The following is a 280,988-nucleotide window of genomic DNA, read 5'->3' as shown; positions in this document are numbered from 1 at the left end:
CGAGAGATGGGGGGCTAGGGTTCTGGGGTGGCTGAGGGGGCTAAGGGGGGAAGGAAAAAGGCCGGAATTGGGGCTGGGAGACGAGGGGAGGAAGCTGGGAGAAGGCGGTCTGGGAAGCGGGTGGACTTGGGATGGAGGCCCAGAGAAGGGGTCCGGGGAGAGAAGGGGACGGGGTTCTTAGGGAGGGGAAGGGGAGGCGGTCCTGGGGAGGAGGTTGGGGCGAGCCGGGGGAGGGGGGCGGGGAGGAGTGGTCCGGAAGAAGGGCTGGGCTAGAGAGGGAGAGGGCCTGAGGTGGTGAGGCCCAGACGGAAGAAGGGCTGAGAAGGGAGGGGGTTTGAGCCTGGATCCCCGCCCCCTCCCCTTCAGCACTGCCGCGCCTCCTGACCGACCGTGAGCCCGGATTTTGTTATAGGATATGTACACAGAGAGGAAACAGAAACAATACATTGTTAATTCAAAAGCAAGGTTGTTGCACGATATAGATACTTTATCCGTTTTTGGAAAATGAGGAATAATAAGCCAATCGTCTTCGGTGTTTGTGTACTTGCGTCAATGCAAAACAAAAGGTCTGGGAGAATGCACTCTTGTCTCGGTTACCTCTGCAGTCTGAGCTCTGGAGAGCCAAGACTTCTCGCTTTTCATTCTCAATACATTGGCAATTAGAACAACAAACAATTCGCAAAAGCAAACAGCATAAGGAAATGTGGCTGGGACCTGGAATCCAAACCATCTGCCCCTGTCTCTGGCACTTGATCACCTACACCTTAAACCACAGCCACAGGCCCTACCCCGTGTGCAACAGTCTGGAGTGGTTTGCCTCATTTAATCCCACCCCTGAGGCGGATGTGATTTTTCCAATTCGCTGATGAGAAACGGAGACTCTGAGAGGTTAAGTAACTTGCCCAAGGCCACACAGCAAGACCTGACAGGAAAGCCAACCTACTGCAGCCTAACGAATAAGGTTAGGGGTTGCCACAGAGCACAGTGCCTGGCACACAGTAGGCGCTCTATAAATACTGGCTGGTTTGTTGAATGGCAGAATGAGTGGCTCTTATAGGCTGGTGGGTAGAGACTCCCTAAGAATGGGGGGGGGGGAGTCTCTTTTTTAATGATCTGACAAGAGACAACATAAGATGAAAAGCTTCAGCCTTGAGTGCTCCAGGAAGACAGAGGAGGAAATAGTAAAGACCACAAAGGGGGTAAAAACCAAGTCAACAAGTGCTCTGCTCTGGCAGGTCTGGTGTAGGGGAGTGACGCCCTCTGGGGACAGGAGGGCTGCTAAGTTCCTGGGACTTCAAAGGCAGCAGACGCTTCACTCCTGCAAAACCCAAGGATCGGGCTGCATCCAAATCGCTTGCCCTGTTCGAGAAACATTTTTCTTTCTGCGCTTTCCTGGGGTGACAACAGCAGCGACGCTGGGTACCACTTACTGAGCACCTTTTCTGGGCCAGCCAAGCCTGGCCAAATTTTCGCAGAACTAGGGCCCCAGAGAGACCAGAGGGAGGGAGGAAGGAGGGAGCAGAGCATGAGGAGGGCTGGATCAAGGCTCCTGGGGTCCCTTAGCCTCAAGAGACTGTCCACCGTGTAGAGGGGCACATTCAAGGAGACATTTCCATATCATTGAAGTTACTGTAAATAGCAAGTGTCCAGAGTGGGAATACTGAGAGGAAGGAAGGAGCAGACCAAGCAGAGAGTTGACAAGAACCAATGAGCAAACATTTATTTCACTTGCGTTATTATTATTATTATTTTTTTTTTTTACTTTCCAAATATTAGGTAACTTGCAACTCTGCAAATGGGTGGGGAAACCCCTTCAGACCTCCAAACTGAACAGAAGGGGAATTTCATCCATCCCTAGAGACCTAATCCAGATTTTATATCTACATAATTTTATTCTTCCCAAAATGTGATTGATGATTTTTGTTACATGGAAATGTAATATTTTTGTATAATTCTTATAAAGGTTTTCATCCATTGTTTTCTTTTTTATTATGTTAAAAGAATTTTTAAGTTTATTTTTAGTTTTTTTTACATGTTTATTTTTTTTTTTTAATGTTTACTTATTTTTGAGACCGAGAGAGACAGAGCATGAACGGGGGAGAATCAGAGAGAGAAGGAGACGCAGAATCCAAAGCAGGCTCTGAGCTGTCAGCACAGAGCCTGACACGGGGCTCGAACTCACCGACTGTGAGATCATGACCTGAGCCGAAGTTGGACGCTCAACCGACTGAGCCACCCAGGTGCCCCTAATGTTTATTTATTTTTGATAGAGACAGAGCGTGAGCAGGGGTGGGGTGGAGAGAGAGGAAGACACAGAATCCGAAGCAGGCTCCGGGCTCTGAGCTGTCAGCACAGAGCCTGACGTGCGGCTTAAACCCACAAACTGTGAGATCACAAGCCGGGTGGAAGTCAGAGGCTTAACCAACTGAGCCACCCAGGCGCCCCATTGGTTTATTTTGAGAGAGAGAGAGAGAGAGAGAGAGAGAGAGAGAGAATGTGGGGGAGGGGCAGAGAGAGAGAGGGGGACAGAGAATCCCAAGCAGGCTCCATGCTGTCAGCACAGAGCCCCATGTGGGGCTCGAATTCACAAACCATGGAACACAAACTGAGATCGTGACCTGAGCTGAAGTTGGACACAACCGACTGAGCCATTCAGGTGCCCCACATCCATGATTTTCTTTGTTGAGCCACAGTATGACTAGATACGGATCTCTTTCACATTGATTTCTTGTAGAATATACAAAACCCTGCCATGGTCACATTCTGTGTTTTGTTTTGTTTTGTTTTGATTTGTTTTTTTAACTCATCTAAAAAACTATCTCCTTTTATGTTCTGTTTCTTCTTTCTCTTCCCTGCGCTCTGGCTTCTTCTTCTCTAACACTCTGACATTCCCTCTATCACAGCCTCTATCTGGCTGGTGGTTGTCATTTCTATACATACCTCTGTCCCCTGTATACAAGACCAGGAGCTTAGCCAAACGGAGTCACTGAATTATTCAATATTTTTAAAAAATTAATTTAGGGGCGCCTGGGTAGCTCAGTCGGTTAAGCGTCCGACTTCGGCTCAGGTCACGATCTCGCGGTCCGTGAGTTCGAGCCCCGCGTCGGGCTCTGGGCTGATGGCTCAGAGCCTGGAGCCTGCTTCTGATTCTGTGTCTCCCTCTCTCTCTGCCCCTCCCCCATTCATGCTCTGTCTCTCTCAGTCTCAAAAATAAATAAACATTAAAAAAAAATTAAAAAAAAATTAATTTATTTAGGGGCGCCTGGGCGGCTCAGTTGGATAAGCATCTGACTTCGGCTCAGGTCATAATCTCGCGGTTTGTGGGTTCGAGCCTCGCGTCAGGCTCTGTGCTGACAGTTTAGAGCTTGGATCCTGCTTCCGATTCTGTGTATTCCTCTCTCTCTCTCTCTCTCTTTTTCTCCCTGCCTCTCTCTCTCAAAAATAAACATTAAAACAATTTTTTAAATTAATTAATTTATTTTTGAGAGAGAGAGAGAGCAAGCAAGGCGGGGCAGAGAGAGAGGGAGAGAATCCCAAGCAGGCTCTGCGCTGTTAGCGCAGAGCCCAACACGGGGCTCAAACCCACGAACCTCGAAATCATGACCTAAGACAAAACCAAGAGTCAGACGCTTAGCCATCTAAGCCACCAAGGTGCCCCAGCACCTGGCACACAATCTGTGGCATATAGTAGGTGTTTAATGAGAAGTTATTGAATGAAAGAAAAAATTTAAGGCAGAGAAAATTTGAGAATCTGACCTCTGCAGGTACCATATCCAGTCCTGGCCTCAAAGGGAAGCCAGAAGAGCTTCTGTGAATCACAGCCTCTTCAGCAGGCTTTGCGACTTAGGGTCTATTATTACCCCCATTTTACAGATTAGTAAAATGAGGCTCCAGGACATTCACTTACCGCTGCTTAGTTCCCAGATGCTTATCATATCACTGTGGTTAGGAGAGCTTTTCTGGTCACCCAGACTCCAGAGCCAGCCTTTAAAAGTGCTAGCCCAGGCACAGAGCCCAGGGGCAGGCCCAGAAGCCTCTCAAGTGGACCCTGTCTAGTTTCAAGGCAAGCCTCCCTCCAGCTCCTCTGAGACTGAGTGTTGTGAGCAACGTGGGCATGCATACTGACACTGACTCCACAATACACAGAAGCCCAGCCAGGTTCATCTCAGCTCACCTCCTCAGTGGGGCCTTTCCCAGATAAACCCAGAAGCAGGCACTGGGTCTGTGCCCCTTCCCTGGGCGGGCCCCCAGCATGGAGCCACGGTTAAGAGTCCAGAATTTGGAGTCAGACCAACCTGATGTGAATTTTGTCTCTCTCCTCATTTACTGTGTGTCTTTAGACAGGTGACTGCGACTCTCTGAGCTTCTGAAAATCGGGGAGGAGGACCGTTGTGAGAACTGAATGAGAATTCTGTGCACTGCCTGTCAGCACGAGCTGGCATCTGGCCGGCACTCAATGCATGTCTATAATCACAGTCGTTCCTTCCTGTTCTCAGACACATCAGAGCCCCTCTTGCAGTCACTCATGCTGCGTGACAAAACGGCCCCCAAATCCAGTGGCTTAAAAAGTTTGTTACGGCTCATCATTTGGTGGGCTTGGGAACAGTTTTCCTGTTCCACCTGGTGTTGATTGGGGTCAATCATGCTGTCACACTGCCTCCCCCTCCATGTGATGTCTCATCACCCTCCAGGAGTCTCCATGTGCTCTCTGTCCAGAAAAATGGTCTGGGCTTCTTAGAGCATGGCAGCTGGATTCCGAAGGAGTAAGAGGAAGCAGACAGGCGTCTGTCTTCAGGGTGTCGCTTCTGATGCATTGTTTTGTTCATCAGAGTGAGTCACAGGGCTCAGACTCCAGGGGAAGAAAAGATAACCCCCCTCTTGAAGGTGAGAGCTACATACGCGTGCAGGGAGGGAAAGGTTTGTTGGCGGATTACTCGTGGATGAACCTTCAGGTTCTCAGGACCTCTTGCTTTCCCCCGCCCTATGCCCTCCGCCCATTCTGTCCAATGAAGACGTTCGGTCTGACTGCAAAAACGACACAAAAACAAAAAACAAAAACACTTCATACTGAGATCAGTCATGGCCAAGCCAGTCAGAGTGCTGGGAAACTGGCGAGAAGAGAAAATACACACTCCCTATGCTCAAGAAACTCCCAAAACTCATGAAAAACAAAACAAAACTGCAATAATGAACACTGACATATGTGGCTCTCACCACCTGCCGGGCACCTGCCTGAGGTGGGTCCGAATCACCAGGGCCTGCTTCTGACCTGGTCTAGTGCTTCCTTGCGGCCCAGGACTGCAGGAGGACGCCGGGCGACCTGCCCACAGCTATCCGGCAATATACTCCAGGACCGGGAGGCCTGCAACTTGTGTAGCGAGCGACCATGCGTCCCAGGATTCCTGGAAGGGCCCTGCTTTCGTATTCACTGCACCTGTTCTCCAAAGGGCACTGTCTAATGAGAGAGCGAGCGAGTCCCTGTTTCAGTCATCTGAATGGGGGCAGAAAAAAGGGTAATAGTCCAGGGAGAAATGGACTGCAGCTGGGGAGACTGGGCAAGAACATTCCAGATGGATGGGGCCGGCTTGAACAAAGGCCTGGAGGTAGGAGTGTCTGGGCAGCGGGAGGGGCCCACGGGCTGGCTGGTAGCCATTGGAAAAGTGGCCCCATCCCAGGGAATGTGCATTCCAGTAAGGGTGGGAGCCTTGAGCTAAAAATAAGACACGCGGGTCTGAGCACACAGCGGGGGGCGGGGGGGCCCTGCCCCTGCACAGACCTAGGGGGGCTCACACCATGGCGCGGACAGCAGCTGAGTCTCAGCACCTGACGCACAGAGACTAAACGCAATCTCCTTGGAGAGGCTCAATGACAAGGACAGTCCAGGGCAGAGAGCCCTGACACCTGTTCACATCACACGGAATTCTTACAAATTTGCCCTCCTTTTCCCACTGGGGAGACAGGGAGGAAAAGAGCCAAGACTGGGAATAAAAGAAGATTGAGGGAAAGATTCAAAACTGAGCAACTTGAGCTGAGAAAAAGCAGCGACAAATTATTGAGGGGTGGGGTCTGAGAAGGCAAAGGAAGGAAAGGAAGAGTCAGCTCTTCCCGGGGGCTCCCAAATAAAGGACAGGGACGGCAGACACCGGCCAGACAGCCTACCTGCTCCCTTTCCGTACCCACGCCTCCTCCCCCGTGAGCCCCTTCACCGCCTTCCTCAACACGTTGCTCTCCGGAGGGTCATCGGCGGGGGAATTTAGTTATCAGGTCTTGTCCTCTGCAGCCACTGTCTCTCCGAAATGTAGGCACTAGAGAAAGAAGAGATCTCCAAATCTAACTTGATTTCAAGAGAGAAGACAGCCCACAGAATGGAAGGAAATGTTTGCAAGCCAAATATCTGGTAAGGGTCTGATCTCCAGTAAAAAGACACCTGCAACTCAAAGACAGAAAGACAAACAACCCAATATAGGAGTGGGTCACAGACTCGGACACACATGTCTCCAAAGACATACTGATGGCCCACTAGGATGTGAAAAGACGCCCAACATCATTAGATACCTGGAAAACGCAGGTCAATAGCATGGTGAGATGCAACCTCATAGCCACCAGGATGACTGTAATCTAAAAGATGGGTGATAACAAGCATTCACACGGATGGAGAGACATTGGAATACTCCTAGGCGCTGGTGGGGATGTAAAATGGTACAGCTGCTGTAGAAAACAGTCTGGTGGGTCCTCATGAAGCTAAACAGAATCATCCTGCAAGGGGCGCCTGGGTGGCTCAGTCGGTTAAGCGTTGGACCCCTGGTTTGGACTCAGGCCATGATCTCACCGTTTGGGAGTTCAAGCCCCACGCTGGGCTCCGCGTTGCTGGTGCGGAGCCTGCTTGGGATCCTCTCTCTCTGCCTCTCCCCTGCTCTCTCTCTCTCTCTCTCTCTCTCTCAAAATAAATAAATAAACTTAAAAAAAATTATCCTATGACCCAGAAATTCCCCTCCTAGGTATATCTGAAAGAATTAAAAAGAGATGTTCGAACAAAATGTACACAGGAAAGTCTACACCGGCACTATTCACAAGAGCCAAAAGGTAAAAATAACCCCACTGTCCGTCCACTGATGATGAGTGGCTAAACAAAATGCGGCAGATCCATCCTGAAACATTATTTAGCTGCTGAAAAGAACGAAGGACTCTGCACGCTACAACAGGAACGGATCTTGAAAACATTATGCTAAGAGAAAGAAGTCGGACACAGAAGCCGCGTAATTGTATGAACCACTTAACATGAAATCCCCAGAATGGGCAAATCCATAGAGACAAAAAAGCAGATTAGTGTTTGTGAGGGGAGGTGGGGGGGGAGGGGAGGGGGAGTGACTGCTTAACGGGTATGAGATTTCCTTCCGGGATGATGAAACAATCCTGGAACCAGACAGAGGTGAGGGGTGCAGAACACTGTGAAAGTACTAAGTGTTACTGCATTGCACACTTTAGAAGTAGTTAAAAAGGTAGATTTTATGTCGTGTGTCTTTTACCACAACAAAAGTAATCTGATTTGAAATGGCATTTTTGCAGGGATCTTGGTCAGTTACGTTACCTTCATTCGTTTACACGTGTATCATTTACATTTCCAAACTTCCAGGTGATATTTAAATTTTAAGGAAGATACGCAACTTTCTGTCTATTTCTAAAAGACTCACGCAGCTGAGTCCAAGGTGAGGTGAGGTATTTAAAGCCGGGGAGCGGGGCGGGGTGGGGGGGCTCTGTCCTGAATGGCATCTGAGGAGCCTTCTGGGTTAGCTTCTGGGCCGACAAGGCTGGCAGATTGCAGGGTGGTCCGGTGGATGGCAGGTCCTAGAATTGAGTAAGAACCCCTGGGAGGAAATTCACTGAGGGAAGGAGGAGCCCAGTTGAGGGGCAGAGAGAGGGAGACAGAGGATCCAAACCAGGCTCCAGGCTGTCGGTGCAGAGCCCAATGCGGGGCTTGAACCCACAAACTGTGAGATCGTGACCTGGGCAGAAGGCAGATGTTTAACTGACTGAGCCACCCAGGCGCCCCAGAAGCTTAGGATTTTTGAAGGGAGGTGGCTTTGGACTCCTTGGTGGCAGTTAGAGACTATGGAATGGACAGTTCACAGAAGCTATCGCATTGGCTTGATTTAAGGCTCAGATGACAGTATGCATGAAATGCTCTGAACAGTTTATAGCACGTCGTAAACAAAGTCAGTGCTTCTAAACCTTCTTGGTACTAGAATTCCTTTTCAATCTTAACACAACCCCGAAGAGATTTTGTTTATACGGGTTATAACCATCTCTATTTACCATATTAGAACTTAAAACTGAGAAAAATTCCAAATATTATTTCAATTAAAATTACAACAAGCCCATTACATATTAATATAAATACTATGGTTTTATGAAAATAATTCAATTTTCCAAAACACTTTTTTTTTTTTACCGAGGAAATTGGCATTAAAAAATTTTTTTTTTATAAATCTCTTTAATGTCTGACTTAACGGAAAACAGCTGGATTCTCATAGCTACTTCTGAAATCAATCTATTGTGATATGTTGTTCTGGTTGACGTATATAAGGAAAATGCAGCCTGACAGAAGCACCCCGTTGGAGAAGGGGGGGGCTGTTTCAAAAGACTTTGCCGATCACTGTGGGTATTATTCTCTAACAGTGCACCAAAACTCGTCAAGTTTTAGTTTCTTAGCGGCAATGTTGAAGCTGAAACCATAACGGTGAACTTTTCCTACTCTGTGATCTCGAGATCCATTGGTCTATCTTTCCCTTTCAATGGATCCTTTACTCATCTTGTAGTCTCGTGCATTGGTCATTTGGAAAATACTGATTCACGGATTCACACAGACCTGCCAGATGCCAACAAACTTAATTTGACAACACTTCCAAATCGCATTTGTTCAAAGCACCACCAAAATCTTAGAAACTAACCAGGTAACTGTCAAGCTCACAATGGCTGGTACGAGTTTTCCAAAATTCTAACTTTGGCCTGCAATTTCAAGTTGTGTCAGTGAAAACAAATCCTGGCAGTTGCTTTCCTTGAAAGGACAGGCCCCCTTTGTTCACTTTCAAAAACGAATCCGTCTAGTCTCGATCGCCATCGTTTGTCAGGTAAAAATGGTGGCCCGCTTCAGCTGACAACTCCGTCCTCTGAGTGCTGTTCTTGGAGACAAGCACTGTACCTTCTGGTACGTTGCAGAAAAGTGCCTTCTGGGTACTTCTCATCTTGTCAGACAAAGTACTGTAAAGGTATGTCCTCAAGGGTCGAAATTTAATAATAAAATGATTCTTACTGCTTCATCAAGGACACTCTCGAATAGAACTGGCTTTTATTTTTTTTCCTGCAAGAACGTGGTAATTGAAGAATGCAATGGTCACTAATACAGCTTGGAGGGACCGCCTCGATTCGCCCTAAGGGGCCAGCTGGTTTACCGACCTCTGTTGTTGTACCACCCGTGCAAAAACGTCCACACACAGTGAAAAAGGCAAATCATATCTCAGTATTATTATAAAAATAATGTTCACCCTTGCAGGTCCCTGAGAGCTCAGTGACCCCCAGGAGTCTGGAGACCACTTTGAATACTACCTGTTTTAGCTCGTTTCCTTCATGGTAATTTAAAAGCAGAACAGACAAACCCACCCAGAAGAAGCAGACTCACTTTGAATTATTTATGGAGCACGTGACTCATAGTAGGAGCTCAATAAACATTTTTAAATCTTTTTTTTTTTAAGTTTACTTGAGAGAGAGAGAGAGAGAGAGAGAGAGAACAAGCAGGGGAGGAGCAGAGAGAGAGGGAGACCAAGGACCCAAAGCAAGCAGAGAGCCCAATGCGGGGCTCGAACCCACAAACAGCAAGATCATGACCTTAGCTGATGTCAGATGCTTAACCCACTGAGCCACCCAGATGCCCCTCGAATCTTGAATACTGGCTTCCTCCTACCATGCCAAATGATGTGCTAAACATTTGACATACACTGTCTTATTGAATCTAACATCCCCATTCTACAGATGAGAAAAGCAAGACCCAGAGAAGATAAGAGCCCATGGCAGCTAGTGATGACCACATCCAGGAGTTAAACCCAGTTTTGCCAGACTTCAAAGCTAATCCTCTTAATAACTGTGCCATACTGATTCTGTTTGGCACCAAAACCTTTGGTCATAAGTTAGATCAAGGGGGAAAAGGAGGAAAATAATTAAAGGAAAGTTTAATATTGTAAATAAGTTTGAATAATTACCCTGCCTATATGAATCTATTGTTGACTTCCCAGAGCCAACAAAATGAATTCGCCTGGGCCGGAGGGTGAGTAGCTGTGTACAAGGCTGGTCTAAAGAAGGTGTATTTTTTTTATTTAAAAAAAATTTTTTTTGGAAGCGCCTGGGTGGCTCAGTCGGTTAAGCGTCCGACTTTGGCTCGGGTCATGATCTCGCAGCTCGTGGGTTCGAGCCCCGCGTCGGGCTCTGTGCTGACAGCTCAGAGCCTAGAGCCTGCTTCAGATTCTGTGTCTCCCCTCTCTCTGCCCCTCCCCTGCTCATGCTTGTCTCTCTCTGTCTCTCAATAATAAATAAACATTAAAAAAAATTAAAAACAATTTTTTAAGTGTATTTGTTATTGAGAGAGGGAGAGAGAGAGAAAATTCCAAGCAGGCTCTGCACTGTCAGCATGGAGCCTGATGCAGGGCTCGAACCCACAAAGCATGAGATCATGACCTGAGCCAAAACCAAGAGTCGGACGCTTAACCGACTGAGCCACACAGGTGTCCCAGGTGTATTTTTTTTTTTAATGTTTATTTATTTTGAGAAAGAGAGAGCACAAGCCAGGGAAGAGCAGAGAGAGAGAGAAAGAGAAGGGGACAGAGGATCCGAAGCAGGTTCTGCACAGAGAGCAGCGAGCCTGATGCAGGGCTTAAACTCAAGAACTGCAAGATCATGACCTAAGCCGAAGTCAGATGGTCAACCAGCTGAGCCACCCAGGCGCCCCTAAAGAACGTATATTAACAATGATGGGCTGTGATCACGGCGAGTCCCTTCTCACAAAGGCTGGGTGTACAGGTTTTCATAATCCCAGTGGAGTACCTGACACAAACAACAGCCGGGGGCAGGAGAGGGAGGAAGGACATGCCCGTGGGGCCCAGGTGTGCAAATTAAAATGCAACAAGAATAATGAGATGATTGGCTTCCCTGGGCTGTGTCCCCACAGGTCAGGTTATACACCTGCAGAAGTTCTGGCAGCATGGCGAGCGGTGGCTTTTCCCAGGTGCTTATCCCCTGTCCCGGCCCTGAGAGTCTGAGCTGGGAATTAACCAGTGAAGTACCAGTTGGAAGTCTTTCTTACCAGGTCTTCACGCCTTTGGCCGTATTCCTTGGCATTCTGGAATATCCTCTGGCCCCTCCTGACCTCTCCAGCCTTCTCTCTACCTCCTCACTTTCCAGAGTCATGGCTTTCTCTCCCCTCCAGACTTGGTACCTGTTCTCTCTGCCTGGAATAAACTCCCCCCTTGCCCACACAACCTCCTTCACCCGGGTGAATCCTCCTCAATCCTCAGGCCTCAGCTTGGACATCACTTCCTTTAAGAACCCTTCCCTGTGGGTGCCCACCTCCAAACTGCCAGAGGACCAGCCTTCTCACCTCCATCACTTGGCCAGCACTTGGGCCAGGGATGTGGTGACTTACAAGACATACAATGTTCATGAAGTTCACGGGCCAGTGTTTTACATCAATGACACTGTTTGCTTATCTTCCTTGCCCGTTAGACTGTAAGATCCGGTGGACTGGGATGGTGATTGAACGTTCAGAGCTATGCTTCTGAGTCTCATACGGTGCCCGGCACAGGGTAGGAGCTCAACAGATACTTGCTAAACCAATGAGTGAATGGATGAACAAAGGAATCCATCAGAAAAGGAGGGGAGGGGAGAAGTAGGTGAAATAACAAGTCAACGAAGTAGGAAACAACTTTTGTGCCCACCTCATCATTGGTGGCGAGAGATACTTACCACTCTCATCATTCCACAGGGATTGCCGGAGGAACTGGGCTCTGTGAATGTGAGGCACAGGGCAGGGGTGAGGGCACAGAAAAGATACAGAGCTCAGAGAGGGGCTTCCAGTCATGTTGAGCACACATTGAAAATGCCCTCACACGCGCCTGGGTGGCTCAGTCGGTTAAGCGTCCGACTTCAGCTCAGGTCACGATCTCGCAGTCCACGAGTTCGAGCCCCGCGTCGGGCTCTGGGCTGATGGCTCGGAGCCTGGAGCCTGCTTCCGATTCTGTGTCTCCCTCTCTCTCTGCCCCTCCCCCGTTCATGCTCTGTCTCTCTCTGTCTCAAAAATAAATAAAACGTTAAAAAAAAATAAAAACAAAAAACAAAAACAAAACCAAAATGCCCTCACAAAACAACACACCCTCAAAAAGTACGATTAATCTTGTGGCAACTGAACCAGAAGTGCTGAGGGAGAAAAAGAAAGTAAAATAATAACATTACAGGAATAATAGAAATGACCATGTATTCGGGTGACCTTTCACAGTGACAAACAACCCCAGCATCTCGGCGGGGCATCACAATAAAAGTCTATGTTTTGTTTTCCTCCCAAGTGTTTTCCTGGTTGAGCTGCTCTGTTCCAAGAGGTGTCGCAGGGATTCAGGAACCTGCCACTATCGCTCTCAGCTGTGCAGACACAGCGACGGAGAGGGAGGCAGGCCCGGGAGTGTGCACATCACGTCTGCCCACGTTCCACTGGCCAGAACTCAGTCTGGTGGCCCCACGTGACTGCACGGGAAGCTGGGAATTAGTCTAGTGGGTCCCCTGGAGGAGAAGGAAGCGGGAATTGCTGACCACAGAGCAGTCTCTGTTACGGGGCTTATTTACTGAATGAGCATCTGATAAATGTCAGACACCGGGCTGAAGAAGTCACACGCATGTTGTCATTTTATACTTGTGTCCGCTCTCATTGACAGAGGAGAAACTGAGGCTTAGAAAGCTTTCGTCAAGTTTCTGAGGTGAAAGGCTCATGCATGCAGAATCACTGTAGAATCTGATCTTTTCAACTCAAAGCCTGTAATTGAAAAGCAAGCACAGGGGCCCCTGGGGGGCTCAGTGGATTAAGCATCGGACTTCGGCTCAGGTCACGATCTCGTGGCTTGTGAGTCTGAGTCCAGCGTTGGGCTCTGAGCTGACAGCTCGGAGCCTGGAGCCTGTTTCGGATTCTGCGTCTCCCTCTCTCTCTCTCTCTCTGCCCTTCCTCTGCTTGCACTCTGTCTCTCTCTGTCTCTCAAAAATAAGTAGACACTAAAAAAAATTTTTTTTAAAGAAGAATAAGGACAGATGACACTAGTGAGCCCCTACCTGCGCTGAGACCCCACCCACCCACTCAACATCATTATCACTGATTAAGTGCTGTCTTTAGATTCGGCATTGTTCTAAGCACTTTCATATTAACTCATTCAATCCTCACAAGAACCCTGGGACGTACTGTTAATACTCTTATTTGACAGTTGAGGAAATTGCACAGAGAGGTTAAGTGACTTGGCTGAGATCACTCAACAAGTACGCAGCGGAGACAGGGCTCCAACCAGGTAGTCTGTCTCCAAAGCCTATTTACACATTTACCCCTTTCCTACCTCTTTACGGACAACAAAAGAAATTGTTCTAGAGCAGAGTCTCCGAAGTGACGCGCTAGTACCCTGGGGAGGATGCCAGCTGGTCCACTGGGGCGCGAGGGGAAAATAGGTTCCTTCTATTTATGCTTATCTTTATTCTTTAAAAAAAAGTCAGAGAGATAGACTTTACTCATACGTATGATACAGATTGACCCTGGTGCCTTCACTCAGCTGAGGACCAGTCTGCATAATACATATCAGTAAAATGTCATGCGCTGTGGGTTTTGTTTTGTTTTTTAGAATAAACATAAATAGAGGCGCCTGGGTGGCTCCGTCGGTTAAGCGTCAGACTGCAGCTCAGGTCATGATCTCACGGTTCGTGGGTTCAAGGCCCCTGTCGGGCTCTGTGCTGACAGCTGCAAGCCTGGAGGCCGCTTCGGATTCTGTGTCTCCCTCGCTCTCTGCCCCTCCCCTGCTGACGCTCTGTGCGTCTCTCTCCCAAAAATAAATAAACATTAAAAAAATTTTTTTAATAGAATAAACATAAATAGAAGGTGTCACGTGCAGTGCTTGGATAAGTGGATCAGCGCAGTAAGTTTGGTTTTAATTAAACTGGCTCTCACAGTATGGACAGGTGGTTTTAAAAGATTCCTACAAAGAAGGGTTGAGGCACAGACACCCACCTTCGATACCGCCGCCTCCGCCTTACTGCCCCAGGCTCCCTCACGCAGGCGCACCACCTCTCCTTCAGAGTGGAAGGCGGGGCCTTGTGGCCACACCCCTTCCCTTTTCCCCGCCTTCCTCGTTTCTCCTGGAGGCGTCATTGGCTGCTTCACCTTGCGATTCGGCGAGCCCCCGGGGTCGGTGAGACGCGATTGGACGGAGTTGCCGCCTCTTGCCCGGTGGCCAGCCTCGATTGGCCGAAGTGCTGCGGTGGGGGCAGGATTTGCCAAGTTACGTCTAGGAGGCTGCCACCCCAGGGGTCTGCGGGCGCCCGAGGGCGGCTCTCGCTTCCGGGTGCTGGTTGCTGGGCGGCGCGCGGCGATCCCCAGGCCCCAGGGGTCTGGGAGCAGGTCAGGTGGAGAGGCCTGAGGCATGAGGGGCTAAGAGGGCTAGCAGGAGAGGCGGGGTGTGGCCGCCGGCCCGCGAAGGACCGAGATGCCGGCTGGACCTCTGGTGGAGGACATGCGATGACGCCAGGTGGCGTGGTCGACACGGGACACCTAGCAAGGTCCCCGGGCTTGCCACCGGGCCTGGGAAGCCTAAGGGTTCGGAAGCCGGGATCGGAGGCTTCTCTGCTCCAGCAGATAGATGCACAGGACCCGTCAGGAGCAGTTGCAGGAAACTGAATCTGACCGAGCAGGTGGAGAGCTTCTGGAGCACACAGAGGTCCGGGAGCAAGGGAACTGGACGAAACACAGCAAAAAGCTGATTGCTGGCAGCGAGCCTCTCAGCGCTCAGACTCCTCTCAAGAGGCAAGTGGTTGGGGGGGGGGGGGGAGGATTGAAGACATTTGGCCAATGGGGAAAGATCCAGGAGAAACGTGACCAGCGGAAATCTGCGCACAGGTGCTTCTGTCAGAAGCTCCGTGGCCTGTGGGCGAATAAACCCTGCCCCGGACTTAACTGTGGTGGAGGAAGAAAGAACATCTGTGGGAATGAGCTTGTCTTGCATAGATCGTCCTGAAGTTATTGGAGAAGTTACACGAAAGACTCGCAAGAAATCCACCACTACAAAAAGCCAAAAAATGTTTTCCTGCATCAAGATTGTTATCTGTGAGATGCCCGAGGCCCAGGAGAGATCAGACTGACTTTCTGAGAGGAGGTTTTCCTGCCGGCCTACGGGAGGTGGGAGGTGCTTCGTCACTCAGGGGTCCTTGCTGCATGACAAAGACAGGTAGTGGCAAAAATGGCAACAGCAACAGCCAGATGATATACTAAGAAGTGAAGTCCCCCTGAGTCAGTCCCTTGCATGATCGAATCTCCAAGAGACCCCTGGAAACAGGGAGGCTTACGCGTATAAAGGGGTGCCACGTAAGGCGACCTGAACAGCATTCTTCCTTAGAGTCTGCTTGACGATATTCCCGAATCAGGTCATTAAGAGCATTCCAGATCACTTAAATTTTCTAGGGTGGTGAAAACACACAAGATTATTCTGCCAGCAGAGGATCACCCAAAAATGACCCGGAATTTTTACTTAGGTCAAGTTGCTAAATAAAAAGTTCATTGTGTTCCTCAGAACCAGCAGGGGGGAATCCACATTGAAATACTAATAATCATAATTAGTACTAACGACACAAATAGTTACTCCTCTCCATGTGCCCCCCGGGCGCTTTGCGAGTGCTTTGCATGCTTTAGTTTGTTAAGTCCTTACGACAATCCTATGAAGCAGATACTCTGGTCACTCCCACTTTAGAAAAGAGGAAACTGCCATTTGCGCAGCAGGTAAATGACATAGCAAGGGTTTGAACTTAGCAACCGGCCATGGAACCTCCACTTTCCACCATCAGGCTACTCCCCAAGATGGCACACAGGGCTATGCTCTGGCAAAGAACGATGGTCCCTTTATGCCCTGGCACGTTTTGTGTAATTTCAATAGGACAAGTGAAAATATCAGTATTTGCCTTCTCAAAATGGATCCAGTAAGAAGATTATTGACAGTAATGGATGAGAAAGATTATAAATGTAAGGGTTTTTAATCCCACGAACTCTGTCCCTCCTGACCGGTTAATTGGTGCTAAGTTACAACACGATTTGTGAATATGATCGTCTCTTTCAAAACGGTGTCTTAAGAAGAATACGAATTATTTGCCATAAGTTAGCTTTCCAGATCCCCAAAATGGGCCCTTTAAATCCCAAAGTTTTTTTGTGTTTCAAATGACAATCTTATTTGTTTCTTTATTCTTTTTTATGTTTATTTATTTTACAGACAGCATGCCAGTGAGAGAGGGGCAGAGAGAGAGGGAGACAGAGGATCCAAAGCAGGCTCTGCACTGAGAGCGCAGAGCCTGATGTGGGGCTCGAGCTCACAAACTGTGAGATCATGACTTGAGCCGAAGTCTGACACTTAACCGACTGACCCACCCAGGTACTCGAAATAGCAATCTTTTTTTTTTTTTTTAATTTTTTTTTAACGTTTATTTATTTCTCAGAGAGAAACAAAGCGTGAGTGGGGTCGGGGCAGAGAGAGAGGGAGACAAAGAATCTGAAGCAAGCACCAGGCTCCAGGCTGTCAGCACAGAGCCTGACGTGGGGCTCGAACTCATGACCTGAGCTGAAGTCGGACACTTAATCGACTGAGCCCCCCAGAGGCCCCATAGCAATCTTATTATTTTTTTTTTAAATCTTAAAAAAATGTTTTAATGTTTATTTATTTTTGAGAGAGAGAGAAAGAGAGAGAGAGAGAGAGACAGGGGACAAGTGGGGATGGGGCAGAGAGAGAGGGAGACACAGAATCCAAAGCAGGCTCCAGGCTACGAACTGTCAGCACAGAGCCCAACATTGGGCTTGAACTCACAAATGGTGAGATAGTGACCTGAGCCGAAGTCTGACGCTTAACCGACTGAGCCACCCAGGCGCCCCAAAAACATTTTATTTTTTAAGTAATCTCTACACCCAATATGGGGCTTGAACCCACAGCCCCGAGATCAAGAGTCACATGCTCTGCTGACTGAGCCAGTCAGGTGCTCCAAGAATATGGCTCGAAGGTCTGTATTGCTGGAAGACTGACCAATAGATAAGCAGTTTACATATGTACTTACCTACTAGTTGCTTGGCAAGTATTCTCATGATATAAGTTGGAGATTCCTTTTTCCAAAAGGCTAAATTACTCTAGCCTTTAGGGGTTGGCAAAACAAGGGCTAGAAAGTGAATATTTCAGACTCTGAGGGTCGTGTGGTCTCACTGCAGCTGCTTCCCTCTGCTATTACAGCGTGAAAACACTGCAGACGATTAATAACCAACAAACGAGTGTGGCCATGCTCCAAAAAAACCTTTATTTACAAAAATAGGCAGCGGACCAGATTTAGACCAGAGGCTGTGGTTTTCCCCCCTCCTGCTGTAGCATTTGATAATCTGAAATCTTCTGCAATCAGAAATAGGCAGGGGCGCTTGGGTGGCTCAGTTGGTTGGGCATCCGACTTCGGCTCGGGTCATGATCTCACAGTCCGTGGGTTTGAGCCCCGCGTCGGGCTCTGTGCTGACAGCTCGGAGCCTGGAGCCTGCTTCCCTCTCTCACCCCCACTTCTCTCAAAAATGAATAAACATTAAGTAATTTTTTTTTTTAAAGCAAGAGAAAGTGCCATTTGCATGTGGTATAACTGATGGGTGGCAAACCTCTACTGGCTACCCCTCTGTTAGTTTAGACACAAGTACCTCGTGGGTTGTGGTGCTATTATGCACAGTACTTTTTACAATTCAGTGTCCAGGGCTCAGTACTGGGGTAGCAGCCAGCCCCCGTGAAGGCCGTCAGCGATTCACTCTCCTGCTCTCCATTCCCTCGAGTGGTTAGTGCCCTTACGCCCTGCGTAGAACTGACCTATGCCGCCAGTGGGATATGACAGAAACGACAGACTGTGACTTCCAAGGTTCAATCATAAAGCATAAAATGTTACAGCTTCTGCCCTGCTCTCTCTTGGTGATGAGGACATCAAGGGAAGTGGGTCCTCCTAGGTCCAGTCAACCCATCGGGTGACAACGCAACTCCAGCCAACATCGTGACTGCAACCTCGTGACAGATCCTCAGCCCCATTTCTGTATTCCTGACCCATAGAAACCACGTGAAATCATAAAAGCTTGTTGTTTCAGGAAGCTAAGTGTTAGGATGGTTTTGTTACTCAGCAGTGGGAAGCTAATGCAGTTAGCATACAGACGCGCAACTGACTCGTGTATACTGACCTTATATTTTGTAACCCCACTAGACTCACAAGTTCTAGTAACTTCCTTGTAGATTCTTTGGGATTTTTCTTTCTTTCTTTCTTTCTTTCTTTCTTTCTTTCTTTTTCTTTTCCTTTTTTTTTAACGTTTGTTATTTTTGAGAGACAGAGCGTGAGCAGGGGAGGGGCGGAGAGAGAGGGAGACACAGAATCCCAAGCAGGCTCGAGGCTCTGAGCTGTCCGCACACAGCCCGACATGGGGTTCGAACCCACAAACTGTGAGATCATGAGCTGAGCCGAAGTCAGATGCTTAACTGACTGAGCCACCCAGGCGCCCCTGGGATTTTCTACATGGACAACCATGCAGTCTGCCAAAAGAGACAGTTTTATTTCTTGTTTTCTGATCTGCAGGACTTTTATTTGTTTACATTATTGCATTGGTAAGAGCAGACATCCTTGCCTTGTTGTTGTTGTTTTTAATGTTTATTTATTATTGAGAGCAAGAGACAGAGTGCAAACAGGGGAGGGGCAGAGAGAGGGAGACGGAATCTGAAGCAGGCTCCAGACTCTGAGCTGTCAGCACAGAGCCCAACGCAGGGCTTGAACCCCCTGAACCGTGAGACCATGACCTGAGCCAAAGCGGGATGCCTAACCGACTGAGCCACACAGGCGCCCCCATCTGGCAGTTTCTTAAGAAGTGAACCCTATACTAACGTAGGATCCAACTAGCCTGCTCCTAGATAAACTCAAGCATATGTCCACACAAAAACTCAGACACCAATGTTCATTGTAGCCGTAACAGACAGAATAATGGCTCCTGAAAAATCTCCCTGTCCTAATCTCCTGAACCTCCCACCGTTACCGTACACGACTCTGCAGACAATCTGATTAAGTTAAGGATCTTAAGATGGGGAGATCAGCCTGGGTCATCTGGGCGGGCTCATTGTAATCACCAGTTCTTAGAAGAGGGAGGCAGGGGGGTCAGAGGCAGAGAGGTGTGACGTCGGGAACACGGGCTGGAGGGATGCCCTTTGAAGACGGAAGAAGGGCCACGAGCCACGGAATTGGGGATAGACTCAACATTTCTGGGTCTCGGAAGAAGTAGACTGAATGAAAGAGGCCAGAGAGTACATGACACGTGAGCCAATTTATATAAAATTCTAGAAAATGCAAACGGATCTAGAGTGATGTATCAGTGGTTGCTTGGGGATGGGAGAGGGGGGACAGAGGGTGACAAAGGGGCCCAGGCAAACTTGTGGAGGCGGGGGAGATAGACCGATGTGATGGTTTCACACTGGGGCGCCTGGGTGGCTCAGTCGGTTAAGCGTCCGACTCTTGATTTCGGCTCAGGTCGTGATCTCACGGTTCACGGCATCGAGCCCCGTGCTGGGCTCTGAGCCAATAGCACTGCCCCTCCCCCATGCTCGCTCGCGCACGCTCTGTCTCAAAATAAATAAACTTAAAACAACAACAACAACACACATCACACTGTGCACTTGAAACTTGCAGTTTACTCTCCAACAATTTTACATCAATAAAGCAATAAAAGAACAATGAAGCCATCTAGGGAAAAGCAAACAGTGGCTGAGGGTGGTGATGATAAAAACTGAGCTACAGAGCCATTGGCCCTTTTCCCTGTCCCAGGGCTTGGATTAATCCAGAAGACTATTCGAGATGGGGGGTTTCCAGCCAGTCTATTTTTTATTTTTTATTGTCTTAAGATTTTATTTTTTTAACTTTTAAAATGTTTACTTTGAGGGGCGCCTGGGTGGCACAGTCGGTTAAGCGTCCGACTTCAGCCAGGTCACGATCTTGCGGTCCGTGAGTTCGAGCCCCGCGTCAGGCTCTGGGCTGATGGCTCGGAGCCTGGAGCCTGTTTCCGATTCTGTGTCTCCCTCTCTCTCTGCCCCTCCCCCGTTCATGCTCTGTCTCTCTCTGTCCCAAAAATAAATAAAAACGTTGAAAAAAAAATTTAAAAAAAAATGTTTACTTTGAGAGAGAGAAAGGGAGAGTAGGAGAGGGACAGAGAAATGGAGAGACTCTCAAGCAGGCTCCACACCGACAGTGGGAGGTGGGGCTCGATCTCAGGAACCACAACATCATGACCCGAGCTGAAATCGAGAGTTGGACGCTCAACCGACTGAGCCACCCAGGCGCCCCAAGATTTTATTTGTAAGTAATCTCTACACCCACGGTGGGGCTCGAACTCACGACCCCGAGATCAAGAGTCACATGCTCCACTGACTGAGCCTGCCGGGTGCCCCAAACAGTGTCTTTAAATGGACATAGAATTGGCCTTGAGATATATATTTACTAGGTTATATGATACTCAGCCATCCCAAGTTGGAAAACATGTAAAAATCAAACGTGTAGACAAACCTCCACAGTTTTTCCAAGAATGTTTAAAGCTGTATCATACTCAATATTTTCCTTCCCCCAAATTTCTTTAAACTTAATGTAAATGTTTTGAAGTCTTCCTTGGAGGTTTCTTTTTTTATTTTTTATTTAAAAAAATTTTTTTAAACGTTGATTTATTTTTGAGACAGAGAGAGACAGAGCATGAACGGGGGAGGGTCAGAGAGAGGGAGACACAGAATCTGAAACAGGCTCCAGGCTCCGAGCTGTCAGCACAGAGCCCGATGCGGGGCTCGAACTCACAGACTGTGAGATCATGACCTGAGCTCAAGTCGGCCGCTCAACCGACTGAGCCACCCAGGTGCCCCTTGGAGGTTTCTTCACGGCAAAAGCAGAAACTTAAGTACCGTTGGGAAACCTTTGTTCTTCCTGCTGTGATAAAACTGTCTGTGGTGAAAATTGTAACGAAAATAAAAAAACAACTTGGCAAAGAACCAAAATGTATTTCATCTATTTCCTTTTTTTTTTTAAGTTTATTTATTTATTTATTGAGAGAGAGAGAGAGAGACAGCACAAGCAGGGGAGGGGCAGAGAGAGAGGGAGAGGAGCCAGGATCCCAAGCAGGCTCTGCACTGACAGCAGTGAGCCCAATGCGGGGCTCGAACTCTTGAAACCAGGAGATCACGGCCTGAGCCAAAACCAAGAGTCTGATGCTTAACGACTGAGCCACCCAGGCGCCCCTATTCCTTCCTTTAAAAAACGTATTTCTTCACCAGCAAATATTATTGGAAGGCTGGGCAGAAAGGGCGGCTGAAGACACACCTACTGGGACATACTGTGCAGGCAGGTGGGTGTTACAGGTGTTTTCCCCATGTCTCTGCTTTAAGGCATTTGCCAGATTCCGCATCACTGATGAAAGACCAGAGCACTACTCCTTAATTTCTGTGAGTCTCAAAAGCAAAGATGATGTGGTCTGCGTGAAGTGACTCATTTAATAAAAACGGTGATTCATGGAAAAAATAAACCCGACTGTGTGAGAATAGTTATTGATGGGGCAGCTGCTTTGGACCGGGGCAAGCCGAGGATCCTGGGATGCCATTATTGAGATAACAACATAAAAATCACTCCATGTATCACTCCTGGGGAAGAAAGGAAGCCAGAAGTACATGGAGTACAGTTTGGGGTTTTTTTTTTAATTTTTAAAAAATAGTTCCTGGATTTTTAAGAATTAAAAAAAAATGTTTATTCATGTTTGAGAGACAGACACACACAGAGTGTGACCAGGGGAGGGGCAGAGAGAGAGAGAGGGAGACACAGAATCTGAAGCAGGCTCCAGGCTCCAAGGTGTTAGCACAGAGCCGGCCGCGGGGCTGGAACTCATGAACTGTGAGATCATGACCTGAGTGGAAGATGGACATTTAACCGACTGAGTCACCCAGGCGCCCCTATTTTATTTTTTAAAATAAACTCGAGGGGCACCTGGGTGGCTCAGTCGGTTGAGCGTCCGACTTCAGCTCAGGTCACAATCTCGCGGTCCGTGAGTTCGAGCCCCGTGTCAGGCTCTGGGCTGATGGCTCGGAGCCTGGAGCCTGCTTCGGATTCTGTGTCTCCCTCTCTCTCTGCCCCTCCCCCGTTCATGCTCTGTCTCTCTGTCTCAAAAATAAATAAATGTTAAAAAAAATAATAAAATAAACTCGAGCCCCAATGTGGGGCTCAAACTCACCACCCTGCGATCAACAGTTGCGCTCTCTACCAATGGAGCCAACCAAGTGTCCCCAAAGTATACTTTATATAATAGAATTTTCCGATTTTTTTTAAAGTGTATTTATTTATTTTGAGAGAGAGAGAGAGAGGCAGAGAAAAAGGGAGAATCTCAACCATGCTCCTGGCTGTCAGGGCCACGAAACCGTGAGATCATGACCTGAGCCGAAGTCAAGCGTAGGACACTTAACCGATTGAGCCACTCAGGTGCCCCCCAATGTTTTTTTTAAGTAGGCTCTATGCCCAATGTGGGGTCCAATGTGAAGCCCAGTGTGGAACTTGAACTCACAACCCCTGAGATCAAGACCTGAGCTGAGATCAAGAGTCAGATGCTTGGGGCGCCTGGGTGGCTCAGTCGGTTGAGCGTCCGACTTCAGCTCAGGTCACGATCTTGCAGTCCGTGAGTTCGAGCCCCGCATCGGGCTCTGTGCTGATGGCCCAGAGCCTGGAGCCTGCTTCCGATTCTGTGTCTCCCTCCCTCTCTGCCCCTCCCCCGTTCATGCTCTGTCTCTCTCTGTCTCAAAAATAAATAAATATTAAAAAAAAAAATTTAAAAAAAGAAAAAAAAAAAAAAAGAGTCAGATGCTTAACTGAGCCACCCAGGCGCCCCCCTCCCTTCCAACCTTTTCCCATAAGGTAAGGGAATGATCATAGAAATGTTGGCATCACAGAGCAGTTCACTGGTTACCCCAAGGCAAGGAATTCACATGGACTCTGTAACTTACACATGGGTTTCGCATATTTCTTTTACAAAAAGTCGCAGGCTCCCAACTTCCTGGCCTTTGCAGCCAAGACAAGTGGTTCTCAGCAGCGTGCTACCCAAGAGATCTGCCATAATAAACGTGGACACATGCTATCCGAAGTCAAGGCAGAGAATGGCACAAAGATTACTTTTTGACAAATGTTTGCTACAGAGAGGGCGTTTCGAAAAACGGAAGTTTGGCATGTTTCTAGTATTACGTGATTTGGTCACACATAAGAGCTCTTATATCTGCAAACTTGGGGATGGAGTTTTCTCATCTGTTCAAAAATCTTGCAAACAGGGGCGCCTGGCTGGCTCAGTGGGTAGAGCGTGCGACTCTTGATCCCAGCGTCGTGAGTTCGAGCCCCACATTAGGTGTGGGTGGAGTCTACTTGAAAAGAAAAAAAAAAAAATCAAAAGCAAACCGAAAATCTTCTAGACAAAGAATTTAAGTAGATTTTTGATGAACTTGTTGGATTTTTTTTTTCCTACTTGTTAAGAACATAAAAACGTGATCCCTTTATGGTTGTTCAGGGAAATTAGTTGACAATGTGGAAAAGGAAGCTTTCTTTAGCCAAAGTCAGATATTCAGGGGTACCTGGGTGGCCCAGTTGGTTGAGCAACTGACTCCTGTTTTTTTTTTTTAAGTTTATTTATTTTAATGTTTATTTTTGAGAGAGAGAGCGCGCGCGTGCACACACACACACACACACACACACAGAAGCAGGGGAGGGGCAGAGAGAGAGGGAGACACAGGATTCAAAGCAGGCTCCAGGCTCTGAGCTGTCAGCAGAGAGCCTGATGCAGGGCTTGAACTCATGAAGTGCGAGATCATGACCTGAGCTGAAGTCAGACGCTCAACCGACAGCCGCCCAGGCACCTGCTGCTGCTTTTTTTTTTTTTTTTAAAGTAATTTCTACGCCCAACACGGAGCTCCAACTCATGACCCCAAAAGCAAGTCACACACTCTACTGACAGCCAGCCAGCCACCCGTGCAGGCTGAAGACTAGATCTCAGTGAAATATTGGGTCCCACAGTTGCATACTCGTGATAAACTCTGGTTATTTTTACCGAACTTCTGATGGGACCATTTTGGGAAGTTGAGTGTAAGCACTTTGGGGGAACGTAGGGAAGGTGAGCTGTGGAAGGAGGGGGTGAGGTAAGAAAGTTGAGCCCTGACCAGCCCTGGTAGGAAGCTAATAGCTGGCGTTTGAAACTGACAAATCCAGAAGGACCTGGGCAAACGTGGATTTAGAAAAGGCCGAGGGGATTGTTCAGGGAAACAGCTGGAAGCCTGAGGGCTGTGTCTTGGTGGGGGGTGGGGGGATGGCCCAGACGAAGAATGCAGATACTTTCCAGGAGATGCAGCCCCCACCCCCGGGAATCTTCAGCAAATGGACATTCGTTTAAGGACACGGGGTCCTCAGCCTGTGGGAGGAGCTGGGGGTGCTAGGAGGCCGGGCAAAGACAGGCTGGGTCTGCTGGGAGCAAATATTTGTTCCAGTCTGGCAGCCATGGCAGGCAAGGGACCCCTCCCCCTGGGGGCTCCAAGCCTTGCTGCATCTGCAACTGTCAGGGCCCCCGGTTGCCCCGGGTGCAGACCCCTGGTCACCGCCGCTTCCTGAATGCCTGCCTCCTGGGTCTGGCCTTCTAGGTTCCATGTCTCATCCACAGATGAGGTCAGGGAGGTTGTGACTCGTCCAGGCTACAGGGAGCAGAACCCAGGACAGGACTGGACAGAGGTCATTGATGCCAAGGCAGGCTGAAGGGAATGGGTCTCCTTTCTCTTAGCCTGACCTCCTGTGCATAATAGGGACCGTGAACTTAAGTCCATCAGAAAGGGCACATTTTAGACTCCTGGGGGTTCAGAAGGAGTACAGCCCACACGACCGGCAATAACCACACTTCCCCACTAGAGGGCACTGTGGGACAGAAACCCAGTCCAGACCCGACCAACCAGCTGTCAGTAGCCACCCCGCACCCGATGTGGTGGTGACAGGTGAGAAGGAGCTGTCATTCCCGAGACGGGCCCTCTGTGACAACTACCTCCTGGGGTCCTCACTGCAGATCTAGGGCTAGGTGCTCTTAGGACCCCTGCTTTACGGATTAAGGAGCTAAGGCTCTGTTAAAGGGTTTGTTCCAGGTCCCCACGTGGTGAGTGGGAGAGCGGGAGTGTGAACTCACCTCTGACCCCAAGAGCCCCAACAATTGACCCCTGCCCTCTGTCCCCTGTCCCCATGCGTTTTGGCTCCATCTTTCCTTCTGGGTCCCTTCTAGATGGTTTCCTTAACCTCAGTGGGATTTTCTCAGGCATGCTCAGCGGGTGGGGAGGGGTCTCCTCCAGGAGAATCACTGCCAGGAGAGCAGGGGGGAGGGCAGGGGATCAGGAGGGCCTGGGGAAGAAGCTGGAGCTTTGGGACCAGCTGGGGACATGGGGAGGGAGATCCCAGGCCACAGGGCTCAGTCTTCCGGCTCTAGCCCCTGGCAGAGCCGGCCCCCTGGGAGCCCGCCAGGCTTATTAATATCCTGCTGAGTCAGGGGGCTCTTGAGTTTCAGCATCACAAGACTCAGGGGCTGAGCACGGCAGGAATATTCCTGACTCCCTGGTGCCCTATCGCTCCCACCTGCACCGCCCACCGCAGGCCAGACGCCCCACAGTTCTGAGTTGCCTTGTGGCCTGGTGGGGGGCAAATCACTTCACTTAACTGTGGAGACAAGACCCCCCCCCCTCCCTGGGGCTGAGGTCAGGCAGTGTTCCTAAACCACCTGGCACATGGCGGGGGCTACGAAGCAAGAGCTGTTCTTCCAGAAAATGCTTTCTTGGGGGCCTGCTGTGCGCCCAGCCCTGTCCTGGTCCCTGGGGGTCCTGTTGCCCACCGACTGCCACACGGGGCCACCAGCCGGCTGCCACAGCTGAGTGGGCTCAGCAGGGGACCACACAGAAGCTGGTCTTAACATGAACTCTCCCAGGCGTTTGGAACTGGGCCTCGGGCCCTCCGGTCCTATGGGGTGGGCACTGGCTGAAGGAAAGAACACCACACCAGGATTCGGGGAGGGGATAATGAAGGTCCGTGCGAGGGGGGCCATGACAGCAGAAGGGGCCAGACTGCAAAGGACGAAATGAGGCAGGTGCACCGAAAGACAAATGCCCCAGGGGACAGGCCTGTTAGGTTCAGGTTCTCAGCCCTCTGCACCCCTTCCCATCCCAGGCTCCAGGGGGCTGCCCTACACCCCCACGCAAAACCCGCATTGCCGCCTTAGACCCCCACACGGCCCCGCCGTGGCAGGCGGAGCTAAGATCGTCTTTGACCACCAGGCCGTCAGAATTCCTGAGTCACGGTTTAAAAACTTGTTTGCTGAGGATGGGCCAGACCCTGGAGCCCGAGATACACACGTCACCCCCTCAGATCCTCATGTTTGTTCTTCCACTTTATAGATGAAGACATTGAGGCCCACAAGGCAAGGTCACAGGCCACCAAGTGACAGAGCCAGGCCTTGAGCCCACGTCTGGCTGATTCCAGAGCCTTTCCTTTTTTTGAGAGCACGCGAGCATGCAAGCTGGGGAGAGGAGCAGAGAGAGAGAGAAAGAAAGAGAGGGAGAGAGAATCTCAAGCCGGCCTCACCCTCAGCATGGAGCCCAACGCGGGGCTTGACCCTGGGATCGTGACCTGAGCTGAAATCAAGAGTTGGACGCTTGACCCACTGAGCCACCTAGGCGCCCCCAGAGCCCTCACTCTTAACCTTGATTCTCAGCTGGTTCGTTCAGCCTGGCCTCTGTAACATTTGCTGAATAACTTAATGGATCATTAAGAAAATTTCATCACTAGCAAATTCTCCTTTTAATGGCGCCCTCCCCGCCAGAGTTGTGCTCCCCGCATGGGAATTCGGCAACATTGGCCCCTCCTCACTCCCTGCCTACGGCTCATGTCGTTGGGGCTGCGGTTCTGATGCCCTTTAGAGCCCTTATCTGTCAGCACCACACGTCCCCGAGCCCATGGCAAGCAGCTGCCCGCCCCAGCCCCTCACAAGCCCTGTTATCAGGGGACACATTCCAACCAGGCCTCTCCTCCCAGGAGGGGAAGATAAAGCCTGCCACTTTCCGGCCCTTCTTCAGAGTTTTGTCAAGTGGGGAGGGGGCACTCCTGGGGCAGGAAAGGGGGGTAGGGAAACAGGAAGATCCTGCATTTTGCTTGTTTCTTCAGCCAGCCTGGGAACACACCAGGGGCTGGGCTGGGGGGCCCAGAGGCCTAGAACATGATCCCGACCTCGGGGGGGGGGGTGGGGGGAGAGTGACCTCCCACCTCCTTTGGAAGCCCAGAGGCCCAAAGAGCCAGGATGTGGTTGGTGAAGAGGGCTGGGTTTCAGCCAGAGGCTGGAGGGCTCCTCTCGAAGCACCCACCTTTCTCAGCTGGCTGCCCACCTCACGAGGCTTCCACGTACCCCCCCCCCTTCAATTACTGATAATCAAAGTCTTACCTCTTAGGGCTGTGAGGCAAAAACATGGCGATGTGCGTAAAGGGCCCAGCATGGGGGCGCCCGGGTGGCTCAGGTGGTTAAACATCTGACTCTTTAAAAAAAAAAAAACATTTTTTATTAACATTTATTCATTTTTGAGAGACAGAACATAAGCGGGGGTGGGAGCAGAGAGAGAGGGAGACACAGGATCTGAAGCAGGCTCCAGGCTCCGAGCTGTCAGCACGGAGCCCGACGCGGGACTCGAACCCACAAACCGCGAGATCATGACCTGAGCCGAAGTCAGAGGCTCAACCGACTGAGCCACCCAGGCGCCCCTACATCTGCCTCTTGGTGTTGGCTTGGGTCGTGATCTCATGGTTCATGAGTTTGAGCCCCGCGTCAGCTCTGACAGGCGGCATGAAGCCTGGTTGGAATTCTCTCTCCCCCTCCCTCTGCCCCTACCCCACTCATTCTCTCTCTCCCCCCGCCTCAAAATAAATAACTTCAAAAGAAATTTTTTAAAAGATGAAAAAAAAGGGGGGGGGCCTAGCATGGAACCTGGCACCAGAAAGCCCTGTTGAAAAGCTCTCTGTGGGTCGCACACACACACACACACACACACACACACACGTTTATTCAGCTCTAGCCAAGTGGCCATCACACGCCGACCTGTCTATGTGGATAAGCTCATTCACCAGCCACCAGCACTCCAGGACTACGATACGATCGTTATACCCATGGTGCGGGCGAAGAAACCGAGGCTCAGACCCAGGAGTGGGCTTGCCCCGGGGTCACGCAGCTCTGAGCGGAACAACCACTTGGGTCCCAGTCGGTCTGACCTCAAGGCGTAGGCTCTTCATCACCACAGTCCCAGGCTTTCAGATGAATTCACTTATCACCCTGTCTACATAGAAGGCATCTCATGACCCTGGAGGTCCCCCATCCCCAACTGTGGCCGAGAAAATAGGCAGAAAAAAAGGTGGGCACTGTCCAAGTCCGTGGTGAAGGTCTGTGCTTAGATCGCAGGTGAGCCTGCCAGACCCGGCCGGGGCTCCCGTGACCGTGCACAGACCCTACGGAGCCCAGGCCCCGTCTGCAGCGCGTGGAGAAACCTGAAGAGGCGACCCGAAGGGGAGGCAGTTAAGCCTTCAGAGAAGCCAGGAGAACTCTAAAAGCAAAGCAGTCTGGCCATTCAGCGTGGGGGCACCCGGCACCCGTCGCCAGCCTTTGGGAGGATCGTGGCTCCGTCCCAAACAGTCAGAAGCCTGGGACGTGGTTGAGGATCGTGGGTTTTCAGCTGCACACCCGTGGGCTCAAATTCCAGGGCTCGAGGGGCCTTGGTGTTTCAACCAGAACCGCGGGAGCTCTGAGGGACACGCCTACCACATAAAACGGACCCCGGATGGAAAAGTCATAAAAGAAGAGTCCCCAAACAGAAGACAAATGAACAAATGTGAGCTGGGGCCTCGGGAGCTGAAGAGGGACGCGTGGACAGCCAGGTGCTGAGGCCAGGGTGGTAGCAGCTGGGGGGAGGCAGGGGGCAGTGTTAGGGCCAGAGAGCAGGAAACTCGTCCAGCTTAGCCAGTGCACAGAGGTGCCCGGAGGCCACGTTCCTATGGCGACAGTGCTGCGGGGATACCCCCACCAGCAACAGCGGCGCAGGACCTGGCTTCCGGCCCCAGTTCTGAGCCTGGAAGGGGGACATCCCAGCTTTAAAGCAGAAGCAGAGCGAACCCTCACTGAAAGAAAATGCCGTGGCCAAAGGAGGCCCCCAGGGGGGTGCTCACAGACCAAGATCAAGCCGTGAACTCGAAGACAGAGATTAATGACATAGTGAAGGCAAGTCAGCAGGAGCATGACCCCTCAAGGACTGCGGGTATGGGAATGGTCAGGTCCAGAACCAGAACGGCCAGAGTGTTCCCCACGTCCAGAGATCAAGGGCACAACGTGACAAAAAAAGAGCGATCGGGAAAGGACAGATTGAAAAGGCAAATGGGGGGGAGGGGGTGGGCACCTGGGTGGCTCAGTCGGTTGAGCGTCTGACTCTTGATTTCAGCTCAGGCCATCATCTCACGGTTTGTGAGATCGAGCCCCGCGTGGGGCTCTGCAGTGACAGTGTGGAGCCTGCTTGGGATTCTCTCTCCCTCTCTCTCTGTCCCTCCCCTGCTCAAGCTCTCAAAATAAATAAACATATATATAACCCTGATTAAAATGCATGTGTGTATGCAAACACACACACATACACACACACACGTCAAAAGCAGGGAGCCTGGCTGGCTCATTCAGTGGAATGTGCAACTCTTGATCTCAGGGTTGTGAGTTCAAGTCCCATGTTGGAGGCAGAAATTGCTTAAAAATAAAATCTTAAAATCAAACTCAACACCCAAAAAACAAATAACCCAGTGAAGAAATGGGCAAAAGACATGAACAGACACTTCTCCAAAGAAGACATCCAGATGGCCAACCGACACATGAAAAAATGCTCAGTATCACTCATCATCAGGGAAATACAAATCAAAACCACAAGGAGATCCCACCTCACCCCTGTCAGAATGGCTCACATGAACAACTCAGGCAACAACAGATGTTGGCGAGGATGCGGAGAAAGAGGCTCTCTTTTGCCCTGCTGGTGGGAATGCAAACTGGGGCAGCCACTCTGGAAAAGAGTATGGAGCGTCCTCAAAAAACTAAAAATAGAACTACCCTATGACCCAGCAATTGCACTACTAAGTATTTACCCAAGGGATACAGGTGTGCTGTTTTGAAGGGACACATGCACCCCCATGGTTATAGCGGCACTCTCGACAACAGCCCAAGTATGGAAAGAGCCAAGATGTCCATCGACGGGTGAATGAATAAAGAAGATGTGGTATGTGTATACAATGGAATATTACTCGGCAATCGAAAAGAATGAAATCTTGCCATTTGCAACTACGTGGATGGAACTGGAGGGTATTAGGCTAAGCGAAATTAGTCCGAGAAAGACAAATATCCTGTGACCTCACCCATATGAGGACTTTAAGAGACAAAACAGACAAACATAAGGGAAGGGAAGCAAAAATAATGTAAAAACAGGGAGCGGACAAAACAGAAGAGACTCTTAAATATGGAGAACAAACAGAGGGTTACCGGAGGGGTTGTGGGAGGGGGAGGGGCTAAATGGGGAAGGGGCATTAAGGAATCTCCGCCTGAAATCACTGTTGCACTATATGCTAACTAATATGGATGTAAATTTAAAAAATAAATTAAATTCAAAAAACAAATAAAATCTCGAAAAAAGCAAATGATACTCCTAGAAGTGAAAAATATCTTTCATGTTTTAATTAATTAATTTTATTTGAGAGAGAGAGAGAGAGGATCCCAAGCAGGCTCCTCGCTCAACACAGAGCCCAAGGCGGGGCTCTTTTAAAAACTCAATTCAAAAAGGGACAAGAAGGCGGGTTCAGTCGACGGAGCGTGCGACTCTTGATCTTGGGGTTGTGAGCTCAAACCCCACGTTGGGTGTAGAGATTACTGAAAAAATGGCGGCAGGAGGAGGGTGCCCCGGGTGGCTCAGTCGGATAAGCGTCCGACTCTTGGTTGCAGCGCGGGTCACGATTTTGCAGTCCGTGGGTTCGAGCCCCGCGCCGGGCTCTGCGCTGACAGTCGTGGCCTGCTTGGGATTCTCTGTCTCCTCCCCCTCCCCCCATCTCTCCAAAATAAATAAACATTAAAAAAAAAAAGAGAATAAGTGTAATATATCTGAAATATAAGAATTATGCAGCAAATGATACCATTTCACGGAAGGCAGGTAATAGAGGATGCATACTACAGATAAGGAAGCCTGATCGCGTAAAGATGTCAGGAAATGTAGGTCAGCCCCCTCGTGATTTCGGGACCCGTTCTTTGTGAGTCTAGCGAGTAAGGACAGGTGGCCAGCTCACAGGTTTGGGTAAGTGTCGGCAGTAGAATATTTGTTAGATTTTATCCGTGCAAGCAACTGGTACGCTTGTCTGGGATCACCTAGACTTGGAGACAGGGGCAGGGGGTCAACGTGGCTTCCCCCCGTTTCCCGGGGTTGGGGGTAGGGGACTGAGGAGTGGTCCAGTCTCCAGTGAGCCTGCTCACCCCACCCTGGTTACAGTGAACACCCTTCACCTTCATGACCGCCCCCCACCCCCCACCTCCCAACAGCCTCCTGTCCCCTCCAGTCCCTAATGGTTCCAAGTGACAGAAACCCAGCCCCACCCCACGGCAGAGACTTGATCTACTCACGCACCCGAGCCGTCCCAGGATTGAAACTCCGGCACAGCTAATTCTCCAAACAACCCCATTCCTCCCAAGTTAGAGGCGCCAAAACCGAGGCCCTGAGCAGTCGAGAGGCTTGCCCAAAGTTGCGCAGTTGCTGATGGGAAGATGGTGCTGCGGTCCAGTCCCGCGGACCCAGAGCCTGGTTTGGGTTCACGTGCAGGTGGAAACACCACTGGATTGACACGCAGTGGCTCTGGCAGCAGCATGACTTATGCAAACATAATAAACACAAACCAGTGTGTGTGTGTGTGGGGGGGGGGTGAGACGCCCCTGCTCCTTACCTGCAGCGGGATTGGTAGAAATAGGTACCCGGGCCTTCCTGAATCAGCCTGGGGGCAGAGGCCTGGGCCACCCCCCCACCCCACCCCAGCTGGACGCCATTGACTTCTCCAGCTGAGGGTCAAGGTTGCTGGTTCTCGGCTGTACCAGAATCACCTGGGGAGCCTGGAAACAATCACCCTGGGGAGACCACGCCCACACCTCTGCAGGTGGGCTCCTGGTTCCTTGAATAATTGAAAGCCATTCCCGTCATCCTAAGAGAGGCCACCTGCTTCTGGGGACCTTTTTACTTCTGTCCGGCAGCAAGATCTCGCTCTCAGCATGGCGGGCCGCTGACCTGGCCAGGTGAGGGGCTCTCAGCACACTTCAGGTTCCTGAACAAGGGAAGGACAGATGATAGGGACAGGCAACTCGCCAAGAACAAATCCAACAGTCAACAAGCTCGCCAGAAAACGTTCGGTCTCTGCAGGAATTTGCCAGGGCTGCCGTTGCAAAACCCCACGCCCTGGGTGTCCCAAACCGCAGAAATACTCACTGTTGACAGAAAAAGCAGTAAAGTACACAGAACACTTCTCGTTTGTTTTTAATGTTTTACTGATGGTTGAGAGCACAAGCTGGGGGGGGGGGTTGCTGAGAGAGAGGGACAGAGGACCCCCGAGTGGGCTCCGCACTGACAGCCCGGTGCGGGGCGCGAACCCACGAACCGTGAGATCATGACCTGAGCCCAAAGTTGGACGCTCAACCGACTGAGCCACCCAGGTGCCCTGAATGTTTCTTGTTTCTAACCTTGGAGGGAAGGCTGCTAATGTTCTCCCACTTATCAAGCCAAAGTAGTTCCCTTCCATTTCTGAACTGCTGAGAAGCTGTTACCAAGAATTTATGTCGAACTTTTACAAATGCTCCTTTGGCATCTGTTAAGATGATCCTGTATTTTGTTTTTTTCTCCTTTAATCAGTGAGTGTGTTCAATGACACCGATTGATTTTTCCTGATGGTGAACCGTCCCTTGCGAAATCTTGGGATATAGTTCATTTCATCACGTGCATGAAGCAGCTTTTTGTTTTTGCTTTAAAAATTTTTTTTAAGTTTATTTATTTTTGAGAGAGCGAAAGTCAGAGCATGAGCAGAGGAACGGAAGAAAGAGAGAGGGAGACATAGAATCGGAAGCAGGCTCTAGGCTCCCAGCTGTCAGCACAGAGCCCGACCCGGGGCTCAAACCCATGAGCTGTGAGATCGTGACCTGAGCCGAAGTCGGACGCTCAACTGACTGAACCACCCAGGCGCCCCTGCATTATGTATTTTCAGACAGTGTTGTATTCAGCTAACGCATTAGTTGTATTTGTTTGATGTCTTACCTTTACATTCATGAGTGAAACGTGTCTATAATTTTCCTTTCTTGTCCTGTTCTCGTCTGGCTTAGTTATCCGGGTTAGACTGGTCTAGAAGAGAGAGTCCCTCCTTATCGGTCCTCTGTGAATTTTGTATACTATTAGAAGGCTCTGCCCCTTGAAGTTCTGGTAGGGTCACCTGTCAGTCTTCTAGTCCTGGCGTTGTCTGTCATTGTTCCATTCCTTAACACAGTCCTTGAATAAAAGGATATTTAATTCTCTAATATTCTTTAGTGGTTATATTCAAGGGTCCTACTTCTCGGGCCCATTTTGGTATAATTCTCTTATCCTAGTAGACAACCTCTTTATTGATCCATTTGGAACACTCTCCAAGATCCTTTAAATTTTTTTTTTTTTTTAATTTTAGGGACAGACAGTGTGCGAGCAGGGAAGAGGGGCAGAAGGAAGGCGAGAGGGCATCTTAAGCATCTCCATGCTCAGTGTGGAGCCCAATGAGGGGCTTGATCCCATGACTCCGGGATCACCACCTGACCTGAAATCAAGTCAGATGCTCAACCGACTGAGCCACCCAGGCGCCCCCGCCCCCCGCCCCCCCAAACACCTTTTCAAGAACACACGCCCAGGCACACTCACTCCTGGCCGGAACAATTCCACTGGTAGGAATTTAACACAAGAAGCCCACTGTGCAAAGAGGCACGGACAAGGGTTGTAACCGTGTTACTTGTATTTACACGAAAACCGGGTCTCTGCCTCGGTGCCCGCTAGAAGGGGCACAGTGAAGAGGCAGGTAAAGCGTGGGCAGGCAGGTAGGGAAATTAGGACTCCTCGTCCCCTGCTGGCGGGAACGTAAAACGGTGCAATCGCTGTGGACACCAGTCGGCGGTCCCTCTAGGAGTCACACACGGGGTTGCCCCGTGCCCCAGCCGTTCTACTCCGAGGTGCGTGCCTAAAAGAACTAACAGCGGGCACCCAGCCAATGCGTGTGCCCAGTGTTCATGGCGGCACCGTTCGCAACAGCCAGAAAGTGCCAACAACCCAGATAGCCATCCAAGGACAGAGGGACCCAAAATGCGGATCATCCAGACAACGGGGTATTAATGACGACTCAGCCACAGAAAGGAATGGAGTCCTGACACCTGCTACAACACGGTTGTACTGTGAAGACGTGACAGTAAAGGAGCCGGACACAAAAAGTCACATATTGTAGGATTCCATCAGAAGAGGCAAATCCATAGAGACAGAAAGCAGACTGGTAGCTTCCAGGAGCTGGGGGCGGGGGGGGGGGGGCGGGGAAGGAGGACGGGGGCTCACGGAGTAGGAGGTATGGGTTTTGGATTTTTTAAAGCTTTATTTATCCTATAAGTAGGTTCATGCCCAGCGTGAAGCCCGATGTGGGGCTTAAACTCACGACCCTGAGATCAAGATCAGAGCTGAAGCCGCTTAACCTACGAGGCCACCTAGGTGCCCCTGGGTTTTATTTTGGAGTGACTAAAAGGTTTTGGAGGGGCGCCCGGGTGGCTGCGTCGGTTGAGCGTCCGACTTCGGCTCAGGTCATGATCTCGCGGTCCGTGAGTTCGAGCCCCGCGTCGGGCTCTGTGCTGATGGCTCGGAGCCTGGAACCTGCCTGGGATGCTGCGTCTCCCTCTCTCTCTGCCCCTCCCCCTGCTCGTGCTCTGTCTCTGTCTCCCCCCAAAATGAATAAACATTAAAAAAATAATAATAATAAGATAAAAGGTTTTGGAACCAGGTAGAGGTGGTGGTCGTACCACCTTGCAAATATACTAAATACCCCTGAAGTGTACGCTTTAAGTTAGAAACCAAACTCATATATGTGGCTCTTCTATAGAAGGAATCACCGCGATGCTGCTAGAAGTCAAGAGGTAGATGTTTAGTTATTGACGCAGGGAGATATTCGCACTATGTTAGGAAATGAAAAAAGCGGGTCACAAAACTATAGGGTACGGCCGCTTTTTTGCCAAAACACATCTATATTTTTATGAATGCATAAAAAAATGTCTCAGAGGAACAACCAAAAAATGTTTGCTCCCACATCCGCTGGCCCGGGGCTGCGGGGCTCGGGACTAGACTTCCTCTCTTCTAAAGGGGGGTGGGGGTGGGTGGCCACCCAGGTCACACGGGGAGGGGTAGGTCTGGGTCCTCCCCCGCCCCCCACGCCCCCCCCCCGGACTCCTCTCTCTGCACCAAAGGATCTGAAGGATCTGAGCCGAGGAATGAGGGATTCAGGACCCCCTTGTGCTGACTCTCTACCACCAGGGGATTGCAGCACCGGGTGGAGAAGAGGCCACGCTGGGCCTCAGGGGGCTCAGATTACATCTCTGACCCCAACTGGACCTCTCTCCTCGAGGCCAGGCTCAGGGTGGGGCTCTTCCCAGGGCCTGGCCTCTCCTGCCAGACTTCACAGCTGGGCTGTTGGCAACGACTGCTTTCTCGGGGTCCCGGCAAACCCCGAGGCTCCGGCTGGAAGTGCTCCCTTCCCACCAGCAGGCCTAGACCTGGGCCGGGCTATTGACCTCAGGGACGGGGGTCCCGGAGCTGCACCGTGGCCAGGGGAACAGCTGTGGGTTCGATTATGAGACGCAGGAAGGCCTTGGAAATTCCGGTGGGGAGACGAGATGGCATGTTCTAGGCTGGGCGTGGGGACCCTGCTGTCTTCGTGAGTAAAAGTGTGTGTGTGTGTGTGTGTGTGTGTGCGCACGTGCACAAACCTATACACGTTAGGGTTGCCAGAGAAAATATAGGACACCCCGGTGAATTTGAACTTTGAATAAATGAACAGTGTTTTAGTATTAAGTATGTCCCAAATATTGCACCTATATATGTTTTAAAATAAGGCATGTTGCTCTTTTTTTTTTAAAGTTTACTTATTTATTTTGAGACAGAGAGAGAGAGAGAGAGCACAAGCAGGGGAGGGCCAGAGAGAGAGAGAGGAAGAGAGAGGATCCCAGGCAGACTCCTCGCCGTCAGCGCAGAGCCCAACGCGAGGCTCGAACCCAAGAATTGCAAGAACACGATCTGAGCTGAAACCAAGAGTCAGACGCTTACGCTGACTGGGCCCCCCAGGCGCCCCCTGCAGCCTATATTTTCATTTGCTAAATCTGGCAAGCCTGATCCATAGAGATATGTGTGTGTGCGTGTGTGCCTCTGTGCAAGGGCACACACGCGTGTGTACAAACACAAGCAGGGCCACGTATGCAAATACGCCCATCAGAATGCAGGTGTAGAAGGGTCACAGTGTGTGAGCCTGTGTGGGCACCATTTCCTACGTAGGTGCAGGTTACAGAATAGTGAGGCCGGAAGCCAGCTGAGAGATCTCCTGCGTGTACTTTTACACGGGAGAAAGCCGAGGCCGGCCAGCCAGCCACGTGTGCGTGCGTGTGTGCGCACACGTGCCCGAGTGCACGAGCTCTGTGGGGCACGGGGAGGGCTCGCTGAGCTCTGACCTCATGCCAGGCATCGTGGTCCAGCATCACCCGGTCCCCCACAACAGCCCTCTTATTATGAGGCCCGTTTCACACACGGGGCCAAGTCAGGGGGGTGGCGCGCGGCCTGGGCACCAGCCCGCGCCTAGACACGTGTGCTCACACGTGGGTTACATAAACGCTCTAATGGCCAGATGTTCACTTTCTTCCTGGAGCCAGATGGCAGCTGATCCGGGAGTCCGTGCATTTTCCTAACTCCTGATGTCCCTCTGCTTGCCCCTTGCGGAGTTTTCCCCGAGCGGGGAAGGGCCCGGGGACACGGGGACGTCATGCCATACCACTTTCCTCAGCTTCCCCTGGGCAGGGGCTCGGGACACCGTGGTAGTGTCCACAGACGCGCCAGGACCTCCGGGGCGGCTCCCTGGACAGTGCTCTCCCCGAGCTGCCCAGAAGTATCTCGGCCCCTCCGGCGGGGTGGTGCAGGCCCGGTCACAGAGCAGGGCTCCACGCTCCAGACCCGCCCCAGCCTGGCGCGTGTCTCTGTCTCCCCCGAGGCTCGCTCTTCCTGTGCCGATAGGTGAGAGCCAGCCGACCTGATAAGCTCGCTGCATCAGTGTCCCAGCGCTGCCTTAGGTCGGGGGGCGGGGGGGCTGAAACAGTAGGAACTTACCCACTCACGGTTCTGGAGGTTGCAGGCCAAGATCAAAGCCCCCTCTCCTTGGTTGCTAGACCCCGTCTTCTTCCTGGGTCTTCGCATGGTTTTCCTTTGTTGTGTCTGTGTCCAAATTTCCTCTTCTTGGGCGGCACCTGCCTGCTGGATTGGGGCCCACCCTCATGACCTCTTTTTCACTCAACCACATCATTAAGGCCTCAGCTTCAAATGCAGTCACGTTCCGAGGTCCGGGGGTGGGGGTGGGTGTGGGTTAGGACTTCGGTGTCTTTTTTCCCGCGGCAGGGGACACAACTCAGCCCGTGATACCCACGCTGGCGTGTTTCCTGGAGAGGGCTCCTTCCACCCCAGCCCCACCGTGGCCAGAAAATAGTTGTTGGGGGGATCTTCAGAAACCCCAAGATCCTGCCCTTTATTTTGACAAATTACAACTCTAACGGAGGCCAATGTTCCAGGCCTGGTGGGGGGTGGGGGGGCGGCGCCTGGCCACCAGCGACTTTGGGAAAGGGCTCGGACAACATGGAGGGGAACTTAACAGTTCAGAGCGCTCAGGGCAGGAAGGGGTGAGTTCAGGCCCCCTGCGGCTCCGCCTGGAGGCAGGAGCCTGGGGACGAGGGGCAGGGGCAGCTGCACGGTGCCTTGGGCACCTGGTGTGGCCCTGGCAGCCTCACTGGGCCTCAGTATCCCCATTTGTGAAGGGGCTGCTGGGCTGCGTGATCCCAGAGACCTCAGATTTGATGGTTGGCATTGATTCTGGGACAGGGGCAGCGAGTTCAATGGACACAGCAGCGGGGGAGGGGGGGGGCCGGGGGCGGGCCCGAGTGAGGCACCGGGCCGGGGTCCCTATCGCTGCCATAACAGAGCACCTCGAGCTCAGCAGCTTAAAGTACCACCAGTTTATCTCTTACCGTCTGGAGGGTCAGAAGTCCACAGCCTCCTTGGGCTAAGCTCAAGGTGCGGCAGGTCTGGTTACTTCTGGGGGCTCCAGCGGAGCATTGGTTTCCTTGCCTTTCCCGGCTTCTAGAGCCCCTTCCCCTGGTTTCCAGGCCAGCAGGCTGAGCCCCCACGTTGCGCGCTCCGGCCTTCCTTCCGCCCCCTTCTACTTTTCAGGACTCATGTGATTGCACCGGGCCCACCTGCCAGGTTATGTCCCTAGTTAAGGTCAGCTGATTAGCAAACCTGATTCCGTCTGCTGCCCTAATTCCCAGGGCCATCTAATGTCGGATTCTGGGCACTGGGACGTGGATGTCCCCGGGGGGCCGTTATTCTGTCCACCAGAGCACGTTGCGTGCGTCATCAGTTCCTCCCCAGATCCTCGGGCAGTGGGGACTGTCATCGTCACTCTTGATTCATCTGCAGCTCTGCAATGCTGACGACCCCTCCGGAGAGCGGAAAAGCGGGGTCTCAGGCCAGGGCCGCCTGGCTCGGAGGCCCCCACCCTGTGCCGACTGACTAGGCTTTGTTCGCTCCTTCCCGCCCCCGGGAATGTCCCGTGAGGAGAAAATCACAGATGTGCCCGACGATGGCGCAAGTTTTCACGGGAACGTGGTTTACAGCCACGAAAAACCTCCAGGAGCCTAATCAAGCAATAGGTACTCAGAGAGGCCTGGCTAAGAAAACAGATGCGTGGCGGGGTGCCTGGGGGGCTCAGTCGGTTAAGCGTCCGACTTTGGCTCAGGTCATGGTCTCGCGGTCGGTGGGTTCGAGCCCCGCGTCGGGCTCTGTGCTGGCGGCTCGGAGCCTGGAGCCCGCTTCGGATTCTGTGTCCCCCTCTCTCTCTCTCCCTGCCCCTCCCCCGCTTGCGCTCTCCCTCCATGATAAATAAACATTAAAAAGAAAGAAAGAAAATGGATGCATGTTAACTATACTAGAATGAAAACGAAAAAAGTTAATAAAAAAAAGAGGAAGTGATGTGTGCAGCTGACGGCTCTGTGGGACACTGGGAGGGCATCCGGAGACGTGCCTGCCCCAGAGACGTGTCCGTGACATCCGATGAAATAAAAGAGCAGATTATGAAAAGAATATGTGCCATTCTGCTTGGTTTGAAGTGCGTGTGTGCGTGTGCGTGTGTGTGTGTGTGTGTGTGTGTGTGTGTGAGAATTCAGGTGGATGGCACAGGGCACGGTCTCGTTAAGGCTCATCTCAAGGCAACATGACGCCAAGATGAACTGAAAGGCTATTTTCTTCGTGCCTGTCTTTCCATTTCCCCCAGCGTGAACGTATATCCTTTTCATAGGAAAAGAAAACCATAAGGGTAACCTGAGTTTGAATATAACATGAGTGACCTTTCCCGCCTCCCGCTGGCTCGCGAGTCGGGCGAGTGTGGTGGGCACTCTGGACGCCCGGGCTTGAGCTATGGCCCGGGCTGGCACCTGTGCGTGTCTGTCACACGTCTCTGTGCCTGCGTGAGCGCACAGAAGCATCACCGGGACAGACGTGCCCTAAGGCCACCTCTTTCCATGGTGGGGGTTGCAGCATCTGGGAGCCCAAGAGCCTCATTGTAACCGTGATGAGACCAGTGCTCTGGCCTTCCCCGAGGGTCCACCCCCCCCCCCCAGGGCTTGTCCCCAAGCCGGCTCCCAGCGGCCTCTCTCACCTGTGAACTTGGACTTGGAGGTGCAGCCCCTCCCCGGGGCAGAGCGGGCACAGCCCCAGAGCCAGCAAGGTCTCTGAGCCCCAGCCACAGGCCCCGCCCGCCCCCTCCTAGGTGGCGGCCCCAGTCTTCACACCCAGCTCTGTCCGTCTGTCCCCCCGCCCTCGCCAACCCCATCCCCAAATCCTCAACAGACAGAACAGCTGTTTTGTCCCTTTTCTGGGGCTGGAGTGGGGTTCATCCCTCTCCCGGGATTTGAACCACGGTGACCAGGAGCACAGAATCCCTGAAGCTCTGCGGTTGCCATGGAGAAGGGGGCAGGTGATTGTACACCCGGCCCTGCCCTGTGCACCCCCACCCCGGGGTCCAGGCAAACCACGCAGAGGCCAGCCCGCACTGGTCCCACCATGACACGGGCACACGCCCACCTCCAGATTCCCCAGCTCCCGACCGACACCTGCCCAGCCAAGCCCCTAGCGTCCCGCCCCGCCCCCGAGGGCCCAGGGAGCACGCGTGTCCTCCCCAGGGGCACGGTGGCCCAGGCAGCTCATTCTTTCCTTCGCAGGCCTCAGCTGGGGGCAGCCTCAGCCCCATTTTATAGAGGGGAACACCGAGGCTCAGAGGGCTCAGTGATTCGTCAGGGCCAGAATTTGAAGCCAGATCTGTCCGACTCCCATGTGTGTGCTCTTTCCTCCACACCGGCCTGCCCAGGCCAACTCCAGCTTGGCCTCCACTCCCGCCTTGGCCCTCCAATCAAGTGACCTTTACCGAGGAAACCCAGGCGGGCGATACTCTGGCCTGCACCTTTGGGGCCGGGCCACCTTGAGGGCACCTGTCCTCAGGCCTCTGCCTCGCCTCTCGGAGGGCAAGCGTCTGACTCTTGATTTCGGCTCGGGTCATGATCTCACAGTCGCGGGATCAAGCCCCACGACGGGCTCTGCGCTGGGCGTGGCTGCCCCTCTCCCCACTCTCTCTGTCACGTGCGCTCTCGGTCTCTCCCTCGAAAAAAATTAAATAAAAAAGTGGCACACCTGAAGCTAATACAACTATTGTGCACCAACTAGATGTCAATAAATAATAAGACGAAAAGCCAACCCACCCGTTGCCGGCAACCTTGCCCCGACGCTGGGGGGCGCCCTGCCCTTCTGTTTTCCAGAGGGCTTCTCTGCTCTGAGGCCGCTCAGGCCTGGGCTCCAATCCTGGCTGTGCCACATCCTAGCTGAGTGACTCTGGGGAAACGACTTTCCTTCTCCGAGCCTCAGTCTTCTCGCCTGTAAAATAGGGCCAAGTCCCCTCCCCTCCCCTCCCCTCCTCTCCCAGAGTCAGTCGTGAATTGAATGTCAGCTCCACTGACAGGTGGTTCCGGAGAGGTTAGGAATGAAGGAGAGGCCTGAGATCTGAGGGGTAAAGAGGAAAATGTCGATTCTGCACAGCCTCTCGGAAAAATAGACGAGGTCAGCGTTACCCTGATGACCCAGGCGGACACAGACAGATCAAGGACGGCCCTCGTGGCTCTAGAGGCAAAAATCCTTAACAAGATCTTTATCCAGTCCAATCCAGCAACATTTAGAAAAGGGTACTGCGTCATGACCCCCGGGGTTTATCCCGGGCACGCAGGCTTGGTTCACCATTCAAACACCACTTCTTAAAATTCACCAGGAAAAAAAAAAAAAAGAAAGAGGGAGCAGGTATTGGCTTTGGTCACAGGAGTCCGGTCCCTATACCCATGCGACAACACACCCATACTTTCTGGTTGCATCGCTGGGGCTCTGGAAGCTGTCCCCTCGTCTCCCCTGCCCCCAGTCCCCGGCCCCCGGCTCTCTCCAGAAACAGTGGGGGGATGGCAGGTTCCTGAGGAATCACAGCCTCCTCCCAACCCCGCCCCCAGCTCTGCTCTCGTGGGCTCCCTCAGAGGAGTCCGTCCAGGATGCCAGGGTGACATCCTCGGGCACAGACCTTACGCCAGGCTCCCCCACGGAGGGCGCCCCAGGGTCACGCATGCCCTCACAGGGATCACTGTCATCCTCGTGTGACAGATCAGGACACGAGGGCTCCGAGAGGGGATGTCACCGCTGCCAGGAAGAGCTGGCACTGGCCTGAGCCTGGGTCTCTAGCACCCAGTGTAACTGACACCCCACAGCATGTGCCTTCCAGACAAGGCTTCCCAGGATGCCTTTCCTCTTAAGCATTTGTTAGGCGCTCGGGTGCCACCAGCTCCCCTTAAGCCTTAGGGGGGCCGCCGAGGGGCCTCCAGTCTCCAGCATCCCCTCTCATCCTAGACACTCCAGAGACCGCCACCCACCCCCTGCAGAGGCAGAGCCCTTGGGGACCTGTGTCCCTGCTGGGGACGTGGGCCCGTCCCCAGCCCAAAGCTGGAGCGGGATCCACCATGGACGGCAGGTTCCCAGGGTAGGGGCGAGGTGAAGAAGGAAGACAGCCTCACCCCATTCTGTTCCGCATCCCGTAAACTCGCCACCTGGGAGCGTCCGTGGAAAGGCGCAGAATGTATTGTAAAGGCTCCAGAAGCAGCCGATGTTCAACGTGGCAAGATGGGGGTTTAAATCGTGGTGGCCCGGCCGGTTGGGTGCCCCAGAGCCCCTCGAGGGAAAAGACAAGGTGCAGGTGTCCCACACCCCTAGCAGCAAAGGGAACACCGGAGGCTCAGGAGAGAAGCCCGGGGCCTTGGAGGGGTGGGTTGCGGAGGGAGGGCGGGTCCTGTCTGCTGGGGCAAGTCCCAGGCAGGGGTGGGGGGGGGAAGGGGCGGATGTGGGTTCCCTGCAGCAGGAGGGGAGGGTAGTCAGGCCTGAGGGCTAGGCCTGTGGAGTGCTCTGGGTCCGGAGACCCCCCCCCCCCTCCCACCGTTCACCACCGGCAGCTGGACCCCTCTGCAGACGGGAATGTTCTGCCCTGTCCCCATGGCCTGGCTGAGAGAGGAAGGCGGTTTCCTCCCCCAAAGGATCGTAGGTGTTACGGGTCGCATTGTGGGCCCCGAAAGATATGCTGAAGTCCTAACTCTCAGCGCCTGTGAATGTGACCTCATTCAGAAATCGAGTCTTTGCAGATGTGATTAAGATGTAAGTGAAAATGGGGGCGCCTGGGTGGCTCAGTCGGCTAAGTGTCCAACTCTGGATCTCAGCCCCGGGGCACGATCTCACAGTTTGTGAGTTCGAGCCCCCGCATCGTGACCTCAGGGAGAACGACCAACCAGCCCGGAAAAATCTAGGAGCCCCTTAACCTCTGACCACCTGACACCACGGCCCATCCGGGGCTGAAGACATCCCACCCTTTTGTGTCAACAGAGACCCTCCTGCCTGGAAACCTGCATCACACGAGGAGAGAGCACGCAGGAGAGGGGTCCGCTGCATATCGCCTTGTATTGTCACATGAAATGCACATCCATGATGGGTACTTGGAAACGACCTATCAGGTCACATGGAGTCCGGCCCCTGGGGGCCAAAGCGGCACCGAGGCCCGCGGCCGTGAGCTCTGCGCAGGCGCTGGGAGAGGCCCACGCGTGCCTCAGGCCCTCCGGCTCCCGGGCGGCCTCTCCCAAAACGCGCTTGAGGAAACGGCGGTTCTTTGGGGGTTAGTAGCTGTTCCTCGAGAAAAGGGGTCTGTGGTCAAATACGCTGAGGAAACACGGAGTTTGACAGGAAGCATTTGCACAGGACTTGTCAGAGCCTTTGTGGCGACAACGGCCCTCGTGAACGTCCGGCACGGGGGCACGGTGCGCGGCATTGCCGAAGTTTATTTGACCACAAAACCCTTTTCCTTCCCAAAGCGTCTTGCAGGCTGGCATCCGGCAGGGCGCCCTTGGGAAAGTGCTGCCCTGAGCTACCGATGACCGTTAATGGCAGTGGCACCTGTGCTGGGCGGTGGGGGGGGGGGGGGGGGCGCTCTGCCAGGCATCGCGCTGGGGGCACGGCGGGCACAGCCAAGCACTCGGCAGTCGTGACGGCGACCGAGGGACGGGACGAGACCCGGCCCCGCTCCCGCCACCTTTAGCTCTCGCCTGCCTTCTCCGTGGCGGAAGCAAAGCGTGGCCCAGAGAGGACGCGCGCGGTCCAGGCAAAGGGGCAGAGAGCACCCGCCCCTGCCGGCCGCACCGAGCCTCCGGGCCGCCCGGCCGCGGTCGCCAGCCTCCAACCGCAACGGGGGACGTGGGGCCGCCGGTCGGCCGCCGCGCCTGCCTCCTCTCTCGGCTCCCGGAGCCCCGAGCAGGCGGCTCACCAGGCGGAGATGAGCATCTGGCAGGTGTTGGAAGACATCCAGACCAGCTCCACCAGGCGGAACTGGAAGTAGCCGATGACGAAGCCCGAGATGACGTCCGTGATGTGGTGCCGTCCGATCATCACGCGCGACAGGCCCACGCAGAAGGCCCAGAGTACCAGCAGGACGCGCAGGGGCACGGCCAGCACCAGGTGGCTGAGGAAGAACTTGGACACCATGGCCGCGCGGCTGGCGTGCCCAGCGGGGAAGGCGTACACGTCCATGGTGAGGTAGTCCAGGAGGCTGGGGTTCGTCTCGAACGGGCCGCGACGCTTGATGAGTTTCTGCACGCCGGCCACCGTCATGATGTCCAGGAGCAGGGCTGTGGGCGAGAGGGAGAGGCCCCGAGGGACCGTCAGCGTCCCCTCACACCTCAGCACCCCCGCCCTGCCTTGCTTCCTTCGCTCCAGCCACGCCGACCCCCCCGGCGCGTTTCTACCCCAGGGCCTTTGCCTGTGCTGTACCTGAACGCCCTTTCCTGGGACGCCCACCCGGCCCGGGCCCTCCCTTTCCTCGGCAGACCGGCCTTCCCGACCGCCCGTTTACCGAAGCCCTGGCCCATCACACGCTTTCTCAGCATCCCGCTCGTCTCTCTTCCCTGACGCCACACGTGCTCCGCGAGGGCCCGGACCCAATTTGTTCATGGCGCTCGGTAAAGGTGCCAGCACGACAGAGTGGGTCATCGGGGGCAGCACGGGCCCCTGAGGAGGGCCTCGGTCCTGACCCACCAACCCCGGCTGGTGATTCTTCTGGAAGGACCTCACTGACGTCCCTGCGGTCCTGGGAACAGCACATGACTATATCCCTGGTTTTGAGAAGCGAAGGTGAAATTCGTGTCACCTAAGCATAGAGTTCAGTGGCATTCAACACACTCACAGGGTTGGGGCGCCTGGGGGGGCTCAGTCGGTTGGGCCACCGACTTCGGCTCCGGTCATGATCTCACGGCCCGTGAGTTCGAGCCCCGCGTCGGGCTCTGTGCTGACGGCTCGGAGCCTGCTTGGGATTCTCTCTCCTTGTCTCTCTCTGCCCCTTCCCCGCGCGTGACTTCTCTCTCTCTCTCTCAACATAAATACACTTAAAAAAAAAATACATTCACAGGACTGTACACCCACCAGTTCCCAGCTGCAAAACACGCTTCCCACCCCGGGTAAGTCCGGGACCCATGACACGACCTGTCCCTCTCCTGTTGCCCCCAGCCCTGGCCGCCACCGATCTGCTTTCTCTCTCTCTCTCTCACCGATCTGCCTCCTGTGGGCACTTCTCATGCAGGGAGTCAGACACGTGGCCTTTTGTGTGAGGCTGCTTTCACTCAGGATCGTGTGTTCAAGGTCCTTCCACGCAGCACGCACTGGTACCTTATTCCTAAAGCGGAATAACAGTCCGCTGCCGGGACCCCTCCCCCCCTGCCCCCCGCCGTTTCTGTATCTGTTCACCTGTCAGGGGACGTCTGGGTTCCTTGCACCTTCTGGCTACTGCGGGTGCTCGCGTCCAAGTATTTGCCGAGCGCCTGTTTCCGGTGTTTGTGAGGACAGAGGCCTATGGCGGAGTCGCACGATGCTACGGTCACTCTAGCTGGTAACTTCTGGAGGAACCATCACACTACTGGCCGCGGCAGCAGCCGAACCATATCGTCCCCCTTTTACGGAGGACAAGACCAAGCCTTAGAGGCCGGAGTATTTGTACCTGCGGCTCGTCCTTTCTGGAAGGTTCCGGCCTGTCCCTCCCCCGCCGACTTATTCTCCCTCGTCCTTCAGGATTTGCCCTTATTACTTCTCAGTCCCAGCCGGCCTGATCCTGGCGGCCAGCCGGCATCCAGCAGGTGCGTCGGTGAGAGTGTCTCCTTCTCTGGGGCTCCCCCCCAGGGTCGAAATTACCCGACGCCTGTTCCGAGACCTCCGCCACCCGCAGGGAAATCAGAGCTTCCCTGGCGCTTTGGGCGGTGGCCAGCCACAGCCTGGGTGTCGGGTGGGCTGCTGGGGTCTGGGGGGTTAATGTGGACCAGGATCGGGCCCTGAGAAGGAGCCAAACGTGACATTAGTCACTGGAAGGCATCGTCGTCTGTCCAACTGGTGACCAAGTTTCTCAGCCAAAAACCAAGGCTCATCACCTTGGCAGGCTGTTGCTGGTCTAAAAGCTGCCTTCCCAGACAAGCGTGAATCCTGGAGCAGGTGTGCACAGAGGAAGGCAGGAGGGAGGGGGCAGCGTTGGCATCCTCCGATTTGGTGGCTGAAGGCACGAAGGGCTTGTGCCCGAGTCTCCCCACACGCCGCCCCGGCCCCCGTCATGGCTGGTCAGGAACCACAGGCCAAGGACTGAGCTAGACCCACACCCTCCTCACTTTTTAGGAGCCAAGCATTTCTTCCCCGTCGAAAGCAAATACGAAGATTCAGTGTGTGGAACAGATAAGAGAGGCGGCCCTGTGGAGAAGCTGGCGGGGAGGGCTCCGTTTGGGGACCCTCCCCTGTCCCCCCCACAGAGGCCTCGGAGGCTACCTGTGTCCCCTGATATCAATATTTAGTTTTGAGAGCCAGCGAGCGGGGGAGGGGCAGAGACAGAGGGACATAGAGAATCCCAAGCAGGCTCCATGCTGTCAGCGCAGAGCCTGACGTGGGGCTTGAACCCCCGAACCATGAGATCGTGAGCTGAGCTAAAAGCAAGAGTCAGATGCTTAAGCGACTGAGCCACCCAGGCGCCCCTGCGTCTGGGCCATTGGGAATCCGCTGCTATTTCTGGCTGGTTCTGTCTCTTGAGGCCATAACGAGGTAGAGACTCTACCCCTTTGCCGCTGGCTGTCCGTCTGGCCCCGCCCATCCTATGCCTTGTTCATTCATTCACTGGACCTCCAGTTCCTGGGCACGGCTGGCTCTCGGGTAGGTCAGGCACGGGCCCGGCCCCGGGCTGGTGAGCCCGGCTGGCCGAGTGCCGTGGGGCCGAGGTAGCAGGTGGGCAGTAAGCACTGGTTATAGAGTTCCTCTCTGTAACGGGACAGTGGTCTCCCAGTCCCCACGCTGTGGCCGTTGGGTGTTGAGGCTTGGAGGAGGAAGAGGCGGGACGGCTCCCCAGCACAGCTGATGCCTTCCCTGGGCCTCCCCCCACCCACCCCCACCTCCTGCTGCCAGGACGGGGCTGCCCGCCCCTCCTCCAGCACCCCGGCCAGCCCTCCTTGTGACCATGATTCTGACACTATCAGCGCATAATCTAGGGCCCAGAAATAGAAGCAAATGGCACCATCACTCAGGGCTCCGTGAATTTCGATCGCACAGCACTGTCAACTTCCCTGACCTACATTCCTCCTGGCCTTGGAGACGAGGCAACGGGGGCCCACGGGGAAGGTCGGCCCGGCAGGATGCTCGGGGGAGAGGGGCAGGACGGCGGCAGAAGCCCGTCGCCCCTGGCGCGCCGTGCGAGCAGAGCGGGCCACCTGGCCTCCCCGGGCCTTCACCCGCTGCGGTCAACGAGGGCAGTGGCTGTGCACGCACCTGGGCTCCAGAATCAGAGGCCAGCTTCAAGGTCAGCTGCTTGCCGACCGCACGACCTTGGCACGTCCGCCTCTCCCAGCCTCCCTTCCCCTCATTGACAAAGTCCCGGAGGCCACTCAGAGCGCGGCTCGCAGGACGCGCTTCATAAACGGCGCCTGGGACACAGGGCTCGGCCTCCCTCACCGTCCCGGTTGTAGCCATTTCCACTCCCGGCCCCTCTCAGCAAGCTGGGCTCTGAGATGTCCGGGCCCCCAGACAGGAGGCACAGCCGTTCCCCAGGCCTTGCTGCCCCGGCAGCCTCCCCTCCTCAGAGCAGGATGAGAGACCTGTCTCAGCGTCCCCTGTCCTTCCCCATCTCAGAGACCCTGAGGGCCTGTGCTGCCTGCGGAACCAGGGGGGTCACAGGGTCGAGGCCAGGGGCCAGAGCTTTCGGAGAAAAGAGCTGCTATCATGGGAGATTTGGAATTGGCCGCTCCTGAGGCCTCCTGCCTGCCTGTGACTGGCCGCTTGTGTGTGTGTGTGTGTGTGTGTGTGTGTGTGTGTGTCTGCCCGGAGGCAGAGGAATGGCTGAGGTGACCTCTCCTGGCCCCCGTGGAGCTTCAGCTGCTTTCCAGCATGGGGGAATCAGGCTGGGCAGGAGGCGGGAAGGGGGAGGCTGTGGGCTCAGCAGAGACCCAAACCCGGCCTGACCAGGGTGGGGGTGGGGTGGGGGCTCCTTGTTGCCCGGCGAGGGGACGGGTCTGTGGGCCGTGACTCTCACTGGCTGGGGCAGGGAGGAGGCGCCCCAGCTCTTCCGGCCCCGGGGGCCGACCCTGCCTCTTAGCCCCCCGTTCCAACTCCTCCAGGAGCTGGGGGACCGGCCGGCAGGGCTGTGGGGCAGCACCAATCCGTCTAAACTTTCTGAAGGGCATTCGGCCTCAGACCTAGAAGCCTTTGCAACACGACTTCCTTGACTCAGCTCTTCCATTCGTAGAATATCTCCTTGGGAAATAATTAGGGATACGCACCGTGATTCACGGTCTTCCTAACACCGAGGACCGCACCAACGCGATGCCCTTGAGTCAGAGACGGATGGGATGTGTCGTGGCCAAGTCTAGACAATGGCGTGCTGGGGCCACCGCCAACGATGAGGCAGGTGTGTATTTATAGCCACCGAAGGAGCCCTGTGGGGTTTTTTAAGTGGAGAAGGACAAGTACCGAACAGGATTTGCAGTGTGATGCCGTTCTTATAAAATAAGATGTAAATGTGTCTATACGCAGAGACACAAAGTCCGGAAGCCTCCACCGACTGGTTAAGAGTGCTTCTCTCTAGGTAGGAAGACGAGGGTGATTTTTTTATTGTCTTTCTGTCATCCTGCATTTAATCGTTTTCTTCCCACGAACAGGCGTTATTGGGCACATTGTTCAACAGTTATTTTTACAAAAGGACAAGTGGTGCATGACTGCACTTTTAGGGGGCGCCCTAGAATAGACGAATTCACAGAGACGGAAAGTAAACAGCGGTTACCAAGGGTTGGGGGATGGATGAACCCTGGGGACGTTCTCAAGTGAAGGCAGGGAATGGGGAGTTCTTGTTTAAGTGGGGACAGAGCCCCAGTTTGGGAAAACGGAAAAGTTCTGGAGGTGGGTGGGGGTGATGGTTACCTACGATGCGAATGCATTTAATGCCGCTGCATTTTAGCGCTTAAAGAAGGTTCACGTGGTCAACTTCATGTGTGTTTCAGCACAGGCACGTGAAATCTCTTTACAAAACCAGTGCACGGTTCCAGCAGGATGTAGCTCTCAGGGAGGTGCACAGCGAGCAGAGGGGTGTCCTGAGGGTAGGTGGGAACCTTCTAGTCTTTTAGCACTGGGACCTCCACTCTGTCGGTGTGAGCAGTGTGTGTGTGTAGATGCATGTGCCCATGCCCGGCACCTCTCCCGACCTGGGCAGCCCCTGACTTCAGCCAGAGCCACGCCCCCAGCCCTGGGCACCCCGGCGGGGCAGGGGGTGGGGGGGGAAATGCGAGGGCCCTGGCCTGTCTCTATCTCCCCTGGCCTGAACGATCTGCTTTCTCATCTGAAGAATCCAGATACCAAGGCCAGCTCCGGCTCTCTCCGAAGACTGTTGGGGGACAAGGAAATTAAAACCACAGGCACAGGAGTCTGACAGCATCATCTATTCACTCAGCTGAGCACCAGGCAGTGTAGACATGAGCCTGCCCAATCACGCATGGCCACAAGGGCAGCTGTCAGGACGGTGCATGGTCAGGGGGCGGCTGAAGGCCCCCCCCTCCCCCCGGAGGGAACGATGTCTCACTGAGCCCCACGGAGACATGACAAGTGAAGCCAGGAAAAGGCGGGGGAATGTTCTCTCCCTACAGATCTGGCAGCCACCGGCTCCACAGGAGAGCTCCAGATGGGAAGGCCGGTCAGCCTAGGTAGCCATCAATTAGGGACAGGCAGGCAGGGAGGGGGGGGCGGTCGTCACCAAGGCGTCGCTAAGAGCGGACCCAGTGGGTGGTGAGGGAGAGATGACATCACAGATTATACAGAGGGTCTGCACAGGGGGGCCGGGTGGGTGTAGGGCTGCTGTAAGGCTGACGGGCCAGTTCCGATTTCTGAACCTTGAAGCTTGAGGTAAAGGGACGTGGGGCTGAGACCATGTTCCCAAAGGGCATGTTCATGGCCCGGCGGGTCCTGTGAGAAGGAGGCCTTGCTGGGAACAACACTGCAGGAGGTCATTTGAGAAACCTACGCTATGTTAGCATGTGCCCAGAGTTAGGCTGGCACACGCGTCCGGAGGCCCGTGACCCAAGCCGCAGGGGATGTTATTCCTCGGGAGGAGGGGGTTTAAGGGAAGCCCTCACTGTTTTGGTCATCTGTCCTCGTAATGTTCAAATTTCCCTTGCTAGAAGAGGATATGATGACAGAGTGCTCGGCGTCACTGATCATTAAGGAAAATGCAACTCAAAGCCACGAGATACCGCTTTGCACGCTCACTAGGATGCTCATTATCAAAACCCGGAAACCAGTGGGCGTTAGCAAGGACCCAGAGAGACGTGCGGGCAACAGTGCGGGTGTTCTTCGAAAAATTACCCCAGCGCGCCGAAAGCAGGGACTTGCACACCCGTGTTCACGGCGGCGCTGTTCGCGACAGCCGTCGGGCAGAAGCAAGCCAAGTGTCCACCGATGGGTGACGGATCAACAAAACGTGGCGTAGCTATACCGCGGAATATTACTTAGCCTTGAAAAGGAAGCGACTCCCGATGCCCGCTACAGCACAGAGGAACCTGGAGGCCATTACTCAAAGTGAAAAGGACGACGGTGTGTGACTCCACTTTTCTGAGGTCCCCAGAGAAGTCACGTTCATAGAGACGTAGGAAGGGGAGCGGTGGGTGCCAGGGGCTGGGCGAGGGGCTGGGGAGTCAACGTTTAATGGAGATGGGGGTTCTGTTTGGGAAGAGGAAAAGCTCCGGAGACGGACGGTGGTGATGGCTGCATGACATTGAGAATGTGTTCAATGGCCATGAACACTTAAAATGGCTAAAATTTTAATAGACAGGACAATCTCAATAGAGACACTTTTCTAGATCATGGCAACAAGACATGGGAGCCATGGTCCGCCAAGGACAGGCCCACGAAGAAACCGGGATGGGCTTGGTGAGCTGGGATTGGCCTAGGTCACCTGTCGCATGGCTCTCTGTGGGATCATCAAGCCTGACGCTGCAGGGGAGGGCCGAGGGAGGGGACTGAGTCATCTCACAGGTGTCTGGGGCCTGGGGGGGGGACCCAAGACTGCTTTTGATAATGGCAATGGGGCAAGGATACTGCTCTGCAGAGTTGCACAAGCGTTAACTGGCATTAGTATGAGCCAAGATTCTCATGTGTGCTTCTTCAGTGAGCCGTCCCAGCCACCCATTTGCCGGATGAGGAAAATGAGGCTCAGAGAGGCAAAGTCACGTGTCCGAGTTCCCACAGCGGGGCTAGGATTTGCACCCAGGTCCAGCCGACTCTGGAGTCCAAGGTTTTGCCAGCTGCTAAGACCCCTTTTGGCTTGTTCTCCAGGCTGGGCAGCATGGCCCTGGGGGGAGGGAACACGGAGGTGGGGGGGCAGTGCAGAGGACTTCCTCCTGGCCCAGCTGGGACCCCTCCCAGGGTGACCGGCTAGAACTCTCAGTTCCCAGGGCACCTGAGTTTTCCCTTCTGGGGCCACAGGGAGCCTAGGTCCCAACTACACAGGGGGACTCCACTCCCAGCCCAGAGACTGCCCCCCGGGAATTAGCTAGGTGCCCCAGTGCTCAGGGCAAGAGGGCAGGACTGGGATGTTCACCTGCAACCCACTGTGCCAAGTGCCTTATCAGCTTCCTCTAAGCCCTGGGGCCCCACGTACAGATCAGGAAACTGAGGTTCAGAGACGGGAACTGGCTTGAACAAGTTCACAGAGGGAAAGGGTCAGGGAAGGATTGGAAAAAGCCCAGTCTGACCTGGGAGCCTGTGCCCTAGGGTGGAAAGCTGCTCCCCGCTGTCCCCCCCAAGACTGAAGGACAGACCGAACTCTCCACTCTGCGCTGCTCTCCCCAGGTAGAGAATGGCAGACCCCCTGGCGGGCTGGGCCAGAGCTGTGGGATCTGAACCCACCTTGGCTACCTGCTTCCTGCCACGGAACTGAGGGGCTTGGTCTGCACCCCCACGGAGTGAGTGGAGCCCACAGACCACTCTGCCTGCTCTGAGCACCTGCTGTTGAGAGGCTGCTTTGGGCCAGGCCCCTATTTCTCTGTGCTCTTAGCGCCCAGATATACCAGCAAAGGTGCTGGCAGGTGGAAAACTTCCCCCCAGACCCTTCACCTCCTTGCTGTATTCATGCTTCTGGAACGATGGGGTGGTACCCGCAGCCTGCAGGCTGACGGCGAGAGGGGAGGCAAAGGGTTTGCCGTCTGGAGGACGTGGCTTTGCTCCCTGGGCCTGCCACTAACGCTTGTGTGGAGTGGGCATGTCCCTGGACCCCTCTGAACCTCGGTTAACTCATCTGTAAAGCGGGTATACGAATGCTTATTAAGTCGTTAAAAGTATTTTTAGATGATGAAATACAGGACATTCGTGGCATCGTATTCGGTACACAAAGAAGCTCAATGAATGACGTTTTTAAAAACTTAAGAACGACTGTCATTCTTATTCGAGAAGGGAGGCATCCCGAATCTGAAGCAGGTGCCTTTGGGCCCACAGCTGCTGGTTGCCGGAATGAGCCAGAAACCTCCTCTTAACAAGCTAGACGTGCTCCCCGCACCGTCTCTGACCAGCTGCATGACCGTGGGCAAGCCGCCGCCCTGTGCCTCAGTTTCCTCCTCTTTACAAGGGGAAGATGCTGCTTCTCCCTCCTGGGACTGTGAGAGGATTAGAAGCGCTGTGTTTCATGCAATGCTGGGCACACAGTTAACATTGAACACGTTACAAATACAGCTTTGTCACCTCCAACTCACCCAGGGAAGGGACCTGCGGACAGGGGCTAGGGCGCAGGGCTGAGAGGGAGGCTTCAGGGTCCCTTCTCACCCCTGTCCTCGGACACCAGACAACCTAACTCCCAACACAGCTTTCTGGAACGGCTGCTCTGTCTGGGGCTGTAAGAGCCCCAGGGAAACCTTGGATAATGAGCGCAGGGCTCTGCCCCGGGCAGCCCGTGGCAGGGCGCCTGGAAAGAGCACAAGCCTGGTGTCAGGCGGGCCCGGTGCAAATCTCTAGCTCCGAAGCCTTGGCCAGGTTGCTTTATTTATAGGAACCTCAGTTTCCTAATCTGTAAAGTGGGAGCGATAATAGCACCAGTCACGCGGGACTGTCTATTCGGGGGAAACAACGAGTAACGTAAACGATTTAATAAGAAGAACGGGAAAACGTGGCGGGGGGGGGGGGGGTTTGCAAGGAAGCCCCTGACCGTCTCCTCCTCCCCACGTTCCACCCACAGCGTGTCCAGCCCCAGACCCTCTGAGACCTAAGCAGCGAGACGCACATTGTCCTAACTTCATCTGGGATCACAGCTGTCGGTGGCCCAGCCTACTACCCCCCTTCTGGAGCTGGGTTCCCTCGGCAGGGTTTGCTTGGCCTGAGACCTCCGACCGCCTGTGCCCAAATTGGTGGCCGCGCTGAGAGGGCCGAGGGGACCAACGTGGGCCCGGCATGCAGGGTGGAAGCCGGGGTTCCCCTAGCACCTTGGGGATCTGCAGGTGTGCAGGATGGGGGTCGGTGTCACCTTGCGAGTGGAGGGGAGTGGGTCCCCCAGCACAGGACGGGGCCAAATGGAGAGATACCGGCAGCAGAGACGGAGGTAAAACAAACCAGCACCAGCTCACCTGGCCGGTTCCTCCAGTGACTCACCTAGGGAAGCAGCAGGTAAGGACTCTAGGCGGCCACAAGTGGGCAGGAGCCCCAGAATGGACCTCCGGCACCCCCAGGCCTGGGCAGCAGGCAGGGGCTCTGAACCAACTGGGGGGGGGGCGTGGGAGCAGCTCACAAGCCCTGTTTGCAAGCAGCCTAGGAACTCAAGGACCCCAACCCATGGGATGGGAGCTCCCCCTCTCTGGACACTTACCAGGATCCCAGCTCCAGGACCCCCACCAGATTCTTGACGGCCTCCCTCGAGGCCACATCCTCCAGCACCCCCTCCCTTCAAGCCGCCTCTGGGGCAGTGGGGGCACTTTGCCAAGAGCCGGGCCCTTCCTTGGAGGTTCCCTCAGGGCCTCCACCTTCTCAAGGCCCCCGCTCTGGAGGGGGGCCCCCGCCTGTGCATCCCCGGCTCTCTCTTTCCCAGGCTGGAGGTTTGCCTGTTTCTGGGGCACCCTTCCTGCCTAACCTCATTAGATGGTTCCAGGCGGCTTCTGAGGGCCCCACTCATGCTGGGCGGGGGGCGGGGTGGTGTGGGCTCCCTCCCGGGGGAACTGGCGGGGCGGGCGGCAGACGGCGGGCACACTCACCCAGGAGCAGGTTCATGAGCACCTCCTGGCCGGCCAGTGTGCTGCTCTTCACCAGGCAGAGGATGGTACCCCCGATCCAGGGGATGCCGTGGCCCGTGATGCCAATGAGCTTGACCATGGAGCGGGCGCTGGCCCAGGACGCGGCACGGCCGGCACACACCCCCAGCCGCTTGGACATGCAGATGTCAATGGCCAGCAGGGAGTTGAAGGCGATGCCCTTGAAGGAGGGGTTCAGCTGCATGCAGTCCTCCTCGGGCAGCTGCTGTGACTGGCGCCTCTCGCGGGCCCCATCGCCAGGGGACGGGGGCTGCGCCAAGGGGCCCGGGGCCTTCCTGCCCGAGCCGCGGGGCTCCGGGGTGCCCTTGGGGGGCTGGTTCAGGGACAGGAACTCGGCTCTGTTGAGGACGTTGTTGCGGTCCCGGGCCCGGGCGCGGCTCTGGGAGGCTGGCATGGTGACGCCTCGCGCCACGAGGGCCGGTGCCAGCCGGGCTGGGAGGCCTTCTCCCCGAAGACTGGAGCCACCCGGGGATCCCGCTACCACTCCCTGCCTCCCTGCCTTCTCCGCAGCAGCTGTTAAATATAGAGTGCAGGATTGCACATGGCTGTTTACCTCCAGCTGCCACCGGGCTCCACGGGGACGTCAGTGCCAGCTGCGCAGCCAATCGAGCCCACCGATGCGGGCCAGCGCCAATGGAGCCACCGGGGAGGCGGACGAGTCCACAGCTGCGGCCTCGCTGCCTCTGGGCCTGGGCTATTTAAATCTTCCAATGGCTCACTCCCCGGGACTGGAGGAGTCTGGGAAATGTAGTCCTCCCGCTGCCCTGGCCCAGAGGCCCCCAGACGCAGGCCCTGAACTAACCCCTGCTCTTACCAGGTTCCCTCGGAGCAGCGCGGACCCCTGCGAGCCAGGCTCACCCGCCCCATTGGCCTGGGCCCGGGGACCCTGTCCCGTGGACCGGACAGTGGGGCCACGCCAAAGGCCTCCCCGGGCACCAGACGGAGTGAAGGACGTCACTGACGGCATCATCTTGGGTCGGCTGGGGCCGGGCCCAGCCCCCCCCCCCCCCCAACCTTGACAGCATTTCATTAAGCTGGCAGGTTGGGGCTTTATTCCTATTTTTTGATCAGTCTTGAATTTGGCTTCGGTGCATGAGAGTCCAATCAAATGGCAATAATCTGTAAGATCTGATTTCCATTAGAGGGAGGGTTGGGTGATCGGTTGGTAATGGATCTGCCTCTTGGAGGCTGCCTCCACTGCTTAGAATTTTTTCGAAGGACAGGGGCACTCCGGCAGCTTCAGGCAGCCCACCAGTGGTTATCAAACGCCCGATGCGACCCGAGGGGCCTGGCACGCGCCACAAATGACAGGTCCGTCCTGTCCCCGGGAAGCTCAGTTCAGGGGGGGGGGGGTCAGACAAATGACATGGAAATGATTGCAGGTGCAGAGACGTGGGATAGGGTCACAGAACCACAGCCTCGGTTTGTCTTGAGAATCACGGTGGGAGGACAGGTTACCCCACATGAAGTCCCAGAGGCCTGTGTGGCCGGTGCATGACGCAGAAGGACAAGAGAGGCTGGGAGCCAAAGAGGGCAGACTGAGAGGGCCCAGCTGAGGACTTGGGGTTTGAGTCAGGCCTCTCTGTCCCCACCTGGGTGACTACAGGAACCCAAAGTCTCCACAGCCCTTTGAGGGCTGGCTGGGCCTGGGCTCAAGGGAAAGCCATTGATACAGGGTGACCAGAAGGCTCAGCAGTGAACGCCCTGGTCTCACAGCTCAGGGCCTGTCCATCCAGCTGGGATGGAGGCAGGAGGCTGTGACCTTCCCTTCCAATCATGGAGCCCACCCGTGACACCCCGCAGCCTCCAGGCACCAGGTTCAGAGCCTTCCAAGGTGGGGGAGGTGAGTGCTCTCTGGCCACAGGGCACCAGCCATGGTCTCCAGAGTCTGACAAATGGGGGATGACCTGGGATCCGGCACCAACTAAGCCGTGGGATCTTGAACAAGTCACGTGGCCCGTCTGGGCCTTGGTGTCTCCACCTGTAACATGGGAATATTAGCGTCTACCTCTCAAAGGCCATTGTGAGGTCAGTGAGATGATGTCTGTTAAACGCTGAGCAGGGTCCCTGCCCCAACAGTGAGCCCTCAACCCTATGGGTTAGGAATTGATCCTGTTTGGCAAAAAAGGCACAGTCTTGTCTCACTTCTGAGTGTCCCTTTCAGAAGGACCCACACCTACGCCATACCTGGTTGGTGCGAAGGCAGACTCCAGGAGCCCTCAGTCCGGGGTCCCTTGCAGACTCCCCGGCATCCTTCTTCCAGACCGTTCCATTCAGATCACGCAGCCACAGAAGACGATGTTCCAGACTGGGTGGCGTCCCAGCCTCTTGGGTGGAGCACTGATGACCCGGGCTGCCTCATCCTGGCTCCTGGACAGCTACACATGCAGATGTGCTCGGAATGCGTGGGTGGCGGGCAGTGTACTGAGCTGTGTGCTCTAGCTCCTTCGCGCCCCATAACCAGCCTTTCTGTGAAGATGTGATACCACCCCCATTTTACAGATGAGGAAGCTGAGGCTCAGAGGCATGAAGGCCTCCAGCCAAGAAACCCAAAAGGGTGGAGGTTCAACTCCCAAGCCAGCCCCTGGGGTGGAACAGGAGGGCGTCCAGACACGGATCCCTCAGACAGCAGGGACCTGGGCACACTCGCTCAGGCCTCCACCAGGGCACGCATCTCCCTCTCCCTGCGTGGGGCCCATGACCTGGGCTGGCCTCAGGAGGGGAAGAGGATCCTAGCCCAGACTGGGGCTATTAATACCCCAAGGTCTGTGTCAGCATCTCGGTCTGGTCAGAGCTGCCAGCAGGTTCCGAGGGCCACAGTGGGACCCATGCTGAAGAAGACCATGGAGTCCAGCTGAGCTCTGACCCAGGAGTGGTTAAGGGGAGGTCCTGGCGTGAGACAGCCCCAGGTTCAAACCCTGGCTTGGCCACCTCCAGCTTAGTGACCACGAGTAAGTCCTATGAGCCCTCCTGGCCTCTGTTCCCCATCCTGGGGGGGGTGCGGGGGGCTGATGGAAGGATGGTGTGAGGGGCTCACTGAGCCTGAGACCTGCTCCTTCCTCTCTCAGGTAGGGTGGCCCTGTTCGCTTTCTCAGACAGCTGAGAAGCAGGCTCCCCCCCTTTACGAGGCCCTACCATAGGCCACACAGTCCCGCTTCTCAAAAATTCTCAGAATTCAGCAGCGCCTGGGTGGCTCAGTTAAGCATCCAACTCTTGATTTGGGCTCAGATCATGGTCTCACGGTCACGGGATCGAGCCCCGGGTCAGGCTCTGCGCTGACAGCAAGGCACAGAGCCTGCTTGGGATTCTCTCTCTCCCTCTCTCTCTCTGCCCTTCCCCTGCACTCTCCCTCTCTCTCAAAATAAATAAATAAACATTAAAAAAAAAAAAAGAATTCTCAGAATGCATTCACTCATTGAATCGATGCTGTCACTGATCTTTTCCTGAAGTCTAATTAGAGAGGATACACACCCATGAAATAACTAGCCAGTTTATAAAACAGTATACTTTTACCGATACCCTTATTTTTTTCCTTACTGTCAAGGTTCTACATGCCTGTTCAAATAAATTCAATAAATACAGATGACGCAGGTGTAATCCCACTGCCTGGAGACCACCCCTTGTTAACACGAGGGCGGTCAGGTTATAAAGGGTCCCCTCTCCGGTTCCGGAAATAGTTTACAAAAGCAAGTATTACTTTAATAACCAGAAAGAATCTATATTAAACAGACTGTATCTATAGATATCATCTCTGCACAGAAATGCATTTAAAAATATGGTTGGATTACATGCCCTTTAAAAAAATAACCTACCCTTTCGGGGCGCCCGGGGGGCTCAGTCGGTTGAGCGTCCGACTTCGGCTTGGGTCGCGCGCGATCTCACGGGTCGTGAGTTCAGGCCCCGCATCGGGCTCTGTGTTGACAGCTCAGAGCCTGGAGCCTGCTTCCGGTTCTGTGTCTCCCTCTCTCTCTGCCCCTCCCCCACATGCGTTCTGTCCCTCTCTGCCTCTCAAAAATAAAGAAAACTAATAAAAAAAATAAAACCCTACCTTTTTCACTTAATAGAAACCTGACCATGTTTCCATGACGACCCACCATTTTTTTCAACGGTTCCTTGGCATTCGGCCATGTGGACGGGCCATACTTTATGGAAGCGACCCCTGATTATTGGACAGGTAGTTTGTCCCCTGTCTTATGACTCTCCAGAACTCTTCTGGCATGGCCATCCTTACACTACACCCCTGCACACCAGAGTAGAATATGAACACGTGGTTAAAGTGGTAAGTGCCAAGTGCATCCCCAGGGATCCGATGGGTCACCCTGAGCCACCCACTGCCGTACCCAGGCCCAGAAGAGCACGGATTATAGAGACGTCTAGCCAACAGGGCAAGTCTAACCACCCTGTCCCCACGTTAGAGATGAGGAAGAGCAGCCTGGGGTGGTGACATCACCTGTGAGGCCACACAGCTGGTCGAGGCCAGAGTTGGAACGGGGGCTGGCTGGTCCCTGCAACTCTGAGCCTGCAGGCTGTCTTTCTGGCCATATGCTTCACCGCTTCTCTATTTCCCGACGGCGTGGCCCTCACTCATTCACTCGTTCACTCCTGGAACACTGCTTGAGGCCCGCTACGCACCAGGCCTCGTGCAAGGACCCGAGGGAAGCGCGAAGGTGACTCTGGGGTGGCCCCATGCCCGCAGACTACCTGGCCTCCCCTGAGCCATTGCCCTCCCTGGCCCATGGTCCACACAGCCTTCCTGTCCCAGCCCTGTCAGCTGCTGAAGGAAGGGCCGGGTGGAGGGTGCTGCGACTTGCTAGGGTCCACAGCTCGTCAGGGGAAACCGGGATTCAGGCTTGGGTCTCAGCCTCAAGCCCTCGCCTCTAACCACCTGGATACACTGCCTCTCTCTCCTTTGAGAGCAGGAGAGGTTTTCTGGCAGCTTTGTGGGGCCTAGAGCAGTTTGCACATGGCAGACACGGGTTATTTGTTGTTTCTGAAGCTTTAAGATGGGTCTCCGCTACGATTTAGCACCCCTCTGCTATTCCTTACTACCACCAAGTGCATTTATCGTTAACTTGTACTTAACGGTTGCTCTTGCCTACTTGGAGCTAAGTGTGGGTCCCTTAACCCTCCGGCCAACCTCACAGTCAAGCTTTTAGTCTCCATCACACAAATGGGAACATCAAAGCTCAGAGGCGAAGGGATTCTTTGCCGGTCGTCCAGTGAGCCAGCGCGGTACCCCGGGACTCAAACATCACCCCAATACCCCTCCCCCTCCTCTGCTCTTTTCCTTTCCTCTCGGTCACTGTCCTTTCTAACGTGCCGTCACCCTTATTCTGTGCGTGTCTATGGCTAGTGTCCTCCTAACACAAGGTCTGCCCCGGCGAGGGAGGGGGGGCAGGGACAGCCGTCTGTTTGTTCACTGACGGGCCCAGGGGCACTGCCCGGCCTATAGAAGGCAGTCAATAAATATTCATCAAATGAACGACTATTTGGTTCTGGAACCCGGGCGCCAAGTCTCCTACAAACTCACTAACTCCTGCAAAGACGGATGGCCAAAGGAGGCCGGTTATTTGGGGTGATGACCCCAGAAGGGAGGGAGAAGGGGGTTGGGCGGGGTGGGGGAGAAGCTCTGCTCCCCGGAGGGCGGCGTCCTGGGGAGGGGCGCGCGCAGCTGGAGGGGAGAAGAGGGAGGGGCGGCGGCCGCGGCGGGGCCCCTGCGGGGAGGGGAGGGGAGCATTTTTCACCACCGCCCGCCCCCGGGCGCTCCCTCCCGGATTTCGATCGCAGTTCGCATTTCGAAGGCCGCTCCTGGGTTATTTCGGTCGGGAAACCTGATCCTTCGCGGGGTTTATTTTAGCACCTTGGAGAACTCCCAGTGCCGCACCGAGCGGGGCCGCACCCAGCCCGCTGACGCCGGCGACGCGGACTGTGGGGCGCGGGGCGCACGCACACGCACCTACAGATACACCCTCACACGAGGCACACGCACTGTCGTCCACGGTAAAGACGCACGGGCTCCTCTGCACCCACACCACTTACGCTCGTCGCAACACGACACACTTCACACGCACGGACACCCCCCCCCCCACACACACACACCCTCACACTCATGGGCACCTACAGTAACCCGGACACACACACTCCTAACGCATACCCCCCTCCCCCCGCGACCGTCACTCTACCCTCCCACACAGAGACGCACAAACCCACACTGCCACGCTCACCCGCACACGCACATGTACGCTCAATCACACCCTCTAACCTCCTCTACTGTGCTTACTGCGCGCCCCCTCGCACCCCCCGCCCTCCTGAGAGCGCTTCCTTCCCCCTCCTTTGCCCCGGCCCAACACTGGACACACACACAAATCAAAACAACTTACTCTATAGGTCCTGATTTATAGCAAGCAATACTTGTGACCGTTTCAAGTATGAATTTGTACTTCTCTATTATTCATGTTAACTCATACCTCCATTCATCATTCCTGGATTAACACTGACCTCTCTCGAGCCCATGGGACCTAAGTGGTGTGGGGACCACACCTGCTGGCTGTCCCGGCCCTGCCCATGCCCTCAGTGTCCTCTGAGCGTCCAGCCCAGGGCAGGTGTCCAGTCAACACCGGGGAAGGGAGGCACTTGCGGATGGTGGGAGGGCCAGCTGAGAAGCCCTAACCCCAACGCGCTCTGGAAGAAATGTGGTTCTGAACCTCTGGCCGGAAAGGCCCGCACCTCCCGACATGCAGCCACCCTAAGCAGTTGGTCTTACACACTGCCTCGCAGACCTCTCCCACGCCATGCCACCACCGCCTCTCCGGGGAGAGTGACCTAGGTTCCAAACCGGGGGCCCTCTCTGGATGACCTCACCGGGACTGTGTTCCATAGCGGAGGCCGTGGACCAGCCCGGTCTGAGATCCCATCTCTGCTCGCCTGGCCAGGCCTGCGCCCACTCCCGGCCCAGGTTGGGTACACAGTGAGGATGTCAGGTGGGCCCTCCAGTTGGATTCACCTCCTTGTCCCCCGGTGCCTCACCTCCAGCCATCTGCCTGGCCGTCCAGCCCTGCCCGCTGTCCTCCCAGGTGGACATTCCAAGCCTTACCACTGCCTTCCAGTCTGGTCCCAAACGGTTAAGGAGAGAACCCCGTTTCCCAGGGCAACAGAATTCCAGCATTAACATTTCCATCTGCAGAACAAGGGCTTTTCCTTCCTGAGAAATGCCTTTCTAGTCCCATGATGACCACACCCTTGGAGGCCGAGAGCTCTTGAAGGACTGGCTTTGGCCTTGAGATGCCTGTTGGCCAATGAGGGAGGAGGAGCCTTGAGAGGGTCTCCGATGGCCACGAAAGCGAGGCCCCTACCACTGCAGGGACACCAGCGACAGCACCTGCTACACTGAATCACCAGCCTCCGGGGTTTAGAGCCAGGCTGCTGCGTTCAGTCCACACCACCGTCTTCGCCAGGTCTCAGGGCCTCATCTGCGGGATGCCGTGGTGACACAGGCCAGCTGGTGGGGCAGTTGTGGGGAGCCACGTATGATGGTTTACGGTGATGGGTGATGCTCGGTGGGGAGAAACTGCATCCAGCTCTTTCTGCAAACCTCGGAGGACTCTCGGCTCGTTTGGGCTGCACGTTAAAGCCCAGCTGGGCAGGGGCATGTAGATTTGCTGCATGACTGGTTTTCCGTGGCCTCTCTGGGCCAACGTGCCCAGAACTGAGGGACCTTGTCCTCCCGCCGACCATGCCCCGAGTCCCCAAAGTGGCCACGTTGAAGAGTTCACCATCTCCCGGCCGAGATTGGGCCCTCCAGTCCCTCCTCCTCCCCCTTCAATGGTGACTTTAGCGAGGAGTCTAGGGAGACTGAGGTCTGGGGGAGGGGACGAGGCCGGCGGTGGAGGTGATGTGAGTGTGCCCGTGGCGTTGGGCGCGTTACACCCAGATGTCCCCTTCCTCTCTTCTGCAGACGCCAGCGCCTCACACACGTGTGGATGCATCCTGGGCCTTCCACGTGTGCTGAGGCGGCTGTGGGTCTGTGTCCAGCACCCACAAAGCTCCAGAAAATGCTGAGCGGGAGGAAGACTGAGTCGGGAGGCAGAAGGGCCAAAGGGGCCTGACAGCTGGGGCAGCAGCTAGGGAGCCTTGAAGTGTTCATCGGGAGCCGGGATGGGATGGGGACATGAGCCCAGCCCGTGAAGACCCCTCTGTCTGTTAGGGCTGGCCTCGGGGGGAGCACTCCTCAGCTCAGGGCCCGACAAACAGGCCTACGGACATTGCCTTAGCCCTCTTCCCACCAAAGGGGCCCTCACCTAACCCAGGACAAAGCACTGCATGGGGGAGGGGTGATGTGAAAGGGGAGGCATCTATGGGGCTGAGAGGTTAAGGGAGGAGGGGGCTTCTATTTTGCAAGAACCCTGACCCCATGGGCATCTGAGCACCTCTTCTGGTGGGATTCGCTAGAGACAGGGCTTTCTAGGGGTTGGTTCCCTTCCATTCAGAGGCACTGGCCCCAGCCAGCAAGGACAGCATCCCAGGAGGAGGAACTGATCTTGGACTTGGCCAGATCTGGCTGGGGATCCAGACTCTGAAAAGCTACTGTGCCCCGACCCCCGGGTCTCTGTCGGTACAGTCCACTTCCCGGGCTCGGTGTTCACTCAGGCAGCTTCCTATCCAGGGCTTTGGCTGCTTAGTGAGCAGGTTAACTGCTCTGGTCTCTGTCCTTTTCACGACAGATGAGGAAAATGTGCAGCTCAGCACGTGTTCATGGAGCACCCCTGTCCTGGTCACCAGGGTGGCATCTGGGACTTCAGAGAGCACCCTGGCCAGTGCAGTCTGCTCTGGTCTAGGCGCTGGGGGTGATGTCTGTAACGTCCCCCAATGCTAACATCTTACTTACATACAAACTGGATATCCTAATAATCATCTGCCGGCAAAGGGGGTGTTGAAGGCTGTAGTGAGCCCCAGGAGGGCAGAATGTTTGCGGGGGTGGGGGGTGTGCCCTGACTTTACAGCAGAGAGAGGGGCCACCATGGTTATGAGTCCAGGGAAGTCTTCTGCCTGGAAACGGACACTTGCACGGGGTCCTTAGGAGACCTCTGCTGTCTGGGGTTCTACTGTGTGGCAGAAAGCAGGTCACGAGGCCACCCCGCCTTGGTCTCAGTCAGCAGGACTAGAAATAAGGTACCTGTGGCCTGAGCTGGTGCTGGCATGAGACAGATCACTTGACCTGGCTGATCATCCCTCAAAGGAGAGACCTCAGAGCGGCCAGAACTCTCCCTCTCCAGCTCCTGCCCTCATTGGCACGCAAGATGGTCAGGCTTGAAGGGGTCAGGATGATCTGTCCCCCAGCCGGCTGTGGGTACCTTTGGAAGTCAGAGTCATGGGGGTGGGGCGGGGGCAGAGCATGGCTCTACTGTGGCTGCCAGGTTTTCTGATGTCACAAACCACCTGGCCTTTCCCTGGGGGGGGGGGGGGGGTAAACTGCAAGGTGGGGGTGGGGCGGTTGGCTTCAGGCAGCTTAGAGAGGTTCACAGTTATCCTACCGCCGCCCAGGGCCAAACCCTCCTTGAACCTCTGCACTCAGATATCTGGGGTCCCAGGATCGGCTGGGCCACCTACCAGGGCCCTAGGGCAAGTCTCTGGGGTCTCCCAGCTTTGCATTCCAGCTCTGTGAGGAATGCATAAGTGACCTCCTGATGAATGAAATGATGAAGCTTGTCCACCACTTACCACAGTTGGGGCTCAACAGGCCTGACCACCTGTCAGCGTGCCAAGAGGCTCAGTCCCAGGCACCCTTTCCCCAGACTTCTCTCCCCCACCCCAAGCTTCCCAGCCCTGGAGCCTCCCGGGACCCCTGTCCTGTTTCCACTCCGACACGGCCCCACCTTGGCCAGGAACACCAGGACGGTGCAACCCTTCTCCCCAGACAGGCTGCCCAGTTCAAAGGGCAGAGGAGCCCCCCCTGGACCAGAGACAGAACCCGAACTACACTACCCAGAATTCCCGGGGCTAGCCAAAAAGGAAATGTCGTTTATGCAAGGAGAGGCTCAGCTCCCCACAAGCTGCAGAGGGGGAGAGAGGGGGGAGACGGGGAGAGGATTAGCAGGGGGAGGGCGGGCTGTGTGCGGGGAGCGAGGGTGGAGAGCTGGGCGGGCGGCGAGGAGGAGGCGGCGCCCGCCCGCCGCCGCCGCCGCCGCCGCCTGCGGACCTGCATCCCCGCGGGGCCGGCGAGCGGGCGGCGGTCCCTGCGTGCGCTGCGCTCCGGCCGGCGGCTGCGGGCGGACGCGGGGCCAGGCCGGCGCAGGGGCTGAGTTTCTGCAAAGTTTGACCTGGTTGCCTTTCCGATGCTGCAGCAGAGCGAGGCAGCGCGGGGCGCGCCAGGCGGCTGCGGCGCGGCGGCGGGGCTGAGCGGCGACAGCACGCTCACAATGATCATAAAATAAAGCGGGCGCGCGGGGTGGGGGCGAGAGAGCCCCGAGCCTCAGCCCTCCGCCCCCGGCCACCCACTGGCAGCCCCGAGCTAGGAGGAGGTGGGGGCCGGGGGCGCCCACGGTCGCCCCAGACCCCAGTAGAGCCAAAGGACACTGCCCGGGGGAAGGGGGGGGGGACGCCCCGAGGACGTGCCCGCGGCGGGGTCAGGGGCGTCCGGAGGGCGGCGGCCGGGGCGCGCGGAGCGGCCCGAGGGGCAGGTGAGTCGGTGGCGCCGCCCGGGTGGGGGCGTGCGCGCCAAAGTTGCCCGGCGGCGGTGAGCGCGCCCGACGCGCGGGGACCCGGGGCCGCTTGGGGCTGGCGAGGTGGGGGACAGAGGCGCCCGACGCGGCGGGGCTGGGGCACTGCACCCTCCGGAGTCGGAGGATCCCGGCCCGGGAAGGGGCGCACGCCCGATCGCACCGGCCTGCGGGGTGGCACTGCGCCCCCAGGGGGCCGGAGGGACCCGGCGGGGAAGGGGCGCCGGCGGCGAGGCGGTAGGGGCAGTGCCAGGGCGGGCAAGTCCACGCGGCCCACTGCAGTGCCAGCCGGTCGCCCCCGCCCCCCGCCCCCCACGCCACTCCCAGGCCGGGAGGTGTCAGCGGAGATGTCACGGGCGGCGATTATTCGCTGGTGCGCGCGGTCGTGCAGCCGCCACTGACGGGGCGGGCGGAGGTGGGGGGGGGGGGGGTGGGCCGCCGCCTCCGGGGAGACCGCCCAGAGCTGCGCCGTCAGCTCTGCAGCCCGCGCACACGCGTCGCCGCCTCGCGCGTTCCCCGCAGCAAAGTTCGGCTCAACTTTGAGGCGGGCCTTGACGCCCTGTCCCTTCCACCCCCCCCGACCAGGTCCTCGGCGGTCGCGGCGAGCCGGGCGGCGGCCCCAGCGCAGCCCCGGAGCCCCGCACGGCGGCGGGCGGCGACAGCGACAGCGGCGGGGGGACGCGGGGCGCCCGCGTGGGGGCGTCGGCCCGCGCCCGCGAGTGGGCGCCGACGGGGACCCGCGCCGCGCCGCGCTCCTCGGGGACCCCGCGGGCGGCCGGTGCCCGGCGCTCGCCTCCTGGAAGCCGCGGGTCGGCGCTCGCCCCCGAGGGCGCCGGGGCCTCCGCGCTCGAACAGAAACTGCTCTTCCATTGATTGGGCCCCGTTGGGCGAGCGGCCGGTGCGTGTGCCCCGAGCGAGCGCGTGCGGAAGGCAGAGGGCAGGAAGTAGGACTTCTGCAGCGACGGTGGCGGCGCGGCGCAGGGGACGGAGCCTTCCTTATTTATGTGTCTGCCGGCGTTCGCCTTCGCCGCCCGAGGACTTCAGGGAGCGTCTCCGAGCTGCGTTCCCCGCGTGTGAGGCACCGAAGGGCTGGCTGTCTGAGCACCATGATTACCCATTAACCTCCAAACTTTCCTTTTTCTTAACCCAAAGAATATCGGTGATTTTTGTCCACTGCTAGCAGAAGAGGAGAGGACCCAGGGCTCTTGAAATGCAGCAAAATCCTTATTTCTAAGCAGGCCCGAGGTAGTGATATGCAGACCCCCTCTACTCAGTGAAGTTTTCTATCCTATGGATATCGGTCTTGAGATTTGAGATTGGAGAGCAGTCCTGTCTGCACTGGGTCCCGCAACCTCCATCCTTTCAATGCCCAGTTTTCTCTGGGACTGCTGGCCTTCCCTGGAGATCAGAGCGCTGCTTTGTGCCATGGGCTGTATTCAGAGCATCGGGGGCAAAGCCAGAGTCTTCCGGGAAGGCATCACCGTGATTGACGTGAAAGCCTCTATTGACCCCATCCCCACCAGCATCGATGAGTCCTCCAGCGTGGTGCTCCGCTACAGGACACCCCACTTCCGTGCCTCGGCCCAGGTGGTCATGCCACCCATCCCCAAGAAAGAGACCTGGGTCGTTGGCTGGATCCAGGCGTGCAGCCACATGGAGTTCTACAACCAGTACGGGGAACAGGGCATGTGAGTACTGCTCAGACACAAGCTGTCGGGGGTGGGGGGCTGCTCGGGGTGGGGAGCTTGGAGGCCTGGGGTGGGAGGGAAGCTTCGGGCAGCGGTGGAAGCCGTCCCTGTGTCCTCCTTGGCCAGGTGCTCTCCAGGGTTTGCCTGGTGATTCGGATTGGGGTCACGGCTCTGGGACCTCTCTTCCTGCTGTCACCGGCCCCTGGGGTTCCTGCGTCCTTCCCCGCGAGATGCTGAGAAAGCAGAGGCACATTCCACCAGGTGTCTCTTTTGGCAAAACAAGCGTGCTGTCCTGGGGCTGCTAGAGAGGCTGAGGCTTGGCACCCCCCCCCCTCGCTTGGGTGGGGGCTCAGGCCTCCCGGAGAGGTCCATGTGGCGGAAGTTAAGGAGAAGACAGTGGAGCCCTCCATAGTTACTTGCACAGGTGCTGGGCTCGAACTTGTCTCTGCAGTGTTTTCACATGCATATCAGGACGGGGAGGTGGTGGTGGTGGGGGAATGCTTTGCTGTTCCGGTGTTTTGCTTGAGAGGGTGGCTCGTTTTAGAAACCGAGCCTTCTCGGTTCAGGGTATAGCGTTTTTCTCTCCCCGAGGCAGAAGGCCGCTTGATGTAGACATCCTGTGTCAGTGTCCAGAAGGCTCCAGAGGGGCCCTCACAGCTGAGAGGAGCCCACTGGCCTCTTCCCTCCAGCCTGGGGTCCGGAACGTTCCCAGGACAATGCACGTCTGGGTGCAGGACACGGGGAGCTGGCACCTTCTTTCCTGGCATGCGCTGGGGTTCCTGGGGGCGGTCGTCCCAGTGTGGAAAGAGAAGAGGTGGACAGAAAGGAAAGCCTCTTGGCTTCCAGGGCCGCCTGAAGACAGGGAGGTGAAAATAGCTGTTTCCGAGCACGAGGTCGCTCTGAGAGAGCGAGGCGGGCCCCAGGGACAGCTTCCCAACCGTGCCCGGGACTGGCGGGGGATACTCTCCCACGGCCAGCCTCTCCAGGTGCGTGCTGCTTCTTCCCGGTTCTTCAAGGGAGGAGCGGAGCAGGGGAGCCCCCGGGACTTGGGCCTTTTCCCGGGTCTCAGAACATCCTGGGCCCCTCCGAAATTAGAGGGGGCGGGGAGGGGATGGAAGGTGGCAAGACGCTAAATCCCATTGCGTTTCCTTAATGACTCTGAAGTTGTAAGGCAAACAAGAGAAACGCGGTAAAGCGTAAAACGAGGGCGTAAACAGGATCACCCCACAGGGGCCCACGCGGGGCATGTCCCTCCATCAGCCTGATGTCTCTACCCAAGGCCCTTTCATTCTCCAAAGTGGCTTTTAACTCGGTGTGTGTGTGTGTGTGTGTGTGTGTGTGTGTGAGGGGGGGTGCTGACTTTCCATTGCAAGAAGGGAAACATGATTCTGAGTTATTCGGTGTGGACTAGATCCTAGGAAGCCTTCAGCCAGAAACCTTTTTTGGACCCTGCAAAGGATCCGGGACGAGTGACAAGACACAGGCGCAGAGGGTTTTCTGGGGGTTTGAGGCACAGGCTACGTTCTTCCCGAGAAGGGGTAGGGAAGGCAGAGGGTTTTGCTGACCATGGAAAGATTGGAAAGATCCGAGCGCCGGGAGGAAGTTGGGGGAGAACCAAAGGGGCTGAGTGCCGAGGCGGCGCGGCGGGCAGCGAGGAGGAACAGGCCCGGCCGGGGCCTCCAGTTCCCCATCTGCACACAGGGACTTAAAGCCTCCGCTCTGAGCTTTCAGGCACTGTTGCTGGAGGCAGGCCTGAGGCCGGAGACCCGAGATGACTTTCCCTTTCTGTGCCAGTCCTTGGTTCCTGGTTAGAGGAACCCAGTGCGCACCTAGACTGCAGTCAGGCAGACCTGGGCGGGCGTCCAGGCTCTGCCACTTTCCAGGGTGTGTGACCTCAGCCACTCTGACCCTCGGTTTCCCCGTCTGCAAGTAGGGCCAGTCATAGTCCTTGCCCTATAGCTTTTACTGCGAGAATTACGAGAGATGACGTTTGTCAAGCAGTCGGCACGGCCCCAAGCCCTCGGTGGTCTTTAGCGTGGTTATTATGTGAGCGTTCTTCTCTCCTGGGGGGGGGGGGGTGGGGGTGAGCCACGGTGTCCGTAAAAAGTTGAGAATCGTGGCCGAATCCGGGCAGATCAAACTTCTCCTGGGAGTGAAGTTTCTCCTGAGCCCAGGTCTCTCTCGTTCACAAAGCACCCACTTCCTGACTTTTAAAAATGTTAAAATAGCGCAAGTCACGAATGATTTGAGCTCTCCGAGGTTGAAGGCCGTTTTGTGTGCTTTCCATTTGCTTCCTTTTGTTTCCTCCTCTGCCCTGCCCTGCCCCCACCCTCCCCCCCCCCCGCCCCCTCTCGGGTCCCCCTGCACCCGCTCTTCCTGCCTCCGCACTCCCGGCTGGGGCAGGGGCAGGACCAGCTCCACAGAAGGGCAGAACCTGAGGCTCCCTGGACAGGGGCCGTGTGGAGCCATCCCCCCCGCCAGCCACCTCGTGTGCCGGGTGACAGCCGCCAGGGCGGATAAGGAGAGAACTGCCCGCAGGTGGCTCTGAGGGACCAGTGAGAGGACGGTGCTAGGTGACCACCGTGGGGCTGAGACGCTGAGTTGGAAACAGCTCCACTTACCACGGATTGGCCAAATCGTGCTAAAAAGTGGAATTAGCAGAGAGCATGGCTCCTGAGCTCTGTATTCGACCGGCAGCCTCTGCAAATGAGAAGGGCTTGTTTAGAGAAAGCCTGATGTCTGCTCCTTCTTGAGCATCGGAAACATTTAGGTGCCATCTTCCCAACCCCAAACTACGCTCTTTCCTGTTTTGTTTTGTTTTTTTTTTTTTTTATATTTAACGTTTATTCAATTTAAAAAAAAATTTTTTTTTAATGTTATTTTTGAGACAGAGAGAGACAGAGCATGAACGGGGGAGGGTCAGAGAGAGGGAGACACAGAATCTGAAACAGGCTCCGGGCTCTGAGCGGTCAGCACAGAGCCCGACGCGGGGCTCGAACTCACGGACCGCGAGATCGTGACCTGAGCTGAAGTCGGCCGCTTAACCGACTGAGCCACCCAGGCGCCCCACGTTTATTCAATTTAGAGAGAGAGAGAGACAAAGAGAGAGTCAGAGCATGATCAGGGGGAGGGGCAGAGAGAGAGGGAGACAGAGGATCCGAAATGGGCTCCAGGCTCCGAGCGGTCGGCACAGAGCCCGACGCGGGGCTCGAACTCACGATCGCGGGGCACGATCTCAATGCCAGGAGCACCCAGCGCCCCCGCTGTGATCTCCAGACCCTGCCCGATGTCTCCGGGAAGGGTGCAGAGTCACCCTCGAATGAGAACCGCCAGACTAGACCCAGACGATCGAGATCATTAGAATGAAACCCACGCCCGGGACCTCAGTGGCCAGGGGAGAGGGAAGCCAGGTGGCAAAGGTTAAGGTCAGGGCTCCCGTTCTCTACGAACGGGCTTGTATCCAAAATATTAATTCCAAATCCTTAACCGGAACCCGTAATACCCTTTGACGTTATCCCTGCTTAAAATTAATCCCTAATCCGGGAGAACTTTGCAGAATGACATCCCGGGCTGGAAATACATGCGGTGGAACTGTCACACAAGCCACCTCGGTGATTCCCCGACTCCTCCAGAGGAGAGCCATGGAGCGCCGAGTTTCTCCGTGCCAGCTTCACGGGATTCTATATGGTTTTCGGGCCAGCCCACATTGCTTTAAAAGCCACCTCCCCCCACCCCAAACTGTTGGAGACACCTGTCTTCACAACCCCATCCTCCGCAATTCCTCAGCCACCACCTGTCAGCCGGCACAGCCTTCTAAGTGACAAGTCACAGTTTCTAGCCCGTGCGGGAGACGCTTCATGTTGTCCCTCGTTTGCCCTTCTCTGAAGCTCTCAGGGCGGCCGGCCCACGGCCAAGGCCAAAGGGCAGACTTGGGGGTGAAGTGGGGGGAATAGCTCAAGAGACAGGGTCTCTCGGGGGGACAGTGCCACCTCCCCTCACCCTTGTCCCCCTGGTCCAGCCGGGTGCGGATCCTAGCTCCGCCCTCCCGCGGTGCTGTGACCTTGAGACCAGTCTCTTAGCCTCTCCGGGCCTCTCTGTTCCCATCTGTGAGATGGGGAGAATGGTCCCTTCCCTCCCTGGGTTGCTGTGAGGGGTTAAATGAGATAGTGCACGATAAGAGCTCAGCACAGTGCCCGGCACACACGATGCACTCGATCCACGACGGGTGTCGGTGTGATAGCTGCTCGTAGTTGATTATTAAATCTGGGATGCCTGGCGGAGTCAGCGGGAAGGCTGCTGTACGTAGAGCCGCTCTCTCTTCCGGGGTTGGGTGTCGCGGACCCGCCTACGGCGTGAGAGCCTTGAGCGAGGAGGCCTGCCAGGTCCTTCCAGCCAGCACACGGGGGGGACACCTGCTTCGGGACCACAAGGAGGCTGGTGGGAAGGGGCCAGGCGGGGGCGCAGGGACTGAGGCCACAGGCCGGTGGCAGGACGCCGGAGCTGGGTGATGAACAGAGCTGCCCGGGCTCCCCTCCCAGTGTCCCAAGGACGTCATGGGGCCCTCCTTTTATGACGAGGACACAGCCTGTGAGACCTGAGGCCACTTGCCCAAGGAGGCTTGCTCTGCTCCAGCGGTGACCACGTGGCCCCTTCCTGCAGCCGCGGGCCCACACAGAACAATCGAGGACGAAGCTTCCTCTCTGGGACCGGAAGGCTGCCTCCCCCCATCTGCTGGGCCCTGGCAGAGGCGAGGGTGGCGTGGGTGGGAGAGGGAAGTCCTTGTTTCCAGGCTTTGGGGCGGGAGGAAGTGAGGGGGACTGCCCAGCCCAAAGAGAGCTCCCCACGGACCGGCCCCAGCCAAGCGATGGCTCCAACCCTCACCTTCCGAAAACAAAAGCTGGCTGCGCCCAGAGACGTGCGAGGAGGCACCCGACAGCCGTGGCAATCAGGGAAATAACAAATTAAATCCTGAGAGCTTCTGTTCTTTGCCGATCGGCTCCGGGTAGAAACGCAGCCGATTCGGTGTTGGGGTTGGGGGGAAATGGACAGCCTCACGGGCTGTTTGAGGGGGTACATACAGTTCAGGCAGCGTCTAGAAGGTGGGTTTGGCTGGCTCTGTTACAATTTCAAACCTACATGCCCTTCAGTGCTGTTCTACCTGTAGAGTTTGTCTCACAGGGACTTTGAGCACCTGGCCCGGGGCCTGGCATAGGGTAGGCGTACAAAAAACATCTGAACAACAACAACAAATTGCCTAATGTGTGAATGGAAGACCCAGGCCAGAAGCATGTATATATGAGGAAGAAAACTCCAGCACTTGCAAAAAAAAAAAAATTTTTTTTAAGTATAAGGGGACGCCTGGGTGGCTCAGTCGGGTAAGCATCCGACTTTGGCTCAGGTCGTGATCTCACGGTTCGCGAGTTTGAGCCTCACGCTGGGCTCTGGGCTGACAGCGTGGAGTCTGCTTGGGATCCTCTGTCTCCCTCTCCCTGCCCCTCCCCTCCTTGTGCCCTCGCTCGCTCGCTCTCACTCTGCCTCTCCGAAATAAAACGTTTTTTTTAAAAGTTGTAAAGCATGTAGCGTAGGAACCCATTTTTGTTTAAAAGAAAACACTGTGAATGGGAACACGTACTGTGGGTCTATGCAGAGAAAGGTCTAGAAGGATGTTTACCAAAGCGTAATGTGGTGAGTAACCTCAGTGAGGTGGGGGTGGGCGTGGAAGACGTGGCTTTCCTTTCTCACTTCATATACTTCTCTATAGCGTTTTTTTTTTTTTAAAGAAAAACACAGCTTTTACAACTAAAAATTAAGATTAGGCGCCGTTGGTCCTTTCCAGGGGATATGGTGCTGGGGCCTGGATGAAGGGGGGGGGGGTGGGCTGCAAAAGGAGTGGGGCTTGGTTTTTGGGGGAGCCCTGGGAGCAGGCGGTGGGGGGACACCCCCAGACCCTCCCTCGGAGAGCAGGTGCCTAGTGGGAAGGGGCTGGCCTGGCAGGCGGCCACACGGGGCAGAAATCAGGAAACTGGGCTCCCGGTTGCAAACTTTTGCAGAATTTGAACGTTTTGCAAATTGTACAAGACCATGAGATCTGTAAAACTGGGGACCGGGTGAGATAAGCCCTAAGTGCCAGTGGGACCAGTGTGGCCAGAAAAGCCTCGGTCCAAGCAGCCCTCTTGCCCTCAAGCCTCAACTCCTTGTCTGTAAATGAGTTTCTCAGAGCATCTAACGGGCATCAGTTGTGGGATGTGAAATAATATTGAAGTGAACTCAGTTAAGCCTAAGTACAACTGTAATTTAATGTTTATTTTTGAGAGAGAGAGAGACAGTGCGAGCAGGGGAGGGGCAGAGAGAGAGGGAGACACGAATCGCAAGCAGGCTCCAGGCTCTGAGCCGTCAGCACAGAGCCCGATGTGGGGCTCGAACTCACAAACCATGAGATCGTGACCTGAGCTGAGGTCGGCGCTTAACCAACAGAGCCACCCAGGTGCCTTGATACAACTGTAATTTAAAGCAACGTATTTATTTGAATGTATATTTGGGGGAAAAATGTATCTAGGACACTCAACGTGTTATTTCCGTGTGTTTCTTAGGAAAAACTAAATGCAATTTTTTAAAAAAATGATTGATTTTAAGTCAATAATAGTACAGGAAGTATATAGAATGTAGATGGGACCAAAGTGAACAGAGATGGGAAGTTTGGAAACTCTGCTCTGAGACCCCTGTCTGGGGTCCAGTCTGGCTCTGGGGTCCAGAACTCAAAACGCGGTCAGAGCCCCGGGAGAGGCTGGGGAAACCCTGGAGGTGTGAGGGGCCATCTGTTTTGGGGGGAGAGCCCTCCAGGCTCTTCCCGGGCGGCTGGGAGAGGTGTGCTCCTGTCGTCCAAGGTCAATGAAAGGGCCAGCCTCACCTTCCCTCCGAGGCACCGCGCTGGGCATCCCTGATTTCCTTCACCCCCACCCAGAGGCTTTTGCCCCCGTGATGCTCCCCGGCCCCCAGGGGTGGCCCTCAGCATCACTTCTACCCGCCTCGGTCTCCAGGGAAGGCCTTTCTAACCCCTTCAGACCCACACCCTCGGCCAGCTGTGATGCTCGAGCTCGTGTGTGTATGTGTGTGTGTGTGTGAGTGTTGGGCGAGGCCTGTGTTGGAGGCCTGTGGGTAAGGGCCTCTGTGTGTGTGTGCACATGCGTGTGTGTGTGTGTGCATGGTTGAGTGAGGGTCTTTTGAAACCGCTGGCTAAGAGCTCCCTCAGGTTGCGGGTCCTGGCCTGGCGGCTTTGTGGTTGTGTGACCTTGAGATAGGCCTGTACCGTCTCCAAGCCTCTTGTATAAAACGTGCCCCTCTGATGTGTCCCCAGGGTGGTTGAGGAGAAGCACTGGGGGGACGTACGTACATAGGGTGCCTGACACGTCCTCTGTGCTTAGGGAACATGACCATTGTCACCGGCGTCGCTGCAAGGACAGCGGGTGCTAGGGACAGCTACTCCAGGTGAGACGATGCATGAACGGGGTGGCTTTGGACACTCTAAACTCCTTCAGGAGACCCCCTTTTGGGGCCCAGGCCCTGAAGGCGAGGCCGGGCAGGCCACCCACAGTCACCGATCCAGGCCACCAACACTTATTTGCCTACATCCTGGAGGCCTGGCCCCTGCCCTCTAGAGATCATCACCAAGCGTTCGCATGGTCATCGGATCACCCCTGTGCGTGCTCCAGGAAGCAGCAGGGCGAGGACTGAATTGCATCGGATATGGGGCCACCTGGGTTGGGTCAGCGTGGGCTTCTCTGGGGGGCTCCGGAGCTGAGCCATGAGGAGCAGTGACCCGCACAGGAGGAGGAGGGACACTGGTCCTGGCAGAAGGCCTCGAGACGGGGGGGACAGGAGGGGCACGGCCCATTAGAGTAACTGAGAGCGGCTGGTGGGTCTGGAGCCTGGGGAGGGTGTGCGTGCGTGTGTGTGCACGAGGGGTCCTGGGCTTCAGATGCGTTGGCTTTGAGGGACAGTGCAGACCGATGTGTTTTGACAAGATCACTCCCGCTTCTGGGAGAATATTGTAGGAGGCAGGAGTAGAAGCCGGGAGACCCGGGAGGAGGGAGGGGTCCTGGCCAGGGTGAAGGCAAAGGAGAAGGGGAGTGTGCAGAGGAGAGAGAGTCCAGGATGGTGCCAGGTGCCCGGAGGGTGCAGCGTCCTCCAGTGGCAGGTGCTCTGCAAACACCGACGGCAGGTGCTCTGCACACACTGACGGTGGGTGCTCTGCAAACACCGATGGCGGGCGCTCTGCACACAGACGGCAGGTGCTCTGCAAACACCGATGGCAGGTGCTCTGCACACACTGACGGCAGGTGCTCTGCACACACTGACGGCAGGTGCTCTGCAAACACCGATGGCGGGCGCTCTGCACACACAGATGGCAGGTGCTCTGCAAACACCGATGGCAGGTGCTCTGCACACACTGACGGTGGGTGCTCTGCAAACACCGATGGCGGGTGCTCTGCAAACACTTGGTGAGTGGATGGTGGATGGGGGTTGCCACAGGAACAGGGCATGTGAGGGAGAGTGAGGAGTCTGATTCCGACGTGTGTGTGCACAGTCCTGGGAGCCTTGCTCACACCTTTAAGTGGCCTCTGTGCACCACAGCCCGCCTGTGGGACCTCTGCCGTGCAACAAGGAAAAGGTTCGGTGTGTGCAGGGCTGGGGTCCCACCTCGCCCCCCTCTGCCATGGAGCAAAGAACCGAGGGTCTGCTTTGAAGCTCAAGGTCGTCCCAGAACAAACAGGGAATCTTGGAGGAGGCAGTGACTGCATGCAGTTCATTCCTTTCCAAGCATGTATAATCCCCAAACTGCGGAGGTCACAAAGGCTTCAGATCAGTCAGGGCTGGCACACCTCTAAATGCCCCCCAACATGGTTTCTGGAAGCTTCTACGTATTGCCGTTTATATGTTTATATCAATACATCTAATCATCACAAAAACCTTGCAAGGTGGGTAGGACTATCCTCAGTTAACTGATGAGAAAACGGAGGCTCAGAGACTTGTAACTTAATCAGAGCTAGTAGCTGGACTGAGGCTGGATCCGGGCTGGCGTGTGTCCCCCAGAAGTTGTTCCCTTAACTGCATTCACGCCCACCTCGTCGACTAGGCGGGGGCGGCGGGGGGTGGCTGGGGCCCTGGGGAACAGAGGCAGCCCATGCGGGCCTGTGATGATTGGAAGACAAAGGCCCCGGAACCTGATTCTGAGTAATATCCCACATGAGACACGACCGTCTGCTGGCTCATAAGGACCGTCACCCGCCTGTGACTGGGCCAAGGCTCGGGCATTTGGAGGCTGGGGAGGAAAGGAAACCTGAGGCTGGGGGAGAGGGGGGCCGCTCTGGTGCTGAGCCCCACTCCCTCAAAACAAGCCAGCTCTTAGGAAGTGAAAGACAGCCACTGAAGAGTAAAGTTCCTTTTGCAAGTTTACTTTCTGCCTTGAAAAAAAAGAAAACCTTTTGCAAGTGAGTACGGCCACCGTGAGAGCACAGAGTGGGTGCTTTCTAGGCGCCTGGACACAGGTGGGGCAAAGGCACAGGCTTCTAAGAAATCCAGGACGGGGACCCTAAACTCCTTTTCCGGCCCGTGATACCCACCTGCGAGGAGAGCCGGGTCAGCAGGCTCACGACCTGCTGTGTGGGTGGCCTGCCCGGCCTCGCCTGCCCGTGACTGCTGTGGCCTGTTGGCTTTCGGGGACCGGTGGGGACTTCAGAAATGGGAGGTCGTTTGAGCTGCTGCCCCAGTTCCCTGGGAGTTTGATGAGCTCAGAGCCCGGGGCAGGAGATGGCCTGGTAGGCAGGTGTTACCCTAATTTGTGACTTTTTCAATGAAATGAAAACAGAAATGAAGTAAACAGGAGAATTAGCAAAATCACATGCCTCTCCATCCCTCCCAGGGTGGCCCCAGGTTTGCTAATCGCTGACGTGAAGCGATGCATTTTGGTAGAGGGGTGCGTCTTTAAGTCCATCCACGTCGCTGTGCATCTGTTTCCGGAACGTTCCCATTTCCTCCCCCTGGAACTCTACACCCACGAAACATTGACTCTCCGCCCCCACTCCCCTGGTATCCACTGTTCTACTTTGTTTCTATGAATTTGATGACCCGAGGGAGATCTCCGATACGTGGAATCATACAGTATTTATCCTGTTGTGTCTGACTTATCTTACCCAGCATGATGTCTTCGAGGTTCACCCACGCTGTGGGATATTGCAAAGTTTCCTTCTTTTTCGAGGCTGAAGAATATTCCACTGTGTGGACAGACCCCATTTTGTTTACCCACGCTGCCGTTGATGGACACTGGGGTTTCTCCCACCTTTTGGCCGCTGCGAATCATGCGGCTGTGAACCAGAACGCGTCGCAGGGAGCAGCGTATTCTGGAGAGGACCGCGGGCTTCCTCGGTTGTGCCGAAGTCCGGGTGCAGCACGTCCTGACCTTTGGGATCACAGGGGCCCGGGTGGGAGTGGCCCTGGATGAAGTCTGGCCGCCTGGGTCCCAGGCCCCCACTGCTTGGGGAAGAAAAATCCAGCCCCTGGCTTCACTTTCTTTACCTGCCGGGCGCACGATGGACATGAGTGTTGATGAGTGTTGATGAGTGTTGATGCCCCAGACGCTGCCGTGCTCCCAGCCCCCCGGGAGCACGTGTCCCCAGAGTAACTTAGGACAGGTTGGTGTCCCCTTCCGCCTGAGAGCTACTGTCACAGTAACAGTTGCCACGACCGAGTTGAGATGGTGCAGGAGGACAGGATGTGGCTTTGATGGGGGCTGTGTCTGGGGGAGCCCAGACGTGACGGTGGCTGTCTGTGTGTCATTTGGTGCCGCCCTGGCCCCGCGAGGTAAGCCTCAGGGATGCAGCCTTGTGGGTGGCCGACTGAGTAAACTGGTCTTCCTGTCCTCAGGTCCAGCTGGGAGCTCCCGGACCTCCAGGAGGGCAAGATCGAGGCCATCAGTGACTCAGACGGGGTGAACTACCCCTGGTACGGCAACACCACGGAGACGTGCACCATCGTGGGCCCCACCAAGAGAGACTCCAAGTTCATCATCAGCATGAACGACAACTTCTACCCCAGCGTCACATGGGCCGTGCCCGTCAGTGAGAGCAACGTGGCCAAGCTGACCAACATCTACCGGGACCAGAGCTTCACCACGTGGCTGGTGGCCACCAACACCTCGACCAATGACATGATCATTTTGCAGACGCTGCACTGGCGTATGCAGCTCAGCATCGAGGTGAACCCCAACCGGCCCCTCGGCCAGCGCGCCAGGCTGCGGGAGCCCATCGCCCAGGACCAGCCCAAGATCCTGAGCAAGAACGAGCCGATACCGCCCAGCGCCCTGGTCAAGCCCAATGCCAACGATGCTCAGGTCCTCATGTGGCGGCCCAAGTACGGGCAGCCGCTCGTGGTGATCCCGCCCAAGCACCGGTAACGGCCAGGGCGCCCTGCTAGGCTGGACTCGAATTATAACGTTGCTCCTATCCACACCCGCACGGACTCTTCGGTCATTCAGCAAAATACAACCACTCTACCTTCTCGAGCGGGCGGATCCCACTGTGCAAAGGCCCCGGGATGGCCTCCCCCAGCCCTCTTGGCACCTGCTTCCTTTCGGGGAGGGGGAGGCCCGGCCGGGACACCTGACCCCACGTGCCCCTTCACCTTGGGTCTCCTCTTCCTGGCAGTTCACTCATTCACTTGCAAGCCTCCCCGAATCAACTGCTGTTTCAGTTTTTCTTCTTCTTCTTCTTCTTCTTCGTTTTTTTGTTTTTTGTTTTTGTTTTTTAAACACCTCTTTACGAGGTTCAGGGGCGGGAGGAGGCGGAGCTGGTCATGACCCTGACCGGCACGGCTGCTGATCTGTGAGTGGCGGCTCCCCCCACCCCCCCCCCCGTGGCAGCTCCCTCGTCCCCCCGTCACGCGGCCTTACGTAGACTCGCTTTGCCAAACTTCTTCTGCCTTAAGCTGAATTTAAAGGAAAAAGCCCCAAACCGACAAAGAAATAGGATCTCTTTTCTACCGGACTGTTCACCTTCTGCTAGAGGTGAGGGAGGGGGCAGGGCCAGGGCAGAGAGAGAGGGTGCCTGGCCCCTCCTTCCGGGTGGCTTGGGGGGGGGGGGGCAGGGGGACAGATTTAGACCTAAAACCAGCTGCTCATTCTTTCGTTTCAGCAGAAACGAAACCAGACAGACCACCTAAAGACCCCCCCCCCCCCCCTTCTCTCGGGCTCAGGTGGAAACCCCCGTGCCCCACCCCCCCACCCCATACCTGTGCAGAAGGGATCTGGGCTTCCTTCCTCTCTCTTCTTGGCAGCCTTAACTTGCCTGGGGTGGATCTGGGAGGAGAGAAGGAGGGTTGAGCCCAGGGGATTTTCGCCATCCCTGTCCTCAGCACCCAGCCACAGATGGGTCCGCCTTTCCCTTTTCCGTCCACACTGGCCCCAAACGCCTGGAGGGCCGGCCACCTTGAGCCAGATTTAGTTCCAAGGTAAGAAAGGCGGGTGACTTCCCTCCTGGCTCCTTCTCAGGGGATGCCCCTCCCGGGGGCTCTGGGGGAAGCTGCAAACAGGCTCTGGGCGCCAGTGTCAGAGGTTGGGGAGACGCTGTCCGGCAGGGGGCGGTGGGGGGGGGGTGGTCCTGGATCTGGGGAGGCCGGGAAGGCTGTCGGCAGACACCCCTCTGCTGGTGATTCTCAAGGAAGCAAAGCGGGGCCTCGGGCTGGCGGGGGTCACTTGGGGCCATGGTTGACAGGCATCGGGGCCACTCTGGAGGCTGGTCGGGACAGCGTGGCCAGTCTGGAGGGCCACCTTCCCTCGGGTCCAGGGCCCTCCAGAGCCCTAGGATGGTCCTGAGCGACGCTGAGCCTTCTGCCTTGAAGGCTGCTTGCGGGACCTACGAGGGACACCCCACGGAAGCCCCCCTTCCTCCAGCTTGCCAAACCCCACAGCCACTTCACCTGGCCCTGGGTTTCCAACTAGTAATAATACCCAAGCACAGAAAACCGACAGAAAAGAAAAAGCGTTCATTTCTGCAGCCGATGAGCCACTTGGACGAGCCCCAGTGACAGCGTGGGAGGATGTGGGTCACCTTGCTCTGCTCCTTTATCCACGTGGTAGTATACTTATTCAAGGGGTGCTTCACGTCCAAACTCTCTCTCCAGCCCCGCTCCCGACATCAGGCCCACAGCTGTCCCGGAACGACGGGACTGTGGTTGCCCGCGCGATGCCCGGGAACCCCTTTGTCAGGCCTAGGACCTTCCCCCTGTGCCCCTTGGTGTGTAGGTACCCCGTCGCCCAGGGAGGCCATAGCCTCGAGTGAGGGGGACGATGGGTCCCAGCTCTACCTCTGGGGAAGGGCCAGGCCGGGAGCGGGTGGGCGGGGGGCCAGGGTGACGGCATCCTGATGCCGTGGACAGGACCTGGCCTCCTAACGGAGCGGCCCTTCTCTGCACTCAGGTCTTTCTTGCACTAAAAAAGGAGGAAGGGCCCTGGGCGAGGGGGTCAGGAAGCTGGAGTTCTGGTTCTGGGCTGGGTCACCACGAAGGGGATCTTACTGTGCTAGGGGGTGGCCCTGAGCTGCTGGGGGCAGTGTCCCGCAAATACGCGCTCGCTGAGCGTGAGCGAGCCCTCCTGCCAGGAGCCGGCGCTGTGCCCACCAGAAGGGGGCACGCCTGCTGTGGCTGCCCGCCCCCCCACCCCCCCCGCATGCCTGGGCCCCAGCTCACCTTGCTCCCTGACTCACCCTGCCCCTCCTGTACCCCTTTCTCTCTGTCCCTCCCGGCCTTTCTGAACACGGGGCTGGAAAGACCCTGGAGAAACGGCAGGTCTGGCCAAGGACACCGGGCTTAGCTTGGGTCTGGTCCCTGGGCCTCCTCCTTGTCGGGAGCACAGACCCCGGGCTTCTCACCTGGGTCCCCAATCCCTCCGGTGTCCCCGTTTCCTGGCGTGGACACGCTCCTCCAGCAATAAGGACCATCCGTGGTCGTGGAGAGTACTGTGAAAACAAACCAATGCACTTACCAGGAGGCACAAGACTCTTGAAGAACCTGTAACATTAACCTTTTTGAAAAACAACGAATATTCACAAAGAGAAATAAAATGTAATTTTAAAGTAGGCCTGGCTAGGGTCTGGATGTTTCTAAAGTGCTGGTTCATTTTGGGGCCCATGGGCCTGTACTGTGGCCACGGGAGTGAGCGTATTTGGAGGCGGGTCACCTTATTGACGCGTCCTCCGCTGTCTGCAGCCCTGGGGCCTCAGGTCCCCGCCCAAAGTGCCCCTGGCTGTGCCCCGTGGTGAGGAGGGACCGCAGGCTTGAGGTGGAGGCAGGACCTGAGGGCGGCTTGGCTTTCTGGAAAACAGAAGAAACCCGCGTGACAAGGGGAGTTAGTGTTCAGATGGGGCCCTTACCCCCTGGACCTTGCAAACCTGTCTTCGCATGGAGAAGCAGGCATCAGGACAGTGTCAGTCTAGAACGTGGCCCTGTGCCCTGCCCCCAGCCGGCAGGTGACGGAAGGGGGTTGCGTGGGGCCCAAGCCTGCAGAGTAAAAACTTTCTTTTACTGAGAACTTTCTTATGAAAGGAGGAGAGGTGGGTGAGCCCAGAGGTCCTGGAGTGGGTGTGGGCTCTGAGGGCGGGCCATGGATTCCAGGCAATTTGCACGAGTTTGGGTCAGACACCAAGCCTCTCCGAGCCCCATTTACCTTGTATGGAAAGTGGCGATTCTTTGGGCAGCTGACGTGGTGAAAACACGGGTCCTACTCAGTCTCCCAGGTGTTAACTTACTGAACCCTCACAAAACCGGGTGCTATTGGGATCCCCATTTTACAGATGAGGAAACTGAGGGACAGAGGAGTCGACAAGCTGCCCAAGGCCACGCCTCCGGGAAGAGGCAGAGGTGGAGTTTGAACCCTGGCCCTGGAGCCCAAACCCTTACCGCTGCATGCATACGCTCAATCTTGGCTTGTTGCTGCGAAGCATACATTTGGTGCTCAATAAGTATCAATGACTGTTAAGAAAGCCCCGTGCCTTTGGCTCACTCCATCCTGGGCTTCCCCGGGCAGGAAATGCCTCTCCCCTCCCACAGGAAGGTTCTGTGCAGCCCTCAGTTCCCTGATGCCCACAGTGAGTCGGGCCCGGGGCTACCCGGTCAGCTGCAGACCACAGGCTCACCCCTCAGGGTTGGCGGCAGCCTTTCAGGACTGCCCCGGAGGGCAAGTCCCCCCCCCCCTCCCCCATTCGCATCGGGGACTCGGTTTCTTCTCTGGGTTTTCCACACGGCATCCACCCAACAGCATTCTGCATCCTGTCTCCTGGGTCTGAGACACCAAAGCAGGAAATTGCATAACAGGCCCCTCTGGCCGCCCTCCACCCAGATGGCTTATGGGTGGTTCAGTTCACTGCCGAGGTTTGGCTTTCGGTTGTGGAGTCGGCTCCTGAGCTCTGCCTCTGGGAGTGCCTGGTGTGTGTGTGTGTGTGTGTGTACATGTTCATGCGTGAACACAGCACAGGGGTGCAGGCCTAGCCAGCAGCGGGAGAAAGCCGAGCTAGATCACATCAGGATAAAGCCAGAGTTGCGCAGGTTTGAACCTTCAGGCCGGCACACAGCTGAGGGTGCTCTGAGGGCACCCCCACACTGGGGGTAGCCTTCGGGGGGCGGGGGGAGTGTGTCCGGAGGCTGGCCATGAGTATAGCAGATTCCAAGTGGCATTTAGTCACCCAGTGGAAGCCCTCCCGCCTCTCCGGCTGATAGCAGGTTAAATTTAGAAGTCCCAGACTGGGATGAGACCCAGACACCAGACTCGAGCCAGCTGTCGCAAGGTCCCCTCCAGGAGCGGGGCCTGGGCGAGCCGGCTGTCTGGGCTGGGCCGGGCCCACCTGCCCCGGGATGCCTGGGAGAAGCAGGCACACCAGGGCCCCAAGCGCAGCCTGCCTGTCACCTCTGGCCCCTTCTGGGGAGAGCCCAGGCTCTGGACTCTGGTTCACTGTCAGGGCTTCAGTCCATAGAGGAAACACCACCTGCTGTGGTCCAAGAGGAAGACAGCTTAATGGGAACTGCAAGGGCGAGGGCGGCCAGAGCCGTCAGGCCCCTGGACGTTTCCATCGGCTCACATGTGCCTTCTCACCTCTGGCTCGACTTGCCTCTCGGCCATCTTCTGTCCCGCCGGGCTGGCCCCACAGACATTGTTTCCCACCCGGCCGGGGCCCGGGGCCGGCCATCGCGTTAAGGCAAATACCGAAGCACCGTGCACACGCACTATCCAAAAGGGCCCGCGCAAGTCCTCCGCGTGCGGCTAAGTCCTGCAAAGACGCACATCCAGAGCGAGCGCTTCGGGGCTGGAGGGCCCTAGAGGTGCCTGTCACCGCTGAGCCCACGGAATACAGAAGGGAAACTTTGACAGAGGAGGAAACTGGCCCTCAGAAAGGGCTGCGGGACTTGCTGGAGGTCACTCAGCTGGGAAGCTGCAGAACGGGGCGGGTTTCAAACAGCCGTGTTTCGCCCTCGCTCTGTCTCTTCTCTCCCGGCCACAGCACTCCGTTTTTCTGCCAACCTCAGCGCCGGAGGCCCCCCGCGTGGTGCCGAACACCAGCCAGCAGCGGCCCCGCGGACACTGGAAGATGAAAATCATTAAGTGCAAAGAGAACACATCTGAGCGAATGAGCTCCGTCTCTGCGCTCGTGTCCGGGGAGGCTAACCCGCACGACCGACGTGGGGCCAGGCGGACTGGAAGGCAGAGACGGGATCCGTTCCTCCGCCGGCCCGAGCCCAGCTTAGGTCTGAGTGCCGCTGCCCCGCTTCATATTTTATGGTCCCTTTTTAATCAGACAGATGACGGGTGGCGGTATTTGCAGCGAGCGAGACGCAGTCAGAAGCCCCGCGCTATCCTTGGCTCTAACTGGCTGCCACTTGTCTCGCTAAGTGAGGTCGGCCGGTTGCCTGACCTCGCGTGCCTGGGTTTCCTGATCGGCCAGCCGGGACACGCACACCTACTCGCCCTCCCAGCGAAGCACAGCAGCTGTGCCCAGTGTTAACCCTGCACGCGGGGCCGCCTCTGACATCAGGGACCAGAGACTTCCTTTCTTCAACATGGCTAACGTCACCGGCAACATCCAACATCCCAACGTTACTGGGTTTATTCGGGATTCTCGGCATCCTCAACAAACACATACGGAGTGCCAGCCAGTCAGGCAAGTGGATTTCAGTGTTGTTTCCTCAGCTACATTGAGCTAGAGTTCACACACCACGTTGTTTGTTTGTTTGTTTGTTTTAATGTTTATTTAGTTTTGAGCGAGAGAGAGAGAGAGAGAGAGAGAGAGAGTGGGGGAGGGACAGAGACAGAGGGAGACACAGGATCAGAAGCAGGCTCCAGGTCCTGAGCCGTCAGCACAGAGCCTAACGCGGGGCTCGAACCCATGAACCACAAGATCGGTGACCTGAGCTGAAGCCGGACGCTCGACCGATGGAGCCCCCCAGGTGCCCCAAGACCGAGTTCACGTATCAAACAGCTCGCCCATTTAGAGTGTATAGTTCATTGGCGTTTATTCACAGAGTTGTGCAGCCAGGACCCCAACGTTGGAATGTTTTCATCCCCTCAAAAGGAAACCCCATCCCTGTTAGGTAGCACTGCCCCCACACCCCAGCCCGAAGCGCTCGCCGATCCCTGTCCTGTCCCCGTGGATGTCCCTACTCTGGCCATTCCGGCGTGAATGGAAATAGACCCCGCGGGCTCGCCCGTGCCTGGCTCCCTTCCCTCGGCACGTTTTCGGGGTCCCCGTGTTGCAGTGTGCATCGGCACCCCCTTTTTGCCAGATATGCTTGAGATCATCTCCTGCGTGTGAGGCCCTTTGCTAAGCGTTGGGGAAGCAGCAGCTTGGTGGCTGCTGTCCCAGGGAGACAGCTCGCTGTGCCGTTGCTGCAGGGGGCCCGACCTGCCGTGGAGGATGTGGGCTTCTCGGCCACATGAGAGAAGTGGGGAGGAAGGGCGTTGCAGCCACAGGAAGCAGAGCCACCAGGGAGGGGCCCATCGCTCTCTGCGGGCTCTTAGCGCCCCCGTGGGAGAGGGCGCCTACCGACACCCCTCCGCCCAGTTAACTGTGTGGTCGTGGCTCTTTAAAGGCACTGTCACTTGTGGACGAAGGAGAAGGTTCCGGAAAGGAGGGGAAGAGCCCACATCCCTGCAGGTCAGGAGGGAGTTCTCCGGGCTTCTGGGACCACGTGGCCTCTCACTTCTGATATACACCTGCCAAAAGGGAGGCGGGAGGGGACGCAGTGAGCTCACCTGGGTTTGCAGGCCCGCGCCGCCCCTCCCTGGCTGTGTGACCTTGAGCAGGTAACCTCTGCTGTCAGGTCTCGGCTTCCTCAGTGGGCACAAGAGGGGTTCCTCTCCTCACAGGACTGTGGTGGGCGTCCAAAGGTTAACGGACACGAAGGAAGAGGAACGATAGTATCAGGTACACATCAGGTGCTCAGGAAACTTGACCCACTGATACTGGTTGGCCCCTGGGCCTGTTTCCTCATCCGCAAGATGGAACTATAGTGCTTTCTTTGTAGGGAAGGACTCAGTGGGGTCAGCAAGCAAAGCCCTTAGCGCAGGGTCTCACATGTCAGTCAGGCGCCCCACGGGGGGGTAGTTGTCGTTGACCTTGCGACCAGATGTTAAAATGGTGTTCTTGTCTGCCCCCGTCTCAGCCCACGTAGAAGGTAGGGAACAACACAAGTGGAACGGCCCCACCCTCGGCCCCCCTCACAGGCCACCCACGCTGGACGTGCCCAGGGACCGAGGCGCACCGTGGCCCGCCTGGGTCCGCGCCCTGCGCAGGGGTGTGAGCGAAGCGCGGTGGACGGGGCAGGAGAAAGGAAGGCCGCCCTGCGGAGGGCTCTCCGTGCATCCTGTCTTCCTCGGGATGGCCGCTTCACTCCAGCCCCTCACCAAGATGGCTGTCTCTGCCAGCCCGTCTCTGCGTGGGCTTGGCCTCTGCCCGCTGGGTGCTTAAGGCTCAGTTAACGTTCACCACCAACGCTCCTATTGGAAACCATCCCCAAGAGCTTAGTTGCATGGTCCTGCACCATGCAACTCAAGGCTGGCTCCACCGCCTGCCATCTTGGTTTCACTGGTTTCTTCTGAGCGTCGTCAGTGCCCTTGGCCGAAAACGTAGATGGGCTATTATTTATTATTGTGATAACATACTCCTAAGATTTCCCATTGTAACCACTTTTGAGTGGACGGTTCTGTGCCATTACGTACACGTTGTCGTGTAAACATCACAACTGTCCGTCTCTGGAACTTTGTCACCTTGCACAGCGAAAACTCTCTACAACAGCTCCCCTCTCCCCAGCACCCCTGGCAAACAGCTCTCTACTTTCCGCCTCTGGATGGGACGTATCTAGGGACCTCCTATCAGTGGGATCGTAATTTGTCTTGTGACTTACTTCACTCAGCATCGTGTCCTCAAGGTTCATCCATAGTGTAGCGTGCATCAGAATTTCCTTCCTTTTTAAGGCTGGTCCTTACTTTCCAGGCTTTTCGGTCTGAGGCGTGGGTCTCGACTACCCAGAGGCATCCTGGGATTACAGCCTAGTCCCCGCTGCTCGAAGTGAGTCATCAATACACCAGTAAATTACAGAGCTGTACAAGGAAGTCCATGTGTGGTTCATTTTTGGAAGATTTCCCTCCCCATCGGTTAAAATAATAAAATTCCAAGTGCTTCAAGAGATAAATTTTTCTCATCTGGAAAATTCCCTTAGCTGGAAAGCGCTATTTTCCATGAAATGAGGTTATTTCTAGGCATGAATAAGGAGGTAAGAGTAGGAGGAAGCATTTTGGGACGTGCTGTGGCCAAGGTGGACTCCAGGGTGAGCTTTGAGAAGGTCCTTTACCGTATCCTCAGGAGCAGGTGTTTATAGGTATAAACTTGGGCTCCCCCAATCCTCTTAATCTGGGCACGGCTCATCCCAAGAGGTGGTGGGGACAGGAGGGGGAGCCCCAGAGGCTGCGGCCAGGGTGCCCCACTTGACCACCGGCCGGTGTCCTCATCACGAATTACTGGCAGAGGAGGCATCTGCCCTGACGTTCAGTGATCATGCGGTCTGCCTGCAGACCTGTCAGCGACGGAAAACGAGCTCTCTTTGGGACTTCTGGAACCTCTCTGATCCGTGAGGAATTCAGCACTGTGGGGCCTCAGAGAATAAGCCTTGCGGTTGGCAAGGCGTGAGCACCAGGCACCGGCCTTTCACTGCAGAGCCGTGGATTGGGTGGTTAATGTGGCACTTATCAGGATGTTGTTCCGTGGGAGGCAAAGGGACTTCCCTGCAAACGGCCGCTTCCTGTAAAGGTTGCTGAGGGGAGGCTGGCACGAGCTCTGCAGCTGTCCCCTTGACAGGCAGCACCACACCACAGTGATGTGCCACACGGATATGCTCTGTCCCCCTTTGACAGATGAGACTCCAACTACCTGCTCCCAACAGGAAGCTGATGATCTTATAGAAACCGTGGGTGTGAGAAACAGCGGTGGGGTTGGCCGTAACTGGTCGTGTGATGGCCACGAAACCCAGAAAGGTCTGAATCCTGCCCACGATCCGTCTTCCTCTCCTGGGAGGTCTGAGGGAGGCGGACGCCCTAGGAAGAAGCCCCACTTCCCTTTGGTTTTGAAATCCAGCCTGAGAATCTGGAAAGCTAGGTCCTGCAGAGCAGCTCTTCCTTCCCATGGCCAAGCCCCTGCTACGTGGCACATCATTCTGGCTGCTTGGAGGGCAGGTAGGAGGAACCAGACAGGGCTATCCGTTCTACCACTCGTATTCAGCCTTGGGCACAGAGCAACGAAGCAAGAAAAAAAAGCAAATGCATAAAGAGTGGCACCTGAGTGGCTTCGTTGGTTGAGCTTCCGACCCTTGATGTTGGCTCAGGTCTTGATCTCAGGGTCATGAGTCCAAGCCCTGCACTGGGCTCCATGCTGGGCACGGAACCTACTTAAAACAAGTGCCTTAAGGGGAGCCTGGGTGGCTCAGTCCGTTAAGTGTCTGACTGTTGATCTCAGCTCAGGTCATGATCTCACGGTTTGTGAGATCGACCCCTGTAGGGAGCTCTGCGTTGACAGTGCAGAGCCTGCTTGGGATTCTCTCTCTCTCTCCCTCTCTCTGCCCCTCCTCTGCTCACGCTCTCTCTCAAAAGAAATAAACGAACTAAAAAAAAAATGTTAAGGAAAAAAAATTTGCAGTGAAATGATAAATTATGTGTGCAGAAAATCCAAAACAACAACAACAACAACAACAACAACAACAACAACACACACACACACAGAATTAAGCAAATTTAGCATAGTAAGAGGGCATGTGGTCAACGAATATGAATGGGTTACATTTCTATCTACCACCTATTGTTCCGGTATCATTTGTTGAAGACGACTCTTTCCCCACTGACCTGCCTCTTCACCTTTGTCAAAAAATCAATCGTATTATGTGTGGATCTATCTCCGGACTTTCTATTCTGCATAACTGATCTCAACACAGAATCCGAAGCAGGCTCCAGGCTCTGAGCCGTCAGCACAGAGCCTGACGTGGGCTCAAACTCACGAACCACGAGATCATGATCGGAACCGAAGGTGGACGCTTAACCGACTGAGCCACCCAAGCGCCCCCAACAGTAGGTTCTTCCCTACTTCCCAGATGCTCCTTACCAGGCCAAAGAAGTTCCCTTTCACTTCTATTTTGCTGAGAGTTTGTCGGGAACAAACACTGCATTTTATTGAATGCTTTTTCCGTATCTATTGAGATGATCACATGTGTTTTCTTTTTTACTCTGTTAATGTGCTAAATTGTACTGAGTGATTTTCAAATGTTAAACCAACCTTGAGTTGCCAGAAAAGTCCCACTTGGTCATTATGCATTTCCTTTTTATACATTGTTGGATTGGATGGCTAACCTTCTGTTAAGAATTCTTAGTATCTTGATGAGTGATTTGTTTGTAGTTTTATTATATATCTTTGTTGCGTTTTGGTATCAGAGGAATGCTAATCTCATAAAATGAACTGGGAAGTATTCCCTTCTCTTTAATTTTCTGGAAGAGTTGTATTTAATTGATATTGCTTCTTCCTTAAATACTTGGCAGAACTCACTGGGGAAGCCATTTGGATCTGGAATTTATTTTATGGGAAAAATTTGATGATAAATTCAATTTTTTTATAGCTATTGGGCTATTTAAATTATCTATTTCTTCTTGAGTGAACTTCGATGATTGTGTTTTTCAAGAAATTTGTCTGCTTCATCTTAGGTGAACTTACTGGTATAAAGATATTCATAATATTCCTGATTATCCTTTTTAATATCTAAGAAGTTGTAGTGATGTTACCTTTCTCATTTCTGACACTGTATTTTTTTGTCTTTTTTCCCTCATCAGTCTGGCTAGAGATTTATCAATGTAATTGATTTTCTTAAAGAACTAGTTTCATGATTTTTCTTATTTTGTATCCTATTTTATTCATTTCAGCTCTGTTTATTATTTCCTTTCTTCTGCTTATCTTGGGTTTCATTTACTTTTCTTTATCTAGTTTCTCATGAGATAGCTTTCTTCTTTTTAAAATATAGGCATTTAGTGCTATGAAGTTCCCTCTAAGTACTGCCTTAGCACCACAAATTGTGATTGGTTTTGTTTTAATAAATATACTTAAGTTAAAATTATTTTCTAATTTATTTTAAAATTTCTTCTTTGAGTCACGAGTAACTTAGACATGTGTTATTTAGCTTCTAAATATTTGGGGATCTTCCAGATATCGTTCTCTTAATGTCTTCTAATTTAATTCCACTGAGGTCAGAGAATATATTTTATATGGCTTGATTCCTTTCAAATTTATTGAGACTTGTTTTATGATTCAGGATATGGTCTATCTTGGTATCTGTGTACACTTGAAAAGAAAATATATTCTACTGGGGTGCCTGGGCAGCTTAGTCAGTTAAGTGTCTGACTCTTGATCTCAACTCAGGCCTTGATCTCAGTCAGGGTCATGGGTTCAAGCCCCACCCAGGGTAGAGAAAGAAAGAAAGAAAGAAAGAAAGAAAGAAAGAAAGAAAGAAAGAAAGAAAGAAAGAAAGAAAGAAAGAAAGAAGGAAGGAAGGAAGGAAGGAAGGAAGGAAGGAAGGAAGGAAAGGAAAGGAAGGAAGGAAGGAAGAAAGGAAGGAAGGAAGGAAGAAGAAAGAGAAAGAAAAAGAAAGAAAGACAGGAAGGAAGAAAATATATTCTGATACTGGGTAGTGTTGTATAAATGTTGATTATGTTGAAGTTGGTTGGAAGTGTTGTTCATGTCTTCTATAGCCTTATTGATTTTCTGTTTACTTCTATCAGTTATTGACCAGGTTATTGAAACCTCTGACTGTAACTGTGGATTTATTGGTTTCTTCTTGCAGTTCTAATGGTTTCTCTTCCTGTACTTTAAATCTCTGTTGTTAGGTGCAGAAACATTCAGGATGCATGATAGATTATGAAACGACTGTGTATTCCCTGATAATATTCTTTGCTCTGAAATCTACTTTATTTGATATAGAGTCACTCCAGCTTTTCAGAAAAATTTATGTTGGCATGTTATCTTCTTCCATTCTTTTTAACCTACTTGTGTCTTATAGTTAAAGTTTCTTATAGACAGCATATAGTTGGGTCTTGTTTTTTAATCCAATTTGACAATCTTGGCATTTTGATTGAGAAATTAGACTATTTACGTTTGTTGTACTTACTGATATGGCCGGGTTTAAATCAACTGTCTGTTTATTTTCTATTTGTCTTATCTGTTCTTTGCTCCTCTTTTCCCCTTTTTCTGCCTTCTTCTGGATCAGGTTTTATGATTTCATTATATCCCCTTTGTTGGCTTATCAGCTGTACCTTTTTGTTGTACTATTGTGGTGGTTGGTTTGAGGTTCACCCACACACATTAACCTGTCATAGCCTGTCTTCAGTTGGTGTTCTACCATTTGGGGGTAGTAGATAAACCCTACAGCAGTATGCTTTCATTTCTTCTCTCCCTACCTTTTTGTTATTGTTATCAGACATTTTTCTCTACATATGTCATAAAGCCCATAATGCATGGTTTTTAATCTTTGCTTTAGTTATCTTCTAAAGAGACTTGAAAAATACCTTCCAAAATCTTTATACTTACTCATGCAGTTACCATTTCTGATGTCTTTCCTATTTCTTCTCCTAACTCTCCTCTCTCTTTCAGGGACTCTCATTTCACATATTATTGAGCTGCTTAAAGTTGTCCCACTTTTAGTGATGTTCTATTCCAACTTTTTCAGTCTTCTCTCTTTGTGCGGTTCATTTTGGGTCATTACTATCGCTCAATCTTCGATTTCATCAAAACTTTCCTCTGCAATGCCTAACAGCCTCTTAGTGCCATCCAGGACATTCTCATCTCAGACATTACAGTTTTCATCTCTAGTTTGATTTGGGTCTTTTCCATGCCACTATGTAACATGTTCAGTCTTTCCTCCAACCTCTTAGACGCACAGAATACAGTTTTAATAATGGCTTCAAAGTTCTCGATGACGGACTTTATCATCTGTGTCACTTCTGGATCAATTTCAGTTATTTGATTTTTCTCATTGTTGGCCATATTTCTCTTTCTGTGTACTCGGTACTTTTTTTAATGTTTATTTTTGAGAGAGAGAAAGAGAAACAGAGCATGAGTGGGGAAGGAGCAGAGAGAGAGAGAGAGAGAGAGAGAGAGAGAGAGACAGAATCCAAAGCAGGCTCCAGGCTCTGAGATATTGGCACAGACGCAGGGCTCGAACCCACAAACCGCGAGATCATGACCTGAGCGGAAGTTGGACGCTTAACCGACTGAGCCACCCAGGTACCTTGCATACTTGGTAACTTTTGATTGGATGCTGGAAACGGGGAAACTTACCTTGTTGGGTACTGGGTAGTTTTGTATTGTTGTGAGTTTCTTGAGTTTAGTTCTGGCATCTTAGTTGGAAATAGTCTGATTCACTTGGGTCTTGCTTCTAAGCTTTGTTACATGAGGTCAGAGTGGCCTTGTGTTTAGGACTAATATTTCCCTGCTACTGAGGCAAAACCCTTCTGAGTACTCTACCCAAAGCTGGGTGAGTTATGAGGATTTCCACTTTGGCTGGCAGGAGCCAGCACTATCTTCTGCCCTAAAGTTCTGAGGATTCTGCCGCTAGACCCTTCATGTTGCTTTCTCTCCATAGAATTCCCTCAAATGTGCACACCGATTGCTACTTAGCCAATACTTTAGAGTCCCTCTGCAGAGCCAGAGTCCTCTCTGTGGAGCCCTCTCCTCTCCTCTCTGATACCTTGTGAACTCACAGAGATCACTGGGTTCCACTCGGACTCTCCTCCCCTGTGCTGCTCTGGAAATGTCCTCGAGGCGGGCAACTGGGGCAACTGGAGGGCTTACCTCTTTATGTCTTGAATCTCAGGGGTTAGCATCCCTTGCTGTTTGACGTCAACCATCTGGAAAACCATTTGACCGAATTTTCCGTCGGATCAGAGTGAATCCAGTACCTACTCATTCATCTGGCTGGAAACGGAAAAGCTCATCTCAGCTTACTTGGGAATAAAACAATCTGTGGGCCAGTGCCCCCCATTTCCACATCTTCTAGAGGAAAAGAGCTCAGAAACAACCTAGAATTGGAGGAATCAACGGGTTTCTTAAAAAGGTATTACTGTAGCCATTTCATAAGAACCTCATGATTACTAGAGAGAAAAGCAATAATAATTCTACGGTTCGTTAATTCATCCACAGGCAGTGACCGAAAACCACGAGCAACTCAAGACAACGGCGGCACCTGCAGAAACAACGCGGTCCTCGCCCAAACCGCAGGATTTCTAGGCTCTCCGGCCAGGCACTCTTGCAGAAGCACACGTTGCCCAAAGTCACACAATGGCCACACGTCTCCACCGGGACTCAGAGTCCCCCACAGACTTTCTCCAAACTCCTAACTTGTGAGGAGCTACAATGGGTAGCCCTTTCTAACGCAGTAGGTCATTTTCCTTGCACGTGAAAGAAATCTAAGGAATTCTGTGTGGAAGAACAGACGTTCATTTTTAGGTCCACGGAGAATGCTGCCCAGAGGCTTGGGCACTGGGCCGATAAGAAGTGGCTCTGACACCAGGGGCTGAGGTGGAGACGGAGAATTCTGCTTTAAGGATGGGCAGTGGAGGTTCCATTGTCTTCTCTCGTCCTTTGCCCTGTCCTACTTCTCAAATCTTATGTTAGCACCGGGAAAAACAAAAGAAAACAAGACAGGGGTATTTGATGGTATTCATAAACCTACACGGGGTAATGGATCACCCTAACACAGGTCCCCAACGCCCTGTTTCCTGTTACTGGCAGGCAGCTAAGTCAAGTGTATTTACAATATTCTATTTGTTCTAGACAGAAGTTTAGCTGTAAGACAAAATGAACATCTTTGATTAAGAATCTAGTTGGAGGGGTACCTGGGTGGCTCAGTAGGTTAAGTGTCTGACTCTTGGCTTCGGCTTGGGTTATGATCCCAGGGTTCGAGCCCCAATCCCCTGCTTGGGATTCTCTCTCTGTCCCTCGCCGGCTCGCTCACTCCTTTCAAAATAAATAAACTTAAAAAAGACTTAAGAAAAAGAATCCGATTGGAAAGTAAATTGGCTTTTAGATTAGAATAGCTCTGCCTACTCAGACAAGTTGCGCTCATGCCCTGATCAACGTTGCCTGACCAACTGAGTTGAGACAAGCCCTTTTCTGCTCCAGACCATCCAATGTAATCCCTTCAGTACAAAATAATCTTTATAGGCAGGATAGGCCATTGGAAAGAAGAGAGAGTTGCAGAGAAACTCAAGGTGCCCTCTGATGTTCTATCTAAGAGGCAAGTGGATGGACACCATCATGAAAAATGCTCATCTCTACAATAAAAATCAGACTAGAAGCTTCCGGAGGGAGAGTGTTAATTTCTGTGTATTATTAGCAGGTTCCAATTTCAGGCCCAGTGCATTTTCAACACTCAACACGGATTGCTCACTTCAACACGGATTGCTGAGAAGTGAAATCTTGCCTTCATAGGTGCCATTCTGTTGGGGGAAATTATGCAGTGAGGGCATTATAATGGGACCCCCAAAGGCAAAGAGGTACAAATCTTGGTAAACAGGCAGAAGTGAGAGGAGGCGGGACCGGCCTGGTTTGCACCTTTGAGCTCTGGGCACCGTTTTCTAAGGCCAAGCAAAAGCTTCTAAAGGACCACGCGTTCGCGTTCCTGCCATTCGAGACTATAAGGACCCATGGGATAGCAGATCCCCATGATGTGACTTCCAATAACTGATTTTTAAAAATTTTTTAAGTTAATTCATGTTTGAGAGAGAGACAGAGAGAACACAAGCAGAGGAGGGGCAGACAGAGACACACACACACACACACACACACACACACACACACACACACACACAGAATCCGGAGCAGGCTGCTCTGAGCTGTCAGCACAGAGCCCAAACCCGACGTGGGGCTCAAACGGACGAGCCGGGAGCTCGTGACGTGAGCCCAAGTTGGCCGCTTAACCGCCTGAGCCACCCAGGCGCCCCTCCAACAGTTGATTTCTGTGGCCGAATAGGTGAAGGTAAAATGTGTACCACAACAAATTTGACTGTGGATCTTTTTCTTATCCGGTGAACGCTCACTGCACAAGCTGACCCATCAGGCGTATCTTTTTAACTTGTGAGACTCTGAGAAAGTTTCCACCTCTGGCCAGCCGTTGCATTTGCTAACAGAGCAAGTGACTCAGATCTTGCAGCAGACTCAATTTTTAGCTCTTTGGTTATAGCCGTATACTAATGAACACGAGAATCATTACGTGCAAAGACAAATGGGTCAGAAATGGGAACTTTGCATTCTGCTCATTCCAACAGATGATGACGAAAGTCCTACCGGCTTTCTATACAACGTCTCGTTTAATCCCCAACAAATCTAGAGGAATGTGTTATCATTCACCCTTTTGAGAGGTGACGGATCTAGGGCTCTAAGGGAGGTTAAGTGACTTGTCTGAGGTCACACAGGTAGGACGGGATCTTGGTGCAGACAATACCCACGATCTTAACCAAGAAACTCTACTTGCCAGGCTGAGTCACTTTCTTCCCCTCTTTGGGTCTCGACTCCCTTCTGCGTTCAAGTGGGGGAAGCAAACCGGATGATCTTCAGCCCTAAACTGCTAGGCTTCTTTGGTTCCCACCTGGGCCAGCTCTGCTGTGTGACAGGGCCACAGACAGGACCGCCTCCTCCCTTGAGCACCCATCTTTCAGCCAGCTAGCACACCCGGTGAGAAAAGGGCCCGGGTGAGAAGTGCGTGGCTGGGAACGGCCAGACCCAGCGTGCCACAGGAGAGAGCACGGCGGGCGTGCCGTGCGGATGGCGAACCGGCAGGGGAGCCACATGCGGGAAGTACGACACGTCAGTAAGTGCTTCTGGATGATGACCGCTGGTCCCCACCATCTGTGATGCTCACAACCACAGCGCGGCCTGAGCACCACTTGGCTTGTGTGTCTCAGACGTGGCGTTTGCTCCTGTTGCCGCGATGGCTCCGAATGAAAAAAGACAACCCTACGGAGGGGAGTCGGGCCAGGCCAGACGTCTGAAGCCCTCGCCAGGGGAAGCGGACCCGGGGCTCGATTCAGCTCCGGGGCAACTGCTGCTACGGGATAAAGAGAGGAGCTCGGCTCCCTTGGGCCCCGGGCGGGAGGGGTTCGGGCCACGCTGTCAAACCACCCGCATTACAGCATTTCCATTTCCCTACGCTGGGGCACGCGCTGTTCCCTAAAACCCAGAAAACGAAAGTGACTTAGAAGCAGACATCTCGAGATTTGAGAATTCTAAAGGCTTCTGAGAATGCTGGCTGGTGACAGTGGCGCTTGTACCCTCAGTTCCCACAGCTCCTCTGTCAGCTGCAGCCAGTGACTCCACGCCGGCCCTTCCTGTTCCCCCTGCACCCCCCTGGCCCGCCGGAGGGCTCTGGGGCGGTGAGATTGGCAAGGGGCGGGGCCAGAAACCTAGAGACTGGAAGATGGGGGTGGGGGGTGACCCTTCCCTGGGGCCGGCCCTGCACCCTCCTTCCTGGGCCAGGATGAGGCCCAAGGGGAGACGAGGCCAAGGCCAAGGGGTCTTTCGGCCCGAGGCCCTGCCCCTCCTCTGGGGAGCCTGGTCCGGAAGTGAGCGCTGCTGGTCAGCTCTGGGGGCGGAGTGTGCCCGGGGCAGGGGGCACCGGGGCTCCTCTGGGAGACGGCCAGGGGCTCTGCCAGGCACTGCCCTCCGCCCTGTGCACAACTGCCCTGTGAGGTAGGCGGTACCCGCCCCATTTCAGTTTGGGCCAGATGACGTGATCGTCTCCAGCTGACAGGTGTCAGAGAGCCTCACGGCCAGGCGTCCCCGTGTCCGGTCTGTGCTTGCTGTCACCAGAGTGCCACAGACAGCTGCTGTAGCGCGAAGCCAGTGCCTTCCTGGGGCCAGCGCAGTGGGGACAGGCGGGGGCTCTGGTCGGCCCGGGCAGAGAGCACTGGAGCCGGCCCCCGGGCCCCGCTCGAACACGGCCCTTGCTGTGTGGCCCTGGTGTGCGGGGCTCCTGACCTGCCCCCAAGCCTTGTCATCTCCTGCCGGGGTCTGGCTGTTGAGCACGTCCTAGCTTCCGCCTGGGAAGTTGCTCCGGGTGGCATTTATTCCACAGTTCCTGACTCATGCTGTCTTGGTGCGGTCGCGGGCGGACAGACAAGGCTGACATGGCCCCTGCCCTCTGGGAACTGACTTTTGGAGGTGGGGGCGGGGGGGGAAGACGAGACTAGACCAACGAATCAAGCGATCGATTACATGAATAATTGTAATTGCGACGCCTGCCTCAAACTAGTGCAGAGCGACAGGAGAGAACGAGAGGGGAGCTGTGGAGACCGAGCCGGGCAGGCACTGGGGGCAAGTGTGCTTGTTTAACCTGAGCCTGGCAGGCGAGTGGGAATGGCGTGAGGACACGCAGGGCTGCAGAAACTGAGTGGGGAAGCCCCAGAGTGGGGGGGGGGGGGGGGAGGACAACGGGCCATCAAGAAGGGAGAAAGCGCAGAGGGGCCTGGAGAATCAGGACAGAGAGGCGAGAAGAGGGGGCGGCCGAGGTAGGAGAGACCAGATGTGGGACCTGCAGGCTACGGTCAGGACTCCAGGTGGAAGGCCAAGCCGAGGGGTGAACGTGGACAGCGAACGCGGGGAGGTCAGGAAGCAGCACCTCCTTGGTGTCCCCCTGGCCCAAGCCCAGCCGGGCCTGCGAGGGGAGGGTGGGCAGGGGCAGTGCTGGGGAGGGGGCGTGGGGGGACACACCGCGATGGGGGAGAGCCCGGCTCGCTGCAACGTGCGGCAGCGGGCTCCTGCCTGCGCCCCCCCCGCGCTTCCCCGCACAGACCGCAGCCGGTGATCTTGGGCCGCAAACAATGTGGAGAATCTCCGGCCAGGGCTGTGGAATGGACAGGATTCTATTTATAAGCAGAGAGGGGCCGAACAACGGAGCAACTGCTGCCTCGGTGGGTCTGTGGCCTGACCTCCTGGGGGACTCTGGAAAGCCTCAAAGCCAGACCCCGGAAGAGACGGCACAGGAAGGAGGGGATTAGACGGCTCAAGGGCATGAAGCCAGCTGCTTCCTCCAGGGTCCGATCGCCTTCATCAGAGAGCGGCCGGTCAGCCCCCATCTGTGTGTGGTGTGCACCAACACGGGCTGAACAGATTGAGCCTCTGCCCCGCCTCCCTCCCCGGGGCCGTGGTTTAGACGGGACGATGACCACGTACAAGGCTGGAGCCAGCAGAGTGGGGGCACGTAAGCGCACGTTAGGGGGAACGTTTGCTGCGGTCCATGTCCACGGTCGGCCCACGTGCGTGGGGTAGACTGGACGGGTGCGTGGTAAGGGCCGCAGCAGTGTCCCCGGCACAAGCAGGCAGCTATTTCTTCTGAAATGAAGGACTCTATTGGGGAAGAAACATTGTGAGAGCCAATGGCGGGCCTAAGAGGGCAGGGGTGTGTGGTGCCGGGCAGGCCAGGTGGCTCTGCCCGGCTTCCTCCTGGCTCTGGTCACCACCGGACTTAAGACTCGGCAAACGGCTTGCTCTCCGGGCTTCAGGTCCTCATCTGGAAGACGTGGGTTATAGTCCCCAGCCTGCAGGTTAAACGTGAAAATGCCCGTGAAGTGCTCAGGCTAGACAGTGCCTGGCACCACTGTAAGCGTCCGGGGAATTATCACCGTTGTTCTAACTGAATACGAGAGAGGAATGTGTTAGAAACACCGCCCGCCAGGAAGTAATCTATGCTTCTGTTCGGTGACACCAGCCATGAGGCAGCTCCCAGCAGGAGTTCCAAGGAATCTGGCTCCAGCAGAAAGGTTCCCTGGTCACAAAGATTTCGGGAATGGCAGACCATGTCATCTTACTGATCCACAAAGCAAATTTGCATATGAAAGGCTCAAAAGAGCCCTTCGATCGGAAAATTTTGCTCTGTCTGGTCTTCTCCCCAAATTACTTGACCACAGAGCCCTTTTTAGTTCGGGCTGTAGGCGAACTTCCCAGAGGAGACTTATCCTTTTTCTAATTAAAAAACAATTTTTTTTTAACGCATATTTATTTTTGAGAGAAAGGGACAGAGTGCGAGCAAGGGAGGGGCAGAGACAGAGGGAGACACAGACTCCGAAGCGGGCTCCAGGCTCTGAGCTGTCAGCACAGAGCCCGACGCGGGGCTCGAACTCACAGACGGCGAGATCATGACCTGAGCCGAAGTCGGACGCTCAACCGACTGAGCCACCCAGGCGCCCCTCCTACAGGACACCTTCCAGACACAAAAGTTGGGGGCTAAAACAGTCCTGGTCTAACTGCCTGTTTCCACATGCGAGCGAGGGAAGAGCAGACAAACCAGGGAGAACGAGGATGGGAGGAGGGAGAGACGGATCCTGACAGCCCAGCCCAGGGGTTTTCCACTGGGCAGGCAACACGTAGAAAGAACAGAATGTGAGGTTGGGCAAGCGCTCAGGGGCGCCGGCCAGGTGTTCTGTGGGACAGTGAATGGAGCCCACGGGATGATGGGACTGGAGGGAAGGGAGAGACTGAGACCCAAGCTGGGGAGGGTGTGTGGAGGGAGGTGGGAGGAGCCATGCCAGGAGGCAGGGTGAGGTCAAGGAAGGCACTCCCCAGTCCCACGCATCACGGGGGACGGGGGGCTTCCCAGAGAAAAGTGTTCAGGAGCTGACGGCCCACTTGTGCTGCAGTATGTGTGTGTGTGAGCAGATGCCCCACGAGCAGCTGAAATTTGAACTCTGTGTCTCTCACTGACAATTTCAGAAAGATCCCTTACCTTGGATTAATGGCAAACCAAAAACCAAAAAACAACACAACAAAACATGTCGACGGGAGTGAGTTCTCTCTCAGATGATCTCCTGGAGGGGAAAATATTTCGAATTACCGCAGTTAAAAGGTTTCTCAAAATGTGGCCCACGGACCACCCGTGAAGCTTGTCAGGAACAGGTTCAAGGGCCCCAGTGAGCTCTCTGATCAGAATCCCAGAGTTGAGCTCTCCGTGTTGGAACTTTGTTAGTGGGGGACGATCCCTCATGCAGTGGAGTCCTATGTTTGACAAGGGGCTCGAAGACACCCCCCACTCTGAACTGGAAGAGGGTGACACAAGAATCCAGAACTCTCTACCCTGGTAGGGCAAGGCCCCGTGAGGGGAGAACCTGCTTGGTGCCAGGCAACCCTCACGACCCCCTAAAGGACCCCTTGCAAAACCTTCATTCCAATCTCCATCCACCTCTGGTGACAGAGCTCCTGAGACTTAGGATCAGGCCAACCTACAGAGTCGACACCCCCTCTGCAGTGCAAAGACCTGCCCGAGAAACTTCTCTGCAGGTTAGCAGCAACGGAGAGCAAAACTGAGGGTAAGCACCAGGAGGCTCACGCCGAAAGCACCGAGGGCACCGCTGCCTCAGGTACCAGAAGGCTTCACGGCCACATCAACACACGAGGGAATTTGCACGCACGCCCCCCCCCCCCCCTTTTCAGGTTCCTCTGTCCCTGAGAAACCCAATTTGTGGCCTCTGTCACCGCGTTGCCATCGGAAGCACCAACTGCGAATATATGGCACTGGTGTCTGGAAAAGCCAAGCAAAACACAACCTCGCTCGTTAAACCGTCTTCCCCTTTGCCTTCCTGCCTCTCCTGGGTCGCGCCGGCAGAAATACAAACGGATCCAGCGAGGTTGCCTGTCTACCCGCTGCAGCTGGCTGCGCGACAAGAGCGGGGGACCTCCTCCTGGGCCCAAGCAGCCCTTGTGGTCCCTTCCCCTCGTGGGGACCTGGTCCCCACACTCCTACTCCGGCTCCCTCTTCGGGAAAGGTTCACGCCCCTGGAAGCATGGGTTTCGGCAGATGCACGCGGTTTGTGCTGGGATGACCCCGACGAAGGAACGCAGAGGGGCCGGAGCACCGGCAGCGAGGGGCGGGGGCGTTATCGGGTCGGGCACAGCTGATATGGCCTTATGGAGAGATGTCACACGCCACCTCAATGGAGGATTAACGCAGAGAATTTGAGGTCAAGGGTTTAGGCCGAACCAGCTTCTATTTATAAAAAAGAGCAGAAACAAGAGGGGGGGCGGAAACAAGAGGGCAGGAGGCTGGCTCGGTGTGGATGCCAGTCAGCAGGACGACCCGGCGAGGCAGAAGTCAGCTCTCGTCACCTTGCCCCCTTTAAAGCGAGGCCCTCTGCTGTGAGCTTTTCCCAGGGAATTTGAGTTCCTGTCGTCTCCGGCTGGCCCCTGTGTGCAAATTAGGGAGAGCACAGGTGGGGGGATCAAGCCCCGGGGTCCGGCTGTGTGGAGGTCGTGGGGGCTGTCCCCTGCTCCACAGCTGAAGGGGCCTCACGGAAGAGCAGGGGGAGACCGGCTCTTCAGCTCCCCAAGGACCAAAAAGGGTACGTGTTAAACGACTCAAGTCCAAGCCCTTTGAGACAGACAGGTGCCCTGATTAATGGGAGGCCCAGACAGGCCCCTACTCTTTTCTCCCAGGCCTCGCAGGGAGCAAGGGAAAGTCACCGAGGGACACCGTGGATCCAGTTCCGGTCTGGGGTTCCTGAAACCTAACAGTGCTGCTGCATGATGGGACTCCTCTTCTGAGGAGCCTGTGCTCGTCGCCCTAGGGCCTCCAGGCCCAATTCCGGGCCTCCCGAGTCCCAGTCTGCAGGGCAGGGGCTCCAGAAGCCGTGCTTCACGCGGAACCCCCAGGCGAGCCCTGCAGAGCGGGACCAGCCGGGCCGGCCGTGGCGCGGGGCACTGCACCGACGCCCACCCGCCCGGCAAGCCAACAGAACCGGCAAGACCACGCTGGCTGTCACGTGACAGGTTAAATCACACGGAGACCTTTTATTAAAACATTTTAAAATAGAACTTTCCAAAACGTAAAACTCTAAACGACCCTTCCTGACCTTCGCCTGCCCTGAACCCGAGCCAACGCACGGTTGCATTCTGGCCTGAAAGAGGACAAATCCTCACGCCGTCTCCGGATGCGGGGCGGTCCTGGTTCGTCAGCAACTGCCTAGGACATCATGGGCCTGAGAAGTAAAACGTGCCCAGACCCGAAAGCGACAGCACCGCCCGCGCTCTGACAGGACCGGAGCCGGAGGCCCCGAACCATCGCGGCCAACTCTTGGTCGTGCCGCCAGGCAGCAGCGGTGTCTCTGCAAGCCCAGGCCTGCCCGACGGTTATCTGCGCTGCCGCTAACAGACGGCGGGCCGGGCGTGGTGCCCAACGTCACCGTCACCGGAGATAAAGGCTGTCTTCTCGATCAGTCCTCTGCAGAGCAGAAGAAATCGGCGGTGGCCACACAGCACCCAGGGCCAAATCGCGAAGCTGAGCGGACGGGGCCGATCCAGGGGCGGCAGGCCCGTCGTCAGCACCCGCCGGCCTAGCTTCCGCGCGCGCCTCACGGCGACCTGTACTTCCACCGAAGGTGCTACCGTCTCTTCCCAAACTCAGCGGATGCCTGCGTGAGCGAGTTTCTTTCCCTCCACCCAATCACAAAGCCGGGCCTGGAGGGTCCTGATACCCAACAGCAGCGAGAGCACGAGAAGGAGACACCGAGTCACGGCCTCAAAAAGGTGGCCGGCCGGCGCTCAACCTCTTCCCTACGCCAGGGCCCGGGCCCGAGGGGACCGGGGGCAGCTGGGGGAAGCTCCCGCCTGCCCTCTTCCTGCATCGACCTCCTGCGCTGGCAACTTCGGCCGCCATCCTCGAAGACACACACACACACTGCGGGCTGGCGGAAGGCCGCGAAGGTTTCTCAGAGCCACAGCAACGAGGACACCTCTCTCCAAGGCCGTGACCTGACAAAGCCCACATGTATTCCGCACGGAAACAGACCAAAGAGTTTAATAGAGGGGGGCCAGGAAGGGGGGCGCGACAACCAACACGAAATCGACAGCAAAACAGACAAGCGGTCAAGCGTCTCTGGAGTTTTGGTTTCTGCTGTTTCTGGGTGTGCTGCAGTGAGAATGTCCACGTTAAAGGACTGCTCCAGTGTTGCTCGGTGACGAGGAGCCCAGAACGCAGTTGGTCCCAGGAAGGAACACGGACACCCACTCAGCTTCTCCAGCCACCGAAGCCCTGGACAGACCTGCAAGGAAGCGCCGGGAGAGAGGCGTATCAGCTGCTGCTCTGAGAAGGGCTTCGGGGCTCATGCAACCGCCTGTGGTCAGAGGCAGGGCTCTGCACTTCTAGTGGCACCAATTCCACACAGAAGCACAGAGCGAGGATCAAAACATGAGGCCTGGTGATGGGCCTGGAGGCCCGCGGGCAGCACGAGGCTTCTGAGACGCTAACGGGGAACTGAGGAACAGCATCTCCCGGGTCCCGCCACCCGGGCCTTGCTCCTCGGAAGGCACACTCTGCTCTCTCTTACGCGCGGCCCTCGAGGAGGCCAGGCCCGGCACCTTCTGCCACCTTCCTACCGCGATTAGCAGGTCCACGAAACCCAAAACCTGCCGCTGAACCCCCATGCCTCCAGGACGGGCTTATACAACAGGAAAACAGGAAAAGCAGATAAACATGTACCAACAGAGCAAAGGAGTCCCATATTCTCACATACCACACGCTCCCCTCTCCCTATCTAACGGCTGGGAACGAGATGGATACTCACGAGTTAGACGATCCAAAGCTGAATCCTGAAAAAGATGGAAAAAGGGTGGAGCAAAGTGAGCACACACATACCTGAGAGGTGGAGGTGGGCTCCTCCCTCCCGCAGGGAGCCCCGCCGACCCCCACCTGCAGGCCACGACGACGAAGGTGAGGGGCGCTTCTGGGTTCTTCCCTCCCCCACGCCAAGAGTGGGCAGCGGGTCCCCGGCACGGCGCCTCCCGCTCGGCTGCCCTGGGGCCACACGGACCCCTTTCGTTAGGAAACTACGTTTTTCTTCTCCCATCACTTGCCGCTTCTCGGTGAGGCCAGAGCAGTGAAGACACTTAGGTCTAGGCCTGGCCCTGCGGCTCACTCTCTGGCCCTTTGGGTAAATAGGCCCCTTGGAGGTTTTGTCTTCGTTTATAAACGAGTGCCACTGCCTCTCCAAGGTGCGGGAGTGCAGGAGTGTGGCACGGGTAAAAGCATCACACACGTGGTCTGCTATCTGAAGAGGCAAGGGTTAACAAATCAGAGACGTTTCGCGAAGTCTCTACGCCTTATTTTTTGAGTTTGCCGGCTGGGATTTTTTAAACCAAGGTCTAGTAAGACGGTTATTATTTTGGGTTCTCAAATCTTGAGAGAAAATCAAGCCCGTCTTTTCTTTCTTTGGTAAGAAATGGCACAATGTTACAAATGTAATTATAGCCTCAAAAGACCATTTTGTCTTTGAAGTACTTTCGGCCCCGCAGAATACGAAACTGAACAGCCAGGTAAAAACCACTCGTGTTGTTAGGGGTGCGGGGCAGGGGGAGGGGCAGGGGGAGGCATTTCCTAAGGAAAGGGCAGGGAAACGGCGAGGGAACGACGTCTGGCCGCCTACCTCCTCCGCCTGATCCAAAGCTAGAGAATCCCCTGCTCTGGGTCCCAAATCCAGAAGTCTGTTGGGACAGCGATCCGAAAGTCGGAGCGTTTTGACTTGCCAGCGTGCCGAAAGACGTGGTGCTGCTGCTGCTCCCAAACCTGGGTTCCAGGGAGAGACCAGACTGTGGTTAGTGTGGCCACGCCGGCACCCGCCGCCCACAAGCCTCGGCCACCCCGGTAGGTCTCGGGCTGCACGGCACACACGAATCGAGGGGACGTGCTCGGTTTCAACCAGTGGCCTCTCGGAAAGAACAGGCCGGGGCCCAGGGCACATCTCCAGCTTCGGGAAGGAAGAGGCCAGGGGCACAATCCCAAGTGCAACCAGTCCAGTGTGTTAGCTTTTGTTCACCGTCTGGAAGTTGTGGGTCATCTGGAAATTAATCAGCACTACAGTTTTTGCTCTTCCATCCCTGGTAATTCTTGGGCTTCACCCCATCACTCAGACATTTCTCATTCATCGACAAGCCCCTTCACCCAGCTATTTGCCTTCAGCTCCTCTCTGGATCTTTCCATCGCGGACTTTCCACGATGAGGTGAGGGTCTCCTGTGAGCGGACCCTTGCAGGGGTCCTGCCTGTTCCTGCTCTATTCCTACCCCAGCTCCAGGCCTCCCACGAACAGTGGAAGCTCCTCAGATGCCTCGTCAGGGGCAGACCAGGGACCTGGGACATCTCATGCCAGAGCTGGTACTTGTCAGCCCTCTTTGACAAAATGGAATCAACCAACCAGTCAGGATTTATGTGGGTGAACCAACCCCACCCCCCGCCCCCTGCAAGACAGAATACGATACTTTTCTACTGGTAAAGAAAATAGCAGGTTTCAAATAAGTAAATAAAACCTCAAGATTCCCAGTCAACCCCAAACCCTGCAACTCCACAGCACCCCGTGCCAAGCGGTCACTGGAGACATCAGTGTCCATCGGAACCCGCCAAGAATACTGGTTTAAGTTGGTCCCAACGCTCCTTTAAAAGCTTTTCTTAACTTTAACTCTTGGGGTTTCCTGGGGGAAACTTAAAAGAACTTGTACTCTCGACGTGAAATTTAGGAGGCAATACATCAACTCGCTCATGTTCTTGAAAGTGGCCAGTGTTTCTGCACTAGGATCTTTCGTGGGCGGGGGGGGGGGGGTAGGGTATGAATAAGAACATACTTTGATTTACTTTCAAGATAAAGACGCTATCCCTTCACCAAGGTTCATCCCAAGTACCCTGACAATTCCCCCAAACAAAGCCCCCAAGCCCTCCCCAAGTCTACAGCCTTACGTATCCTGAGTTCCGCGGCCAGGGCCAGGTCTACCAGACGGTGATTTCAGATACTAACACGTCTCCTGAACGAGTCACTTCGTCGTCATCGCTACATACATTTATTGGGACTTTGTGGTGCAGTGAAAGCTATTTATTTTCTTCTTGGGGTTTTGGCGACCAGGTTGAATTTCTGGGGCCCTTCAAAGCAAATCCCTAACACGGCGTTTTCAAGGGAGGATGCGCACAAGGCGTAAGAGCAGCTTTGAAAGCCGAGCAGTCACCGAGACACTGCAATGTGCAGTCAGTGCGCCGTATGGAAGCTGGCCCACGGGACTGTGAACCGAGTACCCACTCTGCGGGTCTGGAGAGGAGCCAGGGACACAGGAGTGGTTTGCCTAAGGACAACGGGTAGACGACAACAATCCCAAGAGGAAAGAATGTGGCAGAAACTATTCATTTTGGATTCCCTGACAGAAGTCGCCACACAGGGGCAATCCTGGCTAGGACGTGGCCAGGACGGGACCGTTTTCCTTTCTTTAATCATCCTTCGGTCCCACCAGGAGAACAGGGGTCTGCCGACCAGCACTCCACGTTTCCAGGGAACGGCGACATAGCTCCCGTCCACCTGCGTACTGGACAGACTGGCCGGGAAGAAATGGGCCTCCCCAGAAAGGAACAGGAGCTCTGGTCTGACTCATTTGCCGATTTCGAGGGAGGGGGCTTCAGTTCTCAGTCAGGAGAACGGACTTTCCCCAACAGGAGTCCCGGGGCCCCAGTGCTTTCGGCGGTCCCGAGGTCCCTCCCCGGGGGGCTTACCCGAATCCTCCTGCGCTGGCGGCCGCAGTACCCTCTCCGAACACTTTGCCTCCCGTCGAGCCCAGAGGGCTTGTAAAGGCTGGGGCTGAACCGAATGCTGGCACCCCTCCAAACCCAGGGGATCCCCCAAAAGTAGGAGGGCTGCCAAACACTGGAGCAGCACCGAAGCCACCTGAGCAAAACAGAGGCAAACAAACAGAAACAGGGAAAAAGAAAGGAGACAGGAAGAGAAGACAATGAGCGGTGAGAAATCAAATCGAAGGAGGAAGGAAAAAGGGGGAAATGCGTTAGAAGTTCAAATACCAAAAACCGTAAGTGGGGACAACAGCCTTCCTAAATACCGAGCCACCCCCTCCATCGCTCGCAGAGGGGGCGGGTCGGCCAGGGGAGCTCCTGGAACTCTCAGAGCCCAGCAGACCTCGTGTTCGCCTGGGAGACCCTCGGCCCTTCCCACGGGCAAGCCGGACCCGTCAGCGCCAAGTCTCGTGGAGGCAGATCGTCACCAGGAACCAACCTGGCACGTTTCTGACCCCTTCCCAGCCTCACGGCGCTGTTCTGAGACTCCTCACTGAAGAGGCATTCTTGAAAACTCCAATCCCTGCCCGGCTGTCAAAGATGACAGATGCGATTACTGTCACGACACAGGCTAGGCTGCCAGCATCGTGAAAACCCATGTTATGAAGCCATAGGCTCAGTCTGCTCTCGGGAAGAATCTACAAACTGGGTTACAGGAGACATGGAGAGGCGCACGGCACTGGGGCTCGGCCAGGGGCTTTTTATTTATTTAAAGCCTTATGGCTCTCACGTCTCTCCCCACAGAAAAATTCCTTAAAAACCGCTTTCTCTCTGTAGTCGGGAGCTACCCCTCAATAAAAAAGCACACCGAACTTCCCCTGGGGAAGGGGGGGAGGGCCGCTGGATAAATGTGGTAAGACCATCGACCGGCCCCGAGAAGAGCCCCCAGGGCCTGGCTCCCCCTACCACTCACGTGGACACGGTCCCGGGGGCGGCACGCACGCAGGCCATCATCGCACAGAAATCGGGCTGCGAGGCGGCCTCCTCGGACCAGTGGGGACGCCCACCGGGTGGGAACACACCCTTCCCCTGAGGGGGTTCCCCAACCCCAAGATACCGCTTACCTCATGTTAGGCTATGAGCAGAGACCCCCAGGGAGTGTCTGTTGAACAGAATGGAATAAACTGGTACAAGCACTGTGTTCTAGCGAGGAGTCTCTTAAAACGAGCACTGGCCTAAGGAGCGACACGCTAAGGGGAAGGAGAACAGCGTCGGCGCAGGTAAAGGGGCCCCGGGGACACTGCCGGCACGCATTTTTGGGATGCGAGTCCTGCTGTCAGAGGGACGGCTCGGGCCTTCTTATACAAGCATAACCACACCACAAGCTTCTGCTACCTGAATCGGGAAAGATCAAATTCTGGGCAGGAAGAGCTATTAGCAGAAGTCTTTTGTTGTTTGTTATTTGGTGACGCAATCCTGCGTTTATTTACCATTGCCAGTGAGGATACTTTTTGGGTCAGGCTACCGTTTGGGTTAACATTCTAGATTTTAAAACCTCGAGTGAAATTCCAAGCCACGATAATGGAGACTGTTGGGTTACAAACACGAGAGACTGGAAAAAAAAAAAAAAGTGCTAAAAAACCCCTGCCGTTGAATTATTTAAGACCGATCACAGATCTCGTTACACTTTCTTCCTAGACACACGGGGCTGTATCTAGTGCCCTGTACGCAGTATTATTCAGACTTCTGGGTGGAAGGCGAGTGAAAAACGAGAAGTCACAATGATACAGAAAGTAAACCGGATGGGGGTTGGGGGGGAAGGAGGAGATTAAACACACACACCCACACACACCACATCCACCCCCCCCATCACATATACCACACACACACACACACACACACTCTGCCCTGAAACAACAAACCTGGGTCACAGTAAAGGAAACAAATTTGCTAATAATCAGTGATAATCAAATACCCGACTTACTGAGGGCCCTCCACGTGCCAGCTACGGTCCCAGGTGCTGCCCAATACTTTGCCTCAATCCTCTCAATAAACCTGGGGTCCCTACCTCGCAGGTGAAGGAAACAGGCTCAGAGAATACTGAGGCACAAATGACAAACAGCTATTTGCCTGTGTTCAGCCAGCCTGGCGGTGGTAGCACTGGGACCTGAGCAAGGGTCGAGTGACTCAAGAGAGCGCCCGCCATTGAACCGCCTGTGTCCCTCTGCCTCCCTCCACGGCGACCGCGGCAACAGGGGGTGGGGGGAGCCCGGTGGTCTGGGCACAGCATCCTGCCCACCTTGGTCCCCCCTACAAATCCTCTCCAGCACTATTATTTCCTAAGGGAACTGTACTGAGGGAGGATGGACGCTTCTGGAATCTTTCAAAGACCCACTGAAACGGTCCATATCTAAAGTCTGTCTTAAAGCAAAACACCAATCATGACGTCTTAGGCATCTGCTTTTGCCTGGGCAGGAAGGCTGACTCCTTTACTTAAAGCAGCCTTCCTTGTGCTCAGGACCCCAGGGCACCTCCTTCTACAGCAGGAGCCCCCTGAAAACTGCCCCAAGTCCTGCAGTGACAGCCAAAGTGCGAGAAGCACAAGGGACACGGTCTTCCTCCACCCTCGCTGTCACCTCTGGCTACCAGTTCATTCACGCCCCCTGTATTTAAAAGGCAGCTTTCTCTGCTGGGAATCCTCAGTCTGAGGGTTTTATGGGGCAAACAATCGAACGGGAAAAAGATTCTGAAAGGCAGGAGAATATACTTTCTCTACGACTTAAAAGAATAAAAGCCTGAGGTTCTCCAAGTCAACCCTGGTCCCAGGATAACGAACAACATAGAAGAAAAACATGTGACTTGAAGAAAACATTATCTGGTTCCTTAAAAAAAATAAATTAAGCGGGGCGCCTGGGTGGCTCAGCCGGTTGAGCGTCCGACTTCGGCTCAGGTCATGATCACGTGTTGACGAGTTCAAGCCCCGCGTTGGGCTCTGTGCTGATGGCTCGGAGCCTGGAGCCCGTGTCTCCCTCTCTCTGCCCCTCTCCCACTCATGTTCTGTCTCTGTCTCAAAAATAAATAAACATTAAAAAAAAAAATAAATTAAGCATCACTGACTAATGAACTAAAATTTCTTTTTTCTTTTGTTTTTTAAGTAAGCTCCACACCCGGTGTGGAGCCCAGTGCGGGGCTTGAACTCACGATCCTGACATCAAGACCGGAGCGGAGATCGAGTCAGCTACTTCACCAACCAAGCCACCCAGGCGCCCCAGTGAACTACAGTTTCTTAGTCAAATGTTTACTTTGGTAACTAGGACCCAGAGCTTTGTAGCCGTCTCACTTTTATATCGTTCACTGTGAGGAAGGCTGGGGGCAAAACGGAGCTGCGATCGTGTCCAGGGCGTTTTAAATTCTAGTTAGAGTATCAAAAATCTGGCAACCGAAGACTAACCCATCCAAGTCACAGATCCGAGTAAAGGAGCACAGTGTATGAAAACCATAGCAATTTAGGTTCTAAAAGGTGGGACTCCAGGCACTAATGTGGGACAGTCCTAAGTTAGAGCCACCCATGCACCCGGTCCTCGGCAGGGCCCTTCCTCAGAACGCACATAATTTCAAAGGCTCCCGTACACGAGGGAGAAGCATCCTGGCTGTTCACCCTTGGGGTCTGCCTTAAAGAGCTCCTTTCTCCACAAACATCTTCCCCCACTCTGCCTCTGATCTTTTGTGGGGGCGGGGGGGGGGAATCTTTTCACATGATTTGCCATGGAATAGAGGCAGGAACGCAGACCCTCTGTAGATTTGAGATAGAGGACAGAGAGGCAGCTGACAGAGATGAAGTATGTGTTTTCTTTTTTTATCTAAACATATGCTGCCCTTTAAACTTTTAAATTATGAACGCAGTATATGATCATAGAAAGTCGCCCAGTCCCCCGTGGAGATTTTAGAAGCAATGCTGGGGTAGGTAGCAGTGCTGGTGATGCTCTTAATTCTTGATTCCACCAGGGTGTTTCACCTGTGAGGAGTAACTGCTCTGTATACTTGCGGTAAATGGGTATTGTACACGTCACGTAGATAGATTACTGTACGTCATGCTCAAAAGCAAAAAAACAAACAAACAGTGATCTGGGAAAGAAGACAAATGAAACAGACATAAAAAACAGCCAGATCGGGGTGTACGGGCGGCTCAGCCGGCTAAGCGTCTGCCTTCAGCTCAGGTCATGAGTTCGTGGGTTCGAGCTCCGCGTCAGGCTCTGTGCAAATAGCTCAGAGCCTGAAGCCTGCTTTGGATTCTGTGTCTCCCCCTCTGTCTCTGCCCCTCCCCAGCTCATGCTGTCTCTCTTGGTCTCTCGAAAATAAATAAATGTTTAAAAAAATGTTTAAAAATGCCCCCAAACTAGGCCGATCATCTGTCTTGCCCAGGACTGCTAATGGGACACAAGCAGTCTGTGACTCGGTGCTTTCTGGTTACTATTTTAGTTATCGCTCTCTTATATGTTCCCTCACTTTGGTTGTTCTGCGCTCGCTAGATATTTACAATGCTTTCTGCCCTAAGAAGACATGGAGTTCTCTTAAGGGTTCCGCTACATGCATTCTGTGCTTTCGACAGGTCGGGAGACCTAGAACAGTGTTAGGAGCACAGCAGATGGTCTGTAAACGTAAAGATGAATTGGGGACAATCCACACTCCAGTCCTGCTCCCTTGAGAGCCACCCTAGAGAGATCTCCTTCCGGGTGTCTATGTGTATGTAAACATACGTTTAAAAAGAACCACAGCTAACAACTATCAGAGTACCTGTTTTATTTGGAGTCGAGAACCCGAAGCCTTGGGATGCCACACTTCCTCCTCCAGAGCTGAAAGTGCCGGCAGGTTTCTGCTCTCCAAACGACGAGCTGGCAAATCCACCAAATGTCTTGGCCCCGCTGTTTCCGAATAGATTAGAGGTATCTGAAGAAAGGAAGAACATGTTGAGAGCGATCAGAGGGAGAGAAGGGTCCTTATCTACTCAGAGCAGAAAAGACACCGCAGCGAGGCGTTTGAGGGGAGGCGAGCGAGGAGTCTGGGATTCAAGGGAGCTGAGCCGTGGCAGACACCCTCTCTGATCTGCACGTGTCTCGATGACCAGCGGTTAGCCTCTGGGAGCCCAGGTTCCGGATTCCAAAGGCACACGGTAGGGGGAGCTGCAGCGGCCCCGGGGGACGAGGCTTCTGCGGAAGCGCACCTGTGCTCCCCCAGGTAATCAGGTCCACCCACCGGCTTCCTGCAAAACTGTCTTCTTCTGAAGGACAGGGCTCGCTTTCATTCCCCTCCTCACACGAAAACCTCGCATTTTGTCAAGCGAGAGAAAACAGAGTCGGGCCGATCCAAACCAAGCGTAACGGCTTCCGGCTGTCTGCTTTTACAGTCGGGTCGGGCGTGTTTGCGGTTGCCGATCTGCTCAGGGAATGGCAGGCGAGACGAGACAAACCACGGTGTTCCCAGCTCCGACCTGACGGGAGCCGGGGATGTCCCGAGGAACTGAAGACTTCCAGCCTGACTGCCTTTTCCTAAGCGGTTCAACGAAGCCCTTGACCTCTCAGATGCTTATCTAGTGGGTCACTCCCTCTACACACTGAATCCGTGCCAGGAACCAGAGGAACAGAGGAAACGAACTCCTAAAAACTAAGACAGGTGAGGGGTGTTTGCGTCTGTTACGAGAAACGCACATTTGACCATTAATAGGGACGGAGCCAAAATCCTGCATGCAGAAACACTTGGGTAACCCAAACGGCACGCTGTTTTCTATCAGGAATTTTTCCTTAACCTTTTTATGGGAGAGGGGAGAGACAATTCGCACTTCCCTACCGTGTGTGGATGGGTGTTTTATTAAAAGAAGTTTGCACCCACAAGACGGCAGGGAGAAGCTGTCCTGAACTCGGGTGGAGGCCCAAAGGCAGAGGAGTAGGCAGGGCGCTGCACCGGTGCCCCGGGTGGGGAACGGAGAGCTCACACCACATCACCAAGTGAGAAGTACAAACGTCCGCACGAGACTGGGCTTCCCCGGAGCCGTTCACGTGCTCACGGGGAAGGTGACGGCGAGAAGAGGGGAGTAACTCGCTCTCGAAGTCAACTTGTTCGAAGAGGTGACCCACCACTACCCTGTCAGTCTCAGGATCCCCCTGTGACCGCTAATATCTGCAGCTGCAATGCTCCTGATCGACAATCCAGGAAGTGGAGAGCCTTATCTCGGGGACACGACCACCTCAGATTTCTAGGCAGCAGTACATAGAGCCCCAGGCCACCACGCGGTCCCTGCTCTGGAAAACTCCTGCTGGCCGTTGGAGAGCTCGGCTAGGAGTGTGCCGGGCACGGACGGCGGGAGTGGTTAACAAGCTCTTTCTCATCGCCCTTGTACGCGGTGCCACGAGACTATCTGTCCCCCTTTTCTAGAGGGATTCACAGGGGGAGGCTACAAGATGCCCTCTTCAACGCCCCGAGTTAGCTTAGAGGCCACGTTTTATTTCCAGTGGCAGTACACTCGACACTGGAGACGAACGACGGGCTTCTTGGCCACTCCTTTACTTGGCATCTCACGAACAGAGAGGACTGCAACCTTCCAACTTTGGTAGTACTGACGAGGCAAAAATTCCAAACGGCAAATCAATTCAAGTACAAGATCCGGGGCTAGCTCTCCTCTTGGAGAAATCGGCACTACGGAGCTGAAATGATTTTCCCGGGATGGTGCTGGGAGACTTAAATTCCTGAAGCCCGAGAACACCGAGAAGTTTCCGGGTGTCTGCATCCCGTCACCTCCCGGAGATTCCTCTGCCTGCAAGACGCTCTCGGGCATCACAGCGGAATACACAGGAGTTCTGCAGCCAGCCCTGGCTCAGAATGCCTAGCAGCTGTGGGCAAGGACTTCAGCTTCCCGGGTCCCCGTTTCCTTGGAGATACAGTGGGGACAGTGAGGGGGTCCACACGGCTGCTGTGAAGATTGGAAGAGCTGATGGGCGCAGAGCGCCTAGTCGGGCTGATGGCAGGTCCTCAGAAAATAGAACTTCCCCTCCATTTAATTCTTCCTCCTGCTACAGCCCACTCATGTTCGATATACTAAGACGCAGAGCAGATCAGTGGCAGAAAATGGAATCCTTTTCATTTTGTCAAGGTCGTGAGAGTTAAAACACTCAAGTTGTAACAGTTTCCCTCTGCGGTCTCTAAGGGAGCTCCGCCCGGTGAAACATTCCAGGATCTAGGCTGCTTGAAGCCAGGTGGCATCCAGTGAGGTCTGCTTCTCTCCTTCTATCTGTGCTCGACAGCTTCTCTCTCTGTCCTCTCCTAGTGCCTCCGAAATAAGGCAGCCTCCGGCTCTTGACATGCGGTAAGTGAGAGGGGAGCTTGGTTGTTGGGACAGTATGTTGTCGTTTAAAGAGACGCCTCTTCACTTGTGGAAAGAGCAGCCCGTGGGGAAGCCCGTCTTCGCAGAGCTGTCTGGGGACTCTTGGGAGGTGGCAAGTACAGGGACAACTGGCATCTGCTCTGGGCTTCCTCCTGCTGGCATGACACGGATCCTCTTGGGTCTTTCATTTAGTGAAAACACTTGCATGATCCAACGTCAGGGTCCAACCGAAGTTATGCCTGATATAATTTATCAGAGAAGGAGGTTCTCAAGTAGCTCTTGTCCAGGATACTTTTCCAAGACATTTTCTTCCTTCTTTTCTTCTTTTCTTTTCTTCCTTCCTTCCTTCCTTCCTTCCTTCCTTCCTTCCTCCCTCCCTCCCTCCCTCTTTCCTTTCCTCTCCTCCTCCCCTCCCCTCCCCTTCCTTCCTTAATGTTTATTTTTAGAGAGAGAGATAGAGTACAAGCAGGGGAGAGGCAGAGAGAGGGAGACACAGAATCTGAAGCAGGCTCCAGTCTCTGGGCTGTCAGTGCAAAGCCCGGTGTGGGGCTTGAACCCATGAACCATGAGATCATGACCTGAGCCGAAGCTGGATGCTTAGCTGACTAAGCCACGCAGGCGCCCCGCTTTCCAAGACATTTTCTTAAAGAACATTTGTAAAGGGAGGCTTGTGGGCCCAAAAGATTCTCATCAAATGGCTTCTTTATCCTCACACAAATATGTCTTTCAGGCCTCTGAATAAAGAATGTGCTGAGAGAGGTTCTAACCAGTGTCCTTCGGACAAGACTCGAGGAGGCGGTAGGTCCTTATTCAGGTAGGTAACGATTCACAGTGGTGCTGAATTTTTAGCGACCCCAGGAGTAAACAGTGTATCTCTGGTAGAGTCTCCGGGGAAGACAGAGAGCAGAAACCCTTGCAAGGTGGGAGCTTCTGGATAAAGAACAGGCCAACTCCAAGCAACAGTGTTCCCGGCTTGTCTTTCCCAGTCACGGCAGACGTCTGATTACTTGTCGGAAGTAAAGAGGGCAGCTTCAGGAGCAGGCGGCCTGGGGCCTAAATGTCACAAGGGAAACTGCTGGTTGCTCAATCTGTGTTCAGATATCTATCTGCAGGGGAGCAAGTTCGACGCTACAGGGAACGAGCCCGAGGGCTGTCAGACAGGATGCACCCACGAGGAACCGTGTCCGGCTGCAAGGCCAAGGGGATCCAGGAGGCAACACGGCGGATCAGGGTTCTGGAAACAGTCGGATGAAAGCCCGGCTGCTCCACCTAACGGCTGCCACCTCTGTCAAGTCCACACCCCTTCTGGGAACCTATTTCTTGACTGGCGAAACGGGGACAGGCACATCTAAAGTACCGTTGTGAGAAGTGGCTGGTCCAACCACTCTGAGCCGCCGGCACACGGAACGCGGTCCCTAAAAGTCCGTTTCCTTCTGCTCGACGTCACATGAAGGAAAGGAACACAGGGACGGTGGGATTCGAGAGAGAGGTCACGGTGGACCCCTGTGGCCTCCAGGCCAAGCCGCACAGAGGCACAGGCTTACAGTCACCCCAAAAGGAAGGGCAGGCTCGGTGGGTGGAGAGGAGGGAGGTGAGCCCTGGTGTTGACGCGGGGAGAGTTGGGGGGGGGGGGGTGTGTATGAATGACAGCCAGCAGGGCAACTGGCCGAGGCAGAGGGAACACGTTAGGGGGACAGAAGCATGTATGGGGCAGCTCACTGAGGGCCCGGACTTTCAAGTCGAGGAGCTGGCAAGTCAGTGGGAAGCTGCCAGGGGTTCTGTGTAGGGTCAGTGGCAAAAGAAAAGCAGAGTTTAAAACACTCAGCTTGGTGTGGACGTCCAGATGCCAGGGGAGGAGGCTGGAAGCAGGGAGGGGAATCTGGACACTAGTGTGATAACCCAGATGACAACAGGGACACGGCTGCAAGGACAGAGAGAAGCAGCAGAAGAGGGACTGTATGAGAGGCAGGAAGGGAACCCGGAGAGTCCGTCTATACGGCCCGGGAAAGACGCTGCACTCGGAAGCACCAAATGGTGCACAGTCACCCAAGAGAAAGACGTTGTCCCCAGTGGTTTGCAGAAAGCATCCTTAGTTCTGTGGTGAGGGCAATGCCCGTCCCCAGATGACTTTTAGCTCCTCCTTCTCCACTGTTCTCCTTCTCCTTCTGGGCTACAGAGGCTGCGGTCCCTTTCACTATCGAATCGTACATGCAGTCTTAAAAACAGAATCATGTTAAGCCTTTCCCGTCCCCTTTCAAATTCACTGAAACGGCTCCGCCACATGAAAGTAAACTGCCAGTTTACAAAAACCAATGCTTAGGAACAGGAAGACGAGCAGGTGTGTCTGAGATCAAGAATCTGGTATCATCTTCTGAAGTTTCTGGTTTAATTTTAAACCCGAATTAGAGAATCGGGAACGACGGTGTGCCAGCGAACATCAGACTGGGGTAGAGGAGGCAGCACTGACTTGCGGTGTGGTCCAGTTTCCATGATGTGAAAATACTCGCACGAAGGCTGTGTCTGGGCTACCCAGCACGAGGTCACTGCATGCAGAACTGGGGAGTATGCGAGGAGCTGGCCCTCATGAGCTCTCATGAGGACAGCTAAGAGCCACGGCATAAGAAATGCATCAGCCAGGAGGAAAGGGGTTTTTACAAGGACATGGCACACCTAAGTCTCAACAAAACGGGTTAGTGGCACAGTATCGCAGACGGTAACCTACCTGTGGGCGAAACCCACATTTGTAAGTAGCACGTTAATCAAGTGCCTCTTCTGTGCCAGATGCTGTTTTGTATGCTCGATGTGATCTGGCAGAGTTCTAGATCTGCCGCTTTCTGGCTTTGTGACTTAAAAAAAAAAAAAAAAAAAAAAAAAAAAAAATCACCTAACCGTCTGGGGCTTGTTTCCTCATTGGAAAATGGAGACAGTGCTGTACAAGGATCCTGTTTTCAAAGTACATGCTATGAAGCCCTGCAGTTGAGGGCTGGGGAGAAGATGGGGAAACCACCCAGGCGTGTCTCTGCTTCTTGACCCCTGCTTCCAAGCAGACCTGTTTCCATCTGTTTCACGCATCGGGATTCTGCTTAGAAGTTCACCCGCAGACACAAACAGTTTTTGAAAACTGCTAGACTCGATTTTTAAAAATGCTTCATTCTAGGATTTGAAATTCGTTCTGGCAGACTGAGAGCTACAGAACAAAGATTTCTGATTATATAATTTCACAAGTCAAGAGGTCTGTGTCTCTTGACTGTAATCTTTCCTTATATATTACCAGATGGACAGTGACATCAAAACAGCTAATCAGCGAATCTGGAGACTCAGGATAGAGAATTTTACTTTTAACTGCATGAGCCTTAAAGCGAAGGAAATATCTGTCCTGTGTGTGGAACATCAGCTTCCGATTCATGAAGATCTTGGACAGCACAGCAGTCGAGAGATGCTTCGCGTGTAGCGTGCTAAATGAGGGACGCAGGGATGAAGACGACAGGTCCTGAGTTCCCTTCTTAGCCTCCACTGGCGGTGGGATTTTTTTTTTTTTTTTTAAAGATGAAAAAAACCCAAATTTCTTTCATTTCCACCCACGAATAGACGGATCAACAAAGAATTTGAAAAATTAGCTGGAGAAAAAAGTGCCAGCAGAAAGATACAGCTTCAGTGGAAAATAAGACAAAAATGTAAGAGATGGGAAATAATGAAGGCTCCGAGTTTTGGATAACATTTCTCTATGGCAGCTGAATTGTAAAGCAAACTCAAAGAAGAGTACTACACAACGGAACCCCAGATGCTCCTTCTCTGAGCACACCCGGCTTGCTCGGCTGCATTTATGCCTGTCCGGCTGCATTCACTTCAAGTCATTTCAACCCTAAGAAACAGTGATTTGGGCCTTGGGAGAGAAGGCGGGAGGAGCTCAGGGCCCAGATCCTCACCCTGCAGCTCTGATGTCTTTTCACGGTTATGTAGGACATCTCATCAAAAGACCAAAAATAAAAAAAAATAAAATAAAAACCGATCACACTGCTTTGGTCCGTCTAAAAGCCTTCCAGACCCCCTCTTTCCTTTCTACGCTTGGCACCGAAGCTCTGATACCACCACGGAGACGACAATGGCATTATGGGGCCAAGGGACCGGGAAAGCGGTCTCAACTTACTTGGAGTGGCTGCAGACCCAAAGCCCCCGCTGGCCGAGCTGAATGGGTTTTTGTTGGCCGCATCCAGGCTGGGTTTCCCTCCAAGGCCACTGAAGAAACCTCCCCCTCTTCCAGTGTTTCCAGACCCAAACACGCTCCCGCTGGAAGAGGGCTGCTGAAAAACAAAAGGGGCAGGAAGCGAGATAGGATGAGGGGTCATCATCAAACGGCAGGCCACATCCGCGGAAAGAAGGCGCTCACAGCTGGGACAAATGGAAAAATCAAGAGCAGTCTGATTAGTTCTGGGACGGATGCTCTAACCACCACAAAAGAAGCTGGACCCTGGACAGGGACTTCCTACGAGTCAGAAGTTCTCAAGCTATTCTGTGTCCACAGTTCTCTGAAAACGTGATTTATGGCAGGAGGGAACTTTGAATGTTTATCTGCCTTGCTGCCTGCACCTCTGCTTGACGCGATGCCAGGGGCAGGAAAACCAGCCCCTCAAGAGTTCCCCTAAATGAGAAAGTTTAAAAACATTTCTAGGCGATTATGAACACCACTCATTTTGACTCCCTAGTATTTGGCTGAACTCCTCAGCAGCTGATGCGAAGTGATTTACAGTGTCTTTTCTCCCCATTTGGGCACTTTTATTTCATAATGACTTTCCCATCCTGCAGAAATAAGCTTAAATTAGCTCCATTGTTGAAATGATGACCATAGCTGAATTTTGTCCAAGTCTGCAAATCTTATGCTCAGAGGATGCTGCTAACTTAGGGCGCGTGCTGACTCAAAGCTGTCTCAGGAACCACACGCTTTATTTCTGTCTGGAAATTGGTGCTTTAGGGAAGACCAGTGCTAGATTTGAAGGACCATTAATATTAGTTAAGTGTGAAGTCTTCTTGGCTGTGACGGAGGCTTTTAGAAATGGGTCACTGCACAGGAGCCTTAGAGGAGTGTCCTTCAAAGGCAGGCAGAGCGGTGCTGAAGTCCGTCTTCTGTGAGATGGGAATAATGAACCACCCAACTCCCAAGAGTGAGTTGGGGCGCCTGGGTGGCTCGGTCGGTTGGGCGACCCACTCTTCATTTCAGCTCGGGTCATGATCTCATGATTCGTGAGTTTGAGCCTCGCGTCGGGCTCTGTGCTGACAGCACGGGGCCTGCTTGGGATTCTCTCCCCCCCCGCCTCCCCCCGCCCGATGTCCTCTACTCTTGCACACCTCAAAATAAATAAACATTAAAAAAAACCCAACAAAAACCAACCCACAAAATGGCGAGTGAATTAAGTGTGCTAAGAAACGTGATGCACTTTAGAATCGTGCCTGGAATATCACTGTATGTTCAGAAAACGGCTGCTTTTTAATATTTTCACAACGATGACAACAGGCCAATGACTGAGGACGTTCTACATACTAGGTACTTTTCCAAATACCTCACGTGAACTTACGTAATCCCTACAAAAGTCACACCTCCAGGGCACCCCCCCAGGTGCACAGCCACCACCCTGGTCTGAACCACCTCATCCTGACTCGTTCCCTGGACTACACAATTTAGCCGGGGTCCTGTTTCTGCTACAACCCATGTTCACGCAGCATCTAGAGTAACACTTTCTGGCAGCAGGCAGAGCATTAAACTCCTATTTAAAAATTCCACAAGACCCTACATGATCCGGCCCCTGTCCGCCTCTGACATCATCTTGTATCATATCCCCCCTGCCTCCATGGTTTAGTTACAGTGGTCTCTTGTATTTGAACGTGAGAGGCTAATTTTTACCGGAGGGTGATGTACTCATTGTACCTGCTTGTCTCTCCTTCTCTCCCCCCTCCCCAAACCTCTTTGAAACAACAGTAAGAGTTTTACTACGACCATTTAATGATGCGTAATAGCTTTTAAAAACCTGGAATCCAATCCAATCATAAAAGCATAGGCTCTGATACCTAGTAGCCAGGCTTTGCCAGGAAGGAAGAACATGGCAGTGAATGCAGGCAGCGTGTAGAAAACACCAGACTTTTTAGCTGGCTTCCATGCATCAGGCTGAATGAACTGCCAATCTACGGATATTTTTGCTGTACCCAAAAATGGCAATTTTGGATGGTTCAACCTACATTGTAAAACTATGACTTGAGAAATAATGACTGTCTGTAGAAATGAATAGAAGGGGATGGCAGAAGTAGCTGTGAATTGATAGTTACTGCATCCTTATAAATGGGTTATTAGAGAGAGTTCCATTCATTTTAATTGCAGTAAGTTACAATAGTTTTTAAAACTTTAAATCATGGAAAATCTCAAAAGTGTATAGGAAGTAGAAGGGGCCGCCTGGGTGGCTCAGTCAGTTAAGTGTCTGACTTTGGCTCAGGTCATGATCTCATGGTTCATGACTTCGAGCCCTGCATTGGACTCTGCACTGACAATGCGGAGCCTGCTTAGGATTCTCTCTCTCTTTCTCTCTCTCTCTCTCTCAAAATAAGTAAACTTAAAAAAAAAAAAAAAAGTAGACAGAAGAGTACAATGCTCCTACCCTATACTTATCCAGTTTCAATGAACTCACAGCCAGCTGAGTCTTTTTTCTTAAGCTTATTTATTTTGAGAGTGAGAGAGAGAGAGAGAGAGAGAGCGAGAGCGCGCGCACAATGAGGGAAGGACAGAGAGAGAATCCCTAGCAGGCTCCACACTGCAAAGCCCCATTTGGGGCTTGAACTCATGAACCACGAGACCATGACCTGAGCCAAAGTCAGATGCTTAACCAACTGAACCACCCAGGTGCTCCATCTGAGTTTCATCTATACCTCATTTACTCCCCTCACCTTTTATTAGTATGAAGCAAATCCTAGACATCGTTTCAACCATGGATTCTTCTAGTATAAATCTCTAAAATCATAAACTATAACTATTACCACTATCATGCCTAAAATATTAGCAATAGTTCCTGAGTATCATTAAATAGGGAGCTCCCAGATCCAACCTCGTAATGTTACCAAAAAGAAAAAAAAATCAAACCTGAATCTCCCGAAGCCTCCAGACCCAACCCCCACTTCACAGGAAGTAACAGAGGACAGGGGACCAAGTTCACTTGGGAGCTATAACACGGGAATGCAGTCAGCAACCAGATCACAGGAAATTCTACAGAACAATCGACCTGCTTCATTCAACAACCGAATGATGAGAAACAACGAAAGGAGGCAGGACATGGAGGGGTCACCACCTATAGATCGAGACCCTCAGGGGACCTATCATGCAGTCCCAATGTGTGGACTGGATCCGATCCTAATTCGAAGAAACAAATGTAAAAAGGAACAAGAGACATTGATGAGGCTCCTTCGGAAAGGCATCTCCTGACTATGTAACCTAAATCCTTTTCCCTGATTACTATCACGTCATCCTGCTTTATTCTCTTTGTAGTACTAAAACTATCTGAAATTAAACTATTTTAATAAACACCCATCAAATGTGATCTTCCAATCCATGAACATTGGATGTCCATTTATTTAGACTGTGCATTTCCTTAATGTTTTACAGTGTTCAGAATGTTTTGCACTTGCTAAATTTATTCCTGAGTATTATATACTCTTTTTGATGTTACAGAAAATGGAATTTTCTTGCATCCATTTTCTGATGGTTCATTGCAAAGGTGTAGAAATAGGTTTTTGTTTTTGTATTGATCTTGTATCCTCCAACTGTGCACCCATTCGTTAGTTCTAATAGTGTTCTAGTGGATTCCTTAGGATTTTCTATATATACCTGACCATGTTATCTGCAGATACAGTTTTACTTCTTCCTTTCCAGTCTAGATACCTTTGATTTCATTGTCTTGCCTGACTGACCTGGCTAGAATCCACATATGCCTTTTGAGATTCATCCACATTGCTGCATGCGTTGGTATAAGCATTCTTAAGTCTTTTTTATGGACTGATATTTTCAGCTCTTTTGGGTAAATACCTAGGACCGGAATTGCTAAACCATTAACATCAGTGTATATTTAACTTACTGACAAATTGCCGAACGGTTTTCCAAATTACCATCTTATACTCCCACCAGCGATACGTTAAGAGATCTATTTGCTCTAGATCTTTTCCACGTTCTTTTTGTTAGCCCTTAAATTTTAGTAATTCTAGCGGCTACGGAGCAGCGTCATATTGTGATTCCAATTCGCATTTCTCTGATGACTAACAATGGTGGTCAAGTTTTCACATGCTTATTGGCCATTCGCGTACCCTCTTTTGTAAAGTATCCGTCCACGTGTTTTGCTTTCTTTACGTATTCTGGACAGAAGCCCTTTGTTACGTGTATTGTAAATATTTTCCCCCAGTGTATGCCCTGTCCTTTAATTTTATCGCAATCTCTTTTGATGAGCATCACTTTGTAATTCTGATGGCAGTCTAGTTTTTACATTTCCTTCCTTTACGGCTAGTGCTTTTTTGTGTTCTATGAAATCTGTGTTTCTCTAATAATGGTTTCTTAGCAGTGGCATTATTGACATTTCGGGCTGGATAATTCTTTGTTTTAGAGGGTTACAGAATGTTCAGCAGCATCCCTGGATTCTAACCCCTAGATAGCATCCCCTACTCGTGAGGACCAAACAGGTCTCCAGACATTGTAATTGTGATATTCCTCCAAAGGGGTGAGGGGCAGAAGTGAACCCATTTAAGAACCACTGATCTATTCCAAGGTAGCAAAGATCTTTTTGCCTTTTTACTCTGGTTGTCATGTTTAACATCTCCTCATAACCATACATTATTTCCCTCTAGGTCCTGAGTCTTTTTAGCTGCTTTTGAATTTTTCGTTTTGTATTTGGTTCTCAGGAGCTGATCTATGACGTGTGTTGGTATGGCTTTCTCGCATTTATTCCGTGCAGGGTTCACAGTTTCTTTGATTTCTGGATCCCTGTTTTTCAATGCATTTGGAAAAGCTTGGCCATTTTTCTTCAAACATTTTTTTTCCCCCTATTCCATTCGGTCTCCTCTCTTTCAAGGACTCTGATCACACATACAATGGACTGTCTGATACTGTTGCACAGGTCATTAATGTTCTGTCAGGTTTTTTTTTTTTTTCCAGTCTCTCTGAGCTGCACTTAAAAAAATAATAATTTGTTTATACACACACACACACACACACACACACACACACACACACACACACACTTATTATTTTAAGCAGGCTCCATGCCCACTATGGGGCTCGACCTTACCACCCTGAGATCAAGTGTTGCATGCTCTGCTAACTGAGCCAGCCAGGCGCCCCCACTCTGAGCTTCATTTTAGGTAGTTTCTACCGATGTCTGTTCAAGTTCACTGTTCTTCTGTAGTATTCCCTCTGCTGCTATGCCTGTCTAATCCTATTTTATTTCAGATGCTAGATTTAAACTTCAGATATCGATCAGGACTTTCTATTTGTTTTCGTAATTGCCAATGCTCTGCTGAGATTCCTTATTCAACCGTTCTTTTCTCTTCCTGTAAATCCTTGAGCACAACAGTTACTTTAAAGTCTCTGCCTGCTAGTTCTAGTATCTAGACCAGCTACAAGTTGTTTCTGGTTGTTCTCTAAAATATGATTGTGGGCACCCTTCGTTTTTGCTGCTTCGCAGCTCTGGGCAACAAGAGATTACACAACTGTGCGAGTGCTTTCTGCTTTTTGGTCCTGCCTTTACTTCCTTTCCCTCAACAAAAGTGGGGGGTCAGCGGATAGGGATGCTTTTTATATTGAACAAGTCATTGTACTTGCAAGTCTTTTAGGCCCTGGTTGTTGTTCTTTTTTTTTTTTTTAACATCTTTATTGGGATGTAATCCATATACCACACAACTCACTGATTTTAAAGTATAAAATCCAATGGTTTTTGGTGTATCACATTATTAAGTTTTTAAAATGGTGGCAAAATATCATCTTGTCATTTTAACCGCTTAAGTATACCATTCGGTGGCACTAATTCTATTCACGATGTTGTGCGACCATCACCACGGTCTATTTCCAAGGCTTTTTCATCACCTCAACCCAAATTCTCAACCATTAAGCATCACTCCCATTCCCGCTCCCTAACAGCCACTGGGGGTCTCTGGTCTACTTCCCTGCTCCATGAATTTACCTGTCGTAAATACTTCATGCAAGTGGAATCATACACTACTGGTTCTTTTATGTCTGGCTGACTTTATTTAGCATAATGCATTCGGGGTCCATCCACACGTAGTATGACTTGGAACTTCTTCCTTTTGGAGGACTGAAGAATATTCTACTGTGTGTACAAACCATATCTTGTTTATTCAGTCATCTGTTGATGGACACTTGGGTGCTTTCTTCCTTTCAGCTATTGTGAATAACACTGCTGTGAACATTGGCGAACAAGTGTCTTTGACTTCCTGCTTTCAATTCCTTTGGCTATCTACCCAGTAGCGGAATGGCCGGGACATCTGGTAGTCCTGTGCTCAGCTTTTTGAGGAGTCACCAAATCGTCTCCCACAGCAGATACACTATTTTATATTCCAACCAGCCTCGTGTGAGGACTCCAATTTCTCCACATCCTGGTCAACACCTGCTTTTCTCGGTTTTTGTTTTGTTCAATAATAGCCACTGGAGGGCTATGAAGCAGTGCTCTCATCGGTCATTTGTTTTGCTCCCCCCCCGTTGCCAGTAATTTCTTCTGGCTTCTTCTGTACTTCTTGCCAGTACATTTCCTCAATCTGCGGCATGACCTTCCTTCCACCTTCCCAAACCCAGACCTGACACACGCCCCCAGCATCCGCCGTACCATCGCGCTCACCTACGTCGGGCTCCCCTCTCTGGAAGTCAACTCCACAAGGCGTTCTGCCACTCTGAGTCCCACTGGGACAGACCGTTTTCTCAAGATGGTCACAGCAGTATTTCTAGACCCATGAGCTCTTCTAGAGCAGGAGGTGAAGTCTATTCCCCTCCTTTTACAGCTGGGTGGGATTGCAGGACTGCTTTGAATAACAGGATGCCACACAAGTGACGCTTTGTGACAAGGTCATAAAAGGTCATATAGCTTCTGCCTGCTCCCTTTCTTTCTTGAAATTTCTCCCCGGAATCCAGTCACCACGTTGTGAGGAAGCCCAGGCCACAAGGAGAAGCCACGTGCTCACGTTCTGGTCAAGAGCTCTAGTTAAGTTCTGAGCCAACAGCAAAATCAGTCACTGGAGATATATAAATGCTGTTAGGTTTTGGGGTCATTTGTTACACAGCACAAGATAATTCGAATAACCACAGGGTAGGTGTGATTTCTCCACTATATGGATTTTGCTTGCTGTTACAACAGGAGTTAAGGTCTTCTGGATCCTAGCCAGAATCTACCTTCTACCCTTAAGATTTTTCTGAGGATACTCCTATCATCTGAAAGTTCATACGTTTTTACAGTGTGCATCACGCGCTAGCCACAGTCCTACAAAATGAGCACACAGCAATAAATGCAACACAGAGAGCCCCTTGTTATCAGTAAAAAAAAAAAAAAAATACTGATTTGAACTTCTGGCCCCTCCAACTGCAAACGTAATTTCTGCGAAGGAAGAATATGGGTAGGGCGGCGGGGGGCTAGTGACCAATTCGGAGTTTATCACAGTTAAGTTTTCGATCTCTCGGCTCCACATCATGCCTGTGAGTCCCCCGTGTGGCTCCAATTGATTCATTTTCCTAGCTGGATAAAATTCTATGCCAGGATAATACAAATTCATCTACCCACTGGAATACTGATAAACATTTGGGATGCTTCTAGTTTTTGGTTATTATAACAAAGTTGCTACAAACACTCCCGTGACCGGGTGCCCATGCTCTTGAGCTTCTCTCAAAGCACACACATGGGAGACAGAGCTGCCTGTCTTTGTCCAATCACGCCACCGTGCAAGGTGGTTGTACCAAATCACAACCCGACCAGGGGTGGAAGCAAATTTCCTTTGCTCTGCACATTCGCTGGCATTTGGTATTGTTGGGCTTTTAATTTTTGCTGTCGTATAGGTGTAGATCTCTTTGTTGTTTGAGTGTGTTTCTTGGTCCTTTGGCTACCCTTTAGCTTTTATAGTCTCTTATTTCTTCTTCTTTACACAAACTGTAATAAAATATACGTAAAACTTACCGACTCCAGTGGTTTTAAGCGTACGATTCAGTGGCATCGAGTATACTCACGATGTCGTGCAACCAACAGTATCTTCTTTTTAGAAAACCTTTTGCCTATTTTCTCTTGTGTTTAAGTTCACCAATTTTCTGTGTAGAGAGCTCAATGGGCTTTGACACGTAACTGTTTATAACCGTTCAAGACAGCAAACATCGCTTTAGTGCTCTAAAAGGCTCCTCTGTATCCCGTGTTTAATGCCCTAAGACCAATCACTCTTCTGATTTCTATCATGCAAAGTTTCGCCTGTATTTGCCTCTTTAGGTGCCTGTACTCTCGTGTCCGGCTTCTTTCACGTAACACTACGTCTGTGGGATTTACCCCTTTTGCCTCGTAGAGAAGCGGCACGTTTGATTTCGCTGCTTGACAGTATTCCGCTGAATACACATATCACAATTTATTTATCCGTTCTTCAGCTGGTATGCATTTCTTGTTTTTAGTTACTATGAATATACCGCTAGGGACACTCGTATCCATACCTCCTAGTGAACAAAGGCACTCGTTTCTGCTGGTTACGTGTCTAGAAGCAGATACGCTGGGTCAATAGGAATTTTGTGTATCTAGTTTTGACAGTAGCAGGTGCTTTTCCAAAGCGGTTATACGGATTTATGCGCCCCCCCCCCCCCACACGTGGGAGTTTCTAGTTGTTCCACCCCCTCACCAATATTGGGTATTGTCAGCCCTTTCAATTTTAGCCATTTCGGTGGGGGTGTAGTTGTCTTTTTTCTTTTTGATTCGTATTGTTTATATATCCTGAATGCAATTACTCCGTCAGTTTCATAGGCTGCAATTTTCCTATTTCATGGCTTGCTTTACCCCAAAATTAGCAGAGCCGTAATTTTAGTGGAGTCAGATTTTCCTTCTGCCTGAAGAGTATCTTTTAGAATTTTCTTCAGGTCTGCTAGGCATAAATTCTCTCAGTATCTGTCTGAAAAACGTCCTGATTTCCCTTCACTCTTTAAAGATAATTTTCATGACGTCTAGAAATTCCAGGTAGATAGACCGTCTCTGGCTTTCACTGTCACCGCTGAGAAGTCAGCTGTGAATCCAACTCTTGCCCCTTTGAAGGTAACCCGTCTTTTCTCCTGAGCGCTTTTAATGTTATTTCTTTATAGTTCTGTATAATGGGGCTTGGAATCAGTTTCCTTTTACGCATGGTTTGGCATTTGTTGGATTTTTGAATCTGTGGGTTAGTGTTTTCTACTGGTTTTGGAAATGTGTCTTTTTCTCTAATTCTGTCATACATTCTTTCTCTTTCTCTCTTCTCTGATCGAATGTTAAATTTTCTAAGATTTTGCTTTTACATTTTCCATCTGTTTTGCTCTCCATGATGCATGCCAGATAACTTAATCTGACCTACCTTTTATAGTTCAAGGGTCACCAAAGTATATAGTACCGTGGGCTAAATCCAGACCACTGCCTGTTTTTGTAAATAAAACTTAGTGGAAACATAATCACGCTCATTCATTTATTTACGGTCTACGGCTGCTTTTGCGTAGCATTAGGCAGCTGTGATGGAAACTACATGTGGCCCTCAAGGTCTAAAATATTTACTATCTAGCCCTTTGCACAAAGTTTGCTGATCTCTGTCCCAATGTATTATTACTCTCTTCGGCTGGGTCTAGAGATTTTAGATTTCCAGGATCTTAAATTTCAATTATATTTTCTATTACGTTCCACGTGGTTCTTTTTCAATTCAGCTATGACACTTTATCTCCCATTCTTTACTAGTATGCCCAATTTTGCCTTTTATTCCTACTGGACTCGTAAAACGATGGCTGCTTTATAGTCTAGGAGTCTTTACAAATGTATGTCTGATGTGTATTCTGGCCCTTGCTCACAGTTCCTTGTTTCCTTTTGTGACGGACTCATTTAGGCGTGGGAATCAACGTCCTTACAAAGTGTCCAAGGCCTAGAGTTAAGTTGCTTTTCATCAAACGGGGTCGGTGCTGCTTCTGCCGGACATCTGCAGACATCACCATCCTACGATCCTGTCAGGCCACATTCACAAGCCGAGACCAGTGAATCTGGAGCCCCGGCTCGCCTTGGGGGAGGGTCTCTTTTAGACTCCCCACTTTGTGCACATCTCAGTGATCTCTGTCCCTTTGTCCTTTGCAACTATTAAAATAGGAAATGATAATTTTCTCAGATGAATAAATGCCCTCATGGCAAAACTGGCTCTTATGCTCCAATCACTTCCACAGGCACTCATTTTCCTTCGTAAAACACCTTGTCGGCTGCCCAGTGCTTTTCAAACTATGGTTTTTATGTTTTGTCTGCCATGTTTAGCCACGTCCGGCGAGGAACCCGGTTTAAATGACTTAACCTGCCGTTACCAGCTCCGAAGTGCCAAAGATCACGGACTAGGGCAGAGCCTAGCCTTCAAAGGAAAAGGATGATAAAGAAAACCCCTTCTGGAAGATGTGGAAGAAACATCTAATATGCCTGCTGTTTCATTAATTAACGGACAAATACCAAATCCACCTTTGGAAAGCCACCATCGCGTCTGATACATCAGAGTATCTTTCTTTATTCTGATCTGAAAGCAGCTGGCATGTGATGTAACAACGCATTTCCTCCGGGCCCTGCTGCTTTCATGTGTGGAATGGGGATAATAACGGCACCTCCCTTAGAGAGGCGCTAACGATTACGTGAGTCAATCTGTGTAAAGCCCTTAAAACCGTGTGCACACACAGATAACAGCTAGACACACTGAAGCAACTCAGGTCACCGAAACGAGGACATACAGCTTAGTTGAGGGCCCATACGTGGTTTCTGTTCAAAATTATTCTCTTTGTCTAAACAACCATTTAAGAAGGTAAAAACTATTCTTAGCTCAAGGACCTTAAAAAAAACCCAGAACAACAAAGAACAAAAAACAAAACACCACAAGGCCAAGGAGCAGATTTCAGCCCACGCACTGTAGGTCAACCCCTGGCCTAGCAGAACAGGCAGAAGATTGATAGAACTCACGCACTGTGCTTTTACAGTGCTCTCCTAGAGGACTGTCAAAAAAAAAAGGGGGCTCAAAATTGTAGTGATTCTCTCGAATCAGAGGCTGAGACTTCCGTGTCCCCAAGGGAGCTAAAGAAGGCAGAGCTTGAGAACCATGTGAGGCTGTTTGCTGGCGTTCGACACACAGTTCGAACTGAGTACGCTGTGTGGGAACAACGTGGATGGGTCTGACACATGTGGACACGAATGGAGGCAAACACACATCATTTACCTGGCCGAAGACTGTCCCGCCCGTACTGGCTGCTTGACCAAACAAAGAACCAGTGTTGCTAGACCCAAAACCTGGAAAATAAGAAGAAAACAAGTTTAATTTGGATGAGTCTTTTACGACATCAAGTATTTTGTTTTCAGATGGCATTCTAAGATACCGGATAACGAATGGACTCGGGAATAAAATCTGTTTTCCTATATAGGCAATGGAGAAAATTGAGTAATGAAGGCCTTTCTCGGGTCATCGTTAACGTTTTATTAGACTGTAAATTCCCAAATCCTGAAGACTGAATCCTTGTCTCCTGCCAAAGCCCAGGCTGGTACGGACTGCAGGGTGGGCCACGCTCAGGATAGCTTTTCCTTACTTTGCGGTCAAGGAGTCTTTCCAGTGAGTGACTTAACGTCACAAATGTTTTTACTCCTTGGTTTCCTGTGATCTCAAACACCAGGTTCTCCTGAGGTACTTCCTCTTTTTTCTAGGTGGCGTAACAGGGCTGAGGTGCTGCTATGAACTGGGCCTGGGAAAACCGGGCGGGACTGCATGTTAGCAACCAGAGAGCCCGAGCCAAGGAGCTGGAAGATGGGAGTTCCATGGTCATCCCTGTCACTGATCTCTAGGTAGGTGAGCTCAGGCAAGGCTCAATTCCTCCACCAGGGCTGGAGCAGACTGCTCAGGTACCTTTCCACGTTGTTACTAGATGAAAGAAGATTGCTTCAATGGTTCATACTTGTGTCTGAACAGTTTGATTATACTTGTGCCTGAGGGACTGTCAAGTTCAGACTGCAGAGAAAAGGATGCTCCCAAGAGCGCGCTGAACACCCTTCTCTTTAAGCCTCCCCAGGCCTTTCCCCCTTGCGACACCGCATGAGCACATTCCCCAGAACTCAGGCCGGCCTCCTGACAGGGCAGCAGGTGGAGCTCAGAACTGTCTTTCGGCACTCTGTCTGTCCTTGGAGCTGAACCTGGCAGGAGCTTAACAAACACTTGCTGAAGGAAGGAAGGAAGGAAGGAAGGAAGGAAGGAAGGAAGGAAGGAAGAAATTTCCATGCTAATAAATTATAAACCATCTGCAAATAAATCATCACCAAGTGAACGAATGGGCAGTCACTTATACTCTTGCCCACCAAGAAATCATTAATCCCTGTTTCCCCCCTGCGGCCTAACTGCTGAAGAAATCGCCTTTCCTTAGATAATTACTAGAAACGGAAACTTAGAAAATATTCTCAAATTGTCCTGTTGATAACTTGTGGAAGTGAAAGCAGCTGAAATGGACACGCAACAGTGGCTTATGTTTTACTTTAAAAAGTAGTAACATTTAGGGGTGCCCGGGTGGCTCAGTCGGTTAAGTGCTGGACTCTTGGTTTCGGCTCAGGTCACGATCTCGCGTTTCGTGAGCTTGAGCCCCGCGTCAAGGCTCTGCGCTGACGGTGCGGGGTCTGCTTGGGATTCTCTTCCTCTCTCTGCCCCTCCCCTGCTTGCGCGCTCTCTCTCTCAAAATAAATAAATACACAAACTTAAAAAAAAAAAAAAGGAACATTTAAAGATTTGGGTTGTCGTTTTTTTCTTTAAAGTACGCTGAAAACAGGCAAAAAACCCTTTTCAAATGTAAGTATCTGCCCTTCTAGCAAGCAAGAAGGTGTCAGAGGAGGCAGGATATGAAATGCTGGCAGGGCAGTGAACTAGGACGAGGCACCCCGGAGTCTGGTTCTGGCTCCACGATTAGCACCTCATGACATTAGATGGGTCTCCTCGAGCCTTGACGGTTCGGGACGGAATAGCCTCCAAAGCAACTTCCAGATTTAAAGGTTCCGATTTAGGAGTCGTTCGTTATTTGCCAGGACCTTAAGCTAAAGACGCCTGCGCTCTTCCCCATGGAACTGGCTAACGGGAGAATCTGCCAAGCAGCCCAACTGCAGCCATGGTGACGAGGCCAAGGAAAGTCGCGAGGCCGCCAGCGCTCCAAGCGCCCTTTTTGCATTTCTCGTTTTCCCTTTTCTTTTAACTCAAGAGCGATACAGGGTTTTTTTGTTTTTTGTTTCCTTCCCCCGCAAATATTTCAAACGACAGAGAGGACAGAGTCTTCCGTAAATTCTTACCTGAAGCTTGACAAAAGCTAAACCCAGAAGATGACGTGGTCGTGGTGGCGGCCGAGGTGCCACCGAACACGGAGCCTCCCTGCCCGAAGCCGGGGCTCTGCCCGAACGCGGGAGGGTTGCTCTGGCCAAACAGCACCCCTCCTGTGTTGGCAGAGGACTGTCCGAACGAGAAGGAGCTGGAGCTGCTGGTGCTGGAGGAGGCACCGAAGACGTTCGCGCTGGTGGACGCGGAGGTGGAGGCCGCGGGCTGGCCGAACGCGGGCACCGAGCTGAACCCAGGCTGGCTGAAGGAAAAGACGCTGGCGGGGCTGCTCGTCGCCTGCCCGAAGGCCGGGGCCTGGCCGAACGTCGTCTGTCCGAACACCCCGGTGGCCGACGCGCCAAAAGCGGGACCGCCGAAGCCGGAGCTGCTGGCGGGGGGCGTGGCGGCGGCGGCGGCCGCGCCTCCCGCCTGTGGCCCGAACAGGCCCGGCCCGGAGCCGGCGGCCGCCTGCCCGAACACGGGGGCGGCGGACGGGGCGGTGGCCGCGGGGCCGGCGAGCTGACTGAAGGCGGAGCTGGAGCTGGCGGCGGGCGGCTGAGCGAAGACAGAAGAGCCGCAAGTGGCGGTCCCAAACGCCGCGGTCTCCGCGGCCGGGCTCGGAGCAGCGCCGGAAACGGAGCTGGAGGTCGTGGGGGGACCTGGGGTTTCAACGGCCACGGGGACCGCGCCCGGGAGGGTAGCCGCGGCGGCGGCGGCGGCAGGCGGCCCGGGAGCCGAGAGCGTGGAAGCGGGGGAGGCCAGTTCCGTCTTGACGTCAGGGCCCGCGGGGGCCGCTGGCGTGGTGGCCTCCGCGGCAGGCGTCGCGAGACCGCCGCCGGACGCCGCGGGGCCCGGGCTGCTGACTGCGGGCTGTGCCAGAGCAGGCTCTCTTTTAACCGGGTCAGAAGTCTGCGGAGGAGCCTGGGGAAGCGGGGCTGACGGCGGCTGCCCCGGAAGCGAGGTCGCGGACGCCGAGGCGTCGCCGTCGTCCGGCTTCTCGGATGAGGCCGAGGACGCGGCCTCTTCCGCGCTCTTACCAGAGGACGCGGGCAGGGTGGGAGCAGACCCTGAACTCAGGAGGCTACCAAACGACATCATGGGGAACAGCGTAGGCAGGGGAGCGGCAGTTGTGGCTGACGGTGGGGCAGGTGGGGGCGCTGTACTGCTCGTCTGTTGGCTTCCGAAGGAAAAACTAGTCTTGCTACCACTTAGGGACAGCCCGCCGAAACCCAGAACTCCAGAGGATCCCGCACTGGCTACGGGCAGAGCGCCGAAAATGCCAGTCGAGGGACTGCTAGTGCCCGCGCTGGTGGTGGCTGCCGGAGGGGCCCCTGTGGCTGCGGTCACAGGGGAGGTCACGGGGGGTTCTGCGTGCTTCCCTAACACGGGAGGGCTGGTAAAACTAAACCCCGAGGGGACAGTGGAAGTCTTGGTTGGCTGTGCGCTAGTCAGGCCTGTGGATGGAGCCTTCACGGCTGGCTTTGTAGAATCGTCTGCTTGGCCAACCCGCAGTCCTGAAAAACTGCCCAAAGTCTCTCCAGCCAAAGAACTCGGAAACAGAAGCTCTCCCAACTTGGATGGCGGGGGTTCCGGCTTGCTAGAGGTGGTGGAAAGAGCGATTCCAGAAGGGGCCGCAGGTCTGCTGCTTGAAGGCGCAGACTCTGCCGGAGAGGCGGCGGTGGCTGCAGTGGTGGTTGATGCGGTCATCCCCGAGGGCGGCGAGCTTTCAGGAACCGTCTCATAGAAGGGTTTGCCTCCCCCACCAAACGGGAACGCGTCGAGCTGGTTTGGCTCTTTAGTGGGGGGTGCTGCCCCTAGCAAGAAACAGAAATGAGAAAATGGGTTGGATTTAGCGCAACACGACCCATCACGTTCCAAGCCCAGTCTCCCCTCGATACAGTAGGGACAGATGTTCAACCACAGCGCTTTTCCTCGGGGACACAGAGTGAAGGCTTTTTCACAGGAGCGCTCGCTCTCAGTTAGCTCACCCGGGTGAGGAAGGCAAATGTCCTTTTCGTGACCGTTACGTCACAGCAAGCACACAGCACCGTGTGAATACAGGAAATTCACAGTACTCTCCCAAAAGAGAAAAAAAAAGGTATCTTGTCTCGTCTGCCCCGTGTGCGCTTTCCTCGAGAACATTTGTGACGCGGTGCTCGCCTATGGACCGCCCGGTAGGCCGGGAGTTGATCCAACATGGAAATTCCTGCTGCGTTTTTTACGGACTAAGAAAGTGTCAGTCCACAGACGACTATTTTTACGCACAACAAAGGGCTACTTCCTAGTGAGCGCTTTTACAGAGGCAGTGTGGCCTCCTGGTCAAGGGCACGGGCTCTGGAGCCGGGTGCTCTGCCGCTTGCTCGCTGCACCACTCTAGACAAGCTACTTTACCTCTCTGGGCCTCAGTTTCCCCATTTGGAAAATAAGTGTAGTAAGAGTAGCTACCTCAAAGAGCTGTTATAAACACAGAATGGAATACAGGTAAAGGTCTGGTCAAACAGTAAGTGGTCGATAAATAAAAGTAACCCACTTTTCTAGTTTACGAAGTAAAATTGGTCTATTACAGTGTTTACTGATATTTCTAACTCCATGTTGTTTTAAGAAGTCTGGCTGTCACAAATTCTTGGGAAGGCCGTAGGGCCCCAACTCCCCGGGGGCCATTTCCTGTTGTATCACTGCTGTTACGGAGCTGCCTATGGTTCTGGATCGTTGTCTAGTCTCGTAGTGATTCAAATGTTTACAGAATTACCACTGCATTTCCCTACTGTCTGACTTATGACCTCCGCCGGTTATTATTTTGTTCCTCTTAATCCTTTTAGATCACGGAGTTGTTTTTGCTCTGGAAAGTGGGACAGGGGAGAAGATGAGCCTCGGGGGTATTCTGCCACATCTAAGTGGGCAAAGGTTACGAAAACAGTTTAAACAATCACTATTGTAGAAAGGAAGGAAGGAAGGAGACCATCAACCCTTTAAGTGCCACAGACAAACCAGGTTTAGGGAGTCTGCTGTGCTTTCAGCCCCCGATCTGCCCCCAGATCTTAAGGGACCCCTTTTTTCCCAAAACCTCCTCCACTCGAGCTGGCACAGAGGACACGCTCAAAACACGCTTGTTGAGCGAACGGAGGAAAGACGGTCAGTGTGTTGTTCATTATAGGGAAGATCTGGAAATAACCTAAATATTCGGCAGGTAAATGGGTTCAATAAATCACAGAAACCATGTGGCCATTAACACGTGACATTCATATAAGATTTCCAGTAACACTGGAAAATTCGTAAGAGCCTGTGTTAAAGGAAGCAGAAGAGGAAACAAAAGAAATACAGAACCTGAGGGGTACGACATGGGATTTTAGAATATATCACTTTCATAGGAAGAGCTTGCTTTTTCAAATAAAGGAAAAATCAACTTAGTTCTTTAAACGGAGAGCTAGAAGGCACTTAAAAAATACATTTGGTTTCTTTACAGGTCCTCAAATTCTCTTAACCATTAAAAAGATGTCGGTTGATGGCTATGTAACAACACACAGAAGGACGAGTGTGTTTGCCGACAGGTTATCCGGGAGAGAAGACGAATCCGGTCTTGTGAGGATGAGCAGACGGAGAAAGGAATTCTAATTCACATGTTAACATCCGCATTTAAAGCCCAGCCTTGCTTTCCCAGAAGCAAATCCGTTCCTTGTTCTGAATTTAAAAAGTCAACAGGAGTCCTCCCCTTTAGTTTCTTAAATGCGGCTTATTTCGAAGGCACACTGTCAACACCAAACTTGCTGCAGATGCTTTAAGCAAGACTCAGCAGCAAGGAAAATGTCAACACATCTGTACAAAAACCCAGCACCTGTTTAGAGAAAACACAAAAGAAACGCTGCGCCGTGCAGGGAGAGACTGTACCTTGTGCGGCAGTGACATTAGAAGACGGGGTTGGTGTGATTATCCCAAAATTAAAGCCAGTCCTAGGGAGCGCAAGGAGAGAGGTTAAAGAGGAACAAACACCGAAGGCACAATCCTGCCCTTCTTAATGTTACGTTCACAACTCATTTGTACGATCGATCTGCTCGTAGGCACTCACAACCGAGACGATAAACGACAGCAGAGTAAAAGCGTGGATATCTCAGAGGCAGGAAGCCGCTCCCAGATCTCGAGGCGGGGCTCTGCAGCCTGGGTGGGGACCCGTGGTGCGGAAAGCTAAGCAGTGACGGAGATGCACCGGGCGTGGGGGGCGTGGGCACGGTGGCTGGGGCAGACCGTCTGCCCCGGGACGGAGGCAAGGGAGCCGGGTCAGGGAGAACCCCTGAGAAGCCACCCCGAGATCAAAGGGCTCATCGGGAGCACGCCATGCCGCTAGCGGACGTGGAGGAGAGCACGAACTCCGAGCCCTCGGCTGGGAAAATCCGGTCCGAAACCTTTGTGGACTCCCTCTATCAACCTCTCTCTCTCCTAACGTAGATTTTCTTCAGATGTCTTGACCTAAGTCAAGACACCACGGTCAAAGGACAAATTCGGCACAAGCGGGAACCAGAAGAGATGACCCACTGTGATCAAAGTTCAAATGGCAAATTTAAAACTACAGTTCTAAGGCATCAGGGGCCAAGCACGGCAAATACAGTAAGTACTGTAAGGACTTAGGTTTTGCTTACCCATCAGTGCCTTCCTCGAATGGACAAAAACCATCCAAGAAGATGTGTTAGAAGCATTTTATCACATTACAAAAAATAATCCTCTCTTTGTCTCAACCTTGGTGACGAAATTTTATCTAACAGAGGTGAGCCACTGACCCGGGGACCCAAACCTTTTCACCTGATTTTAAAAATGGGAAGAAGAGTATCCGTTTGCAGCAGCGAAGACTGTTAAGTGTTTGTAAAAGAAGCAGTAACTCCCGGCGCCAACCTACTCTCTCAAAGTGGCTCCAAACGATCTTTGAGAGGATAAAACAACGACTTACATTAAAGAAAAAGTAATCTGATAATTTCCCCCTCAAATTCTATTCTAACCCCTCTTGCTCTTGACGTGTTATGGCTGAAGGACACTCAGGAAACAATGACATCGGGGGAGAGACTGTGGGAAGCAGAATTCCAGTCCCAAGAGCACAAAGTGAAAGGGCTTCAGAGGCTTTTCTACTGGACCTGAGCACGCAGGCTTTCCACGGGCAAAAGCCTTCGGACAGGTTTTTATCTCCGCTCCACAGAGCCAGCTCCCCTCCGGGAGGAGGAGGACGCTCCGGCCCCCTTCACGGGGTTCAACAGAAGTGCCTCGGGCACAGAACAAAGGCACCCACCCTGTGAGGCGAATCAAGGCTCCCGTGGAATGACGGCCGGAAGACTTTTCCATTTTTCAAAATGACTCAACTTTACAGGTACAGTCATCATTATTCTTAAAGAAATGGGACAGGAACATTTCCCCTTATCTCCACAAGACCCAGATTTCCAAAGGGCTGTGGTCCTTCACCACCTCCTCTCAGTGGAATGTAGCGCCCTCTCGAGCAGGAGAGCCAATCTCAACGTCACCCCCAGCCCCCAGATGGCGTCGGAACGCAAAGAGGTCAGTGTCATAAGCTAGAAGACCAACCACAGAATCTGACACAGACCCACTGCTCAAAGAAAAGGAGGCTAACCCTAGAAAGCAAAACAAATACATCTATAGTAACACATATATACACTTGGGACGGAAAATGGGAAATACAGTTGGCCCTTGAACAAGGCAGGGGTCAGGGGCCCCCACCCCCATGCAGCTGGAAATCCACTTAAAACTTCTGACTCCCCAAAACTTAACCACTAATAGCCTCTTGCTGACCGGAAGCTTCACTGACATCATCAACAGTTGGTTGACCCATGTTATGTGTACGACACGCTGCCTTCTTACGATACGGTAAACTAAGAAAAAACATTACGGAGAAAACCAAAGGAAAAATACATCCATGGTATTACCGGAAGCTACGGGAAAAAAATCCGCGTGGGAGCGGACCCATGCGGTTCAAAGCCCCGTTGTTCGAGGGTCAAGTGCAGGCCTGCACGAGGATGATAAGCTAGTGTTGCTGACATCCTATGTGTTACTGAAGGTGGTAAGAGCTCTGGGCTCATATGCATTTAATAAGCAGATACATATACCTACTGACGGTAAAACCGGGGGAAGCTACCTATACGGTTGCTGGCGATCTGCCACAAAAATGAAGTTTGTTACTGACCCTGATGGAGAAAATGAGAAAGGCTTGCTGAACTGCCCAGCAGCAGATGGGGTAGAAGTCACAGCTGTTTCTATCTTGGATGCCCCTGGCCCTGAAATTATGGGAAGAAAAAAAAAAAAAAAAAATGAGAACATGACACGAAAGCTGTTAGAAACACCGTTCCAGGTTGTCGTTCTCTGCGGGTCCAGCCTGTGGGCCTCACCGTGCTCTCCGACAGGTCAGGTCGGCATCAAGGCCCACGAACTTACTTGCTCGCCGGCTCTGTCAGTGTTAACTCCAGACCAAAACAGGCCACGCTCTCCTCTCCAGAAAAGATACCAAAAGAATTCGAGGGTAGTTTAAATTGAAACCACTGAAAGTAGTTCTATAATTTTATGAGAATTTATAATAAAGTTTTAGAATGATGGAAATATACACTGAAGGAAGAAAAAAAAAAAAACCCAAAGAGAAATAGGTTAGTATGTGAAATATCTCTGAGTAGTGACTTCATGACCATTTGCTTTCTCCCTACCTTTCTGTATTTCTCAGAGTGGATGGTTTTATGTTTCACAAATAACGGCTTTTTTAAAAAAATTACAAAGGTCATACGTGAGTACTGCCACACAGCAAAGCTAAAAGTGCAATCCATTCTCTTCCCTAGGTTCAATTTCACTGTAACTACTCATTAACGGTCTGGGGTATTATCTTCAGTTTTCCCCCTACTGCTCCACTTTAAGAGGGGGAGGAACAGGGAACGCTACATTTAAAAAGCCCAAAGCAAATCACACGTTAAAAAAAAAAAAAAAAAAAAAGGACATTCTCCTCAAATGAGTACAGGGTAGAGGATTTTTAAAGCTACTATAAAGCAATGTGGTGTGTATAAGGGTATCTTGTGCAACCTTGGTCATCATCTTGAAAAATCAGAAACGATCTCAACTATCAGCACAATACTGGTAAAACTTAACAGGGTGCAGGTCCTCGGCTGCAATTAAGACAAGTGACGGAGAGGGGTGTCAGATCTGGAAAGATGAACAGAGTATGTATTGTAATGGGGGGAGGGCAGGTACCAGGTTCCAAATCAATAGACACAGGACACACCTATTTTTGTTTGAAAAACAACAATGAAGTAACCTTCCAGACACGCAGATTAAATTAAGGGTGGTTATTTCTGGAACTCGAATTTAAGAGGCAGCGTTCACTTTCTACCTTATAGGTCTCTTCACCGCAGATGGTTTTGTGCATTTATGGGAGTTTTATAATCAGAAAGACAACAACGGTACTTCCATTCTTAATTAATAAGAGAACTATTTTGCAAACTTGGAGACAGTATCTTCTGGGAGATTTTTCTACCCTCAGACGTCCTCTTCCTTTGGTTACCCAGCATGTGAAAACACAAGTAAACGTCTAGCAATGAAAGACAGGATTTCACAATCACTGCTGAATCATGCACGTCAGAAATATCTTTGCAAGTCCCGCTAACTGTTTAAGACGTAGGTGAAGCAAAATTTCTTAGACTTCCTTAGTTCTTAAGTTCAGGAGGGACAAAAGCTCTCTAAGGTGGGCCTTGAAGAGGCTGGGATGTGTGGTCTTTCAAAACTTTCCAAAACATTAGCCAGAAATGGAAACCAGCTTCTTAATCTGAATCCTTAATAATCCTAACGGAATTTTCTTCTAACTGAAAACTTCAGATCCCAGTCAAGAAGGGAGACATGGCTCCCTCCCCTGGAAAGCCTGCCCGGTAACAGCCAGTCCTGCACTAATCCACATTCTGGACAACTGAGGGGTACGCACTAACGAGTGCAAGGCCTATTTACTGAAGATGAACCCAATATCCAGCTTTCGATTCTAGAGAAAGGCAGAACGACTGTGCAGCTGAGGAGAACACGATGTTCGGAAAGTGGGCGGCTCGGTCTCTAACGGAATTTGCCCGGACACCCACCTGGGAGCATGAGCGAAAACAAAAGCCGGAGCCCAGGGAGTGGCATACACGCAGAACCGCGGGCGGCACAAGGCCCCAGAAGCCAAAAGGAACACAGGCCAAGTAAAGGGGCAGTAAAGAAGGGGCCAAGGGAAGGGGATGCTGCGAAGACCCCACATCATCAGCATCTACACAAGAGAGCTCTTCTGCTTGGATTGGTTTGGGCAATGTGGACCCCTTGGTCAAAGCACTGACGGTGACTGTAAAAACTACTAATCTGAGCTAAGGATAACTCAGCTCGAATGGGTACTGGGAATTGTGTGAAGCCATAAAATCGGGACACTGACATCACTATCGTCTACTCTGAAATTTTTCTATTACCACAGATCTGTTTTCCTTTCCGCATTTTGCAAGCTTTGAATGACCACTGCGAACCAAGAGGACTTTTCAGTCCTTTTAGTAGAAGAATACAGCTCGAGTTCCACTCCCCTCCCGTAACTTTGATTATCCGGCAAAAGGCCAGTGAAGACAACACAATTGCTCCTTTTCAGGAAAAGCATTTTAAGGAAGATTTTTCTCCTACTGTGCTCAAATTTCAGAAGTCTGCAGGGCTGATGAAGGGCTCACAGATTTCCTGGACATTCTTCATTGACTGAAGCCTTCCAAATATCTCTTTACTTGATTTCCTATGTCAGTGGCCTCTGTGATCTAGAATACTAAACTCTCTTGTGGAGGGTTTCTTTCACCTTGATTTTCACTAAAATGAAAATGCAAACTGACCTGAGGCTTTATCACCAGATGACAACTGACCGGACACTGGCGTGGGCCCCGACGGCTTTAGGGAATTTATTAGAGATCCCTGTAACAGAACACAGGCAGAACATTCATGTGAAACCATTAACCATCCTTTAGAATAAAGAAACACGTAAAATGAGAACATAATTTAAAAGTAAGCAAGCATAAACTTTCATTTAGTTTAATTTTTAAAAACCTTATAATCCAAAGTCAGTATGTTTAAATGCTTATCGTGTGTAAGAGTATATCAGAGCATGGAATATTCTGCAAGCTCCAAGAATACAGTCTTGCCTACCTAGCTTGTGGCTATTTTCCCAGCACCCAGCACAGTGCCTGGCGCATAGGAGGCACCGGAACATCCGGTAATGAATAAGGAAATGAATGAAATGGGTTCTGGCTCTCAGTACACGTATAATAAAATTAAAAAGTGGAACTGTTCAGCTTTTCCATCTCCAGCAAATGTTCCTTTACTCTTATTGGTTATGACTTCTCCTTACCCATGTGTTGTTCTCCAAGGTCAACACAGAAACCTCCAGAAGAAGGACCAAATGCTAAACGCTTAAATGCCATTGTAACAATCAGAGAGCCATGCTGAGAACTCACAAGAGGCAAGTTGTGAGGTTCAATCTCAAACACAATGTGAAATTACTCCTCTCAGAGACAGGTGAGAGTGGCAGAGAAACCAGGTCTTCTCAGGGAAGGTTTCAGGGATAGCTTGATCTATCTGTCAGCTGTCTCCAATTGTTTTCTTCTGGATTAACTGTTTACTATATAACTGCTTACAAGATTTTTGTTAAGAGACGATGCTCATCAGGCAAAAGCCTAAGCGTAGACGTAAGGGATACCACTGCGCACGCAAGCTCCGAAAAACAGGGATTGCGGGAGAAAGCCGGAGAAGCCACCCCGCCAAAGCACTGATCCTGAAAGGTACGATGTAAAAGCCACAGAGGGAAGAAGGTACAAGAGCCGGCCTCCAGCTCTGGCTCCAGCATTTCCTAATCGTGTGAGCTTGCACCCGTCACTTGTGCCTCAGGTTCTCATTAGGGAAACACGCATAAACACCTGCCCCGTCCTACCGCACACGGTTGTCGTGTGGGTTATTGAAGGTAACGTCCAATGAAAGTAAATCACACGCCCAAATCACCCAAACGATCGTTAAGGTACTGGAACTGTGACCCAAGATTCCTAGAGGCAGAATGTCAAATGGCCTACAAAGACAACCTTAGGTCCTGACTGACCTACTGTGTCAAGACTGACATAAATTCTAGGGAAAGGATCACAGGTCTTTGTCGGACTTATAGTTTGTTAAAACAAAGCCGAGACTTGAAACAGTACTGTCTTCGAAGACAGACGTCGCAAGGCCGTTCACGAGAGCAAAAACCAGGAAGTCACCTGTTTAGCCGGGTTGGCAGCTGCCGGAGTCACCGCTGGGTGGGGCGCTTTGGCTGCAGGGTATGGCACCGAAGAGCTGAGAAACACAAAAGCGTACACTCAAGAGAAAGGCACGGGGGTGAAAATGACCTTCATCTCTGTGCCTGCCTTCTAGCCAATAAATGATACCAATATCGGGCAGAATCTGTTTGGGACCCTATCCGAAGTCATCTGACACTTTTCTGAAGAATCGCTTGTTGAAATGAAATTTGCGTCTCCAGCATAAAAGTCAAAGCAGTGAGCTTAAAACTTTTTTCCTTCCTGCCATCCTGAGAATGAAAGTTAAAACTATTCAGAAGGAGAGCTTTTTTCTTACCTGGAGAGTAAGCCCCCTCCCGTCCCCATCCCCGGTTCTACACTCTGGGGAATTTAGAACTCGTACGCCTAATGCTCTTTTCCAAGCCTGAGTCTAGACACGAGTCTAGAATCGTGCCGGATTCTCTTTTCCAAGCCTGAGAAATGTTCCACTGGACCCACGGGTTGTATATGATCTGCTGTGATAAATGGCTCCAAAGTGTTTCGCAAAGAGGAGACATTCAGCTTCTCACAGCAACCACCCCCGAGAGCCCAGTGCTCGCCAGGTCAGCGTACAAGAGAGTCAAATGTACCGCTGTTCCGTATAACCTGCGCCTTTGCTGCAGTCTGAAAGGGTATCTGCTATTTGTAGAAAAGAGATCTTTACGTTAACTCTGAACGCGGTGTGCAGGGAATGGTTATTTCAGTAATTATTTAGTGTTCGTGTGTGAGGGGAAAAACCGGCCTGCTTAATGCAATCAAGGATAAGAGTTCTATTCTCGGCTCCTGGGAGCAATTCATTTATCTGTCCTCAGTCCAAAGCTACCCTGGCTGGTAAGTATAGCAATAGTAGCTGTAGGATCTGGTTTTCTTTTTCTCAATTCCCCCTAGGCTAGGGAGGATTGGTATTTTTCCATCAAAAAATTAATGTGGAAGAGGAAAGACAAAAATAAGCCCATGCCTCACGGAAGAAAATTATCAAACGATTTAGCAATCTTACAAGCACCTCACGATTCTCGGCTGGATTAATACAGAGACCTTCCCAAACTTTGTTAGATTGAGACAAGAAAAAATGGAGTCATTTTCAGTGAAACAAATCCCCTTCGCTTTTCCCTGAAGACAAAAGAAGCTATAAATGTGTTCTCCGAAGAAAACAAGTCTCTGTTCCCCTGAGATGTCCCACCACAGGAAGGAGGAGTGTGCAAGCAAGGCTTCTGGGGCTGAGAAAGCCCCAGGCAGACATGGCAGACTGGGGAAAATGTGGTCTGAGCTCATAAAAATCACAAGGGAAATAATCTTTTATGCTTTCCCAAAGACAAACAAAAAAGAAACTACTGGTAAAAATGAAAGCAGCAACTTATCCAACTTTAGAACATGTTTTTACGCCCAAAACTTAGTTATGACGCGACGGTAAGTTAAACCATGCGTGAAACAGGGTGTCATCACTGTTCCAGTTGCTTGTGATAATGCTATCGAATCCCTCGGGGATTCCGAGTCCCCAGACACACATCAGGAACTCCCACGCCGGGCCGTGTGACAGCCCTGCAGAGAAATGCCGTTCGGCGCAGTTGCTGACAAACCAAAGGACTACACTGGATCTGTCGTGACCCAAGAGAGCGACAGAACAGAGCGGTGACTTCATTCCACTTTCTAGCAGCGCAGGCCTGACAGGGACGGTCAGAACCTCATCTGACGGGCTCCGTTCCAGAAAACAGAAGTCAGGGGACCGCAAGCGGAAGCGGCACTGCACCGGCGCTCCAAGGAGACACCTGACGGCAGAGATCTGCGGATGGCGTCGCATTACCGGTGACACTTGAGCGCTTTTTTTTTTTTTAAATGCTTTTTGTAAGTTTATTTTGAGAGAGGGAGAACATGCACAAGTGGGGTAGAGGCAGAGAGAGAGGGAGAGAGGATTCCAAGCAGGCTCCCTATTGTCTGCACAGAGCCCGATGGGGGGCTTGATCTCATGAACCGTGAGATCGCGATCCGAGTTTAGATGGAGCTTAACTGACTGAGCCACCCAGGCGCCCCTCGAGTGCCGCTTTAAAACACGTGAATGAGGGGCGCCTGGGGTGGCTCAGTCAGCTGAGCGTCCGACTTGGGCTCAGGTCATGACCTCGCTGTTGGTGAGTTCGAGCCCCGCAGACGGCTCGGGGCCTGGAGCCTGCTTCAGATTCTGCTTTTCCTCCTCTCTCTGCTCCTCCCATGCTCATGCTCTTTCTCTGTCTCTCAATAATAAATAAACGTTAAAAAAAAAAATTTAGAACACGTGAATGAGTCATGGGGTCTCACCGGTCTTGGACGGTGGTTCCTGGAGAAAAACCCTTCCAACAGAATCTAAGTTCTCTGGCTCCCCATGCCCCAGACCACTCTGATAAAGACTAACTGCAGGGGAAAATCCCAAATATCATAAACACGGGAAACTGTCTCAAAGACTGCCTGGAATGCAGAAAAGTCACTCTGCTCTCTGTCACCTGCCGCACCCTATCAGAGCCACCCGCACAGGCGGCGGGCTGATGTGTGTTGTAGGGGTGCGTGTTCCACACACAGATAGGAGACTGAATTGTTAAGACTGTGAAGCATTCAAATGTCACCTAAGCCCTTTCTTAATGTCCTTTAAAGGTTAATGAATTTCACTAAGGTAAATATACTGTGGTGAAAGGGGCCAACTACTCATTCTTTTACCCTATTTTAACATTTTTCTTAAAGCAATCTCTAGACCCAACGTGGGGCTCAAACTCACGACCCTGAGATCGAGAGTTGTGTGCTCCACCAACTGAGCCAACCAGGCGCCCCTATTTCAACATTATAAAGGGCTTAAAAACCAAGGAAGCTGGTTATGCCCTAGTTCGATACATCTTAATCCTGACCACGAGTATCTTGTTAGGTACTCACATCTGACATAGCGGATCTAACCCACGAAAGCTGCTCAAGTTAACCAATGTACTAGGAATTTCTGGTAATAGTTTAAAGACAGGTTAAGGCAAGTAAGGAGACAGGACAACATCTCAAGAGCAAATGAAGAAACAGAGCAAACAGAAATCAGGAGAGAAGAAGAAAGATGATGACAGAAGATACGGAAAACAAAAGGCATCCGTCCATTTTCTCACCTGTCAGATGGGCAGTCACCCTGAAGTCTGGCCATAAATGTGACACCCCGGGCAGAGATACGGGCAGGCAGGCACCGTACAAGGCTTGTGGGAAGACAAATAAATGTGCCAACAACAGTCACAATTCCACACACGTGACTATCCAAGCACACAGATGCCTCCTTGGCCTCAGCAGTCCTGCACTGGAGAATCGCTCCTACAGATAGAGCTGCCCAAGTGTGCCAAATGATCAATGAGTCCAATAGCATTCCTGATAACGACAGAAGATGAGCATCCCCAATGTCAATCAGTGGAAGGGGGGAGAAAAGAGCTATCGGTTCATTTTTAGGAGTTTCTTATGTCTGGCAGTGAAGATTGTGACTGCCGACCGTTGTCCCCTGTTGGCCAATTTTATGTCCCTGAAGACTCAGATACTATCCAAGATATCATTAAAGGTCTTCTAACTCAAACTGCGGTTCTTGAATGTCCAGATGCCAAAAAACTTACATAATGTAAATTGGAGCTGCATTAGAGTTCTGAAAAAGATCTATGTTAAATGTAAACACAGGATTCTGTCACGGATTTAGAAGGACATGGAAAACGTCCACAACTAAGTTTCGTGACGAATCTGAAACAGGAAGTTACAAAGCAGCATGTATTCCAACTTTACTTTAAGAAACAAAATTTTCACAGAATAGAGATGAATAAGTAAATAGAATAAAGATTTTAATTTTTCTATCTGGTTTTCATAATGTCTACAATGAGTATTTATAATGAGAAAAACCTTGAGGAGCAGTTTTTTAAAGGTTATGGTCATTACTACAGTTATTTTTAAAGCGGGGCAACATCTTTAAGTCAGTGAAAGAAACAACGGTCAACCCAGAATTCTTGGTGAAAAGATCTTTTAAAAACAAAGGTGAAATAAAGCCTTTGGCAGACACACAAGAGCTGAGAGAATTCAGATCTACACCTGAAGAAATGTCAGAGGAAGCCCTTCAAGCAGAAGGAAACCCAAACAAAGAAATGAAGGACACCGGAAATGATAAAACCACCCATGTAAGCAAAAGAGGTTTTTTTTCTTCTTTGGATCTATTCAGCGGTGTCTGGGTGGCTCAGTCAGTTAAACGGTTAAACGTCTGCCTCTTGATTTCTGCTCAGGTCATGATCTCACGCATCCTGAGTCTGAGCTCCGCCTTGAGCCGCACTGTCAGCCCAGAGTCTGCTTGGGATCTTGGGATTCCTTCTCTCCCCCCTTTTCTTTCTCCCCCTCCCCTGCTCACTCTCTCTCTCTCTCTCTCTCTCTCTCTCTCTCTCTCTCTGTCTCTCAAAAGTTAAGTAAATATTAAAAAAATCAATTTAAAAGATAATGAACTGTTTATAACAACATATCATGGAATTGATAACGCAGGTAGAAGGAAAATGTACAATGATGATATTGCAAAGGTGGGCAGGGCAGAAATTGAAGAATACTGCTCTAAGATTCTTATGTGATACCTTAGTGGTACGATGTCACTTGGAGACAGACTGGGGTAAGTTAAAGATGTGCACTGTAACCATAATGCAATCCCCAAATTAACACACAGTGCTATAACTGATAAACCAACGAAAAAGATTAAAAGAAATCATAAAAAATACTCAACCCAAAAGAAGTTGCAGAAAAAGAAGAATAATGGAACAAAGAAAAGATGAGACAAATAGAAACCAAACAGCATTATGTTGATTTAAACCCAACATGATATAGGGGGGCCTGGGTGGCTCAGTCAGTTGGGCGTCCGACTTTGGCTCAGGTCATGATCCTGAGGTTCATGAGTTCGAGCCCTGCGTCGGGCTCTGTGCTGACACCTCGGAGCCCGGAGCCTGCTTCAGATTCTGTGTCTCCCTCTCTCTCTGCCCTTCCCCCACTCATGCTCTGTCTCTCTCTCTCTCTCTCTGAAAAAGAAACATTAAAAAAAAAACAAAAAAAACCCAACATGATATAATCACATTGAATGTAAATGGTCTATGCACTCCAATTAGAACAGATTGGGTGCCAGGTGCCTGGGGGGCTCAGTTGGTTAAACGTCCGACTCTTGGTTTCAGCTCAGGTCATATCTCGTGGTTCGTAAGTTCAAGCCCTGTGTTGGGCTCTGCACTGACAGTGTGGAGCCTTCATGGCATTCTCTCTCTCTCCCTCTATCTGTGCCCATCTGCCCCCCACTCTCTCTCTCTCAAAATAAGTAAACTTAAAAAAAAAAAAAGTAAAAGTTAAGTAAAATGAATCTTGACGCTTACTTAACACCAAGACAATTTAATCGGGGCGGGAGGAGGCGGGGAGTCTTTCCAACAAATGGTACTGGGACAACTGGATACCCACTTGCCGAAGAATGCAGTTGGAGCCCAATGTCACACTGTTTACAAAAATTAGGTCACAATGGATCAAAGACCTAAACGTAAGAGCTAAATCTAAAACATTTAGAAGAAAACATAGGTGTAAACCTTTGTGACCTTTGACTGGGCAAGGGTCTCTTAAATACGATTACGATACCCAAAGCAGAGGCAGAAAAAAATAAAAAAATAAACTGAACTTCACCAAAATGAAAACTTTTGTGTTCCAAAGGACACTATCAAGAAAGTGAAAGGTCACCTGAAGAATGGGAAACAAACAATCCATTTTAAAAATGGGCAAAGGATCGGGGCGCCTGGGTGGTTCAGTCGGTTAAGCGTCCGACTTTGGCTCAGGTCATGATCTCGCAGTTCGTGGGTTTGGGCCCCGCGTCGGGCTCTGTGCTGACAGCCCTATGTCTCCCTCTCCCTTCCCTGCTTGTGTTCTGTCTCCCTCTCTCAAAACCAAATAAACATTAAAAATAAAAAAAGAACCAGAAGCTTCCTGCTGAAACCACGGGTCATCACAACTATTTATTAAAGCTCACAGACTTTTATACTAAAAAAAAGGTGAATTTTACTACATATAAATCGTGCCTCAATTTAACACATTTTGCTAAAGTTAAAAAACAAAACAAATCAGATCAGGTCACACACCTACCCCAAAGCAGCCAACGGTCAGCAGCCAGGTCCTGACCGAGGTTCCCTAGATATTACCGGATACAGGAATCCACACCCACCTAACTCCCTGACCTCCTCTCCCTGGGCCCTCCCTCCTGCTCCGGCCACCGGCGGCCTCCTGGCTGTCCTCAACCGGCCAGACTCGCTCCTGCTACAGGCCCTGTGCTTGGAGCTTTCTTCCCTGAGATATTCACGAGACCTGCTCTCTGACCTTTTGGACTTTACTCAAATGTCAAGTGTCAAAAGCCATGGGAAGGCCTAATTTTACGTACGACAGGAAGATGCAGCTTCACGGGGCAAGCAAACAGCGTCTGGTGTTTCTGAGATACTTTAGTCATGAGCCGTGGAGGAGAGGCACCTTCTTTGGCCAGCCTCTTTAAAACTGTAGCCCGCACCCGGATGACCTCCTTAAATCCCTTCCCTACTTCAGGGTCCTCTGTCACACCTGTCACCATCTTAAATACTTCCTGTCTTACTCATTTCCCTTGTTGTTCGTCTCTCCGTGACCAGGGCAGAAGCGGTTGGTTGTCTTTTGCCTGCTTTGTTTAAACGCTTTATCCCCAGCACCTAGAACGGAGTATTAAGTATTTAACGAAGCATTCGTTGAAAGACATAAACGAACGCCAAAATTCCTGAAAGAAATGACGTGTCGGGGGTGTTTTGGTAAAAACAAACCAACAAACCAGCAATCCCACCATGTTAGGCCCCCCCCGCCCCCACCCTGTCTTGGTACTCTGCCTCCTGCCAGGCCTCTAGCCATCCCGGCCTTCTTTCAACTCTTTCAACTTTACTGGGAGAGGCGGTTTTGCGTATCAATTATGCTTAGAGTTAACCTATTACTCAACAAATGGTCACCAAAAGGAACTACGTGCCAGGCGGGGCCTGCAAGCTAAACAACTGTACTGGAGCCCAGTCCTGTAGGGAAGGAAGAGAAAGTTTCTTCAAGATTCCTTTTGAGTTGTTTTGGTCTATTTTTCTCAAGTCAGAGAAGAGGGCACACTGAGAACTGCTCCTCCGACCCAGCCCTTATCAAAGATCTGCTCAGACGAACCATTCGAGGGAAACAAAGGTTAAGAAGGTTAAGTGAAATCACGAAGAGGTGCTTCTCCGTGGTTAACGGCTGAAGTATCTCAGAAACACCAGACCATACTGCTTTCACCGTTAAGCTGGATTTTCCTGCCTTATGCAATATTCTGCCTTTTGGTGGCTTTTCTCCGCCTTCCCTACACGAGGAATCTGGCTATAGTTCCCAAACTCGAATGCACAGTTCTTTCCCTTGGGAAGTTCACAACAACCACAAATGCCATCTGGGTATAAACAGCATACCAAAGCGTCAAGGTCACTACAAGATAGGAGAGTGGGTAGGCTTGTTTTTGGCTGTCAGTACAGCCCTGAGATAACTAAGAAATCCCTGGAACGGGCGGGGTTGATACATGGACCAACGTGGAATCAAGAGAAGGCCAGCGGACCAGCAAAACAGGGCCACTCGATAAGGCCAAAACAGAGCAGTGAGCAGACCTGCTCCGCGGGGGTGGCAGAGAGCGGGCCCCATGTGGAAAAAACACGGGGCCCGCGGCTGTTCATCCTGCCGCTGGACGAATCACCGGATACCAACTCCCTGAACGACGCTGGTCTTCACCATCCCTACGTTCAGACTGAAGACATGCCCCTCAATTCTTCCCTATGCCCGGGAGGGTGCGGTGGACTAGAGATCTAACCTAAGAGAACCTAAGGCTCTGCCGGCCGAGTCTGCGTGCCAGCAGCACTGCTGCCCCCTGCAGGCAGTTCCTCGCTATTACGGAAGAGCTCAGGGGGCTGCAACATACTGGAAAGCAGTCACCTACCCCATCGCGGCAGAGGGGGCTCCAGGATTGTTCTTCAGTTCCTGCACGTTTACCACTTGAGGGACGTTCTTCAGAGTTGATTCAGTCAAAGTACTTACAGCTATTTAAAGAGAGAGGAGAGGGGCATGTTAATTGCCGTACAGGATCAAAAATTCCAGCCATATATAAATGCACAACCAGGACACGAATTCAAGCAGTAATCTGATTACGTAAAGGAAATCTACTCTGGGTAGTTCTGCAGCTCTGTGATCAATGGGACGGCTGGCCTACTCCATTCACAAAGATTATGGGATGAGGCTCTGCGCAATTTAATCAGACGTACTATTTTAGGGAAAAAGAACCCTGGCCAGCTTTTAAAGGGTGGAGCTGTGGCACCTGCCACATTGTTGGCTCGTCCTGAAAAGGGGCGGAGAGAGTAAGAGCGTAAGAGAGTAAAAGCGGTGTTCAGGTTGAGGATTTCTGCCACCCACCCGCCCACCCACCCAAACATTCTTTTGCACGGGCGGCTTATCACCAGATTCTTTTAGGTGCTGGGAATACAAAAAATGTCCAAAACCTAGTTTCTTCTCTAAAGGATCTCACGGCTTAGTGAGGCAGACGCATGAGTAAGACTGAGCTTTTTTTTGCCTTAGGATTTAAAACTGCATTCCGAAACACTAACATTTTCTAAGTAACTACCAAGACGGCGCGAGCAAAGCTCCCGGGTCTCCTCTACGGACATTTCTGGCACAGTGGAAGGCTGTGGCCGAGGTAGGACGGTGGGCCTGTGATGGCCTGCTGTCATTCCCTCCTGCAGGGAAGCGACCAGGCTCGTCCTGCCTGAGCCTGCACACATGTCACCTTTCACATCCAAACGTGCCTGCACCTCAGAAATGTTTGCTTCCAAAATGATAACAGAGATCACACCGTCTCCCGCTCAGTGGAACAACCCTACATTCTGGCCGATTTTAAGTTTATAAATCATCAACTCAGTCAGCTTGATCTGGGGCCTACTCAGCGCAATGCCGACCAAGATTCTGCATGTTCCGAGTAACGTTTAAAGAAAACATCAGAGGATTCTATTTGTTCTGAAGGCCCAAAGGTACCTTAGAAAGCTACCTTGTTTGTGCGCTTTCATACTTGTTTGAGGAACTTTAATAAGGGTTTTAATATTAGAACTTTTCTTAGAACGCTTTCATCACTGGACAATGGTAATCCTTTTTTGTCATAATCAGACCACTATGTCTTTTTAGTCTTTTAAAAAGAAGGTCCAAAGGGATACGTGTTCCAAGCAGTGCTAAAATCCACAACCAATTTCCTTCAACTAACACAAAAACACTTGCTTTATGGCGGAGTTTCTCGACTTCAGCAGTATTGACATTTCGGGCCTGGGTAATCCTCTGTTGTGGGGGTGTCCTGTGCACTGTAAGGTCTTTTGTGGCGTTCCTGACCTCCACCCGCTAGAGGCCAGCAGCACCGCCAACTGCTGGCGAGGAATGCGGGGTGAGAAGAGCCTCCACTTGAGAACCAGTGGCTTGTACAAACTGATTAGTGGTAACCGACGCGCTCAAGGCCCACTACTTAGAAACCCTAACACAGAAGATTCTGGGTAGCCGCAAAGCATTGACAAAGTGCAAGCGCTGATTATGATTAGTTCGCTAGACTTTCCGTCTGTAAAGGCTAACGCAGCCGTCTTTAAGAAAACGCCGTACTGCAACAGAAAGAGCACAGGGGTGGAGTCTGGGTCCTGGAACTTACTGGCTGGGTAACCGTCACCTCTCTCACCTGACATTACTCAGAAGCAAAACGGGCACGCGAAGACTCACCTCTCAGGGGGGCTGGGATCCTTATGACACTATCAGGCAATTTTTAGTGGCTTAAAGCAGACGCTGTTCAAAAGCAGGGATCAACAACTTCATCAGAAAACCACTCGACTGAATGCGGCGGATCTAATACCTCCCCCCAAAACGAAAAAAGCGTCGGATCTAGTCTCTGCCTTCTTGGAACCCTCTCCCCAGAAAGGGGCGGGGGTGAGGGGGCCGTCCCATCGGGCCTCTCTTCTCAAGGGCAGCAGAGAGAGCCGGCTGTTGCCTGGGACCCGCCGTGCCGGCCGGTGACTGCCGAGGCTCCCGGTCAGTCTCCGCAAAGCGCAGGGCAGCCGTGTTACCTGGGGCCTGACTGGCCATCTGCCGTCTCAGCGCTGCAGCGGCGGCCGCCTGGGGAGCCGAGATGGGGTGGGAAGGACCAGGTGCGCCGTGTTTCACGGTTTTTGTTGCAAGCATCGTGCTATCGGCCCCTTGAGGAATAAGTTTGCTGGTAGACGTAGACGCTGAAGGAAAAAGAAACCCAAGCGAGAGAGTGGGTCAGGGAGGAGTGCACAGAAGTGAAGACGGCAAATCCCCCAGTGTGAGGTCGCAGGGAAAACGCTAAGGTTAAAGACGCTTCGGCATAAACACACGAAAGTACCGATGAACTCCCAGGCTGGCGCCTCGATGCTCCAAACATGCCGCGTGCCGTGTGCCTGCTCGACTCTGCCAGCTACGGCACTTGACACAAGCGTCTCCTCTGACAGAGACCGAGACAGAACTTACAGGCCAACAGAGGTCAAGGCCTCGCTCTCCTCTCATAAAAATCTCTCCATTCCAGCACCTCCCGATCGGTAAGTGCTTGTTCCCTGTTAGAAGTCACTTCAGTGTGGGGTGCTCGGCGGCTCAGTCGGTTGAGTGGCTGACTCTTGATTTTGGTTCGGGTCGTGATCTCATGGTTGTGAGATCGAGCCCTGTGCCGGGCTTCATACTGAGCATGCGGCCTGCTTAAGCTCGCTCTCTCTCTCCCTCCCTCTGCCCTGCTCACGAGTGTTCTCTCTCAATTTCACTTCAGTGTGAAATCCTGACACTCTGGAACGGAAGGTGTGACAGTCCAACAGTGGTCACCTCTGTGAGCCAATGCTGGGGCAAGCATGGCAGCTGGCAAGGTCCGGGGCAGGATATGGCTAAAATGATGAGCTGAAACGAGCCAGGATTTGAAAGGCATGAGTTACGGAGATGTGGCTTTAGAGTGAGGCAGACAGCCTCCTCCTCTTACACCTGAAACCACCGTTTTTGTTGTTGTTGTTTTTATGCATGTTTATATATCATCTCTACACCCAACATGGGGCTTGAACCCCCGACCCCGAGATCAAGAGTCGCTCATTCCACCAACTGAGCCAGCCGGCCGCTCCAACACCTATTTTAGAAACACAAGCTAGACTCAACAGGGAAGCTGTGTCAGTGTGAGCCCGGCCGGGTCCCTCCTTCCTACCTCTTTCAAGGGGACCCACCTCCTTTGAATTTGTCTTCTCATTTCTGAAACACTAGCGGGGATGGGCCGGACTGGACTTACGGGGGTGACCGTGGCACAGTTCCTCCATCGGACCCAAACCTGACGGGGATCTCACCGCTTACTTACCCGAAGTTCCCATCACGCTGGGCGAACCGTGAATCAAGTGAGATTTGGCAAAAGGCGCTGCCTGCGGCAAGACGCCGGGCTGGATGGAAGGGGTGCGAACCACGGGCGCGTGCCGAGGGGCCTGCACCACCGCGTCTTCGTCCTTACAGGACGCCCGCGTGTCTTCGCTCTCCAAAGACTGGGACACGGACGACGTGGAGCTGGCTTCGTCCAAGTCTTCATAGTATCTCTGCGACAGGAAGGCTGACCGAGACAGGCTGGCTGCCAAGCCCGAAACAAACACAAGAGAGACGGTTCAAGCGAGTCTGAGAGCTACGTTACTTTCACTGTCGACGGAGAACTATCCAGTTTAAAAACACTTTAGCGATGACTTATTTTAAGTGGAAGAAGCCGTGGTGGAAGGTGAACACATATGGTTTTGGGTCTTTGCTCAAAGGAAGCTTTGAAAACCCGAGCTGCGTAGGACAGGAACGTTTTGAGTGTCGAACAAACAACAAAAAATGTGAAGTAAGAGACGGAATACATGCAAATGCAGGAGACCTCGAGCCCCCACCAGAAGCTCACAGGCAGAACGACAACAAACCAAGGAAAGTACCAGACAAGCATCCACCAAAGAGTCACTTTGCAACAACAAACTTTTAAGAACAGGTATCGCACGAACTGGGAAGACTGAATGTCCTCAGTCCCGGTGCCTCCAACACGCCCAACCATCGACTGCTTCTTTTGAATCAATTAGGTTTAAAAAAAAAAAAAAAAGTCACTGAAATTAATCCTGACTTTTCCCGCTTTTTCTTTTTTTCCTCCTGTTAAGCGATGAAGGAAGGCTTCCTGCCGTTTTGGAATACATTATTACTTCCCGTATACCAGAAAAACCATACACCAAACAAAAGACCCGGCCCTTTCTCAAGTTGTTTAAGACCACTGCTAACATCTACTGACTTCCTGCCTTACAGGCCCATCGCTCCGCAAGATTTTGTCGCAATAGGCAAATACAACCGAAACCCATCGCTCCCTGCTGGGACTGCTGCACTCGTCAATCTGGTGGCCGTGAGCCAAATGGGACTAGGTGCGACAAAAACAATTGAAAGTAATTTAATGAAAATTTCGAGTTGTCAGCTTCACCGGCCACGCAACAACTACGTGTGGCTACCATAGTGGAGCGCACAAATATAGAATATTTCTCTGGTCGATGCAAGTTCTACCGGACAGCACTTTGCCAGAGTATTCTCGTGCATGTACTTATGCAACAGGGTGACTTAGAAATACCATCCCAAACCACCGGCACTGCTAGTGAAAGTGCAGTGCAGATTTCCCGAGACCGTACTTGGCGCCAGGTGCCGTGAAAGGGATCTATATAAATGATCCCCTTTAATCCTCCTAACTACCCTAGAAAGTAAAAATTGCTATGATTGGACTTTATAACTAATGCTTAGGAAGGCTGGGGTGCCTGGGCGGCTCAGTCAGCTAAGGACCCGAATCTTGGTTGCAGCTCAGGTCATGACCTCACGGCTTCTTCGTGGGTTCAGGCCCGGCATCGGGCTCTGCGGTGGCAGCGTGGAGCCTGCCTGGGATTCTCTCTCTCCCTCTCTCCCCCACTGTGCCGTCTCTGTCTCTCTCTCAAAATAAATAAAAAACTTGACCACGTCCTAAACAATATCACATAAGACTGAACCCTGTGTGAGGCAGAACTGTAACCCCATGACCTTTGCCCCTGGTGCCACACCCATAAGGTTATGCTTCGTCGGATGGCAAAGGGATGCTGCAGACATAATTAAGGTTACTCGTCAGTGGGTCTTAAGATAGGAAGGCTGGCCTGGATCATCCAGGTGAGTCCAGTGTAAAATCTCACGAGCATTTCAAGGCAGAGGAAGTCAGAGAGCTGAGGCATAAGAAGACCGTGCTCTCGCTGGCTTGCAGATGAAGGGGCTGGGAGCACGTGGCAAAGAAACACGGACCTCAGTCCTACAGCTGCAATGAACTGAATTCTGCCAGCAAGTGGAATGAGCTTAGCAGCGGACTCTTCCCCAGAACCTCCAGGCCAGAGCCCAGCCCGGCCACCATCTTGGCTCCCGCCCAGGAGCCCCGAGCAGAGGACACAGTTGAGCCCCTCTGCGCCTGGACTTCTGCCCCACACATCTGTGATGCTTTCAGCCACTAAAGGTGGTGCTTTCAGCCACCAAAGCCGTGTAACAGCGTGTGCAGAAAACAAACACAAACCTCACATTTTCTCAGGGCCACCGTGCTCTCAAAGAGTTCTCTAAAATCTTCGTTCCCGAGAGGTAATAGCAACAAAAGACAATTCACATCCACTGCCTTCAAGAACTGGATAGAGAGAGACTGACGTTACTACGTAACTCCCAAGGTCTGATATAGCCCGGGAGACCTCGCAGTTTCCTCCTTCATCATCGGGAGGCCATTCGCTGACCTTGGATGGAGGGAGAGCCACTGGATGAGACATACAAGTGCTATGCTCACTCACAGAGGCCAGGAGGCTGGGAGGCCCAGTCTCCCAGCGGTGCTGTCCTCATAGCTGATGTGAGCCGCTCCCTGCTGGGCTCAAGGATGCAGCTACCTCCTGGCATGAGAAAAGGGGCCCATTGAAACCTAAAGAATCTTCTTCTGCTTAAACTCCAACTCAGATTAGAAAAGGCAGAATGCCATGTTAAGAGAAAAAAAGAAAGACCGAAATCATTATTGGTAGATGCAAACGTCCCATCTCATGGGGAACATACAGAAAGTATCACCTTTGAGCTCAAGACAAGGATGCGCACTCACCACTTTAATGGACTCTGCACTGACCGTCCTAGCCAATGAAATAAGGAAAGAAAAAATAAAGGAACAAGAAAGTAGAAACAAAGTGTATCTATGGAGACTATAACTATTCCCATAGAAAGTCCAAGAAATAGCCACAGACATTATTTGAATAAATGAGTTTAGCTAGGCTGCTGCATACAAAATCAAACATAAACAAATCCAATATATTTCTATTATCACATCTAACATAAAACATAAAATGAAATTTAATGAAAAAAACCCACCATTTTAAGAACATCAAAAATACGAAACTCTATGAATAAATCCAATAAAAGATGTGTATGTCTGTCATGAAGAAAACACTGAGAAATTAAAGACCCCACTAAACACACACCATGTTTAGGAACTGAAACATCAACACTGTACAAACATCCATTCTCTCAAGTCAGTCTAGAGATTTTATGCAATCCCAATCAAAATCTCAACTTTTCTTCTAGAGTTGAGGGATACAGAATTTAGCAAGACAATTCCGATATTAATATGGAGATGGAAAGCAAGCGCCAAAGCATTCTAGATCACAGGTCAGCAAACTAAGACCATGAGGCAGCTACCTGTTTTTATAAATAAAGTTTTATCGAAACACAGACAAGCCCATTCGTTTATATACTGTGTATAGCTGCTTTCTCATCACAAGGGCAGAGTTGAATCAGGTACAACAGAAATCATGGGGCCAGCAAGCCTAGTATACACATATATAGACATATGTGTATATACATATATTTTTTACATTTGTTTATTTTTGAGAGAGAGAGAGAGACCCAGCGTGAGCAGGGGAGGGGCAGAGAGAGAGGGAGACACAGAATCTGAAGCAGGCTCCAGGCTCCGAGCTGTCGGCACAGAGCCCGACGCGGGGCTCGAACTCACGGACCGGGAGATCAGAACCTGAGCCGAAGTCGGATGCTTCACCGACTCAGCCACCCAGGCGCCCCTTTACTACCTAGACCTTTAAGAAAAAAAGTTTGCCAACCCCTGTCCTAGACTGTAGAGCTTTCTGTGATGATGGCATTACTCCATCTATGTTTCCCGTCACAATAAACACTACTCACATGCGCCTACTGAGCACTTGAAATGTGGCTACTGGGTTTGCGTAACTGACTTTTTAACTTTAGTTTTTATTAATTTAATTTAAACAGCCTACTGTATTAGACAGCACAGCTTCGGAATTTAGAAAAAGAACAGTACTGAGGCTTTATTTTAGTAGGAGTTAATTAAGGCAACGTAGTAGCAGTGGTTTCCAACCAGTGTGTGAGACCAACAGACCTGCACACAAGGATAACTGATTTATAACAAAGGTGGCCACAAAGCAGTGAGGAAAGGGGGCCTTTCAATAAATATTATTGGGATGATCAGCTATCTAAATACAAAACACGTATGTCTCAGGCACACATCAATTCCAGACAGTATACATCCACACAATGGACAACTATTCAGCAACGAAAAGGAACGAGCTACTTATGTGTGTACGCATCACACATGTGTGTTTTGAGGGGAACCTCAAAAACACACTAAGTGAAAGAAACCAAACAGAAAAACTAGATGTGATCCCATTTATATGCAATTCCCAAAAAGGGAAGATCCACACAGAAGGAAAAGACATCAGTGGCTGCCGGGGGCAGAAGACGGAACGACCACAAAGAAGCAGGAGAAAACTTCCCGAGGGGTGCAGGTGTTCCCAGACTGGAATGTGGTGACAGCGATACGATCCCGTAAGTTTTAATAAAAATTCTCAAACTCTATGCTTATAGAAGATGAATCTTATGTAAACCATACCTCAATACCATCGTTCAGAAGAAAACCAATTCCAGGTAGGTGGTAAATCTAAATCTGCAACGCAAAACGTTAACATTTCCAAACAACGAGAAAAGTGCGCGCATACTCTTGTTACCCCGTCCTACAGAAGGATTTCTCAAACCGAACACGGAAAGCACCAACTGCCCCAGAAAAGGCTGGTAAGTCTATTTTAAAACTAAGCGCTTCTGTTTTTGCCAAAAGACATCACCGAGAGGGAAACGAGGAACAGAGGGGGTCCCTACAACCCATATAACCACGAAGGGCTGGTATCCAGAATGAATAAAAAGTTTTACAAATCAGTAAGACAGATCACCCCATAGGTAAATGAGCAAAGATGGCGTCACACACTTCACGAAAGTCAACTATTAACTAAATATTTAGGCACACGTAAAAGGGTTACACCAGAGTTTCAAAGGAAAAAAAACTGACACTATTAAGCTTGGCAAAGATGCAGAAAACTGAAATAGTTTTACCTTGACGGTAAGAGTAAAATAAGCTGATACACCCACTTTGGAAAACTGCACAGAAGAATCCACCAAAGCCGAGCGTGCGGACAGAGTACAAACCACTTCCATTCCGAGCCACGTGGCCAAGTAAGAGGAGGACGTATGTGCCCCAAGGACGTGCACAAAGATGTTCAGAACAACATTCTATTCTATCAGCTAAAAACCGCAAACACTAAATGCCCACTAAGAGGAGAATGGATGAACAGGTGCGGCACATTTATACAGCCAAATACCACATAAACAGCCACAAAAACCATCACAGCCTCCCGTGACGACTGAGGACTCTTACAAACCTGCTGTGCAACAAGAGAAATCCATCCAGAGAATAAACGAATGGACGGAGACAGCAGGCCAAACCCTCAAAAACCAGGCAAAACCAAATGACAGTGTCTGGGGAGACAGGCTCCAGGTAGTAAAGCTCACGACAAAAGCCAAGTCAAGGAGATTAAAGAGAATGACAACTTCACGCAATGTCCAGCCCTAAACCGGATCCTTGATTTAAAAAAAAAAAAAGAGTTGCCATGAAGGCCCAAAGAGGGACAGCTGGCAAACTGAGTATGGACTGCATATTGGTAACAATGTTCTGTGAAGTTAAATGTTCTACCCCTGACCACTGTATTATTGTGTAAGAGAATATCTTGCTTTTAAAGGACACATGCTGGTTAATTTAGGAGTAACGAGTCCTGTCTGCAACTTATTTTCAAATAGTTCATTAAAAACAGTAGAGAGACCTGTACTCTAAAAATTACAAAACACCGACGAAAGAAATTGGAAAGAACACAAAGAAACAGAAAGACGTGCTGTGCTCACGGACAGGAGGAACAAATAACGTCAAAATGGCGATACTACCCAAAACAATCTATACATTTAACGCACTCCCTATCAAAACACCAACAGCATTTTTCACAGAACTAGAACAAACAATCCTAAACTTTGTATGGATCCACAGAAGACCCCAAACAGCCAAAGCAATCTTGGAAAAGAAGAACAAAACTGGAGGCATCACAATTCCAGACTTCAAGTTCTATTACAAAGCTAAAGTAATCAAAGCAGTATGGTAAAAACAAAACAAAACAAAAAACAAACAAACAAAAAAAACAGACCAAAACAAAAATCCAAAAAACTGTATGGTACTAGCACATTAAAATAGATCACATAGACCAATGGAACAGAATAGAAAACCCAGAAATAACCCCACAAGTATATGCTTAACCTTTCACAAAGGAGGAAAGAATACACACAATGGTAAAAGGACAGTCTCTTCAACAAATGGCGGTGGGAAAGCCGAACTGCTACACGCAGCAGAATGAAGCTAAACTATTTAATTTTACTACACACAAAAATAAACTCAAAAAAAGGGAGCCCAGGTGGCTCAGCTGGTTGAGCGTCTGACTCTTGATTTCGGCTCAGGTCATGATCTCAGGTCACGCTCTGTGGACTCGAACCCCACGTTGGGCGCTGCGTTGACAGCGTGGAGCCTGCGTGGGATTCTCTCTCCCTCTCTCTCTGCCCCTCCCCTGCTCATGTGTGCACACACACGTGCTCTCTCTCACAAATAAGTAAAATTAAAAACAATAATAAACTCAAAATAGATCAAGGACCTAAATGTGAGACCCACAGCCATTAACGATCCTAGAAGAGAGCACAGAAAGCAATTTCTTTGACATCGGCCATAGCCACACCTTTCTACACAGGTTTCCTGAGGGAAGGGAAACAAAAGCAAAAATAAACTACTGGGACTACATCAAAACTAAAAGTTTCGCCAACAAAACTAAAAGACAACCTACGGGATGGAAGAAGATATTTGCAAATTATCTGGTAAAGGATTAGTACCCAAAATCCAAGAACTTCTACAAGTTGACACCAAAAACCCTAGATAATCCAATTAAAAAATGGGCAGAAGACACGGACATTTTTCCAAAGAAGTCACACGGATGGCCCACAGACACATGGACAGATGCTCCACACCACTCATCATAAGGAAAACACAAATCAACACTACAATGGGGTATCACCTCACACCTGTCAGAATGGCTAAAAATCAAAAACACAAGAAACGAGGGTTGCTGAGGATGTGGAGAAAAAGGAACCCTTGTGCACTGTTGGTGGGAATGCAAACTGGTGCAGCCACTGTGGAAAACAGTATGGAGGTTCCTCAAAAAATTAAAAGTAGAACTACCCTACAACCCAGGAATTGCACTACTGAATATTTACCCAAAGAAAAACAGCAGTTCAGAGGCATGCGCTCTGATGTTTACTGTAGCATTATTTACGATGGCCAAATTCCAGAAAGAGTCCAAGTGTCCGTTGACAGGTGAATGGATTAAGACGATGTGAGGTGCATGCGTGCTGCATGCTGCGTGCGTGCGTGTGTGTGTGTGTGTGTGTGTGTGTGTGTGTGTGTGTAGAAACATAAAAAAGAATGAAATCCTCTAAGGACCTCGTATAAGCAGAATTATACGGTATTTGTCTTTTCGCGACTGGCTTCTCTCTCTTAGCACAGAGTCCTCAAGGTATTCTTTAGATTAAAAAAAAAAAAAAAAGCTATTAAGAATTCTCTGGTCTCTTTTTACCTAATTCAACATTATATGATGAGCGAAAAATTAATAAATCATGATACGGTGAAGATTAAATTTCTTTTAAAACAAATTTTATTTTTGAGAGAGAGTGTGCAAGAGGGGGAGGGGCAGATGGCGGGTGGGGTCGACAGAGGATCGAGAACGGGCTCTGGGCTGAGAGCCCGATCCAGGGCTCCAAGTCACGAACCGTGAGATCACGACCTGAGCCAAGGTCGGACGCTTAGCCAACTGAACCACACAGGAGCCCCTAAATTTCTTTCTTCTATTTTAATTACCAAAGAGCATCTGTTGGTGTAAAAAAGTTTCAACCCAAAACAGAATTTCAAAGAAAAAAGCAGATATGGGCACTAAAGCAAAGCAAAATTATGTATGAAATTACACATGACAAGTATTTTTGAAAGAAGAAAATGGAGACAATAAATCTAGATAAGGTAAGGGAAAAAAATAGTGTTTCATAAGTCACAAAGCTTCTTTCCAGCCAAGTGTGTTTCACTGTCATTCCCTCACCAGTAGGGACCAGTGATTTTCTCTCCCCCCAAATGCAATTCTACTAAAACCCCACACAAAACAGAAAAGTAAAACATCTCCATACAAAGCGGAGACTTGGATCCCTAGAGCCAGCTCAGTCTCCTCCGAACCCTTGGGAATGACCGCCACATAACCTAAGGACTGCGGAATACGGCGTCAAAGCCAAAACGACGACCTCCAACTGCCGTGTCCTGTATGGATAAGCTGCTCCCTACTCCGATATTCAGATGGGCAACAGATTCTGGGGACATGTTCTCTATTTCCCACGAAGAACCAAAGGAAAACACAGACACACAGACCCCCATCCTACTTCCATACCAGGTAGTGCGTGTTTTAGGCTAAAAAATTCAGGACCTTTACCTGGAGCGGTGGATCTCACTGGGGGCGTCTTCCTCTTGGCCAAGAAGTTTCTCAGTTGTGCTTGTTTCACGGGGGACAGTTTGGCTGCAAGAAATTCAAGAACCGTTAAGTACTTAAGACTTGGTTTTTTAAGGTGTCAACAGAAGAGAACAGACAGGTGAAGAAGGAAAAGGTGTTTACCCGGCACTCTGGGCAAGGGCTTGGTGTGGGATTCTATGCTGGTTTTCAACAAGGCATTGCGGAGACTTTCGAGGTCACTGTCAAAACTGAAAAGAGGACAGGGTTAGCTACAAACCGACTACGACCTGAGAAATCTCCCCGAATATAAATGCCAGAGATGAGAGCATCCCTAATATAGAAACAGGAGATCCGAGCCACCAGTGTAGTCAATCCAAAAGGAGACGGATTCCAACCTCCCCCCCGACCAGCAAACACAGCACCAACAGTGCTTCAGCACAAAGCGCATCTGGCCTAAAGGCACAACCACAAAATCACCCTAGGAACTTCAGGGGAAAACTGTCTAACTGTCGGGTCTGAAAGTTTCTGCTCAAAGTGACAAGTCTTGAGTTTCTAGAAAAGTTTGTCAACCTAATTCTGCCAGTTAATTTTCTTTTTTAAAAAATGTTTATTTTTGACAGAGAGAGAGAGAGAGAGAGTGTGTGTGTGTGTGTGTGTGTGCAAGCAGGTGAGGGGCAGACGGGGGGCGGGGGGGACAGAGGATCCAAAGCAGACTCTGCACAGACAGCAGAGAGTCCGATGTGGGACTCAAACCCATGAAACGTGAGATGATGACCCGAGCTGAAGTCAGACACTTAATGGATTGAGCCACCCAGGTGCCCCTCTACCAGCTGATTTTCAAAAGAACAACACTATTTCTGTAGAATCTGCTGTCATCTATTGGCACCTGTTTCATCAGGCACACTTAATTTCACTCTGATAATCCTCTGACGGAGGTATTGTTACCTCCATTTTTTTAGGATCAGAGAGGGTGAGGAACCTGACCAGGATCCCACAGGTGACAGCAGAGTCACTTTCAAACCCACATCCGAACTACAACTTTTGCACCTGACTCCCGAGATTCATCGAGTGCCAGTGGCATTGCCGGGCCTGTTTTCCTGCACACCTGTGAGGGCTGCTCTGGGAGCTAACATCCGAGGGAAGGCTCCACTGGGAGGTCTGGTTATAGAGACGGAGCTGCTGGAGACTGTCCACCAGTTGGTTCAACCTCTTCCTCTGCTGGTTGATGATTTCCCGGTTGTTGGCGAGGGTGTTAAACAGCGTCTCTCGCTCCGGGACGAGCAAGCGCCTGGTGACGGCAAAGAGGAAGGAATTCAGCGTGAATGGTCCAAGTACCACGACCGTAACAGTGAAAGTATAAAATGGAGAACACCCAGGAGACAAGCAGCGTCGGGGAATTACCAGAACATAAAAAGAGGATGAGAGCTGTACAAAGATGATACAGAAAGAGGAACAAGCGGCTTAGGGGAAGCAGGCCAGGCCCGCAGCAAAGGACAGCGTAACCAGACAAAACCTCACGGAGGTTCTCGACAAGGGTGGGAGGCAGAGTCAAAAGTGAGGGCAAGGAGGAGCACGTTCAGCTACACACTCAGGGTGTGTGTGGTTTTTTGTGTGTAAATTATACTAACAAACAAAGCCCGGGGTCCACTGGAGGTCTATGGGGAGGTCAGGTCTCCAGCGTGCTATCAAGAAACACTGGGATTAAGCACGCAGTGCAGCAGCGAGGGGATAGCCCACCTGAAAGAGCTCAAACAAGAAAGGAACAACAGTCCCCTTCTTTCTGGTGACAAGGCAGTTCAACATAAATTTCTAAAAAGGCATTTCAGTAGGGTACAAGGTAATATTTAGAAGGGCTTAAAAACAGAGATGCACCAAAAAACTATACAGATTTAAGAACTTAAACTCTGCAGAATGGGAAGTTAAAAAAAAAAAAAAAAAAAAAAAAAAAGGCACACGAAGGAGAAAATCCATAGGGTTGTCATAAAGGAGAAGAGAGTCTGGTTTCTCCGTTACCATCATGTACTTTAACAAAACTTTTACAAAAGCCAACTTCTTAATTAGCAGAGAGAAATCCAACAAGATTCAGAACAGAATGTTCCTGCTGTCGGGTCAAGCCATTCTCTCCCATGTGCTTGAACGTGAATTCAGAACCAGGGCAGGGAGTGTGAAACCTCGAATGGGGCCCCACTGCCCAGGGGACAAGTGCTCCAGGCCAGAGGCCACGGAACCCTCCCCCTGACCGGCATCCGGAGCATCAACGCTCACCTCTACCTTCCCTGATCTGTGCTCCAAACGGAGGCACGCAGGTCAGGTACAAAACCTTCCTCCACACTGTACGATGCCATGTATTAAATTCTGTTTACTGAATTTTAAGCACATTCGAGCCCTGCCCCTGACATCACACCCAGGTTGCCCCACTTACAAGTTCTGTGATCCCACAGCTTCAGAAACAAGTAAACAGATCATTTCCCGGTCTGTTTCCTTACAGGGCTAATCACACTAATCAAGTGTAGGTGTTTCAAAACGCGAGCATTTTGAGGGCCGATCTGTTTCTCCGCTTTCCTGTGGGCACCTCACTGTTCTCACAATGTACTGCTTTCTGTTCCCTAGGGAACACAGAGGGCATACAGCCAAACATCCGGGGACGGAAGGCCAGGGTAGGACAAAGTTCTCCTGTGCCTTCCTTCCCTTCCTTCCTTGTAAGTCATCCACACTAATTAGGAATGCTTCCTCAACAAGATTTGGAATATACAGAAAAGCAGAAAAGTTCCCCTTAACCCCATTCGCAGCTGTAAACGAATATGGGGACAGATTTCTAGCCTTTTTTCTACACTGAGACCTCCAAACTGAGATCATCCAGTATGGTTTTTTTGTCTTCTCCTTTTCCATATTTTATCTATCGGATCTAACAATTACCATTATGTGATTATTTCATATATTTCACGTCACACACAACACGTATCTAATGATTTTCTGACAACATGCTACGCAGCGGTCACGCAGAATTGTGCGACCGGACTCACGGGGTGGCTCCTCTAACTTCCAGATACTAGGTCACGTCCAATTTCTATCATAAATTGTGCCGCGACACAAACTCCTCTATGTTGATGGTCGTGAGAGTTGCTATTATTTCTGTAGAACGAGTTTCTAGAAATACGGTGACTGGGTCGCAAAAAAGAAACACCTGTAGGGTTTTGGATCCATGTTCCTAAACCATCTTTTAAAAAGCCTACGGCAGTATCTCCTGCCACCCACGGTGGATGAGGGACCTTGCTCACTTTTGTTTTCTCTTTTGTTCCAGATGCCGATCCCACTCCAAGTCCAGCACGTCATTCACATCTTGGACGGCAAATTTCACATACTGATGGAGGCGCCGGATTTCCTACAAGGGAAAAAAAAAAAAAATGAGAAAGCAAACGACTCTGTTTTCCAGGAGCCTGGAGGGAGGTGCACCAAAACAACCAAAAGAATTTTGCAATGTTTTTCTACTAAGAACCAGAAGGAACAAAGAAAATACAACAGGCTTTAATCGAATCGTTCGAATGGCGTAATTAAAATGAACAACGGAACTCAACCTTTTTAACCGTGACAGAGAGGCGGCGCAAAGCAACGGGAAAGAGATCGGGCGTGCCGGTCTAGGGCTCCGGGGAAAATGCTGTGGCTCATTCTCTCATTTGTCAGCTCCTACAGAGTAACTCAACATGCTCCGGGAATTTTCCACTGCACGCTGCTGCTCAGACAGCGCACCCGTGTAGGTTTTGCTCTCCCGCCCGTGAAATTAACTGTAACACAGACAAAACTATCCTACAAGAGCGCCGCAGATAATTCTGAACCTGTCTGTTCACAGCACAGGACCCGTAAGTCTTCCTACCGGTGGAGAAAAACTCCCCTCTTCTCAAAGGGGAGTATCACCAATAGAAACTGAATTGACCATCACTAAAATTCACATCTATTCATCTTAGGCCTGCAGTAGTTTTCTTTAAGTTTCAATGCAGAGTTAACCTTCGTGGCTATACAACCACATTCTCGAAAATAAAAAGTAAAACGAAGATAAAGCATTCCATTAAGCACATACACAAAGGCAGGCAACGTGCGACACAACGGGAGTCATCTTTACACCTGTACAAAGTTCGTACCGTGTTTCATTTTAAAAATTACTCTGGGGTAAGGGTATATGCCCCAACTGAAAGAGAGCAAATGTCATTTAAAAAGAGCCAGGCTGGGGCGCCTGGGTGGCTCAGTCGGTTAAGCGGCTGACTTCGGCTCAGGTCATGATCTCGCGGTGTGTGGGTTCGAGCCCCGCGTCGGGCTCTGTGCTGACCGCTCAGAGCCTGGAGCCTGTTTCAGATTCTGTGTCTCCCTCTCTCTGACCCTCCCCCGTTCATGCTCTGTCTCTCTCTGTCTCAAAAAAATAAATAAGCGTTAAAATAAATAAATAAATAGATAGATAGATAGATAGATAGATAGATAGATAGATAGATTAGAAAGAGCCAGGCTGATCCCAGGGAGAAGTAGCAGTGACCCGAGCAACAAATGTAAGTTGCAACTCCCTGCTCGATGGCGGCGGGGAGGCCTTCTTCTCTGAGCACAAGGGTGACTGTGCCTCTGCGAGCTCACTAGCATTGTTTCTTCCAAGTGCCCTCCCACTCTGTCTACCAGAAAAGCGAGCTTCCCTTTCAAGGCCTGTCATAGATACTTCGTTTCTGTGGCTTAGCGGCTCCCTCGTCTGCAATGCCATAGCAACACGTCCCACGTCATATTTATACGTTCCCTTTTCCACTGCCACGCACCCAGCCACCGGGATGGCACGGCACAGCACAGCGGTTAAGAGCGCAGGCTCTGAGCCACACTCAGGGTCCAGCATTTATTCGTGGGGACATTCGGGCAGTTCCAGTATCTGTTTCCTTCTCCCCTTCCGTACACGGCATATACTGGATAAGTGCTATTATTATCTGCTTAGTACTGTGAAAAGAGAAAAGCATCTCCTTTTGAATGTCCCCCCAGAGCTGCATGCTTTTCTTCCAGTTTGGACACAGGGCAAGAGGTGAAAACGCACGTGACAAGCAAGCGTATCGGGATGCAACATGGAGGGGGTAATGTGAGGAGGGGCAGGCAGGGAGTCTGCTTTCTCTGAGACAGTAAACATCCACGGTCCTCCAGTGATACCACAAGGACTGAGTGACACAGCAGGGGTCCTTCGGCCTCTCCGGGACAGGACCATTTCGCTCATTTCCTACTATAGTCAGTTTACCAGGCGTGGGATAGAAATGGCAGACAGAGTAGAGTCCACAGCCTCCAACCCTCTGAGGCAGGAGGGGACTCAGCCCGGTCACAGACCTCACATCCTAGGTGAAGAAGACCGGACCGGCCACCCGTGCACCCTTCCCTACCGGGACCCTGGGCAAATGCGAGGAGGCAGGAGGTGACCCCGCTAAGGCTGGAGACACAACAATTTTCAGTAAATTGGAAGATGAAAACAAAAACCAGATTTCGCTGCAACAGAGAGTAAGAATAATTATGAACGGATGAGAGAAGTGACCTTGCTGAAGTCCGGTGTACAGGAAAGGGCCCCAGCAAGTGGAGCTTTCCATCAGGTTCTACTCGAACTAACAACATCACCATGGGCAAACTCAGCCCAGGGGACCCAACCTCCTTATCTGCATACTGGGATCAACAACGCTCACCTTGCAGAGCAGCGGGTTTTGAAGTCCAGAAATAATGTGCAAAAAACACCCAGCAGAGTATTAGCACTCAATGAGGAGTTGCTACATGAACGCTTATTCGTTACCTGATCGATAAATACATTCTTCCCAACGGTACGCTTTCCCCCAAGCATAAAGTTTAATAAAGAATTCTGTTTGTGGGGCATCTGGGTGGCTCGGTTTGTTTGGGCGTCTGACTTTGGCTCAGGTCACGATCTCGCGGTCCGTGGGTTTGAGCACCGCATCGGTCTCTGTGCTGACAGCTCAGGGCCTGGAGCCTGCTTTGGATTCTGTGTCTCCCTCTCTCTCTGTTCTTCCCCTACTTGCACTCTCTCTCTCTCAAAGGTAAATAAAGATTAAAAAAAAAAAAAAAAAAAAAAGAATTGTTTGTTTTCATCCTAAAATAATTAAATGGAAAAGTACAGTTTTCTTTGTCACAGCTAAGGAAATCTATGCAAAGTAGGTAAATGATTCGCAGGAAGTTAACAACTTCATGGGGGCAGTCTTCCAAATCGGGACCTCATAAAGGAGATGGACTGGCAGAGTTTGTTTTACGAAGCTCACCTCGGCCGGATCCTCTTACCTGGAGCTTTGCTTCGCTCTTGGGATCCAGGGGTCTCTTATAGAGCAAGTGCACATATCCAGAGTCACAATTTCTCTCATTTTGCTCTCTGGCTTCTTCAACGCCAGCAAAGCCCTCAAGTAAGGTTGTTTTCAGGGTACTTATATCTCCATGAAGAGACTAGAAAAGGTACAAGGATGTTTTAATACAAAAAGAATTGTGCCATTTCTAAGAAACAGACCTTTCTGCCTGGATCACGGAAGGTGGTGGTTCTCAGTTACCATGACACCCAGGTGTGAACAGTCACGCAAAGAAGAAATTCACTGCACGGAAAGAAAAATACCGATGCTCGCTTTTTAAAAATTAATCTTTTTCCTCATTAAAAACCCCACGCAGTCTATTGGCCAGAAACTCAGAGAAGGAGAAAAGCTATTGACAGCACCTACAGTCCTACTCCCTGAAGATAATCACTGCTGACTCCCTGCAGAGCTCTCCTCTTTCGAAACACGTCAAGGGCAGGGCCCTGGAGGCAGCCGCTCCGGGACTGGCATGTGGAAACTGGGTGGCTTTGGGCAAGTTATTTCACCTCGCTACCCGTCAGCCTCTTGACTTGCAAGAGAGACAGAGCAAGTGGCGCCTACCGAACAGGGCGGTTTGAGGATTCAGCAAGGTGACACACTGCCGGCACACGGTAACCAGGAATGGTAACACGGGAAATACTAGCAACAGCCAACACTTGATGTCTTTATACCGGACACGCCCCTCAACCTAACTCTTTGTTATAACCCAACAATTTACTACAAAATATGGGAAATTTTCAAATATACCTGAACTAGCAACCATAACGGATCTTTCCGGAATGCCCTGTAGGTGTCAACGGGGCAGAAACTGCTACCATTATTCCATTTTCTCAGTCTAAAACCTGGCATAGCTACGTTAACTTGCCCAAAGTCACAGGATGAAGTGCTGAAGGTAGGATCTGGACTTTGGCACTCCTAGGCAAACTACTCGCCCTTCTAAAAGCCACCACCAGTGGTCCTCGCAGAATGAAGGACATACACCCACGGAGTGCTAGCAGAGCAACTTTTCCAAGGGCATCAGCAGGCACAGACCTCTGTGGTCTCTTTAATCTCCAGAAGGAAAGTGTGCAGGTCGTCAGATTCCGTTCGCAGAATCTTCATCTCCTCCGAAGTGCCCACTTGGAAACAAGCTTTGGAAGTGCGGGCTTTCAGCTCTCCCAACTCCTTCTGAAAGTGTGCGATCTGCAGAAGCCACGGAAGAGGAAGCCCCCCCTCAGTCTGAACGGCACGGCAGCACCGTCACCGCCCCTGCGCCCTGGCAAGCACGGCCCCCTGGGAGCACCACGGCCGGACGCCGGAACAAAAGGCTCGTGCGGGGTCTGCGCTCAGAGCCGCTCCCGTCTCACTGCCAGAGCTACGGCTAGGGAAAATCTGCAGGATCGACTTTACCTCCTCCCCGATTCCAGCCATCACAGGATCTGACTCTTTCCACGGATGGCCCTGCTTTTCCGTAACAGGAGGCTGAAGTGATTTTGCCTGAAACGGAAGGTGAAAGGTTGACAGGCGCACCCCCACCACACGTACCGATTCGTGAAGCCGCTGCTGCTTCGGCGCCTGCGCCCTCGTGATACAGTCACCGCTCCCTTGCTTGTTCTTTCGAACCCGTGCCGACCGGGTACCTACTTGGTGTAAGGCACGTTCTAGACAGTGGAGAGAGGGGTGAACAAGACGGAGGAGGGCCCTACTCTCGTGGAACTTAACGTCTCCTGGGCCAAGACAGGTAAGAAGTAAACGCTTCAGCTGGTGACAGTGACATGGCAAAAGAGAAAGGGGGTGCTTCTGGAGGTGAGATGGCCCAGAACGCCCTCACCGAGCACAGTCTCCGAACTGAACCCTGAGGTAGAGCAGACAGCTACGGGAAGTTCTGGGGGAAGCACCTTCCAGGCAGCGAGAAGAGCAAGCACAAAGGATGCGAGGCACGAAACACGTGTGGCATGCTGGGGGCAGAGAGTAAATGTGGGCACAGTGATGTCAGGGAGGAAGGTGGAGAGGGCAGGGGTGGGTCACGTACAACTAAAGCAAGGAGTCTGGATGTTTTTCTAAGTGCGCCGGGAAGCTTCTTAGAGTCCCAGGAGAGCTTATTCTTTGCTTTACGATTTTAAAAGATCCCTCCTGCTGTTAAATCGAGCATAGATATCAGTGAGAAGGAGAAGAAGTAGGGAGAGCAGTCAGGAGGGTAACGACGCAAGAGAGGACAATGGCCTGAAAGATGACATTAGCAGGAGCGACAGAGATGTGGATTTAGGTCACACACACACCCCACCAGAGCACAGATGACAAGTCCTTCCACTAGTAAGGACTAAGGGGAGGTTCTGTTCGATAGAGAAATCTAGAATGACTTCTCGGTTTGGAGCTTGAGCAAACGACCTGGAATGGTTGTGGGGGAGACAGAAATCAAGGATTCTGCCGTACGGACGTTAGAAGACATTACAGAGATGGCTTCTAGATTATTTGATATCTGCAACAATTAACAGAGAATTTTTAGACTACGTGAGCAACCATTAAAACAGCAAACATTTATCTAGTAAATACCATGTGCCATGCACTATGCCTAACACTAGACCCGTCACCTGGGCGTTTACCGTATGCCTGTATGGGTGCATGCCGTGGGCAGGATTGGGGCTGGTTGGGAAAAAGAAGCAAAAACCATGACTCCGGTCCTGAGGGCATGCAAATAATCAAGTGGGGAAGGTGACCTAAAATTCTCTTTAAGTCAAACCATAGAAATAAACGGAGGTGACAAATTATAAATCTAAATATGAAAAGTAAAATAATAAAGCTTTTAGAAAAACATAGGAAAGCGTGGGGCGCCTGGTTGGCTCAGTCGGTTGAGCGTCCAACTTCAGCTTAGGTCATGATCTCACCGCTCGTGACTTTGAGCCCTGCATCGGGCTCTGTGCCGACAGAATGGAGCCCGGAGCCTGCTTCCGATTCTGTGTCTCCCTCTCTCTGCCCCTCCCCTGCTTACAGTCTGTCTCTTTCTCTCAAAAATAAACGTTAAAAAAAAAAAATTTAAAAAAAGCAACAACAACATAGGAAAGAAGCTTTTGGACCTTGGAACCAGAAGTGATTTCTAAAATAGAACACAAAGAGCACTCATCATAAAACAAAAGTTGATATACTGAACTGTACCAAGAACTATATTAAGTCATCAAAAGAAACCACAAATAGAATGAAGACAATTCAGAGTGAGAAAGTATCTGCATTATGTGTGCGTGTATGTGCGTGTGTACCTGACAAGGAACTCTTACGAGTCACTGAGACATACACCCCATAAAAGAAGATATTCAATTGGCCAAAACCATATGGAAAAAGGGCTCAGTTTTAGCGGTCATCAGGAAAATATTAATTAAAATCATAAAGTGCAACAATAAAAAAATGAAAAATACAAAGACTAGTGAGGATATGGACCAGCTGAACCGCTATATACTCGCGGTGGGAATTTACTAAAGAGAAATCTATGTATATTCTATGGCCCAGCAATTCCATTCCTAGGTGTATGCCCGACAGAAATGCATACGTATGTTCACCCAAAGACATCAACTACCATGGTCACAGCAACGCTATTCGCAGTGACTTAAACCCGGAAGCTCTTCAGACGTGTCAAGGGTAGAATAAAGACTTGTAGCACAGCCACCCGATGAATTCCATACCGTCACAACAATACGCATCGATTTCACAAACACTATGTTTGTAAAGCCAACTCAACATTATGTTGAGCCAAACACAAGAATACACGCTGTGTTAAAAGAAAGAAAGAAAGAAAGAAAGAAAAGAAAAGAAAAGAAAGAATACCGTGTGAACCCATTTCAGAGAAGGTATGAATAGGCCAAACTAAGCTATGCTGTTAGAAGTCATAGCAGGGAGCTCCCTTGGGCCAGGAGAATGAGTAGAAGGGCATACATGAGGGAGAATTCTGGCATTCTGGTAATGTTCCATCTCTTCATCCGGGGGTTGGTTGCCAAGGTGAATTCAGCTGGTGTACGGGTGTATTTTTTTCCCCCATGTGTATTATGTATTAATAAAAAAGTGAAATAAACCAAAATCTTATGGAAAGCCACAGAAACAGAGGACCCCGGATAGATTAGTCGGTTACTTTGGAAATGAGAAAAAAAAAAAATCAGGTGCTACAGTCCTTTCAGACATAAGGAGAATACAACAAAGTGACCAGCACAGCAGGGACAAGCTCAGGAACCAGAAGAGCAGACAATGCTAAGGCTCTGGGGCTGAGATAAATGGCTTTTATGCGCACACATTACAAATGTTCAAGGTTCATGTTCTAGTATTTCCCGTCACGTAGTCCCGAGTACTATTTCAAAGATATGGATTCTAAAACACGAACACCCATTTTATAATAAACACATACGACTGTTCGCATGAACAAACACAGCATTGTAAGTTGAGTTTCAACATACCTGGGGAGAGCCTGACTTTGCCACCGGAGGGGTTATCCTGGGTGACTTCTGTACCATTGAGGACACTGGGCCCAGGCTGCCCTGAGCAGACCGCCCTGCTGGAATAAGAAGGCCGTGAAAACAGCATTTCTTCCCATTCTTTCTCTCAGCGTATGTGTCCTTCACTCAAATAAAAAAAAAAAAAAAAAAAAAAAAAGCTTCCCAGTGCCCCTGGCCCCCCTCTTATGATTTCTGTTACTAAGAATGATGTCCACAGTTTTTATTAGCCTGTTCCAAGATAACTAAAAAACACGTATTACATTTTCGGACACGAAACTCTTTTATAAAGCAGATAAAACTGGAAGGTCTCTGAAAGTAGGCATGTGCATTTTCGTGCAGGCCCAGGAGGCTGGCCATTTGGCCCATCCTTACTCCCCAGAGGCACCTGCTGCACCTCTGAGAATGAGGAACAAAGTTTAAATAATCCCATCACCTTGTGAGAACTCGCAGGGTCTTCAGGACCCTCGAGGAAGCTCCTGGAAGCTTCTAGAACAAGCCTTGCTCTGCTTCACTTTAGACTCCCCTAGGGAGCATTTAGAAAACAAACACACCAAAAACTCACACCTAAACCTCACCTCCAGAGAGCCTGATTGAACTGTCAGGGAAGAGATCCCCCCGTGAGTCTAGCATGCTACTGAGGTTGCGATCCAATAACCTAGGACCCTCCAAACTTTAAGAATTAAACAATGGCAGGGGGCACCCGGCTGCCTCCATCGGGTGGAACATGTGACTCTTGATCTTGGGGGTGGTGAGTTCAAACCCCACATTTGTGGAGCCTACTTAAAAATAAATGAAGTAAAATTAAAATTAAACTTAATTTAAAAATAAATAAAATTTAAACAATCAATAAAATATAAAATAAAATAAAAGAAAAGAAAAGAAAAGAAAAGAAAAGAAAAGAAAAGAAAATAATGGCAATGGAAGGGCAGCGAGATGTGGGTGGTGAGCGGTGCGAAAGGAGACTGTAGACGCTCATCATGGTTCAAATCTTCTCTCCTACGCTGAAAACAGATGTGAAAAGACTAAGGCAAGTCTCCTGAACTTTCTAGGTCTGTCTTTCAGAATCTGAGGGAAAGTCCTGGAATGAGGGGATTCTGGTAAACTCCATAAAGCAGCCTTCTCTCCTGAGCAATAGGTAAGAGAGAGGATTTCAGGAATTGGCGGCTCAACGCCTGCTCAGGATGTTACCAAGACGACATTATTCCTGACACTCAAACACCAAACGGCTACCCAAACATGTCTGGTATTATCTCTGGCATTGGTGAAAATAACCCACACCTGGCCAACACCACCCTAACCACATAAGCAAGGAAACATGACGCATGTCAGGACAAAATGAGATCGTGCAATGCAATGCACATCACCTATGTGGTATGACCACCCCAAATGTTGAATTGGAATCTCGTCCTATAGAAACAATCGGGTCCAAATTGAGGGCCAGCTCCCTAACTACTGGCCTGACCTCTTCACGAACATCAATGCTAAGAAAGAGGAACAGGGCAAAGAAACGTGTGACACTAATGCTAAAGAGAGAAAACTAAAACAGAATACGTGTTCCTTGACTGGAGAGAAAAAAGCCCTAAAGAACACTATTGGGACAACCAAGGAAAGGTCAACGTGGGCTACCGATCAGATTATTGTTCAATTTCCTGAGTGTGCTAATGTACCAGGTACCCTTGTATTTGAGAGATACACGCTTAACGTGTTTAGGCTTAACGTGTTTAGGGGTGAAGGGCCCGCGAAGAACTCTCCAACGTCTTAGGAAAAAAATACATGTTAAAAAATAAAGACACAAAGCAAACGGTGCAAAATGTTACCAAGCGTTGCCTTGGCGAAGGGCCCGGTTTTCATTACACAATTTATGCAACCTTTCTGCAGGATGAAAGAAAAAAAGAAAGGCCAGGCACGTCTGTTCATGGAGTTTTACCACGCACTTGGATTCAACTTGGTTATGGTAACTATCACCACTTACAACCTGCGTTCAGTAAACGTGCTTACAGTAGGGCTGGGTATGAAAACCCAAAGACAGTCATCAGGGGCGATAAGCTTCACAGCCACCACAGGCTTTTCCTCTTTCACGCCAACTCCACGAATTGTTCCGTAACTGCCCTTTGCGTCGGGCAGGCTGCACGGGAGGACAGATGCCACGCAATGAGACGCCGCCTCTGAATCGCCAAGTACACTTGGCTCCATGAGGAAGGTCAGAGGGCCGAGCGTGGCAGCGTCGAGGCCACTGCAATCCTCCCCAGAGTACGGGCGTCACAGCACATTAGTGTGAGATACAGGAAGCAAGAAAAAATAATCCGGTCTGACTACGTGAGCTAGGATTCCTAACAAGTGAAACAGGCAAATGGAAGAATTCAGGGCTGATTTCCTTAAAATCATACCTGATGCCGAGGGAGAGACCGAGGACTTTGACGACACAGAGCTGGATGCCGAGAGGGGCGTGGGGTGGCTGAGAGGTCCGGAAGCAGCCGGCTTGGAGGCAGAGGGGAACGACAGCGTCGCAGGTGCAGCCTGGGAGCCGACGGCAGGGCTGGAGGGAGCCACGGCAGTGAACCTGAAACGGCGGTCCGACGGCATGAGGAGGGCCCGCACCGAGGCTCCTTCACACTGGTCCTGAGCATTGCTACCGAGGGACAACTTACCATCCCTATGCTTTTGCCTCTGTGAAACAGAAATGTTCGGTTCTTTTTTTTTTGTTTGTTTACGTATGTTTGAGAGACAGTGTGAGCAGGGGAGGGGCAGAGAGAGAGGGAGACACAGACTCTGAAGCAGGCTCCAGGCTCTGAGCTGTCAGCACAGAGCCCGACGCGGGGCTCGAACTCACAAACCGTGAGATCGTGACGTGAGCGAAGTCGGACGCTTAACCAACTGGGCCACCCAGGCGCCGCAATGTTTGGCTATTTCTTATAAAAGGGGATCGCTCCAAGGAACCAATGATCTTCTGTGTATTCAGGAGCAAACCACTCAATGAAAATAAGTAGCAGTTGTCACCGGGCTGGTGGCGCGCCATGGTCATATAGTGGTTAGTACTCTGCGTTGTGAAAGTAAGTAGTAGTTAACATGAAGGAGAAATGAAGTTTATCAGGACATGAAATACTGATAAGTGAAAAAAGAGAGGCTGGGACTCCATTATTAGGAGAGGCTGGTATTCTCCTTCTCCCAAGGAAATCACTGAGAACTCGCTTTGGGCGATCACCTCCTCTGGGGAGTGAAAAAGACGAAAGGAGATCACTGTCTTTCGGATGCTTACGGGAATGGAAAATTAAGCTTTACCCACAGGGCAAAGTCTGTCAACAATGTAAACGTCCAGCATCAGATGACCAGCCATATAATTCACGGTACAGTGACAAAATGGAATACCAGGCAACTGTTAGGGTGGGGTGGCTGTGTGGTGACTTGATATTAACAGTGACAACGGCAGCAGCAGCGGTCACAGCCAGCACCACGTCCATGGCGACAAGAGGTAGCAGAGATGAGTGGGGGAGGGATGGGAGCGTCACGAGGAACAAGGGATCACTTTCATCAAGGGGCTTTGCATTCCAGTGGGGAGAACGCAGCCAGAGACAAAGTTAAATAACAGGATAGGAGTGAGCTGGGGGGGGGTGGGTGGGGACGTACATGGAGAGGAAAGTGAAGGATCATGCTAAGGAGTTTGGACAGTCTTCGAAGAACAATGAAAAGCCCCCGGTGACTGTCACGCAGGAGAGTCACCTGATGCGTGTACAACTTCACAGCTTACTGCGGTGGCTGTCAGAAAGCCGTTCAGAGAGTGAAGGGCGGACACAGGGGCAAAGGGCTATAAGAGATTCATTCCCCGCACAGGGTGTATGCTCCTTATTGCCTCATTTTGTAAAATAAGGAGTATCTCCTCCATTTTAAATCTGAAAAAAGCAAAAACGAGCACTTAAATATAAACCTCTAATAACTTAAAAACAAGAGATTCTAAGAGACTCTTCTGGACTCTGTCCCCTGATTAAATGCAAACCTTTTATGTTGTTTGAATTTTTACCATTTGCAAGTATTACTTTGGAAGACAGGAAAAAAGAGGCAATCTATTCATTACTCCACTCACAGTGACTATTCCCAGTGACTAACACGTGATATTTCCACGCACGCTCCAGCAGAACCACTCTTTCTTCAAGTGCTACTTACTTCTCACTAAGGTTGACCTTGACTGCAGAGGTCGAGGGTGGGAAGGAGGGCTTCATTCCTACGTTTGGAGCAGACGCACTTGGCATCGGTGTGCTTTCCAGGGTGGGCTTAAAACCCGATGATCCAAAGGAGAACGTGCTGGCGGATGGCACCATGGGAGAGGCCATGGGGGTGGACGCTACGGAGGCTTGAGGAGGAGGAGCAAAAGAGAAGGCAGATGTGCCAGAACCACTGGAATATGGAGGGGGCTCCCCTGTGGCAGAACCAGACGGCTTCAGGGACGAAGAACCAAAGGAGAACACGGCAGGGACTCTAACAGAAGGCAAAGAGAAGGTGGAAGGGGGAGTGGCCAGCGATGGAGGTGGACCAGAGCCTGGGGCCGCAGGGGCTGCTGGAGCGTCGAGCTTCTGCGGGGCTTGAGAGGAGGTTGGAGAGGTGGGGGTACTCCCTGCAGTGAACAAAATGGAGAAAAAGGAAGGGAGAAATTAGCACCAAAATCATGGAAGTCCGCATGACAGGGCTCGTGGCAGAATGAAGTCGGAGACAACTGTCCTAGTTCAAGAGGAAAAAAAAAGAGAGAGAGAAAAGTGGGGTTGACAGACTTTCCGTAACAAATTTTCCACATGGGCAGAGGAACAAAACTTTGAAGGGAGGGTGTCTGGGGGGCTCAGTCAGTTAAGAGTTAGACTCTTGATTTCAGCTCAGGTCATGATCTCACCGTCATGAGACTGAGCCCCATGTTGGGCCCCACCCTGGGGGTGGAGCCTGCTTGGAATTCTTTCTCCCCCTCTCTTTCTAACCCCCCCCCAAATAAAAAAACGAACTTAAAAAAAAACAGTAAATTAAACAAAACAAACCAAAAACCCAACTTTGAAAGGAAAAGGAAACAAGGAAAGGCATTAGATTAACAGGACTTCATGGACACCCAGCTGAATCCCAGAGCAAGGGAAATGTATCTCTTAATGTTACAGTGAAAAACAAACCATTCAGCATTTCATCAACAATTAGGAGAAAACTTCAAGTCAGACTTCCACTCCCACTTCATAATAGTCCCTAAAAGCAAGTCCAGATAAATTAAAGATATCTACATATATAAACACACGTATATGTACATTTCAAAACCAAGGAGGCAAAAAGTGAGAAAAATTACTGAGAGCCTAACAACTTATAATTTAGAAATGACCGAACAAAAACAAAAACAACAAACAAAAAAAAAACCCACAAAGGAAAAGATTAGGATTTGACTGCCTAGGGGCACCTAAGTGTCTCAGTTGGTTAAGCGTCCAACTCTTGATCTAGGCTCAACTCAGGTCATGATATCGTGGTCTATGGGTTCAAGCCCAGCACAGAGCCTGCCTGGGATTCTGTCTCTCTCTCTGCCCCACCCCTGCTTGCTCACTCTCTCTCTCTCCCTCTCTCTCACAAAATAAATGAACAAACTTAAAAATATATATATATATTTGACTGTCTAAAGACAGTTACATAACTAAAAGGTAACTAAACAAAAAATCTGTAGCAAACGACAATGTTTTATATTTTTTAAAAAGCTCATACAAATTGTGATAAAGAAATTTCAAGACTCTGATATGATCCAGGAACCTAATTCGCAAAATAGTACATGATTGATCAATCTGCCTAATCAAAGAAATGCAAATGTAAATGAGGCCTATTTTTGATTGTTCTCTAAATGATCAAAATTTAAATATGTACAATCCCCTATGTTTGGAAGGGTAAAATAAACCTGAAACCTTTATCTCTAGGTACCTAACTGAGCACAATCTTTTAGAAAACACTTTAGCATCATGTCTCAAAAATCATAAAAAATGGGCTCAGTCATCCCACTTCTAAGAATAAAGCCTACAAAAATAACCTAAAATAGGAAAAAGACATTTAATGTCTTTTTACACAAATGGTAAAAGATGTCCAATGGAAGAGTAAGCAGTCGCTCTTTTCAAAGAATCACAAAGATTAAGAACGTAGGAAACACAATTTAAATTAAAAATCTACACACTAATGATGTATATGATACTTTACAACTACAAAGAAAGATGTTTATGCAAAAACACTACAAGAGAAGACAGGTTTAAATCTTTTTCTATTTTCCAAACTTTCTATAAGGTAACACACTAAACTGCCAAATTAAACAACTCGGTAAGTAAGAAAGCAATATTTACTGCCCACACGTTTATATTAATGGGTCTTGATTCTTCCAAACTGAGATGGCAATTAATTTATCTTCACTACGTCAAAACGAAGACCCCAGGAAATTGCCACTTTAGCGGAACCATAATGCAAATTTATTGTTACTACTTCTTTCACACAATAAAGACGGAATCGGCAACTGCAAGCTTCTTTGAAGACACAAACGTATACGTTGTTCATCGCCTCCGTGCACGTTCAGGAGACCTACGTGAAAAGTACGTGCCAGACCCGAAAGACACCAGAGGCACTGTTCTCCCTGAAAACAGAACCCAGCACATGCAAACCCTCGTGCATTTCTGATCATTCAACCCAGCATCCGTGGAGCGGCAGAGTGGAAACGGACGGAACCATTAATGCCTTCTGCACCCGCCACCTAGGCTTCAGCGACAGCTGCGGGCCACTCTCTCCCCCTTCGATGGCCCTCTTCCACTCATCTGGCTGTCCCCTCTGGATCAAGCGGGATGCAAGAGGGGGCTTTCTCTAGGAAAGGTGAACAGTGAAACTGGCCTCCGCTTGTGCTCGGGGGTTTAATGGGCTAGTAGCGAAGCCCTTCACACTGAACTGTGCTCAGAAACAGATGTCACCCTGCAGGCTCCCAACTTCCCAGGGTGCACTGCCTGTCACCAGCCCGCACAACTAAGTGTAGGTAGCCTGTGGTACTCATGAGCACTTCAGGCAAAACCCACTCAAGGGTGCCTGGGTACCTCAGTCTGTTAAGTGTCCGACTCTTGATTTTGGCTCGGGTCATGACCCCCCCAGTTCATGAGTTCGAGCCCTGCATGGGGCTCTGTGCTGATAGTGCGGAGCCTGCTTGGGATTCTCTCTCTCTCTCTGCCCCTCCCCTGCTGGTACGTGCATGGGCGTTCTCTCTCTCTCTCAAGATAAATAGATAAGCTTAAAAAAAACCCAAAAAACACTCAAAGAGCACACACACTATAAACAATGAGGTCCCCTGCTATCATAGTCTATGTGGTGACCTGGTTTACTACTTGGGGACTCACTGCCAAGTGACAGGAGTCCAAGTGTCTTGAGTGGTTCTGTTTATGAACAACTCACTCTGCATCGGGAAGCAGCAAGAAAATACACTGTCCACCTTATCCACCCCGACTGGTCAACACGCTTTTTCTTAGATAGAGAATTGATCACACTATGCACTTCTTTAGCCAGAGAAGTCTTGAAAGTTATATATTCACAGAATTCAAAGAGAAGAGTGGTGAAATTCGATAATATGAAACACTCCCCCTTTCAAAAGTTTTATACTTCGTTCTCACAAGTGAAACACTGTCACTGTGAAAAAGCTGAAAATACGTATTAGTGTTTATATACGTGCATTTACATACATGAAGAATATGCCCCAAAATGCAGACTACGGCTATTGTTTGATGTCTGAGGGACTCTGTTCTCTTTTTTAATGTTTGTTTTTGAAAGACAGAGTGTGAGTGAGGGAGGGGCAGAGAGAGGAAGACACGGAATCCAAAGCAGACCCCAGGTTCTGAGCTATCAACACAGAGCCCGATGTGGGGCTTGAACTGGATGCTTAACCAACTGGGCCACCCAGGCACCCCCATGTCTGAGGGACTCTTTTTCTTTTTTCTTTTTTTCATGTTTATTATTTTTGAGAGAGAGACAGAGAGCAAGCAGGGAAGGGGCAGAGAGAGAGGGAGACACAGAATCAGAAGCAGGCTCCAGGCTCTGAACTGTCAGCGCAGAGCCCGATGCGGGGCTCGAACTCACAGACCGTGAGATCATGGCCTGAGCTGTAGTTGGCCGCCCGACCGAGCCACCCAGGCGCCCCTGTCTGAGGAACTCTTAAGTGATTTTGTATTTTCTAATTTTTTGCCAATAAACGTATACTACTTAAGTAATATTTTCAAAGCGGGGGGGGGGGGGGAACCTAAAGAAAATTAAATATGAACAAAAAGAAAACAAAATCCCATGTTCCCACCACCCAGATAAAAACCATTATTTAGATTTTAATATACACTTTTCTAGTATTTTCCCTAAATACGTATGTATATATGTTTTTTTCTCATAAGAAAAGAATCGTAAAGCATATAGCACTTTTTCACAATATATTCCACTAGCTGTCAACAAATGCAACACCAGTAACAGTTACGTGACAGCCACTGCATGCACAATCACATATTTAATCCCTCGGACGAACGTCTTTAGGATTGAGACCTATAACACAGGGCGCTATAACAGGATATTGTTGCTAAATGACCTGATGGGATCCATTGGGCCGAGCTTCCCTTTCACCAAAGTCAAGGTCAAAGACTAAAGCTTGTGGGCAAGGGGAAGCAAGAATGCGCATGTGTTCAAGGAAAAGTCAGTCCCTGCCTCATGAAGACGGAACGAGCGGATGAACAGGACCACGACACATCCCCACACAGTTTTTACCCTTGGGAATAGTCCAGAACAAGCCCACGGTACTCCCCAACTTCCAGCGCAGGAAGAGGCACGCACCTGACGACTTAGGCTGTCGCTCTCCTTCTAATGAGAGCCGCTCTGGCGTCTTGATGAGGGACCTGACCCCAGGATTTTGATTGATCATATAAAATGGACAAAGCACACCATCTGTTGAAAGCAACATAAGAACTGGGGCAGGAGGGAGAGTCTTCTCGTCATCTGTTAAGAAAGAAAACGGAAGTGAAAAAAGAGCCAAGTCATGAAGGGCCTGGGCGGGAAGGGCAAGACCGCCCCAAGCAAGAAGGGGCTGAACAGACTCATCCCAACAGTAAAGCTCAAGCCCCCGTGTTCCGATTCATATCTGAACAGTCTCTCAGGCACCAACTCATTAAAGAGAGCTACTGTCATTATTGACCGCCCCTACCCTGCTGGACCCTGCAGGGCAGTTCTGGCAGTCCCGTGGCAGCCGCAACTGTCCCTAGGCTCCCGCGAGCTTTACAAGCGTGTCTCAGTGTTCACGATATTCCCCTGCCCGAGACCGGCATCTCTAGGAAGGGGCTGATCTAGCAGAAAAGTGACAGACTACAGACACTGGAAAACACACAGAAGGACGCAGAAAGGGGAGTCAAACTACTGTATGTTCATTGACAGCTGAGTCATAAGCATACAGTTTGTCAGTGAAGACTGGAAAAGAATCAAAGTAAATGAGCTAGTAAGACCAAATAACCCGACTAGGGAAAGGGGAGGAACTCCGGTCTTCCACTGCCCTCGCACATTTCGCAGCACAGCTCTGCCATGCTTCAGCCGGGGAGAAGACATACTCAGAGCACAGACTCAGGCCCGACTGGGAAGCCAAGTGCTTGAGGTGTCCATTCTAATCTGTGTCTTCAAACCAAGCGCTGCTACGGTTTGAAGTGCACGCACGCACACGCGCGCGCGCGCGCACACACACACACACACACACACACACACACACACACGGTCTGACTCGTCTTGTCAAAGAGTGTCCGTCAAGTTAGGCTAGTGTCATCACCAAACACTCTGTATCATTCAAGCGGAAATGGGCTACCAGAAGTTAAAAGTGCCCTGCAGCGTAGATTCTGTCACGAACCCACAGAATGGGATTTAAATACCAACCGTGATCAGCAACTAAACTACATCGGACCACACTTACTGATGGTGATCTCCACTTGGTTAGTATAGTCTATGGCAACTCCCATGGGTAGTGAGTCATCACTCTTGTCTGTTACAGGCAGTTCAGCTCGACTAGAATCCTCCAGGAGCCAAGATTCCCAATTAACCTGGAAGAAAGAAGCAGAAGGTGAAAACGCTGTGTTGGTAAGAGCTCTGCGTTGGTTCTCCTACCATTGTTCAAATAGAAGAGAAGGGGAAAAAAAACCTCTCGGTTTCGATTTCTTTGCTGACTAGAGTCGGAAATCTGGGAAGATGGTCTAAAAGCCATGAGCGTCCTAGCAAGTGAGGGGTTAATATTCCAAATCAACCTATCTGCCCCTGGTATACCAAGTCTCTGCCTCGGGAATAAATAACCGCTATCATGAACACTTTCCGAGGGACCGTCCAACCCAACCAGGGAGATTCCGAAATACGGTGGGTGAATCTCATACCTGCACCAACCAGTCAGCAGCTGCCCCTGGAAATGTGGGACCGGGACCAGGACCTCCAGTTGATGGCTACTGCGGTCTTCCGCAAGGTGGCTAATAAAGCTGGCCACATGCTCTATGCTTGCTCATCCACGGAGACAGAAGCACCCTTAGTTCCTGTCTTCCCAGATCGCGGCATCACTTCCTCACACTGGTCCCCCTTCCTGCCTTTGGGGTCCTTGAGAAACCACTACGTCTTTCCCCTAAACTGCCCTGTTGCTCCTGTCTGCCTGAGTGGGCTGTATTCCTGCCAATAAATAACTTCTGATTTTTAAAAATCACATTTGTCTAACTTTCAGTGTTGACCCAAACTGGGCAGCATGAATCAAAGGGGAATAATAATGCTCCATGAATAACAGAAAAGTAAAAAGCTGTGAGGAAAGGGAACGCAGTCGTACTCCATGACTTTGCAATGGTGTGAATAACAGTCACATTCATAATAATGTAAACAAAATTGATGTCAACTTTGAAAAACAATCTACACACAAAATAGAGAAGACTGGGGGAGGCTGCGTGGCTCAGTCGGCCAAGCGTCCGACTCTTGGTTTTGGCTCGGGTCGTGACCTCACAGTTTGCGAGTTTGAGCCCGGCATCAGGTTCTGCACCGACAGTGTGGAGCCTGCTTGGGATTCTCTCTCTTCCTCTTTCTGCCTCTCCCCCGCTCATGCTCTCCCTCTCTCTCTCAAGATAAACTTAAAAAAAATTTTTTCAAAATAAAGAAGACTTGATAATCACTACGGAACAGAATGCGAACAATACCAATTTTGATTTTACCAAAGACGAGCCACAGAATGCCAAGAGCTGGAAGGCAGGAGTGGGGGAAGGTGTGCTGAACGCAAGGGTTGGGGAGAAGGTATTCCTCCCACAAAGTGCAAGGTCAGAGAACTTCACCGTGTATGGTGATGTCATGAGAAATGAAGGTAAAAAAATGTTACTTATAGTTGCAGAGCCAGCCAACAGAAGAAACTACAATAGGACTGTAACCCTAGTAAGGGAAGGACAAAGATTTCAGGGCCTCAAGTGAGCTATATCCTCACCTGCCACAACAGCCAAGAAGGTCTAAAATTAATAATCACTATCTAGTGATAAGGCAGAGTATTACTTAGGGATAAGGAGGTTAGCTTTTAAAAGAAAAACATGCTACAAGTTTGGAAAAAAAAAAAAAAAAAGTCCTCTAAACAGGACTGGATAAGGACAGGGTAGGGCAGGGGTGACTTTTTTCGTTTATAAGGCCTTTTCTAGAATTTGATTTTTTAACCACATACATAAACTGTCTTGATAAGAAACAAAAACATAAGTATATTTAAAGGGTGTTGGGACATAAAATCGTGATATTAAGAAATTGTCACTGAAATCGATCAAAGACTTCAGAGGAGACCGCTTCATTCAGCCTGTGACCCCCAAGTGGCCCACCCTAGACGCCACGAGAGCCACGCACAGGACCACCTGGCCATGTGGACAATGATGGGTAAATACTGACCGGTTGGTGAGAAATATGTATCTGTGTGTGGGGTGCACGAGACATTTTTCAACTCAAGGTTCAGGATGCCTGGGTGGCTCAGTCGGTTAAACGTCCACCTCTTGATTTCGGCTCAGGTCATGATCTCGCAGTTCACGGGTTCAAGCCCTGTGTTGGGCTCTGCACTGACCGTGCAGAGCTGGCTTGGGATTCTCTCTCCCTCTCTCTGCCCCTCCCCTGCTCATGCGCTCTCTCTCTCTCAAAATAAATGAATCAAACTTAAAAAAAAGTTTTTCTTTAAAATTCCAGGCGCCAGTTTCAAGAAAACTTTTCCGTTTCAGCACATCTGCTCTGTGGTGACTCCGCGTAACCCACCACAGTTTCGGATGGCGTCACAACCACCTCAGCCCACGTCGTTCGTCTGCAAGGAGGACGAAGTGCAAGAAAGGAGGTGGGCACTTACTTGCATGGGCTTTTAGCTTTCTGGTGGTTTTTCAAAGTGAAACAACATATTTCTTTTTCTTTAATTTAATTTTTAAATGTTTATTAATTTTTGAGAGAGAAAGAGAGAAAGCGTGAGTGGGGGAGGGGCAGAGAGAGAGGGAGACACAGATTCCGAAGCAGGCTCCCGGCTCTGAGCCTTCTTCTGCCCAGAGCCCGACACGGGGCTCAAACTCCTGAATGGTGAGACCAGGACCTGAACCGAAGTTGGACGTTCAAACGATTGAGCCTCCCAGGTGCCTCCCTTTTTAAAAACTTTTAAAAATGTATTTTTTTGAGAGACAGAACACAGCAAGGGAGGGGCAGAAAGAGAGGGAAACACGGACACACAGAATCTGAAGCGGGCTCCAGCCTCTAAGCCGTCAGCACAGAGCCCCACGCAGGGCTCGATGCAGGGCTCGAACCGATGCCCCCCCCACACCACAAGATCGTAAGCTGAGCCGAAATTGGTAGAAATCGGAAGCTGACCGACTGAGCCACCTAGGCGGCCCCAAAGTGAAACAAAATATTCCTGATGAGTCATAATTTGGTATGATCTGCATGTTTCTCTCCATTAATCAAGGATGGGTTATAGCTGACTGAATGAAGGGGCAGGTTCAAGCAAGAGCGAAAAAATAAAGGTGATAAAACAAAACAAGGCAGAAAAACCTCCTACATCGAGGCGTGCTCCCGTTGACAGCAGACCTCATCGTATGTTTCCACAGATCAAGAGCGGATCCAGAAAGGACAGAAGGGCTTTGGCTGACAGTGGAGTCTGAAACCCACATGTGTCCATTGTGACATCTCAGCCACCTGGCCTGAGGCGCTCGGTCACATCAGCGAAGCGTCAGCTTTGCTGTCACCCAGGAACTCATTCAAAGGGACGTGGCTTCATCTAAACCTTCACCATAGTTTTAACTCCCTCCAGAGTCTTTCTCAGAAAAGTATCACGGAGAAGCGACAAGCGAGTGAAATTTACCTGATCTGTTTGTCGAGCAAGGATACTGACTTCTGTTGAAGCTGCGGATGCTGCCAGCACTAAGTCCCTTGGAAAAATAAAAGCGGAAGGCCATTAAACTAAAACACAGCAACAGTTCTAACCCGACTTGAGCCTGAGGTAGCGTCCATGAGGACTTCCTCAAGACGTCAAGGAGGAAGGTGAGGTTTCCTACGTGGCTGACGAGAGGGGAGAAGATTTTAGATACAAAGCTTAACCTTAGTTCACCGGATAAAGCCCTGGAGAGCCGGCCAACTGCCTGACCATTTCCGAGAGACATGACAAAATCAGGTCGGAATTTCCAATAAATCTATCGCCCTGTCAACAGAATAATCTGGTGAAATTCCGGACAGAAGCTTTGCTTCAAGCTATCTACCTTTCAAGAGGAAGCCCTTTGCTCTGAGGGAAATTTTTAATATGTTCCTTACATATCAGTATCGTCGTCAAGTCATCACCGGGGTTATTGAGAAAACGGGGTTTTTAGGATCAGTGAGTATTCGATGGAGATAATTCAAGACTGGGGAAACAGGAGTCAGAGAGACATTATCCAGCATCAGAGGAAAATATGTGTGGGGCACCTCGACTCTCCATTCTCCTTTCCTACAGAAAAGAGTTTCAACGTGGGAACCAAGTGGTTCAGGTGGGACCCGACAGAGAGAGGAGGAACCCTTCTCGGGCTCTCGGCTCACCATTCTTCAATGTAACTGAGGTAGTAATGGTGTTTCCTCTCCGTGCAGCTACCATAGCAGGGCTCCATAAAGTTCACAAATATCTCTGGGTGCTTTTCTTCTTTTTTCTACCAGAAACAAAAGGAGAAAAAAAAAAAAAAATCCCATGTGCACTTTTTCTTTCATTCTACACAGTTAAGGATCGCAAAAAACAAAACCATTTAAGTTTTATGAAAAAGTTCACCCAAAAATCTATGTCCAAGTCCACAGGCACGATATAAAGGCAGAGTGGAGTAGTACAAGGCACGGGAATGGTGGCCACTGAACCGAACTGTATATACGCTGTTCTGTCACTTTCTGGTTGTGGGCCAGGCACGGACAGATCCCGCAGCCTCTCTGATACCGTTTTCTTATGCACGTAGTGGGCCTGTGGAACTCACTCCACTGCCGTCAAAGGCGGTTTTAAGTGTGAAACAAAATGACACATATAAAGCTTCTAGCCCAGGACATGGAACCCAAGAATCAATAAATGCCAGAGCTGATATTCTCCCTGGGAACAGAACATCTTAACGGGCTCTTCAAATAAGGACTTCATCTGGGGCAACTGGGAGTCACGCTGGTGGCAGGAATGGAAACTGCTGTAGCTTTTCTAGAAGATCCTTTGGCAATGTTTTCAAAACCTTAGCAACAAGAGCATATATCACTGAACCAAATTCTCTTCCAGGTATTTATCCTACAAGATAAACACAATCACATAAAATGTACACCAAAGGACGTATCGTGGTATTCCTTAAAACAGGAAAACTGAAAACCACCTGAGGATCCAGGAGCGGAAGAAGAGCTAAATAAATCATCTGTCCAAAAAGCCAAATATAGATGGTATTCAAGGACTTCAAAAGATGCTTACGATTTACCACTGAAACAAGGCTGCGAAACAGATCTAGTGCGACTCCCACTTCTGTTATATTTAGACATTTATTTATGTAGTTTTAAATGTTTTTATGGACTTTGAAAACCAGTACTGATTGGAAAGTATATGCGCTGCCTCATTTGTCTTTTTTTAAATGTCCCCGCAACGTAGTCACATTTTGTAGATCTTGTTATTAATGTTCTTCCCGGTTTTCAAAATGACTCACTCCCTCAGGTCATTCCATTCTCGCTCAAAGGGCTCCTCCTCAGAGGCCTTCCTCGCGCACCCAGTCTGAACTGCAGCCCCGTCATTATCCGCCCGAACCCTTCGCTGTTCCCTCCTTCACCCTTGTCATTCCCTGACCTGCACTTCTTTACTGACTATGACTAGCACACTCGTTAGAAATAGAAGACCCACAAAAGCAAGGACCCTGCCTCAGTCACCACGGTATTCTCAGCTTTAAAGCAGTGCCTAGCACCCTGCAGGCATCTGATAAACATCTGGTTAAGTATAAACAAGTGGAAGAATTTTAAAAATCAAGGTATTTTCTTGCTTTTCTAAAATATCTTTATCGGCTGCTCCTGAAGCCAAGACCACACTTATGTTAGCTAACTTGACAATCAATCAATCAATCAAATACCCTTATCAGGTTGACACCTACCAGGACTCATAGTTTACAATGTAAGCGAAAGCAAGCTTTATGATTTTCTTCGCTTTATGACTAAACGGTAGATTATGCTGTAAGAAGACACCATCATTGGGGCGCCTGGGTGGCGCAGTCGGTTGAGCGTCCGACTTCAGCCAGGTCACGATCTCACGGTCCATGAGTTCGAGCCCCGTGTCAGGCTCTGGGCTGATGGCTCGGAGCCTGGAGCCTGTTTCCGATTCTGTGTCTCCCTCTCTCTCTGCCCCTCCCCCGTTCATGCTCTGTCTCTCTCTGTCCCAAAAATAAATAAAAAACGTTGAAAAAAAATTAAAAAAAAAAAAAAGAAGACACCATCATTTTGGCCCCCACGGCCCGTGGTGCCAAGTTTTATGCCTGAAGTCGTACCACCGTTGCCAGCAAAAGGAAGCTGGAGCCCAAGCCTTAACCTTTACTAGAAGACCTCTGTGGCTGTCAAAGAACAAAGACGTCCCTTTCACAAACGTACCGGGAGGAGAGCCATCACCACATCTGGAGAAGTTTCCAGGGTCCCATCTGCAGCAGCATATACGATCGTGAAGACGTAAGTACCAATCCACAGCACATCCAGAACTGAAATACACACACTCTGATAAAGCATCTCACTTTGGGAATAGCTCCTGCGTGTTAAAAAATTAACAGCCCATGGATAAAAAAGTCAGAGGACTATAGTTTTGACAAAGGTCCGGATTTTACTGACTAAATATAATTCACAGATACAAAGATGCAGGAAGCCCAAATCCATCCTGAAGTGGGATTTTTTTTTTTCCTGGTGGATTATGATCAGGGCAAATTTTGAAAGAATCCTAGTAACAAGTCAGAATCCATTTACTATCATGTACCATGAGACACGGGTGTCTACCAGAGGACTGCTGTTGTGCTGACTTAACCGGCCAACGGTGATAACGAGAGTATTCACGCAGGAGGCACTAACACTTCCCTGGGCGGGTGTATAGATACATCACATGATCTGACATTTCTGTAATACAGTGTCACCTCGTGGCAGGCTGGCCCCGTAAGAAAAGCAGATGGGTGGGGCGCCTGAGTGGCTCAGTCGGTTGAGCGTCCGACTTCGGCTCAGGTCATGATCTCACGGTCCGTGAGTTCGAGCCCCACGTCGGGCTCTATGCTGACGGCTCGGAGCCTGGAGCCTGCTTCGGATTCTGTGTCTCCCTCTCTCCCTGCCCCTAACCCACTCACATTCTGTCTCTCTCAAAAATAAATAAACATTAAAAAATTAAAAAAAAAAAAAAAAAGAAAAGAAAAGCAGATGGGTTACCTCTGACAGGATGATCTGACTCATAAAACGGAGGACAAGGAATGACTTTTTTCTCCTGCAAAGTCTGAAAGAGATTTGGGGTGGGGGGGGGGGGGGGGGGAAAGAGTGTCAAATGAAACACACATGAGCCGCTGAAACTCCATCAAATCCAGCATGTTCCCCAGAAACCACTAGGTTTCATGTTCCCAGCCAGGAGACAGCACAGGGAAGAGGAAATGCCTACATCCAGCACCCCAACCTACAGAAATCTCTCAAGAATGCGTGCAGGCGTAGAGGGAGGATGCGCAAGGCAACACCATTTATGGCAGCAAAGCCACCCACGCTGACACAGACAGCCAGCAATAGCGGGACGGGGGAGTAAATTATGGCGCGTCCACAGAGCGGACTACTATCCAGCCGTTCCGAAGAATGAAGTGGCTCCACGGATCAAGAGTCAGAAGAAGGATTCTGAAAATGATTACATTTAAAACAAAAAAGGCAAAGAGCAAGCCCATAAAATTAAGCCAATCCTATTATCCTTTTACAAGCTAACGCCCTGACGGAATATATACCCACTTTCAGATAACAACTTTCTGCGATACCCTAAGAAGTAAACCCTCAACCTCAAACTCAGACATCCACTGCTATCACACCCCATAGAGAAGGGATCTCAAGGAGGAACTCACAGCAACACAGGTCTCAGCACTGCCTACGAACGCCTCCTTGCCATCCACGCTCGACCCAAAATATATGGATTCTTTGCCAAAATTATACTGCAGAGTATCTGTGAATATTATCCCAGGAAGACCACAGGGAGGGGGTGACAGAGTGACAGGAGCATCCATTCTCTAGTTTCTATAATTAGAGAAACTGAACCTTTAAGATGGACTCAGCTAGCTGACAAATAATGCTATCACCGTTTTGATGGAACATTCTTATAGTATGTACTGGGAATGTAAAGCCAGGGAACACCGTGAAGCGTTATTATCAGTGTGTACAACAGATGTATAATGCATCTACACGCAGACTATTTGTAAAAGCATCCAGAAAAGTCTGGAGGCTACCGCTAAAGAAAACAGAGTATGCCTCTGGAAAGACTATGGGACAGACAGGAAGAGTTCCCCTCTTTCCTGCTTGCTTGTGTACTGATGAATTTGTCGTAACGAGCATGAATCACATTTTGACAAAGAAACACCAGCGAGACCCCAAACTACCCACCAAAGGTGGGTAACTTACGAACTGTTCTGAAGTACAACTTACGGGAAGATACTGGACCACGGTTCCATCTTGTTTCCCCACAGCCAGCTGCTTCCCTTTGGGGCTCCAGCACACTGAGCAAAGAAGAAAATGCTGTCAATTAGGAACTGAAGAAAATGGAGCAAACCAATGAGATCTGTCCCGAAACAGCCATTTAATCACCACTTCCCATTCCCTGATCAGCCCATGGAAGACTCTAGGATCATCTTTTTTCAACAAAGGTAAAAAAAAAAAAAATTGGGGCCCTTGGGTGGCTCAGTTGGTTAAGGGTCCGACTTCAGCTCAGGTCATGATCTCACGGTTCATTGGTTTGAACCCCGCGTCGGGCTCTGTGCTGACAGCTTAGAGCTGGGAGCCTGGAGCCTGCTTCAGATTCTGTGTCTCTCTCTGCCCTTCCCCCGCTCGTCTTCTCTGTCTCTCAAAAATAAACATTAAAAAAATTTTTTTAAAGATCATTCTGATGATACAAAGCAATTATGATTTACCACTGGGCCATTAAGTCGACTGTTCCAAATGTTTTGTCAATGGAGTATTGTCCAGAAAGCTGGAAGGTACAGAAGACTCTGTAGTCTTTAGATAAGGAGAATAGAAAAAGTTTTCAAGTATCGAGAAATCATTCTCTTACTCCTGTTTGACACTGGTAATAGTCTGCCCCTGAAGGTACAAAATGGCTTTCAGTGTACCATCCACCACTCTTTAGGATCCAGAAACAATCATTCTCAAAAACAGTCCGAGGGCACCTGAGTGGCTCAGTTTGTTGCGCATCCGACCTCCACTCAGGTCATGATCTCGCGGTTCATGAGTTCGAGCCCCACATTGGGCTGTGGGCGGACAGGTCATGATCTTGAGGTTCGTGAATTCGAGCCCCACTTTGGGCTCTGTGCGGACAGTTCAGTGCCTGGAGCCTGCTTCAGATTCTGTGTCTCCCTCTCTCTGCCCCTCCCCCGCTTGCACGTGTGTGTGTGTGTGTGTGTGTGTGTGTGTGTGAGCGTGCGCATGCTCTCTCTCTCAAAAATAAACATAAAACAAAAAATTAAAAACACAGTTCTAAACTAGCCGTACCAAAATATTTCTTTCTCCAGAACGGCTACACACATTCAAGTTAAATCCTGTCTGCTGTTTGGCTTTAAGAATGTGAACTATGGAAATAAAGAATACTCTCCAGTTCTACCAAATAACAACAGACACAACAAAAAACCCCATTTGCTTTTATTTCCAGAAATTAATTTTTAAATAGATTACCATTATTGTATGTTACGGAGTGAAAGCCTTTATTACCCACCAGATGTTACTGCCACCGTGGAAGGGAGAGTCGCACACACTTTCACTGTTTCTGTGATTTGTAGGACAGCAATGCTGCCATCGGCCAGACAAACTGCCATCATGGAGGCAACAGTGGGGTTCCACTTCATATCGATCACCATGCCTCCTGCGTCTTTCAAAAGCTTATGATAGGCAAATGGGCGTTTTTGCTGTTTAGCCTTTTAAAACAAATGCCCAGGAGCAAAAATAAATTGATAAATTAATAAACACAGACATTTAATAGTCGAAGAAAATTACTGAATATGCAAGTTTTTTCTCAAATTACAGTTTACTTTCCTCCACGACTGTGACAAAAACAAATTAGCTCTATGCAGCAATCTATTTGTTACAGACAATTTCAACACAACTTTGAAAATGGCAGTCAATTATCCTAGCACACTGGAAGAACTTCCAGCAGGGGAATACACAAATGCAAAATAATCAGTAAAGAGCAAACACTAGATTAAAATCTTGGCTCTGCTTCTTAATGGTGTTGGACCCTTGCACATTTAAATTCTTTGGGACTATTTCTCCATCTATAAAATGAAGACAACAGCATCTACTTTGTGAGGCCACGGTACTTAGGAACGAGGACAAGGCCTATAAAGCACCAGTACAGGGCCTGGCACATAGTCAGTGTAAATACTCAGATTATTGACAATATCATTCCCAAACTGCTAGAAATGGAAGAACACTGCCAGAGGAGGCCGGAGACCGGGATATGGGAACTTCGGACATTACTATGAACTCTACAGCCTTGGGGCAGGTCACCTAAAGCTCCCTGGGCGTGGGCTCTCTCATTTGTAAGTGAGAAAAAAAACACCTTGGGGCGGGTATTAGGGAAGAATTTCTTGAAGTCCTTTCTATCTCAAAGGTCTAAGATCCCACAGTTAATGCCATTTTTTTAAACCCCTACTTTAATCTAGAAAAAAAGACTCCCAGAGTCAACCAAGAATTTCTAGGTTATGACTCAATACCAGACAAATTTTGTAGGTCCCATGCTGATGCTACCCTTTGCCAGTAGCTTACCTCATTTGAAAATGTGCGAACATCAAAGAAAGCGATAATGGAGCCATATTCACTGGACATCATGCACACGGAGAGTGTGAGGTTATCACAGCTCAGGGCCAAGTGATGTATCGGGAATTTCATAGGAACCAGTAAGCTTTGAACTTTATCAACTAAGAAAAGATTAAAAAAAAAAAAAAAAAAAAAAGACAAAGCAGAAGCAGAAGCTGTAACCACTTTACCAGGTCTAAGGTGTATGTGAAACAATTTTTACATCTACATAAACATACAAGCGCACTTTGAAGCCTAGTCACGCAGAACAAGCAGAAAGGCTTCCTGCCTAGAACTTCTTCTTGGGGGTCAACCTGAAGATTCACAGCCACTTTAATTTTAATACTAGAATGATTTCTTGGGAAAGAGACTCCTTCACTACACCCCTCTCTCCACTAGGCAACAAACAATAAGTAACTTACCTATCTTGTTGGGATCGTCACCAGGTTTATTTTGAATAAGAAGATTTTTGGTAGGAAAAATCTGCAACCCGCTGGCTCCACCAGCAAAGACCAGGCCATACTTGTTGGACACGGCTAGCAGACTCGAGCGTTCCTTGGGCAACTCCTCAGGGGAGTCAAAGATTCTCACCTTCTTCAGGGCTCTAAACTGAAAATCCTGTCGTCAAGGATGAAACCAAGGTCAATTCCGGGAAAAGATATTCCATGATAGTCCAACAGCCCTAATCCTAGTACAACCCAGCCGTTTGCGGTGCCCGGCAGAGGACCTAGCAACGTTTATCGAATTAAATACCGTTTTAAAAATTCTTTCACGAAGCCTTCCTTAACTAATCCAATTCACACTGGTATTTTCCTTTTCTGAACTCCTAGTTTACTGCCCTAACCAGTAAACAGGTGCTGTACTTGATCATTCATAATCTTGTCCTGCTTGACGGTAAGTACTGTCTCATGACCCAGAGGAGTCCTCAGTAACTGCTGTGAAATATCGAAGGCATCACCCAACTACGCCGTTAGCCTGAACTGCCAGTGCGGTGCTTGACAAACATGTACGTGGACATGATGACCACAGAATGACGACCGGGTCCCAGGAGCCGTCTTACCTGCATCAGATACTAAACAAAACACCACGGAAAAGGATGGGTATGGCCAATCTCTTAATAGTCAAGACCTATAAGCCTACCTAGGTGTTCTGAGGACATCCAAACACAAGTCCAAAGCCCTTAGCACAGGCTGTTAAGGCCAGGCATGGCTTGACCTGTCTGCGTCTGCAGCCTCACCTCACAACGCTCTGCTTTACTCCCACAAGTGCCCCGTTAATTGTGCAACATCCTGGGCCACCTCCATCCACCACCGATTCCGTTTCCATTTCCGTCCATTTGCACGCTCCTTAGCACTCCAGGGCCTGGGAGCCTGCCCCAACCTCCTGACTGCCTGTCTCACCCAGCCTTCCGCGAACTGATCTACATGCCTTCAAAGACGATTTTCACGGGGCGCCTGGGTGGCGCAGTCGGTTAAGCGTCCGACTTCAGCCAGGTCACGATCTCGCGGTCCGTGAGTTCGAGCCCCGCGTCGGGCTCTGGGCTGATGGCTCAGAGCCTGGAACCTGTTTCCGATTCTGTGTCTCCCTCTCTCTCTGTCCCTCCCCCCGTTCATGCTCTGTCTCTCTCTGTCCCAAAAATAAATAAACGTTGAAAAAAAAAAAAAAAAAAACAAAGACGATTTTCAGTGGGTGTCACCTCTCGGTGAGAATTCCATAGGTTTACCAATCACTATGTTCCGTTGTACCAGATGTGTTGATTTTTTTTCTTGAATTCCAGATGGATCTTACGTCAAGGTTTTGGTAAAAAGGAGGCGAACCCCCTTTTGCTTATGTTCCGAAAGGGCAAAAGCCAAAGACAGCCTTTCTCAGCTTAACATGTTTGTACGTGTATGGTGTTTTGTATGGGAACCCTAACACACTCCACTTACCAATTTCCTTAGCTTTGCTCTTTATTCATAGTTGCTGAAAGAGTAACTGAAATGCTTTTAATGCCAAATGAGTATGCGACCAGAAAAAAAACACAGCTTTCCAGATGAGACCACGCCGGCGTAGAATGAAATTTTCAGTATTTTTCTAATTCTCATCCTGATAATCCCAAATAGCCTAGTTGAGTCACGGTCACGTGTGTGTGGAGAGCCGGTGGGACAAAGGGTCCCAGGGAAGTTTTCCTTTCTGGTATAATCAGTAACTCAAAGGGAGACGATCATCTTCTAAGTCTGTAGTTCTGGAACCTTTTTTTTCCCTTCTGCCCCAGCCTATCTGAGAAATCCGCACACTCTCAGCGGGTGGTCCCCGCGCCTTCCGGCCCCCCCCCCCCCCCGGTGACATTCTCAAGGGGGAATCACTACTCGACATATGGGATGGATTACTACGCCCTAAACACATTTCAGGGACGTCTTCAATCGCCTAAACGCTTCCTGCAGCTTACTTACAACCGTCATTTGGATCACCTGCCCCTCTCTTTCGTTGCCTGACCTTACGCTTATTTCCAATACCAAAATAGTCCTATTCCACGTCGCTACAGGTTTCGTAAAACAGGTGGCGAACCCCGGCTCCGCGTTACGCAAGCCTGGACCACTTCACAAAAGGAGACCAGGGAAAGTGGAGGCGAGAGGGTCTTAAAAAATAAAAACAGAAACCACCACCTAAATTTCAGCCCCCCTGTCAAACGTGACTCTGGGTTAAGTTACTTCCCCAGACTCCATGTGCTCCTCGTTATGAACAGCTACGCGCGGGGTTGCCGCGCTGATTATGACCACAGTGTCCGGCACACGGAGAACGCTCTTAAACAGCAATTACTACCACTACTCTGACCGACCACCACGTGGAAGTAACTAGGGTAACTCAAGTGGCGCGCACAAGACCAACCAGGGACGAGAAAACGGATTCGGTGGGGCTAATCACGGCAGCCCGCTCCAGGACGCGGGCGAGAGCTCTGAACGCGGTAAAATGTTCAAGCAGGAAGCGGGAAGCGGGACAGCCGGCCCCCGCGCTCCGGCGTTCGGCGGGGCTCCAGGGCGACGCCGGGAATAAGGAAGGGAGGGAGGCCCCGGCCAGTCTCTGACCTTCATCTCCCGCTCGGGGATCATGGCATCCATCTCGTCTCCCATCGCGCCACCCTCTGTTGGCCGAAGCAGCCGCTGCTGCCGCCCGCGGCCTTGCCCACACGGCCCAGGCCGCTCCGGGGCCAACTTCCTTCCTTCACAGCAGGCTGCGCTCCGCAGACTCCGCACTTCCGGCGCGCTTTGGTGACGTCATACGTCCCAGTCGGCGGTGACTGAAGGACCTCCTGAAGTCGCGCGCTCTCCTGGCCACCGCCTCCTATTGGCCGGCGAGGGGGCGTGGCCCCAGGGCGGACGCGCCTGCGCCCTGAAGCGCCCAGGTCCCGCCCCCGGCGTCGAGGCTGGAGCGGGCTGGCTGCCTGTTGGTTTCTGTGGTTGCGAGGCGCCTGCTCGCGTTCCCCCTACTCCTTTGTGCCGCTGAGACCTCACATTAACACTGGGGTGTAGGTGGTTACTAACAGTTCCCGAGTGAGAGGAGTTAGGAAACCTGACAGACGTTTCCAGGGGGCAGCTCTTGAGAGAGGCTTTGCAGGGGGGTGTGGAGGAACAGGTTCGAAAAGTGGGTGGGTGGGGCCACGGAGGACTCTTCCGTGTCTGAGCAGGAAGGCTGAAATGAGAGGGTAAAGGGCACCAGAGATCAGCTTGGCTCCTTCCAGGGTAATCATTTCCCGAGCAAGAGCGTGGAAACTGCGCAAAAACACTTAACGTGTGTTATTTAACGTCCAAGACATCCTAGTCACCGAGGGGTTTATTGTTGCCATATAATTGATGAGAAGTTTAGAAAATTCCCCAGTGCCCCTCAGAAAGGGGTGAAGGCAGGATTAGAATTCAGCTTGTCCGGATGTGTCGATTGATGACTATTACAGTCCTACGTAGAGGTGTTTGTTTTGGAATTATAAACGCTCTGGGACAGAAATTCTTAAATCTGGAGCCTAGGGGTTAACGCCGCGGATGGGGATCATTTTCTTCTACTTTACTGTTTGGTTTCAGCAAAATTGCTGATCTGCTTCAAGGCTGCTTTTTTAAAGCAAGGATAACATAACAGAACCTGTCTCGTGGAGCTGTTGTGAGGAGTAAATGAAGCTCAGCATTTAACAGAGCCCGGCACACAGGACACATTCTTTCCAACTGTCACTATATTCGCTGTCTCCTGAATTTGTTGAGCCCAGGAACTGTCCCCAAAATACACAAATCAAGACACTGATAAGTTTGTCTGTTTTATTTCTAGTCCGTGGAGATGATAGCCAGCACCACACACACTTATATGCGTACACGTACACACACACACACACACACACACACACACACACACACACACTTCATCCACCTGAACTTGCCTAGCAAACTCCTTCCTTTTGAGTCACTGGGACAAAGCCACACTTGGCAGTCCCCAAGTTGCTGGTTGCATTAGTTAGATTTGGTCTTTCAGAAAAAAGACAGCTGAAGAAGTCCTAGAGCCAATAGCCACGATCTGAAATACATGCGCACACCCCCTTTTCCGGGACCACTTTTGAGCCCCTCTCCCTCTAGGAAATGGTGGAGGAACTGGTGGTGTTTCCCAGGATGCTCCCCATCCAACGAGAGAACTTTCTTTCCTGCCCTTTCCAGAAGCTGGGGACACACCTCCTTGCTCCCCTCCCTTAAAGGAGGCTTTCTACAGTCTTATAAACTGTGGGACCTCCTCAAGTAAGCCTGATTGCTTCTGCTCTCCTCTCTTTAGTTAGGAACAGTTACACTGACTATAATGGGTAGTTAAGGAAGGTGTTACCTTGCTCAAAGGTCTCAGCCTGTCCCAAAGAGAGGACAGTGGGAAGGGGTGGGGACAGGCAGCTGTTCATCTAATGATCTCCAGAGTGGGGGGTGGGGGGGTGGGAAAGGCAGAGGAGGTGATGGAGTAAGATTTTACATTTGCAGGGAGAACTGTTTTGCTGGGGTTTAAACTTCAACTAGGCTTGTGCATTTGAAGCAGCTCCTTAGGCTGAGGATCAGCCAGTCATGGCCAAATAATCTTGCTCCTGAACTGGTTGAGACTAGTAGATTAACCCAACCGGGCATTTCCCCATCCCCCACCTGCTCCACTCCCCCAAGCTGCTCTAAGGGCAGCTCCCTGGGCCCTCGATTATGGGTCACTAAGGAGCTGCAGGGAGCCCACACTGGCTCCCCCCTCCAACAGCACCCAGACGTTTCCACTTAAGGATTGGTGAAGACTTCTCCAAGACTCATGGCTCAGTCTCGGGCCCAGGATTGCGGTGCAATCACCCCATAGTCCCCTCTTTCTTAACATTCACCTCACTCGTCGTTGCCTGGGTCTGACTTCCCCACAGGACTCTAAATTCTAGGAGTCTGTCCAGTTCACTTCTGGGTCCTTGGCTCTTGGCCCATAGCAGGTGTTTAATAAATATGTTCGATGGATGAGCGCATCTAAGTCCTGAGTGGGCGGTATAAGGGACTCCGGAACAGATGGGGTCAGGGCTGGGGTCCCTGCTCAGCCAAGATGGGGCTGAGGGTTGACACCTTCCTGTATGAGTTCTGAGAAATGGCTTGGCAGAGAAGCTCTAGGGAAGGCAGAATTGGAGAGCACCCTGGCCCTTACCCAAACCCTGTTGCTGACCTGGAGGCACTGGGAAGGGTGAGTCCTGGCCCAGGGCCTTCCTCAATCGTTGACCTAGGAGATTTCCCCTCCCTGCACCTTCTCTTGTTGGCATCACTGACTGAGACAGCCCAGGGCAGAGGCGAGGCATGGGCATGGCATCTGAACACCTGGGTTCCAGTCCAAACTTCCGTCTCCCGATTAACCCCTTCCTTGGCAAGGCACTTAATCCCTGTGAACACCACAGTTTTCTCGCCTGTGAAACGAGAGGTCCGGTCCAGCTAACCTACAGAGCAGATCAGGGTCCTAAAACACTGGGAGTCCATCACAAGGGACCCCAATCCAGTCCCCAAGCTCAAAGTTTTGGGATGGAGAAAGGGGTGAGAGGACAGGCACATGTCGGGACAAAGTGGGGAGGCTTAAAGCTTATAATACGTGGTCAATAAATATCTGTTGAATGACTACATGGGGGAATGAATGAATGAATGAATGAATGATGTAAGGTGGTAAGTCAAATAGGGGGGGCACAGTCAAGTTTCAAGCAGATTGGGATCAGAAAGGCAACCTTCTGTTTCTCAGCTCTTGGCTTATTTAGTGGGGCTGACTTTTTGCCATAAGTACTCTATTCCTCCTTTTCCTATCCTGCTGCCCTCAGCATCCTCCCCGAAAGGTGCCACCAGACTGAACTGACACGCCTCCCAAGGCCCCTCGCCTCCCTTCTACCCCCTTTGCTGCCCCAGCAAAGGGCAAGGGGGCTGCACTTTCCCTCTGAGCTGCCCATAAAGGTGTGGCTGCAGGCAAGGCCTGAGGATTCCTTCTGGAACCTTCTGGAAGGGCTCAGATTGCCAAGCCGCTCTCTCCCTCTCTCCTTCTGTCACCTCCCTGAGGATGAGAAGTGTGGACTGAGGCGGAATCAGCTGGGGAAATGGGACACTGAGTGGCCACGCCCTAGACAACCTAAGAGCACGAACCACAGAGCTGTCCGAGCAAACCTACTCCAGGGCCTTCCGAGAGTGGGCTGTGGTCCTCACCAGGGCCAGGCCAGCAAGCCTGGACTTAGCTCCAAGACCCTGGAAGGACAGACTGTGCCGGCTCCAAACATGAGGACCACAGCCTTCCAGGCTCCCTGTCCTGGCCCTGCCCCCTCCAGTTTTTGGTTTGATGTCAGCCCTGCTGCACAGGGAAGGGGGGAGGAGGGAAGAACAGAGGGAGGGTACCAAGGCTCAGAACTCCCCGACCCAGAGCCCCTTGAAGGCAGATAATTTGTGCTTTACAAAGTGATCACCAGTTCTGCTGATTAAAAAAATAAACAAACGCACCAAGACCAAACAAAACAAAGAAGACAAATCACAATGAGTCAAGAGGGGCAGCAAAATTAGTGGGGAGGAATGGGGGCAGGTCCAGACGGGGGTCCTCAGGGCAGGCTGGCAATGTCTCTCTCTGGAGGGGGACCAACTGGCTTGGGGCTGCTCTCGTTGGCTTTTCCTTCAAACATCATGACTCTGGTTTGGAAGATGGAGAAAAAAACCAAACAGGATTAGGATTCCTTCCCTCATCAGGGGAAAGATCATCCCCGCCCTCGGGTCTGTAGGGTCCCCAACAGAATGCCCTTGCACCCATTCTCCATGGGATCTTCTCTGTGTGGAAGGGGTGGCTAGCCCCTTTTTCGCAGAAGAGAAAACCAACGTGCAGAGAACTCTGTATTCTAAGCCATGCGTCTTCCCCTAAACACGCTCCCGGAAGGAGGCAGAGCCGTGGCTCTGCTCAAAATCCCTTCAGGTGTTCAAGAACCTCCCAAGCCTTCGGGGGTAACATCTAGGAGGGGCACCTGAGTGGCTCAGTCGGTTAAGCGGCCGACTTTGGCTCAGGTCATGATCTCACGGTTCGACGCTGAGCTCGAACTCACAAAGCACGAGATCGTGACCTGAGCCAAAGTCGGCCGCTCAGCCGACTGAGCCACCCAGGCGCCCCTAAAAACTCAACTCTCAATTCCTGCCTTCCCCACCTGCGCTGCCCCTAAAGCAAACAGCAACGTCACTCGGTGACTCAGACCCCAGACAGATCAGAATCATCTGACTCCTTGTTAGCCTATACATACCCCATATCTGGGCATGGAAGCAAACCTTCCAGTTCTGTCTCCCAAATCATTCCCGATTCCAACGGTTTCTGCCTACCTCCTCTGTACCCTCCCCAGGCTGAGTGGCCTCATGTCGTGCCTGCACAGTCTCCCTGCGGCCACTCTCACCCCTACCGCAGACAGAGGCTTTTAAAAGTCAGCCCCAAGGTGCCCGGGTGGCTCTTGACATTAGCTCCGGTCGTGATCTTGAGGTCGCAGGATCGAAACCTGCATCCGGCTGGGTGCTGAGTGTGGAGCCTGCTTGGGATTCTCTCTCCCTCTCTCTCTCTGCCCCTCCCCCACTCATGCTCTTTCTCTCTCAATAAATAAATAAATATTTTTTTAAAAAAGTCAGCCCCTAGCTTAAAGTCATCCAATGGCATCCCTCCACGTTAGTGCCAAGTGCTACGTGGGACCGTGACCTACAAGGTCCCGTGTCTGCCCGTCTCTGCAAACTCATCTTCACTCACTGTGCTCACTGATGGCCGGACACACTAGCCTCCATGCTTTTCCTTTAGGCCCACAAGCACAGTTCTGCCTCAGGACCCTTGCACTTGCTGTTTCCTCTGCCAGGAATGCTTTTCCTCAGATCTTCACATGGCTCATCTCTTCACATCTCCCTCCTTCGGGGCTCCGGTCAAAAGCTGTCTTCTCAGTGAGATCTTCCCTGTCCACCATGCCGTCCATCTCTGTTCTTCTCGTCCACTTTATTTTTCTCTGTACTACGCCATTGCAATCTGGCATTTCAGCTTTTTCGGGGTTTTGATTTTGTGTTTGTCTGCCTCTTGTCATTAGAATGAAGCTCCACGAGCCCAGCAATTCATGTGTCCCCAGCGCCTAGAATAATCCTTAGTACATAGCTGGTGCTCGGTAAATATTTGCTAAATTAATACATGATAAATCTACGGAGTCACGGGGTAGACCAGCACCCGACATGCAGTAAATGCCCTAAATCTTAGGTGTTTTCCAAAAACATCAGGCCTCCTGCTGGCTGCCATCTGGCCTCGCAGGTGCACCGCGGTCTAACCTTGATGGTTGTCCCGCCATACCTCTTGCCCCAGCCCACCCCACACTTAAAGCTCTGCGGCCTGACCCGTGGGCTCATGAGGAGTCCTTCAGCCTCCCTGGGCCTCAACCTCCCCCTTCATGACAAATGAGCTTGGTATATTTTCATTTGTACGTTCAATGCAAGAGACTCCCCAGGGAATGTAGTAGAATCATTTTACAAACGAGGAAACTGAGGCTCAGAAGGTTTCCCAGTAGATTTATCACTGCCGTCACCACCACGGTTGCTGCTTACTGAGTCTGACTCTACAGGAAGTTCTGCTACAGGCGAACTCTGCCTGCAAGGTACACGTTAATGTGACCATTTGACACATAAGGAAATCGGGTTCAGAGAAATTGAGAACCTGGTCCAGTACACCACCCAAGGAATTCTCTCCGCGCAACAGTGACTTTGACTTCAGGGGCCCCAGGAGAGGCGGGCGGTACTCACAGCTTGAGCACAGCCGACCGCTTCCCCAACATCATGTTCACGAAGTCACGGTAGGAGATGGTGTCGCTGACGCCACCTGTCACCTCTGAGATCATCTTTTTCATCTCCAGGTGGGTCTTGGGGACCCCGAGCTTCTCCATCATCCTCTTTAAAGACATCAGGTCTGCCGGAGGAAAAAGCAGATCCGTTAAGTGGAGACAGGCTATGGGCCAAGCGAGGAAGCTGGCACAGCTCCCCCCACCCCCCTGCCGGCCCCACCCCGCACCCACTCGAAGGAGCCCAGCAGGACAGCCCCTCCCTGGGGACATGCCTTTCTCTTCTGGGGTGAATGAGCCCATCATGCCCTCCCTGCTCTCTTTGGAAACAGTATAGACTAGCGGTTAGGGACATGGGCATCTAGAATCCAACAGACTTGGGTTGGAATCCACCTCTGCTCTTCCTGGCTGTGGGACCTGGGGCAAACTACTCAACCTCTCTGAAACTCTGCTCCCGTAAGTGGCAAAATGGGTTGATGGGATCATTTGGAAGGACGACGTGCGAGAAGTATCCGGCACAAAGCAGGTGTTCGGTAACAGATTCTTTATTCTGTCACGTCCGCGGACCCCCGAGGTGAGGGTGAGCTGTCGCCCGCCGCTCCCGCTACCCAGGAAGTCACTGCCCCGCAAGGTGGGGTCAGGGAGTTGACTTGACCCCAGGCATGGAAAGTCACTCTGCCAGGAGCCCGGTGGCAGCTTCTCTCTACCTGCCACTCCCACCCAGAGGTCCTAGGGTTCCGCCTCGCTGGCAGGGAGAGGATGCCAAAAATATCCTGCAGAGCAGGAAAACCAACAAAAGAATAAAATTCAAGAAAAACAAGGGAGGCACCAAAAAGTCACTACTCTCTGCAGAATTGCTGCCCCTGACCTTCCGGCTCCCAAGGTCTTAGGCAATTTCCTTCATATTGTTTTGTGAACAATGGGTTGGCAAAGGCTGGTGGCACAGAAGTGGGGCAGGGGGCCAATTTGAGGGCCAGGGGAGTGGTTCGCCAGCTCACCCGAGAGCAGGGTGGGCAGGACAGATGCCAGACCCCTAGGTGCCAGGATGTCCAGGGCATTTCAAAGAAAACTGGGCAGCACTCTGCGGGGAAAAGTGAAAGGTCTCCCCCATGCTGCTGGCCAGACTCTGAATTGGCAAGATCTTTCTGGAAGGCAATTTGGCAAGATGCTTCAAAAGCCTTTGACCCAGAATGTCTAATTCCTGAGATTTACTCTAAAGAAATGATCGGCGACGTGGACAAAGATTCATGCGCAAAGATGCTCTTCACAGGATGATTAAAAATAGTCAAAATTTGGGGCGCCTGGGTAGCTCAGTCGGTGAAGTGTCCCACTTTGGCTCAGGTCATGATCTCACGGTTCGTACGTTCGAGTCCCACATCGGGCTCTGTGCTGACAGCTTGGAGCCTGGAGCCTGCTTCAGATTCTGTGTCTCCCTCTCGCTCTGCCCCTCCCCTGCTCACACGCTCTCTCTCTCAAAAATAAATAAGACATTAAAGAAAAAAAAGCATCTTATTTCAGCCCAGGTCACGATCCCCTGGTTCGTGGGTTTGACCCCTGGGTAGGGCTCTGTGCTGACACCTCGGAGCCTGGACCCTGTTTCGGACTCTGTGTCTCCCTCCCTCTCTCTCTGCCCCTCCCTCACTTGGGCTTTATGTCTCTCTCTCTCTCAAAAGTAAATAAACATTTTTTTAAAAAGTGCTTAAAATTAGAAATTGTCTACATGGGCAATACTAAGGCATTGGCTGAATAAATTATAGGCCTTCCCTGCAACAAAATATTGTGCACCCATTAATTATAATTTCAAAAGAAAAGTTAATCATATGTCAAAATACCCACATTATATTATTTTTCGAAAAAAATCAGATTCTAAAATGGTATAAAATAGCATTTGTGATTAGAACAGAGGATGGAAGGATGTAAACCAAAAAGTTTATATTCTGGGAGGTAGGATTGTAGGTGACATTTTTGTCTTTGTGCGTTACTACGTTTTCTAGATTTTCTTTATCGTGAAAATGCATTAATTTGATAACCCTAATTTTTTTAAGTTTATTTTGAGAGAGAGCGTGAGCGGGGGAGGGACAGAGAGAGAGAGTAGGAGAGAGAGAGTCTCAAGCGGGCTTTGCACTGTCAGCCGCAGAGCCTGATGTGGGACTCAGTCTCACAAACGGTGAGATCATGACCTGAGCCAAAACCAAGAGTCAGACACTTAACCGACCGAGCCACCCAGGCAACCCTCCCCCCGCCACCAATTTTTTTTTTTCTAAAGAAAAATAAAAGATAAAAATATATAAAAAGGAGGGGCAACAGCTGAGCGTCCAACTTCGGCTCAGGTCATGATCTCACAGCTCGTGGGTTCGAGCCCCGGGTCGGGCTCTGTGCTGACAGCTCGGAGCCTGGAGCCTGTTTCGGATTCTGGGTCTCCCTCTCTCTCTCTGCCCTTCCCCTGCTCACGCTCTGTCTCTCTCCCCTTCCAAAATTAATAAACATTAAAAAAATTTGTTTTTAATATTTTAAAAGGAGAAGGAGACAAGACAGAGGAGGGGTAGACACAGCAGCAACACTGAGCTCAGGGCAAAACAGAGGTGGGAAGCCAGTTTGAGAAACAAAGGCTGGGATCTGGACCCTGGGCCTGCCACTTAACCATCCCGTGCCCCAAGCAAGTCAGTTACCCTGCTGGGCCTCAGTTTCCTCATCTGTAAAATGGGGATAATTCAGCCGGCCTTGACCAGGTCATAGCATTCCTAGCGATGGTCAAGATACGGTCTTGAACCTGAGTGCCACGGGACAGGCGTTTGTCACCCCCCACACCTGGACCACACGATACAGTAAGGGTCTGCTGGAAGACAGGAAGCAGGGCACACAGAAGCACGATGTCAAAGACAGGACAGTATACAAAGGCAAGGACAAAGGAACTGCCAGCCCCCTGGACCAGGGTGTCAACAGCCTAAGCATCTCCAGCCCCGGGCAGGCGTGAAACCCTCTACCCTGGGTCCTCCCAGCACCTGGCATGGGAGCCTGAGGTGTGAGCAGGGATGTGGGCGGGAGGGAAGCAGAGAGGAGAGGAATCTGGGAGCAGTGGGTCCAGGGTAGAAGTAAGACCAGCTTGTTGGCCTGGCCCACAGGGAAGTTTCCGTGTGTGCCCCTCACGCACACAAGTGGGTCAGTGGGGCTCTCTGGACCCCACACCCTTCACCCACCGAACACCCCCCCTCCCCCAGCACACCCGAGGCCTCACTTACCAATCTCGCCCTCATTGTTCAGGTCAAACTCCATGTACTTCTCTGGAAATCACAGAGCAAAACCCGGCATTAGCTCAGAATCAGGGTCACCCCCCTGGAGGGTCCCAGGGGCTCCCCTGAGGGAGCCCACACCATCCTCCTCGGGGGTCTTGACGTGAGTCCCGTCATCTTAGCCATTGTTTCTGGAGAGAGAGCTCGCCTTGCCCACACCCCTCTCCCACAGGCGCCATGGAGAAAGGTGCTGGGGGCCACTCTGACCCTCTGCTGAGGGGGCAGCTGCTTCCTCCCTGGTCCCCCCCACCCCCCAGCCTGCGCTGGCTGCATCTAAATCACATTGGCAACAGTGACTAGAATAGAATAGGTTCCCAGGCCCTGAGATACAGATTCAGTGGGTTTGGAAAAGGGTGGGGAGGGGGCAGGAATTAGTATGGTTTTAGAGTGTCTCAGGTGATTCTGATGGGCAGTCAGATTTAAGGAGTCCCTGTGGTTCTGAACCTTCTGGGGGGCTGTAGGCACCACTGAGAATCTGATGCTCTCCCAAGAGAAACGCCATAGATCTGCCCTTGACCCAAAGTGGCACACACAGGGTCCCGGGGTACACAGACCCTCCCCTAACCCCCCCCTATAGACCTTGAGTTACGCCTGCCTGATCAAGAGGTCCCGGGAACCCCCAACAGTAAGGGAGAATATGCAGGGCAATGAGCCTGGTATCTTCTAACGAGGGCAGCGTGTGGCCCCGGGCAGGTCACCCCCGCCACAAAACTGCAGGGCCCTCAAGGTCTATTTTGCACTGAACAGCCAGCATGGGAAGCCCAAGGTCTTCCTGGAAGGTCCCTGTGACCTTCACGAGCGCCTGCCCTCCAGCCTCTTGGGCTGCCTCTTCCTCCCTCACCTCTGCTCCACTCCCACTGGCCCTGCTGCCTCTGGCCCATCCACCCCCCCCACCCCCCCACACCCTGCTCCTGCTAGGACATGCTGGCCTGAATGTCCCTCCCAGCTATTCTCAGGGCTCCCCAGCCTTTCGGGCTGGTCCCTGCCACCCCCACAAAGCACCTACCACCATCTGCGCCCCCTGCATTGCCTTTCTCTTTGCCATACCCTCCCCCGCTAGCCTCTGCCTTGGGCAGGGCTCTCTGTGTATTCCCCATTGTAGCCCCAGGCCTGCAGGGGCCCTGGCACATAGTAGGTGCTCATTTGGAGGTCAAATGAGTGAATGATTTGAAAACCTTCACAGCCCCTTTGCTTCCAAGGTAAGTTCCTGTGGTCCCACTCTGCCCTGATGGACCCAATCCTCCATCCCAAGGAAGACAAGGAGAGGAGACTTCTGTCCCTCCTCCCAGAGCCACCTCCCTGGTACCCAGACAGAAGGGAATGGACTGCTCCTCCTTTGCGTGGCTCTCTTTCGGGTGGCGGGACAGGGTGTGTCTTTGTTCTGGCTTTTCTTTTTGTTAATGTTAGGAGCCCCGTTGCATAATGGTTCAGAGCAGGGGCTCTGGAAGGAGACAAACCGTCGGCGGGCCGTGTGACCCCACGCAAGCAAGCCCACCTCTCTGAGCCCGAGTTTCTTCATCTGTAAGTTCAAGCTCACACCCGTCTCCCTCCTGGCCGAATTGGGATGAGTTGGGGGGAGCTCCCAACACAGCATTCCAGGTGCTTCCCCCAAGGTCAACGCTCAACAAATGCTTCGCCATCGGTGTCCTGCCTCAGGACAACTAAGCTGTGGGCAGCCTGAGGAGCACTTGGCAGGCTCTGGGCCTCGGAGCAGGGAGGATGCCCACACTGCCAAGACTTCGGGGGTGTGGGGGTGGGGGTGTAGGGGAAAGGCGGCCTCGAGGATATCCGCCGAGGTCCTTCAGCGGCCAGGGCTCCCTGCACACCCGGTGCATCTCCCAGGCAGGAAAGGTGGGACTGTCCCGCTCCTTATGTGCACGGCTCCTCTCCTTTCGAGCCGCTGGCCGGGAACCAAGCGCCAGGGCCCGGAACAGAGGGACCTTTATGCCGCCCCCTCCCCACGCGGGCTCCCAGGCCCTGTTTTCTTTTCATCCCGTGCTGCTGGGATTCAATGGGCAGAAACTCTGCCCCCTGCCCCACTGTGGCGACACAAACGTCCATTCTGCGCAGGGGCTCCCGAGCCGCTCCCCCGCGGAGGGGAAAGGCAAGAGCTGCTACAAAGAGCTGATTGTGTGCTGGGGCCCCGGGAGCAAGCAGGGCCTGGACAGCAGCGGACGGGAGCCAGCCTGAGCCCTGCCTGCCGAGCAGCTGGGGGGAGAGGGGCCAGGCTGGGCCCGCGGCCGAGGGTGAGGGGTCTGGGGTGGCACAGAGACAGATGGAGGGGCCCGTGCCCGCGCCCGAGCCCCCCACCTCACGGCCCTCTGGGAAGGGGGCGTTCTGGAAGAAACGGGGGCTCAGCCTGGCTCTGCGGGGTAAGGAATCCTACGTGCCAGAGGCCAGCCCAGCTCTGTCAGGGAGGGTGGGGCAGACAGCCCCAGCTTACCTTTGAAGGCCGCAAGCTTTTCCACCAGGTTCTCTTCATCACTGTACTTCTGGTCACACAGAAACTCCTTGAAAGGCGAGAGAACAGTGCTGAGCGCGGGGTCAATGGGCAGAGCTCACTGACACGTAGGCCCATCGCCCTGGTGCCTGCTCCCGCGCCAGGTGGCCTGGCTTGGCCAGGCAGGGCAGGAGGCCCCAGTGTTTGCCCTGGCCTCCTGTCAACCCCTCAGAGACAGATCTGCAGTCCACGCCGTGGGCAGGAAGTATGCTCAGCAGCCCGGGGTGCAGCCCGGAGGGCCTGCCCTAAATACCTTCAGTCAGCCTCCGAATTACCAGTGTGGGGAACTGGGCCTGCCCCAGCAGGGCACCCCAGCTCCAAGGTCCACGGAGCCGCGAGCCCCAAAGTCAGGCTGCCTGGTTCTAGCATTAACTCCTTAGGGATGTGACCCAGCATATGAATTCCTGTCTGCCTCTCGATTGCTTTATCTGACAAATGGGTAGAATTATCATAGCCACTCCTCCGGTTTGTTAAGAGCCGCCAAGGAGCGTGTATGTACGACTCTGGGAAGACAGCAAGTGCTCAATAAACAGCAACTCTTGTATGATTAGCCTCTGCTCTAGCCTTGGGAGGTCACTTACCCTCTCACCTGTAAAACAGGGCTACCGTCCCCTCACATGATGCCTTTCAGAACCAGGTGGGGGGAGGGGCCTGTGGGGGGGGTGGGGGGGGGACACTAACATCAGCCTCCAGAAGGAAACACCAACCTGCACGATCTCTTGGGATCTCCCAGTGGGTCCAAAAGTTAGTTACCATTATCGCTCCCATTTTACAGATGAGGAAACTGAGGCGCACACAGCCAGAGCTTCAAGTTAATTTCATCTCATGAACAGCCTGCATCCTTCATCCCAACACCCAAAGATGGGCGGATGGCAGGCATTCATCTGGCTTTAAAACAAAACACTACAAATTAGTAAGTACCTGTTTGGCCAGGTAGCTTACTTGCCTTGTTGCTGATCTTTATGCAGCCCTGGAACCTGCATTCAGGGAAATACTCCCGTCCTCTGGGAAAGCAGAGGCCACGTTCCCATCCTAGCACCAGATTCTGCAAATCCCCTCTCGTCTCTGGCCACCGCTTTCCTCATTACTGAGCAGACCGAACACGGGCATGGGACCTCCACTCATTTAAGGGACCACAGGGTATACAGCTCTGTTCGAGGCACCAAGAGAGCAGGTGAGACCAAGGAAATAAGGTCCTTATCGTTAAATTACAGGAAGCTCGTGTTTAAAATGATGTTAAATGGGACCCCGGGGTGGCTCAGTGGGCTAAGCATCCAACTTTGGCTCAGGTCATGATCTTGCGGTTTATGAGTTCGAGCCCCTCATCAGGCTCCCTGCTGTCAGCAGAGAGCCGGCTTTGGATCCTCTGTCCCTCTCTCTCTCTGTCCCTCCCCCACTCGTTCCCTCCCTCCCTCTCTCTCTTTCTCAGAATAAATAAACTTAAAAAATAAATAAAATCATGTTAAATATTATCTAGATCAATCACTCAATCTGTTTCTAAATTCCCGCTGTCATGCCCCACTAACTGATGACAAAGTCTGTACTTGTATGACAGGGCTCAGGCAACAAGTATATCTAAGCACGAGGCAGAATATGATCCCTTCCAGGGTTCAAGTTCCTCCAAATTAACTCAGCCCCCTTTGACAGGGAAGGAGACACCCACCTGCCAGTGCTGCTCCCCTTGTTGGTTCTGGGGGCTGTCCTACCCCTTGAGCTCAATTTGCTTGGATCCAGATCCCTGAAAAGGCTCTGGCTGGTGCAGGATTTCTGCTTTGGGCAGGCCCTGTGCTATCTCACTGAGGTGGGAACAGCAGGGCCAGAGAGGTTAAATCACATGTCTGCAGTCCCTGCAGGTTTGGTTTGGAACCTGAGTCTGTTGGACCCCAGGGTCTGTCTCTGCCTCCAGCAGCCTCACAGAGGGCAACCCCAGGGCCCCTGGTATGGCTTGGCCACAGCTTCACATCGGACCTCGGTACCAGGTGCCACGCACGGTCTTGCCCCCACTTAGCTGGAGCTATGACTGTCTCTTGTAGCCTGGGAGGCTCCCCCCCCGCCCCCCCGGCTGGCTCAGTCCAGGACTTCTCTTCCTCTTGGCTCCCTCTCCTAGCTCTTTCCCACTGCTCTTTTCCCCCGTCCCATTCTCTGCCCAAAAGTAGGACAATTACCTCTTGTCTGTGACCCTGAACAAACCAGGCACCTCCCAGGGTCACAGGTCCTATTATCTGCACAGCAGAGGGACAAATAGGTCCGTGGTTCCCAGACTTGGGGATAACGCAGAAGAAAACATTTCCCAAAAAGAAGTTAAAAATAAGGGGAGGTGCTAACATAGACCTGCCAAGGTTTTATTTTGCCAAGTAGAGACTTTAAACAATCACCACTGACTGTTGCCGTGAGTTCAGCAAAGGACATTTCGTAAAAGTAGGAAGTTCATAATGTCAGAATTTTTAAATGGAACCCATTTAGCTGACGTTTGGTTCACTGCCTGGCCCCTGTGTTCCCTCCGCTTTACCATTTCAGGAACTGGAAAACCCTCGTGGGGAGGCAGAAGGGCACGGGCAACGCCCAACATCCGGGAGCCCCTGGAGAGAGACCTGGGGGCCCTCCCCGCTCCCACATTCTGGTTGACCAGAAATCCTGCGCCAGCCAGAGCCTGTCCGTATCATGTACCAACCCCCTCTAGGGATCCAGGCAAATTGGGCTCAAGGGCCGGACACGGTCCCTGGTCTTGGAGACAAATCGCGCACAGACGAACCCAGGACCCAGGAGCGATTCTCGTTCACTGGGCCTGACCCGGAGCCGGCAGGTGCAGCAGCTCTGGGCGTCCAGATTATTGTCTCGGTGATAGAGTCAGTTTTCTCCTTAGTGCTTATGACCACGTGACAGGCTGTCCAACTGGTTCTCCCCCCCTCCCCCTCCCCCCCCCACTAGAGTGAGTGCCTCCCCCATGCCAGGCTCGCTCCCACCTTGGGAACTGTGGCTCCAGCTGTGCCCCTGTCTGCAGCGCTCGTCCGCCCACATCTGCATGGCTCTCTCCCTCACCGTCTTCACCCATTTGCCCAGCTTTCACCTTCTCCAGGAGGCAAATCCCATCCATCCTGTCCACTGCGGTCCTCAGCCTCCACGCTCAACCCGCTTTCTTCCGGCACATCCCTCCTGTCCCACGGGAGGAACCGCCTCCTAACACAATTTACGACGTAGCGCTTATTAAGGGTGCTGTCCGTTGTCCGTCTCCCCCTGCCACAGAACAGGTGCCCAATAAATTTTTGCGGGCTGAGAGAATGGAGACCCAGCGAGGACAAATGACTTGTGCAAAGCAGCACGGCTGGCAAGTGCCCGAGCTGGGATTCAAGTCCACAGTGGGGGCTGTCTGGGCTCTTTCCCCGCTGAGCTGAGGAATCAAAGTGACCCGAGAAAGCGGGTGTTGGAAAGACGCCGGGAGGAGGCAAGCCTTTGGCCAGAGGTTCCAGGAGGACGTCTTTACTGTCTCATGCCCCACAGAAGCCTCACACACGGCAGTGCCCAGCATATAGTAGGTGCTTAGGAAACATCTGTTGAATGAATGGAGAGGCCTGGCATTTAGCCCAGAATCACTTTCTCCACTTGGCAGAGCAGCTTTGCCAAGGCGTATGCGTGTCATACAAGACTGGAGGGGCTCAGGGATTAGAATTACACGTTTCCTTAGAGCCAAAAATGACAAGTGCCCTGAGCCACAGAGTGGCCAGGGCTGGGACAGGCAGCTGACCCGCTCACGCGTGGGCGGGCAGCCTTTGCTGAACCCGGGCTTGGGGCAGCTGGGAGGACCATGCCTTCGGCAGGGCGCCAGGGAGGAGGCAGGTGGGCAGCAGAAGCGGGAGTCCCAGGGGCGGGCCTGCCGGCTCCCACCCCAGCTCCAAGCTTTGGATTCTTGGTTCCTGTTCATGCGCAGCCCACAGCCTCCCCACCTCTAGGCGTCCTCCCTCTGTATCCTTGTCCAGCCTCGGGGCACAGCCATGTCCGGTGGGCAGGTACCCTATGTGTCCACACTCCAGGACCACCCCCCGCCACCCCCGTGCTGCCCTGACTCTGGATCCCCAGACAGAGGAGACAGAGACAGAAGCCACCGCAGATGTTTAGAACAAAAGCAAAAGGAGAAACAGACGGCAAGCTGGAGCCAGAATGCCTGGGATCGAATCACTTAGTAGCTGTGTGAAAATTACTTCATTTGTCTGTGCTGTGGTTTCTTCATCTGGAGGAAGGAGAAAAAGATCTCGTAGGCTTGTCCCGAGGGGTTGCAGTATGAAAGCATAAATACATGTAAAGTGCTCACACAGTGCCTGGCACCTAGTAATTACTAAATAAATGTTAGCTGTTTATTCTTGCGATCTTCTAATATTTATATTCGTACAATCTACTTCTAACCCCCACAGCTCATCATCCAGACCATCATCAGCTATTAAATAGATTAGGAGGCAACCCCCCTTCCCACCGACTTAGGCTGGTTGTGGTTGGCTTCTCTTTCCCTTTTCCGGGTATTCCCATCGGATAGATCGGATAACTGAGGCCCAGGGAGGTTGCTCAAGGTTACCAAGTTTTAACAATTCAAGCAAAGTCTGTCTGCCTCCCTTCACCAGCCCAGCTCCCTCCTTGCCCCAAACAAGAGGGTGTCCTGGCCACAGGCTTCTGGGCAAAGAAAGTCAAAACGGAGCACTACCTTTCCTCTTGGGCAGCTGCAGGAGGTTATTCTGGAGGCCAGGGAACCATCCTATAACCCTCGAGGGGGACGAGGAGGGTGGGTGGATGCATTACTCCACCCCCGGCACCCTCTCCCACTCTGACCCACTGTCCCAAACGACAAGTTTATCCAGCTGCACAAAGTGCCGTCAGGACCTCCAGGCATAAGGGGTGCAGGGGGCTTGGAATGAAATGGTGGCCTGGTCAATCCCCGGCAAAGAGTCAGAAACCACAAGTAGGCAGGAGCGTGGGGTCAAAACTAGGAAGCTGCCAGCCAGACGGTCACGCCTCAAACCAGAGTGTCCACGGGCAAGGCCCAGGAAGGCGGCAGGATTGTTAAAACAACCACAGGGGCATAGAACCTGTAAGGGACTCCTCAGAGCATCCAGCCAGTTCTCTTCGTTCAACGGCCGGGGAAACTGAGGCCCCAGAACGGAAAGGGTCTTGCCTCAAGCCACAATGGCCGGGGGACCTACATAAACGCTCCTAGGTGCGGGGTGTGCGGGGCAGAAGTCACAGGAAGGGAGGTGGGATCAGGTTGACTGGGCTCAAATCCCAGCTGCAGCATTTCTTAGCTCTGTGGCCCTGGGCAACTTGCTTTACTACTCTGGGCCTCAGTTTCCTCATCTGTAAAATGCAATCATAATGATAGAACCCCGCCCCCCCCCCCCCCAGTGGGTCGGCATAAGGATTAAGAGAGCTGGGGCGCCTGGGTGGTTCAGTCGGTTAAGCGTCCGACTTCAGCTCAGGTCATGATCTCACACTCCGTGAGTTCGAGCCCCACGTCGGGCTCTGGGCTGACAGCTTGGAGCCTGGGGCCTGCTTCGGATTCTGTGTCTCCCCTTCTCTCTGCCCCTCCCCTGCTCATGCTCTCTCTCTCTCTCTGTCTCAAAAATAAAATAAAAATCATGCTCTCTCTCTGTCTCAAAAATAAAATAAAAATTAAAAAAAAAAAAAACCATTAAAAAAAAAAAGAAAAGAGCTGAGTGCATAGGAAGAGCCCGGACTCCTACATGTAAGTGTTAACAGTGATGTGTTTGGGTCGCCCAAACTCAAGCCACACCAAGAGATTAGGTGTGAAAAGGGGAAAAGCAGAGACCTACCCACAGCTCTCTGTCCCACATTGTGCCACGGAGTCCTCCTGGTAAGCCTTGACCCTCTGGCCATCCCTATTTGTCCCTGGACACCGGCTGACCCGGCAGGGATGGGCCATCCACACGGGACACAGTGCTCCCATCTCGGCCCCAGGGGACGGCGCCCACAGCCCCACCTGCTCACTGCTGCCTCGGGGTCGTCTACAACCTCTGATGCCCATCAGAACCTACCACCCATCCCTGGGATTCCCATCTGCATACTCATGCCCGGAAGGGAGAATATCCAAAACCAGCAGAGGTTGGCAGCCCCCGCCACGTCCGGGCTTCCAGATCCCTGCCACCTGTCTGCCCCGCCCCCACCCCCTACTTAACTCTCTTTCTGGGCTGGTACCTCCAGCACCTGCTCCCGGATACTTGCTCCTGGCCCTCCAGGCTTGTCTTTATGTATCAGCCGCAGCAGAATTTTGGGGCGGGCAGATATCACCATCTGGGAGGCCATCCAAGGAGCTGGTGGTTGAAACCCCCAAGGACAGGCAGCACCATACTGGGCCGGGCCGAGATGCTTCTGACGCAACCCACGGGCTCTTAAAGGGCCAGGCCGGCCCGGTGCGTGGCAGGAGGCTGTAACGTGCACCCGCGAGGACAGCAGGCTCACGTTCCCCTCAGCAGCTTTGGGGCCTCACCCGGATGCTGCATCCTGGCCAGCAGACGGGGCAGCTGAAGAAAAACACCCCACCGACTTCACAAATGAAGCAGACCCTACCGAAATTCTATCCCCGGCTTCCTGTGACACGGCCACACCAAGGTCGAGACCGGCTGTACCTGTGGGGACACTGAATCCTCCGCGGCTCATGTGGCCGCTTATCACCATCTCCCTTATAATATATTAAGGAGGAGCAAGAGGGACCGGTGCCCAGCGATGCCAGCTGGGCACATTCGCCTGGGCAGGGACAGGGTGGCATTGGTCAGGTCTCAGAGGTCCCCTGTCGCTGGGGATACATAACCCCTGGGCACAGACACCCAGCCTGCTGTGTCCAGTTCTTCCCAGTATAGACGGTACCCGGGGTTGGAAATAACCATCAGGCCCCTAAATGCTATAGGGAATGCCAAGTGCCCTTCACTCGACCCAGGAGGGCTGGGGAAGGCGGGACAGTAGCCAGAGATCCCTATCGCTTAAGCAGGAGCGGCCTGTGTCACAGCTAGGCCACGGCCACCTGGTGGACAGCGTCCCGGGCTGGCCACGGGTGCCGTCTAGAGTCAGAGCCCCGGCTCTGCCACTTGCTGGCCGGGTGACCTCGGGCAGGTGACTTCACCTGGCTGAGCCTCCGTGTCCTCATCTCTAAAACCTGAGTAATCCCTGCCCCCCGGGGATGTTTATAGATCCTTGCTGCACATCTGGGTAAACAAACGCTCTGCCGGGAGGAGTCACTGAGACGATGTATGTGCAGCACTGTGCACGGAGCGAAGGCACAACCCAAGTCATCAGCTAAAGATCCTGGCCTCTGGCCAGTTCACGATGCAGCCCTCGCTGCCCTCTGCACTCCTCCTGCTCAGTCGGAAGGATAAGGGCACTCTGAGGGGCACCCATCCAGCCCCATCGCTTCTCTCTGTCCCTGTGGGGAAACTGGAGAGACCCTGTCCCGTTGCCAGATAAGGCCAGGCCCGGCTGGCCCGGGGTCACCTGCCATGCCTCCAAGGCACAGGGAATGTCAGCTATGTGTGGGGGTGGGGGGTGGGGGAGTGGGAGGTGCTGGCAGGTCCCGCCCGCCTCAGTAGTGCAGAGAATGCGCCCACAAGCACGCGCACTCACGCACACGCGTGGCAGAGACGAACGGGCTATCTTCAGTCTACGCTGTTTAAAACCGGGCGGTTGACTCATCCCACCCACTCCCCCGGCCCCCCAGTCTTGTTTTCTGTAAAATGGGAAGAGACGCTCATGGCATCAGAGTGAGTGTGCAGCGAGACGTTGCCTGAAGTGCTCCCGGAACACTGCCTGGCACATGCCAAGTGCTCGGAAAATGATCAAGAAAACTAAAGCAGAACAGGGGGGAAAAAAAGTGCACTTCCACACAGCCCCGCAGGACCTCCAGGTACCCCCGAGTCTCCCTCAGTTTTTTACTTCTGACCCTTATAACAGCAATCGCTAAGACTGAGCTGCCCTGGTACCCCTTGGAAGCTGGCCCAGCCCGGGGTGGGGGGAAGGCCCCAGAGGGAACTGGGATGTTGGCCCAGAGAAGCCCCCAGAACTGCCAGCCAGGCTGGGCTCTGCCCCAGGCAGCGGCCCCAGGGGTACTTAAGCACATGCAGCAAGGGAGTTACGAAGCCCCATCCTCCATGCGTCCCTGCTTCCTCAGGGCCACTGGGAAACTGCTCGGGCCAGCCCCCCAGAAGCTCTGCTCCAATGGGGCAGTGAAGCTATACCCCAAAGCAAAGCAATCTGAACTGCCAAGGTTCCCTCTAGAATCCGCCCACCCCAGGGAACTTCTGCTGCGGTCATGGTCGTGGGTGGAGCGGACTCAGACCCTCAAACAGAGTGACTCCCTCAGAGTCTGCAAAGAGCTTCTGTCTGTCTGCTCATCTCCACTGACTGTCCTAGGGACTCGGAACAGAGCAGCGATCACTGCTCCCTGAGTTTCAGGCAGGGAAGACTAAGGTTCCCCAGATGAAAGGGTCTGTCCCAAGCTGCGCAGCCAGCAGGGGCTGCGGCATGTCACAGACCCTGCCCCTGGGTTTCCCCTCCCCGCGTCTTAACGCGCCAAACAAACCGATGATAATAATCATGACAGCAGCCGGCTCTCCCGTGTGCTTTCCATAGATTACCTCCCTGAAAAATCACGACAATGAACTACCACTACCTCACGCGGATGGCCCAAGGTCAGAGAGCCAGCGAGCACTCTGCCCACCCCTTCACCCCCACTCGTGACTCCATACTGTGGGGTCAGGCTGCCTCGACCTCCTGGGGTGGGAAGCAGCTCAAACTTCTGGTTTGATCCTGGAGTCCCCTTCCTATGGTTTCATCCAGCGGCCCAACAGCAGCCTGGGTTCACATGACGTGGCTCAGGATAGCATGTGGGCAGGTAAAGGAAGCTAGTTCTGCTTCTGTGTGACCTGAGCCCTGAGCCAAGCCAGTCTACCTCCCCAAACAACCCGGTAGCTTACCCCTCCCCCCACCCTGGGGACTGGCATGGAAAGTCCCACACATTCTCAGCTCCTCTGGTTTGTCTGACTGTAATCACTTCTCCCCCATCTCCAGTTGTCTCTGGCTCAGGGTTCTGCTGGCTGTGGGTGGATTCAGCCAGCCTGGAACCCGCCCGGCCGAGTGGCCCAGGGGGCTGTATGAGGTCAGGGTTCCAGGCTCCTGTCCAGAGGGCAAGAGCAGCCAAGACCAAGGGCGGGCTGGCTGTGGAGTAAACTGGAAGGTGGCCCAGCAGCTTGGACCCCTGAGAGCCCCAGCCAGATGTCCAGTCTCCCTTTTAGCTGTGCTCAAGATGGCACCCGGGGGCAGGGCAATGATGGCAAAGAGGAGCCCAGAGTTTACTTGGAGGGACCCTGGGTCCCCAGAGCCCCGCATGGGATTCCTACAGCCAGTGGAATGAAATCAGATAGGCTGCCTAGTTCCAGGCCCTCCAAAAAGAATCAAGGAGGGAATCAAGCCCCAGCGAGAGGAAATACTACCCCCAAGAGGCAGCCCCTAGACCCACCTCCACACAGCCTGGACCCCGAAGACACTCACCCGCTTCCCATGCCGGGACTCTGAGCTGGGCTTGGACCGTGGGTGCCCAGCCGCTGAGGGAGCCAGCAGGGGGAATAGCTAGTCTTGTTTCGGTGAGCCCGTTAGGAGTGAATCTGGGAGACCGCCTCGGGGAAACAACTCTGGCACCGTCCACGACATCTTCCCTCCTGGCAGGTGCGGAACCACGCACACTCCACGCCTTGCCTCAGCCAGTCCTCATCGTGACCCCCACTCCGCCCCGAGAGCCTTTGCTGATCACCACAGAGCTGGTCCGCGATGGAGGCCAGGCCTGAGCCCAGGTCTCACAGAACCCCAAAGCTAGGACTGTGCTGCCCTTGAGCTTTGGCCAATCCAGGCAGGCCCTGACACTTTTCCTTATCTTCTACGATTTACATGCTCGTTCCGCAAACGTTTACGGAGCGCCCATTGGGCGCCCAGCCACAGTAGGAAGGATTTCTTTATAGAAATCCACCAGGGCCAATGAGAAAAGCATCAAGCCTCTGGGAGAAGCTTCCCTAAAAAGTTGGAGTGAGAAAGAGGTGTGGGGTGGGGGCGGGGGTGGAGCACTGGCCTGCAGCCTGGACCCCCGGGTTCTCACAGCGGCCCCATGTGGACTCTGGACTTGCTGTGCCACCTCGCCTCTCTGAGCTGGGACACATGGGGGGGGGGGGAAGGGGGGGGTCCCTCCTGCGCCACATCCTTGCAGCTGGTCCCAGGCGGGCTTCCGGGGAGCCCCGGCCCGGGGGCACCGGAGCTCCTGGGCGGGCCCTACCTCCCCAGTCTAAGAGTAACGACTTGCAACCCGAGCCGCGGGAGGAGGAGGGGGAGGGAGGGGGGGGAACCTACCTGGAGGCGGGAGGCACAGGGGCAGGGGCCGAGGGAAGGAATTGGAAGCCCAGAGGAAGGAGAGAGGGGGTTGAGGCGGCCCCAGGCACAGCCTCGCGGACGGGGGCGGGCCCCGGGGGGCTCTGGGATACTCGGGGGAAACTCGCCGGCCGCCCTGGCGGCGCGCGCTTACCCGGTTGATCTCGGCCAGCCTCCTCTCCTGCCGGGCTTTGAGCAAGCCGAACGCCTTCCCTCCTGCCGGAGACAAAGAAGCGGCCCGGGAAGCGTGGGTCTCCCCGGGCCCCGCGCGGCGGACCACGCCGCGCGCTCCGCGCGCGCAGGTGGCGGGCGGGGGACTCCGCGCCGGGGGGGGGGGGGGGGGGGGCGGGGCAGGGGCGCGGGGACCGCGGCGCCTACCTTGGAACCTGTTGCCGAGCGCGACCGACATGGCGAGCGCGGGGCTCCTCCCGCCGGCTCCGGGCTGGGCGGCCGCGGCGAGGCACGACGACGAGGGAACTGGCGCCCGGTCCGAGCTCCGGCGGCGTGTGGCGGCCGCACCGAGGGGCGGAGGGATGGCGCGGGCGGCCGGACACACCCCTCCCGCCCTCCACCCTCCTCACCCCCCCCCCCCCCCCGGGTCCTCCCGCCCCGCCGCCCGGCCGCCGGCATCAAAGCGGCTATTATGCGGGGCGCCGCGCCCGCCGCCCGCCCCTCTGCTGGAAGACGCGGAAAATGCACAGCGCGGGGCCGCCCGTGAGCGCCTCCCTGCCTGCTCCTCCCGGGACCTCGACCAGTCCCTTCCCAGCGCCGGGCCGCGGTTTCCCCTTAAAGAAACTTGGGGACCATCTCAGTACGCACTTGCTGTTGGGGTGGCCTCCAGGATCCGATACCGTCCCGGCGGGCAGAGAGCCTGCGTCCACCCGCCGAAGCTGTTAAGTCGCCGCGGCCCTTTGCGCAGCACGCGCTGGTGGAAGGCAGGCCAGATCTTTATTTTTAACCCTCGGAAGAAAACTTCCAAAGCTTTCAGGCCGTTTTGTGTGTTTGCTTTTCTGTTTGTAATGACACAGTGTCACTAGGACATCAGTGACACCTGAAGTCAAATCGGGATGCTTTCCTGTTTTGTTACTAAGATCTATTTCTTTAAAATGTTTTCGCTTGAGAGAGAGTGTGTAAGCGTGTAAGCGGGGCAAAGGGGCAGAGGGAGGGGGAGAGGAGAGAGAGGGAGAATCCTAAGCAGGCTCCTCACTCAGTGCAGAGCCCGATGCTGGGCTGGATTCCGCGACCCCGGGATCATGACCTGAGCCAAAATCAAGACTCCGTGGCTTAACCCACTGAGCCACCCAGGTGCCCCTGAAATCTATTTCCTGGGCACTCACTGTGGCGCACAGCCAGATCAGTACAGGATATATTTATGTTATTTAATTCTCAAAGCTCTATGAAATAGCCCTGGCTGTTCCCATTTTACAGAAAAGTCAGGAAGCCGAGGCCTGGCAAGCCCACTGCGATGATAAATCAAACCGCTGCCTCCTGGAAGAGTGGGGCTCAGGGTGCAGGAACCAGGGACTAGTGAACAGGGAGGTAATGAAGTCTCGTGTCCAAATCAGGACGTTTCTGAGAGTGAAGGGTGGCAGCCACAGGCACAAACAGGGACTGTCCTGGGCAAGACGGCACACTTGATCACCAGTGATGCCCCCCCCCCACACACACACACAAACACACATCCAAACACACACAAAGTAAGCATGTCCCTGGGGATTGGATCTGGGAAACCTCCTTCCTCACAGACTTGCCTTGTAGGTCTTGACCCCTAGGGTTGGGATCCTGGGACCAGCTGGCCATCTTTTCTTCTGTGTTTGTCCCTAGGGAGGAAGTGGCCAGGCTGTCCCAAGGAAGGGGGCAGGACGGAAGGGAATGTCCCAAGGTGGGCTAATGCCAAGGGCAGCAGCAGTTCAGGACCCCACTTCCCCAGCTCAGTGAGCACCTGCTGAGTGGGCATCACCAGTGCCCATTTGCCCCTAGGGTTTGGATCTAGCCAAGCCGTGTGACCTTGGGCAAGGTCCTCAAGGTACTTGCTTGAGCCTCAGTGTCCTGATCTGCAGAATGGAGGAGACAAGCGCCTCTCACCAAGCAGGGGCTGTTATAACTTTTATGACTTTTTGGGGTGTTGTAAGCAGACAGTAGAAACTTGCAGGGGAGAAGGGCTTAGGAGCTACGACCCGTGGTTGACGGGAAATATTCCACCTGGAGGCCAGACGAGGGAGCTGACCTGGAATGCGGCCCTCGTAACACACTTCCCAGTCCAGGCTCCGATGGCCCGTTGCCCTGGCCAGTTGCGGTGGTCGGCCCCATTAGCCTCTCTGCGGGGCTGAGGCCACCCCACCTTCCAGTGCTCAGCCGCTGGGCTGCATTGCTAGCCAGATGTGCAACAGCTGTTGCCACATTCCGCCCAGCACAGCCCCACCTCTGGGCCAGAGAGTGGCTCTGTATACACCAGGCATGACCGGACCGCGTGAGTCATGAGACGTCAAGCCTGAAGTACGTCACCATGGAATGGAGAGGAGGCCTGTTCTCCCACCCACCCCCGCTCCCATTGGGATTCTGGGACTGGGCTTTGCTGAGTCCCACAGCTTGAGTGGCTAGGGGCTTAATGCCAAGAGCAGGCATCAGAACGGCTGTGTGATCTGTCAGCAGAGAAGGCGGGTGTTGGGGGCGAGGGGCCTGAGGGCATCAGACCCTATCCCAGAGATCTTCAAAGAACCTTCCTCTCCTTTCCCCACTGATACCAGACACCAATCATCAAACTCACTGTAGAGCAATGGCCTTCTGTTTCGGCCCCCTTGCCCCTGTCCTCCCTCTCAAATCAATCAAATCACTCCCCAGGTCACTGGTGTCCACCCCCCCCCCCACCCCACGCACACACACCCCTCACCCTCCGTGGCCTTGGCTATCAGGTTCTCTGTGGAGGAGCGAGCGTCTTCTCTGAATGCCCTCCCCCAACAGGATCAGGAGAGGGTACAGACAAGCTCTCGCTATATAGCCTTGCACCCAGAGACCCCTGTTATTCTGAATGGGGGGGGGGGGCCCTGGCCTAAGCTGGGTCCGTCTGTCAAGAGAAGGTGGGATCAGGGCAGTTTCAAGCTCGTCTCTGTTTGACCTGACAACATGTAAACCCGGGAACTATGGTCGGAGGGGAGGGGGGAGGCGATGGAGTGGACTTGTCTTCCATCAAGCTCGGGAAAAGCAGAGAAAACTTCTCTGTGGGGAGAAAAGACAGAGGCAAACACGGAAGGAGAAGCAGAGGCAGAGGCCAGGGAAGAGGCGGGAGGGAGGGGACAGGAGAGTCCCCTCCCTGGGCCATTCCGAACCAGATTCTAGAAGGTCCTCCATATCCTCCCAGCAAACTCCCCTTTTTTATTTAAACCAACCCGAAAGGGGTTCAGGCTACATGGCCAAACCGTATATGCTCCATAGTCCGTCCTACCCACACAACCTGGCTTCCTGGAGTGATCCGTGCTGGCCAGGCCTCCACCCTGCAAACCCTGAGCTATGGAATGTTCCCGCTGTCTCCCCACCCTTTGAGGCCTGGCCCAAAGCCCTCCTTCTCCTCCACATTGGGGTCGCTCCCTGGGCCTTTTTGTGCCGGGGGACACGTGATTTTGAGTTCACTGTTTCCTGCCCCAGAGGTCAGCAGAGGGCCCCTCATGCTCCCTTAGACGTTTCCTGATAACCCCCTGCAGCAGAGAGGAGAGAGTAGGTGACTATGGTCACAGGACCCCAGCAAAGCCCTCGCCATGGGGAGACCCCGGCAAAGCCAGTGAGCTCAGCTCTTGCCGCCTTCCTGGTATTGCACGGGCGCAAGACGGATCACGGAACATTCTTGTACCCACCCATTGGGTGCTGGGTGTGTGCATCCACGTGCCAGGGTAGTGAGTCGGCACCCACAGCCAGGGCCCCTGCTGCGAACCAGCAGAAGACCAAAGGCATGCCACCCAGCGGGTAAAGGGGTCCTTTATTTTCACATTACACAGAACTGGTTCATGCTGCTGCCAGTGCCCCCTGCCTGGGGCCAAAAGAGCCATGGGAGGGGTGGTGGGTCCCCTGAAGCACCTGTCCCAGGGCAGACGGTCTGCTGTCTACCAGGAAGAGGGCCCTGGGAAAGGGGTGGGGCCCCGGGAGAAAGTACCAGGAATTCTGGACGGAGGCTGGCAGGGGGGGCCTGGCCACAGGGGGACTCCCCAGCAGGACGGACCAGAGTGGCAGCCAGGCCTCCACACCCTGCAGGGGCCTCCCTGGTGGCAGGTGGGGCCACAGGGCCTTAGGGTCAGTGTCAGTCAGTCAAAGGCCAACTGGGGTCGTGGGGTTACAAAGAGGAGCTCCCACATGACCCCAGTCTCCCCGACCCAGGCCCCTTCAGGCCCTTGAGGTGCAGCTTTTTTGGACAGGCCACAGGCCGAAAGGTGCACCGGGGCCCAGGGCATGTGATTCCCAGGATCTCCATTCAGAACAAAGTATTCTACAAAGTCAGTGGTAGCCGTGCAGGGGTGGGCCATCCTCCCAGCCAACTGCACAGGCTGTGCCATGGCCCCAGGAGTCCCCGGGCCTCAGGCTCCACTGCTGAGACCCCCCCCTCCTAGGATCTGGTCCCTCGGCTGCACTGAGCTGCTCAGGGTGTGTGTGTGTGTGTGTGTGGCGGGTGGGAAGCTGCGGGACAGGGGGTAGCTCTGGGGCTGGGGGCTCTGGCTCTTGCGGAACCCCACCCCGATCTCTGCAGATGGCCCCCCTCAGCCTCTCAAGCACCGACTCGGCCTGGGTCCTTGCCTTCAGGAGCCAAGAGTGGGTATGTTAGTGCCAGAAGGTAGCTAACATAACTCCTCCAGCATCCAGAGCTCAGTACTTGACTGTGGACCGACTGCAACGTGGGCACGGAGAGAGGGACTTGCATGCGTGTGCGCGTTGTGTCCACAGGTATTGTGGACGTGCTATTGACACGCGGTGTGGGCGTTTATGCGTCACGGCACGGGAGCGTGCCCCGATGGACGTGGGCACGGCCGCCTGGGTGAACCGCGTATGTACCTCCACGCTGGCGGGAACGGAGGGGATGCAGGCATGGGCTTGGAAGGCGACGTGAGGATCCCCTTGGGGTGGGCACACCGAGCAGCAGGCTGCGGCGGGTGCGCCTGCGGGGTGCGTGCGCGTGCCCGGGCTAGGGCCGCAGCGGGGGGGTCTGGGCGGCCCTCACCGCCAGCTGGCACAGCTCTTGGGCAGGCTCTGCAGAATGGCCTCCAGGTTCTGCTTGTCAGCACGGATCTCCGCGAGGTCGTTCTCGAAGCTCTGGATCTGCAGCTCCTGCTGCTTGGACTCCTGCTCCAACAGCCTCAGTTTCCCCTGCAGGGCCCCCGGCGGGCTCAGCCGCAGCCTCAGGCGCTCCAGTGCCCACTGGGTCTCGTTCAGGGCCTGGGCTGGGGCGTGGTGGGTGTCCAGTGACCCTGCAGAGGGGCACAGACGGCCTCAGCACAGGCCAGCTCCCCTGCAGGCCCCAGAGGCCTGTTCGGCCCCCATCCCGGAGACCCTTGCTAGCCCAGAGTTTCCAGGATCCTGACTGCCCACAATCTACCAGGAAAGCAAGGGACCCAGAGAGGGCGGTGTGCCTGGCCGGGGCACCCCACTGGGTTCACGTGAAGGCTCTGAAACTTTCCCCCTGGGCAGCCCTGGGCAACCGTTCATCTCTGTTGCTGATAAAAAGAAGGTTCTGTGTGCATCCTGAGTCCACTTCCCGATGTCAGTGTGTGCGCACAAGGCCCCCGTGATTCCTGCTGGCTCCCCCCACATACCATTGTTGATTTGCCAAGAGCACACATTTACAGGTACGCCTATGCTGGGATGTGGACGGCCACTGGGGTAAAAAGCAGCATCTCTGGCATTAGATTGAGGGCTGGGAAGCAGGCAGTGGGGTTTCGTCCTGGCCCAGCACGGATTAACTCTGTTTCTTGGAGTTAAGGACTTCCCAGAGCCTCTCCAGGGGGACAACAAGGAGGTGGGGGCCTGGCGCTCAGGTTTGAACTTGCTGGTGGTGGCGGAGTGCAATCTGCAGTCTGTGTGTCCCACCTGGCCCCTGTCACCTTGTCATTTAAGGGTGACATTCAACAGGAAGACAAGGCTCAGCCAGGCGGGAGAGTAGTGGGGAGGGGGAAGGAGGTTCTAAATGGCTTCTAATCCCACGGGATCCCTATGGGCCTAGGGCTCTCGCTAGCCTTGAATTTCCCGGGCAATGAGGGTGGCGGTTGGAGGGCAGGCAGTGGCAGGAGCTGAAACAGGGGCAGGAAGAGGCAGAGGAGAGCCGAGCCCTGCCAGCCTGGGCAGGTCCTGCTCCCCGCAAAGACCTCGAGAGGCCCCACCATCCACAGGGAAGTCCAAACTGCCCGGCCTTCTAGCAAATTCAGGTTCAGGCTGCCGGCACACTCCACGTGCCCCTCTGGGGCTCCCAGGCACCGGGGTGGGGTCCAGCTGCGGGCTGTCCACTCCTGCAGCCCCAAGTAAAGCACGGCACCAGCACGAGCAAATAAATGATCGCAATCGCCAAAGCAGCTTTACCCTCACAGTGTGCTTGCTCTGTGCTGGGCACTGTGTCCTGTACTCCGGGTCCTTGGTGCTGGGTGCGGACCGGTGGCTACAAGGGGGCACTCTGAATTGGTTAGACCCGCGTGTGAACCTCAGCTTCCCCACCGCCTGGCTGTGGGGCCCTGGGCACACCGTTTAAACTCTCCGAGCCTCAGACTGCCCGTCTGCAAAATGGCAAGCGAATCTGTATCCTTGCCTCGAAAGCAGAGAATGAGGATTCTAGGAGATCACGTGTGCAAATAGCTTTGCGTGGGCCTGGCATGCAGGCAAAACGCAGAATGTGGTGATTCTTCCCCTTATTAATAATGATAAATGAAATGCCGTACGTGGGTGAGCCTGAGGACGTGACACTAAGGGACAGAAGCCAGCCACAGAAGGACAAATGCTGTGTGAGTCCACCGATAGGAGGTCCTTAAGAGTGTTAAGTTCATAGAGACCGAAAGAGAACGGGGAGGGCCAGGGGCTGGGGGCACAGGGAATTCACATCCAATGGGTGCAGAGTGGTTGGGTTGGAAGACGGGAAAGTTCTGGAGACAGATGGTGATGATGGATGCAAAACACTGTGAATGTGCTTAAGGCCACTGAAGTGTGGGCTTAAAGATGGTCACAACGGCAGATTTTATGTTATGTGTATCTTACCACAATTTTTAACACTGCCTACCTGCTGTCCCCCCACCCCTTCCCCTGCTCCGAGGCCTCCATGCTTTGGTGGGGGCTGTCCCCCTCACCCTGAAATGTCTCCTTACTGAGGCTCTTCTCGATTCTTCCTCCTCCCTGAGAGCTGCTGTTGACGGACTCGCACCCCACAGCGTGGCAACCGCCTCTAAGTGACCCGAGCATTACTCCCATTTTACAGACGGGGGAACTGAGGTACAGAGAGGCAGAGTGGTTTTCCCAAGGTCTCACGGCCAAGCCCCGGCACATGATCTCGATGCCAGATGGCTTCTGTGACATCCTCTCTCCTCCTCTGAAACCCTTAACACTCAGGGCCGATCTGCCCCTGTGGTACCCACACGCGTTCTGTGTGTGATGAGTTTTCCGTGTCTCCCTCCCCACCCCCCAGACTAGTGGCCCCTGGGGGCACACAGTGAATGGACACCAGCCCCACCTCGCATGGGGGCCTGGGGCTGTTACAAATGCTTGTGGCTGGGGAGGAGGGGGAACCCTGTGTAGACGAGGGCAAGGAGGAAATCTCTAGGACTGAGCCTCACAGAAGGTCCCCGAGGTGCTCCAGGGACCCAGGGGACCCGGGCCCAGCCTTGGGTCTCCTTACCCAGCCTGGCAAGTAGCTCCAACAAGGCCTGGACGTCCTCTTCCAGGGACGTGCGCGACTCCCAGATCTGCCGCTCGACAGCACGCAGCCCGGCACCCACCTTGGGAGGGAGGGAAAGCTTGAGCGGCGCCCTGCTGGCTCCGGGGCCAGAAGGAAATGGGTGTGTGTGTGTGGGGGGGGGGGGGGGGTCTGGGCCCACGTACCTGCTCAGCTTCCTCCAGCTCCTGTCGGCGGGTTTGTGAGGCTAGCACCTGCCGCGAGGCCTGTCGGAGCGTCGCCTGCGCCTGGCTGGACAGCCGGCCTGCCCGGCGATGCTCCTGCTTCCCGTCCCTCAGCAAGGCCCTGGCGAGCTGCGGGGTGGGCAGCAGAGGCAGGGAGAAGAGGGGGAGTGGAGTAAGTCCTTTCAGAGGTAAGGAGCACGTCCAACAGTAACGCCAAGCAGTCATCGAATCGCGCACCAGATCATTCGTTCATTCCACAAGCGTGTCCCGGGTGCCGGCTACATGCACAAAGTCAGTGGGGGCTGGGGGAGGCACCTGGGCTAGACTTCGGCCCCGGTTCAAAAGCGAGAGCCTAGAAGTTTGGGGAGCAAAGCCCAGCAGATCTAGGTGAGGTTCCTGGTCGCGTGATTTAAGTTCCTACACCAGGCTGGTACTCAGGGTCCCCACCTGTCCGACAGGGACAAGTGACACTTGTTTGTCGAGGACTCAACGGCTTGAATGACGCTCCAGGGCTCAGAGCCTGGGAACCACTGAGCCCTCAGTAAGTGTGGAGCATTCAGCACTGTGTACACGGAAGGGGGCAGATCTGCAGGGACTACGTTTAACCTCCACAAGGGCAGCCTTTGTATGATAGCCCGCCCACAGGCCCAGGAGGCAGGGACGTCACCGCTGTCACATCGGTGGCCCTGACCTTAGCACTGTCCTCAGCCAACATCTTGGCTTCGCGGCCCTTCTTCTTGGCACTGGAGGAGACAGACGCCGCATTTCCCAGCATCCTCTCCGCCTGCTTGGTCTTCTTTTTCAAGTCTGCAAGGAGCCTGCCCCTGACCACGCCTGCCTTCCTCCCCAGCGTGGCCCGGTCCTTGGGCGAAGGAAACTGCGGCTTCATTCCTGCAAACCCGGGACAGGCTGGGTCAGCGGGACGGGCTCTTGGCTCATGACCCTCGAGGGCCAGTCACCACCAGACGCCCGACCCTCAGACGACGTGAGCGGAGGTTCGAGACGCAGGAGATACACGTGTAACCTTCTCAGGCTCGTCTGGGGAGCAAACGAATCATCAGCGACACATACTGCTCGGTGAATGTAAAGATTCGCGTTATATCATGAAAGTTATTAAAATCACAAAAGTACACGGGGCACCTGCGTGGCTCAGTGGGTTGAGCGGCCGACTTTGGCTCACGGGTCGTGAGTTCGAGCCCCACGTCGGGCTCGCTGCTGTCAGCACAGAGCCGGCTTCGGATCGTCTGTCCTCCTCTCTCTCGCCCCTCCCCCACGCACACGCTCTCAAAAATAAAGAAACGTTAACAAGAGGATAACAATGAATACAAACAATAAAATCACAAAACCACACGGTGTTCAGGGCCTGGGCCAAGGCTGGGAAGTCACCCTTGGCCGACGGGGAGTCACAGCACAGGACCCAGCAAATCCACTCAGCTCTTTGTTTTTGTGCCTCATCGATTTCTAAAAGGGCTTTAGGCAACTTACAGTGATAGGTAAGTCAACGACTGGACCGCTAAAATGAAAAACCAAGGGCCATATGTAATTGGGGGGATGAGGAAGGGAAAAAGAGGGGTGACAAGTGCCAGAAAACTAGGATAACGACGCGGCAGGCAGTGAATGCTCTATTTACCTCTGAGCTTCCTGGCAGCCAAGATAAAAAGAGAGGTATTACAATGTGCATAGGCTTGATTATCTAATCAGGAGTAGTTTCCCTCTGTAAAGAAGAGAGACTTTCTCCCTTCCTTTCAGATAAAATTCTAAGGGAAATCAGGAATACTGATTATAGTCAAATTTTTGAAAGAATCAAGCCTTCTAAGGCAGAATACCACATCCTTTTTCTGAAAATAATCCAGAAATAGGACCGACTTCGCTTCTTGTACACAAAATTGGGTGTTTCTTAAAACACACTCTGCGGAGAACTAATTCTATGGGGGTATTAACAAAGGTCAGGAGGAAACATCAGTTAAGCTTACATATAAAAAGAACCAGTTTTCTTTAATGCAGGACTTCTCAGAGCCTTTAATAGGGGCACACGGTATGGCCTCAAGAAGGCGCCGTAGTAGTGACATTTCCTAAACTTATTTGAACACAAACCCACTCTTGGTAGATCATGTCTTGGGCTAATTCACCCCGTGAACTTTCCTTTCATCCTGAATGCCACCTGGGCACAGGCCAACGGGTAGGGACAGAGGGTGTCTCGGAAAAGGGGCAGGAAGGGGGGGAAAGAACCTGGGGTTAGAGGTTTGCGATGAGTACTTGTGTGGATCACAGTACTGCACCAGGGAGGCAAATTTCCATGCGGTATACCCAACAGTGAGAAGGTGATGCCTCGTGAGGTAGTGAGCACACAATCATTGGAGGTAGGCAAGCAGAGGGTGCGTGAGTCCCCTGCCCCCTGAGGGGGTTGCTTTAGCAGCCCTGATCATTTTAATGTCCTAAAATCCTAATATTTCACCACCACGTATCACTGGATTGACATTTTCCTAAACACAACTCAGAGCCAAGTGCACAGGGCCACGCCTTCCCCGTCGGAAGCCCCCGACCGGTGAGCGACCAAGACTTCAGACCACAGAGGAGCCTAGAGAATAGGACGCACTGACCCAGCTCACCCTCTGTCCCAGAGGCTAGGGGCCCCTGGCTGGAGCCACATCTCTCAGAGGCAGTGGGGAGGGTCGGGAAGGAAGTCTGTAGAACCGGGATCAAGCAGGGCCTGGCTTCCGGTCTCAGACCCCAAGGGGCCTCTGGCGCTGAGCGTGTTCCTGTTTTATCCAGCTCGTTGGTGCAGAGCCACGGATAAAGGGCAAAGAGGACATCAGAGAAGCCTATGCCACAGGGGGACACGGAGCTGGAGAATCCTAACACTGGGCGGTTTCCGTTCAGCACCTCTCTGACCCAGGGACAGTCCCCACCAATCCCTTCCCTTGGTCTACACATCTATGAAATGCGACCACTTAAGCCTCATTTTCCTAAAGCGCAAAGGAAACCTGGACTGGCATCGACCCACACCCCCTTCCTAAAGAGAACTCTGCCTCCCTCCCTGCGGCCCCAGCTGAACCCTGGACGGCGGCAGCCGTTTGTACCAGGTGGCAGGACCCCCGGCCAGGGCAGACGAGACCAGGAACGGATAGTCGATGGCATCGGATTCGGCCCTGACGGGCTCCGTGTGTGGTCTGATGGCTGACAGCCGTGTGGGTGAGTACCCGGTGAGAGGTGTGTGAGGCCACGTCAAGCAGCCCCGGGAGGGGTCCCGGCCGGGGGTGGGGGAAGAGCTGCTCGGCTTATGCCCACACAACTGGACTTCTGTCTCCTGTGGCCCGGCTGCCCCGGCTGAGGCAAGAGTCCAGGTGGCTGTCACGGGCAAACACGCATCAAGAAGCCCAGAGCTCGGCAAGGCACGCATACCCTCCAGGTCGGCCAGCAGGGTCCTGGCTCCCGTGACAGTCACTGTGGCAGCCTGGACGGATGAGGAAGCCCGGGTCAGGGCGGCTCTGGCCTGCTGGCGTAGCTGGAGAGAGAAGAGAGAGGCTCGGCAGGTGGGAGACACCGGAGGGATGGGAGGAACTATTTCGGGTCTTTGCCTTTCCCTCTCCTGGACCGCCCACCCCAGGACACCCGCGGGGCAGCCCGGCCAGGTGCCTGCCTCAGAGGACATGAGCCCACCTGTGTGAGGGGCTCAGTCTTCCGCAGCACGGCCTGGGCGGTGGCCTGGAGGACCCGGGCAGCCTCAGTGACCACACGCTCTCTAGATGCAACTGTCTTCTCCAGGGCCTGTGCCTTCAGACCCAGGGCCCCGGCCTCGGACTTCTGCAGGGAGATGATGGGCTCAGGCAGGGCCTGGCAGGAAGGTCCGTGGGGCAGATCCTCTACCGGGTGGGAGGCGCCCAGGGACAGGAATGGCGGGGATAGGGCTCCCTGTGGACCCCAGGAAGAAGGGGAGCCGGGGCGGGGGACACGGACACCAGGCTGGAGAACCTGTCCCAGACTCCAGCCCTACCCACTACTAGGAGCCAGGCCTCCCTGACCTGCATTTCCTTCCCCAGGTCCACAACCTCCAATGAAACTTTGGGGCCAGACGTATTTCCAAATTCAGAATTTTCCCCGACTTGAGAGAAGCAGAGCCGTGCAGGTGCTGAATATCATCTAACACCTTTGGTGGCATCCGGGGCCACGTTCAGGGCCAAACCCCTTAAAACGTGCATGTTACTCTTCATGTTTGGGGTGAGGGAAGCTAGGACCCCAAATATGCAGCTTCGGGCCAGTCAGGTTTGGCCCCCAGGGCATCTGTATAAGCTTAGTCTCTTTCTTAAAGCGCAGTTTCTGAGTTTTGGGGTTTCAGGATCACTGGGGAGATAAGGATGGAGCTGATTTGTCCGGAGGTGCTGAGGGCCACTTTGCATACTGTGCGTGAATCCGCTCCCGGCCCCCACGGACGCAGCCCTAAAATTACCTGAGGGGTGAGCTCTATCTCGCAGAGGAATGAACTGAGGGTGCCGGGAGGGAAAGTGACCTTGGCCAAGGGCACAGATCTGGAGCAGTGGCGCTGGGGATTTGATCCCATGTCCGTCTGGTGCCTTTGCTAATGCCACTATGGAGAAGACACCTGCCCTTGCTATTATTACCACAATCAACAACAAAGACTGGCCGAGCTCTAACTGTGCCAGGCAGGCGCTCTGCCAAGCCAGGGAGGTGGATTATCTCATGTTCATCGACTGCCATATAGTTAAAAATAAGCCACATCATCGCCTCTGCCTGGGCCGCACTGGTTTCCCAGCTGCCACATTCTCCGCCCCCCACCCCACGCAGAGCTCCAAGGACGGCGGGGCTGACCAGTCCTGCAGGGGCGGCCAGCGAGGCCGGGCGCAGGGCTGCATCCGCATCAGCTTGCTGCGCGGCGGCCAGCGCCCTCCCAGCTTCGGGCAGCGCCTCTGCCGCAGCCGTGCCCAACGCCTTCTGGGCGGCCTGGACCTCCTGGTACCTGAGAGGAGACAGCAAAGGTGGCTCACAGGGCAGGGCACGGGGCTCTCCTTCCCCGTGGATGTCCCCTACCCCCCTACCGGAGCCCTCTGGCAACCTCCCAGGCAGACCTGCCCTCTGCAGGGTCGGCACCCAGCAGCTGGCCCCGAGACTGGCCGCTAAGTCGGCCGCTAACTTGGCAGCTTTCGAATGAATGGAAAAGGCAGCAGAGGCACCACATTCTTGTTTCTTCACTCATTCAATTCAAACGCTCTCTTCTGAAGGGGCTTGGGCTTGGTTTCCACTCGAGAATCATATGTTTTGCAAATATTTGGAGCCTCTGGCTGCATCACGAAGAGGAAAATGCCTAGTGTTGGAGAAGGGACAGCAGCCCAGGCCTCTGGCTTGGCTCGGCTGTGCCCTGGGGTGACCTTGGGCTGTGGCTCTCCAGATAAATGGATAGCCCTGGGCTCTGAAGACCCTTAGCCTCAAGGTGCTGTAATTAACCACCTAGAACAGGTTTCCTGTCCCCTCCAGCTACCCACACCCTCCCCTCTCCGCCCAGCTCCACAGTGAGCACAGCTCGGACACAGAACCCCCTTGCTGTCTCTCATCCCTTCCCCACTTCTCAGAGAGCCTGTGCTCCCACCCCTGCCCCGGGAGTGGGTCATGTGACCTCACCCACCCCACCCCCTGCCAGTGGGCTCAGGGCTGGCCACCTGATCTGAGCTGGGCCAATCACATTCTCTCATCTAGGAAGTCAACTCGGGACTTAGTGAGGCCTTGCTGGGTCTCTCTTGACCCTTTGACTGAGGAGGATATAAGAGGGTCACCCAGAGGAGAGAAGCAGAGACCAAGAAGGAAGCTGGTGCCTGAAAGGAGCTGCCTGGGGGGTCTGGGGTGGGGCTGGGGGACGCTGCAGGGGCAAGAAATAGAGAGGTGCTGCTCTGGACCCTCCTGGTTCAAGTTCTCGCTCCTTCTCTCCAGAGGCTGAGCTTAACCCCCAGGCATAAATGTGTTCTTGTAAGGTACCACCCAGTGGGCCCAAGACCTCAGACATCCCCACCCATCCACTCAGAGGGCGTCAGGACTCCGGACGGAAGCCAATTCTGGAACCAGCAGCCTCCAGCCAGGCCCCGTCAGCTGCAGTAGGCCAACTCAAGCTTCCACCCACACCCGGGAGGACTCACCTGTCCTCCAGTTCCTGCTGGGCCTCCAGGGCCACTGTGCCCTCCACCAGACTCCAGAGAAGCACATAACTGGTGTTGGAGGCGACTAGGGCCCTCCGCGCAGTGGCCTCAATCTTGGCAGTGGTGTCCCTGTGGCTGTATGGAAATGCCCATTTGATTGTCACCAGGAGCCCATGCAGAAGGGGGCCTGCACCCAAATCCACACCTCCCAGCATGTGAGACTCCCGTCATCCCAGAGTCCAGCCCCAAAGGCCAAGTTCTTCTTCTCCCTCTGCTGGACACACAGCAAAGGCTGATGGGAAGGGACCCACCCATGCCCCCGTGCCCGTTACATTGAGTTTATGCCTGTTGTCCTGGCATAATGATCATTAGGGCCTCTTATCACACAAAAAATCTCAGTTTGGACAATAATGATATGGTCACCCTCATAAAGACATCACAGAAGAGAGTGTTCAGGACGGCCTGGGTTTGAATCCAGGCAGAGGGGCACCTGTGCAGCTGATCCTGATCTGGGAACCCGCCCTTCCGCCCCCGAGAAGGACCGGGCTCCCTTTCAGACTGTGTGGGCAAGACCTCGCCAGGCTCCCGGGGCCTGGGGCCTCACCTCCTGGCAAGGGCACGGGCCTCGGTGGCCAGGTGGCTCCAGGTGGTGGGCTGGCTGGACCCTTCCTGAGGAATCACCTTTAGAGAAGAAATGGAGAGGGGAGGAAGCTGATGGCCATCCTTGAAGAGCAAGGGCCCCATTTGGCTAAATTCCTAGGCAGAACTAAATCGTGCCAGTTATTTTCTATACGCTCAAAGGTAGTCTCAAAGTCAGCACCCGGTGAGCAGATCCCTAGAACGTAGAAACAGCAGTAATGACACCCACCATTCATTCGATGGACATTCACTCTCCCCCTGGAACATGCCTTGTTCTATGCAGACATTATCCCACTAATCAGCAGAAGGGGCGCTGTGTGACCCCCCCCTCCATTCTGCAGATGAAACGGAGCCTCTCCAAAGAGGCACAGCCCAGCCACTAGGTCACCAGGTGGGCCCAGGACGTCGTACCAGAGATCTGAGGACAAGGGCCGCCTGCAGAATCTCCTCCTCCGAGGACTCCAGCGCTGCATCTAGGTCCGCCAGCTGGATGCAGGTCTTCTCTGTTCCGGCCGGGGCACAGTGGACACTCCTGCTCAGCGCACGCAGCTGCTCCCGGGCAGCCTTCACAGCACCTTCGAGGCCTGTCACCTGCTCCTGGAAGGCTTCCCGGGCTCCTGCATGAAGCCCGGGTAGAGTCCAGGGTCACAGAGCAGTTGATGCTTTACAACAAAGCACCCACCTTCGGGGGCCCCCATCTGTGCCTGGACTCTGCCTGGGCACAGCTTAGCTCTGTCACCAGACTTGAGCACCAACCACTACCAGTCAGCTCCAAGGGAAGAGCCTTCTCATTTTACAAATGCCAAGACTGAGGCCCCGAGAAGGCAAATCACGACCCAAGGCCTCCCCCGTAGAAAGTCCGCCACAGATGAAGGACTGGAAGGAACTCAGGTCTGCTAGAGCCACAAGCAATTCCTGAATCTGAGACAGCAGAAATGCCCCCACCTTGAGTCAGGTCTGTGATCTGCAGTGTGGGTCGGTATGGTCGTTGTAACACACAGCATCTGGAAGCTCTCTGTTCTGATCATTAGTCTTGCTAACAAGTGCTCAGCTTACCTATGCCTGACTGCTAAAGGAGCATAAATGCTTATGAACATGAAATTATACAGAAGAGTCCATTCATTTTCAATACTTCCTAAATTGCGGTGTCCCAAGGCCAAATTCCACCTGGCTCTAATAACAGGTTTTTTTGTTTTTGTTTTTTTTCTCACGTACTTGTTTATTTCTATTCTATACTGGGGAATGAGCAAAATGGCCAACAGTCAAGACAGTAGAAATGTTACCTGTTCAGCACCCGGGACAGCACCTCAATGATTATTTGTTGCTTGACTGAACTAATGAGCTAACCCAACTCCTGTCCTCACCCAGCTTACAGTCCGGTGGGACACAGGAGATAGATGTTACAGTCAGAGACTAACAGAGTTACAAAGTACAACTGAGTTGGGGACATTGAAGGAAAGGCCTGGGATGGGGACAAGGCTGTGTCATGGGAGGAGCCCACTTAGTTGGGGAGGACAGGCTCTCCCAGGAAGTGAGTTCTTCTAGGACCGAGCTCAGAGCCTTGAAAGCATCCTGAGACCAGAATGAAGGTCTCCAAAGGGGGTGTCTGATCAGCCAGCCATCCCGTTGCCTGCTCACCTTGCAGCAGACGTCCCTGGTAGACGTCTCCCCGTGGGGCCTCTCCCTGCAGAACGTGCAGTGGTCCCCAGGGCTCACTACAGTCAGACCCCTGCAGCCACCCCTCCATCAGGGTCAGCCTGGCCTTCAGCTTAGAAGCCTGGAGTTAGGAAAAGAAGGGCATGTGAGGCTGGTGGCCTGGAAGTCCTGTCTGCACACCTCTCCCCTGGCTTCTGTCCCGCCTTCCCTCCCCGATGGTCCCCTCCTCCCATCTTATCCTGGGCATCAAAGTTGAGGACACACCAGACCTTTAAGAACCAGCTTTTGCCCACCCTTCCTCATGGCGGTCCCTTCCCTTCTCACACCCATGGCACCTGTTAGCTGAGAGAGGGATGGAAGGGGAATCCCCAGGAGAATCTGTCTGTCCTGCTATATTGCCACAGAGCAGGTGTAGGTGGATACTGCTGACTGAATGAGTATGCCACGCAATGCCTCCTAGCGCTGTTCTTTTATCTATTTTTATTTGCATTTATTTATTTATTCTTTTTAAGTAGGCTCCATGCCCAACACGGGGTCTGAACTCACAACCCTGAGATCAAGAGTTGCATGCTCTACTGACTGAGCCAGCCAGGCGTCCCCCAAATCACATACAACGACTGCATTTATAGAGCACTTGCTAGGAGCCAGCCGCTAGCGGCTGCTGGCCACGCACCAGCTCTCGTTCAACTTGTAAGCACCCTAAGGGCCAGAAGATGCAGATCCTGAGCTCTCTCTTCGAGTCCAAAGTCCAGAATGTTCTGAGAAACCACAGGGCTTTCCATTCCTTATTTGGTGGCAAAATGAGGTTAAAAATATTCTAAACTCATTTAGAAGCAAAACCGTTCTGACCTAGGCTGTTGGTGGTCCTTATTTTTTATTGGGTGGGACCGTTTGTTTTCCTGCAGATACATCAATGGGTTTGACTGCAGGGACTGACCCAGGCACTGCTCGGGGGGAGGGGGGTGGCTAATATTCAGCACCCATCATTCTGTCTTTCTACAGTATCACCACTCTGAAGGCTGGTCTCACCAGTTTCAGGTAATGGGTCGCAGGCCTGTGTCCATTTTGGAGGAGGAGAGAGAGACAAAATTTACCAAAGCTGTTACCTGCTGCTGGGGACAACTAACGGGTTTGGAGAGAGGAACCCCAGAGGTCATGCTCCTCACCCCTGCATCACACCAGCTCCCTGCTCAAAATTCTACTCGCGCCCCGGAACTGGCCTGGCCCTCCTCCCAACCCTCCCCGCCAAGGGCCATCTATGGTCTCGTCCCCACTGAACTTGAGGAAGTGTGAGACCTGGGTCTGGGTGGTTGGGAAGGACACCCTGTGACAGCTGCTGTTCTCCTGTCCACTCAGGAGATAGGGACGAGCAGAGGTGAGGGTTGAGCAGGGCTGGCGTCAGCCAGATGGCTGGGTGAGCACAGGGAGAAGGTGACCAGTGGTTCCAGAAGGCCAGAGGGCCATGGGGAAGCAGTCATTTCCCGGTGCCCAGCACAGAGCTGGTGCTCACGGTGGTGGTTGGGGGGGGGGGGTGTGAAGTGATGGGAGGTAGGTCGAGACGTCTTGGATGGGGCCTGGATGGGTGGGCTCACCTCCTCCTTCACCAGGGCGTAGCAGGACGGGCACTCCTGACAGTGTGTGCCACCGGCCGTGACGAAGAAGTTTTCCTGACAGTGATCACACTTGTACCCCACGAAGCCGGGCCTGCACAGGCATGTGCCGTTCTCGTGGCATTGTGCCGAGGCGGCCCCCACCGGGGAGCACCTGCAGGCTGGGGGGACCGGGGCAGGTGGGCTGAGGGCCCTGATGCTCCCCTCCTCACATCAGAACCCCCAGGTCCCCTGCATCCTCACAGCTGGCTACTCCAGACCGCACCCCCCCCCCCTCCGCCCCGCCACAAGTTCAACCACATTCCTGAGTCCTTCCTGGGAGACTGAGTCAGAAGGTCGGAGGTGACAGCTGACTTATTTCAGTGTCCCTGGGTCTGAGAACCCGCCATGTTTAGGAACTGCCATGCCATCCGGCCATACGAATATGGAAACCAAGGCCCAGAGAGGTGACTCGATGGCCTCAGCACAGAGGAATTTAGCAGTGGAGGCTGGGACTCGATTTTTGGTCCCCTACACTCCCTCCCTCCATATTTCTATGGCTGCTCTTAGAAGACAGGCCTCCACCCGATCCTTTACTCTCTTGCCACGCGGCTGGCGGCCCCTCGTTGCCCAGAGACCTCAGGCCCCACCTTCTGGGTGGCCGGGAAGCACCCAGCTTCCTCACCTCGGCATCCCTTGATGGAGAAGCCGAAGAAACCCAGCTGGCATCTGTCACAGGCCTGGCCCTCAACGCCTGGACGACAGGGGCACTGCCCGGTCTTGGGGTGACACCGGTCCTCCTGGGAGCCCAGCGGGTGACACTTGCAGCTATGACAGGGGAAGGGACCGGGTCTGAGACAAGCGGCCAGGACTGCAGATCACATCCTCTGCACACGAGGCCCCATCTCGAAGTCTGTACATGTCAAACAGCTTTCCCCAAGCTGTGCCCCCGGGGAAGCACAGGGTCACAAAATGCCACTCCCTCCCCTCCCCACAGAGGCTATGGGGACATATAAATCTTGGAGACTATACCCCTCTGTTGGGAAGTCACAATGCAACTAGCATATTAAAGGCTCTGAGGAGTCTTGCAAGGAAGAAACCTGTTTGTTTCACCGGGCATTTCCCTGGAGCCCTCCACTGTTCCCCAGAGGCACGAAGGGGCTGTTGTGGCCAAAAAGGTCACCAAGCAACAGCGTCACTGAGAAGGGAGACAGAGAGCAAACCGGCCCCCCTGGCCACCTGGACATCCCTTAGGGCTGTTCTTGGCCCACATCCTGGGTTGGCAGGGCCACGAGTCTGACCCCCAAGGGACCATCCCTTTGTCCCCCTTTGGTACAGGGCACGGTGTACCTGGCAGGGAGCCTGGGATGGCACATTCCAAGCCAGATCCCTCTCTGGAGGCTGCCCGGGACGCCCTCCATCCTGGAGACACTCCCAGGGAGAAGGGCACCCACAGCCTCACCCCACTCACCTCCGGCAGCCCCTCCCGGGCCGGAGGTCATAGAAACCAGGGCTGCAGTGGCTACAGTCCCGTCCCGTCACATGAGGCAGGCAGGTGCACTGGCCGCTCGCCGGGTCGCAGGGTCTCTGCTCACTGACTGAGCCCCCCGGGTTGCAGCTGCAGGCTGGGGGTGGAAGCAGAAAACGGTGTTGGGGAACCATGCAGATCGCCATCCAACCTTTGGGGGTCCAGGAGAAGATGGGGCGCACACAGAGAGGACTCACATTCGGCCCAGACTCCTAAGCTGTTTCTGGAAAAAAGGCTCTAGGGCCGGGCTCAAATCTCAACCCATCTCCTATGTCCTTGGAGAGACAGCCTAGAACCATCATGGAGGCAGAGGGCTCTTCTGAGCCTGCCCTGAACCCCTGCTGGCTGGAGAGAAAGCCAGAGACTTGGCCAGGGAGTCATGGGTGGACCTCTGTACCCACTGTCTCGGGTCACTTGACCCTGCCCTCCTGGGCTCCATAAAACAAGAGGCCGGCAGGGTGCCGACAGGTGGCACGTGGAGAAAGGGCTCTGGGGCAAGTAAGTTTGGGGGAAATGCTGAACTTCTCCCTGAGCATTTCTGGAAGCCTTCCACGGGCCGAGGTATGGCCCTCTGAGTGGGGACAGAGGGCTGAGGGTGAACCCAGGCGGCGGAGAGGAACACCCTGATGGGAGCCCGGGGGGGGCAGCATAAATGTGCTGAGTGCCGTGGCCATGGAGGTCCGTCATGGGCGCTGACTGCGGAGCTGGAGGTAAGTGCTAAATCATCAAGGCAAAAAATAAATAAAGCACAGGCTCAGTTGATTAGATCAAGGCTGAGAGAGCCCTTGGAGGAGAGCAAACCCTTACCACACATTTCAGACAAAGAAACAGAGCAGGTGAGTAATCTGCCTAAGGTTGCACAGCCCCGTGGAGTTGATGGCTAGAGCTGGCGGAGAGGGGTCCCACCACGCGCCCCTCACCGTGGGTTGGGAGGTGGGTACTCACGCGTGCATTTGTCTGCGGGCCGAGGGGCCAGGGCGCTCCCGTAGAAGCCTTCCTCGCAGCGCTCACAGCGGGCACCTGTCGTGTTGTGCAGGCAACGCAGGCAGCGGCCAGACTGGGGGTCACAGTTGCCCACGGCGTTGGGGTCTACGTTCCCACTGCACTGGCACCGCCGGCAGGGCTGGGGGGCCCCAGAGAGCCCCAGAGGGTCCCCAAAATAGCCGTCATCACAGATCTCACAGCGCCGCCCTGGGGAAGGGAGGGGGCGGCACGTGGAGGCACAGGCCTGAGGGAGGGGGCTGCTGGGTCTCCACAGGGGTGGGGGGGGAGGGCGGGCGTGAACCAAAGCGAGCGGCCCTCGCGTCTCCTTGTGGATCAGAGCGAGGGCCCCAGGGCCAGGGCCCAGCTCAGCCATCAGCTGGCTGTGCGGTCTAGGGCAAGCGCCTGGGCCTCTCTGAACTCGGGCTCCTCATCTACGAGGCGGGGACAATAATGCAGCCTCCGCAGAGGACCGGGGAGAGGGCTTGGTGAGATAATTTGTGCAAAGCTCTTAGCACAGCTCCTGGCGCGACAACAGCAGTGGCCGTCACTGCCTGCTCATTGTCATCACCCTCCTTGTCACCCCGCCAGCCATCCTCTTCGCCAGTGAGGCCCTCGGGGTGCTGGTGGGATGAGGGGGGCAGGGCTGGCGCCCACCCAGGCGACCTTCCCAGGGGTTGTTTCCTCTACACACAGCAGTGCCCTGCTCCCCCCACCCCCAAATCCCCCTCAAGCACCTCTCCACCTGGGCCAGACTGAACTTCTCTAACTTTCCACACCCATAGACCAGGCCCTCCTCGAATCTGCAGACCAGGGGAGCCAGAAAAGGTGGGGAAGGTTACGGAACAGAGGCGCAGCGTGACGGCAGGGTGGGGTGCAGGGTCCTCCCGTCTTGGGCCCCCTGCCCCCTCCCTGCTGCTGGCCCTAGGGGGAGCTGCTTTCAGAGCGGTCCCCTAGCAAAGCAGGCACGTGATAGGACCAAATGGACCTCAGGGCCACCGGACACAAAATCAGATGTCTGAGAACCTTGGAAACATTTATGTCAAGTGAAATAAGCCAGTCGCAGAAGGACAAACATTGGATGGAAGTCACTTGTACGGGGTCCCCGGAAGAGTCAGATACAGAGAGACAGGAAGTAGGACGGTGCTTATTAGAGGCTGCGGAAGGGGGGTGGGGGTTGTTTAATGGGGATAGCGTTTCCGTTTGGGAAGATGAATACATTCTGGAGACAGATCACAGAGATGGTTGTACAACCCTGTGAACGTACTTAAATGCCACGGCACCGTGCACTTAAAAATGGTTCCGATGACAAATTTTATGTTACATATTTTTTGCCATAACTTAAGAAATTAATAATGGAGTATGCCCCCCCAAAACACATGGAGTTGTAGAAGCGGGTGGATTGCAGGGTATGCGAATCCTATCTCAAAAGAGCTGTAAAAGAACCAGATGTCGAGGGTGGCCCTGGGTCCTGGAGTGGGGGGGTGGGACAGTTTCTGCCTTATACAACATCTGGCAACATGTTTTAAAAGCTCAGAGTGTAATCAGAGATTTTCCTCCTTCACCGCGTATCAGAATTAGCCAGAGCACTTGTTATGAATACAGATTCTTAGGTTCTGTGTCAAGCCAGTAAGCCGGGCTCCATGGGGCCAGGGCCCAGATGGGGATTTTCAAAAACTCTCCTCGGGGCGCCTGGGTGGCTCAGCTGGTTAAGTGTCCGACTTGGGCTCAGGTTATGAGCTCGCGGTTTGTGGGTTCGAGCCCCGTGTCGGGCTCTGTGCTGACAGCTCGGAGCCTGGAGCCTGCTTCGGAGCCTGTGTCCCCCTCTCTCACTGCCCCTCCCCGGCTTGCGCTCTGTCTCTGTCTCTCTCAGAAATAAACATTAAAAAATTTTTTTTTTTAAAAAGAACTCTCCTGGAAATGCTCAATGGCTCAAGTTCTGCCAGGGACCTATGGCAGCCGGGAGCCCTGGCCATGTTCTGAGAGGTCAGGCTAAGCTGGGCCTTCCCCAATCTGTCACACTCCAAACCCAGGACCCCGCTCCTGGAGCCCAGGACAGAAGCAGAGCCCCTGAGCATAAGCCACTCACCTCTCTGGCCTGGGGGGCAGTGGGTGCACACTACCTCCCTGCTCTCTGGGATGGCTGTGCAGGCCGACTGTCCAGGGCACGGACAAGGCTGACAGTCATCGGCTCGGCCTCCGAAGGGGCTGCCATAGAAACCTGGCAAACAGCGCTCACAGGACGGGCCCTCGGTGTGGTGGCCACACAGGCAGATCCCTGTGGGGCAAGAGAAGCACCTGGTTATGACTGCCCGAGCCCAGAATGCTCCAGAGACGGGGAGCTTCTTGGTGGTCGGGCTCACAAGGCATATCCCCAGGCAGAACTGACGTGGAAACCTTCCCAGGTGGAGGCAGTTGGGCCTGGGGGTAAGAAAGTCCTCCCTGGGTTCACGCCCACCACGTACTGACCCTGTGAAGCTGGGAAAACCATCTAACGCCCCGTGCCTCAGTGACCTCACCTACAAGATGGACACGACAATGGCCCTGACCGCAAGGGTCTTTCTTTGTCAGGATTCAGCAGGATCATGCAGCCAGAGGACCTTGCATAGTCCCTGGCACCCAGCACGATCATTACTGTTACCATTAGTATTTTGTTCTTTGAAACCTATAACTGAACCAACAGATGACCTATCTGTGTTCCCACTCACGGTTTTCCTGCCCTTTCCTCTGTGGCCTCTTAACCTCAGGGGCCAAAAGACACAGACCCCTGGGGACGCGGGGGTGGCTCAGTCGGTTAGGCGTCCGACTCCGGCTCGGGTCATGATCTCACGGTCTGTGAGTTCGAGCCCTGCGTCGGGCTCTGTGCTGATGGCTCGGAACCTGGAGCCTGCTTCGGATTCTCGGTCGCCTCTCTCTGCCCCTCCCCCCGCTGGCGCTCTGTCTCTCAAAAATAAACAAACGTTAAAAAAAAAAAAAAAAAGAGCCACAGAGACCCGGGAGTCTGTTCCCAACATGATTTGGCAAAGAACAGGTTCACAGAAGCTGGCTGGTCTCATAGAACAGGCCCCGCCCTCCACTGGTTTCTCATGCTGGGGGATCTGCAAACCCCCTTCTCCAGCACCTGCACAGAGCCTGTGCCCTGGGGAAGGGAGGCCCCACTACCAGGGCCTGAGTGAGGAGCCTGGCTGAGAAGGGCCCAGGGAAGCAAGATGCCCACCCCACCCCCCGCCTTCTGGGAGGCCCCGCAGCACTCAGCTGGGGCTGAGGTGAACAGGGAAAAGAGAATTCAGGGTAGACAAGTGAAACAGGGGGACCATCATGCCTGTGCTGCCTTCTACTGGTCCCTGACTCAGCCCAGATCCACACGCTCACTCCTTCTTCTCTCTAGCATGAGCAGCAGTGGCCACTCGGCCCATTTGACAGATGAGGACTTGCCCAAGCTGAGCAGGATGTCATGGGACGGCCAAGGGTTCTGAGGGATGACAGACTGGCCCCATGTCAGGCCTCCTTGGTCGGGGCGGCCTGGACCAGCACGTGTTAGGAATACGAGGCCTCATCTGGGCTCGATTTGTGATGCCTGCCATGGCCAAGGCGGGGAGGAAGCCCCTCATGAACCGTGTGCCTGTCCCGACTGGCCAGGCCGCCGATTCCCAGGCTGCTGTCCTTTGTCTGCTCCAGTGTGGAGCCTGAGAGATGCTGAGCTTGCATTACCCTCCTCAGGGACCCCACCTGCTCCAGGAGGGCAGCGGGGCGCTGACCCTCTCGCTTCCGGTGTGAGAGGCCCACGGTGTGGAGAGAGGCCAGGGTGCGGCCCCCGTCCAGCACCTCCCACCTAGTGACCTGGGTCGAAGGCTCTCTCTGCGTTTCCTCTGCTGCTAGTGGGGTAAACAGCTGGCCGTGACCTTGCGGCGGGAGCAGCTCTGCCACCTGCTGGCCGTGCCGGCTCCCTGCGCCTTGGGTCCCTAAACTGTAAGACCGGTAACGGCAGGAATCAATGACACGGTGTGTAGAAAGGTGCCCGGCAGGGCACGTGGGGAACTCGGGGACACCCTTTTAGGAGTACCGCCCTCGATGATCACTCACACATGCACACGGCTGACCCCGTTCGGGTCAGCACTCACCTTCCGCGCTGGGTGTATAGCCTTAGGTGGCTTTGGGGTGGGGTGCCAGGACTCACCTGTGTGGGGGTCACAGGTGCCATGCTGGTTGCAGGTGCAGGGGACACAGCTGGTATAGGGACCCCCCAGTGGTGTCTCCCTCTTGTATCCTGGAGCGCAGGATTCACAGAACTGGCCTGTGTACCCTTTGGGACATGAGCAAGTCTCTACCCAGGAGGCTGGTGGGGAGAGCCCCCGCTGGGCTGACGTGAGCCGGACCTCAGTCAGGAATATCTGGCCTGCAGAACGAGGACAGAGAGGAAGAGAGTTACAGGCACACATTTCCCCCGCCAAGACCTTCCTGTTCATATATGTAACAAGCAAAGGGTTATTGGCTCACAGATAAAAGGCAGCCTACGGGTCGATTATGATTTTGAAAAAGCAGACAAAAAGCAAAGGAAAAATAGGCAGTGTTTTAAATTAATTTTTTTATTAAAAAATTTAAAAAAATGTTTATTCATTTTTGGAGAGACAGAGAGAGACAGAGCATGAGCAGGGGAGGGGCAGAGAGAGAGAGAGAGAGAGAGAGAGACAGAATCGGAAGCAGATTCTGGGCTCTGAGCTGTCAGCACAGAGCCCAATGTGGGGCTCGAACCCACGAACTGCGAGACCACGACCTGAGCCAAAGTCCAACGCCTAACCGACCGAGCCACCCAGGTGCCCCCAAATAGGTAGTTTTTAGTTTAGTCTTGTTTGTTTGTTTTTCGAGAGAGAGTGAACAGGGGAAGGGGCAGAGAGAGAGGGAGAGAGAGAATTCCAAGCAGGTTTCTGCACTAACGGCATGGAGCCTGACGCGGGACTTGAACCCATGAGCCATGAGGTCATGACCCGAGCCGAAATCAAGTTGGACGCTTAACCAACTGAGCCACCCAGGCGTCTCTTAAAGAGGGATTTTTTGAGAACAAAAAATGGATATGGCTGGGAATTTTCTGGAAAGCCATTCATTCTCACAGCTTATCAGATATGTACATTTAAACAACCGTACCATTCACAACCCTCCGACTGGTAAGCATTTAAAGAACACAGACAGGGAAAGACAGTGTGGGGGACCCATGCCCAGGGATACAGGACTATAAATTAGGGGGCTCTGCTTTTAGTGAAGAGCGGTAGCTCCTATCAGGCCAACCCTCGCGCCAGAAAACAACTAGAAACTCAGGGCAAAATGTAACAACTATCCATTGACAACCAGAGCAGGTGGGCAGTGGAGAAGGGCGGACGCGTGTCCTGAGAACATAGATCGGTGCAGCCAAAACCTGGCAGCATGTATCAAACGTGCACCCTTTGACCCAACACCTCACATTCCCACGTTGAGGGATCCGTGCTAAAGACAGACGCGCACGACGAGACAAAGACCCTTCCGTATTCCCTGTTCTCGGCAGCACCGTATGCATAGTGGAAACGTGGAAATCGTTTCAACATCTACCAACAGAGGGACGGTTGAAACTCCCGGGGGCATCTATATTGCGGAACGAGACGCGGTGGACGGACAGCCAGCCTTTTTCTACGTGTAGGACAGGTGACAGCCCCCAGGACACACGTTAGCTGAAAAAAGCAAGTGGCACCACATCAGACTGTGTGAGGCGTTACAAAGCACAGATGTAAACACACACACACACACACACACACACACCACATCAGACTGTGTGAGGCGTTAAAAAGCACAGATGTAAACACACACACACACACACACACACACACACATACACACACACACACGTAAGACCGTGCATACAGAAAGATGTGGATAGATACAGCCCAGAGCAGGTGGGGAGAGGGAGGGTCAGTACGTCCACCTGCCGCTCCAATTCACCCCAGCACCCAGTGCGGGCCTGGCCTAAGCAGGTGCTTCGTAAACATCCGTTAACGAAGGCTGAGTGACAGAAGGAAGCGGTAGAAGCTGCTGGAAAGAGTGGAAATGAAACGCCTCCGAGGAGCCTCAGCAGGGCGACCTGGGGAGCAGGGAGGCTTTGGGGAGCGTGGGCAAGGCTGATGGGGATAGAGCTCCAAAGAGAAAGAGGGGGCTGAGGCAGGAAGGGCCGGCTAATAACCCCCGAGTCTGACTTGAAGGGGCCCGGGGAAAGCTGGCCATTTAAGCGAAGCGTTCTCTAAAGGAGCCAGTCACTTCCCCGCCCTAGAAGGAAATCTGTGGCTGTTCTGGTCATCACGATGACGGGGAGACAAGGGTCAGGGGTATTAGACATCCTGACATGAGCAGAAGCCCCCCGTGACTTTCAGAGGTCTTGCTGGATGCTGAAAAGGCAGGGAAACACCTCCGCAAACATCTGAACCCCGACCCCCACTCCATTTTATACACGAGCACAGGGCATTTTTGAATGGTGTAGGTGCATATCGGATTGTCTAGCCATGCGGGTACCCTGAACGCGGGGGCAACCCCGGGCTTTGTCGTGCTCAGAGTTTTTCACCACTTTGGAAAACCGTGCCCCTGGTGGCCCCCCAGCTCTTGAAGTCTGTCGCCAGTGTGCACCCCGTCCGTGCTCTGGTCCCCCTCTGTGACTGCCCTGCTCACAGTGATCTGACAAATAGTCCCATTTAGTGATGACTTCAACATGACACACACAAAGGGTTTTAAGGAACAAAGGTCAGTCCTATCCAGATGGATGTCTGAAACTTGGTTTCACAGCTTCACCCACAAATGGACGGTTACTCTGCCAACGTGTTTTTCCCGTAACGCAACAACGAAAACGCCAAGGCTAAGTCAACCTTCTAGAAGAACCACATTGACCAAGCCAGCACTAGTCACAATTTCCCTGCTCGCTGCCTCTGCAAATGCCTTCTGAGCTTCAGTTGCTCCGAAACCCACAGTTATTCACCACAGTGGGGGCAACTCTGATTACCTCATTATGTTCTCCAGTATGGTCACGGCTGAGCACCGACACTCTGGAATTCAATGACTGTTTTTGTACGTCGTTTACTTTCTTTTTATTTACTCGTCTGTTACAACTAGGATACTACACTGGTTTGAAAACATTGTGTCCGTGTAAGTTATGATATCTATAAATTTCATCTCTAGGGGCGCCTGGGTGGCTCAGTCGGTTATGCGTCCGACTTCGGCTCGGGTCACGATCTCGCGGTCCGTGAGTTCGAGCCCCGCGTCAGGCTCTGGGCTGATGGCTCAGAGCCTGGAGCCTGCTTCCGATTCTGTGTCTCCCTCTCTCTCTGCCCCTCCCCCATTCATGCTCTGTCTCTCTCTGTCCCAAAAATAAATAAACGTTAAAAAAAAAAAATTTAAATTTCATCTCTAAATGGTAAAGGGGTGTTGTATGTGAAGCACCTGTTTTGATTTTCTTTTTAAAGTTTATTTATTTATCTTGAGAGAGTGTGAGAGAGTGAGCAGGGTAGGGGCAGAGAGAGAGGGAGAATCCCAAGCAGGCTCCACACTGTCAGCATGTAGCCCAACACAGGGCTTGAACCCATCAGCCTTGAGATCACGACCTGAACCGAAATAAAGAGTTGGACGCTCGGGGCGCCTGGGAGGCTCAGTTGGTGAAGCGTCCGACTTCAGCTCAGGTCATGATCTCACGGTTCGTGGGTTCGAGCCCCGCGTCGGGCTCTGTGCTGACAGCTCGGAGCCTGGAGCCTGCTTCGGATTCTGTGTCTCCCTCTCTTTCTGCTCCTCCCCTGCTCGTGCTCTGTCTCTCAAAAATAAATAAATGTTAAAAAAAAAAATTGGACACTTAACCTACTGAGACACCCAGGCACCCCTGAAATACCTGTTCTAAAAAGGGGCACAGAGGATGCCTGGTCTAGGCATATACAGGTATGGGGGAGTGGAGAGAAGGAGAAAGTACATTTAGGGGCGCCTGGGTGGCTCAGTCGGTTGAGCATCCGACTTCAGCTCAGGTCATGGTCTCATGGTTCATGAGTTCAAGCCCCATGTCAGGCTCTGTGCTGACAGCTCAGAGCCTGGAACCTGCTTCGGATTCCATCGCTCTCTCTCTCTCTCTCTCTGCCCCTCCCCTGCTCACATTCTCTCTCTCAAAAAATGAATAAACTTAAAAAAAAATTAAAAGAAAGTACCTTAAGAAGAGTGGGGGGAACCAGGAACAGTTTGCAAGGATGATCACCATGTGGCCAGGGTGACAGGTGGTGAGAAATCTCTCTGGAAGCAGCGTCCTGACCCAGCTCCCCCGAGAAGGTTTAGAAACCAGATCCGCTCTCGGGGTGACTTAGGTGCGATACCACCAATGACCAGCAGGAGGAGCCAACTCTGGGATCCGCGCCTGTCCCTGAGACCAGCGCCCACAGAGGACCCTCAAAGGTCCCTCCTCCTGGCAATAATGGCAGACTCTGCCCTGGAGTGACTACGCCCCACAGCTCTTGGCTGCTTCGTGGCCACACACCTGTCTCTTAGAACTGGTCATCCTCAGCCCCCCCCCCCCATCGCCACTCGTTCAGCCCCTGCCTCTGTCCTCAGCACCCACCCTCCCAGTCCTTACCAGTTCCACGACCTTCAGCCAGTGTCCTACTTCTCTGACCTTCAGACGTCTCTGTGGCAAAACGGGGATGCTAAGTGTCTGCTAGGCAGGAGGGAGCCCCAGGGCCCGGCGGGTGAGGAGGGCCGTCTCCATCATTACTGACCGGAAGGGCTTGTGCTCTGGCCGCCGGCCCGGATGCGCAGAGCCGTCAGATTGGCGAGCAGCTGCTGGAAGTGGAAGGGGGGCAGCGGAGGGGCCGCGTCCTCAGAGGTCTCCTGCAACCTGCCAGGGGTGGGGGGCAAACCGGAACCTGAGGCCGGGGGCAGGTGGTACCAAGGAGCCCCCAGCTTGGGGTGGAGAGCGGGGAAGGCCCCGGACCACAGGAGGATCCGAGTGTGCCCAGACCTCAGGGACCACCCCGAATGCCCGACCCCACCTCCCAGGACTCCGCAAGGCACTTACTGGAACGTGAGCTGGGCCTCGCCCGGCTGCCCAGCATCCCGGGGGCCCGCCAGGCTGGAGGGTCGTAGAGTCAGGGCCAGGCCCGCCCCTTCCAGCCTCAGCCGCACGGGGAGTGGGGAGCCCCCGGGGGGGATCCAGAAGGTCAGTGTGATGGGCTGTCCGTAGCTGAACCGCTGGTCTCCCAGGAATTTCTCTGACGACAAGAGAAGAAGGCTTTGACGTCTGTACTTAATTACCTTGGTTTCAAATGTCTATGGTATATTGACTTTATTGACAATTAAACATTCAAACAAGATAAAAACGACAGAAGGAGAAAATCGAAGGCCTCCCGGCATATCGGATGCCGAGGGTGGCCTCCCCACACCTTCCCTGCAGGCCGGCTTCACGCGCCTGTGACCTTGCAGTAACACAGGGCCCCACGGCCGGCATCCTGCTCTGCCGTCATTGCCTTGAGCTCTGGCTTTATAAGTAAAGTCCGAGGGGACGGCGGAGTCGATCTGGGAGCAGGGCGGATACCGAACACACACACATACACACATACACACACACACACACACACACACACACACACACGGCACGCACAGTGGGGGACACCCGGCCGCCCGTTGACAAGCCATGCTCACGACGACACCCCACGAGCAGACTCTGGCGGCCCCGCGCCCGTGGGAGCTGAGCGTGAGGCTCAGAGCAAGTCACAAGGCCAGCATGCTGCACGTGGCCCCGAGGCCACGCTTTCCACCGGAGTCACAACAGGCTCGGAGCAGAAAGAAGGCGGCGGCAGCCTAAGAGATAACGGAGGGCCCAGCTTTTCGAACTTGTGCCGTTTTTCTGGGTCCTCTGACTGCTTAGGCTGGGAAACGGCCACGCGGCAGGAGAGGGCACATCGGGACGTGCCCGGCTCTGTCTCCCTTCGGTCCTTCTGCACTTGGGAGTCAGCCGGAGGTACAGCATGTTGGTAGACCGTGAAATAAAGAAGTGAAATAAAAATTTCTTTATTTCACTTTATTTCAAGAAGTGAAATAAAATGGTTGACTCCGTCCACCTGCACTGTGCCCGGCACTCGGCACAGAACCCAGCAAGTGCTTCCTGAGTGAATAACTTTTTCTTCAATGTGTCAACAAAGCAGCCGCGGAATAGCGGGTGTTTTGTGTTCTTGGGGCTCTGAGCTTGGGGCACCTGCCCCAGGACGGGGCCTCAGGCTCCCTGTGACTTCTGCTTCCTGGCTGGGCACCGTGTCCACGGAGTGGCTCAGACATCTGGGCACCATCTCTCCGGCCCTTCTTGGAGAGGGAGGTCAAGGGCACGACTGGGTTGGGGGAGCCAGTGGACCCGGAATCTGGCCACAAGACAACTAAGAATGGACACCCGGATCCCGGTTCTAGGTCTGGTACAGTTTCCAGGAAACCAAAATTGCCCGATTTGGTGAGGGGCGGTTCAGAATAATCGAGAATGATTCTGCAGGAATAATTACATTCTGCAGGAATCCCGTGACCTCGGGAAGAGCGTTCAGTGGCCTGGCAGGGTGAGAGACGGATGGGAAGGGTACAGGCATTTCTGGGAAGAAGACTGGTGGCAAGGCCTTGATCAGAAAGCCGGGGTCGGGGGGGGGGGGGTGCTCTGGCAGACCCCGCAGGGCACGTGGTTGGCGCAAAATGGCCCCCAAAGGTACTCATGCCCCGAGCCAAGAAATCTGTGAATATGTCACATGTCATGGCACTTATGGGGCAATTAAGACCGCAGATGGAATTAAGGTTGTTGATCAGCCGGCCTTCGAGGGGAGGGATTATCTTGGATCAGGCGCCCGAGCCCAGTGTAATCCCCAAGTCCCTAACACATGGAAGAGGGGGGCAGAAAAGCTGCAACAGGGAGACCGGATGCTTCTGGAGATGGAGGGGGGGGGCCACAAGCCGAAGGATGTGAGTGGCCTCCAGAAGCTGCAGAAGGCAAGGGACCAGACTCTCCCCTGGGGTCCCGGGAGCGCAGCCCCGTGGATGCCGTGATTTTAGCTCAGACTTCTGACCTCCAGAACACTGGAGAATAAGTTTGCGCTGTTTTTAGCCACCGGGCCGGTGGTAATTTGTCACAGTAGGAAATGGACACGGGGCAGCCCTGCCCCTGCCTGTGGCTGGCAGGTACCTGGTAGCGTGAGCTCCTCCTCGCCTTCTGGATTCAGGAGCAGCCCCCTTGGGCTCCACTGCGCGGGATGCTCTGGGCCCCCCACACTTCCGGCCCGCCAGCCCTCGGCTCCTGGGTAGCAAACACACGCGCCCGCGTGAGGCTCTGGAGGGGGGCCTCTACACCTTCCCACCTCACACCCTTCCTGGGGTCCCACGGATGGCCCCTAGAGGCCTGAGCACAGCCTGAGTCAACCGGCCCAGGGGGGACGAGAGACTGTTGTAGAGACAGGCCGGCAGGGGGTGGGGGGTGGCGAGAGCCAGCTGCTGCTGGCAAATGCTGCCCACAGCCGGCCGCTCAGACCCCCATCCCAGAGTCCGGGTGGGGGTCTCGGGGTGGGAGGTAGCCCCAGGAGAAGGGAGAAAGCTCAGGGTGCCGACCCTGTTTAGGGCCAAGTCAGACCTCCGGGCCTGCCTTGCCCCTTCAGTGGGTTCTGAACACAGCATGAAGACGGTCTGGAGACCCCAGCACGGGGCACTGGGACACTGGAGCCATCTCTAACGGTACTGAACTTGACCTCAACTTCAGGTCTTCGGAGAACTCCCTCACCCACGACCTCACCGCCCTTGTCCTTCGAGGTGCGTGTGCCATCAGCCCCACTGCACCAAGGGGTGCCACCCGGTCAGGAAGTGGTCGAGCCAGGATGAGAGCCCAGACCTTCCGGTCCCCAGTCCCGTCCACCCTCCCTCTGGTGACGGCACTACACCAAGCCTAGCGTGGCACGTAGCAAATGACCTCAAGGGGGCAGCTGGGGAATGGGGTGGAGGCCCAACCCCTGGGGCACCGAAGGGGCGAGGAGGGAGGGATGAAGAGAAAGAGGTCAGAAAGAGGAGGTCCGGGGCTCCTCGGCGCTAGGCTAGGTTCACTGGCTGTGTGACCCTGGGCAAGTTACTTAACCTCTCTGAAGTTGGTTCCTCCTCTGCAAAACGAGGGCGATGAAGTATTCGTGGCCCAGCAACAGTTCTCAAAGTTGGTCTGAACACCCCGGGAGACCCTGAGACTCTTTCAGGGGGCCCATGAGGTCGAACTATCTTCTTAGTAACACTAAGATGGTATTTGCATCTTTCATGTCTTAGCAGCAAATGGAGGAATTTTCCAGAAACTGCAAGTCATGTGGTATCACAACAGACCTCTATTAATGCAGCCATAAAGAGATGTGCAGAACCATACGGCAAATATACTCCCCTCTTTTTGTTTTTTTAAAAAAGAGTTATTTTTCCCAGGCTGATATTACTTTATGTTATACGTTTACTCTGCTCAGTTTCTAAATTTTTTTAATATAATTTATTGTCAAGTTAGCTAACATACTTAAAAATTTCTTTTAATTAAAAAATTTTTTTAATATTTATTTTTGAGAGAGAGAGAGAGAGCAAGTGAAGGAAGGGCAGAGAGAGAGGGAGACGCAGAATCCGAAGCAGGCTCCAGGCTCTGAGCTGCCAGCACAGAGCCCGACCTGGGGCTTGAACCCATGAACCTTGAGATCATGAGCTGAGCCGAAGTCTGATGCTCAACCGACTGAGCCACCCAGGTGCCGCTATTGTGGTCATTTCTAAGTGAATTAATATATAGTTATTTAAAAATTGCTGTCTCCATTTCTAAGACAGAACTTAGCCATATAAACGACCCACGTAGAGAAAAGCACTTTGAAGGCCTCAGTCGTTTTCCAGAGCCTGAAGGGATCCAGAGACCAAAAAAGCCTGAGAACTGCTGGCCTGAGGGTCATGTGAGGGCTCCGAGACACCTGTGCGGAGCCCAGGGCCTGGCTCAAGGTGAGAACACAAAATGGCGGTGTTCGTAGGATCCGTAGAATGAGTCCCGCCTGATGCTAACCTCCTAGACTCGTGACAAGCTACCTCAAGGCCAGCCCCACGCTGAGCCCGGCTCCGTCCTGCGTTCTGCGCGAGCCTCCAGCAGAGGGCGCACTGCCCCCGCGTCTGGGGCGCCCCAGAGCCAGCGCTTGAGGTTCTAGCCCAGCTGGGGGAGCTGCAGGGGTTGGGGGCGGGGGGGGGGGTGCTCTGTGGGGTGAAGCAAGGGTCCCCGTCGGCCGTGATTGAATGCCGAGCCCCACTGCTCTCCTGCTCCAAAGACGCACCACCACCCGGAGTTGGGGACCCAGGGCACCACGGCACCTCTGGACTCTGCACCCGGACAGAAGGCCTGCCCAAAACTCAGGAGCCGACAAACCCGGGTGCCAACAATTAAATTCTGTGGCATACCTTTTCCGGGCCTCGGCTGCCCCATCTGTAAAATGGGAATGAGAGTACCGACCTACCTTCCAGGGAATCCATAGGTTCCACGCATGCAAAGAGCTCAGCACAGTGCCTGGCATACGTCAAGTGCGCATAAATAGAGTCCAGGGGACCGAGTGTGAATCCCCAGCAGACTGATTGGAAATCCCCGCCCGGGATCGAAAGGCTGCCGCCTACCCAGCTCCCAGCCCTGCTAGACGCTGGGTAAAAGGCAGGGGCGAGGGAAGGAGCCAAGGGGTACGGGAGGTACTGGGGAGCGCTGAGGGGCACAGAGGGGCCTCGGGGAGGCCGCCCCCTCCTTCCCATACAGCACAGCAGGATCTCCCCAGAGCAGGACAGCCTGCCCCCCGCCCTTGGTGCAGAGCCGACCTCTTGGAGGTTGCTGTGGACCATGGGGAGCACTTCTTACCCTGGCGGAGGTCGGAGAGGATGTGGTGCTCCCGAAACTGGGCAGTGGCCGAGCACACCTTGGAGTGGCCAAAGCAGAAGCAGCTGCTGCAGCCGGCTGGGTTATGGGGCTGCAGGTTGAACGTCCCTGGACGGCATCTGGAAGGAGGCAGGACGTGCCGGGGAGGGGGGGGTGGAGGGAGGGGAGCAAATGAGTCAGGGAGGTCCGGGGGATCCCAGCTAGACTGACCTGAGTCGGAGTCACTGGGGAAACTTAAAAAACACATTTTTTTTTTTTTCAGATTTCCAAGAGTTGCAAAGATCACGCAGAGAGTGTTCCTGTGGCCTTGTCACCGGCTTTCCCCAATGTCAACCTCTGACATGGCCGGCGTACATGTGACCAGGCCACAAAATTCACATGAGTGAATGCTGTTTACTGAACTCCAGGCTTTACTAGGATTTCTGCCCCCTTTTCCACTCCTGTCGGTTTTCTGCCCCGGACCCGATCCAGGACATGGCGCCTCCTCTGGTCTGTGCCAGCTTCTCGGCATTTCTCGTCTTTTAGCACCTTGCCACTTTTGAAGAGCAGTGGACAGATGCTTGGTAGAACGCCCCTCAGTTCGGGTGTCTCTGATTAGAAACCCGATTAGACTGGGGGCCATGGGTTTGGGGAAGAAACAGAGAGGAGGTGTCCTTCCCATCACATTGCACTGGGGTAAGTGATGCCCACGTGACATCACCGGTAACGTTACCCTTCACCACCCGGTCAAGGTGCTGCCTGCCCCGCTCCCGCGCCCCAAAACTGCCACACGCTCGCCGTTAGAAGGAAGTCACTAAATCCAGCCCGCGGTGCAGAGCAGAGGAATTAAGCTCCATCCCCTGGAGGGCGGAGTATTAAAGAATTGTGCACACAGACTGAAACCACCACAGTAATTCACAAATATTTTGAGAGGGAGATATTTGGGGCTATGCAAACGTCCCGTTTCTCCTTAAAATCCTGCCTGCTGAATTAGGTGGCTCTCGTCTACAGCGACCGTTACCGTGAAATCTGAACTGATTTTGTATTTCCATCACTCTTTCCACATCTATTATTTGGAATTCTTTTGCAAGGAAGGTTTGTCCCTTTGTCCCGGTGTATTTATTTTTTCCCTCATCTGTGGGTATATCGGTGTGGATTCGTGGATATTTATTTTATTCTTGGGGTTATAATCCAATACTGTCGTTATTTATTTAGTTGTTCAAATCGTTCCAGCTTTGGCACGGATCTTTTAGGTTGGTACTCGTGATCCTTTTTTAATGTTTTTACTTCTTTTTGAGAGAGAGAGAGACAGAGCATGGGGGGGGGGGGTGCGTGCAGAGAGAGAAGGAGACACAGAATCGAAAGCAGGCTCCAGGCTCTGAGCCATCAGCCCAGAGCCCGACGTGGGGCTCGAACTCACGGACCGCAAGACCGTGACCTGAGCCGAAGTCGGACGCTCAACCAACTGAGCCACGCAGGTGCCCCAGTGCTCGTGTCCTTTTGACACAGGCTCCCATCCTGGTTTAGAGGTTTTTTTTTTTTTTTTTTTTGAGAGAGAGACAGAAAATGAGAGCAGGGGAAGGGCAGAGAGAGAGGGGGGTGGGGTGGGGAGAGAGCATCCCAAGCAGGCTCTGTGCTCTCAGGGCAGAGTCTGGCACAGGGCTTGATCCCATGAACCATCAGACCATGTCCTGAGCTGAAATCAAGAATTGGATGCTTAACCCACTGAGCTACCCAGGCGTCCCCTGGTTTAGTTTTGTTTGTTTTCATTTTTTTTCTTAATTAAGCACTTTCGTGCTTTCTGTTACAAGACACGAGCCTTCTGGGCTCATCTTGCATTTTCCCTACCCCAGCTCTAGATCAGCCGCTTCTCCAAGGAGCCCTGGAGAAATATTTCAGATTCCCAGTTGGCACCCTGGGGGCTCTGTTTGAGCTGGCCAGGGCAGAGGTATCAGACTCATAAGAAGCAGTCGATGGCCCCGGATGTCTAGCCAGCTCCGAGGAACACATCTCATCAAGCTGCCCCATTTGACAAACAGGCAAAGGGAGGCTCAGAGGCACCTCATCCGCAAGGTGCAAGGCAGTGGGGCAGAGAACCCCGGTGGGGTCTGGTTCCCCGACTCCACTCTGCCTCCCTGCGTGAGGGATCTCAGAGAAGGAAGTCCCAGCAGATAGCCCAGCTTCCACCCCAGGGCCCACAGGCCACATGTGGGCAAGGTGAGGGGGGCGGCCTGGGGCTGACCAAGGCAAGTCAAGGCCAGGGCCAGCCACGGCGTTGGCACCAGCTTCTTCCTGAACCAGCAGGGGCCCAGCACAGGCTAACAGGACTCGAATCCACAATATAATACTGTCAGGTGCTTTACACACAGGGCCTGTGGCCAGAGAATCAGAGCCCCAGACAGACCCTGCGCTGGCTGCGAAGGGCTTCAGAGGTCAGGGCCGAAGCCAGGAAGGGGACATTCATCTGCCATTGCTTAGGGCTTAAAGACCCCCAGAACACACTAGAGAGGAAGTTTAAGAACTGTGTGGCTCTGAAAAAGCAATTTCGGCTCACTGAGCTTTAGACACTCCATTTGTACCATGACGGGATGATGAAAATGGCAAACAAGCTTGAATCTCAGCTCAGTCGGTAGGAGCCTCTTGGAGCAGGATGGAGAGGATTCTGAGGTTACGGTAGGGCTCACGGTAAAGACTGCTGTGCCCCACTCGTGATGCCCGCCCTGGGTGTGAGACAGGAAGGCTATGGTACGAGTCCAAGGTATTTGCTATCCTTGGATTAGTTCATCTCTCCTATGCTTTCCAGCTCTTTCTTTTGAAGATGTGAAAAAAAAAACAACGGCTATCACAGCCTTTAATCATCAGCGGTAGTGGGCCAAAGCATAGACGGCGTCAGAAGCTTTAGAGAACTTCCAGGGTGGCAGACCCGTGGCGCTCCAGGAAGGCTGCTGGGCGATGAGGACACCCAGGTCCGTATGGACCACGCCCCCCGCTCCTCCACCACGAGCCCAGCAGGCTTATGACCAGATCGGCTCGCCCACCTGTCACACTGCTTGCCTTCCACGTTCTCCTTGCAGGGGCAGCGTCCACTGTGCGGGTCACAGGTGCCCAGGCTGCCAGCAGGATTGCAGGTGCAGGGTCTGCCAAAGAGACAGGACGGTGGGAGCGAGTCCGGAGTGAGAGTAGCCCATCCTCCTTGGAATTTCCCCATCCCTCCCCATCCCCTAGAGGACCAGGAGGCAGGCTCGCCCAAGAGCCTGCGCCTGGCTATACTGTTCCCACCTTGCTGAAGAAGTGACCCGTCCCCTCACCTGGAGAGCGGTCCATCTGCCTACCCGTCCTCTCATCCATCCGTGCATTCTTCCAACCACCTAGCTGTTCATTCGTCTTTCCAGCCTTCTATCCGTTGGCCTAGCCCCTTACACATGCAACCTTCCTTCTTCCCTCCCTTCCATCCTTTAATCTATCCTTCTATCCATCCTTCCTTCCATCTATCCATCCATCAGTGTACGTATCCTTCCTTCCTTCCTCCCTCCCTCACCTCCCATCCATCCCTTAATCTATCCATCCTTCCTTCCTTCCTTCCATCCATCTATCCATCCATCCGTGTATCTTCCTTCCTTCCTCCCTCCTTCCCATCCATCCTTTAATCTATCCATCCTTCCTTCCTTCCTTCCATCCGTGTATCTTTCCTTCCTTCCTCCCTCCCATCCATCCTTTAATCTATCCTTCCTTCCATCCATCTATCCATCCATCCATGTATGTATCTATCCTTCCTTCCTCCCTCCCATCCATCCTTTAATCTATCCTTCTATCCATCCTTCCTTCCATCTATCCATCAGTGTACGTATCCTTCCTTCCTTCCTCCCTCCCTCACCTCCCATCCATCCTTTAATCTATCCATCCTTCCTTCCTTCCTTCCATCCATCTATCCATCCATCCGTGTATCTTTCCTTCCTTCCTCCATCCCTCCCATCCATCCTTTAATCTATCCTTCCTTCCATCCATCTATCCATCCATCCATGTATGTATCTATCCTTCCTTTCTTCCTCCCTCCCTCCCACCCATCCTTTAATCTGTCCTTCTATCCATCCATCCTTCCTTCCATCCATCTATCCGTCCATCCATGTGGGTATCCTTCCTTCCTCCCTCCCTCCCATCCATCCTTTAATCTATCCTTTTATCCATCCTTCCTTCCATCCATCTATCCATCCATTCACCAGTGTATGTATCCTTCCTTCCTTTCTTCCTTCCTTCCTCCCTCCCTCCCATCCATCCTTTAATCTATCCTTCTAACCATCATTCCTTCCTTCCATCTATCCATCCATCCGTGTATCCTTCCTTCCTCCCTCCCTCCCTCCCTCCCATCCATCCTTTAATCTATCCTTCCTTCCTTCCATCCATCTATCCATCCATCTGTGTATCTTACCTTCCTCCCTCCCTCCCATCCATCCTTTAATCTATCCTTCTAACCATCATTCCTTCCTTCCATCTATCCATCCATCCGTGTATCCTTCCTTCCTCCCTCCCTCCCTCCCTCCCCTCCATCCTTTAATCTATCCTTCTATCCATCCTTCCTTCCTTCCATCTATCCATCCATCAATGTATGTATCCATCCTTCCTTTCCTTCCTTCCTTCCTCCCTCCCATCCATCATTTAATCTATCCTTCAATCCATTCTTCCTTCCTTCCTTCTTCCATCCATCCACTATCTGACAAGACATGGCTCCTGCGCTCATAGAGCCTACAGCCCAGTGAGGATGAACAAGCAAACAGATAGGTGCTGTGCTCTGACACATTCTATGGAGAAGATGTACAAGAGGCTGCAGGTGCACCAAGGAGGTGCTTGGGGTGGGGACAAGAGGACAGGTAGAGGAAAGCCTTCCAGGGGGAGGGGCACCTCAGTTGGGGACTGAAGAAAGTGTGGGGGTCTGCTAGACACAGGCCAGTGAGAGGCAGGGGTTGTGGGGAGAAGAATGCTCTGGGCCAGGAGCATGTGCAAAGGTCCAGAGGCCAGAGAAACACGGGGGAAGCATGCAACTCCCACCTAAGGGCCAGATTTGTGCCTAGAACAGCTGAGTATTTTGTGAGGCATCCGATACTCCCCATATGACTCCCAATGCATTTCCACCGCCTTTCAAATATATAAGGAGACTGTTTCAACCAAAGCCAAGTTCATTTTGAAGTGCTTCTGAATTTGTAAGAGCTTTATTTTTCCGGTCGTGGGTGCTTCTCAGTCAAGTGGTGGTCAGTGTGTTAGACCCCTCTTCCAAGGTCCAGACCCCAGTGGCCCCCTGCCTGTCTCTCTCTCGGATACCCCACCAGCAGTGCGGACTCAGCCTCTTCCCACCGCGTTGTGCTCCCCGTGTCGTGAATGGCCTCCCTCCACCTAGGTGCCTGGGGACCCAGACTTCATCCCGTCTTCCTCTCCTGCTCCCCGGTGACCACCTCCCGCCACGTCTGCCTTCCGAGGGGCTCTGGGATCTGTCCGGGTCTCTGCCGCTCCCTCTCCGTGGCCAAGCCTTCGTGCATGCTGCCATGCTTCCCAGCTGTTCCTGCTGCGGCCTCTGCCCCGGCCCCCAACCTCGTCCCACTCCTGCTTCACATCCGTCCACACTCCTCCTGAGGTCCCCCCCGGAACCGTCCTCCCGCCCTGTACCACGCACTCAGAGGCTTTGCACGTGCTTTTCTTCTGCCTGGCACACCCGCCCCCGCCTCTCAGGTCTCACACTGGAACTCAGTGCCTCGCACGGGAAGCCTGCCCTCAACCCCCAAGACTGGCGGGGCTTCCGTGGGACCCACACCCTGTCTCCCGTTCTCCCGGGACTGGGTGCCTGTAGTCCTCGCCTGGGACTGGACTGGCTGCAGAGTCAAGAAGGTGAAGGAGTGAAGGACAGAGGCGTGGAAGGGAGCAGGGAAGGACAGCTCATATCCCCTTCCCCCTGCTTCCTGGCACTCGGTCCCAATCCGCCCACCGCCCCGCGCCCTGCTGGGCCGTGCACACCCGCTCCCCCGGCCCCCTCACCGGCAGCCTCCCTCACTGAGTGAGTGGAACCCGGGCAGGCAGCGGTCACACTTCCAGCCTGTGACGGTGGCCTTGCAGGCACAGGTGCCTGAGTCATCGCACTGGAGACGTAGCGAACCTGGGGGAGCAAGGGCTCGGGGCAGTGGGGGCTCGAACCGGGCGGCGGGGGGAGGAGTGGGGGCTGGGCGGCGGGGCCCGCTCACCTGCCGGGTGGCAGTCACAGGGCTGGCACGGCGTCCGGGGGCTCCAGCGATAGAAGTCCTCCTGGCAGCGCTCGCAGTGTGGCCCGGCCGTGTGGTCCCGGCAGCGCAGGCAGCGGCCGCCGTGGCCCGTACCGCGGAAGAGGTCCCGGTCGAACACACACTCCTCAGAGTGGCCGTTGCAATTGCAAGCTGTGGGCAGGGGGCAGGGGACAGGGGGCTGTGCTGAGCGGCCGGGGCCCGGGGGGCGGGGGCGGGGTGGTCTTGTGATGAAGGAGCCGGCAGCTCAAGGCAGGTCAAGCTTGATCAAGGGTATGGAGACCCGCCGACTGGTCTTCCCAAACCGGACCCTCAAGGGGCAGCACAAGGGGACAGGGAGTGGTGCAGGGGCAGCTGGGAGGTCGAGAGGTCAGCAGAGCATGATCCGGGGAGGCCAGGCGGCCACGGTCAGTGGACTTCACTTGCGGCAAGGCAGGCTTTGGGAGGGTTACACAGGAGCTGGGGAGCAGAGAAGCTGGAGCTTCGGGCCCAGAGTTGGGGTGGGAGGGGTGATGGGGCTTGGACCAGGCTGCGTACAAAGACACAATCAGGTGGGCTAGAGGGTCAGGGATGAGGCCGAGCTCAGGGCGGCCTGCACTGGGCGGCAGGGGGTCAGGTCCGAAGTGCCCGGCTTCCAGGCTGCTGGCGGAGAGGACAAGGACACGGCAGGAGAAGTGGTCTGGCTTTTTGCGTCCCCACCATGGAGAGAGACTCAGGCTCAGAACGGAGGAGCCGGCCGGCACAGCTTCCTTTGGCCCCAGGGAGGACTCCTTGGTGGAGTGAGGGCAGGTGACCCCAGGCCAGTGAGGGCAGCAGAAACCTAGCAGGGCCAGTGGCCCTTGGGAAGCTCCTGCAGCCAGTGCCCTGTTCCTGGACCAGGCCGTCCCCTCCCCGCCCCAGCTCCGGCAGCCCCAGGATGGCCAGCTCCGCGCAGAGGGCCTGAAGCAACTCAGATGACTCTCTGGGAGGCAGGGCAGGGCTTGGGGACAGTGGGAAGCTGGGATGGGCCAGCCTGCCGGGCGGGGACGGACCCAAGCAGGCCGTGGGCAGCCCCGCGTCCCTGGAGAAGGTAGGACGGGCCCCATCGTCTCCAGCCTGTCCCTGAGGTTAGGTGGTCAGAGCCACATCACACGGGGACTGAGACATCAAAGGCTGCCTGGGGGGCCGTGGGAGAGGCTGGGGGGGCAGGTCGGCGCCCCCCTCCCCCCCCCCCCAGGACCCGGGGCCTTCTGGCTTTGATTAGCAGCTGCGGCTAGAGCAGCTGAAACAAAGGCACAGTCGGGGGGCCTCCCAGCCCTCTGACCGCAGCCTCTACTGGGGGATTTGGTCTGGGGGAGGGCCGAGGAACAAACGTCCCCTCCAGCTCTCTCCCAGCCTCCCCTGATCCCGCAGGGACGTGGGGGCTGGTGTTCGGAGCAGCCCCCACTGCGGGGTCCCGGGGAGTCTGTGCCGCGGCCCAAAGCCCCAGGACACTCACGCACACACTCGTTGGCGGCCTCAGCGGTGCCCCGGGCCCACGGGCGGTCCTGGAAGAAGGGCAGACAGCGCTCGCAGTCGACGCCCGTGGTGTTGTGCTGGCACCTGCAGGCCAGCCGGCCCGCCTCCTCGGGCCCACACTCGCTGGCATGTCCGTGGCACTGGCACCTGGGGACACACGGGGCAGGGGGTCCAGAAACGGCGGAAGGCAAGGGGTTCACCGCCAGGCATTCGGACGAGCCCCTGGTCCTGTGCTCAGTGACGGAGCTTTAAGGAACCTCGGCCGCGTGCCCGGGGTCGACAGTAACGGAGGGCTGACGGCACACGCAGACGAACCCCTTCCATCCGCTTTTATTACCCCCATTTAACAGATGGGGGAACTGAGGCACAGGCCACGAAGTCACGGACGCTAAGCAGCAGAGGCGGAATGGGAGCCCTGTCCTACGGTGTGCAGACTCCGGGCTCCTGGGCGCCACACCATGGCCACTTGGTGGCTCCCATAAGCTGTGTTCCACGCTCTGCCCTCAGTGGGTATGAAGAAATCGCTGACCACGGCTTGCACCCCCAGTGTTTTGTTTTTTTTTTTTACTTTGGGGACACAGGGCGTGGGACAGGCACAGGGCATTGTTTCCTCCACGGGAGCCTAGGGGAGGCAGGTCACGGTCCAGCATTTCTGGCGGGGGTGACGTGGATACGAGTCTCGAGAGACAAGGATCCTCAGTCTTGGGACAAGGGACCCCCCACGTCCCCACGGGGGTCTGCAGACACCGCCCTCCCCCATGAAGCTCTCGGACTCCAAGGGAAGGAGTGAAATTCCTGTAGGCCGTTGTGGGTGGGATGCCGCTGGCCCACCTGCCCCCCAGCCAGCTGCAGGCCCCAGGGTGGTCCGGCTCTGGCAGCTGGGACCCAGATGTTCTCTGGCCTGAAGCCCCCTGACAGCAGGCGCTGGAGCTCGCCACCGCCCGCCATCCTTGGAGAGCCCCTCCCCCGGGGTGGTTTGACCCGAATCAAGTGCAGGGGTGACGGGGGAGGAGGAAGAGAGGGGCCCTCCCGGACACCCCCACTGCCCCTTCGCTCCCAGCCCAGCCCTGCACAGGCCGGGGCTCGCATCCCCTTCCTGGACTTCTCCACCTCTCTCAACGCCCCCAAGCATCCCTGAACTACAGAAGCCCCTTGTTTCCCCCCCCCCCCCAGATGGGCCATCCCCCCCACCCCCCCCACCCAGAGCACATGGACTTCCTATCCTAAATACCTCGTGGACCCACATGCTGCTTCTCCCTGCCTTACTACCACCTCCCACGGCCACTTTGTAACATCGCGCGTCTTCTCTCTCTCCTCTTCTCCGTCCCCACGCAATGTCGGGGGTGGGGCTGGGGCCTTTTAAAGCCCTGTGACCACCCTGGCCAAATCCTTCGAGAGCACCCCGCGGCCGGCGGCACGTGAATGAACTCGGCCCACGGTCCCGACCATCTTCCAGCCTTGCCTCCCGGGCTGGCACACGCTGGGCCCTTCCGCCCAGGATGCCGGCCTCCCCCAACCTTGGCCGGGCCCCCGTCTACGCAGCAGTCTCCCTGACCGCCAGCATGCCCTGCCCGGCCCCCGTTCCCGTTATTCTGGAGCGTGCTGTGTGTCGGAGAGAGTAATCTGATTGCTGTCCGCCACCCCCTTGACGTTGGGGCAGGAACACCTCTGTCTCTCTCGTCCCTTTCCAGGAAGGAAGCCCCTGAGCTTTCATGCCAAAGACACCCTTTGCGTCTCCCCCGGATCCGTACCCACGGCCGCATGGGCGACAGGCCGAGAATGCTGAGAGAGACGAGGCCTCTGCCCTGCTTCTCAGAGAGGGGAGATGCTTAGACAAACCAGAGCATGTACCGATCACCAGAGCAGGAGCCGGCACCGAGGGCCCGGACGGCAACGCCCGGCAGTTCCCACAGCAGAGAGGGGACAGACATAAGGCAAGCATCTGCTCGCAGAGGGAACAGCAGGTGCAAAGTTCTGGAAGGTCCTGCGCATGGTGGTGGAAACATAGCTGATGGGAGAAAAGCAGGAATTGGGATGCAGCTGGGCCACCAAGGCCTCGAATGCCGGGTCCAGAGGACCAGGATCCTGCTTCTTCTGTCTCCCCCAGATGCCCAGAGGCATCTCAAGGGGTTTCTCTACCCCGCACAGCAGCCCCTGGGTGACTCCCTCATGGTAGTTACCTTGTGCCCCATGGCCAGGGTCCTGGGGCCCCGCCAAGCTGCCTTCCACCTACCTGCCGCCCACGGAGAAGTCAGACACGGCATAGTAGTAGGACTGCAACACCTTGGGGTCCTTGAAGATGTCATCCCCGAACGTGTTGAGCCGGTCCAGGGAGATGAGTAGCTCGGTGCTGGTGACCCACTCCTGGGAGGGGCGGGGGTGGGGAACAAGGTTGGGGAGGAGGGAAGGCATCAGCGGGCCCCTGGGTATTTACTTTCACCCTGTTCTGCCTGAAGGTTGCCTTCGGGCAGGACCCCAAAGCCCACGCTCCTTACTTCCGCACTGTGCTTGGAGTTTGTCTAAGCTTGGCTCGTCCCTGGGTCCCAGGAGACCCCCCTCGCCCCCCCGCCCCCGGGCAGCCTGAAGGTGTTCTGCCTGAAGGTGAAGACACCTGCCCCAGGTGACATCTGTCCCACCAGAATGTGAGCGCTGCGAGAGCAGGGACTTGGGGCCCCTTGTGCTCCCGGCACCCCCAGCCCCCAGGCTCTGCCTGGCACGTAGCCGGTACTCAGTAAATACTAGCTGATCGCTGAATGACACCGTCTCCCTAGAAGAGCATGGCAGGGAGGTGGGGGAGAGCCCACGTGAAGGCTGACATTTTCATCCGCCTGCTGTTATAATCAGAGGTACACAGAGGCAGCTCCGGCTGAATTTTAATCAACATTTTAATTCAGCCCAGGGGCTCCTGGTTTAGCAATCAGGCCCATCAGGGCAGAAACGAACTCCTGGCAAAGTCTGTCTTGGGGCCCCAGCGTGACGCGGCCCGGCAGGTCTCCGCTGCCCCCGGCTCCCCCCGAGCTCAGCCGCTTGCCAGCCCGCTGCCTGGGACCCAGGGCCTCCGCCCAAGGATGTTTCTGCTGGGGACAGAGGGTCTCTCACTGGAAGACTTCAGTGGAAGCCTCAGCACTGAGCGGAGTCTGTAAGTGCCCATCACTCCACGAACCACTTTGCCAATGTCAGTGTGCATTCAGGGATCTGGCCCAAATGTGCCAAGTCAGCCTTCTCTCCAAGGTCCTTGGTCCCTGATGGGGAACAGAGGGACCCAAGACCCAGCAGCCATGCGGACACATCCTTCCTTACTTCCTGCCCCCAAATGCTCCAATCCTCAGAGGAAGCACCATCCCAGATGTGCCCAGAGGGGAGGACGGGACAGAAGGGCAACGTGGGCTTGCCTTTCGTTGTCCTTCTCCGACCCTGGTGTCCACCTGGGAGCAGCGGGGGCGGGGGGTGCAGTGGGGTGGGGGTGGGGTGACGGCTTTCCGAAGAGGTTGCTTCTCCGTCGGGGACAATGTCCAGCCCACATAAGACAACATGTCAGGGAAGGGTGTCAGCCTGAGCCTCTGCTCCGGCGTGATGGCTGGGACACAGGAGCAGGGGCCCAGCCCCCTGCTTGTCTTCAGATGACCTTGGCTAATAATTTGTAATCTACACAACGTGGAGCCCCGGGGAGAAGAAACTGTCATTTTACACAGAATCACGATGATGACGTAAGAACGTTTTCACGAGGTAAGCAGAGCTTGGGCATCTGGGCATGCGATTCTGTCCCGTTATGATTAGCTTTGCCCAAACAGAGGTCTGGCCTCTGCCCCGGCTCCTGGGAGATCATCTCTAAGCCCCCAGAATGCCCTGCTTGATAAGAATGTCTCTGTTCGCCTGGGGTCTTGGGCCACTCCAGATAGTCTCTGCTAACAACTGGTTTATGGGGGTGCCTCGGGCCACACAAGCTCAGCCTGACCTCTGGGGGAGCGGAAGGCGGTTGGCCGCGTCTATGCGACCAACCCCCAGAAAAAACCCTGGAGTCCCGGGTAACCCGAGTCTCCCTGGGTGGCAGTACTCTGTGCAGTCACATCGCTGCTGGGGGAAGTAAGTGCCGTCCCCACGACTGTACGGGAGAGAAGAGGAAGCTTATACCAGTCCCTCCCGGACCCTGCCCCGGGCGCCTCTCGTCACTGGGTGCTTAGCGGCCGTCCCGCATTCTGGGAGCCCTTCAAGCGAACCACTGAACCTGAGGGTGGTCTTAGGGACTTGAGCCAGCTGATTCCATGTCCTCTTGGGCTGGGCAGCCAGGGCAGGGACACGGCTCCTTTCTGGGGCTACGTGTTCCCTCTAGAAAGAAACAGGATGCTAACCCTGGCCCCCTTGTTATCTCTGACCGGCAAAAGGAATGTTCTGGATCTGTCGGGGGTGGAAGGGCCAGCAGTGTTTCCTCAGCACAGAAAACTCAGGGAAGGGACTGGAGGGCTGTCCAACGCCCACAAACATCGAGCAGGCCACCGCGTCTGTAGGTGAAAGGTCAGGGACACACAGGAACATGGACATGCGTGGGTGCCAATACTGGGACAGCCACCAATCTGAGGGGGGGTTTGGACGTCCAGGAGGGCTGGGCGGTTGGGGGTGGGGGGGTCCTGGGTGAACGGACACAGCTACGGGCCTGCTATCCCTTGCCATGGGGACGAGAATTACCTTCAGAGAGAGACTGAGCACCTCTTACGTGCCAAGCACTGTGCTGACCACGGTATAGTTGACCGTCTACACGAGGCTCTTTCAATTAAATTCATTAACATGAAATAAGACTTAAAATTCAGTTCCTCGGTCAGGCTAGTCTCATTTCAAGTGCTCCATAGACACGTGGCCAGCGGCTGCCATTGGAAGGTACAGTTGGAGACCACTTCTGTCACTGCAGAATGTTCTGGAGAGCACAGAACCGGGACTCTATGGTTCTCAAATTCGTGTTCTTTCCACGTTTTTGTTTTTCTTTCTTTTTTGTTTTTAATTCAGAAATATTTTTTACTGTTTATTTTTGACAGAGAGAGAGAGAGAGAGAGAGAGAGAGAGAGCAGGGGAGGGGCAGAGAGAGAGGGAGACAGAGAATCCCAAGCAGGCTCTACACTGTCAGCACGGAGCCCGGTGCGGGGCTCGAACTCACGATCCGCGGGATCACGACCTGAGCCGGAACCGAGACTCGGATGCTTCACCGACTGAGCCACCCAGGGGCCCCTGTGTCCTTTTATTTCCCACTTTCCCGTGTGCCCCCCCCCGCCCCCAGGCCTGGGCATCCCCCCTGCAGCCCCAGCCCTGCTCCTCTCTGACCTGCAACACGGGGCTCTCGTCGAAGTTGTAAGCGCTGGGCCGGCCCTCCAGGGTGGAGAAGGCCACGTTGCCCCCGCTCAGCGGGGAGATGTCGCTGAACTCGGAGGTGCAGAAGGCCACGCGCTCGTCCTCACCGGGGCGCAGGGAGTGGCCCTCGGGCCTGCCGTAGGTCCTCTGGCAGGAGGCACTATAGTACTGGTAGGGTTCCCACGGGCTGCCCGCGTGGGTGCGCTTGTAGATGGCAAAGCTCTCGGGGCGACTGGTGTGGAACTTCAGCCTCACGTAGGTGATCTCGTAGGCTTTCCCTGCGGCAGGAAGACACGGGCCCATTTTACGGAAGGGAAGGGAGGGTCGCGGTCCCGGTCCAGGGAGAGCAGCAGGGCAGGGCTGTGTAAACGATCTCGGGTGGGTTGGGCCACGACGGAGACGCGATGTCTGTCAGGGGCACGGAGCAGAGAGCGCACAATTCTGGCATACTTCCTAGGCATCTGCTGTCCCTTACTTAGGCCAACTTGCCTCCCTGCGCAAGAAGCTGCGTTATAACACCCCCGAGAAGCAGCCAACCCTTTTTGTCCAAAGAGCTCCAGCAACGGGACGTTGCCACGTTCTGTAGAAGCCTCCGTGACCATCAGAAAGTTATTTCTTTTGCTACAGCCCAGGAGAACCAACCCTTCCACCTGTGCCTTTGGGCTCATTCCTCCCCAGACCGTGTCCCGACTCCCTCGAACCCTAATGCCACCCTCCAGGTCCCTCTCTTCTTCCAGTGTCCATCGAACTTCTCTTCTGGCCCAAATTTCTCTAGAGAAGTCTACATCTGCTTGGCCCCGTGGCCTCAACTCTCAACTCGGGCCCCAGTCCACCGCAATTCAGCTTCTGTGGGCCGCTCCGTAGAAACTGCTCCTGCAAAGCTACCTCACCGACAGCCCTCCGTGGCCACAGCCAGGGGACCCGGCCTTGCCTTACTTCCTGGGGGGCGGGGGGGAGTCCCCAGGCCTCCACGCAGCCCACCCTCCTAGGTCACGCTCCTGGGCTGCTCCTTGGCCCCCCTGCTCATCCCCTCCCCCCCGCCTCCTCCCCCACCAGCTTTAGCCCTGCTCCCCTCTCCCACGCTGCCGACACCAAGACGGGGGGCTTCAAGCTTCGCGCTTCGGCCCCCGCCCTGCCCAGTTCCCACCATCGTGCCCCAGGAGTACCCACAACGATGAATCCAGACCTCCCACGATGACCCCGCGCTGTACTGGAGGCCGGGATGGGCAGGAGGGCTGTGAGTGGGGTGCAGAGGGGGCAGGGAGGGAAGGGTCCCAACGTGTTCATCTGTCCTCGGTGCGGGGGGGGGGCGGTCAGCGAGCAGTGCTAAGCACAGAAGAACCAAGTACTGCTGGGGGATAGGAAGGAAGGGACAGAACTTACTTCTGGGGCCGGGGGCCAGGCTGGGTGAGTTGGGGGAGGGGGCGGCGGCCTCCACAGTTCACTGAGCATTGGCCCCTCTAAACCAAGTGGGTGTGTAAGTGCAAAACCAGCGGGAAATCAAGGGCTGATTTCGAAGGTGATCTCCCTGCTGCCCAGATGTCCCCACGTGCTCACCACTCCCCTCCTACAGGCCTCCACATGGGTGCCCCTCCTGACAGAGCCTTCCTACATTTAGCCACCCACCCCCCCCCCCGACACATTCCAAACACCCCCCCCCCCCCCCGGCTAGGGAGGGGGTCACCACACAATACCTGGGTATCACATTGACTACGACATGGTCTGTCTCTCCCTGCTCATCTCATCAACCTGCATCCCTCACTGGATAGAGCTCAAGACTAGCACGTGCCCTGTCTTTTTTAAAAAAAAATTTTTTTTAACATTTATTTATTTTTGAGACAGAGAGAGACAGAGCATGAACAGGGGAGGGGCAGAGAGAGAGGGAGACACAGAATTGGAAGCAGGCTCCAGGCTCCGAGCCATCAGCCCAGAGCCTGACGCGGGGCTCGAACTCACGGACCGCGAGATCGTGACCTGAGTCGAAGTCGGACGCTCAACCGACTGAGCCACCCAGGAGCCCCATCCCTGTCTTTTTTAAACTTGGCCACCCCAGTGCCTCGCAAAGTGCCAACACCCGGCAGGCACCCAGGAGTGTCTACGCACGTGTAAACAGATGAACAAGTGGCCACAGGTCCTACCATCGCTGGTAGCCACCCACCCCCGGGAGCAGCACGAGTGTGTCCTCTCTTCCTTCCCAAATCTGCTTTCTTCCCTCTGCCCGGGTCCCAGATGCTCCCAGAGGCCCGCCCGGCTGCCTGCAGTCTTCCCCACCGAGGAGGCATCACTACAGTCCTCTGCTTAAATACGTTGGTCCTATGGGGGCGCCCGGCTGGCTCAGTCGGCTGAGCGTCTGACTCTTCGGTTTAGGCTAAGGTCATGATCTCATGCTCCGTGAGTTCAAGCCCTGTGTCAGGCTCTGCACTGCTTGAGATCCTCTCTCTGCCCCTCCCCTGCTCATGCGCACTCTCTCTCTCTCTCAAAATAAAAAAAATAAACATTAAAAAAAAGATACACGTTGGTCCCATGTAAGTGGTAAAACTATAAGACTCTTAGAAGAAAACACAGCGGCACACCTTTGTGACTTGGGCTGGGCAAAGCCTTCTTAGATGTGACACCAAAAACACACGTGACAGAAGCAAAAATGGACACAGTGGACTTGAGCAAAGTCAAAAGCGTCTGTGTTTCTGAAGACACTATTGAGAAAACGAAAACCCACAGTATGGGAGAAGATATTTGCCAGTTTCACATCTGATAAGGGATTTACCTAGAATACGTAAACGATCCTTACAACTCAACCATAAAAAAATCAAATAGCCCAATTAAAAAAAAAAAGGGGGGCAAAGGATGTAAACGCATTTCTCCAAAGATTATGCAAATGGCCAATAAGCACATGAGCAGAGGCTCACCGTCACCAGCCGTCAGGGACACGCGAATCAAAACCATAACGAGTGACCACATGCACTGGGAAGGCGATAATCAACACCGATAGTAACAAGTGGTGACGAAGGGCTGGAGACACTGGAACCCTCCCACACGGCTGGTGGCAATGCAAGATGGCGGCTGCTGCGGAAGGACAGCCCGATGGGTCCTCAGAAGGGTAACACGGGAATACCGTATGACGCGGCCGTCCCACCCCTGGGCGTGTACCCCAGCAAAATGAAAACACATGTCTACACAAACGCGCACGGATGTTCACCGCAGCATTACTCAAAACAGCCAAAGAGTGGAAACGACTCAAATGTTTGTCAGCTGACAAATGAATCAATAAAATGTGCCGTGTCACCCAATGGAACATGATTTGGTACCAAAAGGGAAACGACGTTCTGAAAATACGCCGTGATGTGAAGCAGCCTCCGAAACAGTACGGTCAACGAAAGAGGCTAATCACAAAAGACAACACGCTGTAAGGTTCCCCTTATACTGAATGTCCCGAGTAGGCAAAGGCAGAAAGTACATTCGTGGTTGTCGGGGTGGAGGGGGAGACAGTGGAGACTGGGGGACACTGCGAATGGGTACAGCGTTTTCTTTTAGGGGTGATGAAATGCTCCCAGAGTGACTGTGGGAATGGGTACACCTCTCCATGAACAGACTAAAAGCCACTGAACTGCACACTTTATGTCATTTACGTATTTTTTAAGGAGGCTTCATACCCGGCCCGGAGCCCAGGGTGGGGCTTGAACTCACGACCCTGAGGTCAAGACCTGAGCTGAGATCAAGAGTTGGGACGCTGAACCAACTGAGTCACCCAGGCGCCCCTGAATTGTACAGTTCAAATGGGTGGGTTGAGGGGCGCCTGGGTGGCTCAGCCGGCGGAGTCGGTCCCGCTCGGGTCACGATCTCATGGTTCAGGGGTTTGAGCCCCGCATCGGGCTCTGCGGTGACAGCTCGGAGCCTGGAGCCTGCTTCCGATTCTGTGTCTCCTTCTCTCTCTGCCCCTCCCCTGCTCACACTCCGTCTCTCTCTCTCTCTCTCTTAAAAATAAATAACCATTAAAAACAATTTAACAAATGGGTGAATTATATGATGAATTCTATCTCCCTAAAGCTGTTACATCTATTTTTAAGAATGGGACCTCACATGCATTAGGATGGCCACAATTAGAGGGGAAAAAACACACATTGACAGGTGTCGGCGAGGACGTAGAGAAACTGAAACCTCGTGCGTGGTTTATGGGAACGTACAATGGGGTACTCGCTCCGAAAAAGTACTCACAGCAGGAATTTCCGTACGATCCAGCAATGGGGGTATATATCCCAAAGAACTGAAAGCATGGATTCAAACAGATATCTGCACACCGAACTCACAGCGGCACGATTCACAATAGCCAGAAGGTAAAAAGAAAACCCGCGTGTCCACCGGTGGATGACGGATAAACAAAGCGTGGTCTATCCACACCAACATTATGCCGCCTTGAGAAGGAAGGAAATCGTCACACACGTTAATTACAACTTGGACGGACCCTGAGGGCATCATGCTGAGTGAAATACGCCAGCCACAGACAAATACTATGATTCCACCAGATATGAGCCGTCAAGTTCATAGACACGGGAAGGAGGGCGGCGGGGGCCAGAAGCCGGGGTCGGGGGAGGCGTGGCGAGGGGTCAGCATACAACGGGAACAGACTTTCAGTTCAGCAGAAACTGATACACGGCGGTGACGGTCGCACAACAACACAGATGTGCTTGTCGTGTGTATTCAGCACAATAAAAGAAAGGGTGGGGAACGTTATCTCCATACACAAGCTCTTTGAAAAGGCAGTTTGGTGGGACGGATGGGATGCGGAGCCATGAAAAAATCCCTTGCCTCTGGGAAAATCATCCCGCTTTGGGGAATTCAAACAAGAAAAGGAGCCTCAACGCATGAAAACGTTCATCCAGGCGTTTCTTAGAACGGGAGACAAACGGGAACCGTCAGAGCCCAATAAACGACGCGATATCATTTCGCAGGGTGACCGAAGCCATAGAAACAGCTGACAGTGAGCTTGTAATACACGGGGAAAAGTTTAAGCCAAAATGTTGACTATGCTCAGAATCCTCAGATTGCATTTTAAAATCCCCCAAAGAGGGGCGCCTGGGTGGCTTGGTCGGTTAAGCGTCCAACTTCAGCTCAGGTCATGATCTCACGATCCGTGAGTTCGAGCCCCGCCTCGGGCTCTGTGCTGACAGCTCAGAGCCTGGAGCTTGTTTCAGATTCTGTGTCTCCCTCTCTCTCTGACCCTACCCCATTCATGCCCTGTCTCTCTCTGTCTCAAAAATAACGTTAAAAAAAATATTAAAAAAAAAATTAAAAACAAAAAAATCCCCCAAAGAACAGGCAGGAGAGAGAGACATCAGACGAGTAAGTGTGGCCGTCCTCAGGCCAGAGGGCTGTGAGTGACTGTTTTCCTTTTTAACTGTTCTACATTTTCCTGATTTTCTCTCGCAAAGCTTGCTCTAGGGGCGCCTGGGTGGCTCCTTCTGTTAAACGTCCGACTTCAGCCCAGGTCGCGATCTCACGGTTCGTGAGTTCGAGCCCCGTGTCGGGCTCCGTGCTGACAGCTCGGAGCCTGGAGCCTGCTTCGGAATCTGTGACTCCCTCTCTCTCTGCCCTTCCCCAGCTCACGTTCTGTCTCTCTCTCTCAACAATAAATAAACATTAAAAAACATTTTTTAATAATAATTTTTTTTTAAAAAAAGCTTGGTCTAATTTAAAAACTGGAGAAAACATATTAATTTTTTTTTTTTTTTTTTTTTTTTTGCAAAGCAACCACCTTGCCGTGTTCTGCCTCAAAATGTTTTTCAAAGTTCGGCTACAGCACAGCTGGGCATCCTAACTCCAAGTGCCTGAGAAGAAAGCATGTGTCGCAAACCGAGTGAGCGTCTGGTGGCCGCTTCTGTGCCGGGTAGGCTTCAGGCTCCGGGACCAGGCAGGGACTTAGCCCAGATGTGGCTTTCACGAAAGCACGCTGGGTGGAGGCGGCTGCGGGTCTGACGGCCCAGACTCCTCCGTAAACATCTAGCAGCCAGACACGTCGCGGGAGGGGAGCCTGGAGCCACTTAAAAGGTAGCTGGCAGCTAGAAGCGTGATTGGAAAAAGGCAGTCACTGGGATCTCGTGCGAGGGGGAAACATCACGCACTAGGAAACATCACGGCTTTTCCTCTTCCTTGCCAAGCCGGGAGGTGAGAGGAGACACAGGAACATCACAGAGACGCGGCAGGGACTTTCTGTTACAAGAGTTAATTAGAAGGGCCAAGAAAAACAACTTAATCCCAGCTTTGTGATGAAAAGGTTTCTGCCAAAGGCAACCCGAAGGCTGGGGAAGGAAGCGGCCCCGAGATCTTCTAAACAGCGACAAGAATTAAACGTGCAGCTTTAGCCCGCACCCTTGTGAGCTCCAGGGGATGACGAGGCTTCAGGGTGGTTAGGAGAGGTGTGTCCCCTTCAGGAAAACTGGGCCAGAATGTCATCCGCAACCCTTCACTGGGGACAACGCTGCTTGGGAGCACACAGATCTCACCTCCTAGCAGCCCAATATGCTGTTCCCTCTGCCTGCATGCTGTTCTCTCGGCTCCTTACCTGGCTGGCTCCGCTGCATCCCTCTGCTCCCTCTGCTCATCCCTCTGGCTCAGCCGACTGACCACATGCCCCAACCGCAGCCTGATGTGGAATGCCCTTCTTCCCACGAACCCCGGCCGATGGCTACTCACCCCTAGAGCTGTGGGTTTGGATGGCTCATCAGTGCTCCCCCAGCCTCCCTGGGCTTCTTTATCCTGTTCTGGGAAGACCTGCCCATCTCTCCCACTAGTCTGTGACCCTCTCGGGGCAGGGGATGGGAATCCCTAGAGCTGAGCACAGTGCCCGGCACACAGTAGGTGCTCAATAAATGCGTGCCACATGAGCAGGTAAAGCTCATGATTTATACCTTCAAGGAGTTTATAATCCAGTGAGTGCGTTGAGACAGGCAGGCCTGACAAGGCCACTGATATCGCAAGCTGCGACCCCTGGATGTGTCTGTTTAACAACAGCCAGCATTTAGTGAGCACCTCCTGTATGCCGGGCACCATGCTCCATGCTTTACTCATACCGTGCGGCTGAGATCCCCAGTTTCATCACTGCATGTGTTTTACTAACGAGGAGCCTGAGGCTTGGGCAGGAGAAAGGGACTCGCCCCACCTCACGCAGAAAATAGCTGAGTCTCTCTCTACTGGACTGCGGGTTCGTCTGTCCCCAGAGTCACTGCCCCGAACGAGGCCACCACCTGTTCAGTAATCTGTGGGTGCTCGGACAGAAGGGGCTGTCCGGGAAAGGGGCGCGGGTACCCACGACGACCGCGGAGGCTGCCCAGACCGGCACCACGAGCACCAAGCCATGCCCCCTCCAGCCAGCTGGGACGTGAAGCCCATCAGGACTGACACCAGGGCAGTCCCAAAACCAACCGGCCCACATCCGGCACTGACCAAGCAGAATGAGCTCAGAACAGAGAGGCTTATTTTGGGAAAGTGGAAACAAAACAAAGCCCTTTAATTGGAGCCATCTGGGAAGCAGTGGCCCGGGGGGTGGGACCGGAGAGGGCAGGGTGGGGAGCGGAGCTGGGAATGTGTGGGCGAAGCTGCCCAGCCCACCGTGGGCATGAGAACCAGGTGGGGAGAGCTGCTCCCAGCCTCGGGGGTGGGGACGGGGTAGGGGGGATTCGCTTGGCCCCATTTCATGGTCATCCACCGTTCCCGGCTTCCTCTCCCACCCGGGCTCTTGGCAATTTGGGGCTCGGTGGGTCCCGTGAGGAGCTGGGGAATCCCCACGACCACAATGCCAGGCACCATGAGAGCCTGGCTGACTGAGGGCCGGGCCTGTCACAGTTTTCTCCTCTTTGGACCAAGGGTCTAAACCCTAACTATGGATCAAGACCATCAAGCATGTTGTCTAACCCTGGGAAGAGCAAAAGCTTTACGTCTGATGGATTATTGCTGAGGGCTTTGTGTTAAGAAGGATCCCGAGGTCCAGTCTGATCTGAGATGCGGCTGAAATGAACAAACCACACATGTGCAGGGCGTTCAAGACCACGGCAAGAAAGCAGGAAGTGATGGGGGGGGGTGGGGAGGGCTGAGTGAAAATGACGGAGAGGAGAGCAAACGCGAAGGATATCCCAGAGAACGCTCTAGAATTCTGGTCAATGCTTGAAGTCCAGGGAGGAAGGGAAGAATTACAGCTGACACCCAAGTTTCTTGCTCTGGTGCCTGGAGAGCCGGGAGAATGCCTTGACTTTGTACTTGGAAATGCACATACAAGTTGGCGTCTTGGAAATGCACATACAAGTTGGCGTCTTAACCAGCTTTAAGCACACAGTTCACCAGGGGTAAGTATATTCACACTGTTGTGCAGCCATCCCCCCGCCCCCCCATCTAGAATTCTTTTCATCTTCCTGAACTGAGAGTCCTCACCCCGTAGACTGCTCTCCGCTCCCTCCCCCTCCCAGCCCCTGGTGCCCACACTTCTACCTTCTGTCTTTATGAATTAGGCTATTCTAGGGGCCTCAGACAAGCGAACTCATACAGCCTTTGTCCTTCTGTGTCTGGCTTATGTCACTCAGCGTCGTCCCCCAGGTTCACCCCTGTTGTGGCAGGTGTCAGAACCTCCTTCCTTTTCAAGGCTGAATAACAGTCCACTGCGTGTCTATACCACGCTTCACGTATTCATCCCACTGTCCACGGACACTTGGGTGGCTTCCAGTCTGGCTGTTGTGATGCGTGCTGCCGTGAACGCGACTGCCTTTCCTTTGGGACCCGAGGCTTGAGGCCGGCGTGACACCCGGGGGCCGACATTCAGGACGATGTTCAAATTGCCCAGTCAAGGGCGCTCAGGTGGGAGACCACGAGACAGGTGCAGGGGGAGGCCCGAATGTCCACTGCGATTCCAGGAGGCACGGCCAGAACATTCCTGGTGGCAGGGCTGGCGTGGAGATGCGGGAGGGCGGGGGACGGGAGGGTGAAGTGGCCAGAGTAAGGCCACGAGGAGGGCTGGGGCCCTTGTGAACGCCACAAGCTTAGGCGTTCGGGATGGGTCTACACTGCCGGGAAGTCAGGCACTCACGCATTCAAGCGCTCGCCTTCCCTGTTCCCAGCGAGGAAACGTGGCATGGCCGTGATGTGCCGGGGTTCACATCGGCCTCCACCACTTACCTACCTGCCCTGCGGCCTTGGGCAAAATACCCAACCTCTAACCTCCCTCGGGTGAACCGGGCAAGCGACTTGAACGCACCGCCTCGCCTTCCTTTCCTATTTTTTTGGGGGGGAGGGGTGGGCAGAATGGGCATCATAATAACAGGGCTTAGGAGCAAAGGCCTGCAAAGCGCCTGGAACAGTCCCAGGCAGGCAGCATGTACGTGACTGAATGTTAGCTGCTGTTCATTCGTTTACCCGACCGATAGTTACCGAGCCCCCCCTGCACAGGGGGTCTGTGCCAGGGGTCGTGGTGCAGCTGTGACAACAGGCATTCCCTCTGCATCTCAGAGCGAGTGAGCGACACAAGCCCACACCTCAGAGCAGCGCGGTCTCCTGCGAAGGGGGCAAGGGCGGGGGGCGGCCTGGAGGAGGGCACCTCTAAGCTGAGCGGGGCAGACAATGGCTCGTCCGCTGCCGCATCCCCAGGGCCTGGCACGGGGCCCGGCACACAGGAGGAGCTCCGTTGAGCCCACTCCTGCAAACCCTGGGTCGGCCCTGGGCCCAGGGGCTGGTGCTTCTGCAGGTAGAGGCAAACCAAGGCTGCTGCCTTGACCCCTGACCTGCATAGAGCCCAGCGTTTCAGCCAGAACCTCCAGGGAGACGGAAGGAGGGCCTGCCCCCCCCCCCACCCGGAACTGGCCCCAGCCAACGCAAACACGGCCTCCCCCTCGACAGGAAGACGCAAGGCGGCCAAAACTCAGGAGACACAGCTGGCTTCAGGGCTCCGCAGGGGCCGGCAGGGTCCTCCTGACATCCAGCCCCCACCCAGGCCCGGCCCCCGTGTCTCCTTGTCCCCTCCACTCCGGCCAGCCAGGACACCGGGTCCAAGAACACACGGAGCGGTCCCCTGGCTCCCCTGTGCTGTCCCCTTGACCTGAAATGTCCTTTGCTCTTTTGCCAGCTCCTGCCACCCTTTAGGTCTCAGCGAGGCCGGCTAACTCCACGTGTATTCCCAGAGCATAAATCCTCATCAGCGTCATCCTCCGGCAGACAGACCCCAAGGCCAGGACAGCCCAGGCTCGGTAAACGGCCAGCCAACTGACCGAATGCGCGGAGAAAGCCTGTCCACCGGCAGTCGGACCTGAGGCTGGAGAGGGATCAGGCAAAGCCCACCTGCCTTATTCCTGCAACCGCCCCCTCTTGAGGGCTCAGAGCTCGTCTGCTTGGGGACTCGAGGGTGTCCAAGCTAGGAGGGAGACTCCCCCTCCCCCCCGCCAAAAGCCAAGGCTCACACCTGCCTGACTTGGCCGCTTATCATTCCCGAGGGCAGCACAGCCTGGCCGGGATCCCAGGGTCTGCCATTTACTGGCTGCATGACCCTGGACAACTGACTTGACATTCAGGGCCTCAGTTTCCCTGCCTGTAAAGGAGTTCAGGCTGGGCTGGGGCTCTTAGCACTAGGTGGGAGCCTCCCGAATAGTGTCTCTTATCCCCGGGGACCAGGCACCTCCCCCCAACACCCTCCCCCCACCCCCCCCCCCCCCCCCCCGCCCCCGCCCCAGCCTGCCTGCTTCCCTGGGCCTGGGTGGAGGGCTAGGAGCCGCCAGACCCTGCTGCTGCCTTTCATCCCAGACAGGAAGGCTCGGCTTAGCGACTCTGGGATTTGGAACAGATGTCTGCAAGCTCACAGGGGGCTGGGAAAGCAGCGACCTCCATCCCGGGGCTGACCGGCCCTCCCCTCCCTCCCCTGCCCCTCACCCCACTCCCTCTGGGGGCCCCAGGCCAGAGCCATCCACCCATTCTCCCCTCCCAGGAGCCCCAAGCGGGGGGGCGGGGGGATAGAGTCCCCAGAGGCGGCCTGGGCGCCGGGAGGAGAGGTTGGAGGCCTCCACTGGGGACACCCTGAAAACCCCGATATTATGCAATCCGCAGCTTAGCATGGCGCAAACCAAACTTGAACGGAACCCAAAACGGGCTCAGTCTGGGGCCGCGGCGGGGGCCCTGGCGCCCCCGGCGCGTCAACAGGGCCCGGGGTCAGGACATCTTTCGGGAGCCAGCCCGGCAAGCATTTCTCAGCCCTTTGGGCAGAGGTCACCCCCGGGGGTGGGGGGGAACCTCAGCCCTGAGCTGTTCTCAGCAGAGTGACACCGGCCACACACAAGGACTGTCACGGCTCCTGCAAGTACGTGGCCGACCGGAGCTCACAGAACGCGCCCAGGCGGCTGGGAGGCAGCCCGGCTTAGCCCCGTCGTGCAGGGGACGGCGTGGACTCAAAGATGTGGCAGCATTTGCCCGGTGAGCGGCTGGGCTGTGCCCGAGTCCAAAGCTCGTTCTGTGACTTCTCTGTTCTGTCTCTGAGAGCGGACAAATGAGAGCCCTGAGCGGCTGGGCCCAGGGGCTCAGGACCCAGGAGGCCAAGGCACTATTCATTCAGGCTTCCTTCTTTATTCTTTTTTTTTTTTTAATGTTTATTTATTTTTGAGACAGAGAGAGACAGAGAATGAACGGGGGAGGGTCAGAGAGAGGGAGACACAGAATCCGAAACAGGCTCCAGGCTCTGAGCTGTCAGCACGGAGCCTGACGCGGGGCTCGAACTCACGGACCGCGAGATCGTGACCTGAGCCGAAGTCGGACGTTCAACCGACTGAGCCACCCAGGCGCCCCTCCTTTATTCTTTAAGCGCCTCCGCAGCCCCCCCCCCCCCATATGCCTGGTGTTGTACCAAGTGACACGACACCGGCTCAGGGGAAGGGGTGTGTGTGTGTGTGTGTGTGTGTGTGTGTGTGTGTGTGTGTGAACGTGCGGGCGAGTAGATGTGTGGGGGCGAGCGTGTGGGCACGAGTGGGTGAGAGTGAGCGGGTGAGAGCGTGTATGAGTGCATGAGTGTCCGCGTGTGCGTGTGTGGACGGGTATCTGAGTGTGAGCAGACATGTGTGGACGTGAGCGTGAAGCTCCCTGCTGCTAAGGGTTCCCCACACACCTCAGCAAGGTCACACGGCCAAGCACAGGGCCTCGCACACAAGCGCTCGGCCAACGGGAACTGCCCCCGAATCCAAACCTGGGACGCTTCCCGCCCTCCCACTTTGTTCCAGCCCCGGCTGAGCCCCTTGCCCGCCCCCCCTGTTCCAATGACACATGTAACACATCAGCCAACCCCCCACCCTCGGTGACGGAACAGCGTGTCTCCCCCACGGCCCCCACCCTGTTCCAGATTCCTTCCCCTGTGGCCTTGGGGTTCTGCCAGCTCCAGCCAGCCAGCTCCCCCAGACTCCCTCCCCACGCTGGTTTCCTGTCACCAGCCTGGGGAGAGACCCCGCCGCCGTCCCAGCCGTCCCATCGAGAAGCCCCATCTAGCAGTCCTGACGGGGCCGGTGCAAGGTGACGAGGCCCCAGATAATGAACTCCGTGGGGTGGCAAGCAACAACTGGCCCGCTCTGCTGAGGGGCTCACTGTTGTCCCCATCCCCCACGTCACTCCCAGATCATTCCCCAGCCCTCCCCAAGATGCTGTCACCCAGGGCTAGGCAGAGCCAATTCTGTTTCAGGGTGGAGCTCGTACAAAGGAATTTACGCTCAGACCTTGGAGATACATGGACGCTCCTTTCCAGTCATTTCATAGCTGTGTGTCTTTGGGCAAAACACGTAACCTCTCTGAGCCTCAGTCTTCTCATCTGAAAACTGGGGATACTCTCCCATAACCGCTTATCCACACCGCTTGGCTGGGGATGTGTTTTGGAATTCAGAATTTTTTAAGGGTTTAGGGAGATCATGCGGTCCTTACACCGCGATTGTGTGAACACCCCCCCCCCCCCCCCCCGCCGCTGGGTTTACCCCCACAGGCTGTACTTAAATGAGATTTCACAAAATGTATGAATATTCACTCCAGGATAAATAAGGTCTATAAATAGCCTCAGGTCAGGTTTAGCAGCCAAAAAGAGTCCTAAAAATACTTGAATTTTCAAAGCTTGGGGAGAATTCAAACCCACAGACAAGGGAGTATGAACCAGTGCTCTCCCCCTCCTCCCCCCACCCCGCCCAACAGTTGAGGTGCCTAGCTCAGTACCTGGGCCCAAGGAGGATCTGGGTTAGGCTAGACGTGAAGGGGGAGGGGATATTCCCATTCCTGAACGGGGTAGGAGTGGGAAGGGAAGGACTGGGTCCAGACTGGGGCAGCTGAGCCCAAGGATCTGAGGGCTCTTGTGCTCTGGCTGGGGGGGGGGGGGGGGGGGGGGGGGGGGGGCTGTACGGAGGGAGGCATGGGTGGGGCAGGCAGCCTTGCGATCAAGTCCAGCCACCCAACGGCAAGGTGACGCTTGGCTCCTGCTCAGAGGCTAAACCTTCCTGGAAGTGAATGCCTTGGCCCCTCCCATCCCCCCAAATACACAGAGCTAGGAGGGACAACCATTCCTGGGCACCGTCCTTGCACCCAGATCCACCCCTCTGTAAAAAAGGGCTCCGGGGTGGCTTCCCGCCCCTGCCAGCCCCGAGGGGCACCCATCGGTCCACCCTTCCAGCTCCCGGGAGGCTGGGGTGGGGACACAGGCCCCGGTCCTGAGGCCCCCATAGCTGGCTTCTACAGCCAGCCCGGGGCGCGCAGCACCCGGACGGACGGACGGACGGACGGCAGCCCGGGGGCGAGCCGGCGCTTACCCAGACGGAGGGTGATGTTGACCGAGGTGGGGTACTGTACGCCGAAGGCCATGGACGGGCTCTGCCACCAGGTGCTGTCGTCCTGGCTGTGGAAGTCGGTGAGGTAGGAGGCGTCGTGGTGAAGCTGGGGGTCGTCGGCGTCGCAGCGCTGGCACTGCGCCCCCGCGCCCGGCGCGCCCACGTGGGGGCAGAAGTCCTCGGGCGGGCGGCCGCACGTGTGCGAGGCCTCGGCGCGCCGGCCGAACGCCGCGTTCTCGAACACCGGCAGGCAGCGCTGCGGGCGCCCCGCGCCGTCGTAACACGCGCCCATGCCCGCGCCGGCCGCCCGCGGCGCCAGGAGCGCCAGGCCCAGCAGGACCGCCGCAGCCGCCATGGCCAAGGGCACCGACGCCCCGCGCTCGCCGCCGTGCGCGCCCGGTTCTGCCCGCCCGGCCGGCCGGGCTGCGGTGGGCGCGGACCCGCCTCCCGCGGCGGGCGGGACCCACGACAGGGTGGGGAGGGGTGGAGAGGCGTGGGGTGGGGAGGGGAGGGGTGGAGACGGGTGGAGAGGAGTGGGGAGGGGTGGGGAGGGGTGGGGAGGGGTGGAGACGGGTGGGGAGGGGTGGGGAGGGGTGGGGGTGGGGGTGGAGAGGGCGGCACCCCCACCTCCCCGGCCGCTCCGTCGCTGGGCGCTCACCCCCACCTGGTGGACGGGCCCGGGAGTGCCCGAGCTGCTTTCTGACCCTGCGGCGGGATCCCGGCTCTCGGAGCCTCACCGTCCTCCTCTGTAAAATGGGATTGGTAAAGACGCGGGATCGTTTCGGCTCTTCGTGAGATTTCAGTGGCTGCTCGTAACATGGGAACCGCCCCCCAGTGTCT

General features: G+C 53.2%; 5 protein-coding genes across 14 annotated transcripts; 1 reads left to right on the top strand and 4 right to left on the bottom strand.

Moving 5' to 3' along the window:
• Window positions 1-43,773: 43,773 nt before the first annotated feature.
• PLPP7 (phospholipid phosphatase 7 (inactive)) lies at window positions 43,774-58,002 on the bottom strand. The gene is made up of 2 exons (XM_042913353.1): window positions 55,109-58,002; window positions 43,774-45,007 (listed from the first exon to the last, which is right to left on the bottom strand). The coding sequence occupies exons 1-2, from the start codon at window positions 55,557-55,559 to the stop codon at window positions 44,643-44,645; spliced, it is 816 nt and encodes a 271-aa protein (XP_042769287.1). The 5' UTR covers window positions 55,560-58,002; the 3' UTR covers window positions 43,774-44,642.
• Window positions 58,003-66,605: 8,603 nt separating this feature from the next.
• Window positions 66,606-79,324, top strand: FAM78A (family with sequence similarity 78 member A). The gene is made up of 2 exons (XM_042913173.1): window positions 66,606-67,568; window positions 78,489-79,324. Exons 1-2 carry the CDS (start codon window positions 67,246-67,248, stop codon window positions 79,015-79,017), a joined length of 852 nt encoding a protein of 283 aa, XP_042769107.1. The 5' UTR covers window positions 66,606-67,245; the 3' UTR covers window positions 79,018-79,324.
• Window positions 79,325-102,950: 23,626 nt separating this feature from the next.
• Window positions 102,951-196,516, bottom strand: NUP214 (nucleoporin 214). Of its 9 annotated transcripts, none has more exons than XM_042913516.1 (36): window positions 196,332-196,516; window positions 193,689-193,884; window positions 193,237-193,388; window positions 192,188-192,386; window positions 190,909-190,979; window positions 189,670-189,733; window positions 188,860-188,963; window positions 186,820-186,926; window positions 186,113-186,179; window positions 182,708-182,834; window positions 181,591-181,752; window positions 176,923-177,370; window positions 175,152-175,324; window positions 172,726-172,823; window positions 169,700-169,786; window positions 169,343-169,492; window positions 168,252-168,410; window positions 165,245-165,348; window positions 163,072-163,254; window positions 162,129-162,214; window positions 161,949-162,032; window positions 153,371-153,631; window positions 152,091-152,252; window positions 149,945-150,044; window positions 141,916-141,991; window positions 140,509-140,587; window positions 137,832-137,922; window positions 135,542-135,603; window positions 131,635-133,470; window positions 129,539-129,609; window positions 118,230-118,380; window positions 111,502-111,654; window positions 104,593-104,732; window positions 103,860-104,217; window positions 103,735-103,759; window positions 102,951-103,212 (listed from the first exon to the last, which is right to left on the bottom strand). In XM_042913516.1, the coding sequence occupies exons 1-36, from the start codon at window positions 196,374-196,376 to the stop codon at window positions 103,179-103,181; spliced, it is 6,465 nt and encodes a 2,154-aa protein (XP_042769450.1). In that variant the 5' UTR covers window positions 196,377-196,516; the 3' UTR covers window positions 102,951-103,178. The 9 variants fall into 9 exon arrangements, with proteins under 9 accessions (XP_042769450.1, XP_042769448.1, XP_042769449.1 ...); XM_042913514.1 differs by having other exon boundaries at window positions 118,230-118,383; window positions 196,332-196,515; XM_042913515.1 differs by having other exon boundaries at window positions 118,230-118,383; window positions 172,726-172,820; window positions 196,332-196,515.
• A 1,016-nt stretch (window positions 196,517-197,532) lies between these two features.
• Window positions 197,533-219,298, bottom strand: AIF1L (allograft inflammatory factor 1 like). Of its 2 annotated transcripts, XM_042913524.1 has the most exons (6): window positions 219,134-219,298; window positions 218,910-218,971; window positions 208,298-208,364; window positions 205,804-205,845; window positions 202,530-202,692; window positions 197,533-200,420 (listed from the first exon to the last, which is right to left on the bottom strand). In XM_042913524.1, exons 1-6 carry the CDS (start codon window positions 219,162-219,164, stop codon window positions 200,333-200,335), a joined length of 453 nt encoding a protein of 150 aa, XP_042769458.1. In that variant the 5' UTR covers window positions 219,165-219,298; the 3' UTR covers window positions 197,533-200,332. The 2 variants fall into 2 exon arrangements, with proteins under 2 accessions (XP_042769458.1, XP_042769459.1); XM_042913525.1 differs by lacking the exons at window positions 218,910-218,971; window positions 219,134-219,298 and adding an exon at window positions 210,520-210,546.
• Window positions 219,299-222,708: 3,410 nt separating this feature from the next.
• Window positions 222,709-280,503, bottom strand: LAMC3 (laminin subunit gamma 3). Its single transcript, XM_042913274.1, has 29 exons — window positions 280,131-280,503; window positions 266,317-266,621; window positions 263,240-263,370; window positions 260,987-261,153; window positions 259,474-259,662; window positions 259,271-259,388; window positions 256,288-256,386; window positions 253,253-253,389; window positions 250,556-250,666; window positions 248,420-248,612; window positions 248,121-248,239; window positions 247,979-248,029; window positions 243,542-243,760; window positions 241,454-241,642; window positions 239,329-239,574; window positions 238,327-238,480; window positions 237,541-237,683; window positions 236,859-237,037; window positions 235,249-235,387; window positions 234,022-234,227; window positions 233,576-233,652; window positions 232,972-233,106; window positions 231,656-231,803; window positions 230,489-230,632; window positions 230,231-230,333; window positions 227,520-227,719; window positions 226,811-226,957; window positions 226,608-226,707; window positions 222,709-224,202 (listed from the first exon to the last, which is right to left on the bottom strand). Exons 1-29 carry the CDS (start codon window positions 280,501-280,503, stop codon window positions 223,952-223,954), a joined length of 4,773 nt encoding a protein of 1,590 aa, XP_042769208.1. The 3' UTR covers window positions 222,709-223,951.
• Window positions 280,504-280,988: the final 485 nt, after the last annotated feature.

This window comes from Panthera leo, chromosome D4 (genome assembly GCF_018350215.1).
Source record: "Panthera leo isolate Ple1 chromosome D4, P.leo_Ple1_pat1.1, whole genome shotgun sequence".
Classification (NCBI taxonomy): Eukaryota; Metazoa; Chordata; class Mammalia; order Carnivora; family Felidae; genus Panthera; species Panthera leo.
Note: the sequence above shows the minus strand (reverse complement) of the source record. Positions and strands in the feature narration are given on the sequence as shown.

Coding starts and splice junctions, on each gene's coding strand:
- AIF1L (XM_042913524.1), bottom strand. CDS start 219,164: ATGTCGGTCGCGCTCGGCAACAGGTTCCAAG. Junction 218,972..219,133: donor GCTCGGCAACAGGTTCCAAG/GTAGGCGCCGCG, acceptor TGTCTCCGGCAG/GAGGGAAGGCGTTCGGCTTG. Junction 208,365..218,909: donor GGCTGGCCGAGATCAACCGG/GTAAGCGCGCGC, acceptor TCGCCTTTCAAG/GAGTTTCTGTGTGACCAGAA.
- FAM78A (XM_042913173.1), top strand. CDS start 67,246: ATGCCCAGTTTTCTCTGGGACTGCTGGCCTTCCCTGGAGATCAGAGCG. Junction 67,569..78,488: donor CAGTACGGGGAACAGGGCAT/GTGAGTACTGCT, acceptor TCCTGTCCTCAG/GTCCAGCTGGGAGCTCCCGG.
- LAMC3 (XM_042913274.1), bottom strand. CDS start 280,503: ATGGCGGCTGCGGCGGTCCTGCTGGGCCTGGCGCTCCTGGCGCCGCGG. Junction 248,240..248,419: donor GAGGCCCAGCTCACGTTCCA/GTAAGTGCCTTG, acceptor CACCCCTGGCAG/GTTGCAGGAGACCTCTGAGG. Junction 248,030..248,120: donor CCAGAGCACAAGCCCTTCCG/GTCAGTAATGAT, acceptor GTTTTGCCACAG/AGACGTCTGAAGGTCAGAGA.
- PLPP7 (XM_042913353.1), bottom strand. CDS start 55,559: ATGCCAGCCTCCCAGAGCCGCGCCCGGGCCCGGGACCGCAACAACGTC. Junction 45,008..55,108: donor GCTCATGAACCTGCTCCTGG/GTGAGTGTGCCC, acceptor TCTCGCCCACAG/CCCTGCTCCTGGACATCATG.
- NUP214 (XM_042913514.1), bottom strand. CDS start 196,376: ATGGGAGACGAGATGGATGCCATGATCCCCGAGCGGGAGATGAAG. Junction 181,753..182,707: donor CCAAGTGGAGATCACCATCA/GTAAGTGTGGTC, acceptor CTTTCTTAACAG/ATGACGAGAAGACTCTCCCT. Junction 150,045..152,090: donor GATGGCCAGTCAGGCCCCAG/GTAACACGGCTG, acceptor CTCTTTAAATAG/CTGTAAGTACTTTGACTGAA.